This window comes from Schistocerca nitens, chromosome 1, assembly GCF_023898315.1.
Source record: "Schistocerca nitens isolate TAMUIC-IGC-003100 chromosome 1, iqSchNite1.1, whole genome shotgun sequence".
Taxonomy (NCBI): domain Eukaryota; kingdom Metazoa; phylum Arthropoda; class Insecta; order Orthoptera; family Acrididae; genus Schistocerca; species Schistocerca nitens.
Window position 1 is genome coordinate 356,433,857 of NC_064614.1, and position 288,358 is coordinate 356,722,214.

A 288,358-nucleotide genomic window follows, 5' to 3' on the forward strand; every position below is an offset into this window, starting at 1 on the left:
AAATGAAGTTCCAAGAGCTCTCTGGATACGAAGTCCAGTTCTCGCTGAGTATGGTGAATCCTTTCTCTCACTAGTGCGTGGCCTAGTCGATTTTTTATCCTTTTGGCGGCTGCAGAGGTTATAAAGTGCGTCACCTTAGCGAACGTCGGAATAACTCGATGATCTCGGCATCTTAATAAAAACGTAAGGGCACATAGCAGTCTGCTCTTCTTATTCCGTAGTTTATCAAAACTATTTACTTCTTTTACCATCTCCTCCCTGAACAGGTGTCGGATGTGTTGCTTGAGGCTTTCCTGACGGACATGTTGTATATATGGTTCTCGGGCGAGACGTCGGATGTCATAGTGAAAACTCCACAATATTTCATCAGCGCAACTGGCCGACATCTTCAGGTGCGACGAACACACTGCTAAGGCAGGACCAGAGCCCCCTATTTATGCCAGTCTTATGCAGGAAGTGCACATGCGTGGAGGCGCCAAATTCCATGGACAATAGCGACGATATCACCGATAGCTGGAAGGACAGCAACACCACCTACAGGATAAAGAACCAAAGACTTCGGCGCAAACGCGGAGGCTGCCGCTGCTGCTCTGCGCAGCCATCGGCCGCCCCAGCGACCACTGTCGGAAGCCGCAAGCGCGGAGGCTGCCGCTGCTGCTCTGTGTGTGAGCATCATATCCGTAACTCACAAGACTTTAGTCGTCGGCTCAAGAACTTACGACTTGCGTTTTGACATAGTCTCACTTTTTACTCGAGTACCATTACATGAATCGTTGTTGCTCATTAGCGAGAAGGTGGATGGGGAACTTTTTGACTTATTCCAACATGTGCTCACGTCGACGTACTTTTTATTTAATGGACAATACTTTGAACAGACTGACGGCGTCGCAATGGGTAGTCCCTTGTCACCCATTGTGGCTAATCTTTTCATGGAAGACTTCGAGGAGAGAGCACTCCAGTCGTCGGATTTGAAACCTACGTGTTTTTGGCGATATGTGGACGACACCTTTGTTATCTGGCCTCACGACATTGCATCGCTGAATGTTTTTCTTGAGCATCTTAACTCGCTTCATCCCAACATCAAGTTCACTATGTAGATGGAGAAAAACGGCGAACTTCCATTCCTGGACGTGTTGGTACGGAGAAAAGAAGATGGCACATTAGGTCACGCAGTGAACCGTAAACCAAGACACGGACTTATACGTACAGGCCACCAGCTGTCACCATCCATCGCAATGAAGTGGCGTACTTAGGAGGTTGGTTCACAGAGCACAAGCCATATCAGACTCAGACAGCTTATCCAATGAGCTACTCCACCTGCGTACCACTTTCCAACAAAATGGATACTCCGAACGGGAGATTCACCGTGCCTTATACCCGAAGCGGGTTACACAAGGTGAGGAACTGGAAGAAGGCGAAGACCAAAGGGGAATGGTCATCTTGCCATACATTGGCGGCGTCTCTTAAAAATAGGAAGATTACTGAAGAGGCATAAATTTAAATGTGTCTTTCGTCCGCCGGCAAAACTCAGAGCGCTCTTGGGCTCATCTAAGGACAGCCTTGGCCTGAAAAGACCCGGTGTTTATGAGATTCCTTGTAGCTGCGGCATTTCGTACATCAGACAGACTTGTCGCACTGTAGAAGAGAGATGAACTGAACACCGACGCTGTACTCGCCTGGAGCAACCAGAGAAAATCTGCAATGGTCGAGCATTGTCTCAGTACAGGCCATTCTATGAATTATCAACACACCAAAATTCTCGCATCGACGAGTTCGTACTGGGACAGTGTTATTAAGGAAGCAGTGGAAATACGTAGCTCGAGGAATCTTGTAAACAGACACACGGGCTTTCAGCTCAGTACAGTTTGGGATCCAGCAGTGGCCATATTGAAGTCGCATCGAGCAGAGAGGAGTACTATTGGTCATACGACGGATGACGATTCGCCAGCAACATAAATATTCTGTTGACAACGGGAGGATAGTCCCGCGCCTATGCGGACGCGCATTTTTGCTAGCGGCTTGCGACAGTGGTCGTTGGGGTGGCCGATGGCAGAGCAGAGCAGTAACGGCAGCCTCCACGCGTGGGCTGAAGTCTTTGGTTCTTCATCCTGTAGATAATGTTGCTGTCCTTCCAGCTATCGGTGATATCGTCGCTATTGGCCATCGAATTTGGCGCCTCCACGTATGCGCACTTCCTGCCTAAGACTGATATAAATAAGGGGCTCTGGTCGTGCCCTAGCAGTGTGTTCGCCGCACCTGAAGATGTCGTCCAGTTGCGCTGATGAAATATTGTGGAGTTTTCACTATGACATCCGATGTCTCGCCCGAGAACCATATATATAATAATTAACTATATCGTTAGAGGTTTCTCTTTACAGACCTCACACATCTTATGTTCGAACAGTTCATCGGTTAGCACAGGAAGAACAACTGAAACACAATTATCACAATACCAAAAAAGATTATAATTGTCATTGTCCATGAATGTGGTTCTCTGATAATAGTTTTAATTCACACAGAAATTAAATTATTACAGAAATAATGAAATAATTATCGTTATTATTACACGATACAGTCTTTTTTATACATTATATCGTTAATATTCGTTGATTTTTGTACACCTAGTTCTTTTTAACATCTTGTGGCTAGAACATAGTGTCGTGGATATTACATTGACCCTTTGGCTGAGAAAAAAAACTATTTTGTATATTGTGTTTTTTTATCAGACCACCATATCCATGTAGGTTCATTGTTCTCATGATGCAAATGTTGAGATACAATATTGTTAATACATGACACAAATAGTGTTGAGTATTTCAAAGGCTTCAGTAACTGTATAGTCTCGGAAAAAGCGGCGAATACTTTCTGGATTAACTTATCCCCCACCCCATTTGGGTTCACTGGACTCGGAAAACCCAAATGGGGCTTCAGTTACCTACTCTTAATTATGAGGCTTGACATGAAGATAACATATAATATGTTGAAAATGCAGATTTTATATTTCGGTAAATTGAATCTGAGGTAGGAAATGGCTTTTATGGTGGTGTTTCATGATGGTTAAAAGTTCAAATAACAATTCACCGATGACGTCGTGGAATCGCCCCCCCCCCCCTGTCGAGCAGCTGGGTCGCAGGCAGGTAGAGGCTGCTGCTGGACTCCCGCACCCCTACCCCCCCCCCCCCCCCCCCCATCATGCCGCGTGGATGGAGCGTCGGCTTTCGTCGGCTGCATCCTCTGATTGGATCTGCTGGTGTCTGGAAGTAGTACTGCAGCAGGTCTTCCTTCTCTCTTTCCACATCCTTCTTGAACAAGATGGGTACATGAAATATCGAAACATGGGTATCAGTGACAAGATAATAATTATATTCATCATGTGGATGAATTTTTTTAGTCTCAATTTCTCTTTCATTCACATGGATGAAAATAGTTTGTTTTTGGAGGATGTGCTGTATCTTTACACTGTTCATTTAAATGTTGTTGTTGTTGTGGTCTTCAGTCCTGAGACTGGTTTGACGCAGCTCTCCATGCTACCCTATCCTGTGCAAGCTTCTTCATCTCCCAGTACTTACTGCAACCCACATCCTTCTGAATCTGCTTAGAGTATTCATCTCTTGGGCTCCCTCTACGATATTTACCCTCAACGCTGCCCTCCAATGCTAAATTTGTGATCCCTTGATGCATCAGAACATGTCCTACCAACCGATCCCTTCTTTTTGTCAAGTTGTGCCACATACTCCTCTTCTCCCCAATTCTATTCAATACTTCATTTAAATGTAGTGATTCATAATTAGGTTTAACACATATACGACACTGCACCATTATTCACACAGGTGTCCATCGTGCCCTCTGTTTATTTCCCGCGGTGTGTAAACATTTCCAGGGAGGCGCTGCGTAGCCAGCGTTGCGTTATATTGTTGCCGCGCGGCTGGCTGTACAGTCTGTCACATAATATTCGGCACGCGAAGACGACAACATTTTAATGTCAGGTCTTGAGTGCTACGTTGTTATAAATTCTGTTAACAGGTTTTCAAGGTCCATGTCATTGCTGCTAACATTTAACACTCTATGAGCGTTCATGTGTTCTATGATCACAGTTCTAATCACTGTTTATCTACATCTACATCCATACTCCGCAAGCCACCTGACGGTGTGTGGCGGAGGGTACTTTGAGTACATGTATCGGTTCTCCCTTCTATTCCAGTCTCGACAGTCTCGTATTGTTCGTGGAAAGACTCCTCGGTGAAGGTATGTTCTCGGAACTTCAACAAAAGCCCGTACCGAGCTACTGAGCGTCTCTCCAGCGGAGTCTTCCACTGGAGTTTATCTATCATCGCCGTAACGCTTTCGCGATTACTAAATGATCCTGTAACGAAGCGCGCTGCTCTCCGTTGGATCTTCTCTCTCTCTTCTACCAACCCTATCTGGTACGGATCCCACACAGGTGAGCAGTATTCAAGCAGTGGTCGAACAAGCGTACTGTAACCTACTTCCTTTGTTTGAGGATTGCATTTCCTTAGGATTCTTCCAATGAATCTCAGTCTGGCATCTGCTTTACCGATGATCAACTTTATATGATCATTCCATTTTAAATCACTCCTAATGCGTACTCCCAGATAATTTATGGAATTAGCTGCTTCCAGTTGCTGACCTGCTATATTGTAGCTAAATGATATGGAAACCATCTTTCTATGTATTCGCAGCACATTACACTTTTCTACATTGAGATTCAATTGCCATTCCCTGCACTATGCGTCAGTTCGTTGCAGATCCTCCTGCATTTCAGTACAATTTTCCATTGTTATAACCTCTCGATATACCACAGCATCATCCGCAAAAAGCCTCAGTGAACTTTGGATGTTATCCACAAGGTCATTTATGTATATTGTGAACAGCAACGCGCAGTCCGGAACCGTGGGACTGCTACGGTCGCAGGTTCGAATCCTGCCTCGGGCATGGATGTGTGTGATGTCCTTAGGTTAGTTAGGTTTAAGTAGTTCTAAGTTCTAGGGGACTGATAGTACTCAGAGCCATTTGAACCATTTTGAACAGCAACAGTCCTACGACACTCCCCTGCGGCACACCTGAAATCACTCTTACTTTGGAAGACTTCTCTCCATTGAGAATGACATGCTGCGTTCTGTTATTTAAGAGCTTTTCAATCCAATCACACAATTGGTCTGATAGTCCATATGCTCTTACTTGTTCATTAAACGACTGGGGGGAAATGCACGAACGCAAGTCAAGAAACACGGCATCTACCTGGGAACCCGTGTCTATGGCTCTCTTGAGTCTCGTGGACGAATAGCGCGAGCTGGGTTTCACACGATCGTCTTTTTCTATACCAATGCTGATTCCTACAAAGTAGATTTCTAGTCTCCAGAAAAGTCATTATACTCGAACATAATACGTGTTCCAAAATTCTACAACTGATCGACGTTAGAGATATAGGTCTACAGTTCTGCACATCTGTTCGACGTCCCTTCTTGAAAACGGGGATGACCTGTACCCTTTTCCAATCCTTTGGAACGCTACGCTCTTCTAGAGACCTACGGTACACCGCTGCAAGAAGGGGGGCAAGTTCCTTCGCGTATTCTGTGTAAAATCGAAGTGGTATCCCATCAGGTCCAGCGACCTCTCCACTTTTGAGCGATTTTAATTGTTTCTCTATCCCTCTATCGTCTATTTCGATATCTACCATTTTGTCATCTGTGCGACAATCTAGAGAAGGAACTACAGTGCAGTCTTCCTCTGTGAAACAACACTGGAAAAAGACATTTAGTATTTCGGTCTTTAGACTGTCATCCTCTGTTTCAGTACGATTTTGGTCACAGAGTGTCTGGATATTTTGTTTCGATCCACCTACCGCTTTGACATAAGCCCAAAATTTCTTAGGATTTTCTGCCAAGTCAGTACATAGAAATTTATCTTCGACTTCATTGAACGTCTCTCTCATAGCCCTCCTCACACTACATTTCGCTTCGCGTAATTTTTGTTTGTCTGCAAGGCTCTGGCTATGCTTATGTTTCTTGTGAAGTTCACTTTGCTTCCGCAGCAGTTTTCTAACTCGGTTGTTGTACCACGGTAGCTCTTTTCCAACTCTTACGATCTTGCTTGGCACATACTTATCTAATGCATATTGTACGATGGTTTTGAACTTCGTCCACTGATCGTCAACACTATCTGTACTTGAGACAAAACTTTTGTGTTGAGCCGTCAAGTACTCTGAAATCTGCTTTTTGTCACTTTTGCTAAACAGAAAAATCTTCCTACCTTTTCTAATATTTCTATTTACGGCTGAAATCATCGATGCAGTAACCACTTTATGATCACTGATTCCCTCTTCTGCGTAACTGTTTCAAATAGTTCAGGTCTGTTTGTCACCAGAAAGTCCAATATGTTATCGCCACCAGTCGGTTCTCTGTTTAACTGGTCAAGGTAGTTTTCAGATAATGCACTCAAAAAAATTTCACTGGACTCTTTGTCCCTGCCACCCGTTATAAACATTTCAGTCTCCCAGTCTATATCCGGCAAATTAAAATCTCCACCCAGAACTATAACATGGTCGGGAAATCTACTCGAAATATTTTCCAAATTTTCCTTCAGGTGCTCAGCCACAACAGCTGCTGAGCCAGGGGGCCTATAGAGACATCCAATTATCATGTTTGAGCCTGCTTTAACCGTGACCTTCACCTAAATTATTTCACGTTTCGGATCTCCGTCAATTTCCATCGATACTATTGCGCTTTTTATCGCTATAAACACGCCTCCCCCTTCACTGTCCAGCCTGTCTCTGCGGAATACATTCCAATCTGAGTTTAGTATTTCATTACTGTTTACAACTGGTTTCAGCAAACTTCCTCTCCCTAGTACTATGTGGGCATTGTGACCGTTTATTAATGAGAGCAGTTCTGGGACCTTTCTATAGACGCTCCTGCAGTTTACTATTACCCCATTAATATTGTTATTCCCGGCTGCGTTTGGCCTACTACTACTTTGTCGCGTCTCAGGAGGCGTCTTGTTGGGACTAGGAAGGGAATTCCCTAACCTAAAAAACCCACATGTGCACTCCACACGTACTCCGCTACCCTTGTAGCCGCTTCCTGGGTGTAGTACACGCCTGACCTATTCAGGGGGACCCTACATTTCTCCACCCGATAGCGGAGGTCGAGAAATTTGCACCCCAGATCTCCGATGAATCGTCTGAGACTCTGGTTTAAGCCTTCCACTCGGCTCCAAACTAGAGGACAGCGATCGGTTCTGGGAACGATACTACAAATAGTTAGCTCAGATTTTATACAAAAAAGAACACAGTTTTTCACGAGTTCATTAGACTTTTTTAGTTCTTGTGAAACACGCTTCACTGTCCTGATTGCTGCCAGTACTACTCAAAGTACTCAACAGAAAATCTTACATGCAAATGACACTTTACAAGATAGTGAGGTCTTGCACATTGGCACATCAGTTCGTATTATTACATCAAGATAACAAAAATCATAGATGTCACATAAAATATGAGACAATATGAGTTTAAAATCTGCTACATTGTTCTGACCATAAGATCATTATTGAACTGTGTAGATATCAGTACATTTCCCTTTTCATGTCATACATTTATCAGTGTTTGTTTGTAGTTATTCATACATGTTTTCATTAGGAATATTACCATATTATGCGACAGATGTCCATGTTCAGATCACCTAACAGAGAGATGCTCAGACGAGTATACGGAAAATATAACCTCATAAAGAAAACTATGTACACAAATCGGAACATATTTTGAAACACGTTTCACTAAAAGTGAAAGCAGTTTCTGACAGATACGCAACTCACACACAATTGACACCCGTTATGTGTGTGGGTCGACATGTGTCAGGTTCATGGAAATATTTTTTACACATTCACTCTCATACATGAACAAATACATTATCTAAGGATACACATTTATATGTATATAGAGCATTTCTCTATCCCACTTAGAATAGATAATTTTTTAATATTTAATAATATAGTATTTGACAAAGAACTTGTGTCAAGTTAATGACTTTTTTCAGTCATTAAGATGCTCTCTGTTTGAAATAATGTTTCATGAATATTATAATGTAATAACTGGCATGAAAGCTTACACACTATTACACAATAACATCATGACATTTCTTATGCTAAGAATTTTACTATAAGTGCTATTTACATATTTATAGTTGTGCTATAGTGCACTTGCACTAAACATATTATTCTGCTTATACAGACAATTACTTCGTTTTTCTTTGTCCAGGGTACCGAGTATGATGCTCTGCCATAGGTCTTATGTGGATAGACCTTCATATCATAAAGATAATCTTTTATGATACCTGGTCGTTCACTGAATACCTCATGGAATCTGGATAATAATTTTGTTAATTGTCCAGCCTCTGAAGCGTCAATGCAAGTTGCCTCTTTCACCTTTTCCTCTATTGTTGCAGCTACGTCACTCATATTACTGGGTGCATCATTACTTCGGTTATTGTGACACTTTCGTGGGTGCTCATATTGTAACACTAACAATTTCTGTTTGCTGACAGATAGATTCACTTCTCTTAACAGTTTTAGTGTTATTGGTCGCTGTTGACACTTAAGTATACATGTTCCACTTAAGTATACATACATAATTACAGCTTCTCTGTCCTGTAAAAACTCAAGACCCAGTAACACCGGTATTGACAAGTTTTCCATTAATAGGAACGTGCATAAAACGCTATCATTTCCAAAGGAAACTTCAACCTGTGTCTGGTTCTTTATAATGTGTTCCTTTTTTCCCAGCGCTCCTATAACGTTATAATTCGTAACAGGTAAATTCGGCAGTCTTTTTATTTGCGTTACCTTCTTGAAGAATTGTGTATTCATTACTGCTACACTTGCACCTGTGTCGAGGAGAATAATAGTTGTTACACCATTGATGGTTCCAATGACACTTACTTAAATATTCTCTTTTTCTTGCCTGTCAGGTACAGCAGATTCTTGATAGAGTTCATCTTCGATCCTCTTACCATCCTGATAGCGAATCATATTTATTTTCTGTTTTATTGACCTATCGCCTTCATTCTTGCTCTCGGTCACCTAGCGAAGGCCAATAGGGACCGAGATTAGTTTGTTTGCTTCTGTATATTCTGCTTTGGTTCCAGGGGTATTTCCACTATTTTCACATTTTGTGAGTCTACAGTCGGAGGTGGCCTACTTGGGTCCCACCACTGTGGATACTGATTATTTGTCATGGGTACAGCCTATATATAGTTTATTGGCTGAGCTGGATACATAGAATTTTGTTGCAGCTGCCAATGACTTGGCCCTGGTTGTCGCCAATACTCATTGTCACCTCGCATGTTTTTAGGTTTATCCTTGTAAGGACTGTCTGATCTATTGTCATTTCGTCTATTACGATTACTATTGTTGTTATTATTATTAGCATTTTCGTTATTATACTGTCTCTTATTACCATTCAGATGCTGGTAGTCAATGGACTTCTGGTAATTATTGTTACTATTTAAATAGTCAGAACTTTGGTTGTAGGAATTTCTACTATTATTATATTTTCCATTATTATAAGTCTTGTTTTTATTTTTCTTGGGACTAACTTCGCCTCTATTTCCAATGTTTCCAGTCCAGGAAGCTTTTCCATTAGGGTTGCTGGTACTACTTGTCACGTCAGAATTCTTTCTGGTGACTTCTTGAACTAAATCTAGGGAATTGATCACAGATAAAAATTCCTTCAAATCGGTATCTGTAACATTGAACAATTTTTCTCTAGTATGTATTGGCAATCTAGCCTTCAATACACGTAACAAGTCCCGTGTGGTTACTGGCTCATTCCAGTACTGTGTCATCTTAATATACTTTTCAAAGTATTTTCTTAAGGAACCTGTCTTCAGATTATATATTTCTGCATTATAGACAGTCTTTCGCAGTCGTTCTTGAGTCGACGTTGACCAGAACTGATGGAGAAACGCTTTCTCAAACTCATTGAAAGTCTTGCAGGTTTCTGCTGCATTTAACGCCCAGAGCGATGCATCACCAGAAATGTGAGAAACCACAAACTGTATTTTCTGCTCCTCCATCCAGGACTTTGAAGGAATACTTTTGAAGTTCCGAAAACACTACTGGATGAATATTTTTCTTACTCTCTTCGTTAAATACTTCGAACTGTCGATGCTTAATCAAGCTTTCTACATGCATCAAGGTAGTTAAGTCCCTGGAGTTATTGTCCTTAGCAGACGGTGTACTAACTCTATTACAAGTACACTCTGCTTCATAGTTCGAGTTCCTTGGTGACACATAATGCTTGAGTATTAAGTGTTCATTACCAAAACGTGGTCTTGCTTGTGATGCATTAAAGTTCGTTGGCAGATTTTCACTGATCTTTTGCCTGTCAGTACCAGTGTTTTCATTACTGTGTGCTGAGATTGTTTCAAAACTTTGATTTTCAAACTTCAATACCTTGGCTAGTTCCGTTCGGACTTGTTTTTTAATTTATGTGGGAATGTCATCTTGCATTGACTCCACAGTAGTAGCCAATGCTTTGAACTGGTTTTCTAATTTATCCACTTCAGTTTGAAGACTATTGTCATGAACTGGTATGGTTGTTAATGGTTCGATAGTAGTTTTTGTAGCACTGATCTCATTGTTAAAATGAGTAATGATAGCTTTATCGTGATTGACCAATACCTGATTTATTCTGTGAACAATCTCCTTATCTCTCTTTACAAATATATTGTTTATGTGTTCCATAAATTTCTTTTCACACTCCTGGTCCCTGAGTTTGCCTTGCTTTTCACGCTCTTTCTCCCTTTGCTCCTGTTCGATAGTGAACCTTTCGAAGAGTGGCGATAGCATATCCTGTAGAGACACAATTTGAGAATTGCTGACTTGTGCCCCTTGCCCAGTAGAAATATCATCATTAATTTCTAACTGTTTGACTGCAGGAATGTCTGCTTGTTTTGACAACTCCTCAGTTTCACTTTCGCTTGGGACATCAGTTAATGGATTGCCATCATCTACTATTAGATTTTCTAGTAATGACACAGAAGTGTGCGTAGATTGATCTACTTGTGGATCTGATGCTGTTTCTGCATCAGCCTGCTCATTCGGTTTTATCTGCTTTTTTGGCCTAACCATTTTATCACTAATCTTGCACAATATATAGAGATATCACTGACAATGACAATATTGACACAAAATAATCTTATATCTAACACATATACATAAATAACAAGCAGTAACTAAAATGGTTCAAATGTGTACGCAACGCTTTACCAGCTTCCCATACTTGAAAATATTTCACTCGCAGCCAGAATACAAAAGTACTACAATGTATGGCTGCCATTGCTGTTGCAAATTTTAAAAGCACACAAGCAACAAATGTCCATTATATGCGTGTGTGTGCATGCAAGCCACAAACATGAACATCCATTCCTACCTTTCTTTCAGCTGAAGGTGGATAGTACAGCTCAAAAGTTCTTAGTTGTTTCTCGCAACACCTCAGATGACAAACACTTGCACAGCAATCTTAGTGATGAAATAAAAAAACAACACAACATTAATTTTTGTAATGGTACACTGTACCTGTAAGAAATCACAATACTAAATAATTAAATAAATAAATGTGCATTGGTGGCCCCACATTGGGCACCAGTGTGATGGAAACAGGTTTATAGTATTTCATGACTTTAATTACTTATAAATGATCTTTCAGGTAGATAAAAACATATAAAACCAGTTACCTATTCTCAGCATAACAATTCGTTTGATCTCAAAAATGATTCTCCCAGCTCATAGTTGTCACTTTCCTAAAGAAATCTCCACTTGACATTGTGTAGAAATGTTGTCTGTAAAATCGTGTGAGTGGCACTAAATTGCATATCATTTATCAGATTTTACACAACTGTTATTTAAGATGGAAGCACTTTTCTCTAGGAAAAGGATCATTTAGTCACAAAATACTACCCGCACACAACACTCACATATGTCTCCTATTAAAATATTTCATGTAAATCGTCCTAAATAATTAGGCTTCATACATCAGCAAATAAGAAATTCATATTACATAACGTGCTCTGAGCACTATTTTTAAAGATTCAATCTGAGTTGAATTGTGTCTTTTAAAGTAGATTTGGGGCCACTGGTGCATGTTTATTTGCATTCATTTATATCTGACAACATTTATGTTTGTTATAATTCTCGATTCAAAACCGCCACAGAGATATTTTTCCTAAGATGGTGGCAGACAGACGATAGTCAATTTGTCTATTGTTATTCTCGATTCCTTTTATATGAAGTTAATATATTTAGATAAAACTCTTTAAGCCTTTTATCTCTATTCTTTAGCATTTAAAATTATTTTCAATCGAAATTGCGTCATATTTTTTATACTAGCTACTAGTAAACTCCGCTGTAAGTTACTAGCGCTAATGGCTGCACTCCTAATTGCGGAGCTGAAAATTAATACTTAAAAAACATTAATTAGATTGGATTACAGTTGGGCACAGGAAGAACAACTGAACCAGAATTATCACAGATAACAAAAAAGATTATAACTGTCGTTGTCCATTAATATAGTTCTCTGATAATAGTTTTAATTCTCACAGAAATTAAATTATTACAGAAATAATGAAATAATTATCGTCATTTTTACACGATACAGTTTTTTTATACATAGTATCGATACTACTTGTTGAAGTTTGTACATCTAGTTCATTGTAGTATCTTGTGGCTAGAACATAGTGTCATGAATATTACAGTACTGCCAGGGAATTAAAATACAATTTTTAAAGTCAGAGAGTGTACCAGTAAGATTGTTTTTTAACTCAGTATGTTGAAAGTGACATTAACAAAGCGTTTGTACAGGATAATGCAATTCTTATCTGGAAACACAACAGCAATTAGATTTAAAAAACATACTTTTCTAACCTTTACATGTTTTTGGGGAGAAACCTGGTGTAATAAATCTGTATGTGTACCACATGGACATGATGCCACTTGACAAATTTCTCTTAAACTCTTACACCATTCTGTGGACGAAATGGGAGATTGGTGATCGAAAAATAAGACGAATGCTCCAGTTGAAAGTAATTGAACCATCACATTCACCAAACTGTAGTCCCTTACTAGCAGTAAATAAATCTAATGGCCATGTATGCATCGTTTTGGATACGCATGCTATTAATAATATAATTGTATCAGTCCACAAGCAACCAGTAAATCTAGACAAGCAATTACAAAAACCTCATGAAGTACATTGTTTGACTAGCGTAGATCTCCACTGTTCCTGTGGCAGGTCTTATTATCAAATAAATCTAGGAAATACACAGTTTTGTGTTTTACCATTTGGACTTAACGTAAGTTGTGCTGTATTTATCATTGCACTAGACACAGTTCTCAGACCAGATCTCTTGGCCAAAGTAACTATATGTTGATGACATCTTTATTGCAACTCCTACACAGGAAGGGTACCTTGAATTACCAGACCAACATTACATAGATTTTCACAGACTGGAGCTACAGTTAACTTGAAGAAATCAAAGTTTGGTCGTGAGGAAATAAAGTTTTTGGTCATATCATATTTCCTATAGGAATAAAATAGAAAACAATTCTGGTAAGAAAAGTGCACTGAAAAATTTTCCATCTATAAACACAAAACGGCAGTTGAAATCTTTGCTTGACCTTTGTTCATTTTCTCGTAGTTTTGTTTTTGGAACGTTACTTAATTGTCCAACACTGTTCGGCCTATTAAAAAAGAATGCCATGTGGCACTGGTCAGAAAAATGTCAAGCAGATTTCGATGCAATAAAGAATGCTTTAGTAAAGTCTTAAATTCCATGAGTACCAGGCTTTGATATCGTTAAATTAAATTAAATTAAATTTGACTGTCTTGAAGATTTTCTGGACTTTTTCTGGCTCAGAATAGGTAATTACGTTTCCCACAAATTTTAAGTCATCGACCTTTGTACTATTAGTCACTGTCTATCTGAATCACTTCAGTCTACCACAGAAAAGAAAGAGTTTGTAACTACACTCCTGGAAATGGAAAAAAGAACACATTGACACCGGTGTGTCAGACCCACCATACTTGCTCCGGACACTGCGAGAGGGCTGTACAAGCAATGATCACACGCACGGCACAGTGGACACACCAGGAACCGCGGTGTTGGCCGTCGAATGGCGCTAGCTGCGCAGCATTTGTGCACCGCCGCCGTCAGTGTCAGCCAGTTTGCCGTGGCATACGGAGCTCCATCGCAGTCTTTAACACTGGTAGCATGCCGCGACAGCGTGGACGTGAACCGTATGTGCAGTTGACGGACTTTGAGCGAGGGCGTATAGTGGGCATGCGGGAGGCCGGGTGGGCGTACCGCCGAATTGCTCAACACGTGGGGCGTGAGGTCTCCACAGTACATCGATGTTGTCGCCAGTGGTCGGCGGAAGGTGCACGTGCCCGTCGACCTGGGACCGGACCGCAGCGACGCACGGATGCACGCCAAGACCGTAGGATCCTACGCAGTGCCATAGGGGACCGCACCGCCACTTCCCAGCAAATTAGGGACACTGTTGCTCCTGGGGTATCGGCGAGGACCATTCGCAACCGTCTCCATGAAGCTGGGCTACGGTCCCGCACACCGTTAGGCCGTCTTCTGCTCACGCCCCAACATCGTGCAGCCCGCCTCCAGTGGTGTCGCGACAGGCGTGAATGGAGGGACGAATGGAGACGTGTCGTCTTCAGCGATGAGAGTCGCTTCTCCCTTGGTGCCAATGATGGTCGTATGCGTGTTTGGCGCCGTGCAGGTGAGCGCCACAATCAGGACTGCATACGACCGAGGCACACAGGGCCAACACCCGGCATCATGGTGTGGGGAGCGATCTCCTACACTGGCCGTACACCGCTGGTGATCGTCGAGGGGACACTGAATAGTGCACGGTACATCCAAACCGTCATCGAACCCTTCGTTCTACCATTCCTAGACCGGCAAGGGAACTTGCTGTTCCAACAGGACAATGCACGTCCGCATGTATCCCGTGCCACCCAACGTGCTCTAGAAGGTGTAAGTCAACTACCCTGGCCAGCAAGATCTCCGGATCTGTCCCCCATTGAGCATGTTTGGGACTGGATGAAGCGTCGTCTCACGCGGTCTGCACGTCCAGCACGAACGCTGGTCCAACTGAGGCGCCAGGTGGAAATGGCATGGCAAGCCGTTCCACAGGACTACATCCAGCATCTCTACGATCGTCTCCATGGGAGAATAGCAGCCTGCATTGCTGCGAAAGGTGGATATACACTGTACTAGTGCCGACATTGTGCATGCTCTGTTGCCTGTGTCTATGTGCCTGTGGTTCTGTCAGTGTGATCATGTGATGTACCTGACCCCAGGAATGTGTCAATAAAGTTTCCCCTTCCTGGGACAATGAATTCACGGTGTTCTTATTTCAATTTCCAGGAGTGTATTTTCATCGATATTTAAAAATCACAGTTAATTTTTCCTATATGATCCAATGTTGCAGTTAGAACTTCTTAAGAGGCAACGCTAAACATTTTGCAAAACGACCCACCAAATAACTAGTGCGATGTGCATTGACCACATCCAAAGACTGCACGTTGTCTGACATTCATTTGTGCATCACCGTTTTGTAATTTCCTCTCCTCTTTTTCTCTATTAGACTGTGACCTCACAAACTTTATTTGGAAGGATGCAGATGAACACACAAGTTGACCAACACGGAACAATGAGGATATTTATTCCACCATTCTACACAACCCATTTATAGTAACAGATATTGAAATTTTTATAACCATGCTACTACACACAAAAAATATGAATGTGTGACTCAGTCCACATGCCCGACTATTTCACACGACTACATAGACACTCAGACACATGCATACTATTGCATCATGCTTGTATGTGCACAAATCCAGTCCATTATTGTGACCAACAAACAAAGCAACCCTCTCCCACATTTACATAACAGAAAACGTCCGCACATACACACAGAGCGATACAAACTAGAACATCTCATATATAGCGAAAATCAGATTATGTACATTTCCTCCAAGGGATGATAAATCCCCCTTATATAAACAGGATTCATAGATCTGGACCATGTCCACCTTCTGACCTCCCAGAAAGGGATGTAAGGTGGCAGTCACCTCCTTTCCCGCCAGCTTGCCGCCTAGTAAGTTGCCAGACCTCTAAACACAGTTTTAGGTCTTGCCCTTGCATTGCCTTCAGGCATTTCTCACAGACGACCACAAAAAGGGTTTGGTTGTCAGATGCTAATTTGTGGTTAATTATCCACCAGTCATCTGTCGAGACTTCCTCGTTCTTTACCATTAGTTTGTCGAACGAATCTTTGGAGCAAAATCCATAAGTAATTTAGGTACCCAGACTGATATCTTTGCGGTCCTGAAGAGTTCCTCTGCTGTCTTGAGCAGAGCTTCTCCTCCTCCCACAGAGATATCTTGTGCACCATCTAATTCAGTTAATCTACTGTTCTGATTCCCTCACAGACAAAGATCAGAGCAACTTTTTCCAGATAGACCCTTCGGAATTTGGGGCCTCAGTGATTTGAAACAGAGTCATCTGAACTAGCTACTCCTGCTGTAAGGTGATGTTAACAATTGGATATCCTTGTTTGATTACCATCATGCTAAAAACCGAGGATGCAGTTTATTGGTCTGTTTCCCTGTTTAGTGCATGGGCTTTCTCTGGATCTGGTTATCGTTAGAAGTGGAAGCACCAACTTCTCTCTCATTCTCTGGTTCCCTGTCTTGGAAGTGGGAGGGGCTCTGCTTACCTCCTTCACTCTGGGGCTGTCTTTTGTTGGAGTTCATAGATTCAAGATCTTATAATTCCCTCCATTTAAACCATGCAAGCAAATCTTTGTCTTTCTTTTCTCTCTGTTCTCTCTGAAGTTTCCTCATTTGTGTCCAAGACAAGACGTTTATCTTGTTCTGGTCCAGCTTCTGAGTACTACACACATCAAAAAAAGTTTTGCACCACCTCAGTTCTGAGAGTTCCGGAACCTGTACAGAAAGTTGGAATATAGATCAACATAAACATCATTTCGTCCTTTTTATTGCTCATGAAAACCATACATTGCACGTTGTACCACCATAGAGCGAGACCTTCAGAGGTAGTGGTCCAGATTACTGTACACGCCGGTACTTCTAATACCAGTAGCACATCCTCTTGCATTGATGCATGCCTATTTTCGTCATGGCATACTATCCACAAGTTCATAAAGGCACTGTTGGTCCGGAGTGTCCCACTCCTCAACGGCAATTTGGCGTATATCCCTCAGAGTGGTTGGTGGGTCATATCGTCCACGAACAGCCCTTCTCAATCTATTCCAGGCATATTCAATAGGGTTCATATCTGGAGAACATGCTGGCCACTCTAGTCGAGCGATGTCGTTATTCTGAAGGAACTCATTCACAAGATGGGCCCCACATAAGGCCACCCAAAAACAGCAGGCAACCTCCAACTTGCTGCACTCGCTGGACAGTGTGTCTAAGGCATTCAGCCTGACCTGGTTGCCTCCAAACACGACTCCGACGATTGTCTGGTTGAAAGCATATGAGACACTCATCAGTGAAGAGAAAGTGATGCTAATCCTGGGCGGTCCATTGGGCATGTTGTTGGGCCCATCTGCACCGTGCTGCATGGTGTCGTGGTTGCAAAGATGGACCTCGGCATGGACGACTTGAGTGAAGTTGCTCATCATGTAGCCTATTGCGCACAGTTTGAGTCATAACACGATGTCCTGTGGCTGCACGAAAAGCTTTATTCGACATGGTGGCGTTGCTGTCAGGGTTCCACCGAGCCATAATCCATAGGTAGCTGTCATCCACTGCAGTAGTAGCCCTTGGGCGGTCTGAGCGAAACATGTTATCTACAGTTCCTGTCTCTCTGTATCTCCTCCATGTCCGAACAACATCGCTTTGGTTCACTCCAAGACGCCTGGACATTTCCCTCGTTTCCTGCCACAAAGTAACAATGCGTACGTGATCGAACCATGGTATTGACCATCTCAGCACGGTTCAACTACAGACAACGCAAGCTATGTACCTTCTTCCTCGTGGAATGACTGGAACTGGATGGCTGTTGGACCCCCTCCGTCTAATAGCCGCTGCTCATGCATGGTTGTTAACATCTTAGGGCAGGTTTAATGAAATCTCTGAACAGTCAAAGGAACTGTGTCTATGATACAATATCAAGAGTGAACGTCTATCTTCAAGAGTTCTGGGAACTGCAGTGATGCAAAACTTTTTTTGATGTGTGTATCTTCAACTTCTTGAACTGATCTATGCCTCAGTCCAGTTGTAGAAACAGCTTCCATCAGTTTGACACGTGATGTTTGGTTATGTGAAGTATCATTGAGTCCAACAGTTTTTAAGTTTCTTTCATGGTCTCCATCGTGTAGCCATGGGAACCGGTGATATATCAGATCGACACCAGTGAAGCCCCACGAAAGTGTAAGGTTAATTATTCTGATAGGTTGCATGGAACCACCGAGGCACAGTGTTTTTCTTATTTGCCATGCACCTTTTCGCACAAATTGCGTCACACCTTGGGTTTAGCGCTTCAGGACGTTGGGAAAAGGATGATAGGAAAGATATGGGGGGGGGGGGGATCCGGTGTTTTCAGATATTCTTCATCAGGTCATGAGTTGTGCTCAGTTAGCTGAGTTGGTAAAGCACATGCCAGCGAAAGGCAAAGGTCCTGAGTTCAAGTCTCGGTCCAGCACACAGTTTTAATCTGCCAGGAAGTTTAATTCTTCGTCAGGTTAATTCACTGAGGCATGTCCAGCTTTGTAGACTATGCCAGTAGCTATGCCTCTACCGGCATAGCTCTCGTTTCACACAAACATACAAACCTCTATGCTCGCACAGTCAGTGCTATGATAAAGCAGAATCCCCTGATGAGGTACTTAAGCGAAAAGACAGCTGTGTCATACTAAACATAATAAGGTAACAATGTAGATTCATGTTACCATAGATAGAAAATCAAACATGACATAGTGATAAAATAAACACAGAAATATACATTTTGTAATCATTATCTTCTTAAAATAAGCTATGCAATTTCACTGTGCAGATAAATTATTTACAGAAAAACTAATGGTTTTGAGACTCATTAATTTCTGAAACTTCCTGTTATTAGAGATTAATGATACAGCTAAAGTGTGTTTATACAGTTTTATAAAACTTAATGCTTTTATATCAAGTTGGTGCATAAGTTCATACTGTATTTACATAAGTTTAATAAACACGACAGACTTTCGTCATCAATAATATTTTCTCCTTCCCTATTTGAAACAGTCTGCCAACGCTGGTTAACTTTCGATTCCACAACTTTAGCAATCATGTGGTTTTGAAGTGAAGAACTCATTGAACCATGTTTGGAGTGCATTTTGGTTTGTAAAGGAAGTCCCTTGAAGTTTGTTCGATAGAGAGCGGAAAAGGTGAAAGTATGGGGGCGAAAGATTAGGTGAATAAGGTGAGTGCAGAATGACTGCCCAACTCAACTCCTGTATAGTTCGTTTCGTAGGTCTAGCAGAATACGGGCGGGCATTATCATGGAGTAGCATCATTTCATGTAGTCTTCCTGGTCTTTGTTTGAGGACTGCATCTGCAAGTTGTCTCAGTTGTTGACAATAAATGTCAGCAGTGACGGTTACACCTCAGCAAAGCAATTCGTAGTGCACCACACCCTCGCTGTTCCACCAGATTCATAACATTATCTTTTGAAAAGGGACACAGCTCTTTGTACAGGCAGTTGAAGCCTTGTTTGGGCTCAACCGTTCCTTTTTTCCCCTGCAATAGCGCAAAGACACCATTTCTCATCACCATTAACTATGCAGGATAGGCATGGTCGCCGTTGTTCATGAGCCAGTTGATGACGAACAAGCAGAGATTGCACTGGTTTATGTGACTTTGGCTTAGAGCATGCAGTACTCATATATCTCATTTTTGAACCTTCCCCATTACGCACAAATGTAGCACAATGGTAATGATCACAGTTCATCACATTTACCTATTCTTGATACATTGACATTGATCATTGGGGAATAATGCTTTTAAAGGATCATCATCATGCTCTGAAGGTCTTCCTGAATGTGGAGAGTCACTAACGTGCAACTGATCCTCGTTAAAACATGACGACCATTTCCTTCCAGTGCTAAGTTCAGTGGCATTATCCACATACTCAGTGCAAACGTTTCTGGCTGTCTCCGCTGCTGTCAGCCATCTATCGAACTCAAACAGAACAATATGTCGGAAATGCTCTGGTTTCTTCACTTGGAACTCTATTTTCTAGAGTCCACAGCTCCAATTACTATCACAAATAACAAAATGACAATACGTAAATTCAAATAGCAACAGTGAAGTACAAATAAAAAATGACGATCGATAAATAAACCCATAGAAACCGATATACCAACAACCAAAACAAAAACGCTACGAACTTATCCTCCAACATCATATCACTATTTTGACAATCACTTCAAATAATAGGTCCTCATAACTACAGAAATATAAAACATTCGTGTAATAGTCAACATTCTTTATCATATAATCAAGTGGAAAGTTAAAGTTCTCAATTTACAAAACTATTTCACTGAAATATTACTTTCAAGTTAGCGTTTAACAATGATTGGTCACTATTCATATTAATAAAAAAATACATACATATGAATGGAAAAAGGATAATACAATTGCACTATTAGAAATGTTCTGCTTGTACGAATTTAGGCTATTCGGACTTCCTCTCTCACATTTTAATTCTAGATGCAAGCAGTCGACTTCAAGGAGACGAGTGTGTGTAAAAAAATGAAGAAAATCCTCCTTGTTTGGCTCCACTTCACTTCAATAAAAATACTTAATACTGTTGATAAGTATTCTCTTATTCATACACACACATAATACATAACACTCGAAATACTTTATGCTTTAAGCAATACATCTTAACCATCCTTCCACATAATTGATTTGATTTGATTTTTGTTGTTGTAGAGACCTCAGAGATTATCTGAGGCATTATGAAAGTCAATATTACACAGTATAAATGTTGTACAAATAATTACAAAAACAAGAAAAATGTTGAACAATATAAATATTACACAAATAATTATAGTACCTTAACACAAATACAAAAACAGAGAAACTTCTGGTACAAATTGGTATTGCATAGTAAATTTAGCCAATTACAGACTTACTCAGATATAGAAGCATATACAAACTGATCACATAAAGTGTAGTCATGCCATATTCTTTGCCTCTCCTAAAAATTCATCAGTTTCATAAATTCTGAGCTCAAGAAGAAATTGTTTTACACTTTTTTGAGTTGTTGCATTGGAAGACCCCTGATATGTTGGGGTATGGCATTAAAAAATTTTATGGACTTGTATAGGAAGCACTTTTGTGTATTTTTATAGTTACATTGTAAAGAAGCTATGTCCTGCTTGTTTCTTGTGTTATAATTATGTTGCATCTCATACTATTGATAACTGGAATAGTTTTCATTACTATGCATTACACAATGTAGTGTAAATATTGATGGTAGGGTCATAATCTGTAATTTTGTAATGCTTGGCCTACAGTGAACTCTGGGTACCAAGCTACATATCAGTCTTATTGCCTTCTTTTGTGGTTTGAAGACATTAGCTGTCTTGCTTTGAAGTCCCCACAGTATTGTGCTGTAGGAAGTGTGACTGTGTATTAAAGCAAAATAAACCACTTTAAATACTGGCACATTTAGACAAAGACGAATCTTCCTTAGAGCAAATAGACTTTTGCTAATGTTCCTTCCAACTTTTTCTATATGGCTGCCCCAGGATAATTTTGAATCAATTGAGATTCCAAGGAAATTAACAGCATTTGAGCTCTGCTCAAATTCAGTGTTATTATTCCACTATACATACAGGCCTTCTGTTTGTTTTGGTTGACACAAAGGGACTTAGCTTAACACCATTTTCAACTTTGATATTGTATTGGTATGCTTCATATTTCACCTTGTGTGTTGTTTCTGCAGCTATACAGATTGCAACATCATCTGCAAATAAGTAAGTCCTTGTTGATGGTGCAACTATGTTACATGGTAAGTCTTTTATATAAGTAATAAATAGAATTGGGCCAAGTACAGAACCTTGTGGGACACCCATGCCCACAGGTAAGTAATCTGATTCTTCACCATTAAAAACCAGCTTCTGCACTCTATCACTTAGATATTATTTTATCAGTGCCAGAGCACTTCCTTTAAAGCCATTGAATTGCAGTTTGTTCAATAAGATTTCATGAGACACGGTGTTGAAAGCTTTTGATAAACCAAAGAGTTTATTTTGAACCACTAGCTTGCTTTCTAGTTGCTTCACACACTGTGTTAAAAGTGATAAGGCAGATTGAACAGTTCCTAACTCTGATATGAAGCCAAACTGACTATCAGTGAAGATTTTGTTTTCTTCAAAATATTTTACTATTTGTTTATTTAGTATAACTTCTATCACTTTAGACAAGATTGGCACAATTGTAACAGGCCTAAAATTATCACAACATGAGAGGCTGCCTTTTTGTGTATTGGAGTGACTTTAAGAAACATTAGTGGATTTGGGAACTGAGCCTCCAATATACATGTATTTTTACTACATGTGTTATCAGTTCTGGCAGTTGAACTGAATCACACTTTAACATGGCTGGACTTAAACCATAAACATCATTACTGAGACTGTTTTTCATTTTCTTTAGTATATTAGTAACATCCTGTACCTTGACCAGCTAAATGTACTTTCAGGCTTTGTGGTGTTTCTCAGGTAATAATTATGGTCAGTGGCTATATTGGAAGTGCCAGTCACCTTTATTATTTCTTGCACCTTCTCAGTGAAGAATGTATTTAACTGGGCAGCATTCAGATTACTGTTTTCAGCCTGTGAAGTCATTTTCCTATTGCACTGACTATTAATGATCTTCCACATTGCACGTGTCATATTTTCAGATGTTAGTATTGTATCTTCATTTTTTTTAAACCTAGCTTCCTTTAAGGCCTGTCTTAATCTTTTCTTTTTCACTATGAACATGTTTTTAATTACTTGAGCACCTGTACTGCTATACCAGTCAAAATATTGATCGCATTCCCTCTCAATCTTCAACACCTTTTCATCGTTGACCATATTTACTCGAAGCGCCTTTTTATTATTTAGTAACTTAATGGGAAAGGACATCTTATTAATACAGAAAGAGTAGATATGAGATCTTTCACCCTTTTATCTATAGCATGTTCTCGATAAACCTGCAAGCAATTACTTTTCTCAATATGAGACTCAAACATATTTAGATTATCATAATTAACCACACATACTTTCTATCCTGCCATGTGCACTGAGTCAGTGTTACAAATTCTTCTTATATCTGTTCTAAGAAATAGTGGCCAGTGGTCAGATACCCAGGTCTTAATTACCTCTGACTTGAAGTGCATTAACTAATTTGAGACAACTATATTGTCAATATCTTTATAATGTGGCCTTGTTATATCAGTGGTTGTAATATAAAGGCCAGAAGAATTTAATAAATTTTTTATTTATTTATGAGTTATATATAGCGGACAAATGAAAATTAAAATTAAAATTTCCACAGATTGTTATCCTACACTTATAATTACAGACTGTCTCAAATAAAGACACTAACTTGTTAACAAAATCATCTGCTGAATTGCCTCCAGTCTTAGTTGAGTACAAAGCTATGACTATTACATTTGAATCTGTTAATCTAACAGCTGCAATTTCACAGAACATTTCTAAATACAATACTTTAACTTTTGCTATTGGTTCATATTTAATCCCTTTTAATAGGAATATCACACACCCACCACGATTTTTATTAGTTCTACATTTGTTAGCTAGGTTGGAGCCCTCAGGGCAGTATAGATCTATTTCATCATGCTTTAACCAGTGTTCTATGCGACAGACTACATCTATGTGGAATGTCTCTATGACATCTTCCACTACTTCCAACTTATTAGATAAACACTGTACATTGCAGTGAAGGACATTAAAACTGTCTGATCTGTGCTTCAGTCTGTTTACCTTGAGATTTTCCTTCTTCTTCAGCCTACCACTAAAAATCATTTAGATGGGAGAGAGTGAAAACAAAATCATGTGCATAGAACAATGAATGATGTTTTTTCCATTTGTCTGTGCCTTGCCGTGCATTCATAATTAATGTCTTTGCCGACGCTTATGATCGATCGCTGTTTCATTTCTTTTTTAAATAAATTTGAACCTTATATCTGGGGGGAGGGGGGGGGTGTTTCACCATGTACCTACAAAACTGCCCCCACATTGTACATTGACATGGTATGGAGACATACTGTGTTTTTGCATGTACATATTTACATTTATATTTGCCAATAGGGCTTGAGGCCCTTTATTTGTTGGCTTCTCTTTTATTTATAGGAATGGACATGGCAGCTTATCCTGTGTATGTTAAATTTCTACAATAAATTGAAAGATTATATACATAATATGATAGTTCATTACATACATGAATTTAGCGCAGTGACAACAATGTTCAGTTTGCTTCGGCCTTGTGCACTATCAGGTTTGGCATCTAAGCACTATTCGTTAATGATCAACATGCTATTTGCTACTGTTGCACTTGCGAGCACTCTTTTTCTTAGTGTTGATTTCACATTGAGTGTCACACTTTCACCTGAGTATTACATATTAAAGAATTTCCGTGGCGTTTGTCTTCATTCTGGGTGCGTGTGTGCTTATTGTTCAAAATCCGAAGCTGTGGCAGAAGATTTCCATTTTTACGAACCGGGCGTCATTATTACCCATCGTACTCGCATTTTCAGCGGTGAAAACCGCTAGCCAACAGCATCCGTCGACTAGGTAAGTACTGGCTCGAACGACTATAGTTCATTTATTAATGTATCAAGTGTTGTAAATCACGATACTCAGAAATTATTTCGTTGCACACATATGTTAATGTCACTACACTTGACCGTCTACTTGTTGAAAGACACATATAGCCAATCAAAACATTGTATAAATTCCTTGTCTTTGGAGTTCATTCCTTCGCCTGGAGTTTGGTTTCCAATGAAAAGTTATACAAGTATTGAGTTACAACAATATACATAACATGATAGCTTATGCCTATGGCTGACATTCCATCCATCGCTTATATTACGAACATAAATTTCTTAAGTTTTAAAACGTTATGAGTTTTTCATTAGCTAGATTCTGTTACTACAGTTTGTGTGTTAGTTTTAACTTATGTTCATTCACATCACATATACAAATTAATTACATAACATATTGTTATGGCACAACACAAGCATATGATATATTTATACTTCATTTTATACAGGGTAAGTCATTACCTATTGCCACCAAGAATAACTTCAAAAGTATGATAGGAGCTGAAAAGTTTGTGGGACAAAAGTTCCATGGGACAACATGAGCTATAATATGGCGTTGGTTTTTTGGTGCTAGGTGGGGTCACATCAGAGACATGAAGGTCAACTTTTTTTTTAATGAGATGCTATAGTTTGCTATTTATTTTCAGATAGCAGCTATAGACACAAATCCAATGATGTGTAACAGTAAGGTCTTTGAAGGTCAACGAAAGTCAAAAATGTGGCATGAACGGTCATTTACAGAAGGTGATCGAAGTAATGACCATTGGTATCAATGCATTGCTGCAATCTTCTTATCATGGATTGAGTGGTATTCCTTATCACATCGACACTTATCGAAGCTCATGCTCTGACAATTCTCTCTCATATATCTTGCAAATAGTAAATATTCACCGAATACAGCGTATCCAAATAACATGCCATTGACATGTAAACACCTTTCGACGGTTTCGCAATAAAACACTAATAGGAACGGTAAGACTAGTATCGTCGAATCAAATGAATGTGAATGATGTATTCCTCTGAAGGACAAGTCAATATGCTTCTCATTTACGGAGATTGTCAACGAAGTTCAGTGAAAGCTAGAGACTTCTACACTGAAAGATGTCCTCAACGTACTCACGCTACACATCTTACATTAAATATGTGTATGATCAATTGAGAACAACTGGATCTTTAATGTATTGGAAACATATTTGGCAAAGGAAACTTACTAATGAGGAAACAGATATTGGTACTCTTGCCACTGTGGTTCAAGATCCTTGTGTTAGTTTGCTCCATATCACAAGGGAATCTGGCATGACCCAGAGTACTGTTGTTCGTGTTCTACATCGCCATAAATATCATTCTTACCATGTCAGTCTCCACCAAAAATTAACTGGTTTGGCTTGTTTGTGTTGCGTTGTATTCTGCCGATGGGTTCAACTTCAGATTCAGAGGGATCACACATTTATAAATTTGATTTTATTTACTGATGTGGCTCATTCACAAACCATGGAAATGTTAATTTGCATAACATGCATTATTGGGAACTGAGAATCCATGTTGGCTGTGGCGAGTTGTACACCAAAAACCGTGGTCGGTGAATATATGATGTGAGATTCTGAAGGACAGAATTATAGACCCCTGTTTCATCGAAGGAAATCTTAATGGTAGGAAGTACACCACATTTCTGCAAGAAACATTAGGTCTGTTATTGGAAGAAATACCTTCAGGAACAAGGAACAGAATGTGGTATCAACACGATGGGTGTCCAGCACATTTTTTGCTGATGGCTAGAAATGAGTTGCAGAGACAATTACCAAATAGTTGGATTGGATGCGGAGGACATGTGTCGTGACCGGCTCGTTCGCCAGACTTGACGCCTCCGGATTTTTTCTTGTGGGATTAGTAAAAGACATTGTTTATAATGACGTTTCAACTACACTTGAAGATATGCAAGAGAGAATTGCTATAGCATGTGCTTCGATAAGTGCCGATGTGATAAGGAATACCACTCAATCCATGATAAGAAGATTGCAGCACTGCATTGATACCAGTGGTCATCACTTCTAACACCTCCTGTAAATGAACGTTCATGCCACCTTTATGACCTTCGTTGACCTTCAAAGACCTTACTGTTACATATCATTGGACTCGTGTCCATAGCTGCGGAAAATAAGTACCAAACTATAGCATCCAATTAAAAAAAAAAAGTAGACCTTCGTATCTCTGACGCGACCCCACATAGCAACAAAAAACCAACGCCATATTATAGCCCCTGTTGTCCTATGCAACTTTTGTCCCAAGAACTTTTCAGCCCCTATCATACTTTCGGAGTTCTTCTTGGTGGCAATAGTTAGTGACTCACACTATAGGTAGGCTTTTATCACTTAAGGGAGCTCATATCCTCCTTAGGTAGAGGAGAGAGAAAAACATTCGAAATAGGATTAAAACATTGCGCATTGCTGGCCTAACTACACTTGGCGCCGCCTCCTTTCTTTGGGAGGGGAGAAAGGAAACACTCATCTACTGGTTCAAGGATTTATCAGATGTTACTGGTACAATCTACATCTACATCAGTCACCAAGCGGTGTGTGGCGGAGGGCACTATTAGCGCCAAAGTCTGTTCTACTCGCGAGGGAAAAACGACTGTCTGAACACCTCAGTACAAGCTCTAATTTCCCTTATCTTTGAATGGTGATCATTGCGCGATTTGAAAGTTGGTGGTAATACTGTAATATTTGCTCTCTATCCTCGGAGAAGATCGGATTTTGGAATTTAGTGAGCAGCGCCTTCCGTTTAGCGCGTTGTCTATCTGCAAGAGTGTCCCACTTCAAACTTTCTATGAGATTTGTAATGCTTTCATGATGCCTAAATGTACCAGTCACAAATCTTGCCACTCTTCTTTTGGACCTTCTCAATCTCTTGAATCAGACCCAACTGGTAAGGGTCCCGCACATACAAACAATACTTTAAGACTGGACAAACTAAAGTATTGTAAGCAATTTCCTTTGTTGAAGGACTGCATCGCTTCAGGATTCTACTACTAAACCGCAATCTAGAATTCGTCTTACGCGTTTCTTGTGTACTCTGATCGTTCCATTTCAGATCATTTCGAATAGTCACACGCAGATATGTGAGGGATGTTTTTGCTTCCAAAGACTGGGCATTTAGTTTGTACTCGTACATTAATGGTGATTTTCGATTTGTTGTACGCAGTAGGTTACACTTACTAATATTGAGAGATAACTGCCAGTCATTACACCACGCAATGATTTTCTGCAAATCCTCATTGATTTGTTCACAACTTTCTTGTTATACTACTTTCCTGTAGATTACAGCATCATCGGCAAACAGGCTAATGCCACTGTTGATACCATCAACCAGATCGTTTATGTAAATTGTAAAAAGGAGCGGACCTATTACGCGGCCCTGGGGCACATCTGATGTTTTTGTTGAAGATTCCCGATTCAGGGCGACATACTGATCTCTGTCAGTTAGAAAACTTTCTATCCAATCGCATATGTCATTGAATAGACCGCAAGCGCACACTTTTTGGAGCAAGCGACAGTGCAGAACTGAGTTGAACACCTTTCGAAAGTCGAGGAATATGGCATCAACTTGGGAGCCTGTATCTAGAGCCTGTTGTATATCATGCACAAAGAGGACCAGCTGTGTCTCGCATGACCGCTGTTTCCTAAACCGTGCTGGTTTCTGCAGATGAGCTTCTCAGAGTCTAGAAAGTTATTTATGTCTGAACACAAAATATGTTCCTTGATTCTACAACAAATCGATGTCAGTGTAATTGGCCGGTAATTATGAGCATCTGATTTTGTACTATTTTTATAGATTGGTATGACTTGGGCCTTCTTCCAGTCCCATGGAACTTTCCACTGTTCCAATGATCTCTGATAGATGATGGATAAGAATGATGCTACATTTTTAGCATAGTCAACATAAAATGTTACAGGGATACCATCTGGGCCAGATGCCTTCCTGGCGTCTAAGGATCCTAGCTGTTTTACAATCCCAGATACACTAAACACTATGTCAGCCATCCTTGCGTTTGTGCGATACTTCAAAGGGTGAATGGTGGTGCAGTCCTCTACCGCAAACGAGTTTTTGTAAGCTAGGTTTAGAACTTCGGCCTTCTGCTTATCATAATCCGTTACATTACCCATACTGTCAGCAAGAGAAGGTATTGAATTATTTGTAGCGTTCTTAGATTTTACATACGACCAAAATTTTTTGGGGTTATTTTTAGAATCTGCAGATAAAATAATGCTTTCTAATTCATTAAAAAATGTCTCATTGACCTTTTAACCGCTGCTTTCATTTTGCATAATTTCTGCTTGTCGGCAGGGCAGTGACTACGTTAAAAACGACAGTGCAAAATTCTTTCCTTTATCAGCAACTTCCTAAAATGTTTGTTGAACCAATGTGGATCCTTTCCCTCCCCTATATTTTTGGTAGGTGCATATTTCTCTAGCATGTGGTAGACAATACCTTTAAGTTCCGACCAAAGATGCTCAATATCTTTGTGTCCCACGGTGAATGCTTGGAGCTGGCTATGAAGATATTCATTAATGACATTTTTATTTGCTTGCCCAAGCAAGAAAACTCTTCGCTCTTTCTTTGGTTTTTTTGCAACTTCCACTGACATAGAAGCCACAACGGCATTATAGTCGCTATTACCTTCTTCTGGATCAACTTCCTCAAAAAGATCAGGTCTGTTTGTCGCCAAGATATCTAATATGTTCGCATCTCGAGTTGGTTTTCTAACCAACTGCTCAAGGTTGTATGTTGAGAGCTCTCCTAGAATAACTTCACATGAGTCTTTGCTTCTGCCCCTGTGACAAACGTGTAATTTTCCCAGTCAATGGACGCCAGTTTAAAGTCTCCACCTGTAACTAATGGATAATTTTGATATTCATTTCCTATGTACTCAAGGCTTTCCCTGAAACGTTCAGCGACGTTTGTTGTGGATGCTGGTGGTCTATAAAAACATCCTAATACAATTGTCATTCCTTATCTGACTGACAGCTTTATCCAGACTATTTCATAGTCCGACCCAGTATCGATCTCAACTGCATTTAAACAGCTTTTAACTGCAATGAACACACCACCTCCCATAACATCAGTCCTAGCCTTCCTAAACATTGTCCAATCCGAGTTCAAAATGTCACTGCCATTTATGTCTGGTTTCAACCAGCTTTCGGTACCTAATACAATATTGGCATTACTACTGTTATTTCGGAGAGTAACTCGGGGAGCTTGCTACAGACACTTCGACAATTTACAAACATCAGATTTAGCATGGAATGACCTGTTTAGGCGAACTAACAATTTTTACAGTTGGCACACCCACATCAGTGTCATGAACTGGTAATTTTTCAGGCCAATGGTTTGTTTCCCATGGTGAGTAACCTAATCTAAAAAACCCATGTGCACACTACAAGTACTGTGCTACCCATCTAGCTGCTTCCTGTGTGTAGTGCACCCCTGATCTATTGAGGGGCGTTCTACAACCTTCCACCACATAGCATAGGTCGAGGAATCTACAGCCATTTTCGTTACAGAGTAGACGTAGCATCTGGTTTAGATTCTCCACTCGACTCCAAACCAGAGGACCCTTGTCCATCCTGGGTATGATGCTGAAAATTGTCAGCTTGGCTTCCATTCCTCGAGAGATGGAGGCCGCCTTCGCCAATTTAGCCTGCCGTCGAAAGGACCCAAAGATTTCCTCAGAACCCCAACGACTGGCATCTTTGGTGCCAACATGTGCAACAATCTGCCGCTGGCTGCACCCCGCATGCTCCATAGCCGCCGGAAGAGCCTCTTCCACATCCCAGACAAGGCCCCCCAGAAAGCACACATAGTGAACGTTGGACTTATTCCCTGTCCTAGCCACTGTTTTCCTGAGGGACTACATGGCCCGCCCAACATTGGAACTCCCAATAACTAACAAACCCCTAACCCCACGTGCCTGTCCGAACCTTGTTGAAGGAGTGGCCACTATCCTGGCAGAAGGTGCATTCTCATCTGGCTCAGCCTCCACCCAGCATCAGATAGCACTCTGAACCTATTAGCAAAGTGGAAGGGATTTGGCAGGAGCCTGAGGTCGGCTCAGTGAAAGAGAGCTGTGACATCCCCCCCTCTTCATATCTAGTACAGCAGAGGCTGCCCTAGGCACCCCATCCCCACAGCAGCTCAAGATGGCACTCTGGAGCTTGTTGACTGTGGCCAACAAAGCGTCCAGCTGCGTTTGGACTGTGTCCAACTGCATGCGCACACAACAGACACAGTCCCCATCCATCTAGCTAATATGTAATTTATTATAAGAAACTTAAGGAAACCTACTACCACACAAGGTTAACAGCTACACTCTTGTTGACAGAAAGGACATTCAACAACGAAAAACAATAAAAATGCATGGTAGAAGGTAGATCTGGTGCTTATTTTCCTGCTAGGGGCTATCTAGTGAATACTAAAGAAAACAAAGTTGCCAAGGAACTTTTATTTCATAAAAAGAATGTGTACTGACTAATCATTCACGTAGTGTCATGTTGTTTCTTCATGTGCTAGTGCTGTTTACTTCAATTCACATGTAGCTTAGTGTGAAATATGAAGAAGTTTCAACTATTAGAGACTTATATTTTCGAACGCCTGGAAATGTCATCATTTGAGCTTTCATGTGACACAATAAAAATTAATTGGTTTTTGTAAAATCACATGCTTAAGTGTTTATGTGTACTCTGCAGCGAATAGATACTGGTAAATGTCTTGGAGATACACTGCGACGATGCGTATTTTCATTTTTCTTTTGCTTTATGACCTTTGTATAAATATTCTTATAACTAAATTGTTTACTCTAAGTGCAGTCTGTTGTGTCCAGGTCCTACCGTCCAGACACAACGAGGTAGCTAGGTGCACGCTAAACTAACGCAGACGGGCTTGAAGTTCTGGAACATGAGACTTATTAATGAATAAGAAGAAAAGTACATATAGGTTTGTTACTTAACTTTTAATGAGTCCTTGGAATACATCTCTCTTGAATATTAGTACGCTATAAGCACTGATACAAATGGCGCCTTGCTAAGTAGTAGCTATGGACTAAGCTGAAGGCTATTCAATCTGTCTCTCGGCAAATGAGAGGAAAGCTTCGTACGTCTGGTCGCAAGCTATGTAGTCCGTACAACTGGGGCGAGGTCTATTCCGTGTCTTGTGACCTGCCATGTGGTGGCGCTAGGTTTGCGATTATACAGTGGCGACACGCGGGTCCGACATGTACTACAGGACCGCGGCCGATTTAAGTTACCACCTAGCAAGTGTGGTGTCTGGCGGTGACACCACATTCCTCCCCCGCAAATCGGCGAACGGTCGGGAGATAAGGCTTCCGCCCGCCGTGGGGAGGACCCCATGTTGACGTATGCGATGAGGTGGGGAGCCGAACAACAGGCGAGGCTGTGCCACCCGCACCCGGCCATTCGGTCCGAGGGGAGCTAGGAAACGCCTGCAAACCTAGTCCAGGGTGCACGTCAACATGAGGTGTATGCGCACGTAAGGAGACAAGAGGGGCCGAAGGGTCGACCTCCATGTGGTCGGAGCACCCGACGGGCGAAGACGACATCTGGTCCGGAGCGGGCAAGAGGTCCATGGCGGAGGACGACTGGTCACGGGAAGCGAGCGGCGGCGCGTGACCCAGGGAGGCGCGTGGCGGCTGCAGCGAAGCGTCCACTGCTGGCGGCGCCGGCGGCGGCTGCGGCGGCTGCTGCGGCGGCGGCGGCGCGACGCCATGGGGCAAAATGGAAGGCAGCGTCGGTAACACCTGGGGATGAGGCGAGCCAGTAGATGGATCCCCAAGGCGCTGACCTGACGGCTCCGTCGCTGAAAGCAGACGGGGAGCGGCAGAACCCAGGCGACGACAGAGGCGCAGCTGATTGAGATGCCGACGCACCTCACCAGAGGCCCCCAATACCAAATACATCGCGCGGCCGAGGCAGCGAAGAATGCGCCCTGCGAGCCAACGCCGCAAATCCCATCCTCGTCGCCAAATAATGTTGTGTCCAGGTCCTACCGTCCAGACACAACGAGGTAGCTAGGTGCACGCTAAACTAACGCAGACGGGCTTGAAGTTCTGGAACATGAGACTTATTAATGAATAAGAAGAAAAGTACATATAGGTTTGTTACTTAACTTTTAATGAGTCCTTGGAATACATCTCTCTTGAATATTAGTACGCTATAAGCACTGATACAAATGGCGCCTTGCTAAGTAGTAGCTATGGACTAAGCTGAAGGCTATTCAATCTGTCTCTCGGCAAATGAGAGGAAAGCTTCGTACGTCTGGTCGCAAGCTATGTAGTCCGTACAACTGGGGCGAGGTCTATTCCATGTCTTGTGACCTGCCATGTGGTGGCGCTAGGTTTGCGATTATACAGTGGCGACACGCGGGTCCGACATGTACTACAGGACCGCGGCCGATTTAAGTTACCACCTAGCAAGTGTGGTGTCTGGCGGTGACACCACACAGTCCATTTCTTTATTTGGTACCTGCTACTCTCGACGTAATTCTCTTCTTCTGCGCCGTGACGATGCAGTGGTCGCCGAAAGAAAAAAACTTAAAACTAATTGCATTACGTATCTTGATGGCCACTGATACATTTGGTCATCACATCCGTCAGAAGATATTTCCGTACTTTGTTTAAATTCATAGACCCTCGTTTATTCTGTTACCCATTATGATCATTTACCCTGCAAAGAAAATTATTTAACATTTTTTACAGTATTTTGTCGCTTCTCCTTAGCTTACACATCTTGTACATTTTTTCATAATGCTTCCTTTTGCTTGTAAATACTCTACTGGCCATTAAAATTGCTACACCACGAAAATGACGCGCTACAGATGCGAAATTTAGCCGGCAGGAAGAAGATGCTGTGATATGCAAATGATTGGCTTTTCAGAGCATTCACACAAGGTTGGCGCCGGTGGCGACTCCTACGACGTGCTGACATGAGGGAAGTTTCCAACCGATTTCTCATACACAGACAGCAGTTGACCGGCGTTGCCTGGTGAAACGTTGTTGTGATGCCTCGTGCAAGGAGGAGAAATGTGTACCTTCACGTTTCCGACTTTGATAAAGGTCAAATTGTAACCTATCGCGATTGCGGTTTATCGTATCGCGACATTGCTGCTCGCGTTCGTCGAGATCCAATGACTGTTAGCAGAATATGGAATCGGTGGATTCAGGAGGGTAATACGGAACGCCTTGCTGGATCCCAACGGCCTCGTATCACTAACAATCGAAATGACAGGCATCTTATCCGCATGGCTGTAACGGATCGTGCAGCCACGTCTCGATCCCTGAGTCAACAGATGAGGACGTTCGCAAGACAACAGCCATCTGCACGAACAGTTCGACGACGTTCGCAGCAGCATGGACTATCAGCTCGGAGACCATGGCTGCGGTTACCCTTGACGCTGCATCACAGACAGGAGCGCCTGCGATGGTGTACTCAACGACGAACCTGGGTGCACGAATGGCAAAACGTCATTTTTCGGATTAATCCAGGTTCTGTTTACAGCATCATGATGGTCGCATCCGTGTTTGGTGACATCGCAGTGAACGCACATTGGAAGCGTGTATTCGTCATCGCCATACTGGCGTATCACCCGGCGAGATGGTATGGGGTGCCATTGGTTACACGTCTCGGTCACCTCTTGTTCGCATTGACGGCACTTTGAACAGTGGACGTTACATTTCAGATGTGTTACGACCCGTGGCTTTACCCTTCATTTGATCCCTGCGAAACCCTACATTTCAGCAGGATAATGCACGACCACATGTTGCAGGTCCTGTACGGGCCTTTCTGGATGCAGAAAATGTTCGACTGCTGCCCTGCCCAGCACATTCTCCAGATCTCTCACCAACTGAAAATGTCTGGTCAATGGTGGCCAAGCAACTAGCTCGTCACAATACGCCAGTCGCTACTCTTGATGATCTATGGTATCGCGTTGAAGCTGCATGGGCAGCTGCACCTATACACGCCATCCAAGCTCTGTTTGACTCAATGCCCAGGCGTATCAACGCCGTTATTACGGCTAGAGGTAGTTGTTCTGGGTACTGGTTTCTCAGGATCTACGCATCCAAATTGTGTGAAAATGTAATCACATGTCAGTTCTAGTATAATATATTTGTCCAATGAATACCCGTTTATCATCTGCATTTCTTCTTGGTGTAGCAATTTTAATGGCCAGTAGTGTATGTTGTGTACAGCTTAGTATTTAATTAAATCTCTTTGTCCATATATCAAGAGATTCCTTAGTTCTTAGATAGTAGATACAATTGGTCAGTATTTCCATTTACTTTGTATTTAAGTTAGGTACATGTACATATTATATTCCTATTTGGGTTGTGCCTTCCACCAGTATGTCGCGCATGCACACAGGTCAATGCCCCCTCTCCTACTAATGACGTCAGCGCGTATTGTTGAGGGCGGACAGCTGAGCCATAAGCTAATTTTATTTATACTTTCGCTTCGCATGAAGCGGTGTATTACTTCTCAGTGCTTTTGATTTTATGCTTATGTGTACAAATTAAAAAAAATTAGTTATGCCTATACACATTCCTTTTTTAAAAATACACTCCAGAAGAAAAATTACACTTGGAGTTATGTACACTATGTACAATTATCTTGTGATAGAAAGAAAAAAATGCTATCTAGCTTCATCATTCTATAAAAGCTTTTATATCTTTGTGAGGTTGGAGACCCTTTTTTTCTCCCTGTTTTCTCACAGGCTAATCTGTACAACCACGGATATGGTATTTTGGAAATTATGTGGTCCTGAATAGAGTAATTGCCACTTATTTTTCAGTATGCCAGTTTTTGTCATTTTAGGGTGCGTCTGTAAGAGGACTCGTTGCCCTTCAAAGAACTGTGTAACACGTTTCAGTTTCTTGTTATAAATTTTCTTTCTATACTCAGCCGTGTTTTCTAGTTAACCATGGCTTGTTTGATTTTATCTTGAAGTGTCATTTCTGTAGTGGGTACTTTTGGTATGGGCGACTCCCACTCATTCGTTTTTGTTTTTTTTTTTTTTTTATGTCCGGAACATCAATTCGTTAGGTGTGAAACCTGTTGAAGAATGTGCAAGGTTATTGACAACTTTCAGAAAAGGAGTTACGTATTCTACCCATCAAGTGTGTTTGTAATGGGTTTATGTCCTAATGACTCGTTCTACTGGGCTTGATTGTAGGTGAAAAAAGCTTACTAATACATGTGTTATGCCCTGTGAGGTCATAAATTATTTCCACATTTGGCCAACGCAATATGAAGCATTATCAGTGAGTAGTACTTTTGCTGTACCTCCTCTTCTCAAATAGTCTCCCTCAATTCTTTTTCTGACATTTGTGGCTGCTGCATTTTTAATGGCATACATTTTTATATGTTTCGAGGAAATATTGTACAGTGCTACTACATATCTTTCTCCTCCTTTACTTCTTGGATATAGACCAGCTATGTCCAGGAATACTACATCTAGAGGGATTTTTGTGAGTATTGGGTGTAGCTCAGTACATTTTGACACATTGGACTGTTTTCATTTTTGACGTACTGCACACTTTAATACCTGTAGGACTCGCCTTCTCAAATTTGCAGTTTTTTCAGTACGTTTGCCTACTCCATAACGTCCCCATTCTTCATGTGTTGTCTTATAAATTCGTCGATATAATCTTCACGAATACACAAACACCATTGATCAGATTTTTCATGTTTACTATGAAACAAAACGCCCTTGTACTCCTGATACTATTTACTTACCTTTTCACCTTCTTCTTGCTTAAGGTTTTGCATGCCTTTACTCCATCTGCGATGTTGCTGTTGTATAATTTTCATTTGCTGACAAAACTTATGGTAATCAGATTTTTGTGTTGTACCTTGCATTAATAACGTTTTGATTTCTGCATCTGGCTCTGTTAATTCACCAAATTCCTATAAACCTTATGGTAATCTAGACAAGGCATCTGCAGTAACATTCTGACTTCCTTTAATATAAATGATCTCGAAATTGAATTCTTGCAAATATAGGCACCATCTAGCTAATCTATGGTGCAATATTTTACATGTTAAAAGAAATGACAGTGACTGATGGTCATAGTAAACTGTGGTATTCTTAGCCCACAAAAATATTCAAACTTTTTAAATGCCCATATTACAGCTGAACGTTCCAATTCTGACGGAGAGTAACATCTTTCTGCTTCTGATAAAGTGCGACTAACAAAACTGATGACCTTGGGAACTTCTTTACCTTCTTCTTCTCGCACTTGAAACAAGCGTGCCCCCAGCCTCTCAGTTGAGGCATCTATGCATAGACAAAAATCCTTGGACATGCCAGGGCGGCTAACAATGCAAAGACCTTGTAAAAAATAACTAGACTCACTGATGGCGCTGCAGTCGCGGGATAATTTGAACCTTCGGCTGGACGCCATTATAGTGGTGGTAGTCTGATGTGTTGTGTAGTACTGTTGTTTATGAAGACCCTGATTCAACGTTGCATATTTGTTGGGGCGTACATACAGTATTTGTTAGTTGTAATTCTACTGTCTGTATGTTCCAATCAAAAGAAGTACAATGGTGAAGAGTTGTGCAGCGATTAATTGTACAAATAAATTCGAGAAAGGAACGAATATTACATTTCACAGGTATGTGGATATTTTAAGTTGTTTTGTATGTCAGTGCACTTGCTTAGTAAATGTTTTTGTAACACGGTATTAGCATAATGTCTGTGCATATATTTGCAGGTTTCCTTTCTCAAAACCACAGCTGTTACAAAAATGGTTACACGCTGTCAGGAGGCAAGATTTCCGACCGACAGAATACCATTTTATATGTTCCGATAATTTTGAAGAAAGTTGTTTCCTTGAAAATTACGTAAATCGCAGAAAGCTGAAAGATGATGCTGTTCCATCCATCTTTCGTTTTCCAGACCCTATACAGCAGAAGATAAATTTTTCTTTGTGAACCACATTTTATTTTAACTATAAAAGTTGAATTGCAAGCAACACGAAATTTGAGTTAGCAGGCTTTTTATCGTTATAAAATGCAACTGAGTGTGTGTAACTGTAATCTGATTTTACAACTTCTCTCGATGGAACAGTTGTTGAGTTTTATTTATTATATGAAAAAACCACACATATAAACTGAAGTGTACATCTTCGAAAGTAAATATTGTGACTAATGCGATACCCGATGCCTGCCTGAAGTCTTGTTTGTTGTAGCTGGCTGATAGGTAGTGTTTTCATGGTCTAGGTTAGGTTGAAACTTGATAATTTGGTCGTGAGTTGCCAAAGCACTACGCCATATATAACGCACTTTTCGTCATAAAATCTAAAGCAAGGTAGAGTCAGAAAATATCTATTAACATAGTGGGCAAATCTTCGAGTATTTTGATGCATTTTGCATACATCTATCGTAAATGAACTACGAAAAATGCTAGGGGTCCAGTGCATAACTTTTAGCTACGGCAGATTCCATGTACTATGTAACATAAATTCATAAACAGTGACTAATTGCTGTTTGTTCATAAATTAAAAACTATATTGTAGTAACGTATTTAAATGAGGCATTATGTTTGTGACCTAACTCTAGGGAAGGCATTTTATAACCAAAAGCGATGTATAAACATTCGAAATCCGCGCGTCAGTTTACCAATCTAATGGCCGCCGGCCAGCTATTCAATTTGTCCGCTCTTCACAGTCGACCACTCGTGCGGTTGTGGGGGCCTGTAACAATGTTTGCATTGAATAATGCCTACTTAATGTTATTAAAGTCCTCCTGACACTTATCATCCCATAACGAAGGCCTATTTTTTTGTAACAAGTCGAGTAATGCATCACTCTTCATCAGTTGCTGTGGTTCGAATTTACGGAAAAAGGATGCTAGTCCTAAATAAATGTTCATTCTCTTACCATCGGTAGCGAATCCAGGAAACTGCCCATGTCTCAGCAGAGCTTCGTCTTGTGCCGTCCCCAGTGAAAATATTGAAAAAACTTAAACGCAAATATTAAAAAGCTTTAATACTGACGATAGCTTTTATCTCGATGCGAAATACTATATAGAGTGCGATATTGGCCCCATAGGCGGCATAATTTTTCACATTTGTATTATTTTATGTAAAATATTAATTTCAATATTTGAGTGCAAAGGTTACTAATTAAGCACAATATAATTTATGTAAGTTTAATGTGAAGAAGAACAGCGTTCAGTTGTTCTTCTGCTATCTTTTTTTCTCTTGTATGATGTGCTAGTGCTCGGACATATTTGTTAATTTCTGGCGAATGTAAGCTTATTTCTGATATTAATTCAATAATATAATAGTTTAAAGTTATTTTTCACCTTTATTTGTAGAAGGTGAGTCCTGTGTCATGTCCTTTTAAAATCAGAGGAATTTTTAGCTCAACAGTTGCAGCCGCCGCTGCAGCAACAGACGCCATTATGTGGCATTTTTAATTCACGAATTTACGGAAGCAAAGAGATCGCCCGCTCAGAACATAAAAAATATTTTTTCCACAGCTGCCTGACGCAGCAGAAGAAACATGGTTTTTAAGATTATTATTTTCAGTTATTCGCCGAGATCCAGAGCCACTACTCGGACTTCAATGGCGGTGAGAACAATTCTCTCGCGTGTGTGTGCAGTTGCAAATTATAACAAAGAACTCATGTGTGTTAAAAATATTAGCCGAGGCAAATACATAAATATTATTTCAGTTTTCAATTTAAATGTAAGCTGTTTCTAGACTGGCTCATATTAAAGTAACTTTAAAATGAACAAAAAGTTTGGTCCTCTTAATCTTTATTAATCTGCCAGTTATTAAAAGCATAAACATAAAAGTATAAACATTTCAATTCAATTCAAAATCAAATCCAAATCACTATCATTAAAATGTTTCGCGTCCACACATTTTACAAGGGCTATTCAGAAAGTAGGGAACGTTTTGGCATTAAAAAAAGTAAGTACAAGAAAAACATTTTATTATATACATCTGAAAGAGCGACTGACATACTACTTTTCCACATAGTCACCAAACACATTAATGCACTTATCATAGCGGTGGACAAGCTTTGGAAGACCTTCGTCATAAGATTCTGCCGCCTGAGACTTCAGTCAGTGAGACACGCCCGCCTCGAGTTCCGCGACGTCACCAAAGCGCTGCATTGCAAGCAAGTTCTTCATCTTGAGAAACAAGTGGAAATCGCTTGGTGCAAGATCGGAACTGTAGGGCGGATGAGGGAAAATTTCCCATTTTAATTAATTATAGATTTCTTTTGTGCAGTTTGCCGTGTGAGGTCAGGCATTGTCATGCAAAAACAAAGTTTTGGACGTCGGCTTTGTTTTGAACTGCTCTTCTAAGGCTGTGCAAAGTTTGACAGTAATGGGCAGAATTTATGGTTGCAGCACATTCGAGAAAATCAATAAGAATCACACCTTGCCTGGCCCAAAACACTGTCGCCACCAACTTCCTTGCTGACAAGGTTTGCACACATTTCCTTGGTTTTTTGGAGGACCTTGTGTGCCCCCACTCCTTTGACTGTAATTTTGTCTCGAAAATGACGTGTTCCACCCACGTCTTGTCACTGGTTACGATTCGGTCCAGTAATGAATCACCATGTTTGTGGCAGGCCTCCAAAAATGCAACGTTGCCCCCATTCACTGTTCTTTATGGTGCACAAAATTTGTGATAGCCTAGCTTTTGAGTGACAATTTCAAAGAACAGAGTCCGTGAAACTCATGGAAAAGAAAGCGCAAGGTCCGTTATTCTGAAGCGACGGTTTTCACGAATCGTTTCATCAACTTCAGCGACAAGATCGTCAGTCACAATGCTTGGCGTCCGCTCTTCTCTTCATCACGAACGTTGGTTCGGCCATTTTTAAACCGAATGCATCATTTCCGGATGGAACATTCACTCAATACGTTGTTTCCGTACACTTTACACAGTTCACGATAAATTTCTATAGGATTTAGGGTTTTTGCCAACAAAAATCGTATCACAGACCGCACCTCACAACTGGCGGGACTTTCGATTGCAACTCAGATTTCAAATTCGAATATCGGAAAAACCAGACTCGCAGAGACATTTCCGCTGTCACGGATGGATGCCGACTGAGCTGTCGAGCATGCACATACCAAATATACGCGATCGGCACACGCTTAGCGGCGTCAGACACTAACGTTCTCTACTTTCTTAATAGCCCTCGAATTTTACCACGAAACTAGCGCTGCAACTCTGGCCCAAATTATGTACTATTATGATTGATATGGCAACGGCCTTGCCGCAGTGGATATACCGGTTCCCGTCAGATCACCGAAGTTAAGCGCTGTCGGGCGTGGCCGGAACTTGGATGGGTGACCATCCGGGCCGCCATGTGCTGTTGCCATTTTTCGGAGTGCACTCAGCCTCGTGATTCCAAATGAGGAGCTACTCGACCGAATAGTAGCGGCTCCGGTCAAAGAAAACCATCGTAACGACCGGGAGAGCAGTGTGCTGACCACACGCCCCTCCTATCCACATCCTCAACTGAGGATGACACGGCGGTCGGATGGTCCCGATGGGTCACTTGTGGCCTGATGACGAAGTGCATGATTGATATAATTATGTATACACATAACCATTGTAATGTATTAATGTTTGTGTAAATTTTCTTACACCAAGTCATAACCTGAGGCTAACTGGAGAAGAGAAAGACTGCATAAGAAACGAAATTGATTGAAAGAAAAAGGTAAGGCTTATTGTGCAAGAATCCTGAAGAATTGTGTGCGAAATATTCAAGCCATACACACATGAGATGCCTTTGGTTCAGAACACTAAGTAGTGAAAAGTGAAGTGAGTGTATTTGTGTATGTATTTGTATGTTTATTTTGGAAGGGATATATGTACATTTGTGTTAGTGTTTGAACTTGTGATTGTGTCTAGTTGAATCCACTATGGGCAAAGTAGGGCAGGCTAAAGCACCTGTATAGGACGAGTGAAATTTGCTCGATATGGAAAGTGAAAATCATACTCAGAATGTAAACGAATCCAATGCCACCGCCTCGGAAAACATACCTTCTGAAGCGAGGTGGGGGGGGGGGGCGGGGAGGAGGGGGGAAGGATCTGTGGACGTCAAATGATGATCCACAGCAGAATGACAATGAAATATTAATGACTCCTTTGCATGTGCAAAGGGGCCAACCAAGTGTTAGATTAGGCGTGGCACCTGTGTGCTCACCTATCGCAGATTCTTTCGCAGAATTTTTGAGAAGGCTTGAGGAAAGAGATAGAGAAAAGGAAAGACTTTTAGAACAGAAAGAACGGGAGAAGGAACGTATTTTAGAACAAAAAGGAGCAAAAATTGGCTCAAATGCTCAGTGAGTGAGAGCAAAAATTAGCTCAAATGCTCCATGAGCGTGAGTAACAAAGAGATAGAGAAAGAGACCAAAAATTAGCTCAAATGCTTAGTGAGTGAGAGCAACATATAGAATCAAAACTAAGTGGTATACAAAATGAACTTTTCGAGATGTGAGATGTGTGTAAGGAGATACCCAATCTTGTACAAAGTTTGTCTAGTGAGATGCAGAAATTGCAAATATCTCATACTAGTCTCAAGGACGATGTTCAGAACCTAACAAATCGTATAGACAATGTGGAGCTTGAGGTGCATCATATCATTGATGAGTATTTAGAAGCCCAAGCACACAAAGTTGAGAAGGAGTTGATGAATGGCTAGAACTTAAAAATCGCTAAATCTCATCAAAGATAGAGAGCGATGTAAAGTCAGCTGTTGTGACAAGCGACAGCGGCTATGAGCGTAAACACTGACGCCAGCGCTGCCGCAATACAAGTCGAACTAGTGCAGATAAAGTCACGTGCGCCGGCAGAGTTACCAATTTGGCAACGAAATGTCGCACGATGGCTATCTGAGCTAGAGAACCAAGTATACAGTGGAGGACTGACAGCCAATCAGACTCCATGTACAGATCCTTATGACAACATACACGCTGTGCAAAGCACTTACGCGCAGACACAACCAGCTGTCAATAACAGACATGAACAATATACAAGACCATGTAGTTCACAACACGAATTAAGGAACGAAACGGACAGTAGCAATCCACTGTACTGGAAGGAGGATAATGTGATCAAAATCGAACACTTCCGCCTTTCAATATTGAGAAACGTAATGTCCACCAAGCTGTTTTTATTAAGAGCTTTTGTAATGTTTTCCCAGGGGTTGGACAGAAAGCCAATGCATACAGTTTGTAGTCTCTTTTATACAAGGTGATGTGGCACTGTAGGCAACAAATATATCTGAAAAACGCCACACTATGCAACAATTCGAGTGTGCATTTTTCCAGAAATTTTGGTCAGACAGTGTACAAGAAAGACTGCATAAAGAACTATACGGCCCTGAAATGTACAATCCCAAATTAGGAACTTTGTGCAAGTACCTTGCAAAGTACATAAAGAAGACTAGGTATTGGAACAAACCTGTGTCTGATTGTGATGTGATCAGACTGATAAAGATGAAATCCATCTACGTAGTTGACTCTGTGGATCTGTTAATTGAGCATATGAAAAGCGAAAATAAGAGGAATCGTGCAGGTTGTAAGCAGCAGAAAGCTGATTACAACTGTAGTTATAATAACCCAATACCAAACGGTAATCGGAACAGACAAAAATATAGGAAACAGAATCGGGTACCAAACAATGGTAACGGTTATACTAATCAAAACAGAAAAAGGCGTAATGATGGGCACATACGTAATGGTTACAATGGTAATGGTAATCTGTAGTGGCAGAATAACCGGAACCAATGGCTCGGGTATAACGAACCACCAGCACAGTGGCAACAAAATGCAGTGCCACAGGGGAATACAAATTCTTGTCCACAACAAAACATGGCTGGAGGTTATAACCACCTGCCACCTAATCAGAACAATGTGACATATCAAACTGCACCATCCAGGAGGCAGGACAGCCAACACAACCACAGTAGCAACAACCAAAATCATAGTGTGAGAGTAGTAGAGGTGACAGATAATTGAAGAGCACATGGCAAAAATGATGATAGTCAATTTTTTTCCCATTTTCAGGTTACGACAGGAATTTGTAGCTCAAATACGGCCGAATTTGTGGGGGGGGGGGGGGGGGTACACGGCAAGAATGCTGGCAGTTACTAAGTTATTTGCCATTTTATTTTTGTTGTGTACGGTAAAACCGATGAATGTCATCTGTGTTCATGGCACATATGATGAGAGTCATTTCCTAAGGTTGGCAAAACCTGCTTTATCAGGAGTTCTAAGTGCTGTCTTCATTCTTTTGTTTACTTTGCGTTTGTGGTGAGAAAGTTGCCAAAGCTTATAGCTTGTATTCTTGGTTGTAGTTTCTATGAAAATAAGTGAATTAAGTGAGTCAAGTGTGGATGAAGATTGTGAAAACGTCAGTAAACCTAGCACAAAGAAAAGAAAATCCCATGGAAGGGTAAAACCACCAGCAGGTTCCCTTGTTTTAGCCCAAAAGTTTGCTTATTTCCAGATCTAAGTAAACTAAAACCTGGAAAGTACCAAGACCTGCAGCACCTAAAGCAGTTTTGCAGTACATCTGCTCTAAAGTACTTTGAAGAACTTCCTCATTGACAAAACATAAGTTGTATGTAACAGTATTAAAATAAAATCTAAATGGGCATAATGTGTTAAAATTTAGAATATTATAAATCTTATAAAATAATCTGTTTACAGATTACAAGATCCACTGAAGAAGCACATCGTTTTTAGCAAAATTTTTATGACTACCATCACTTTTAACATGTTTTTTGTGTACCTATTTAAGTTCTTAATTAACAAAGTACCTTAAAATTGAAAATGTGTTTATTGTATTTTATTTATTACCTAAACAAATTGATATAAAACAATAAAAATGTTGTTGTGATAATCATACTGTGAACGTTTATGATATATGAGAGACTAGAGCAGAAAATTTGTCGTCCTGAAAAGTTACAAAAAAGTGACTATCATCATTTTTGTCTTGTGCTCTTCAGTTGTCAACCCAATGTCACTCATCCATCAAACTAAAGAGCAATCCGCTCATTGTAGGCTGTGAGATGGTGTAATGAGGGCACATTCTACAATGACAATAACAATCTCTGTATGCTGAGGTATAATAACAGGATGAAACTAGAGGAGGAATTAGTAAATGTACCTAAAAAATGTAAACAAACAGACAAAGATGTTGTGCAAGCGGTATTACAAGCCGAAATATACGGTGCACCGATTCAAATAATAATAGACAACTAATGCCCTGAGTTTAGAACTTTACAAGTACATAAGTCAAAACAATCACATCCCTGTATTGCCAGTAAAAAATTGTTGAGTGACATGTGCAATTGGTGCACAATCCCAAATCATAAAGCAACAGGTGCAAGTTATAGGAAATGAAGCAAAAAGAAGCTTGTTCCTTGTTGTTAAAGGATTGACGGTCGCTTGCATTCTGGGAATAGAATTTTTACGACAGAGGAACGCAAAAATCGACCTCCTGTGCAGTGAATTGACCATTATGAACAAGGGTAAGCGTGTGACACTTCCAGGGTTACCAACACGAGAAATGCATGAAAAATATTGCTGTGGCTTTCAGGTTATATTTGAGGGTCTACAGGTTATGAACCTGTACTCAGACTTATGTGGAAGAAAAGAATATTATAATGAATCTATTACTGAAGACAGTGAAGAGAAAAGAAATCTGATATACATGAAGGTCATGGAATCAGAATATTTGTCAGTGGCACAACAGAATGAATTAACTCATCTGCTTGTAAGCTATGAGAATGTGTTCTCAGAGAAATCAGGTGCAATAAAAGGGTACACTTATAACATTGAGGCAGTGCCTCATGATACATTTTGACATGCCAACTACACCGTCCCATGGTCCAGAAAGGAGACAGTGACTAAAGAGATAAGAAATATATTAAAATGGTAGATAATCGAACCACCTTTATCCCTATATAGTAGTCCGCTAGTTGCAGCAGCAAAGGGTAGCATGTGTCTTGTACTCAACGTGCAGGATACCAGTAAAATCATTGTACCGGTGAGGACACGATCCAAGAACCTGGAGGAACAAATCCTGACGTTTTGCAGGGTAAAATATTTGACATCTATAGATTTGAGATCATCCTATTGGCAGATCCCTCTTAATGAGTTATCAAGAAAATATACTGCATTTGTATTTTCTGGGAGACGCTATCAGTTTAAAGTTTTGCCATTTGGGTTAAATGTCAGTGAAGGTGTTTTCATTACAGTACTTGACACAGTGTTGAGACCAGATTTACTGGACCATGTAACATTATATGTAGAAGAACTGTTAATAGCTTCTCCATATTGGGAAAGCCACGTTGATATGCTAACATGCATACTCAAACGATTTTCGGAAGTAGGCGTTATTGTAAACCTGGCGAAGTCCAATTGGCAGAGGGACAATTAAATTTCTTGGACACATAATATCTCCCACAGGTGTTGTACCTGATACAAAGAAAATGAAGGTGATTGAGAACTTTCCTCATCCAAGAACTAAGAAACAATTGAAGGCATTTTTACGCCTAGTGTCCTTATTTCGACTGTTTACACCCAACCATCTATTGAATGACAAAGCACTTTCAAACTTGCTGAGGAAAAATGTACCATGGATATGGAATGACCAGTGTCAGTGGGCGTTCGAGCAAATACAACAAGCCCTTTTGAATGTTAACTTATTATCGCATCCTGATATGGCAAAGAGTTTTGTCTTACCACAGACTCTTTTGCTGTTGGGGTAGGAGTTTGTTGGTTCCAAATTGAGGAGAAGGAAGGAATAAAGGAAATACAAATAATTGGTTTTGGAAGTCAAGTGTTATTGAGTTGTGAATGTTCCTACACTGCTACTGAACTCGAAGGACTGCCAGTTGTGGGGACCATGAAAACGTTCTGATACTATGTGTATGGGAATAATATGAAAATCTTTTGCGATCATCAGGCCCTGACTTTCTTGTTGATGTGTAACCTGGTGCATGATAGATAGACTAGATGGGTACTTGCACTCCAGGAATATCAATTCCAAATAATGTATATTAACGGTAGTGACAATGTAATCCCCGATGATCTATCGTGTTTGCCACAGGTTCTGCCAGAATTGACAGTAATACTGGAACAGGCGTCAGCATGTAGAATCTTGATCATGAAAGATCATATTTACAGAAAAAAAGTGCCTGCAGATATGCAGGCAACTACCTAGATTACAGGTTGCAGATCCTGTGTTAGGAAGAATCAAACAAGAACTCAAGGCTTCTGAAGGGAATGAAGTAGGAAGCAATTAAAATGAGATATTATATTACAGAGAGGATACAAACAAGGATACGTGGTTTATCTGTGTACCCAAAATATGTATTACTGATATGATATGGCACGGGCACCTCTTGTGGGAACACATAGGAACTGAGAAGTGTAGAGCCCTTCTGGCAAGACATTATCATTTTAATAATATGAAAAGAGTAATTCAGAACCTAGTGAGGACATGTGTAGTTTGTCAAGAGGTGAAACATATCAATCTGCCCACTGCAAGCGAACATCATCCTATTGTACCCAGCAAACCGTTATGACTGGTTTCAGTGGATATCCAAGGACCACTAACCACCAATAAAGGAGGTGTAAAATATATCTTTGCAATGTATGATGCTTTTTCCAAATTCTTAAAGCTATACCCAGTGAAAACTTCAACTGCTTCCCCCCCCCCCCCACCCCCATTCAAAAGTTATGAACCAACTGCATTATTAAATTTTGTAAACCACATATCATTGTATCAGGCAATGCCACATACTTTACTGGTATGAAATGGACAACTTTTCTGCAAGGACTCAGTGTTAAACACATTTTTGTACTCGCTTTCATCCAAAAAGAAACCTGGTTGAACGCATGTGTAAGGAACTGAACCAGTTCATGTGAACCTACATCCCTAATCGCCATACCAAGTGGGTAGAGTATGTTTCAACTTTTGAGGAGCTGCATAATAAGTTACCAGACTCCGCCACTGGGTATGCTCCGACAGAAGTCATGGTCAGCAGAAATGAGACTGATGGCTGGCTATCACCATTGCCAACTTTACCTCAGCAAGCTACACCACATGACCAAATAATTACTGAGACTTTCAGGAAGCTAATGAGATCTGGAGAAAGGAGGAAGGAGAAACATGACAAGAAAATTAAAAAAGTAATGTTATATCAACCTGGTAACTTGGTGTTACTGAAGATCCACCCCAAGTCTTCTATGTTAGCTAAGAGAAATAAGAAATGGCAATCGGTATATGCCGGACATTATAAAACAATAGACATACCTCACAGGTGTAGTTATTTGTTGGGTGATGTCCAATAAGAGGGAGTAAAAGGACTATATCTGTATAAAGATTTGAAATATTTGCTCAATAGAGCAGTGTTCAAATTTGTAAATAGTAGATTAAATTTGTAGCATATTTTTCATATGTAAATGTTATATATTTTAATGTAGTATGTAAGAAAAGTTATGGACAAAGAGTTGTGTCATATGATTCATTTCTGTAGAGGTTAAAATACCATTACCATGAAAATAATTTCAGTTTTAAAGGAACAGAAAACGTAGGTTAAAGAATGTTTTAAAATTTTATTCAAGAATATGCAACAGCATACAAAGCTGAATGAATTTCTGTTAGTGTGTATAATATGTTTTAACTGTAATACTAAAGAGGCTTGTAGAAGCATATATTGTATATTGTGTTCTCAGTATTTATGTGTTCCAAACTTGAGACACCAGTTGATCCTAATTTGCTATAGAACATAAATGTAAGGTGTATGTAACACCAAAGGTATCTCATGTGTTGTGGGCAAAGAATGACTTATAATTAGTAAATGCCAGTAATGCTACGCCCTGCTAAGGTGTAATTTTACCTGTGAATACAGAGATAATTTCATGAGTTTATCGAGTAATTTCAGTTCATAATGAACTGACAGCCTAGGAACTTGTATTATTATTATTATGCAAAATGTTAATTTCAATATTTGAATGCAAAGATTACTAATTATGCACAATTTAATCTATTTAAGTTTGATGTGGAGAAGAACAGCATTCTGTTATTATTCTACTATCTATTTTTTTCTCTTATATGATGTTGCAGAAGTTGGACATGTTTGTTAATTGCTGACGAATGTAAGCTCATTTGTGATGTTAATTCAATAATATAATAGTTTAAAGTTATTTTTCACAGGTGATCCCTGTGTCATGTCCATTTCGCTTTAAAATCAGTATTCTGAGGAATTTTTAGCTCAACAGCTGGAGCCGCCGCTGCAGCAACAGACGCCATTATGAGGAATTTTTAATTCACGAATTTAGCGGAAGCAAAGAGATTGCCCGCTCAAAACATAGCAAATCTTTTTTCCTGACGCAGTGGAAGAAACATAGTTTTTAAGATTTTTATTTTCAGGTGCTTGCCGAGACCAAGAGCCACTACTCGGACTTCAATTATTTGTTAATGGCGGTAAGAACAATTCTCTCGTGTGTGGGGACACTTGCAAATTATAACAAAGAACTAATGTTAAAAAGATTAGCTGAGGCAAATACAAAAATGTTATTTCAGCTTTCAAATTTTGGTCATCTTAATCTTTATTAATCAGCCAGTTATTAAAAGCATAAACTCAAAAGTATAAACATTTCAATTCAATTCAAAATCAAATCCAAATCACTGTCATTAAAATGTTTCGCAGCCACACATACTATTTTACCACGAGAGTCTGCAAAAATAGTTGATAGACACGTGGCATTTTCGGTCGTATTTATGCTGTTATTGTAGTTAGGGCTGTGATTCTGGAAGGTAATTGCTTAGGTATTGGAGTTGTGGATATGTTTACATTTTGCACTCTACAACTATCACTGGTACCTGCTGTGGGACTCATGACAATTTGTGGGTAAATATCAACAGGTTGCGGTTTGTTCACTGTAGCCTGTGTATTATTTATGTGCATATTTCGAGAACGATAATATTTTCTTCTAAAAGATTGCGGATCCTATTTTCCACTGCTTGTAGGTTAATGTTTACCTTTTTCACTATTTCATTTTCATTTTTCTGAATAACCTTTTCTACTACATCTGTGCATAACTTACAATCTGTTACTAACTACTCTGCAACGGTATTACCCTTATCTAACGTACCTGCTCCACCTGGACTGATGATATCACTCAGATTTTCATTGATCTTCTCTCTCTCCTTCTTAGTACATGCTGAGTCAACTTCTAGTGTTGCTACCCTTAAAGTAAGATATTCTACAGCTAGAAGCACACCTTCATAATCTTTATCTAGTTTGTCAATGACAGTGGTTACCTTTTTTACTGTCGCACACAACTGGTTTTGTGTGGGATCAGTATTTGTGTTTGCATCTGTGATTTCCTAAAGCTGTTGCTCTACTCGATCATGATGGTCGTTAAAAGAATTTACCTTTTATTTTAACCCCGTAATGTTACTTCAAAAAGTACTTCATACTTTACTTGTTTTTTTCATATCATTCAATTTTTCGTCGATTTCATTGGGATAATTTTGGCTAAGTCATAGAATTTCTGAGAGACTGTGTCTTGATAATCCTTGAATACTTGTTTTTGTTCTTGCTTCATTGTATTTAGATCTTGTGTAACAGTGTTTTGTTGCTGTTTTACCATGTTCATATCGTGTGTTACGGTCCTTGGATACTGTGTCAAATTATCAATTTTGGTATTCATATCTTGTTTCATCTTACTGAAATTCATGTTCATATTATCTAATTTCGTGTTTATGTTAGATAACAACTGCCATAGCAGTGCGTCAGTGGTACTACTGTGGTTTCTGTCGGCTGTACTTTCCAAACTAATGTTTGTGTTGTGACCAAGTGGTGTTTGTAACGTGTTGTCAAGATTCATATTTGAATCTCTCTTCAATGTTTCATTCATGAGCGGTATGTCGCTCTGGGAGATGCGTGACATTGTCTCATCATTTGTGAACATTGGCCATCGAGGTTATTCTGCTGTGGAACATCGCTATCATTTGTCACACCTGTGACACTCACCTCTGATCTACTTAAACTTTCTGCAGTAGTCATGCATGGCGCCTGAAATTCAATTGTTTGATCGCATAATTCTATGCCATCTTGGCTGATTGCGTTTTCGCTTTTGTTATCAACAATGAACGTATATTTTTCTGTCATGTCTGAATATGCAAAAATAAAATTTTCACAAAAATTTTAAAATTTCGGATGCTAGTTATTACACTTGATAATTGTAATTACCTGATGTCAAAGCCTGTTTTACGTCCATTATGATATGGAAACTATTGAGTCGTAATTCGTCATGTTTTACTGACAATGTGTATCGCACTGAAAAATTCCTGTAAATTTTCCACCGTAAAATTCAAGGAAGGGAATAATGAGAAAAGATTTCTATCTACATCATAAGAGGCGCAACCAAGCGTAACCATGCAAGCAGCTTGTGTAGCCATCCTACCTTAGCTGTGTCAAACAAAACAGCTTACTATGGAAAATTTTACGTAACCTGTGTCCACTACTTATTCTTCTCCAAAATTTCCTCCTCAGTTTTTGCCTTTCTGCTTTACTTGCTCCCTTTTGTGATCCATGCAAACAGAAAAAAGAGGCAATTAGTTTTTATAACTAATATCAATGTGATAGGAATTTCTTACTAGAACAATAGTTAACAAACCCTACTTACAACCAGTGCCCTAAAGTCTTGGCACTCAGGCCACCAGTTGTATTATAATAATAAAAAAATATATACAAATGTATGGAAAAAATTTAAGGGTTAATACAATTGCATTATTAGAATTTAGGCTATTTGGGCTTCCTCTCTTTCATTTTAATTGTAGATGTAGGCAGCCAGCTTCAAAGACACCAGTGCATGTCAAAAAAATGAAGAAAATCCTCCTAACTTGCCTCCACTTCACTTCAATAAAAATACTTAAAACTGTTGTTAAGTATTCTCTTATTCATACACACATGTAATACATAACACTCATAACACTTTAAGCAATACATCTTAACCATCCTTCCACACACGAGAGAGAGCAAAAACAAAATCATTTACACAGAAAAATGAATGAGAGGTTTTATTTGTCTGCACCTTACCAATGCATACATATTGTCTTTGCCGACGCTTATGGTCGATCGCTGTTTCACTTTTTTAAAATAAATTTTAACCTTACCTTACCATATCAGCCAACTAGCTGTTTTACTTGTGAGTTCTATCTACTATAAATTGCAACATGTTTACTTTGTCACATTCAGGACTCTCAACACAGCTGAGTTTGCGATGGATTTTGATGGATGTAGAGGAAGTGATGGAGTGCACAGATATTCACCACAAGCATATGAGACAATTTTCTATCAGCTACAGTTCGAATTCTGGTGTTAACATTGTGATGGTTCAAGAACATTAATACTAGCTCATTTCATCACTTTGGGAAAAACCTCCAAGATGATCTATGGGTATATTAGAATTTAATCGTAAAACACTTATCTTGATACCCGAACAGTTTTATCTATCATATCGATACACATTTCAGCAGAACTGTATCATTAGATTTGTGCTGAAATTTGAAGAGTATGCTTCTTTTCTATCCCCAAATCCCGGGAATTTTAGAGTACTATGGGTTGTCAAACATTTTTATGCCTTTATTAGTAATTTTTCTGATATATTTAATCTAAAAAATATGATAGTCTTTAGTAAACATCTATCACATGACAATTTCGTCATAGCCATTACTTTCTCTAATGCAACACATTGTCGATATTATTTTGTGTGTACAATGTTTAATGTTCTACATTAGTCGAGCACTGATGATGTTGTGGAGTAGTAAGTGACAAGACACTCTATATCACTTTTAATAGGGATATTCTCTGCTGTGACTGGGTTGTTGCAATGTACTCCTTTTAATTTCTTGTCTTATATCCTACGTTTTATGCCAAAATTTGATAATTGGGTTCTCCCAAAAGAAGTCATGAGATGAAAAATTAGTTTGCCAATCAATACCAGTGTTTTACTATTTGAAGCTACTTTAGCGCTTGCTTCACATGGTTACATCATACCGTAGGCACCCATACATCCCTATTCCGTTTGTCCACTGCTACAGTTTGTTCATAACAACTTTCGTTTCATCAACAGACAGCATTTATGTGTACAGTAGCGGTCTCAGTTGACTTACACACATGATTCTTTTAACTTTGGTTTTAATAGAGTTCTTGAAAACTTGTAAATTTTGTATAAACTGGTTCTGTGTTAGGGAAACGATAATTTTACAGGGAGCAATAAACGGAATTACTCAGTTTCAAGAGTACAATCATATATCAATAAATATGCTTTGAATGTGATGTGTTAGGACTTGATGAAAATGCTGCTCTCTTAACTGGTCCTTGATTCCGAATTCTATGTGGCAGCATTATGATAGAATAATAGCTTAGAATTTAGAAACATTTCCTCTACACAAAAAGTTGATCTCTGACTGGAGGAAATCATGTATGGAGTTCTCCAAGGCTCAGTGTTATGCCCACTTGTGTTCCTCAGATATGTAAAAGATCTTCCATCTAATACATAAGTACAGAATTAATTTTTGTAGATGCCACTAGTATTGTAATCAATCCAAGCTTACACAAAGAAACAGAAAAAGTGGAAAACAATATTTTTAAAAGCATAATGTACTATCTTCTGAAGATGGTGTCTTCTTCAATTTTAAAAAGATACAACACATTCAGTTCTGCACCTTTAGGAATACTAAACCAATGATACGTGTAGCACATGGTGAGGAAATAATAAATAAGGTGGAAACTTCCAAATTCTTAGGTGTTCATATTGATGAGAATTTAAAGAGTAAAAAGCACATTTTGGAGCGCCTAGAGCAACTTAGTACAGCCATATTTGTACTTAGAATCTTTGCAAGTCTCAGAGATGAACAAATGTGTAATTTGACATATTTTCTATATTTTCATTTATTAGATGCCATATGGCATAATGTTGTATGTAACTTATGTTTAAGGAACATGCTCAAAAACATGCTGTAGGAATAATATTCGCTGCTCACCCATGATCATGTTCCAGACATTGTATGAGGAGTTGGGACTCTGACTACAGCTTCGCAGTACATTTATACCCTTATGAAAATTATTGTAACTAATCAACAACAGTTTAAAATGAACAATGATGCAATAGCCTATGAATGGGAGAAACCTTAATGGGTCTCCAGTAAGCTATCGCAACCGGTGTTAGCCTGCAATGCATGAGTAGTATGATGTTATATACATAATATACTAGCAGTTCCACTGTCAGCAATATGTTTTTCGATTGGTAACATTAGTATAAGCACATAGCACAAAATTAAAGTAAGGATTACTGCAATAGAACAGTTATCAATGTGTTTAGTTTCTAAAAAATTAAAATGAAATAAGCTTAATATACATGTTATTAGCATATCGGATTTCATTTGCAAGACCATTTAATCGTTTAAGCCAAAGAATTTTGTTTTGGCTTGTTCTCATTGGTGATGATGATGAATTTAACTGGTGATGATCTGAAAAGACTCACTGGTTCACATAAACTTGATATACCACACAGGAGTTGAATATCGTCTTGCTGAGTAGAAAAGACCAGAGGTGATGTACACCTGAAGTTTTACATCCAGTTGGCTACCGCAATGCCTTAAACTCCATTTTCTGTTCCTGCTGTTTGGCCAATATATAGCTGAACTCTACTGTGATTTTCCTTCACAGCTATATATGTTTCTCAAATTTTACTTGCAACTACACACATTTCATATCTTCTGTGCATTATTATGATGTAATTACAATTAATTTATACAATAGCTATACATAAATGTAACCAACAGCCATCATAACAGTGTTAAATATCAGCTTTCAATATAGGCATGGATATTAATTCGTAATTTTTTTCAGCACCCGAAGTACAATCATCACCTCTCTGCAATTCACTCTTTTATTGTTGGTTGATAATCAATGGGACTTGGTAGCAGCATCCTCATGGCATCCACTATAATTTGTTTCTTTAAATTTTGCGCCACTCCTGCAAAAATATACTACAGATTAATGTGTTTAATGCTGTCTTTGTACTCATTTATCCCAATAGATCAATTGTACCTTCGTTGTCATACATTATTTTAACGTGTTTAAAGTCGTTGCAGTCAGATTACTTCGTGACAGACAAAAATTAATGTCATGAATTCTGTTTCTTTCACTGAGGGTGCTATTGTTGATTGTGTTTCTGTGTTCCGTGAAACTGTAGACACTGTGCCATAAACAAGAAATCAATGGTTAATTACCTATTTGTGTTGTTTCCAGTCCAGTAAACATCAGTGTATCCTTTACAAAATTTCAGTTCGAAATCCTTAGTTTCCTTGACATATCGTAGGGTTATTTTTATATTTCGCCAATGGAGTATACCGATTCAGTTCCCCAGTTGGTTACGCAAGATTTGGTCTTGTACCTGCTTGTGGCTACATTAAACTGCCTATTGCATCTCCATGGCACACCTTTCTCTCTCAGTCTTTGGGCTCATTTCATGAGTCGATGCTTGGTTATCATCTAGCAGTGTGGATACTAGTCTGCAACTTGCATGTTATGTTTCTTGTAAAAATCTGATTTGTATAATAGTTCTGGTCTATCCATTAAATTCGTCCCATAGTCTCTTTTTAGTTGGAGCCTTATCTAGATGGAAATTTCTCTTAGCCCATTTTGTTATTCTTTAGAGAAAATCGTTTGCTACTGATTGGTAGTAAAAACCAACATTTCATCTACCTGAAGTTCGTTTGTGAATACGTCTCTTCCTTGGTTTTTCTGTTAAACTGAAGTATCAGCTGTAGACCTGATCTGCTGCAATTTGAACGTAGTAGAGCGTTATCCAGTTTGATGCCAGTACAGTGACTTAAGTAGGTAGTTTGCCTTCTTAAGCCTGTTAACGATTTTGTCTTGATCGTGGTCTACAACAACAGCCGTCAATGTTTATGTGGGACAAACCGAGAAGTGTAACCTGAACCACTAACTGATGTGGATGGGCAAACAAGAAATGCAAACGCTGTTTCTGTGAGTCTCGTCGAGTACAGTTTCTTCTATGTAACTGCCTGGCTAAGGCTCCCTCCTGGAGCCGCTGAATATCTTAACTGATGGGCTACGGTGCGTTACGTCGAGGTTTCCAGTGATTTAACTAAAAAGGAAATTTTACAAACTATCTGTAATTCCAATTCTTAATTGAGGCAACGGTTCGCTGCAAATACAACCCCTCAACGACTGAGGGTTTCTCAGCGAGAAATGTAGATAAGCTTGTTGGTCACTAACTTGATGGATCATGGAAGTAATTTGTCGGATTCCACTATCCAGATAACGACCGTGACGATAGGTTAATTGTTGATAGGGAAGATTAAATTAGAACACATGCAAAAACAACTTGTAGCTCTGTAGCTAAAAACCATAACAAACGGAAAATCGTTGAAGATACCTTTATCGAACAGTGGGTGTTAAATGACTGACGATGAAAAATTAAATTACTCTGAGCACACTTAATTCTATGATAAATTTATTTGACAAAACCTGGTATATTCATTAGTCTATTGAAACTCTTCCTTATAGTCAAATCTTCCACGTCAAATAGTGTCACAATACTGTCACGACGTCAATGTATAAAATGTGTATAAAATTACGAATCTCTGTGTTACTTAGAAATTTTTGTGTAATAGGTATTTCTTATATATTTATCGAATAAGACAACAAACAATTTAAATTCTCATCTGCATTTTCTTTGACTTGATGTTACCTTGTAAGATATTCCACTCACAATGTGATATTTAAAATCTTTGCAAAAAGAATCTGTCATTTGGCAGCCATGTTATATTTGTGTTAAATGGAGGCTCTAATGTAAATATGGATTAATGTTTTGTCCATATTAATATTGGAGCCAGTATTAATGTGGTAGAATGAAAGTTCATAAACAAATATAAAATATTCTCTCCCACCCGTAATAAACCTACAATCGTCTGCCACCCTTTTCTTTCCTTGGAACATAAAGTAGCGTACCACGTAGGAAAAACTGTTTTGAAGATAAAGAATTGTTCCTCGCCACTTCTTGAGACTCTCCCTTCAGAGTTATGGCTGACTTTCTCGACTCCGAAGCGGAAGAAAGTGAGGTAAAAGAAACATTTATTTTTTTTTTTTTGCAATTATGTGTTTATGTGCGGTATACAGTTATTCACCTGTCGTTCACGTGGAGAATGAATGACAATACGCTTATTTATCAGAGTGAGGAAGCGTTATCCAATTTTATTTCCTTTGGACCTAATTATTGAGATATTTAGGTTTAAATTCCATGCACTAATACAGGAATATTTTTTGTGTTGAATTTTATCAGTGGTCGTATCAGTATCCCAAATTGAGAAGGAATGATGCTGAGATCATCAAATTTATTTTTTATCTTCTATGAGAGTTACAGCTGATTATGTGTATAGCGATGTAAACATATCAGGGTTGCTGGTATTTGATAAACTTGCAAATATTTTTCATTTGGATTTCGGTTCCCTAGAATTTGTGCAAAAGTTTGCACAGTAACTAACATATTAAGTAGGCATGTGGTAGGTTTTTGCAATAAACACAGATATTTATTTTTATATTTTTATTTGTACCTCAAATAAATTAAAAATAGTTGGTCATCTGCATGCAACCATTAATTTTGGAAAGTTTCCGTTTCCCTATTCCCAGGTTGTGTGGGATTGGGCGAATAAAATTAAGTGCAGCATCAGTTCTCCCTATCCGTGTGGAAATACAATGAAAAATGTAAAAAATGGCAAAGGGCAGCATGTTTTGTTACCTGACGTTAATTGGTAATAGAGTTCAAATCATTGCATAGCTATCTTCATTTTGGCTTGCCATTGTAGTTATTTGTTATTTGAAATTCCCATGGACAACTGGTAACAATAATAGTTTCAGTGCCCAATTACAGAGTAGAAATTGGCCGTTACCTAACAAATACAGTTTTTCTGTTGGTATTTTGCTTATTTATACTATCTTCACCGTTTATGTCAGTGACTTGGATGATGACATTTGTCGTATCAACTAAGAGAATACTGTAGACACACAAGCAAATCTAAGTGCTTAATTCACTGTGACATATGTAGACTATGATGCATTGGTATACAGTGTAAAATGTGCATATGTTTTTATTGTCTGTATGGCTCAATACAATTTATTTAACTGTGTTCCTTAGGATATTTAATGAGGTTATTGTTGAGTTTATGAGCAGCATTTTGGTATGTCTCCAGCTGAACACTTTCCAGCTGAAAATTTTGGGATGTGATCCTCACTTAGTTGCAATAGGCCTATGTTATTTAAGCAAATCCAAGTTGTAATCCTTTAGAAGCAAAGTGTAAATAGTATTCTGGCTAAACATTTGAATGACACTATCATCTTCTAGCATCTGTGGGAAACAAATATCTAACCATCTGGTAGTAGGCAGTGGTTTGTACACATTCTGTTCATGGTTTTTTTTAACTGAAGAAGCTGCCAAACATAATTAATAATATGCTTTCTGTTTCTGTAAAAATGTGTTGTGATTCATACAGTCAAAAGAATTAACCACTGAAACACCAAGTCAGTTTATTTTCTAATGTGTTACTTAAATCATCTCTAGAATTGTTTCAGTTTAATAGCAGAATTTGCTTGTGAGAGTTGTCTTGGAAGAAGTTGAACTAACCTCATATTGAATGTGTATTATGTCACTGATAACTACGTAATATACAGGATGAGGTTGAAGCAATTTATGGTGAGATAATAGAAGTTATTGAGATAGTTGCGTGAGACGAAAATTTAATAGTCATGGGGGACTAGAATTCAATAGTAAGAAAAGTAAGAGAAGGGAAAGTAACAGGTGAATATGGACTGGGGCAAAGAAATGAAAGACAAAGCCACCTGGTAGAATTTTGCACAGAGCATAATTTAATCATTGCTAATGCTTGCTTTACGAATCATGCCGGAAGCTTGTATACATGGAAGAGACCTGGAGACATCAAAAGGTTTCAGATTGATTATATAATGATAAGACAGAGAATTCGAAATCAGGTTTTAAATTGTAGGACGTTTCTAGGGGCAGATGTGGACTCTGGCCATGATTTATTGATTATGAACTACAGATTAAAACTGAAGAAACTGCAGAAAGGCAGGATTTTAAGGAGATGGATCTGGATAAACTGAAACAACCAGAGGTTGTAGAGAGTTTCAAAGGGAGCAGTAGGTAACTATTGACAAGAACAGGGGAAAGGAATAAAATGGAAGAAGAATGGGTAGCTTTGAGAGATGAAACAGTAAAGGCAGCAGACATCAAATAGGTAAAAAGACGAGGGATAGTAGAAATCCTTGGTTGACGCAAGATATATTGAATTTAATTGATGAAAGGAGAAAATATAAAAAACAATAAATGAAGCAGGCAAAATGGAATACAAACTTCTAAAAATGAGATTGACAGGAAGTGCAAGATGGCTAAGCAGGAATGGCTAGAGGACAAATGTAAAGATGTAGAAGTATATATCACTAGGAGTAAGATAGATGCTGCTATCAGGAAAATTGAGGAGACCTGTAGAAAAAAGAGAACCACCTATAAGAATATCAAGAGCTCAGATGGAAAACCAATCCTAAGCACAAAAGGGAAAGCAGAAAGTTGAAAGGACCCATAGTGTGTCTATACAAGGGAGATGTACTTGAGTGCAGTATTATGGATATGGAAGAGGACGTAGATGAAGATGAGAAGTGAGAAATACTCCGGGAGGAATTTGACAAAGCACTGAAAGACGTTTATAGCATTTGTAGATTTGGAAAAAGCTTTTGACAATGTTGAATGGCATACACTCTTTCAAATTCTAAAGGTGGCAGGGGTAAAATGCAGGATGCAAAAAGCTAATTATAATTTGTACAGAAACAAGAAAAGAGTCGAAAGACACAAAAGGGAAGCAGTGGTTGAGAAGTGAGTGAGACAGCGTTGTAGCCTATCCCCAATGTTATTCAGTATGTATATTAAGCAGACAGTAAATGAAACAAAAGATAAAATTGGAGTAGGAATTAAAAGTCTAGGGAGAAAAAATAAAAAGCTTTGAGGTTTGCTGATGACATTGTAATTCTGTTAAAGACAGCAAAGAACTTGGAAAAGCAGTTGAATAGAGTGGACAGTGTCTTGAAAAGAGGATGTAAGATGAGCATAAACAAAACAAGGATAATGGAGTATGGTGGCTTGCAGAATATCTTTGTAGATGTAGAGGTGATGCTGAGGGAATTAGGTTAGGAAAGGAGGCACTTAAAGTAGTATATGAGTTTTGCTGTTTGGGAAGCAAAATAACTGATGATGGTTGAAGTAGGGAGGATATAAAATGTAGGCTGGCAATGGTAAGAAAAGCATTTGTGAAAAAAAAGCAATTTGTTAACAACAAGTATAGGTTTAAGTGTCAGGAAGTTCTTTTTGAAAGTATAAATATGGTGTGTAGCCATGTATGTAAATGAAACATGGACAATTGACAGTTTGGACAAGAAGACAATAGAAGCTTTTCAAATGTGGCACTGCAGAAGAATGCTGATCAGGCACTGAATAGAATTGAGGAGAATAGAAATTTGTGGCACAACTTGACTAGAAGAATGGATCAGTTGGTAAGACACATTCTGGGGCATAAAGGGATCACCAATTTAGTACTGGAGGGAAGCGGGGGAGGGGGGGGGGGTTAAAAACTGTAGAGGAGACCAACACAGTAAGCAAATGTAGAAGGACGTAGGTTGCAGTAGTTACTTGGAGATGATGAAGCTTGCACAGGATAGAGTAGCATGGAGAGCAGCATCAAGCCAGTCTTGGGACTGAAGACCACAACAACAACACTGTTGTTTTATTAATTTCACCTATTTGTGACTTATTTTCTCAATTTATCGGTAGCCCCCCTTCCCCTCCTCTATTTCCTGTAAGGGCTGGTCGTATGACATTTTAATGATACTTTTTTTGTAGCCTAGTTAATTACCCTTGTTATAGGTACTATGTTCCTTTTTGTGTTGAAATTACATTGTATGGTGTCCAATAAGACACAGTTGTGAAAGGTGGAGAGAAATTTCTCTAGAGATGCTGAAGACTGCTGTAACACTATGACACATTGTGTTACCATTGCGTGTAACAGTGTTGGTTGCTCTTCTGCTGTGTGATGCTGTTGGCAATTCTTTTTCCTTGGGTAGTGGTATAGAGGAGCACTAAATCCAGTGACTTGTCAGTGAAAATGCGAATTGATGAATTTTTGTTAATGTGAGATTTACATTTATTTATCTGGCTATAATGGCTTATAAAGTTGGTTAGCCAACTGAATTTCTTATGTATTTATTGTATTGTGTGTTTCTAAGAATAAGGCAGAATTTGTTGGGATACTGTTTCTTATTTCAGTGTTATAATTTGGTTGTGAGTTGATGATGCCAACAAATGTGACCGGAGGAAATTTGAAATGTCCCAATTTCTGAAGTTGTGGTCACACAGGAACTTAAAACTGAAGTTTCACTTTTACATAATATTTTCTTTTATACAAAATTCCGCACACTATGTTCCATTACATGTCAGGGCGACTTATCGAATTCTATTTTCTCATTAGTTCTGCCATCTTATCTAATCATCAGACTCATTGTATACTATGCTCATTATTTGTCGTGTTCACTTACCATTATTCACCATGAATACAGCTACCTACTACTGCATGTAATGCAAAAGCCACTGACTCTCAAAGTGCACTTTTACTGTCTTGTGTGCAATTATGTACAGACCATTATGGTGCAAGAACCAATTTCTTACTGTATAAATGTTATAGTATGTTTTTCATGTAATTACAAAGTTCCTGGCTATGTAATGTTGGTCATTTTGTTTGTGGATCATGTCAAATTAGCCTGTAGATTGGAAGTAATATTTTGATTCAATGATTCTGTGTTGACTGCAGAAAATTAGTTTATAGTCAACGGGTTAATATTATCCTCCTCTTGCTTACTCTGTGGAACAGTAGAGATTCTAAAAGTACACGTGTGTTATGTATGTCAACAAGTCACAGAATTAGTGAAATATTTTTCATATTTGTCTATTACTCTTAAAATGTGTAATTTGCATGGACTGAAACCATACCCACCACATCAGCCTGATGGCAAACAGGCACAAACTGTGTGGCAAAATGCTAACCATGTGTATTTACACACAAGTAAAACATGTTATTGGGGGGGGGGGGGGGCTAGAATATGTTTTCCGTTTTTACTTCTGTTGGGAAGCATACGTGCTCTAATGAAAATGTCCCCACCTGCACAGAAACAATCCATATATTCATGTAGTCTTTAGAATTTTATTATTTATTTAGAAATGTAGTATTGTACGTATTATTTTGATGCTTCAAGGTCAGCACCTTTGTCTGATGATAAAGTTGGCCTAATTATAAACAGGTGTGAAAATTAAATTGTCAATACTGTGTCTTTTTGTGAGACATTTATGTATATAACTCACATGGTGCGAAAAGAATGTTGTCATTGTGGCAAATGAGTAATCAGATCATTTAAAGGCACCTAGAAATTTCCAGTTGAAGATGTGTGAACATTTTGTTAAAAACAGATGCTGTTAGGTAGTACTAATACGGAACACACTCTTGTAAATGTGGTCCTGTGCATCACTTCATTATGTCTGTAGTTTTGATATTATGGATATTTTTCAAATGTATGGTAGCTCTCCTATCCCTGTTGTGCTGCCTGCACTAGCAGTTAATTTACATTATGATTCGAACATAGAGGATTTTTGCGTACAAGTCATCAGCGTTGACCAGTGACGTAGGAAACGTGACAAAAGCCTTAATAATACGGTGACTATAATGTTATGTTACTGTCAATTTTTTCAAATGGGCTAAGCTACACATCGGTCTGCCACCATAACCAAAATCGATGACTCATACCAAACATTCCTCTTGACCCATGAAACTTATTTTTTCTGACATGTATCGCAAGGGAAAATTTCTCATGCAAATCATCGTCATGCATGGTATTTCATCTATAGAATTCTCAAAATTAAGTGCACTAATATACTTACACCAGGAGGCTGCTATGGCTATTATTTATACCTGCAGGTGCTGTTGAATTGCCAGGCATTCGTTACCCAGTCTGCACTTGAGTGTCCAGCATGGCTCACTGACATTGTGTCCAATATCCTCAGCATAACTTTGTCCATCACATTGTTTGACCTTTGTTTTTCTATTTGCATGCCCTGGATTCTGTTCTTATTGTTCAATGTAATGTCTAATGTAGTATCTCAGGTTTTACTGTGGCAGTACCACGAGTGATGATTAATAGGAACTATACGATTTTAATTGCAAAAGATTCTATTTTAGTGGAATCCTGGAAGATGGAAGTCCATGTCAGTATTATAATTTGGTTAAAATTCATGACTATCTCATTTCTAAATGATACTCTATGAGTGCCGTCGTGCACTGTTGCGCTAAGCATGTGTGCTGTTGATGTTCAGTGTAGAGTTCTTCCGTGGTTCTGACAGCTTGGCTTATGTATGATAAACCACACTGACAATGGGTCTGGTACTCTTTCAACCTGCGGAAGCCTGAATTGTCTTTTATGCTGCCCAGGAATGATTTAATCATGTCTGGTATGTGGAATCTTCCTTGCTCCTTTTACTTTTTGATAATATATTTGATTGTCATGGACAGAGCTCCAGTGTGTGGAAGGAAGGCTATTGCTTGTGACTTCTTTGCCGCCTCCTGTGTTGTGTCCCACGGTCAACTGATGCTGTTCTGTGTAACCATTGCTGCAGGATCCTGTTTTTAGATGGACTATTTCAGCTGCTAAGTTTTCAGAAATTGACAGAGTATGAAACCTTTGTACCAATGCCTTGAGAACACCACTTCTCTGTTCTGGGTAGTAATGACAGTCAGCATACAGGTAGAGGTTGGTGTAAGTGGATTTATAGCAAATGTTTTGTCCCAGTCTTCTTTCTGCATTCATCATTAAGCAACATAATCAGAAATAGCTGTTTCCACTTCCATTATGAAAGGTATGTTGGGATGTATTGAATTTAAATGTAGGAAATCTTCTAGTTGTTCTTCCCCATGTGGCCAAGTTCCAAATGTGTTGCCTACATAACAGAAGAAGCAAGTTGCCTTCCATGTGGCTAATTTTCAAGCTTTGCCTTTGATATGTCCCATATACTGGTTTGCAGTGATGGGTAAATGGGACATGCCCCTGGCTACCCTTGGTCTCCTTTCCTTCTCTCTCACTCCCATTCTCAGTAAATTAAGAAATCTACTAAAGATATTCTAATGTTCTGATGACTTAAAGTGTGAGTGTGGGTTATACTGATTTATTTCCCCAAACCACATTCCACTTCTTTATGAGGTGACTTACTTGGAATTTTGCAGCCCCTCTTCTTTACGGGATATTCAGCTGCTTGAAAATCTATCGACTTCTTCTCCGTCGAGTAGCGCTAGGTACAGGAACTTTTAAGCCTTTCTACTTATAAAATGAGTAGACATAAAAGTTTCCTTTTTGTCAGTTAACGATGTATTTCACTAACAATTCTCTGTCCTCTCTTGCACAATCTTTCGCTTGTAGGTGGACCTTATGAGAGCACTTCCTGTTTACATTCTGGTAGGTACGCCCCTTACAAAACACCTCTATTTTTTAGGTCACAGATCATCCTATCTCCACATAGGTATGTCTGCCCTTTATACTTAGTGAATGCCGGGTACACCCCCCTTATCCTTTCTGAGTAGGCCTCACAGTTCATTACCCTAGTATACATGTCTATGTATACTATAATTAAGTATTTCCTGGTAAAGATAGATTTATGTCTTGAACTTCGCATTCATTCTTTAATATATCATTCACTCCCTAGATTCCTCCTCTACTTATCAACTTCTATACTTTCAATAGATATTATGTCTATATATACTACTTACGCCCCACTATTCTTCAATTCATCAGAGTTTTTATTGCACTGACATTGCTCATGCCTTTTTCTTATTTATCCATTATTCATTATTATTTTGTAGTTCGTTATGTATGGGCACCTAGCCTTATGTATATTTGATGTAGAACCGTCATAACTCCCCACATATGTGTGCATAACTCCCTATGTACACACCTTTTCCTCTACAACACCTGGCGGTTCTCACATTGTAACAGGCTTTGTCTCTTATAATTTCATAATTGCGTAGAAGTGTGTATTTGTGTCTATGTGGATGTGTGTTTGTGTAGTCTGATTCTTCAGCCTTCTTATCTAAAGATAAGATGTAGGTTATTAGTAACCATGGAAGTAAGGAAGGACTTCAGCGATAGAAGTTTATGAATATGGAAGTAGGGAAAAGATAGACAGATCGTCAAAATGAGAAGTAAGAAAGGAAAAAAATAGATGTGATTGCTAGGATCAAAGCAGATAGCCCCAAAGACAGGAAACCCTTCCCATCCCCCTTTCCCAGTATCCCTACCTCTCAGGTACGTGAGTGAGACGCCAGAGGTTTGGTGTTAATCATCTCCTACAGAACGGACTTGTCCCACCTTAACCCTTTGAGGTCCCCAAACGAAATCCTAGCAACCCTATTGAAATGGCAAATGAAGAATCAGGCACACTTGTTTGTGTGGGTTGTTTGAAAGGTGTGATGTGTGTTTTGTGTTAGTCATGATTTATCTGTTCTTGTAAATCAAGCTTTTTAGCTACAATACCCACCCCTTTCAAAATTTATACAAACCCTCCCATCTATATCCCATCTCATACAAGGTATAAAATACTCTACACAAAATAGAAAAGCTATACACTACGGTATAACAGTTGTTCAGCTAGTCACATCATATTACATTTTCTACAAATACACTACTTTATTTAGTTTATTTTGTCTAGATATCACTTTTTTCTGTGATTCTCTTAAGTTGGTCTCTATTTTATTGTCATATTCAGTTTTTTAAGCAATAAGATAATAGGATAGTTTTCGATTTTAAAGGCATTTGGTGCAGGAAAACTATTTTGGAAGGAACACCGAAAACAACTCGGGATCCGACGGTTGTCACTCCGCCCGTTAACTCAGAATGTTAACGTCCCTGGGGTCCCATGGATCTGATATTAACTTTTCTTGTGCACTGGCAGATCAGTAATTGTCTTTAAATTTCTTTTGAAAGTCTTCCTAAGAGCAAAAATTATCAATATTCACTGTACGCCATTCTGAGGCTTCCTAAAAACATACCCCACAGAAAATTTGATCTTCTTAGAATCTTCCCAATTTTTTGGTAATGCTTGGTTAAACCTTTTTAAGAAATGGGTTGGATGTACATCTCCGTCCGGCTTAAATTTAGGGAATTGTCCAGATAACCCTGAATTAGCTCCCCATTGTAAATAAGTCACAGCTTCACTAGATAATACAACGTTAGGTGAAAATACCCTTTTTCTACTTTATCTTGGATAAGCTTAATCTCTTTCCACATGTTGTTCGTACACTTCCTGGTATCATTAAGTTCGGAAGAAGGAATAGGTGATATGTTGCCGGGTGTTATTCTCTCGGTAACTTTTCAATCTATAATTTCTTCAAATTATTCCTCCAAACTAATTACATTTATAATATCAGAGTTGGCTATTTTCACGTTGAAATTCCGTTCTGCATTATCTACTCGTGTGCTGACACCTGTAATATGCAACTGAATGATCAGCATTAATTCATTTTTCTTCTCTACACTCTCTTTCAAAGTATACAACCCATGCCTTACATCATTATACTTAATATTGTACACATTTTCAAAAGATCCTAACTTTTCAATAAGTTCGGATTCTACATTGTTACATTTTTTCTCATGTCCAGCTGTAACTTCTTGATAAATCTTGCAAATTGTCATTCTGTTTCTGACTAAGGTCAGCAAACATTTGATTTGTATGAGTGGTTAAAGAATTTGTGAAATAGTTCTTCAAATCTATTTTTAAATTCACTACTTTAGTACTTATAACATCAAATTCAGTCTTCAGAGCACCCATGCATTCGCATAGATTACTAAATTCTTTACTTTGAGAGTCTACTGTGGCGCTTGACAAACCTAAATTTGATGCTTGAGTATTGAGTTTCCCTCTGAGCATTTAAAGCCTCACTCTGGGTATTTAATTGCAGATGTAGTAAGTTTAACTTAAGACTTTGAGCATTTAATTGCGAATTTACCAAACCTAGTTCTTTACTTAAAGTTGCACTCTGAGCTTTGATTAAATTTATCAACTCAGCGCAGTCAGGCACTACTTTGCTAATTTTCATGGCCATAGCTGGGTCTTGAGTCTCTGCAAGCTGTTGTATATTTCCCATACTCTTGTATGCTTTAGCTCTTGTAAGCATTTAAAACTAACTTTAAATATGATAACTATACAAATAAAGTTCACTCAACAGTATCTTGTACCACTTTCTATTAAAGTAATGAAGTTTTGTTTCACGCTCACCTGGCGTAGAATTCTTGTAGCGTAGGTGAGCAGATGTGAAGGCAGTAGTTACACAGTGATGTAGAGGCCTGCACGGGATAGACTAGTGAGAAGAGTTGCATTAAACCAGTCTTCAGATTGAAGATTGTGACGATGCAAAACTGAGAGCAGAAACAATATTACCATGTGTAAATGGGGAGACATTGTTGAAAGCAAATGTTGCATTTGTGCACCCCAAGAACATGTGACCTGTTCACAACATATATAAACAATGTGGCAGACAACATTTTTAGCTTCCTATGGTTGTTAGTAGAGAGTGTAGTACTACACATGGAAATCTTGTCATTAGAAAATTGTTTCAAAAAGGAGGTAGATTTGAAGACGATCAGCACTTGTTGCAAAAATGGACAGTCTGACTCTTAACATTAATAACTGTAATATAACCTATGTTAATACAATAAAAGACGTGGTATAATTTTACTTTATGCTCAGCTATCAATATCTGGTATCAGTCACTATCATCAAGTAGCTAGTACATGTAGTAATTTAACATGGATCTAAACTATCAGTCTCTCTGTTGGCATGGAAGTTGTTAGACTGAGGCTTAACAGAGCAATCCTAAAGAAGTTAATTCACACACAAAATAGATTACTTACAAAAGCTTTGGCCATTTCTAGAGTACTCTCCATCAGTCCTGGACACTTAGGAAATAGGATTAACATGAGAGAGAGAGAGTGGGTGTGTTTAGTTAGTGAGGTCATACAGAATGGTTCAACATCCTCTTGCAGAAGACACTACAACAAAGATGCTGTGCATTTTTTAGAACTTTGGTCTCAAAATTAGCTCATGTTTTTTCCAGTATTTATCAAGAAATTTATTAGTTCTTCCAGCCTATATCTTACATATTGAAGGAAAAAGGGGGGGGGGGGGGGCAGATATATACACATCCAAGTGTGTACAGAGCATTATCAGCAACTATTCTTCTCACAGTCTGCGGCTGGATAAGGAAGGTAGAAACATTCTCTGGTACAGTGTAGCACTGTTACATTCTCATTTGGCCATATATGACCCACATTTTTTAATGGAAAAGAGAGCTTTGGTTTGAAAGACTCTTTATTTTTTATTTGAAGTATTTTATTTTTCTTGAGTCTTGTAATTAAGCCATTTGCTATGAAGCTTTCATGTGTGAGCTTTTTGTGATCTCAGTTTGTTGCTCAACAGGATGAGGAAGTCGAAGGATACGGGAAAAAGAATAAACGTGCAAAGGCAGTCGACAGTGATGATGAAGATGAAGAAGAAGGTAATGTTTTGGGATGCTCCATATATGTATATTGATTCTTTACAGCTTGTATAATTTTAGTCTTTTTTTAAAATTATGTAGGTTTCATATGGGAAATAACAGTTTATTATTCTTAAAGTGTTTACCATGCAAAATCAGCTTCATAATCTGAGAAAGAAATTACCAATCCTACCATAGCAACATTGCCATTTTTTTTCTCTTTTGTCTTTTTATTTTAAAAAATAACACAGGATCTGAGGATTTTATGTTCACAGATATCATATTTATCACACTTCTAACCAGTTAAAAGCTGTTGACAAACATATTGGAATTCTCAGTATTGTGTAGTAGTTATTAAAGTGTCAGCTATATTACACTATTTTCTTACATCTTTTTCCTTGGTCATTTGAAGCAGGTGAATTGATCACAATGGTTTTGTGACTACCCATATGGAGAATCCCTTGAATAGTTCCATCTATTGGTTACAGTGTAAGAAATTCCCTTTATCAAGTTAACTCGAACATAGTGATTGATAATGGCCATAAGCTAGTGTCATCACTGAGGACCTGAATTGGGATGTGAAGTTCAACAAGAAGTCTTGTCTTTCTGTTCCCCTGATTGCAGACTTATAACTCAGGTATATTTTCGACTGAAGACACATTGATTCAGACTTAGGATGTCTGTGTGACGCTACTGTTCATATTTCTTTCAGTCGCTTTCTTAAAAGGGTGTCCAGAAAATGAGTTGTGATCCTCTGTATGTATAGAAAAGCAGCATACTAATTGATAGAAGTAATAATGGAATTAATGTTTGCATATTAATGATTGTACCTCCCATTACTTTTCTACATGGTTACCTTCATTTTTGAGAAACAATTTATTTATTGAATTCAAATGGTTATCTTTTTCACTTCATCATTATTACAAAAGTGCAGGATTTATTGTTGTGCTTTGCCTATTCTTTGTAAACATTAAATCAACTGCTTTCATTGGTTCCTGTCACTTGTTGCGGTTGTCTTCATCGTCACAAACATCTCATGTCCCGAATTTCACATTTTCACTCACGTGTGAACCTGTCTGTGTTTCAGTGCTTCATATATTTCATGATAAGCTATTGCTAACATGTATCACACATTTAGAAACTGAAGCACTACTCAGTTTTTCCATGCATAGCTATCATGCATCTCTCTACCTATACAAAGACTTGTAACCTCTCACGACAGTTCACAACATATACTCTAACCCACACAATGGTATTTTGCTGTTAATATGAAATTTTGCTATACTGCAGTGATGCTGGCATTGATCAAATGAAGTTCCTTTCGGGATGAAGTAGCTTATTAACTTTATTTGCACCATTTTTGTGTGTGTAAGTTGTCATAACCCAGTGTAGCTCAGAACATACTTATTCAGAAGCTCAAATTCAGATCAGAGGTGACACCAAATTTTAGGCCATCCATTTCTTAGTACATGGGCAGTTGCACACACAAGTGAAATGGCGATGGAGTCAAGCTGAATTTTTTCAGGTCACTGTGTTTGGGAACATTACAGAATGGCTTGGATGTTAGGCTAAGGACGTAGATGTAGTGGTGATGAGGAAAAAAGACTCTGGGTTAGCTTACGGGCCTGCTTTTCATGTCTTCTTCATGTGTTTCCAGTGAACATGCAGAAGTAGTTTTATAAATTCTGTAAGTGTAAAACATAGATGAGGCATACTAGATTCCCTAGTTAATTACAGGAGCAAATGGCCATCCTGGCCCTTAACTTTAAGATTCGGGTTTACACAGCAATGTATGGTCTACAAACCATGAACAATGGAAATGTCAGATTATATTGCTCTAATCAAACCCTTAGGTTCAAGTACTTGTCGCAGTGAAAGTGGCATACAGATGTAGATTCATGTAGACCATTGTACAATGGAAACTAATAACACTAGTCCAGAGGTATGTGCATGCAAGCTTGGAAGTCCTACACAAGCTTAATTGTGTATCATGCCCACTCACATAGTATCTGCTGCAGGCTCGTCTATCCGAGGCTGTCTGGAACTCTTCTGGCCTCTATACACATCATTTAGGGCCGTTTGCTTGCAGATGGTATGTGACTGTGTCACTTTTTCCACCGTTTCGCAATCAGTGAGTGTGAAGTCAGCAGTTTCCTAGTGCACATGGCATGGTAATGGATTGACGAAAGCAGCTTACACTGTTCATCTCTACCTAAGTTACAAGGCTTACAGTTAATATTCATACTTTAATGATTTCCCTTTTTTTGTGGCAGCCCTATATGATTTAGGTATTACAAAGTGCACACATATCCTGTGACTAAATCGTTATCTTCTGTGTCAAAGTAGCTTTAGCTGTGTTCATTTCAACAACCACATTAACGTAGAATGTAAAACATTATTTTAGGATATCTAATCAATAAGTACCATTAAAGGAAGAAGGATAACTACTCACAATATAGTTAGTGTTGAGTGGTTGACAGGCACGTAAACATGACTGAAGTCTTTGCTAAGATCTCAGATGGTGTCTTCCAGTGAGCTAACAGGCTAACAAAAAACACACATTCACTCACATGGTCGGCAACATTGTTGCCAGGTGTGTATGAGTTTTGAGGAAGGACATTGTCTAGAATATGAGTGAAAATTTCAACCTTGTTTACGTGCCTGTCAACTACTTAAAGCCTCAACTGTTTGGCAAATAGTTACCTTCACTCCTTCCATTATTTGTGTTCTACCCATGACTTTCCAGTATTGCATTAATTGTGAAGTAAAGCTGCTCTACTGTGAAGGCCATTCCTTTCCAGCACAAGTTTCTCTGAGGTATGCAAATGGGAATTGTCTTTCCATCACATCCCGTCTCTCTTTTGTCTGTACTGCTCCTTCTCTGTCCAGATCACTCACTGCCTACTCCCACCACTCTCCCTCTCCACCTCCCCTTTGTGGGCATTCTCTCCCCCCCTCCTCCCTCCCTCCCTCCCTCCCGCACTTGTGCTCTCTCCCCCCCTGTCCCCCTCTCCTTCCCCCTCCTCTCCAGTCCTCCCTTTTTAGCCCCTCCTCCTCCTCCTCCTCCTCCTCCTCCTCCTCCTCTTCCTCCTCTTCCTCTTCCTCTCCACCCTCCCTCTCATCCTCTTCATTTTCACCTTTCTGTCCTTCTCTCCCCCTTCCCTTTTCCTCCTCCTGTCTCTCTCCTTCATCCTAAACCTTTTTTTTGTTGTACCTTCTGTACCTTTCTTGTTATATTGTGCAGCTGCGAAAGTCATCTGTCCAAACACCTGCCCCTTTCCCACTATCCCCTCCTTGGGTCCTTCCCTACCTGCTCCCCACCTCCTTGAGCTCAGGCAACTGCTTTCAATAATGAGTCTTACAGTATCGGCGGGAGTGTGGTTTGGGTGTCTGTGTGGTTGTGCGCGTGAATGTGTGTACTGTAGTTGGAAAAAGAGCTAGTGCTCAAAAGGTAGTGTGAATGCTGTTTTCTGTATGTGTTAACTGTGCTTCACGCATCAGTCCACTATAGGTCAGTTGTTGCCTTTATTTTATGTATAGCTGCAGCTAGGAATTTCCATTATTGTTATAATTATGAACTAATTTCACGCTAAAGTTACCATATTCTTGCATATGTACAAAGGTACCTAAAAATAAATTTTTGCCAATTGTTGTTAAGTTACTAGATCATGATGCTTTTTATTGTGGTAATAAATAATATGATAAAATATTGGTTTGATTGTGTGGCATATGGAAGGGTTGGTTTTGAAATGTAACTAATACTAAATATTTAATGTTGCAGATGATGAGGACAAGCTTCGAGAAGAGCTAAAGGATCTTATAGATGATGCACCAATTGATGAAAGTGATGGAGAAGATTCTGATGGATCAGGTGGAAGTACAAAGCGTAAGAAACGGGATGATGATGACGATGATGACTATGATGATCGCCTTGAAGATGAAGATTATGATCTAATTGAGGAGAACTTGGGAGTAAAAGTTGAAAGACGTGTAAGTGATAGTTATAGATTAACCTCAGTGTCTTGTAGACTCTTTCTTCTTCTGTACTTACGTGTTCTTTGGTTTTAGAAACGTTTCAAACGTTTAAAAAGAATTCAAGATGAAGAATCAGAAGAGGAGCAAGAAGAACAAAATGAAGACGAGAGAGATGCTATTGCAAATGAGTTATTTGAAGGATCAGACCACGTAAGTTTTTTATGTGAATTTACATTTAAATTGTTAAAATCAGTGTATCTCTCCTTTCATCAAGGAAAGGTTTGTTCATCGGTAAGTCTGTTTGAAATGCCAATATTTAATTTTTTGTATTGATAGTTATCAAATTTGTTTGTGAGTTAATTGGAGGTATTACAAACTAATTCTGGGAATACTCATTTAAGAGTTGAAACATTGTAAGACTGAATAGTCTTGTTGACTATAACCATATAAACTATTCATATATCCCGGAAACTATGGAATGAGTTGACAACAAGTAGTGAATATAAATACAGGATGTACATAAAGTGTGGGAACGCTTTCAATTATTTATTGCACAAGAACTAAACATTGTACAGATGTCATAAGTATTGCATTTTGAAGAGAAAAACGGGAAGTTGTTTTACAAACATTTGATATGTGAACCATGAGTGATCTGGCAGACATCAATATGGTAATCGAATTCTTGCCATACCTGTCCCAGCGTGGCATCGTCGACTGTGTCAGTCACTTCCCGTATTCTCTCCTGGAGCTCTGCTACATCACATGGTAGAGGCGGTACATACACCAGACCTTTAATGTGCCCCCACAGAAAAAAGTCATACGGAGTGAGATCTGGTGGTTGGGGAGGTCATTTCCTGAAACAGCTGTACCCTTCTGTAGCACGGCTGATCAATCGATGCAGCAGCTCTGTGTTCAGGGACCCACAAACTTCACGATGAAAATAGGGTGGAGCCCCATCCTGCTGAAAGATGAACGGAGAGTCAGATTGCATTTGAGGCGTCAGCCATTGCTGCAACATGTCCAAGTAGCAATATCCAGTGAAAGTGTTCTCGGCGAAGAAGAATGGCCCGTACACTTTTCGATGTGACAAGGCGCAAAAAACATTTACCTTTGGGCGATCACGCTCAAATTCAGTGCATTTGTGTGGATGCTTTGTACCTCAGATTTGACAATTATGCCTGTTCACTTTCCTATTCATGTGAAAGGTGGCTTCATCGCTAAAAATTAAGTGATCAGCAATGCCATCTCCATCCTCATTCAGTTGTCACAACTACGAACAGAACTGAAAACGCTTGTCTTTTTCGTCATCATTGAGCTTCCGCACTAGCTCCAATTTGAATGGTTTCATAGACAGCTTCTGTCGCAGGACTTTCCACACTGTCACTGAGCCATTTAGAGTTCATGGGATGCACAACACATTGATTTCTTTGGACTCCTTATGAATGTCTCTCGTATGCACTCCAGATTCACTTCTTTCCCACTGGGACATCTGCTTCTTGTTACCAGGCACAAGCAACCCATCGTAATGAATTTGTTGTGCCAGTGGTAAATGGCCTTCCTTGTTGGTGGCTTCTTACTGTACTTGGTTCTAAACATCCTTTAAACAGCTTTAGCACACTTGTTTTTGTCAAGCTCCTGTTGAACAGATGTAGCACACTTAAAGCTCGCTCCGCACCTGAACTCGCTTTGTTTGCAGCTAGCGCTGACTCGGCAAATTACGCTGTGGCGGTATACATGAAAAAACTTTGAGGGTTTCTCTTCAAAATGACATTTATGATATCTGTATAATGTTTGGTTTTTGTGCAATAAATAATTGAATGTGTTTTTGGACTTTATGTACACCCTGTATAGAGGGTGTGAGATGTGGGCTTCAAGATAATGTTGGAAGAACAAAAGATTTGCCAAGTAGGTAAATCAGTAAGTGTTTGACACTGGAAAGGATAATAAGCCTACACATGGGTGGAAACCCTTGTGTGCTATCAATATTGACATTGTGTAGTCAAGTGGTACGTTTTTTATTGCAGCAGCCCTGTGTCCAGCAATACGTATCTACTACTATTTGTATGCAGCATTGTTATGAAATTGTGTGTTGTTGTTATACAGCAGAAAAACCAGTTAGTTACTGTTCAAACTTGCAAGTCAAAATTGGATTTTACCAGTTGCCTTTGGGAACTGTGGAAACCACTTTTAAGTTATGAGACAATAAGCAGGCATTTAGTCAGTTAATAGACTGATATGGAAAAAAGATAGAAATTTAGAAGAATTTAGTTTGATACTAGAAATTCCAGGATGGAAACAATGAGTATAAATGAAAAAAGTTAACCAATCACATGCACATGATTGATCAGTGGCATGTAAGCACACTCATTAATTCAGGAAAAATCTCACTAGGGTTCACTCTTTTCCGAATTTGAGCGCGCGCGCGCACACACACACACACACACACACACACACACACACACACACACACACTACCATCCCACTCCTCCTCATCCATCATTTAATAGTCCGCAAACTGTAGATCTCACTGTTAATGGCTGAAGTCAGTTCAGTGGTCAGAGCAGGGGAAGGAAATACTGCCTCAGGTAGGAGAACATCTAGAAAGTCACTGCAGTCTTCAGACTAACCTTCAGTTTGCAGATAGCTTTAGTTTACTCACTTCATCTTGCCACTGCCACTGTGAGCCAACTGCGTTCCCAGACCTCTCCCGGCACTCTTAAAGCCCCCCCCCCCCCTCCACTATGCCATGGCATTGTTAAAAGAGAGGCATTATGCATCATGCAGAGGATTATTATTGAAATTTCGAGATAGCAATTTCCAAGAAGAATCCGACAATGGATTACTTTCTCCCGTGCCTCACATAAATGTTGGTGACCACGATGAGAAAATTTGAGAAATTAAAGACTGGGAGGGGGATCAGTTAGTGGTACCAGAAATACCCTGGAGCATACACTATCATGTAGCTTGCATAGTATGGTGTAGATGAACTTCTCATAAACTATATTAGCTCATAGGTGTGTGTGTGTGTGTGTGTGTGTGTGTGTGTGTGTGTGTGAGAGAGAGAGAGAGAGAGAGAGAGAGAGAGAGAGAGACTAGATAAATAGGTGGTGTGATGTTTAAGTATAGGGGGAATGTTCTGATAGAAACTAAATAATTTAGGAGCATAGGGGACCACTTACCGAATGGCAGCGCTAAGTGTTGAGTCGTTGACTGGCGCAGACAGAAGGAAACTCGTCAGCTTTCCGAATAAATCCTGTCTGGAGCTAGAGTACAAACCCCCCCCCACACACACACACACACTCACCTGCAGTCTTGTATTGTCTGGTTGGACACAAAGTGCTGGGGTTACATTTTGCCGGTGGCCAAGATGGAATGGGAGAGTGGGGGTTGTGAGATAGGGGGGAGAAGCAGGGTGAGGGATTAGGCATGGATAGCTAGTGGCTCAGAGGGATGCAGGAGGTTTACCAGCTAGGAATGTAGGAGGGAGGAGTGACAGGTTCACAAGCTGGGCATGTGATGCATGTGTGCCTGAGACAGTGCAGTGGATGATGAAGGTTACATAGCAGATGAAATGGAAACTATAGGATAGAGGGTGTGAGGATAATGGTTTAACAGAGATTGTGGCCAGGAGAATTACAGGAGCAAAGGATGTGTTACATGGGTAATTCCTATCTGCTTAGTTCAGAAAAATTATTGCTGGAGGGAAGAATCTAGGTGGTGCAGGTTGTGAAGCAGCCATTTTTTAGCATGGTTTGGCTGTGGCCATTCATTATGATAAACAACTGGTTGATTGTCATACCAGTATTAAAAAAATACTGTGCAGTGATTGCTACAGGTTTGCAATATGACATGGCTGCTTTCACAGGTGGCTCTGTCTCTGATAGGGTAGGATAAGTCTGTGACAGGACTGGAAGGGGAAGTGCTGGGTGTGCAGATTGGGCAGGTCTTGTGTCTTGGTGTTTCACAGATATATGATCCCTGTTGCAAGGGGTTGGGAGTGGTGTAGCGATGGACAAAGCTGTTGTGTAGGTTGGTGATGGAATACCACTTTAGGGGGAACGGGAAGGATCTTAATATCTAGGCATGATGATAGATTATCAAAGCCCAGGCAAAGGATATGATTCATTTCTCCCAGTCCTTGGTGATATTGGATGACCAGGGAGAGGGGCACACCTTTGTAGCTGATTCTTGTGGTGGTTGGAGGATATGGCATGGGAATCTGTTTGTGGACTCGGTATGGGGTGTACTGCCTGTCTCTGAAGGCCCTAGTGAGACTCAGCATACTTGGCAAAGGAGTTCTCACCACTCCAGATATGCCATTCACGGGTGGCCAGGCTGTATGAGAGATATTTTTTGTGTGAAAGGGATTCCAGCAATTGAAACACAGGTACTGTTGGTGGTTAGTGGCACAAGGGTGCAAATGCTCGTGGTGATCAGTGAGAGTTGGTGATAAGCACCCTTACTGCTGAAATGAGATTGTGAGATCATGTGTGTTTGTGTTTATAGAAATATATATAAGGTGAGAGCTGAATTCAAAAGATTAAGTAATAAGAGCTATAGGTAAAATGAAATTAGGTTCTGTTTGGATTGGTGTGCTGATTTATTTTGGAGATATCCTGGGGGTGTGGGACAACTGCTTGTGATGTCAGAGCAGGCAGCGGCTCAGTGTCTGCAGAGCAGTGAAGCGTGCCATCGAGCTCCAGCCATTCTGTGGTCATGGGACTTGGTAACTAGGGAGACCTATAGATAACACAGAACCGTATTTGACTCAGGAGCAGAATGAGTGTGTGTTCTTGTTATTGTTCTAGGAAGTTATTGTTGTCAGAAGTTAAACAAACTTGTAATTGGAATAATAAACCCATGTTTGTGAACCTACCAGAGCCTGTTACTATGTAATAGCAATCATTTCACAGGAAAAGTCTGGTGGAAGGAGGGATACCTCCAGAACAAGTAAAAAGATTGCATCAAGAAGGAGAGGATCCTAGTAGTGGTTTTAATATGGACAGAGATGAGGATGAAGCCATTAGAGAGATGGAGAACAATGTCCAGGAAGGTGGCATGTTGGGTTGAGGAGGACCAGGTAAATTGGATGAGAGGGGTGTTGATGTTGTGGAGGAAGGAGGATGGGGTGTCTTGGCCCTGAGTCCAGATCATGAAGATGTCATCAGTGAACCTGAACCAGACAAGGGGGTTGGTATTCTGGGAGGCTAGAAAAGTTCTCTCCAGATGGTCTATAAAAAGATCGGCACAAGAGGGTAGCACGCAGATGCCCATGGGTGTGCAGCAGATTTGTTTGTATAACTTCACCTCAAAGTGGAAATACCAGGTGTACCGGTATGAAATGAGCGTTTTTTTGTGAAAATGAAACACTAATTTTGAATTGAAAAATAAAAACATTTCATTCAAAGTACTGACCATTGCTTTCTATACATTTTGACCACCTTTCTGGCAATTTGTGGACACCATGCCAATAGAAATGTTCGTCTTTTGAAGCAAACCAATCAGACACCCAATTTTCGACTTCTTCATAGGAATCGAAGTGTTCCTCAGCCAATGTGTGTCCCATTGATGAAAACAAATGGTAGTCGGAAGGGGCCAAGTCTGGTGAATACGGCGGGTGGGTAGCAGCTCCCAGCCAAGTGTTTTGATTGTATCCTGAACCAGTTTTGCTTTGTGTGCAGGTGCATTGTCGTGTAAAAAAATTACTTTGCCATGTCTTCTGGCCCATTCTGGTCTTTTTTTCGATCAGTGTGTAGTTCAAATTGATCATTTGTTGTCTGTAGCGATTAGTATTCACAGTTTCACCAGGTTTTAGAAGCTCATGATACACCACACCTTTCTGATCCCACCAAACACAGAGCATTGTCTTCTTGCCGAATCGATCTGGTTTTGCAGTTGATGTTGATGGTTGTCCTGGATCAACCCATGATTTTTCCCATTTATTATTCTTAAAATAAATCCATTTTTCGTTGCCAGTAACAATTTGATGCAAAATTGATTTTCTTTCATGTCTTTGAAGCAAAATTTGACAAATGGTTTTTCGGTTTTCCATCTGTCTTTCATTCAATTCATGTGGCACCCATTTTCCATACTTTTGGATCTTTCCCATAGCTTTCAAATGGTCAGAAATTGTTTGTTGTGTAACATTTAGCATTGCTGCCATTTGCTTCTGAAGCAAAGTATCATCTTCATCCAATATTGCTTGCAATTCGGCATCTTTGAACTTTTTTGGTGGTCTTCCATTTTCTTCATTTCTTACATCAACATCACTATTTCTGAACCATTGAAACCATCTTTTGCATGTTGTTTCTGATAGAGCATGATCACCATATGCCTCACCAAGAATTCGATGCGACTCTGCAGCACTTTTTTTCAAATGAAAACAAAAAATTAATACTTTCCGCAAATCATCACTTTCTGGTACAAAATTCAACATTGTTAACACGATGAAAACATATGATGTTGTTTGTTCCATGACTTGATGTATACTAAATATCTTTGACAGATGTCATACCAACCAAACAAAAACAAAAAATTAAGCCTTGTTCACAACAAATGTTCCCTATTGACACATTTGTATCGTAACACTCATTTCATACTGGTACACCTGGTAGTTGTGTGTCAGGATATAGTTGGCAATGTGTATGAAGAATGAGATAGAGAGTTTGAAGTCTGGAGGATATTGGGAGAGGTAATGTTTGATAGCAGAAAGGCCATGTGCATGTGGGATGTTGATGTGTAAGGAGAGGGATTCAGCAGTGACGAGTAGAGAGAGTCGAGAGGAAGGTCAGTGAAGGAAGTGGTTAGTGTCTATTATGTAAGAGGCTAGGCTTTGGACCATTGGTTGTAGGTGATGGTCATCAAAAGTGGAAATTCTTTGAGTAGGAGTGCAATAACCAGCTGCAATGAGAAATCCAGAATTGTTGAGTTTGTGGATTTTGGGAGCATGTAGTGGGGTCAGTATGGCAGAGCTTGTAGGTGGAGGAGTCGTGCCATTGACAGAAGCCTTCTGTGAGGTAGCCACTGTGATTCATTATGGCAGTGATGGGTTCCTTTGTCTACATGGAGGATGATTTAAGTCAGGATCTGTTTTGAGGTTGTGTATGACTGTGCTTTCTTCTGCTGAGGATTAGTGTTCTTAGGAAGGTACCTGTGAAAGTATGGTGACACGAAGTTGGAGCGAAGGAATTCCTGGGAGGTGATCTGGAGGTGGTTAGGTTGGTGGTGGGAGGGGGGGGGGATACAATGTTGGGGTTAGGCTGGCTTTGGCTGAAGAGAGCAAAGAAGTGTTTTCATTGCAGGGATCAGAAGAGAAGGTCTTTGACAAATCCATCTTCACAATCTGAATTAGGGTAAAAAAACTCTGTCTTCATTCCTCCTCAACTTCAACTACTTCACTCCCATCTGCTTGCTTGGTCCTCCTCAACCCAAAGTTTCACCTTTCTTAGTGTTGACCTCTATCTCTTTGATGACTCCATCCACACTAACCACCAACAGTACCTCCATTTCAATAGCCGTTATCCTTTCCATACAAAAAAATTGCTCCCACACAGCTGGCCATCTGTGGACCTCTCCTAAAGTGGTATCCCATTGCCCGCCCAGCCTACACAACATTCTGGTCATCCCTATACCACCCCCACTCCCAACCCCTTGCCCTATCCACCCACCCAGCATTTTCTACTCCAGTCATGTCTCAGGCTTGACGTACCCCATCAGAGACAGAGACCTGTGAAGGCAACCATATTGGACACAAACTCTGCTGCAGTCACTGTACATCTTTTTATGGCTGTATGACAACTAACCCACTGTCCATCAGAATGAGTGACCTTTGCCGAACTGTGGCTTAGAACAAAGTTGACCACCCAGTGGCACAACATGCAGCTGAGCACAATGTGTTTGATTTCAGTGGTTGCTTCACAACCCAGGCCATCTGGATTCTTACCTCCACCGCCAGATTTTCTGAACTATGCAGATGGGAGCTTTCCTTGCAACACATCCTTCACTCCCATAACCTTCCTGTCCTCAGTCTCCATTAACCCACTATCCCCACACCGTCCACCCAATAATTCCTGCATCCTATATCCTGTCTCCCGCTCCCAGTCCACATCACCTTCATTGTGCACTGCAGCCCACTGGCTCTGGCACCTGTGCATAAAATGCCTAGCATGTGCATCTGGCACACCTCCCTCCCACATTACTGGCAACAAGCAAACCTGCTACCTCCCTCCTAGCCACTAACTACCTACCCGTAACCCTTATTCCTGCCTCCCCACACTGTCTCCCTTTACTAACCACACCTGATGCAGCCCCCACCCTAGCCTTGTCCACCTGCAAAAATGCAATGCTGACATTGTACGTCTGCCTGGTACAATGTAGGGGTGCAAAGGATGTGTTCTGAGTGCCAACAAGCTTTTTTCCCTCTTTTGCTTGTGCCTGTTGATGCCTCCTTGTTTCTGATGTTTGGTGACTGGTCTTCTTTACTCCTAAATTATAAAGCCTGATTTTGAGCCTTAAAGTGTATATTCCTTCCAGTCATCTGCAGGTTCTAGTTGTTTCCGTGATTTGTTTTTTTTTTGTAGATGAATTTATAACTAGAGTGTAATTATACATTCAAATTTCCATCATACCTTTACAAACACTCTATTAATCTCTCCAGAAATTATATTTATATGAACTTGCAATGACATACACTTACAATAACTGAAGCTTTACAGACATAATACAAAATTAATTTAAGATTAAATATGTTGTTAATTTAAGATTAAGTCTGTTATGAAACTCACTAGGCCAGTAAAAACAGAACTTGAATCTGGGAGTTGAGCTAAAGAGTAGGGAACAGTTAAGAAGAAAATCTCATTTGAAAGCTGTTATCTCTTGGGGAAAAAATCATTTATAGTATTTTGAGATGTCTGAGTGGGGAGTGGTACTCCAGTGTAAAAGTAGTAGGTAATTAGGTTAAAAAGCATGTTTGGACCCTTATAAATATGCCATTAATTTACTCGTAATTATATGTCACTTTATTTGTGAATACCTTTTTATGAATAATACAGTACCTATTAAATTACATAATGGCTGCTGTAATTAACTGTTTTTTGTTGTGTGTTTTGTGTGTAACTTTGTTTTGTGTGTTAGATTGGTAGTATTGTCTTGTGTGATGGTTTTGTTTGTTTTGTTTTGCTAATTCTTGTCCTTTTTTTCCCTTCATTTTTGCAAACACGAACCAAAGGAAAGGGAGGAAATGGTATGTTTATTTCTATCTCATTCTTTTAAGAATAAGTAATCGGAAAACCACTTGTAGCATGTTACTGTGTAATGTTATTCCTAATAATAATGTAAAAAAATATTTTTTTCTGAGATACTGCTAGTTTATATAAGTTTTTAGCACTGAAAGTTCTGCAAACAATTTTAATCATTAACGTGATTGAAAGAAATCATGTTTAGGGTGAAAAATTTGAAAAACGAAAAAGGTCACGGAAATGAAGGAAAATAGCTGCTGAAAAAAAATCACAACACCAAGAAGTTGTGCAACATAAAGTTGGTAAGTGTGTTTCTACATCTGAAATATGATGTATATTCAAGTTTCACACGAGTTGCATAAGAGCGGTGCTAGCGGCATCGCAATGAGAATCCGAATCAGGTCTGCTTTAAATACATTCTGTAATGGTCATGAGCGTTAGTTACCTTTAAAATTGGACAGGTTGAGTTGATGTTTTTCAAGAGTGTGACAAGGACTCCATTATCAACACCTCACTAAATTTGAATGAGGTAGTGTAATGGGGCTACAAGAGGCTGGATGGTCCTTCTTTGTTGGCTAGAATGTAGCCACTGTGCATTATTGCTGGCAGCGGCAATCACGAGAATGTACATTTGCAGGAAGACTGAGCTCTGGACATTCACATTACATTACTGGGATGGAAGACTGTTTTGTCCGGCATATGGCTCTGGTGCATCATACTGTCTCTGCAGCAGCAATTTGAGCGGCATTGACACCTCAGTGGCAAAAGAAACTGTTACAAATTGTTTACTTCAAGGATAGCTCTGAGCCAGACATTCTGCAGCATGCATTCCACCGACCCCAAACCATCATCATTTGTGACCTTAGTGGTGTGAAGGGAGAGCTCATTGGAGGGCAGGATGGAGGTCTGCTGTTTTTTGTGATGAAAGCTGGTTCTTTCTTAATGCTAGTGATGGCATGTGTTGGTTAGGAGGAGGCCAGTTGAGGGCCTGCAACCAACCTGTCCGCATGCAAGACACACTGGACCTACACCTGGAGTAGTGGCCTCAGTTGTGATTTTGTATGACAGCTGGAGCACTCTCTTGGTTTGCCATGCGCCATGACTGCGAATTTCCCGAACAGGTGCAGTGGTCAGCACAATGGACTCGCATCAATAGGATGATGGTTCAAACTCGTGTCTGGCTATCCTGATTTAGGTTTTCTGTGATTTCCCTAAATCACTAAAGCCAAATGTAGGGATGGTTCCTTCAAAAGGGCAGAGCCACTTTCCTTATCCATCCTTCCGTGATCTGAGGTTGTGCTCAGTCTCTAATGACCTCGTTGTTGGCAGGACATTAAACACTAATCTCCTCCTCCCCCACCTACTCTGACTGCAAATTTGTGTGTCAATCTGGTGATTTGATCTGTTGTTCTGCCATTTATGCACAGAATTCAAGGGTGTTTTACAACTGGATAACGCTCACCCACTCACCGCTGTTGTAACCCAGCATGCTCTACAGTGTGTTGAAATGTTGCCTTGGCCTGCGCAGTCACCAGATCGGGCACTTATGGGACAGTAGTGGATGACAACTCCAGCATCATCCACAAACAGCATTAACCATCCCTATATTGACCAATAGCTGTTACACCGGTGATTAATATACCAGCATTTCAAATTTTCGATGGCTAATCTCACACCTATATTAACCGGTGGACTCACTTAAATATGTTAAGACAAAAATTACCAAAATTTCATTACGCTATATTAATTAATTTTTGGTGTTGTGATTTTTTTCTGCCAGTGTAGTTACTGCGGACATACTACAGTCTTGTAAAAAAATTTTGTTGAATGAAGATGATCTTATTTTTATTTTTTAGTCATTTCAAATCAATATTATGCTACATTTGTGGTTGAAATTAAAGTATTTCTGAAAGTGTCAGGTTAAGCAGCAATTTTCCAATTTTCAGTGACCAGATTTGTTAACAAAATCAGTTTTCTGTTGGAGTTAGATAGGAAGCATATTTGCAGATGCTACTAAAATTTTAGTAGCACCCTCGTGTTTCATTACTTCAACATTTTTTTCTTAGATGATAATGGTCCAAATCACGTTACACAAAAATTTTTGCTCATTTGTTGAATGGTTTTGTTAACCAGTTGTTGAACTAATGGAAAACCATTAATTTAACACCCAAAGGTGTTTCCTCCATTTATAATGTGGAAAATGGCTTGGTGTGCTCATCTTCACTACAGCAGTGAGAGTACTTTTTAATTATTCTAGTAGCTTTACAGACAAGGCCCTTCGGGACTAATAATTATGGATATTTCATGTTTTTCCATAGTATTCTTGGGACTCTCATTTCTTATTAAAGCACTATTAAATATTGGAGATACTGGTAGGCACATGCCACAGCATATTCCATAATCTAAAAATCATGCATTTCTTAAAGTACCAGTTGAAATGTAATCCTAGACCAGAACTTAAAAAATGGACAATAGTAGCGTTGATAAGAACCATGTGGTTGTATTTGTTCTCCTAGGGCTGCTAACCTTTCTGTAAGAGCCCACTGCTATGTGGTATTCATCGATCATTTGAATGTCTTGTCCTCATTTCACGTAAATCTTTTAAAAGTAATATAAATGCAAGGGGAACCCATTTATATGTAGATTTTTAGATGTTGATGGTGTTGGTGATGTTTCAGCACTCACAAAATATTATATCTTTAGAAAGTATATGTTTCTCAGCTGTAGTGATATGACACATTATAAAAGTGTCAGCACCAAATTGTGGTATTTATCTCAAACAGAAACAGGTAGAAATAACATTATCACCAAGAGCTTTCACTTAACGCATTTCTCTGGGACACAAAACTGGATATCGTGGGTAAGTTAAAGATAGCAATGAATCATATTGTCTGCTCTGAACTGTACACTAACTTTCTATGTTGTTCTCCTATTACAAGGAAGAGGAGAGAGCGTCAGAAAGAGGAAGGGTTGAAACAGAGCGTGTTGATGAGGAAGAAGATGAAGAGGGTGACTATTCAGATGAGGATGATTTCATTGTAGATGATGATGGTCGTCCAATTGCTGACAAAAGAAAACGTCGAAAACCAATATTTAGTGATGCGTGAGTATCAGCTTGACTTGTTTCATTATATTGGAGTAAAATAAGTACAATGATTATGCTTGAATGTTTTGTTAACATTTTAAACTGTTTACCTGGCTATATTAGAGGTTCAGTTAAAAGAGAGAGAGAGAGAGAGATGTTTAAGCCCTCTTTGGCTGTGCTAGTGACTAAAATATAAGTTTTCCTTTTCTGCATTGGCATATTGTTAATACTTTGGTTGGCCATTTCCTCTGGAAAAAGCAATCTTACTTGGAACACTGTTCAAGTGTGGGTACATATATCATTCAGATCAACAATATTTTATGTAATGTTTAAATATGACTCCTAACTTGTTACAGTCTCATCCACAAACGATGGCGGTTCGTGCATGTTGAGGTACGGACAGGGATTGCATTGTTAACAATTACAAGTGACAGTTGCAGTACACACATGCGCGTGCTTTCTGCTTGAGGAAAGAGTATATCTTGTAAATTATGTCTCTCACTTACTTATGCAGAATTTAACAATTACCACCATAATCAGCAGTGACAACTCACAACAAATTGAATCGAAATTCACCAAACAACTCTCTACAATCACATTTAATGCTTGCGGCAGAACATACTGAACACTGAAACTTCTTGGCAAATTAAAACTGTGTGCCGGACCGAGACTCGAACTCGGGACCTTTGCCATTCGCGGGCAAGTGCTCTACCAACTGAGCTACCCAAGCATGACTCACGCCCCGTCCTCACAGCTTTACTTCCGCCAGTACCTCGTCTCCTACCTTCCAAACTTTACAGAAGCTCTCCTCCGAACCAAAGGTCCCGAGTTCGAGTCTCGGTCCGGCACACAGTTTTAATCTGCCAGGAAGTTTCATACCAGTGCACACTCCGCTGCAGAGTGAATATCTCATACTGAACACTCATTGGCTGTCAGAGCATACATTATGTAGGTCCACAGAACAAGCCTAAACTCGACCGCCATCATACGTGACTCCAACTATAGTTTTCTTTAAAAGTATTTAAGTGTATATGCTGTTTTGGTAGTAATGTTTATTTCATCAGTGCATTGACTGCACATTAATTATGTTGCTTCTACACAGTCATTGTTACTTAGAATTGTGTTTTGGCTGATTTAGATGGGTTTCTGCTGTTGTGGCTATCAATTAATTCTTCTGGTAATGGAAAATCCAGGATGGAATGTAACAATATAATGAAAAGGATAGTTGCTACTCACCGTATAGCAGAGATGATGAGTCGTAGAAAGGCACAACAAAAAGACTGTCAGAAAGTTAGCTTTCAGTCAACGAGGTCTTTGTCAACAATAGATAACATACACACACGCGCTGTCGCGGGTCGGGGACAGTCGTCTGCATTCTCTTCCACTTATCGAAAGTCCACCTACCTCGATATGCTTCTTTCCTATGTCCCTTCACTCTGTAGTAGCAGATACGTGCTAGGCAGTGTAAAGTAGTGTTGATGAAACCACTGCCTAATACCTACCACACAGAGGCCGTGTAACTCGAGTTGAAAGTCAGTTCCTGAAAGTTCATTTTTTTAAAAATCAGGCATTGTGGAGGATGCAGTCTACTTGCAGATAGCATTTAAAATTAGATTGAATCTGCTTTTTATTCATATGGAAACACATGAAATGGCTATCAAGTCCATATTTAATATGGTAATGTTCTATCATTCAAAGTTCACTGTCTGTACAACATAGTTTCACTCAAAAAGCAGCCCGAATTTTTGCAAGCCCGACCCGACTAATTTTCATGTTCTACCAGGTACCGACCCACAACTATTCACGAGTTAAACATTCAGTCATTTCAGTGGTCTTCTTCGAAAGAAGTGCTTGCCAAAGTATTCCGTACAGAGCACGAAACATGCCACACGGAATTGTTACTACGGCCAGAAAGTTCACGTGCTCATAACTCTCAAACTATTTAATTTAGAAACACCAAACTTTCTTAAATTGTTTGTAACTCCAGTAGCTTCAGTCACAATGTATTCGAATTGCAATTAACTCACTATTTCTTCAATTTTCGGAGTATTTTTGTGGAGCTATCTAACATGGTGTTATCCGTAGGCTGGTTAGCAAGCGACTTTCTTGAACTATTCTTCTCACTGCCCACTCCACTGTATTCGCATGGGAACAGTTTAATTCTGATTGGCTGTTGATATAAATGACCAATCAGAATGTTTCTTCCAGATCATTCTCATGGCAAAACTTGCCTTATCCATTCAATAATCTGATAGTAATTAACATCATTAAACCTTCAATTTCTAGTATACTGTTTAATGAAAATAAGCGAAGTACGAATTATTCTTCAAATTGATAAATAACCTTATTCTGCCTCTAACTTTTATTCTGGCTGCTTTTATACAAAAGCAAGCTCACACTGACATAAGTAATCTGGACCATGGTTGCACCATAACTTTCCCACGGTCTATTTGTGCAAGGTTTTATTAAAAACGACATATTAAGTTTTAACATATGTCCCCATACACACTCTCAATCATTCTTACACACTCACACAACAAAATATAATCAAATCATAATTTTGACCAATTTTTGTATTTCGTAATGCACAGTGATGACAGTTTTGAATAGAAAATTCTAATTAATTGATTTTGTGCACTGATAAATTTGTAATGGCTTCAAATGATAATGAAAGTCAATCTGTATTTATTCCTGACTTGGTTTTAAAAATCAAGCATTGGTTTTAGGGCTTTTAGGAAATTTTCTCTATCTCCGGAAATCTTGACAGCATCTTTCCATTAATAACAAAAGGCTGTGTACCAAATTTGAACAAAATCTGATAATAACTAATATGGATTATTTAGATTCGTAGAGGGTATGAATCTTCGGATCAACTGACTGTTACACTATGCCAGGGCTTCACAACATACATGCTCGTGGAGCAAGCTGTGAGCAGCAAGGCGCGAGCACGGAGCAGCGCGAGCACGCTACCCCCACTACCGGACCAGAGCGGAGAGTGGGGAGAGTGATGTGGGGCACACAACAGCTGCCGCCAGTCAATGTAAATCCGCGGCCACCTGCAGGGATATCACTCACGAATTATTACTGCGACAAATGAAACAAATAAAGGAGAATGTACACATGCCACATAATTTTATTAGCTTTGCATTAATTTGTGAACTGTTACACAATAAAAGGTGTCACTGAAGTGTGGGATTCTCGGTTATCTTGTACTTTTTGCCCTTTACAATTGCGCCTATGTTCGGAGTAATTGTTCTTGTGCATTTTAGGCGCAGCGTGCAGTTTAAATTTCGATCAGACAATGCGTTTCTCAGGCGCGTCTTGTTACATTTCATTGCAGAGAACAGTTGTTCACAAACATACGTGGAACCGAACATTGATATTATTGTCGCCGCCAGTTTGTGCAAACGAGGAAATCTATCTTGAGGGAAGTGTCTGTAGAATTCCAAAATGTTTTTCTTGTTCTGAAAGTTGTCTATGTATTCTCTGTCACACTGCAGGTCAATAATTTCTTGCTGCAGCTCAGGACGAATCTCTTCAATATTCGCTGAATATGGAAAGAACAGATCAAAATCACTGTCTAGTGCTGTCAGATCTTGAAAGCGCTGATTAACTAAACTATGTGAGTAACATTCACAGTCTTTGTGACATCTTGCATGGATGATAATTTAGGAAAATGAGCTAGGTTTCCTGTTTCCACCTGACTCACCCAAAGTGTCAATTTCATTTTAAAAGCTCGTATTCGATCTATGAAATGAGTAATTAGCAGATCTTTACCTTGTAGTAAAATGTTCAAAGCATTCAGATGGCTAGTTAAATCTGCTACGAACGCGAGATCATATTCAAACGTGCGCGCGCATTTCCCCTCCCTCCCCTCCCTCCCTACTCCACGACCTTGCACCTGCTCGCGAGCACGTGCCTGAGCAGACGCGAGTACTCGCGCTCAAAACCGGGCTGTTGTTAAGCCCTGCACTATGCAGTTGTCATGGCAGGCAGGGTCAGCTGCACTGTGAGTAAAGCGACAAAGAAAACATAGCGCTCCTGCAGCCATCGTACCAAACGGCTGCGTGCCTTACTGCAACAAATGTCATCTCGTTATAACTTGCTGTGTTACAGCGCACACTGACGCAAACGCAATTCACACACACGACCACAGTTTCTGGCAGCTGTAGCCAGACTACGTGCAACAGAGCATTACGGGAGAGCCAACTGGGTGGGGGTAAGGAGGAGGCTGAGGCGGGGAGGGGTGGCAGGGTAGGGGTGGGGCATGGGGAAGTGCTGTTGAGAGCAAGCAGGGACGAGGTGGAGAGTGGTGCAGCTAGGGGCAGGGGAGAGGTGGGGGAGAGAGGGGGAGGTGTGGTTAGGGGGAAAGGAGAGAAGTAAAACAAAAAACAGATGTGTTGGTGGAAGAGAGGGCTGTGCAGTGCTGGAATGGGAACAGGGAGGGGTTCTAGATGGGTATGAAGGTTGATGCCAGGAGGGCTTCAGGAACATATAATATATTGCAGGGAAAGTCCCCACCTGCACAATTCAGAAAAGCTGGTGTTGCTGGGAAGATCCAGATGGCACAGGCTGTGAAACAGCCATTGAAATGAAGGACATCTTGTTGGGCAGTGTGCTCAGTGACAGAGTGGCCCAGTTGTTTTGTGGCCACAGTTTTCAGTGGCCATTCATGCGGATGGACAGCTTGTTGGTTGCCAAGCCTACGTACAGTGCAGCTCAGCAGTTGCAGCTTAGCATTTAGATCACATGACTGGTTTCACAGGTAGCCTTGCCTTTTATGGGATAGGTGATGTTTGTGACAGGACTGGAGGAGGTGGTGATGGGAGGATGCTGGGGACAGGTCTTGCACCTAGGTCTATTACAGGGATATGAGCCATCAAGCAAGGGGTTGGGAGTAAGGGTTGTGTAGGGATGCACGAGGATATTGTGCACATTCGGTGGGCGGAGGAACACCACTGTGGGAGGAGTGGGAAGGATAGTGTGTAGGACATTTCTAATTTCAGGGCATGATAAGAGGTTGTCATTCCCGCACGCTCCCAACAGCACTTTACCATCCCCCACCCCTAGCCTGCTATCTTCCCCCTCCCTGCTTCAGCCTCCTCTTTATCCCCACCCGGTTGCCTCTCCCATAATGCCCTGCTGCTCGCAGTCTGGCTTCAGCTGCTAGAAACTGTGGTCATGTGTATGTGAGTTGCTGTTGTGTGAGCGTGTGCATGTGTGTATGTCGTCTATTTTTGACAAAGGCCTTGTTGGCTGAAAGCTAACTTTCCAGCAGTCTTTTGTTGTGCGTTTCTGCAACTCAGTATCTTCGCTGTATGGTGAATTGTAACTGTCCTTTTCATTAAATAATTATTGTGAGTTGTAATTATTTGATCACATTCTCATTCACTCCCATTTCACATTGTTTCCTGAAGAATCTATAGTACATTTCTATTAGTGTGATGGTCATTTATTGGTCTTTTTAATCTACATTTGTTTCTGTGTGCAACTAAATAATCTCATGAGACAATATTTAGTCATTAAACATTATGACTTTCAGTTCATACTTCGTTATGTGTAGTGTGGAATGGAAAGATTGTGAAAATCCAGACTAAGAGAGGCAAATATTTATGAGCGGAAGGGGAGGAAAAATATAAGAGGAAGGTGTCAAGAGTGGGAGGTCAAAGGTAGTAAAGCAGTATGAAATGTTTATGGTTGAATTCAGAGATGATAGAAATGAGTGGAGTGAGAAGTAAAGTATGAGAAAAAGAGCTATTTGGTATAGGAGAGAGAGAGAGAGAGAGAGAGAGAGAGAGAGAGAGAGAGAGAGATGTATGTGAAAAACAAGTTCGAAGAGGAGACAGGGGGCTAATACTGAGGGAGAACAAATAAACAAACAATATAAAATTCGAAAAAGATGCCAATAGAGGAAGTATATGGGAGTGGTCCAAGCAATGATAGGTTAAATATAGGAACATAATGGTATGAGAAGATATGATGGAGAGTAAGTTTTGAGATTGGAGTTTAGGGAAAGAAGTACTGTGTGGGAGGATCTAAATTGTTTTTCTTGAATAACTCAAACAACGTAGCCTCTAACAAAAATGTTTTCCAGTAAAAGACTAAACTGCATTGAATTTCCTACAAAAAAGATCCTAACAGTTACCGTGTTGCAGGGGATGGAAAAATCACAGGCTATTAAAAATGGTGTTTTAATGGTATAAAATTACTGTTTACTGTTAAATGAAGTGGGTTAAGAACAAATATTAAATGTGTGTATCATGTGAGCTTTAGTAGGGATAAATTGTGTTGCAAGACAGGTGACCAGATTGTGGTCATGCAATTCCCTCTTTTATAGTGCCACAAACTGAGGAGTAAGCAGATGATTCCCCACTCTATTTATCCACTAATATCAAGAAGCAACCATAGGCTGTTCCACAAAGCTATACTGAGCCTCTGCAGTGACCTGATGAAGAACTAGCAACAGTGAACAGACATGCCGGGGATGGGGTGGGAGGGGTCATGGAGGAGGGTGTTTATTTTCCACAAAGTACATCGATACTACATGGCAAACAGATATGAGTTACTAATAATACTAATGCAAAAAACACATGTGGACAGAATCTTTGTAAATCTCTGCACATTGTTCTTATTCATCTCGTACAGTAGCTCTGACATCCTTCTGCATCAGGTAATTTCCTCCTCCATGAGTGCTGCTACTTTTCAGTTTACAGACAAACTATACCTCCTCAGCATTTCCTTTCCAGCTGTATTATGTGGATAGTCAAAATAACTTCACTGAGCTTTATATAGTGTAGTTATTTTCAGTTTATGAAATGAGTATTTATTTTTAGTTATTCGGTAAGTCAAGAGCTGGACTTGGCACCTGTATACCACACTGAAGAGCATATCCCAAGTGTAATGTGGTGTCGATACATATTCAACAATGTTGATTTCATTATCTCCACCATCATTCGCTGGAATACTTCTCATGGTATAAGGGATATCAAATCCATCATGCCAGCATCAGCCTTCCCAACATCTGAACAGGTTCCTCTGTAATGGAAGCAGGTCACCTAGGTGTCGTTACAGTCCAGACATTTCAGTGTACATCGAACATTGCATTACAGCAAATTACTGTTCTAGATATGAACATGATCAATCTCATTGCATCAGACATTCACATGAATTGTGGAAGATATGCTTTGGAAGTGCAGTAAGTGGCTCTAGTCACTGCAGTCCACCCTACAAGATGTGTCATTTCTGACTGGAGGAGATTTATGCAGTCTACCAGTAACACAATTAATGTTGAGAGACGTGCAGTAACTTTCTGGTCACTCATTAACTCACCATCAAGTGACTTACAACACAGTTACACAGCTTGACAATATGCTGTCAACGATAGACATCAGGAAGTTGCCATATTTACCTTTTCAGTTCCTTTCCTGCCAACACTAGAAAGATCACTGACAACATCATATTACAAATTGTACACTTCTCAGCTGTTGTTTGTAGGAACATATTTTACATAAAAGCTCACATAACAACTGCAAATAAGTACTCATTTAATAAAATGAAAATAATTCCACTATATAAACATGAGTTCAGTGAAGTTATTTTGTCTGCTTACATAAGAGAACTGGACAGAAAATGCTGGGGAAGTATAGTCTGTCTGTAAACTGACAGCGAGCCGCACTTGTGGTGGGGAATGTTGCTTTTCACAGAAGAACGCTACAGCTTTTTTATGGAATGATAAAGAATAAGTTTCCCCTCTAGCAGTTTAGAACAATGTCCAGAGATTTATGTAGATTCTGTCCATGTGTGTTTCTGGTGCTAGCACTGCTGGTAATTCATATCTGTATTCCATGTGATGTTAACTCATCCTGTGGACCTCTGAAGGAGAGGATTGCATGACTACAATCCATTGACCAATCTTCCTTCGCGCTTCTACTCTCCACCCTGTTCTAACTCCAAAACACAATTTCTCTCTTAGTATGGCTCTATTGTACTTAGATGCATTACACACGGTTAATATTTGTTCGTAATCCACTTCATTTAACAGTAAAAATTAAGTTTATATCATCAAAAGACTATTTTTAATAATCTGTGGTTTTTCCATCTCATCCAATGTAAAATGATTAGTCTCAGAGAAAAAAAAAGTGGATAGTACCTTTTTTGTAGAAAATTTAGTGTAGTTTAATTTTGTACTGTAAAACATTTTCTCTAGAAGCCGCAGTTTTTGTTATTCAAGGAAAATGTAAAAAAGTTACCTGTAAATAGCACCCCTCTAGACTCACCCAATCATTGGGAATTTTTAGTATGTTGTTCATGAAACTCCCTCCTACCACTGTATAAAAATTTGTGACTACACTTTTTTCCTTGTAATTTTCTTTTGTTGACTACACTCTGTATGCTGTAAAACATATTCTGCAGATGGTTACTGGACATCTTCAGTGCAGACAGTTTTCGTGTGGCCATTTGTGTATTCCACCATTGAAAGCCATGCAATAAACATCAAGTTTGTGGTTTTTACAGTTTAAGTTTTCATCAGTATGCACATCCAAAAACTTAGTATAATCTACCAGATTTATTATTTTTGTTGGTACACTACATTAATGTGTTCAGCATTTTTATGTTAAGGAATTGCATGAGCTATCTTTATTTATTTTCAAAGTTTAAAGCTAGACAGTTCTTGGTAAAACATGTGAAGACTTTAACAAAAATACCATTTACTGTATTCACTGCTGATGATTCTCTTCTCGGCTTGATAATTTACATTTGAAACAATGACTGATTGTGGCATCCATTTGAAAGGCAGGATGTGTCTCAAAAGTTATGGTTCAACTTAAATGTGTTGTATAAGATATTCACACCATGTTTGGCTTTTGTGATACTACCTCACACAGCTTTTATGCCATTCTCTCAATTTCAACATGTGCACTTTTGGTGATGCACAACATCCAGTCTGTGTTCAAGCTCCATCCACACTTGGCGCAACATATCCATATTAACCGTGGCAGTAGCAGCAACAATTTGGTTCTTAAAATCGCTGGAGTAGTTGGTAGGCATTTGGTAGGCTCTGACCGTGACATACCCCTAAAGAAAGAATTCCATTGGTGTAGTATCATGCAAACTAGGAGGGCAGGGAATTGGACCACACCTACCAATCCAGCGAACTGGAAACACCTGGTCTAGAATGTCGCACACGATCTGAGCACAATGTGCCCTGCTTCCTGTGTGCACATAATTCCTGTAGCACCGGTGTATCAATGTCGATGAGGATAGTTGCTTCCTGTGCCATGTTTGGAAGTTCCTTTGAACCTGTGTGCCTGATTTGGGTCTGAATAAACAATCCCATACACTAGGCCTTTTTTAGAACTGTTTTCATTATGCTTCACTCATGACAACCTGAAACACGATGAAATGAAGCTTTATCTGGAAGCTGATGACATTTGGCTGCATTAAAACAATTTCTTAATTTGCTACCAGTTTTGGTCAATGATCATAGTCGGGAATCTAAATCAATGTTAAGAAAATAGAAATTATACCAAAACCGCAATTTACAAAGTGTCATAAAGACACTAAATTCAGAATATAACAACAAAAACAAATAATATTTGACAAAATAATTCCATTGCATAGATAAAAAAAATCCACTCACCAAACAGTGGCAGAACACACAACCACAAAAGAAAGTTATAATTAGACAAGCTTTCAGAGCCAGTGGCTCCTTCAGGCAGAAGGGTTGAAGGGTAAGGAAGAGGGGTGAAGGAAAAGGCCTGGAGAGGTCTAGGAAAAGGGGTAAATTTCAGGAAAGTCACCCAGAACCATGGTTCAGGAGAGGCTTGCTGGAAGGGATGAGAAGGAAGGACTGATTGTTTGGGATTGCATAAATGAGCTCATGCAAAATGCATGCCAATCATCTTGAACCGTTAAGTCTCATTAGCTGTCAGATTCATGAATAGTAATACAGAAGAATAGTAACTTTCCCACATCAACAACCTCTGTCAGCCCCACACAATAGGAAACTGGACATGTGTAGTCTGAACCTAGCATGAGTAGCCAAGGTAATTTTAACCTCAAAGATAACATCACAAAGATGTTCAGTCAGTATAAATCATGACACACATAGATAATTTTAAGATAAGAAACAACCACAATTACAAGAATTACAGTACAGTCATAAGAAATATTTGTAAAAAAAAAAATCACAAGCATCGGTTATCAAATAAATAAATAAATAAATGGATTTTTTAAAAAATAGAATTAATGATTAATGTACAGGGTGATGCAGTTAAAAGTAACCTGCCTCCCCTTTGAATGTGAATGCAATATTTAGACTTCTGAAATAGAGTAAAAGCTACAACAAAGGACAGTTTTATGCAGTAATTGATTGTCAGCATTCTTCTGTCAGAATTTCAGTTTATTTCCTCAGTAAAGTTAGTTTCTCTTTGCGGTCTGCAAAATTACTTTCTTGGTAGAAGAAAGAATTGAAATTGTGGAAGCATATGTGAAAACAGATTCAGTTAAGGCAACTCACAAAATTATTGGGGTCAAGTATCTGGATAGAGAACTACCAGCAAAAAGAGCAATGCAGAGTCTGACACAGTTGGTGCATCTATAGATCTGTGCAAAATGTAAAACAACAAAGAAGTCCTTCAGTTTGCACATCAGAAGTTAATGCAGACATTTGCAGAAGAATTATTCAGAGACCAAAGAAGTCTGCATGTAAATTGGTCCAACAGGTGCATGTAAGCAGGAGGAGTTGCCAAAGGATATTGAAAAGTCATAATTTGAAGCCGTACTGTGAGACAGTTGTGCAGCAATTACTGGAGGATGACAGACATTTGTAGATTACTGCATGTGGCTTTTTCACAATATCAGCAATGGTTTGTTAGACCCTTTCCATTATATTATGTGTGATGAAGAATGGTTTCATCTTTCTTGTCATGTGAATTCACAGAATGTGATGTACAGGGCTACGGAGACCCCTAACATTGTGTGTCAGCAGCAACTGTGTGATGAAAAATATCGACATTTGGTGTGGTGCAACAGGAATGCGCATCAATGGACTGACATTTTTTTACACAACCCTCAACACAGTTGCATATATGGTGATTCTGATATGCTTTGTGTTCAACTCACTGATTAAAAAAGACAGTACTGCTTTTTCCAGCAAGATGGGGCAACATGCCACATGTATCCCTGGAACGAGTCTGTGATGTCTACACTGAGGAATGAATTGTCAGCAAACATTTATGGCTACCGTGTTCTCTGGATCTGACAACATTTGATTTTTTTCATGTGGGGACACTTGAGGAACAAGGTATATGAAACAAATCTGCATACAATACAGGAACTGAAAGAGATCATCAGCTGTGAAGTGGCTGCCATCGATATCTGAAATTTACGCCGGGTGTATCTGAATGTGCTTAGAAATGCACATGTATTGATGTTCCGGGGGGTCACTTTCAGCATTGTCTATGAATGTATTTTTCACGATAAATGGTAATTCCAGTTCAGCTCTTTGTTTCTTAATTTCACTGCATTTCCCTTATATTTACACGGGCTGCTATTATCTGCACCACCCTTTAGAAGCACATCACAATGTACTTCCTGTTTAATAGGGATTGCATGATCATAATGTAAAGAATGTAACCTGTGACAAAAATCTCTTGAAACATAATTAATGTGCCAAATTCTGAGTACAATGTATAATTAAGTACATCATATGTCCCAACATACAGGGACTGAGGAACAGATGATTAAGAAAAGGTTCCCAGTACATTATTGGGAAGCTACATCAACTAGAATAGAAGGGGAAAAAACTTACCAGGGTTAAGTAATATGAATTACACAGTGTTAAAACTCAACAGCTTAATATGGGATCCTTTAGTGATATTATGCAAAAGGCCTGTCAGTACAAGCATTATTTCATGTCCATATGTCTTTCTAAATTAATGTAGCACATGACATCTAACTTAAGAGGAATTGTACAGAATACATGTTCCAAGAGGGAGCAGTGTGCAATGTCAAAATGTGAGAGATCAATATGGAACATCAGAAAAACAGCAAATGAGCTTATAAAACTTATTCCAAAAATGTGGGAGAATAAGGGTCCTCTGGTTTAGGCACTTGAACATTGTACTGAATGGGATGAAATGTGTGACCAAAAATTGATAACTTAAGTAGTGGATTTGTTGGGAAGTGGCTATAAATCAATTAGACATCTTTGTGATTACTAATGCTAAGTCCAGACTCCATGTGTCCAGGTTCCTGTTGTGTATGCGTGATGAAGGTTGCTGACATGGGAAAATCATTGTTCCTTTGTGCTGCTATTCATGAATTTGACAGCTAATGCGATTTTATTGTTCAACATTATTGATATGTGCCTTGCATTAGCAAAGAGTGTGGTTAAAAGGTGTTTTCCATTCACAAATGTGAGATAGTATCATCATCCCAATCTTAAACCTCTCAAAGACACAAGATATATGACAGCTGTCACTTATTAGCCTCACCAACATGCTCTGCAAAGTGCTTGAAAGGACAGCAGTCTTGCAATTATACTGTTTCCTTGAATCACAGGACCTTTTGGCCCCCTATCAGTGCATTTTCTGTGAGGGATGATCCACAACTGACCAGGTTGTGGGTGGGCTGGCAGAAGCCATGTGAGAAGCTTTTTCTGAATGCCAACATGTTAGTGACGGTCTTTTTTGACATGCATAAGGTTTGTGACACTACTTTCATCGGATTATTCCTGGGAGAGCCCTTGTTTGTTCTGAGATAAAAGCAGACCAACCCATATACTTTCACTTCTCCTTAAATTATTTCTCAGCTGTGGCATCATATTGCTTTCAGTGGCACAATTGTATCACTCCTACATAATTTCATAAATCAGTCAAGTTTTGGGGGAGGGGGGGTCAATGAACTGCTGACCAAGAGACTAACCACCTTACTGTTTACTTCTAAATCCCCAACCAACCAGTAACCTTATATTACATTATGTTCTCAAAAATTTTGGATAATGGGACAAGAGTGAGACTGGCCAGCAGTTATTGACCAGTGTAGATTCACATGTTTTATTGAGAAGCTTAAGAAATTTTCATTTCACTGAATTTCCATTGGATTTTTTCTTCTTCCTCTTTTTAATGTGTTGATATAATTTTCTTATCTATTTTCAAAAAGTGATCATAAAAAATCTGCAACACGTGGACTGTCTTCACAATGCTCCATTCTCTGTAATGGAAGTATTGTCATCATTCCCTGTCATTGTTTTAACAGTATTCAGTATTGGTTTCATTTCACCTACATTTACATACAACTCCGCAGCCCTCCATATGGTGGATGGTGGTCAATAACCTGTTCCATTTCCTGTAATTCCCTTTCCTATTCCACTCAAAATCTGAGAGAAGGAAAAACAACTGTCTATGTGCTTCTGTATGAGCCTTGGTTTCTTTTATCTTTTCTTCACAGTTCTTATGTGAGATATATGTTGATCACAGTTGAATCAGTCTGCAGTGTCTGTTGCTAGTACTGTTTCGCTTAACTTTCTTTGGTAAGGATATCAAACACTTGAACAGCACTTAAGAATATGTTGAACAAGTGTTCCATATGTCATCTCCATTAAAGATGAGCTGCACTTTCCTAAAATTCTCCAAATTAACTGGAGCCAATCATTCACATTTCTTACAGCCACCCTTGTGTGTTCATTTCATTACATGTTGCTTGCAGGCTTACATTTAAATATTTTGTTGATGTGACTATCCAACATTGCAGCAGTAATGCTGTAGTTGAACACTACTGGATTAATTTTCACACTCATGTTCTTTAACTTGTTCCCATAAAGAGCAAGCTGCCATTCATCACACCAAATGGAAATGCCCAAGTCGTCATCCTGTAGTATAGTCGCTCGACAGTGACACTTCCCTGTACACTACGGTATTGTAAACAAATAGTGACAAATTGCTGCTCACTGTATCCATCAGATCTGTCAGTTTCTGACAAGACGTGTACTTTTTTAGAATTTTACTTAATATGATACAGTATATCAGAAAGAAGTTTCACTCTATAGCAGAGAATGTGCTGACTTGAAACTTCGTGGCAAATTAAAACTGTATGCCAGAGCAGAACCTGAAACTGGGACCTTTGCCTTTTGCAAAAGACAAATGTCCCAGGTATGGAGCCAGGTCTGACACACAATGTTAATGTGCCAGAAAGTTTCATGATATAGTAATGGATGAAAGTATTTTAATCTTTACTTGTTGTGACCATTTAGTAGGTGTCCCTTTCTCTTTCTGAAGATAAAAGATCTGTTTGAATACATTCTAGTATTGCATTTAATATTCTTTTGTGTTGATGGGAAAGGTGGCAGCGGGAGAACTACTTTTCGAAATGAATACAGACTGATTAAAAAATATGTTCAATTCCGAGCTGACTATGTGGGCTCTTTGTAGAGTTCACTTAAGTGAACTCTACATTTTTAAAGCTTTCTCAAAAATCTTCCATTGTTTCGTCATTAATAACTTCAATTATTTCCTTGGGGTGTTTCTGGGCTGTACATGTGGCTATGTTATGTGATGTGACTGACTGTGCATCATAATCTGACTATCCTTTTACCATAGGATAGCCATCTGCGGCATGAATACCTTATCAGTTAGGGCATCACTTTCTTCAGCTATTTCACTAGGGAAACTTATGACTGATACTAAATTGTAAATGTCAAATACACCCATGCTCATAAATTAAGATAATGCTGATACATGGTGAAACAACGCTCTTGTGGGCAGTTTGCGGGGTATGACCATGTGGCCATGCGGTGCATTTGACCTGCGGTCATCGCATGGTGGCACTGGCAGCAGTCCACATACTCATAGGTGTGTTGGTGCATGTCAGAGTACAGTGCAGCGAGTAAGTGTGCAGACATTTTCAGACATGCTAATGGTGACTGTGTGTTGAAAATGGCTCAAAGATCACATATAGATGAGTTTATGAGGGGTAGAATACTCGGTCGACTGGAGGCTGGTCAAACTTAGCTGGTCGTAGCATGGGCCCTCCGTGTGCCACAGAGTGTGATCTCAAGAGTATGGCAACGATTACAGCAGACAGGAAATGTGTCCAGGCGCTACAGTACGGGACGTCCACGGTGTACAACTTCACAAGAAGACCGATATCTCATCATCAGTGCCCGCAGACAGCCACGGAATACTGCAGGTAGCCTTGCTCAGGACCTTACTGCAGCCACTGGAACAGTTGTCTCCAGACATGTAGTCTACAGACGACTGAACAGACATGGTTTATTCACCCGGAGACCTGCAAGGTGCTTTCCACTGACCCCTGGTGACAGGAGAGCTCGTAAAGCCTGGTGTCAAGAACACAGTACATGGTCATTGGGCCAGTGGTCCCAGGTTATGTTCATGGTTGAGTCCAGGTATAGTCTGAACAGTGATTCTCACCAGGTTTTCATCTGGTGTGAACCAGGAACCAGATACCAACCCCTTAATGTCCTTGAAAGGGACCTGTATGGAGGTTGTGGTTTGATGGTGTGGGGTGTGATTATGATTGGTGCACGTACACCCCTGCATGTCTTAGACAGAGGAATTATAACAGGTCAGGTGTATCGGGACGTCATTTTGTACCCGTATGTGCGCCTTTTCAGGGGTGCAATGGGTCCCACCTTCCTCCTGATGGATGATAATGCACGGCCCCACTGAGCTGACATCATGGAGGACTACCTTGAAACAGAATATATCAGGCAAATGGAGTGGCCTGCATGTTCTCCAGACCTATATCCCATCGAGCACATCTGGGATGCTCTCAGACGACGTATCGCTGCATGTCTTCAAACCCCTAGGACACTTCAGGAGCTCTGATAGACACAGGTGCAAGAGTGGGAGGCTATAACTCAGCAGCTGCTCGACCACTTGATCCAGAGTATGCCAACTCGTTGTGCGGCCTTTGTACCTGTGCATGGTGATCATATCCCGTATTGATGTAGGGGTACATGCGCAGGAAACAGAGGCGTTTTGTAGCACATGTGTCTCGGGGCGGTTTTCTCAACTTATCACCAATACCATGGACTTACAGATCTGTGTCGTGTGCGTTCCCTACGTGCCTATGCTATTAGCACCAGTTTTGTGTAGTGTCACATTGTGTGGCACCACATTCTGCAATTATCCTTAATTTATGAGCATGAGAGTAGATTCTTTCAGCTGTACCTTTGATGTTGTAAGATTTGCTGTTAGTGAGGCTAGAATAAGTTGTTTCCAGCGGGTGTATGGAGCAGGATTTACAGCGGAACTGGTTACTCTGAAAGGAGCCAAGGGTTAAGGTGGTTGTATGGGAAGAAAATCGGTGGACTATCATCTCAGTTTAAAACTTGCATTAATATGCAGATACACATTCTAGTTTGCTTTGAACAGTTCATAAAAAATACTGTTGATGAATTAAAGGTCTCAGGTTTAATATTATTTGCAATACGATGTGAGGACTGCAGATGATGGACTAAGTGTATTAGGCTTAGTGCTGTTTGCTGTAATATGTGTTTAACACTTTTGGTTCATCTTGTAGCTTACTGATGGCGTGTATTTTTCCCTGATCATTACTTGTAGAGCCCTGCAAGAAGCCCAGGACATTTTTGGTGTGGACTTTGATTATGATGAGTTTGAGAAGTATGGTGAAGATGAATATGAAGAAGAAGAGGAAGATGATGAGTATGTTGATGATGACGGAGAAGATACTGAAAGAAGGTACGTACATGTGTTCCATTATAACTTACTCTGCCATCTCTTGGAAAAAAATTGTGTTACTTTTCATTTCACATTATACTTCATAGGTAATGTTCTGTTCATCATGTTCCATTACCATTTGCATGTCACATTATTCTTGAGGTTGACTCCTATTTCTTCACAGAATCATTCATTATCTTTATCTAGATATCAATTCAAGTGTGACGGCATACATATCGGTTTTTATTTATTTGTGCATGACTAGGGTTGAAAGCAATATGCCTATTGATTTTCCAGTTTAAATATGACATAATAAATGCAGTGGCCATTTTATAAAATTGTAGGCAATGCTGAATACACCAGCTCGTATTGTGTGCTTTGAGAGCATTTGATACAGCTGTTGTCTTACTGCCGTGCCAGACTGCAAGGGCAATATGGCCGAAACTGTTCTGATGCCATTTTTATGAACCATCCAAACCAGGTGTATTCTTGTTGTTTTATAATGTGCATCCTTAAGAATTTGCAGGCGAGTGGCTCCCTGCTGGATGTGGGTGGACATGCAGATGATGTAGGTAAACAATTTCTTGTTCAAATACTTTGTTAACAATCCTAAACAAACATAGAGCGGAGTGGCTGCAGCAGGTGCCGGGAATGACCCTCAGGCCCGAGTATGCCAGCACAGATGCCCCAGTGCATGTGTTCTTCGGGGATGAGATCATTACCTTTGCATTTTGGCTGCAGCTGCTACCTTCATCAGGAAGGCAGGGGTGGTGGAGCAGTGGTTGGTGTCCAGGGAAAGGTAGCGGGTCTGCCGTCTGCCCCTGGTGTCAGACATGGACCCCACAGGCTGGGGAGTGGCAGTACTGAGAGCTGGCTGGGTCTCCCTGCTGCCTCAGACCTTGTAGCAGTAGTGGAGCTGCTGGCTCCTAGGATTCCAGGCAGTCAGTCAGTGGTTGGTGGTTTGTATCCCAGAGATGGTGGTGGCTGTGTCAAAATTACAGTGCTGGCCAGCACAGACCAAAGTCATACTATTGATCAGCTATTCAGTGATGCTGGGCTGGCCTGGGAGGGATTTAAATATCGCTGTCCAGCAGTGACCATTGAGGAAGTAGCCAATTTTCCGGGTCATGTCGAAACATCTCGAATGGGGCCAGTGTTCTGGATGCAGATCTCATCACTCAGAAGGAGATCCACGTGAAAGTGGCCCAACAGCAAAAGGTTGCTGCACTGATAGGCCTCCGTCCACAGCACACTGATAGGCCTTCTTCCACAGCAGCTGATGGTGACTGTGGCCTGGTTATGACTCTGGACTGTGCCGCAGTTTTATGCCATTACATTTCCTTCCTCCCAAACAGTGTGTCAAATTTTACTATGTTTGCCAAATATTTGGCTGTTTACTGCACTATTTGATGTCTTAGCAAATATTAAGTGTGTGTGCCATATTTGGCAGAAATTTTGATTGATGGAAAATTTGACAAAATAGTATATGTTGCTTGTGTTGATGTTTCACCACATATGTTTAGTGAAAAATAGTTATATTAAAATTTGTCTTCCGGTATTGTATGTTTCCACAATCATGGAAACTATGATTAAGGATAAAAACAAAATAATCACTGGCAATTACCAAAATGGTAAAGGTGTCACATCTTTCCCAGCCATGTTTTGTGCAGGAAGAGGTTAAGGAGGAGGTCAATATTCTATGCACAGCGTGTAAGCAGGAGTGCAATAAAATAAAAAAAATCGAAGTTCTCAAGTTCTTCCATGGTGATATGTTTAAAGAACAATCATTAGAGTATCAAGTGGAAGAGAATAAATGTTCATAATAGAGGGAAACATTCAAGTAGGAAAAATATATCTAAAAACAAAGATGATGTGACTTACCAAATGAAAGTGCTGGCAGGTCGACAGACACACAAACTCAAACATACACACAAAATTCAAGCTTTCGCAACAAACTGTTGCCTCATCAGGAAAGAGGGAAGGAGAGGGAAAGACGAAAGGATGTGGGTTTTAAGGGAGAGGGTAAGGACTCATTCCAAACCCGGGAGCGGAAAGACTTACCTTAGGGGAAAAAAGGATGGGTACACACTCGCGCGCGCGCGCGCGCGCGCGCGCACACACACACACACACACACACACACACACACACACACACACACACACATATCCATCCACACATATACAGACACAAACTCTTTGTCGTTAAATATGTCTGCTTGTGTCTGTATATGTGTGGATGGATATGTGTGTGTGTGTGTGTGTGTGTGTGTGTGTGTGTGTGTGTGTGTGCGAGTGTATACCTGTCCTTTTTTCCCCCTAAGATAAGTCTTTCCGCTCCCGGGATTGGAATGACTCCTTACCCTCTCCCTTAAAACCCACATCCTTTCGTCTTTCCCTCTCCTTCCCTCTTTCCTGATGAGGCAACAGTTTGTTGCGAAAGCTTGAATTTTGTGTGTATTTTTGTGTTTGTTTGTGTGTCTGTCGACCTGCCAGCACTTTCATTTGGTAAGTCACATCATCTTTGTTTTTAGAATAAATGTTCATGTACTTTTGACATCTTTTTCAGTGTGAGGTTGTAGCAGCATTAAACAGGTTCTCATGTGTATATTTCCCTCTCATTTTAAACCATTCCCTGGACCCTCATCTTGTTTACTCCTCCTCCTCCTCCTCCTCCTCCTCCTCCTCCTCCTCCTCCTCCAAACACAGTGCCAAAGTCAGTGTTATAAATGCTTTACCTGCATTTGTAGCCATTCCCACTAATGTCAGAATAAAGCATACATGAACAATGTCGGCTTCAGAAATGAGTATAAATTGACAATTTTGTTGTTGCGTGTTTTGGGTTGTTTGACAAATCCCTGGCTAGATAAGAGTGAATTTGACAAATAAGTGTGATAGTTTATGAGGGCCATAAGATTAATGTGGCCCACCAGATTGCTGTTAGAGTGTCTAGTTGCAACAGAGACACTGATATATCTGTTATTGTTTCTACACTTTACATTCTGACGCACGAATTCAGAGCAAACATTTCTTGCATGACTAATCTAATCTAATCCGATCTGATCTTTTCCCCTTGGCTTGTCCTCCTTCCCTCGTTGTGTTATGTTATATACACTGTCTCATTGGTGTGATGCTCAAACTTGCGAGTTTCTAATCTCACTCACAGAGGTTGAATCACTTCTTCATTGGTGGGCCAGATGACTGCTATGGAGGTGCAGGTTAAAGGAAGGTGAAAGTGGAATTCTATTATCATCAGAATCATGCAGGCTGCTGATGTGGGAAGTTCCTTTGGCGATGAGTTGGTGGCAATGTGCAGTCCAATACTTTTTTGCATGGTCGAGCAGGTGTTCCATCGCCACATCACTATTTCATGTGGCCATCATCTGGTCTAGAGAAGCAGGAAGTGGTGGTTCTAGCATGTCATTTAAGTAAGGTAGGTTTTCCTTGGTCAGGTGTCAGAATATAGGTCTGACAGTAGATTAATGATGTTGGTGTTCTGGGTTGTGGTTTTGGTGATAACGGTGGTTAACTGGAAAGAAGATCTTCAAATGTTCCTTTGTGTGCCAGTTATCAACAACCTTTGCCCCTGCAGTTCTGTTGGTTGTGTGCTGTGTAAATGACCCTGTTCATAGCAGATGCAAATGACAACTATTGGTTTTGGTACTGAAAATAGCCAGTGTGACCCTATCTTTTGAAAGAATTTGGCTTCACTTGTGATGACCTCCTGGACCACTTGGTCACATGCTTATCAGAGTGAAACTGTGTACTTGCATGACTCAGGGACTGTGCATAACTATTTGTTGTGCAGAAGGTAACTTTTCTGGTTTGGCCCTGTGATAATTCTGTGGTGGAGAGTTGTACTTCCTCTAACTCCCCATCACCTTAAGTGACTAAACTGACCTAGCAAACATCTGTTATAAAAAATCTTTTAATGCTGAAGTGCAACACACAGTCACACTCATTTACTGGCAAAATACTTCCTTTTGCAAGTCAGCACAAGCACTTTTTCACAAACCATATACTTAGTTAAACAATAAACATACTGCACTATGCAACATCAATGTTTTTCTTCTAAACTAAGTTAGACACACTTTAAGGTCTCACCTGTATTGCAAATAAAAAGTTTTACCAGAAAAATTCTTTTAACCCATTACCTAAACAAAATGTATCCTTTGAACTCACTTGTGGATCTCTTTCAAAAGCAAAACATAGACATAATCATAATATATACTCACAAATATCCCTAATAACTAATACGGAAACACAAAAAATTAGCTTGCAGATCTTACGGCATATGGGCATGTTCGAAAAACTGATTCAGTTGTCTAGTTTTACTTTTCTGTCTCATATCGTCTCCGACCACTTCCCTTCCCCTTTGGAAGGAGCTGCTAGCAAGAGAGGCAGTGCTTCCGGTTCACCATGAAATGGATGAATTCTTTCTACATACACCACTGTGCTTCATATCAGAAGTCGTAGTTTAATGTTAACCATAATCATAATATCAGTTACTTGATAAGATCCTCAATAACAAGACATGTACTTTTTAGTTTTTCCTTTCGGCATGTAAGAGTTAGATAGCATTACCCACTGTTGGATGTCCTGCTTAGGCAATTTTGCCTCTCTATTGTGAGTGCCTTCCTACATTCCAAGGGCCATTGTAATCTGCTTTTTAACGTGGTGCCATGTACTTTTTGACCTTTTAACAAAATTCCAAATGAAGATATGCCCTATTCTTGGATAGGCTTGCAGACTTGGAAAGGTGAGGGCATTTTTTGGCCAAAACTAACCTTATATGCTGATAAACACACATTTTTGCGGATCTTTGAGTTCTGTGCTCCTACTACATATAGTAGTAGTGTGTCTCAATCATTATGGCTAATGCTTACATAACAACAATTTCCATATAATATGATGTTCCCTTTCAGTCATGCAATTTGTTTTCAGATGTAGTGCACTAGTTCGTAACTTTCTTATGCATATTATTGAACACAATTGTGTCAATAACTCAATATGTAAAGGTAATGTTTTGGTCAGTTATTACGGCCTCCGGCATTCTGAACTTCAGTATCCGTTGGTTAACCGTAGCCTGTGCCACCGGTTTCTGCCTGTTGATTTGGCTTGCAATAGTGGCCAAGAAACATGAGAAATGATCAGTTACAGTTTATGCATATCAATTCACTGTTCATGTTTGTGCAAAGGAACCCAGAATGTCCATTCTGATTATTTGGAATAGTCTGTCCACCTCGGGAAATCTTTGTAATGGGATTTACTGATAACTCAGCTCGACTCTTTGAGCCCAAGAAATGCATGTCTTGATGTGAAACTGTACATCTTCCTTCCTTGTAGGCCACCAATAATTTTCTGCAACATGGTGCTCTGTGGAACATCATCTGCCCTTCCAAAATGGAATTGTGAGCCTGCCTCAGTACTTCGTCCAGCGAGCTTGCTGGCACAACTTATGTGGCAGCTGCACCTTGTTTGCTTGTACAGCACTCTACAATCAGAGCTGAATTGCACTTGTCTCACAAACTGCAAACGTGGTCCGTGGCCTGAGCTCTTCGCCATTCTTCTGTTCTTATCCCAACACATTCTATTCATGTATTTTGTGACTAAGTGTGTCCTTGTTTCCATGAGATTTCCCAGAATGATGTACAACCTCAAAATCAAATTCGCTTAGCCATAAAGCCAGTGGCTCAGATGCCTGGTTGGATCTCTTAGTCCCAGAAGCCATTTCAGAGCTGTGTGAGCCATCATGATCTAAAAATGTTGCCTGTACAGATAATAATGTAAATAGGTGATGCCAAATTTGGACCAAGTATTTCCTTTTCAATAGTTGAATAGTTTTTCTCCTTCTCATTGAGCTGTCGAGATGCAAGGGCTATTGGGTGTTCTTTCCCATTTACCCCTTGACTCAAAACATGGCCTATAGCAAGGTTGATTGAATCATGTGACAACATAAACTGTTTTTGATAGTCAGGAAAATGGAGGGTGAGACTGGTGGCCAATCAATCTTTTAATTGTTCAAACGTTGCTTCACAATCTGAATTCGAGTGATACTTTACTTCCTCCTTTAATAACTGTGTAATGGGTCTTGCTAAACGTGCAAATTTTGGAATAAATTTTCCGTAAAAAATAATGATCCAAAGATATGACTAATTCCTTTACTGTGCTATAAAAATCCTTAATGGCTTGTTCAAGTCAGGGTCATTTTTTACTCAGTCCTGGCCAATAATATTGCATAAGTAGTTGGCCTCCTGTAACACAAAATAGCGCTTTCGTAAACTAAGTGTCGGTTGTACCATATGTAACTGATCAGAGACCTCTTGTAGATGCACTACATGTAGGTAGACACACATTGTTTCCGTTTCAAACCCTGTAGCACCCTGTGTAACAAGTATTGGAAAATTAAGTTGCCTGTGCATTTTTCAAACTGAATGACATCTGACAGTACTGTTACTGACCAAACGTAACTAAAAACACCATTTTAGGTCGATCATCCAGTGATACCTCTAATTAGTGGTACCTGCTTCGTAAATCCAAGGTGGCAAAGTAAGGGCATTTCCTCAGATTGTCTAATGTCTCCCTAATTTTTAGCACTGGGTAAGCATCCATGACTGTCGATTCATTTAAAGACCCATAGTTGCAGCAGAATCTATCAGCCTTCTTACCACTGGGGACTTCTTTAGAATGATGATGATAGGTGCTGCATAGGGACTGGTGCTTTCTTCTACAACTCCACCCCGGAGCTGTTGCACAATAAACTCCTCCGCCATTGATTATAGATGGTGTAGGACTCTATATGGTTTTTGTTTGGCTCGTTCCCAGTGGGAATTCTATGCTGCACTAGCATAGCTGGCAGTGGGCTAGGTGGTATAAATAATTCTGTGTAATCCTCCAATAATATCTCCATGTTGCACTGTCACATCCTTTAAGATGTGACACACTTTCCCCTTAGTGTGATTAAATTGACAGACTCCTGGCTTTGAGTATTGTACACTGAAATCTCTATTCAATGCCTTGCCATTCTAACACTTCTAAGTTGGCTGTCAATGCACCTCTTAATAGCCTCATAGATTACAGTTGAAACCCTTTGTTATGGCTCATAAACAATCATAGATTAGTGTGTCTGGAGCAGGCAGATAGCAAGTGGTGGACCAAGTGTGCTGGCATGGATACACCAATACAGGCATTAGTGGATAGCAGCATACAGTTTTCTACTACCTCTGCATTTTGGTGGATGGTTGCTAGCTTCAAAAGGACGGGGTAGCAGCAACCAATTATAGGCAACAGGGCTGTCCCGGGCATTGAGCATAACACCACAGGCAAGGGAGGGGTGATGCTCAGCTGAGTGTCTGTTGCAGTATGTCTTGCACTGTGTGGCAGTTGTGGGTTGGCTGGCTACCACGAGCCCAGCAGTCAGTGGTTTGTGTCCCAGAGATGCCATTGGTGGCTGCATTACATGTACAGTGCTGGGTGGTACAGACTTCATCATACTACTGCCCAGCTGTTCAGTGATGAGAGGTTGACCCTTGGGAGGGGGTGGGGTTAAATACCACTGACCTTTGTGGAAGAAGTAATGTTTTTGGGTCACATCGAAACATCTTGAATGAGGTCAGTGTTCTAGGTGTGAGGGTCATTGCACAGAAGGAGGTCGATGCGAAAGTGATCCGACAGTGAAAGGTTGCTGCATCAACAGGTCTTCATCCGCAGCTGCTGCCAGTGACTGCAACCTGGTTACGGCTCTGGACTGTGGTGCAGTTTTATGCCATTACAGTTTGTTTGTGTGAAATTGGTTTCAATTGTGGCCTTGACAACATTTTCTTGATAATAGCTAATGCTTCTGTGGAAGTCATGAAAGTAGTGTTTCTTTCTGCCTTTTGAAACTCTGCAATGGTGCCAAAATGCAAACATTTTAATTGTAACGCCATCTACAAGAGGAGATACTGGTATGAATAATAGTTTGTGGATGGCGTCATAGTGGTGTTACCCCTTTTGAAGAAAGGCACCTGTGAGATTTTAGTGTTTAATAAGCAGAGGCACTGATTTTTGAATGACAAAAATAATGAAAATAATAAAAGTTGGTAAGATTACAACATTTTTTCAGCAGGGGAAAGTTTTGCTGACCGGTTCTGAAATCAGAAGTTCTACTTCGTGATATTATGTACAACACAAGACTAATCCCCCATAACGTTGTCCAAAATATTATTGCTACTTTTAATTTCATGTAAAAGTCTTGGCAAAATTCATATAGCCCATTTGTTCTTACTCTATCACAGGAGGAACAACCATGGGCATAATCTTTCACTCGTTTTATCTTCTCCAGTACTGACAAAAGCAGTGTTTCAGAGATGATGTTTTTAAATTTCTGCTGAGATATTTTGTTTCTAATTTCATGAATTATTTTCACAGTTGTTATAATGTTTTTAATGAAGCAAAATTTCCCAACCATTTATACCTCTCGAAAGATACTCCTGTTGAGTAGTGACAGGTCTATTGAACTGACTCAACTTCACTCCAAAATTCAGTTTCCAAATGAAAGATAATTACCTAAAATTGCCTTTTTTCTATATCGTTATCTTACATTTAACATACTTTCAACAACACTTTGTCTCAGTGTTTCTCAACAACTGGAACAAAGAAACAGAATTTGCACAACTGTTGGAAAGGGCTGTAATGATGGAATACAGTTCCACCACAGTAAATGCACAGACTATAAAAACTGTCTGGGGATTATTTTTTTCCTCGAACATTGTCAAAACCAATAAATTGTTAAAGTTCATCTATCAAAGATATTGGATTCAAGCTGAATTTGAATTGTAAAACATGAAATAATCAAACAATGGAAAATCCAGGATGGAATGTAACAATACTAGAGAAGGAAAGCACACAATTATAGCTTTCGGCCATTAAGGCCTTTGTCAGCAGTACACACACACACACACACACACACGCACGCAAACACAACTTGCACACACATCTGCAGGGTTTCAGTTCTCTGAGACTGCAGATGTGTGTGCAAGTTGTGTGTGTGTGTGTGTGTGTGTGTGTGCGTGTGTGTGTGTGTGTGTGTGTGTGTGTGCGTGCGCGCGCGCGCCTTTGTGTATGTGTGTCTGCTGCTGAAAAAATGTAATAACATAGCTATATTGGGTGTTTGACTGTGACTGTGAATATTTGTAAACAGGCTTCTTAGGTTGTGACTGTGTTACGGTTCACCTTCTTTGTTTCTTCATTTGTTGTCCTCGGTGTCGACGTACTTGCTGAAAAAATAGAGGATGGAAGTGCAGCACTGTCTACTGTAAATGATGTAGTCGAGTCGACAGGTACCCATTTGTGTTTCACAGTTGTTTACTTTCACTTTTCACAACCCCCTCATGTACACCTTCAATATGGCCAGTGAACTATTGTTTAACTTTCAATAAGCCTCATACATAGTTTTCACGCGAACATCCACATACTGCTGCAATAATTTACTGCTGAATATCTATGAGCAGTAAAAACATAACCACGTAATTCACAGTTCTTTCGGAACAATCAGCTATGTATGGAACAGACACTTTCATTGTTTTAACACATGGCCTCATTGTGTTACACTTATTTCACAGTTACTTTGGTGCATTTTTTGTTGTTCTAACCAACACAGGTTTCTCGTCTGAAACTCGGCCATGGGCTGTCTGTCTCGTGACCAAACATTGGGCCCTTATGTAGCTTCACAATAATAGGTACTGAAACTACACATTGTTCGAAGTTTAATTTACAGAAATTACAATTAAAACTTAACTCATTAAATTAACTGAATACATAGAAAATTTTGTTCTTTTTAACAGTTTCTTCTACTACAAGAGTAAGCCGAATTATTTGTTTAAATTATGAAATTAACCAATAGAAATATGCAAACATTCTTTGGACAAAACTGTTAATTACTTTGTAATTAATTAAGAGCCAGCTTTGCTAACATGTTTTCGAATAGAGCCAAAAAGATTGTTTAAGAATACTATTAGTTGTTCCTTCAAATGTTTATAATTAGTACAGAATTTATATTTGTTTATACGTCAACAATAGAATTTAAGTTACGCAACAATTACTGATTCCACCCTATAACAAAAGTATTAACTAGGAGTAGTCAAAATAAATTAAAAAATCAATTGCATACATAAAACTAAGCACAAAATTAGATCTGGTGTTATATTCTTTAAAACTGAGGGCCAACCTTTCTCTTTTATGAAAATGCAGATTATACTCATGTATGTTAATGGTAATCAGTTAAAATAAAAAAAAAAAACGAATTTAAGGAGGCAGATGACAAAACACGAGGGGAAGTAAAAATATCCCATCTTGCTTCGTCACAACTGCCAGTCACAGTTCTTTGTTGTTATCTTGCTTAAATTATTTTAACACTGCAACATGGTTAGAGATAAGGCACCATCATCTGCCTGATGCTGCTTGAACAAACCCTACACGACACAGAATGAAGTTTTACTTGAGGATCAACCTTTATGGCAGGTTTTTCCAACACTGCCCCATAGCATACAGATGCCAAAAAGCACTCTTCAGCTGAAATGTAGGCAGGCATCGATAGTATAGGCTACCAGCAAGGTGGACCTATTGCGTAAGTTCTGCACATGGGCAAACTGCTTGGTCACTCCTGTCAGTGTGCACTCTACTAGGGAAGTACGACCATGTAAGTTGCAGCCCACCTGCCTAACTGCCGACATGTAAGCTATTTACCCACATTGAACCACCTGTTCCTGTGCATGCTCTGCTGCCTGTGGTCACTCAACTTGGAATAGCCTGCTTTAAAGCTTTTATAGGAAAAAATTGTCTTTTCAAAAAGAGATATTTATTATTTTGAAATAGACTGATTTCTGTACAGTAGGCAAATTTTTAGAGCAGTTGTCCATTACGCAATAGCAAGACATACTGTACAACACACAATAGTAGGTATATTCATCCACATCTCTTTGAAATTTGTGCTTTGGGCTGTTAGCTAAATATTTGATTTTCATGTTAGTGCAGGTATAGTGCCATTTTGCAATTGGGGAGTTTGGAGAATAACCCACTATTGCCAATTACTTGGAGAGAGCATAGTCCGACTCAGCATATACCTGGTGATGTGAACACCATTCTAAAAAATTTCTTGCCACAGTAAATTAAGATGAAATGGTCAGTTCTTACATTACACACACCAGCAGATTATGAAAAAGGTGCTGCTGTTAAATCCTCCAAAATATGACAACACAATAACTGTGTACTGCTTAATTAGTTTCAAATTCTATGAAATGTGAGTAAAAATGCAAAATGAAAGCAATAGGGAATTATATCAATTTTTGCTTATTTTTAGTGAAAATTTTGTTTCATTACTACAGTACACTCACTGCACTTCATGATGAATGTTTTCCGTGATAAAATGTAACACAGCTTCAGAATTATACATATGCAGGATGGCCAAAACAGCCTGAAAAGCTTGTAAGGGTGTTGCAGGTAGGTTGTCCTGAGAAATAATTGTTAAGAAAAAATTGAATGTATTGTGCCATTTCCAAGTTAATTACCATTGAATTTATATAGTCAGGCCATTGCTTGCGCAATTTGAGTAGCCTGCCAGAGACAATGTTGCCAAACATATTCTTTTGTTTGGTTTCGTAAAACCAAAGAAGAGTATGATACAATAATTGGACATGGGATAGTAGTAAGGACTGAAACTGAGCCAAAGGCTGGGCAGTCTCATACGCTATCATCTATGCTGCGAGAACAACTGACACTAATTGTGACTGACGGGCTGCTTGAATTTGCACATGCAATTGACTGATTCGCTAACTTCACTGTTAATTAACTCAGAAACAGCAAAATGTATTAAATTTTTTCCTTAAGAATTATTTCTGAGCTAACCTACCCTGTAACACCCTTGCAAGCTTTCCAGACTGTTTCTAACCACCCCGTATATTGTTTAATTGTGTTTTAGTGAGAAACAATTTAATTATATCAAATAATTGTTGCAGAGAGTTAAGTTTCTCATCTGATGTGTTTAATGTAATATATTCTGCTATTTGTTACTCCAAATCTTCCATTTTTTTTCTTTAAAATGTTAAATAATTTGAATAAATAATTGTGTAGAGTTTGGAATTGTTGCAAATCTATTTCCATTTTAATATGCCAGTGTTATTGTACAAATTATTGTAATGTGCCATAGTAGAAGAAAGATCATGTAATGTTGCACAATATGGTTTTCTTCTGTGCATATATAAAGGAGGCGACCGAAGAAAGCAGCTCGCAAGAAGCCTACTAGAAAGTCAATATTTGAAATTTATGAACCTAGTGAACTGAAGAGGGGACATTTCACAGATTTGGATAATGAGGTATGTTATATACATGACTGAGAACATAAATTATGATCCTCATTGCATTTGTGTTTATTTTGTTTTTTATTTGTCAATTAAAGATCAGAGAGAAAGATATACCAGAGAGAATGCAACTTCGTGACATCCCTGTTACACCTGTACCAGAGGGATCTGATGAACTGGATGATGAAGCAGAATGGATTTACAAACAAGCATTCTGCAAACCTACTATATCATGCCAGGTAATGTAATATACATCTTACTATCAAATCAAATAATTGTTCCATGCTCATCTCCCGCACTTCCTGCAAGGCTATACAAGGAGTGATGTATGTTTGTAGCACATGTGATATACATACCACCAATCCCTCCACCTGTTATTGCCAGTAGATAAATCCTGACAGCACCACTGTTTCTTTAACCAAGCATTCCCTCACTGGGCCTCAAAAGACTGAGTAGACCCCTCGTCAGACCTTCCTAACTCAGAAAAAATCTGAGATAGTGCCAAGAATCAAACCTGGGTCCTTCATTATTGAAGGCAGTGGTGCTAATCATTCAATAACCTCTCTACTTCAGCCATCTTCAGTTATTTTGCTGCTCCATTAACAGAATTAACCTACTTTCAGTACTACAATTCCTGATCTATCACCTTATTTAATTCAGCTCCGTTAACAAGTTCGACTCTGGTTGACATTCATCTCATATCTTTTTCCAAGGCATTGGCGCGTCCAGAATGAGATTTTCACTCTGCAGCAGAGTATGCACTGATATGAAACTTCCTGGCAGATTAAAACTGTGTGCCGGACTGAGACTTGAACTCGGGACCTTTGCCTTTCACGGGCAAGTGCTCTACCAACTGAGCTACCCAAGCACGACTCACACCCCGTCTTCACAGCTTTACTTCTGTCAGTACCTCGTCTCCTACCTTCCAAACTTAACAGAAGCTCTCCTGCAAACCTTGCAGAACTAGCACTCCTGAAAGAATGGATATTACGGAGACATGGCTTAGCCACAGCCTAGGGGATGTTTCCAGAATGAGATTTTCACTCTCTGTTCAAGGTTATTTTTTGCTCTAGTGTTATATGTATGGGTGTCACTATTCTTTTCATATTGTGCTGAATTATGTAAGATGATTTTCACTTTTTCAGTTTGAGTATTGTTAAAAATTTTCGTTTCTGCTGTTATTTATATGTTATTCTTTTTTCTCTTTTTGTTGTCATTTATTTACCATCTTTGCTATACCCACCAGTGCGAAATTCTCTCTATTTATCAGTCTTGGCCATTCTCTGATCTTTTGATTAATACTTTCCAGATGAGAAGATGACCCTTTCGTAAAGTTCTTGTGTTGTTTAGTGTTTTGAGCTGCACATTTACACCTCCCTGTTCATATCCAAAATTCATACCTACATCTTTATGTTTTCCAATAACTGCAGCGTACCTTCATTATTCTTAGAAGTTAGTGTGGATGCATGTACTATTTGGTGTATTTGCTATAAGATTTGCCTTGTGGTTCAAAAGTTAAAGGACATTTTCAATATTATTGTACAATTTTTATCAAATTGTTTTATTTGTGATCAGTTAACATGATTTCGTGAAGCAGTACCACATGTCTGTTGTAAGGGCAGCTAAAACCTTCTTTCTGCAGCCATTTTTTGAATGCTTGCAGGTTAACAAAAGCCTGTTTCTTCCTTAGCTTCTGTTTACAACTACTTTACCTGCATTTACTGGCCGTGTGTTACTGTGATTGTATCTTTCGTGCAATCTGTAAAGCTCATTCTGTCTGTCATCCATGGGTGCTGGCGACATGCAAGGTGTGGTAGCACAGTTTCTGCTACCCTCAGCTAAGGCTTTGTAGTGCTTGAGTGACCAGCTAAAGAGCATGTTGGAGTAAACAGGTTGTGAGAATGTGATAACAATAACAAAATTAACACTATAGGTTTGATTTTGTGTAATGGGTAACAAGGTGACTAAATATTGATCCAAGAAACCATATTGAAACTGTCAATTTGGCATAAATTTGTTTACATTTTCTAATGGTAAGAAGAAAACCAAATTTTAATAGCTTTTTTTCACTTGTATGAAAGTGCATTCTCACTGTGAACACAAAGCTGTGATGTCAACTTTGTTAAAACAAAATTGTGGGGCTGGACAGTATAACTAGTTTTGGTAGTACTAAAAGAGACATTAAAATTCCTGAGGACCTTCCAAATTTGAAGCCAGTTGCGACAATCAATCTCCTGCATTATATTTTACAAAATCCATTTCAGTAATTATGACAAAATGTTATAATTTCTGGAACCTATTGAGTATACGACAGGCTATGTTGTATTAGTGGTCAGGATCGGCCTCTACATTCTTATTGTACAAAATGTAGATCACGAGGTCCATCTGTAAGATGTTAAAAAACAGGTACAAAATTTCTTCCCAGTAAAAGGTCTTAAACATAAATAAAAAACAAACATTTTTTTCTCACTCATAGATAAAGAAATAAATTAGTTTAAATTTGAGACTACTGACATAGCCATGTCCAGGCAGCGGTTTGCAGGAAAGCATCAAATCTGAGTGTGGACTTTACCACTTGAAAATTCAGACCTGTGGAAGCCTATTATCAGAGCCGTAGTGTACCAAACAAGTGGAAATGCTTTACAAAACTTCATTGCCTGAAGTTGTGGATAAAAGACTTGTGCATACAGATAAGAGACTTGCAGTTTTAGTGGGTATATGGATAGCAGTTCTTTTACCTGGGCAGATCTAATGTGATACTTGTAATACGGTATTGCATGCAAGTAAGTTGTGAAAAGTGACATTACATGTTGGCTGCTGGTTTCTGCCATGAAACTGATAGCCCAGTATTTATGTAAGAATTTTTGCAGCATGTGTTTATTTTCCTTTCTTGCTAGTGGAGGAATGAGTTTATCGTGAGTCTTATTTTTGCAATTACCCCTTGCCTACCCCCTTCCTCTCTCCCTTTTGTGTGTGTGTGTGTGTGTGTGTGTGTGTGTGTGTGTGTGTGTGTCCCCTTCCTCTCTCCCTTTTGTGTGTGTGTGTGTGTGTGTGTGGGCGCGCGTGCGCGCGCTTTCTTGCGTGCATATGTGCGTGCGTGCATGCATTCATGTGTGTGCACATACACTGCAGTGTAATGAGTGAGGTTTTGGTATTGGTATGATGTGATGTACAGTCTGTGTCACCCAGTTGATATGTGTGCCAACTTTTACCTTACACGTCACCGTTCCTGAAGTTATTTATTGCAGTGGACTTGTGATATTATTTCTTCACTTTCTGCAGTGGGCTGGTGCTGAAAGAGACTCCAATCTATTCAAGCTACAAAAATGATGTAATCAGTTTTACAGTAACTCCTCTGCATTATAATCACAATGTTTCCACTGTATAACTTCATTTATATCTGAGGGTGAAACAGATATCTTTTTAACTGATAATTCAGCATAGATTGCGACTGGAATTCATACATTGATTTGACATTACAGGATGACATACTTCATATAATCCTCAATTTTTCTGGCATTGACATTATTGTCTGCACCCTTTTCCCCATGACTTCCAAGGCAATACCAAACCACTATGCCAAAGCATAAGTGGGCCTCCACAGCAGTTGGAGATGCTCACTCGCTGCTGTGCCTTGTTGATGTTTTGAGCCTTATGCCTTTTACACTCCATCTAGCATATATGGCAAACCAGAGCACGCATTAAACAATGTTTCCAAACAATGGAAACTCCAGGTTGCAATATCAACAATATTAGGAAAAGGACAGATTGCTGTGCACCATATAGGTGACCTGTTGGGTTGCAGACAGGTACAACAAAAAGACTGACTCATGTAAGCTCTCAGCCAAAGAGTACTTCAGCAGTGAAAGAATGAATGTGTGTGTGTGTGTGTGTGTGTGTGTGTGTGTGTGTGGCTTGGGGCAGAAGCTTTGATGTGTAACAATCTTTGCATTGTGCCTGTCTGCAAGTCAGCAGCTCATCTTTCTGATGAGCAACAATCTTTCCTTTTCCTAATATTGTTAAATAACATTCCCAGTTTCCACGAACATCTTTCATTGGCCTGAGAGAGTAGAAGTGGAACGTGTAATTTATTAGTCGATATGTTGCACCACAGTGCATGCATGTATTATTATTATTATTATTTCTTTCTTTTCTCAGACGTTATGTCTGGTCAAAAATGGAAAGTGATGCGGACCTTGATCAAGCGTGACTTCCTTTTAACTGTACGGTATATGTTATATTGCATTTAGGAACTTTCGGGTAATTGAACATGTATCAATAATTACGGATTTCTGTAGTTGTATATATAAGTTTGGATGTAGCTGTATTGCATTGGTGTACTGGTGGATATTGTGTGGTATGACTCCTGTAGTTGATAGCATAATTGGTATAATGTCAACTTTATCCTGATGCCACATGTCCTTGACTTCCTCAGCCAGTTGAATGTATTTTTCAATTTTTTTCTCCTGTTTTCTTTTGTATATTTGTTGTATTGGGTATGGATATTTCGATTAGTTGTGTTAATTTCTTCTTTTTATTGGTGAGTATGATGTCAGGTTTGTTATGTGGTGTTGTTTTATCTGTTATAATGGTTCTGTTCCAGTATAATTTGTATTCATCATTCTCCAGTACATTTTGTGGTGCATACTTGTATGTGGGAACATGTTGTTTCATAAGTTTATGTTGTAAGGCAAGCTGTTGATGTATTATTTTTGCTATATTGTCATGTCTTCTGGGGTATTCTGTATTTGCTAGTATTGTACATCCGCTTGTGATGTGATCTACTGTTTCTATTTGTTGTTTGCAAAGTCTGCATTTATCTGTTGTGGTATTGGGATCTTTAATAATATGCTTGCTGTAATATCTGGTGTTTATTGTTTGATCCTGTATTGCAATCATGAATCCTTCCGTCTCACTGTATATATTTTCTAAGCCATGTGTTGGATGCGTCTTGATCGATGTGTGGCTGTGTTAGATGATACGGGTGCTTGCCATGTAGTGATTTCTTTTTCCAATTTACTTTCTTCGCATCTGTTGATGTTATGTGGTCTAAAGGGTTGTAGAGGTGGTTATGAAATTGTAGTGGTGTAGCCGATGTATTTATATGAGTGATTGCTTTGTGTATTTTGCTAGTTTCTGCTCATTCTATAAAGAATTTTCTTAAATTGTCTACCTGTCCATAATGTAGGTTTTTTATATCGATAAATCCCCTTCCTCCTTCCTTTCTGCTTAATGTTAATCTTTCTGTTGCTGAATGTATGTGATGTATTCTATATTTGTGGCATTGTGATCGTGTAAGTGTATTGAGTGCTTCTAGGTCTGTGTTACTCCATTTCACTACTCCAAATGAGTAAGTCAATATTGGTATAGCATAAGTATTTATAGCTTTTGTCTTGTTTCTTGCTGTCAGTTCTGGTTTCAGTATTTTTGTTAGTCTTTGTCTATATTTTTCTTTTAGTTCTTCTTTAATATTTGTATTATCTATTCCTATTTTTTGTCTGTATCCTAGATATTTATAGGCATCTGTTTTTTCCATCGCTTCTATGCAGTCGCTGTGGTTATCCAATATGTAATCTTCTTGTTTAGTGTGTTTTCCCTTGACTATGCTATTTTTCTTACATTTGTCTGTTCCAAAAGCCATATTTATATCATTGCTGAATACTTCTCTTATCTTTAGTGATTGGTTGAGTTGTTGATTTGTTGCTGCCAGTAGTTTTAGATCATCCATGTATAGCAAATGTGTGATTTTGTGTGGGTATGTTCCTGTAATATTGTATCCATAATTTGTATTATTAAGGACTTAATGAATCTCCTTGGTATATTCCACGCTTAATCTGTATTGGCTGTGATGTGATATTATTTGAATTTGTTTGGATATTAAGTGTGGTTTTCCAATTTTTCATTACTATGTTTAGGAACTGTATCAATTTAGGATCTACTTTGTATATTTCCAATATTTGTAGTAACCATGAGTGGGGTACACTATCAAAAGCTTTTTGGTAATCAGTGTATGCGTAGTGTAGTGACCTTTGTTTAGTTTTAGCTTGATATGTCACCTGTGCATCTATTATCAGTTGCTCTTTACATCCTCGTGCTCCTTTGCAACAGCCTTTTTGTTCTTCATTTATAATTTTGTTCTGTGTTGTATGTGTCATTAATTTCTGTGTAATGACTGAAGTTAATATTTTGTATATTGTTGGTAGGCATGTTATGGGGCGATATTTAGCTGGGTTTGCTGTGTCTGCTTGATCTTTAGGTTTCAGATAAGTTATTCCTTGTGTAAGTGTATCAGGGAATGTGTATGGGTCTGCAGTGTAACTGTTAAATAATTTAGTTAGATGTGAATGTGTTGAGGTGAACTTCTTTAGCCAGAAATTTGCTATTTTATCTTTTCCAGGGGCTTTCCAATTGTGAGTAGAGTTAATTGCTTGGGTGACTTCATGTTGCAAAATTATCACTTCAGGCATTTGTGGTATCATCTTGTATGTGTCTGTTTCTGCTTGTATCCACCGTGCATGCCTGTTATGCTGTACCGGGTTTGACCATATGTTGCTCCAGAAGTGTTCCATGTCTGTTATGTTTGGTGGATTGCATGTTTTAATGTGTGTGGTATCTATTGTCTGGTAAAATTTCTTTTGGTTTGTGTTGAATGTTTGGTTTTGTTTCCTTCTATTTTCACTTTTTTGTATCTTCTAAGTCATTTGGCCAATGCTTGTAATTTCTGCTTCTTTTCAACTAATTGCTCTATCGCTTCTTGTTGTGAGATTTTACCTAACCTTTTTCGTGTTTTTCTCCCCCCCCCCCCCCCCCTGACATTTCATTTCTTATAAATTGTGTTAGCTGTCCGATGTCTTTTCTCAGTTTTTCTATCTGATCTGTAGCCTGTGTTGCCATGTAGTTATTATTATTATTATTATCTTTGAAAACTTTGATCTTATGTTTGCTGTTGTGTAACTGAAAAGTGTACTTTCATAAATATTCATGCATTATTCTGTTGTTTGTTCCTAGGATGGACATGGAGATATGAGAGATAGGTCGAGAAAAGGTCCTCAAACTGTCGGAAAAATCAAAAAGGCTTTAGATTTTATGCGAAATCAACACTTGGAAGTTCCTTTCATCGCCTTCTACAGAAAAGAATATGTTCAGCCTGAATTAAATATAAATGATTTATGGAAAGTGTATAAATTTGATGAAAAGGTAAGTAAAAAATGCTTAATGATGATTTTACTGTTAGGAATACAGGCAAATCTTATTTACTTTAAAGAGTAGTTAAAAGGCACTTATATGCCCATATTACAAGTAAAGGGAGATTACCTTTGTACTTAAGATGTTCCTATATTGGTAAACTTGCATAACAAAAACTGCTCTTATTATTTGGACAGAGAAAGAAAGAATGGAACTATTACATTTCATATGACATTGCAGTAAATGAAATTGAGAAATCAGTTCCTCGCACATCGTGTAACATTGCATGTACAGGGTGTCCAAAAATTAGGTATTGAATTTGTTGAAATAATTATTGTGTTCTTATTATTTATAGTGGCGTATGTTAGTCACATGTTACATTCAACATGAGCATCCTTCACATTCCCACACAACTCCCACCTGCTGGCTGTGGCACGAAAGACATTCCGGAACATTTGTGTGGTTATAGCTGCACCAGTTCTTCTGATTGTCTTGGAGCTTGCCAGTGGTTTGACATAATATCGGTAAAACACACGTCCCTTGATAAATCTCGAGAAAAGAAACCAGTGGGTGTGAGGTCGGGAGAACGTCCTGCTCAAATCATGGGTCATGCACACCCAATCCTTCTTCCTGAAACGCATCATTCAAAAACATATGGGCATCTAAGACATAATTACACAGTGCTCCATCTTACACAAATTGTGGTACAGGAAACTGTTTCAGCATATACAAGAATATCGCCCCATTGATGGAGTTTTCAGCGACGAAACATGAACCATACATTTTGTCAAAGGATACTCCCATCCACACATTAACTTAGGGAGAATCTTGATGGAATTTTAGGTGCTCTACTAGTGGTGCATCAGCCTAAATAATGCAGTTATGTTGGTTAATCCTTCCACAAGTGTGCAAGGCTGCCTTGTCACTGAATAAGATTTGGTTGAGGATGTTACAATTTGCATCTACTGCAAGCAAATCCTGCCATGAGTCCACATGCTCTGCCAAATCGTTCACATGTAATTGGTGCAGATGGTAAAGCTTTTTTCCAGCATGCATCACAACCCATTATCTACCGTCAAATGTGGAATGTCCAGTTCCACTGACAATTGCCACACCAATTTTAGACTGTGTTCAATGGATGTGCTGATGTCTTCAGTTCAGTCAGCAGAGTTTGATTGATGGCCAAGCTTGTTCTTAATGGTACCAGGTGCTTAAATTTATTCACTGATTGCTGAATCGCCGTATCAGTAGGTCGAGGTTTATGGAATTGGTGGTCAAATCTCATCTGAATTTCACCATAAAACAACCTCTGCAACCTCCAAGCTAGAATGAATATCTTCACTTACGGAGTTAATATTACCTTTAATGATAGAACCAGTGTTTAGGCATGCCATGAAGCCAATCCATCATTTTCAGCAACAACTACAACTTTTGCATCTACAGTGCACCTGCAGTCCACTAAACACCATATGTCTACACCCCCATTTTCTACCAAAACAATACTTAATCTCTGGACACCCTATATTTGAGTGTCCCATTAAGGATCTTGAGTACTGGGTTTCTCATGACTTTTGATGAGCATATATTTTTTATAATATTTATTTGTCTTGCAGTGTAACACAGGACAATAATTCATATATTTTTCATCATCCTTTCAAAAAACTGAAGTGATTTAAGAGACATTTAAAAGTATATACAGTGAAAACTGTTTTTCAAGGGTATTTAAGAAATGATATAAAAATATGAAAATGTAAAATAAAATGTACTTTATATAATGTAATTGTATAGATAAAAATTTTACTCTAAGCAGTGGCAGGAGAAAACACACACACACACACACACACACACACACAAACAAACAAACAAACAAGACTGTGGCTCCTCCTTGTGGCAGAAGAGTTGAAGGGAAAGGAAGAGTTTCCTAAATCGCTCCAGTCCTTTTCCTTCACCCATCTTCCTTTCCCTTCAACCCTTTTGCCAGAACGTGGAGTCACTGGCTCCAAAAGCTTGCAGATGTAAAATCTTTTTTATACTGTGAAACTTCCTGGCAGATTAAAACTGTGTACCCGACCGAGACTCGAACTCGGGACCTTTGCCTTTCGCGGGCAAGTGCTCTACCATCTGAGCTACCGAAGCACGACTCACGCCCGGTACTCACAGCTTTACTTCTGCCAGTATACTGTATTCTCCTGCTGCCACTTTGAGAGTAGAATTTTTATCCATCCAATTACATTGTATTATCAAAAATTGATTATTTTGATCCAGTTTTGACTAATAGATAGAGTGATTAACGGGGAAGGTTCGTTTATGTTATTTGTAAATAGTTTGTGAAAATTGGCTGAACTACGATGAATTAATGTGTGCCATTGCTGTGAAAATGATGGCATTGTCGTCTAGCAGTACAGCTTTCACAACTCCAAGCAGCAGTGAAACTTCAGCAGAAGTTGGGCATGGTGGTGTGTACCTGAAAACCGGAGCTTGCGGGATTGAATTCTGATTGGACACAGATTTTTCACTCTGGTTTTTTAACCTAGCATTCACCTCTCCATTACGTAGACATAGACCAGAAGTTAAACATGGTAAATGTATGTCTCCTTTCGCGATGCAGCATCTAAGTCACGTGAGGTGATTTAGTGGTAAGGTGCATGCCTGATAACCAAAAGGTTGTGGGATTGGATCCTGGTTGGACCACAGATTTTTATATTTGTCTGTGAATCTAGCAATCACCTCTCAATGATGTGGAGATTCACGAAAAACACAACGTGTTTAGGTCCCCAATTAAACAGTAGGTCACCTTGTCCTGGTTGGATGACTGGAAAGGGAGACACGAGTTGCCAAAGTGATGTCCAATTGAGACTTGTACCAGGACAATGAGCCATGTGAAATTATTATTGCCAGACTCTATGCATATATACATACATTCTCCTTCTATACGTGTTGTAAATTAGAGTCTCCCACTGCCTATATTTGAAAGCTACTCTCAGGAACTATAGTAGAGATTTTGGTACTCGTGACACACTTGTGCTTAAGTCGGCAAATTCCCAGGATCGACGAATCTTATCTGTTCCATATTTCACTGGAGTTTGGAGGGACATCGCGTGCCAATGAAGGGAGCTGCGACATACCGTACCATCTGCAGTGGCACAATCGTGTTCAGTGGTGATTTCCGGCTAATGGCCAGCTCTTACCTCGTGTATCAGGCATGAACCGGTCACAGATGTGCATAGCCTTTTGATGCACAGTTCACATTGTTAGCAGGTTGCGGCTGGACAGTCACTGATGCCTTTAGACACTGCAGTAGCCTATGCTGGCAAGTGGTGTGCGCGACTGTAGGAATGTGATGATATTCTGTTACCTAATGTTGTCTGATATATCCATGTGAAGCCGGGACGGGTCACTAGTACTTTATAAAAAAAAAAAATCAATAAACCAGTTTATTAATAGTACAGACATTGAATTGGCAACCAATAGTTGTTCACAAGTTTGGCGTATTAACACGCTTGTAACTTTTTTTTCCAAAATAAAAAAAAAATGTTTTTCATGAAAGAAATTTACATTTATTGTCTTTTTTAACTTCTTAGGTAAATTTTTTCTATGTCATTGGTTCTGAAACTTTTTTCCTCTTTACCAGATTTTCATTTATTCAGAAACTGTGAAATGAACAGTATTTACTAATCAGCAAACAAAAATTACAAGAGCATTTAAAATTTAAATTGCAAAGTTTAGTGTGGTGGATGAGCTTGCTTTTGAGAAGAAAGTTTTTCGAGATGTGGTGTAATAGCAGAAACAGCCACTCAGAAGTTCGTCGCTTACATTTAGATTTGAATGTTTGTTAGACTTCAGAGCTGGAAAACCAGTCTCACACATGTATCTAGTTGCAAAAGGAATCAGGATCTTCTTTCATTTTTGCTCAGCATTGGGAATTTCTTGCTAATGTGTATCCAAAACTCCAAAAAAGACACTTCATTAAATTTACTCTTCAGTGAAGTATCACAATTAAGACCAATAAGTTGCTCTTCTCCTTTATATTTAGACATGATGGTCCAGGAGCATTTTTGAATGGATTTTTAATCTAATTTGATTCATCAAAATCGTCACTGAAATACACTCCTGGAAATTGAAATAAGAACACCGTGAATTCATTGTCCCAGGAAGGGGAAACTTTATTGACACATTCCTGGGGTCAGATACATCACATGATCACACTGACAGAACCACAGGCACATAGACACAGGCAACAGAGCATGCACAATGTCGGCACTAGTACAGTGTATATCCACCTTTCGCAGCAATGCAGGCTGCTATTCTCCCATGGAGACGATCGTAGAGATGCTGGATGTAGTCCTGTGGAACGGCTTGCCATGCCATTTCCACCTGGCGCCTCAGTTGGACCAGCGTTCGTGCTGGACGTGCAGACCGCGTGAGACGACGCTTCATCCAGTCCCAAACATGCTCAATGGGGGACAGATCCAGAGATCTTGCTGGCCAGGGTAGTTGACTTACACCTTCTAGAGCACGTTGGGTGGCACGGGATACATGTGGACGTGCATTGTCCTGTTGGAACAGCAAGTTCCCTTGCCGGTCTAGGAATGGTAGAACGATGGGTTCGATGACGGTTTGGATGTACCGTGCACTATTCAGTGTCCCCTCGACGATCACCAGTGGTGTACGGCCAGTGTAGGAGATCGCTCCCCACACCATGATGCCGGGTGTTGGCCCTGTGTGCCTCGGTCGTATGCAGGCCTGATTGTGGCGCTCACCTGCACGGCGCCAAACACGCATACGACCATCATTGGCACCAAGGCAGAAGCGACTCTCATCGCTGAAGACGACACGTCTCCATTCGTCCCTCCATTCACGCCTGTCGCGACACCACTGGAGGCGGGCTGCACGATGTTGGGGCGTGAGCGGAAGACGGCCTAACGGTGTGCGGGACCGTAGCCCAGCTTCATGGAGACGGTTGCGAATGGTCCTCGCCGATACCCCAGGAGCAACAGTGTCCCTAATTTGCTGGGAAGTGGCGGTGCGGTCCCCTACAGCACTGCGTAGGATCCTACGGTCTTGGCGTGCATCCGTGCGTCGCTGCGGTCCGGTCCCAGGTCGACGGGCACGTGCACCTTCCGCCGACCACTGGTGACAACATCGATGTACTGTGGAGACCTCACGCCCCACGTGTTGAGCAATTCGGCGGTACGTCCACCCGGCCTCCCGCATGCCCACTATACGCCCTCGCTCAAAGTCCGTCAACTGCACATACGGTTCACGTCCACGCTGTCGTGGCATGCTACCAGTGTTAAAGACTGCGATGGAGCTCCGTATGCCACGGCAAACTGGCTGACACTGACGGCGGCGGTGCACAAATGCTGCGCAGCTAGCGCCATTCGACGGCCAACACCGCGGTTCCTGGTGTGTCCGCTGTGCCGTGCGTGTGATCATTGCTTGTACAGCCCTCTCGCAGTGTCTGGAGCAAGTATGGTGGGTCTGACACACCGGTGTCAATGTGTTCTTTTTTCCATTTCCAGGAGTGTACTTTTGAAAGTGAACTTTCAGTTTTGCAAAATTATAAAGATGACAGATTTTTTTCTCCATTGGAAGTATCATACCATCTGGATCTTCTAACAGTAACACTAGTGTAGAGAACATATCTAGCATGCCACTTTACATTTGATATTACTACATCTCTAATTTCTTGGTAAAAACCTTTACTTTTTCATTCCAAGATAGTACAGTTGTGTAATTATATTGAAGTGAAGGGCATTAAGAATATTTAGTTTCTCGAAAAGTCAATGAGGTAAACCATTTCAGCCAGAAAATCTCTGTTGCTGGAACAGTCTGCCAGAGAATGGCTTTTCTCCTTTAAGAAACAGAATACCTCTTTCCCCATTTCAAACGTTCTTGTTAGTACTTCATCCCCTGAAAGCCATTGAGTATTACTAAAAAGGAGCAGTTGAGTGTATTCAGCGTCTGTCTCCTTCATGTAGCACCTTAAAAAGCCTCGAATTTATGGATTTTGCCTTAATAGTAGTAACTGTTTCTATAACTGATTGCAGCACTTCATGAAGTGGTGGGCTATGTTCTTTAGTGCCCAGAGCCTTCCACTGTGTCACACAGTGAGTCAGTACTGCATCAGGAGTTACAGCTTTAACTTTCACTTGCAATCCAATATGAATTCCTTATGTTAAGCAAGCTCCATTTATAGATACCCTAATTCACCTGTTCCACAATACAATTTTGATTTTTAAAAAGTGTGGATCATGTCAAAAAGGCTTTGAGCTGCAGCTGTTTCCAGTATCAGCTCACAGAAAATCGATTCCTTTTTATTTTTTTTTAATTTTTCTATGTACTTATTTATCTATCCTTAGACAATATACATTGTATGGATGTCGTCAGTGAATGTACAAATTATCGTATGAAGTCTAAATGTAGTAACATGATTCACGTTTCCATCGCACTTCACCTAATGTAGACCGGGAACCGTCTGTTAGGCATGCCCGATGTGAACTGGCTGGGCACGGCCCGTGCTACCTGAGTTGTTCCGCGGGCAGAGGGCGCGGCCGAATTCTCGCGTGCCCTCTGTTGGGCGGGACTTTACTTGCGGCAACTACTGTCCGTGACGCGCCGTGCCGATGTGCAACTCCCGCGATCTTTCTGGTGGCTACTGCACTAAATATTTTCTTAACAAATGCCATTTACATTATTTGATAACCATAGGTTTTTCGATGTGGAACTGACATACATAAATACAGAGCTCTGTGTATTACACAAATGAAAAAAGATGATTTATGTTGATTAAATAAATATACTAGGTGTGTTGATATGGAACTAGCAGACAAATACATAGGCATAAATACATAATACATGAATAAAAAAATATGATGTCAGGTATAACTTATGCTAGGTGTTCCCAATCTTTCTATCTAAATGGAGGCAATGACTCATCCTTGTGTTATGATCAAGCTATAATTGTCAAGATTTTTCTAATATACATTATGGTATGAAAAATAGACTCACAAGGAACAATCAGAATGCCCAGGTTTTTAAATAATTCTTTGCAGTGAGCCCATTGATTGCATTTTGTCATTATTCTTACAGCTCTCTTTTGTAATCTGAAAACTGTTTGTAAATTCTGGGTACTATTTCCCCAAAAGATTATTCCGTAGCTAAGGATGGCATGCACATAACCAAAGTAAGCTGACCGTACACGGATGTCACTGCATACTGATGCAAGAACTCTGAGCACGTAGCATGCTATGGAGACCCTCTTTGAGGTAATCATGACATGTTCATTCCATTTTAGTCGGCTGTCAATGTGCAGTCCTAGGAATTTAGTGTCAGTTACATCTGTTATTGAAGTGTTGTGTAGTTTTAAATTTATGGACTTGTGCTTCTTGTTTATTCTAAAGTACATGCTGTTTGTTTTCTTAATGTTGAGGGTTACTCTGTTCTCTGTAGACCATTTGTAAACATCTGCTCGTGCTTCATTGGCTTTTTCCAATAGCAGGCCAGGTGTCTTGCTGGTAATCAGTATATTACTGTCATCAGCATCTCCATGCTCCTCACATTGTAGAAAATCATTAATATAAATTACGAACAGTATTGGGCCCCTGAAAACTTCCTTGTGGGACTCCTATGTTAACATACTGTGCGTCAAATAAGTGATTTACCAAATATTTGGAAGTGCTATGTGAAATTTCTACTCTCTGCACTCTGTTGTTTAGGTGCCATTTATTTACATGTCCTCTGATTCCCAGAGACTCCAACTTGTGAAGAAGAATGTTGTGATCAACAGTATTGAAGGCCTTCGATAATCTAGGGAAATTCCAGTTACATAACTGTCCTTATCTACTGATTCAAGAATGTTAAACTCAACAATGAAATTAATACAAGCAATCAAATGAGCATCTTTATACATATTAGTCGTTTTGGCCACTTGACGTGCAAAACAGTTGTTACACACATTATTGATTAGCGCCTCACATAAATCGTCAGAAATGTCCAAAATACTTTTATGCACTGCGTCGTTAGAGATAGGAATACTTTTCAGCTGTTGAGCAAATGATTCAATAAAAAATGATGATACTGTATCAGTCACTGCTGGTACAACCAGAGCATCTGCAACTGTGTGAGATTTTTTGCATTCAGCAATCCTGTGTGATATCTGGCAAGAGGGCCATGGAAATTACATTTTCATTTTAGCAAAGTTTCCTGATAAGTTCCTTTTGTTTCCCCATTCATTAAGGATGTTTGGTTTCAATATCTCTCTCTAACTTGTTAGCCTTCATGCTGTCAGCAGCTAAAGTAGTTAGGCAAATCGCATACTGTTGATATTCTTCACCATTGATTGTTGTTCTTGTGAAGCCTAGCAGTAAACTGTTCTGATGATAAATTCTCGTTTTTAGCTAACCACCTCATCCCGCAGTAAAGTTTTCACCGCAAAGTCTTAAAGACTGTAAGGAAACGTCAGAATACACAAGGCAAAGATGGCACTGGACACAGTAGTTAAGGATACAGTCACAGTACAACGAACAATGAGAGATTCTGCCAATGGATAATGTCGCCCAGCCTGCCCGATCATTTAAAACTATGCTAAAAATATGACCACAGTGTCGTCGTTGATCCTGCCTGGCATAACACGTATATCGGGCAAAATTCAGTCTAGATAAATGGCATTTCCTTTGTTCAGAGGAAAAGATAAACCTAATTGTTTGTTATTAAGATTTTATCTAAGTATACCAAACCCATCAGAATTAATGCCCTCTTCACAATGGAACTTCTGTAATGTGTTTTAAAAACATGGATAATAGCCAAATCCAAGAGCTACAACATGCTGGTGTACTTCGGTGGTGAGAAATATAACTGCAAAAAAAAAAAAAAAAAAAAAAAAAAAAAAAAAAAAAAGTCTGTATATGTGTGGATGGATATATGTGTGTGTGTGAGAGAGTGTATACCTGTCCTTTTTTCCCCCTAAGGTAAGTCTTTCCGCTCCCGGGATTGGAATGACTCCTTACCCTCTCCCTTAAAACCCACATCCTTTCGTCTTTCCCTCTCCTTCCCTCTTTCCTGATGAGGCAACAGTTTGTTGCGAAAGCTTGAAATTTGTGTGTATGTTTGTGTTCGTTTGTGTGTCTGTCGACCTGCCAGAACTTTCATTTGGTAAGTCACATCATCTTTGTGTGTCTATATATATATATATATATATATATATATATATATATACTTCCTTTCACGCCGATCACCTGCCACCCTACCTAAAACCTCTTTCCTCATTACCTTAGCCAGCTTCATCCTGACCCACAACTTCTTCACTTTTGAAGACCAGACATACCAACAATTAAAGGGAACAGCCATGGGTACCAGGATGGCCCCTTCGTACGCCAACCTATTCATGGGTCGCTTAGAGGAAGCCTTCTTGGTTACCCAGGCCTGCCAACCCAAAGTTTGGTACAGATTTATTGATGACATCTTCATGATCTGGACTCACAGTGAAGAAGAACTCCAGAATTTCCTCTCCAACCTCAACTCCTTTGGTTCCATAAGATTCACCTGGTCCTACTCCAAATCCCATGCCACTTTCCTTGATGTTGACCTCCACCTGTCCAATGGCCAGCTTCACACGTCCGTCCACATCAAACCCACCAACAAGCAACAGTACCTCCATTACGACAGCTGCCACCCATTCCACATCAAACGGTCCCTTCCCTACAGCCTAGGTCTTCGTGGCAAACGAATCTGCTCCAGTCCGGAATCCCTGAAGCATTACACCAACAACTTGACAACAGCTTTCGCATCCCGCAACTACCCTCCCGACCTGGTACAGAAGCAAATAACCAGAGCCACTTCCTCATCCTCTCAAACCCAGAACCTCCCACAGAAGAACCACAAAAGTGCCCCACTTGTGACAGGATACTTTCCGGGACTGGATCAGATTCTGAATGTGGCTCTCCAGCAGGGATACGACTTCCTCAAATCCTGCCCTGAAATGAGATCCATCCTTCATGAAATCCTCCCCACTCCACCAAGAATGTCTTTCCGCCGTCCACCTAACCTTCGTAACCTCTTAGTTCATCCCTATGAAATCCCCAAACCACCTTCCCTACCCTCTGGCTCCTACCCTTGTAACCGCCCCCGGTGGAAAACCTGTCCCATGCACCCTCCCACCACCACCTACTCCAGTCCTGTAACCCGGAAGGTGTACACGATCAAAGGCAGAGCCACGTGTGAAAGCACCCACGTGATCTACCAACTGACCTGCCTACACTGTGATGCATTCTATGTGGGAATGACCAGCAACAAACTGTCCATTCGCATGAATGGACACAGGCAGGCAGTGTTTGTTGGTAATGAGGATCACCCTGTGGCTAAACATGCCTTGGTGCACGGCCAGCACATCTTGGCGCAGTGTTACACCGTCCGGATTATCTGGATACTTCCCACTAACACCAACCTATCCGAGCTCCGGAGATGGGAACTTGCTCTTCAATATATCCTCTCTTCTCGTTATCCACCAGGCCTCAATCTCCGCTAATTTCAAGTTGCTGCCACTCATACCTCACCTGTCATTCAACATCATCTTTGCCTCTGGACTTCTGCCTCGACTGACATCTCTGCCCAAACTCTTTGTCTTTAAATATGTCTGCTTGTGAGATGTCTGCTTGTGTCTGTATATGTGTGGATGGATATGTGTGTGTGTGCGAGTGTATACCCGTCCTTTTTTCCCCCTAAGGTAAGTCTTTCCGCTCCCGGGATTGGAATGACTCCTTACCCTCTCCCTTAAAACCCACATCCTTTCGTCTTTCCCTCTCCTTCCCTCTTTCCTGATGAGGCAACAGTTTGTTGCGAAAGCTTGAATTTTGTGTGTATGTTTGTGTTCGTTTGTGTGTCTGTCGACCTGCCAGCACTTTCATTTGGTAAGTCACATCATCTTTGTTTTTAGATGTGTGTGTGTGTGTGTGTGTTTGTGGATGGATATGTGTGTGTTTGTGAGTACATTCCCGTCTTCTAAGGTAAGTCTTTCCACTCCCGGGATTGCGGGATTGGAATGACTCCTTACCCTCTCCCTTAAAACCCACATCCTTTCGTCCTTCCCTCTCCTTCCCTCTTTCCTGATGAGGCAACAGTTTGTTGCGAAAGCTTGAATTTTGTGTGTATGTTTGTGTTTGTTTGTGTGTCTATCGACGTGCCAGCGCTTTCGTTTGGTAAGTCACATCATCTTCGTGTTTATATATATATATATATATATATATATATATATATATATATATACAAAGATGATGTGACTTACCAAATGAAAGTGCTGGCAGGTCGACAGACACACAAACGAACACAAACATACACACAAAATTCAAGCTTTCGCAACAAACGGTTGCCTCATCAGGAAAGAGGGAAGGAGAGGGAAAGACGAGAGGATGTGGGTTTTAAGGGAGAGGGTAAGGAGTCATTCCAATCCCGGGAGCGGAAAGACTTACCTTGGGGGGAAAAAGGACGGGTATACACTCGCACACACACACATATCCATCCACACATATACAGACACAAGCAGACATCTCACAAGCAGACATATTTAAAGACAAAGAGTTTGGGCAGAGATGTCAGTCGAGGCAGAAGTGAAGAGGAAAAGATTATGTTGAATGACAGGTGAGGTATGAATGGCGGCAACTTGAAATTAGCGGATTTTGAGGCCTGGTGGGTAACGGGAAGAGAGGATATACTGAAGAGCAAGTTCCCATCTCCGGAGTTCGGATAGGTTGGTGTTGGTGGGAAGTATCCAGATAACCCGGACAGTGTAACACTGTGCCAAGATGTGCTGGCCGTGCACCAAGGCATGTTTAGCCACAGGGTGATCCTCATTACCAACAAACACTGTCTGCCTGTGTCCATTCACGCGAATGGACAGTTTGTTGCTGGTCATTCCCACATAGAATGCATCACAGAGTATGCAGGTCAGTTGGTAAATCACGTGGGTGCTTTCACATGTGGCTCTGCCCTTGATCGTGTACACCTTCCGGGTTACAGGACTGGAGTAGGTGGTGGTGGGAGGGTGCATGGGACAGTTGAATGACAGGTGAGGTATGAGTGGCGGCAACTTGAAATTAGCGGAGATTGAGGCCCATGCACCCTCCCACCACCACCTACTCCAGTCCTGTAACCCGGAAGGTGTACACGATCAAGGGCAGAGCCACATGTGGAAGCACCCACGTGATTTACCAACTGACCTGCCTACACTGTGATGCATTCTATGTGGGAATGACCAGCAACAAACTGTCCATTCACATGAATGGACACAGGCAGACAGTGTTTGTTGGTAATGAGGATCACCCTGTGGCTAAACATGTCTTGGTGCACGGCCAGCACATGTTGGCACAGTGTTACACTGTCCGGGTTATCTGGATACTTCCCACCAACACCAACCTATCCGAACTCCGGAGATGGGAACTTGCTCTTCAGTATATCCTCTCTTCCCGTTACCCACCAGGCCTCAATCTCCGCTAATTTCAAGTTGCCGCCACTCATACCTCACCTGTCATTCAACATCATCTTTGCCTCTTCACTTCTGCCTCGACTGACATCTCTGCCCAAACTCTTTGTCTTTAAATATGTCTGCTTGTGAGATGTCTGCTTGTGTCTGTATATGTGTGGATGGATATGTGTGTGTGTGCAAGTGTATACCCGTCCTTTTTTCCCCCAAGGTAAGTCTTTCCGCTCCCAGGATTGGAATGACTCCTTACCCTCTCCCCTAAAACCCACATCCTTTCGTCTTTCCCTCTCCTTCCCTCTTTTCTGATGAGGCAACAGTTTGTTGCGAAAGCTTGAATTTTGTGTGTGTGTTTGTGTTTGTTTGTGTGTCTATCGACCTGCCAGCGCTTTCGTTCAGTAAGTCACATCATCTTTGTTTTTATATATATATATATATATATATATATATATATATATATATATATATATATATATATATATATATATATTTCTTCGAAGAGTTCTGACACATCCATGCTTTGTGATTGGAATTTTTGTATGTGGGCATAATTTTCACATTTTAAAACAATGTCGTTTCTTTGATTTGCTAATCACAAAGTGTTTTATTTTTAGAACCATCAAAATTAATGCCTAGCATTTCTGTATGTTGAATTTTACAATGGTTCACTCCATGCCAATTTCCACCTTTGAACACATGTGATTCTCTTGGTAGAAAGATAAAAAGAGACCTGTTTCATCAAAATTGAAAATTTTGTTCAGTTCATAGTGCTGTTCAAATTTTTTTAACTCACCAGTCTGCTACTCCCTAACAGTTTTTATGTTCACATTATTTTCTTCCCCACATACAGCTTTGTAAATCACATTATAATGTTTCTTAAATCTTGCACCCACTTGCTGGATACAGAGAGAGTCTCAATTTCGAGTATACTGGCCACTTCCAATGCCTTCTTGTGTAACATGAAACCTTTCATCAGGATGTACCTCTGGGCAATAATAATAATAAATTTTGCGTTTGTCAGTGGCCTGGTCTAAGTCTTTCAATTGGACACGACTTTGGCGATTTGCTTATCATTAACGTACACCAGTTGTCCAACTGGGGAAAGGGAATCCACAGTTTAATGTGGAATCCGCACCACATGTTGTTTCTACCATCTCCTCATATCATTAAGAGATGAAGGCTGGATTAAACGCAGACTGAAAAATTTGTTCTTCGACTGGGATTTGATCCCACGATTCTCGATTTGCAGGCATGCACTGTACCGGTAGACCACCAGGTCCGACAGTTACGAGATGGTAATCAAACTGTATTGTTGGAGTATTTCGTCGTATTTTATGTCAAGTAAATGTGCTGTGGTGCAAGCCAAAGTAAATTCAAGCTAAAGACATCAGTTCTGAACCCAGAAAAGTGTGCAGCCAGGGCAGTACTGTAAGTGGAAATCCATGTAGATAGCAAACCAAAATTGTAAACAGGTTTCATACAAGACTACTGACAAATTTTTATGAGTAAAAATAAACGGGTATGGTGATATGCATTAGGTGGATTAAAAGTAGTGGCAATTTGGTTATAATTCATGCCAGACTTCATTGAGTGAAATTCACTTTATTACATGCCTGTCTCACATCTCGTCACTTTCCACACCCACGTGGAAGACGTCATACACTGTCAGTGCATCCATCTGTGATGATGTCTCACTAGGACCACCATATGGTGTCTTATTATTCTTATTATTTGCTGTAACATGTACCACGAAGTAGTTCCCTCATTTTGGTGAACGAATCATAATCAGGGTACTCATATCTGGTGAATACGGTGGATGTTCTAGTATCTCCCACTGCCAAATACGCAGAGCTCCTGCACAAGGTTCGTCATTTGGCATCTTGTATTGTTGCGAAAGTTGATAGGATGCATCGCCAGAAGGAAATATTGTTGTGCATTCCGACCAAGTGCCACTTCAGTCTTGATTGACGCACCTTTTTCATATTTCCCAGACATACTGTTAAAGTGCTGGAACTAGCCTTTCCAACTTTGAGATAGTACATACCGCAACTGACTCAAACACAACCTGTTCTGCTGATTGCATACTTCACCCCACCATTTCCTATCAGCTACAGATAGCATACATACCGTATAAGGCACATCATTCATGTTATGGTATTGTTGCTACTCCTTTTTATCGAACCCATGCAAAGACGCATGTGTGAGTAGTTGTTATCTCCCACCTTTGTAGTGGCCTAATTATTGGGGGGTTTTGAAGTGCATTATCTATACTGGTTGTATCAAAAAGAATCATGTGAATTGGCATGTCTATATTTCTGGAACTAAGAAACATATACTATGAATTTTGATTTTTGATAAATGGGAAACTGAAAAAGTTTATTTCATCCTTTTCATTGGTGTTCAATATGCATCCTTGAGATGCACGGAATGTGTCAAATGCGGTATTCAGATTTTTCCAACACTGCAGCAAGCATGTCTTGAGTTACAGTTTCCACAGGTGCTGTTATGCGATGTCTTAGTTCATTCATTCAGTGTTGTATGATGAGTTTTAACTTTCTCGAGAATTTTTACTATCTCTTTCCTTAAGAGAGTGTTGCTGTCTCTCTTCTTAAAATTCTCCGCCTGAAAACGGACATAAAAACTTTAATTCCAAACAGGTAACAATACAACTCTTCATTCACAAACGCAATAGCTATGAGCAACGCTACACAAAATTGAGATTCTATTGTGACTGATGGGAGTAGCATCAATTGAAATCAAAAGGTCTCATTCGATATTGAAAGCTTGCTTCTCACAGTCAGTCTAGTTAACCTTCGATAAAGGATGACACTCTTCATTGCTACTATGTATAGTAAATGAAACAAGATTATTAGTTGCAGGTGTTGGGAAGTGAATGTTGTCTGTATATGATCATAGTCACAAGGTAAAGCTAACATGGAAATAACAGTGTACTAGCACACAGTACTGGTAGCTAAGGTTGGAAATGACCTAAATGCGTGTGTCAGTCCAAAGTCATATAAAATCTTCCAGCCTAATAATTTATTTGGGTAGTGATTATGTAGTCATAATTCTTGTGATAGCCTGTGTTTTAATGCACACCCTTATTAACACAAAACACAAAGCAGTAATTCTGTACAATCATATTGTAACCTGTGCGAGTGTAGCAAAATAACAAATGAATACAAAACTGAAAATCTATTAATATGAAGAAAAGTTCAAATATAACCTTTCTTCACTAGTTAATTTGAGGATGGGCTGTACCAGTTCAACAAATCCTTGTTGATCTCCTAAGTCTGGTTGATGTCACCTCAATCTGTGTATTGTATGGTTCAGTCATTAAAGTGTCCAGGGGTCCATTTTTCATCCTGTTCTACTACTGATCCAGGAGACAGTCGAATTAAGTGCCGTTCATCGTCTTTTCTACAAGATGCAAAATTTTATGAGTTGTTTTAATTCCCTTTGACAGTTCCATAAGGCAGTTTCACAGTGTACAGCATATTTCCCAGCTGTTTGATTACACTGCCAGTGTTCCTTGGTGATCCAGTTGATAAATAGTTTGAGAAATTTTTGGCATACACTTGATAAACAACCTGTAATTTTGAACTCTTCTTTGGCTTTGCCTTCTCTTTTGATGGAAGGATCAGGGATAGAGTGATGCTTGGCCATTGGCCATGAAGTAGTTCAGCAGCTGATTTTCGTGTTATTGGAGTTGTTCGGTAAGTAATCAGCATTTTCTGTGGAACCCAGTTAGCCTTTTTCATGGCTTCCATGAAAGTCCTGACAAATCTGCCTGCTTCACCATCATTTGAAGCAGAGTGAGATGGAGTTGTAGCCAGATGTTCAGTGCGATTCCTGCCACACAGAAATCTTTGAATTCTTGTGGTACAAATTGTGTACCAATGTCACACACTATGTTCTGGGGGAAGCCACCTATAGCAAAGATATCTTTGAGTGCCTTGATTGTGGCTTCGGAAGTTGTTGATGTCATTTCAAATATTTTGAATCAGGATGCTTTCCAAAATGATCCAAAGTAATCAGTATGAATTCTTTCCCATGGTTCTGTTGCTTGGGACCAGTTTTGAAAATCCTTGTATAGGTTTTGTTTTACCTTTTGCCATTGTAAAACCATTTATTTATTTTCTTCATCCATATTTGGCCACCAACAACATGTTCTGTCCATTTGTTTCATTTTGATGAAACTCCAGTGTTCACCATGAAGAATCTTCAGTATTTTCTTTTGGTACATTTTGTGTATGAGAACCCTTGTGAAACCTGACTGAAGAAGTGACAAGTCATGGCTGGTGCTCAAGACAGTCATTTTGTTAAGATATGGCTCCAAAATATTTATATCATTTGGCAACAGTCGGGCCATACATTTTTCACATAATGCAGAGTCATTTTGAGTACTGCGTATTTGTTCACAGCTTCTTGAATTTTTCTGTGATCAACCAAAAATGAATTGATTTGTTTATTAACTTCTTCAGACATATCAAATCATTTTTATCCACGTCAGTAGGCAGCCTTGATGAGACATCAGCATCACAATGTTTTGCTATGGACATGTATCTGATTTCGCAATTACATCCTGTCAGTGTGACTGATCATTGTAAAACTGTCATTATTGGCAGCTGTTTATTTAGATCGAATATTGGAACCAGAGACTTATGATCTGTGATCAGTTCTGAGCTTCTTCCATACAAGTATTAGTGAAATTTCTTGACCCCATAGATTACGGATAGAGACAGGAAAAAATTGTTTTATTTTATGGCCAAATTTTGTGTTATTTACTGCCAAAATTAGTATTATTTTGCCAATTTTTCTGTTATATTTTTCCATTTTTGGCATTTATTTCTTTTTTTAAAATTTTGATGCAAACCATCCTTGCAACACTTCACACAATTCCAGTTTTGGTCAAGCATGAGCAGCCGTGGAACCCATCTTGCAGATAGCTTTCTCATGTCCAAATATTTATCCTAAATATTATGTACTCATTCATTTGAGATGCCCACAGCACTAGCAATCTCACGCACCTTAACTCTCTGTCATCCACCACCATATCATGGATTTTATCAATGATTTCCGGAGTCGTAACCTCCACAGGGCATCCAGAACGTTCAGCATCACTTGTGCCCATATGGCCTCTCCGAAAATTTTGAAACCACTTATAAACTGTTCTAATCGAAGGTGCAGAGTCACCGTAATGTTTATCAAGCTTCTCTTTAGTCTCCTGAGGCATTTTGACTTTCATAAAGTAATGTTTAATCACTACACGAAATCTTTTTCATCCATTTTTTGACAATCAATCGACTTCCTTAATTCACACGAATGCCAAACACAAAGAAATAGACCAATATGGCATAAACTTGGTGTGCGTTCCTTCCAAAGATGCTACTAACTAAACATGGCCTTGATACGCACCGGTGGTGCCATCACTCGGACTTTGCACGGACTTTTCAAATGCCCCTTGTACAGCAATGATAAAGCCGCTCTCAGCATGGTATGTAGAGAGCACATCTGTAGCAGTCAAAGGGTTAATAAAATGAATTAATGTCAAAGTTTATGATATAATGTAGCAAAAAATTATGCAGTCATCTGTTAACTTACTCAGAATTTGTGATTGAGTTTGTAAACAGAAAACATGATAATACAATAGTTCTCTTTCACAAGCAGGGCATGTTCTTTAGAGACAATGGAGAAACGTATGAGACAAGTAAAAACCTATTGAAAAATGATTTAAAATTACAAAGTGCTAGGAATGTGTATAAATGTGAAATATTGGATTGTACCTACTGCTCAGAAACAAGAAATGTGCCCTGGTAACTTAGAATGTTGATGTAATGTTCTTGGATCTACAATAAATTTGATTCTTATTTATGTTCTGTAAAACAACTAACAATTGGATGAATTTTGATTCATTTCAGTGGTGTCAGCTACGAACAAGGAAAACAAATTTATTGTCATTATTTGAAAAAATGCGGGATTATCAGGCAGAAGAACTGATGAAGGATCCTGACCAGCCAATTCCAGACAGTGTTCGTGTACTAAAGGAAGAAGATATTGAAAGGTATAGGAAATTTTGTAAACACTATATGTAAAACTGATTTTTCCTCAGTCTGTATAATGATTTGAATCGAAGCTTTGTTTGATATTATGTATCAACAGGTTTTTAATAAGACTGACAGCTTCTTAAATACCATTTTGTATTAAAAAGGATGTTGTTTATGAGGCCATATCATACATAATCATGATTTGTTTAGTGCATCTAATCAGAGAATCACACTCACTTCAGGAGATAGTACTCTCATGTTAATGTTAGGATGTGTGTGTGTTTCTGTTCTCATGTCTTACAAGAAAAATCTTAATCCTGGTGTCTGACTGCTAAGCCCTGCTTGCTCTTTCGTGATTGATGTATACCACTGGTGCAAAAATTTCAATGAAATTTATTTTCATAAAATTGTTCCACAATTTTGTAAAATACATAGTAGGCATACTTGAATATTCATATCAAAATAATAAATCTGAGTGTATTATCCTTCAATTAAGTGCTCATTAAGGGCCAAGTGTTTACACTTCAATGACTGGAGATCATTTTTGATCTTAATTCAGTAAATGAACACAGGTCACAACTGCTACATTGTATAATGCTAGACATTTATCAAATAAACAAGGTTCATTATTGATCTTAATTAGCACAAAGCATACTTGGTAATACTGCCAATTGGATATACACATTATTATTACACTTTAACTGCATTTGATTATCATACCTTCAGAAATAAAGTACTTATTATTGAACATTTAAAGTTGTAAAGATGGAGGGAAATTAGCAGAAGAAGGCACACTCTTCAAACTTCTCCACAGCTGAAAATGATTTATTGTTTGAAATCATCTTGTGCCAGTATGACGACATGATTGAAGGTAAAAAGAAAAAAATGGTAAGGTAACTGCATGACTACCAAACCAGTATATGGGAAGAAGTCACTGTTGACTTTAATTGATGAAACATTGGATCGAATCGTGACTGTAAAAGTTTAAAAGTGTGTTATGACACCATAAAGAGGAAAAAAGTAATTCTGATTTGTGCTCAATATTTTTGTCCATGCAAAATATCAGGTTTTTATTATTTAATTCCATGTATTCACCCTTTTGCGGAACACATTGAAAGCTTGTTGGAACTCATTGTCTTCCTTAGTAGTTCGGAATGGTCACATACCTGTCAAGAAGATGAAAAGGAACAATATAATTCTCAGTGCTTACGGCTCTTGATCCAGAGTGCTAACTACAGTTGCCCAAAACACAAGGTAAACAGCAAGTTCCCTTTTCAAGCACTATGATTTCAAAACATATTGTGTTGTCATAGCTAGCTTTATGAGCAGTACCACTGACAGCATTGCATGGCAGCTGATAGATCACAGCCACCTGGTGTTGGGCATTAAGTGGTGCAGTTGATTTGACTTTGAAGCAATTTTACTGTGAATAATAGTAGATTTACTTTGAAAATGACCACACCTTGTGTAAAAAACAGAAAGGGCAACCAAAGTATCAAAGAATACAAATTGATACATAATCTGATAAACATAACGCAAAACTTGCATAGTTTGGTGCTGACCAGATATTTTTTAGCATTAACATTTTAGCCACATATTTAATGTGATTAGGTTCAATGTTTCTTATCAGGCAGTGCCTTCTGTCTATGCTGATATCAAGTAACAAGTGCAGTGTCCAATCGCACTAATATGACCACCTTTCAAAAGCCTGAATAACTACCTTTTGCAGCATGGAACACCGTGAGACATGCACGGAGACAGTCAATGAGGTTCTGGCACCAACAGATATTTGGAGCCATGCTGACTTCAAGTCTCTCGGGTGAGGATCCATGACACTAGCAGCCCATCGAAGTGGTCCCACAGAGTCTTGATTGGGTTTAAATTTCGGCAGTTTAGTGGCCATGAGAGTACGGTAAACTTTACTGGTGTTCTTCGAAACACGCATGTACACTGTGAGCTGTGTGATACATATCTTTGTCCTGTAGGTAGATGCCATCCTGCTGAGGTTAAACACTCTGCATGTATGTGTAGACATGGTCCCCAAGGATGGATGAATATTTATGTTGATCCATTGTGCCTTCCAGAATGATGATATTACCTAAGGAATGCCATGAAAACATTCCCCAGACCCTTCTCCAGCTTGGAAGCTTCTGATGATTGGTTCAGAGTGTTTGCTTTCAGACGTTTCAAGCCATACATGCCAGTGACCATCTGACTGATGGAGCATAAAATGTGTTTCATCTGATAGGGCCGCCTGTCATCACCCAGTGGATGTCCAGTTGTGGTACTGGCATGTAAATTGCATACTTCCTCACCATTGAACAGCAGTCAGCTTGGCTGCATGAACAAGGCGCGTGCTGCAGATGCCCATGCACAGCAACGTTTTCTGAACAGTCGTTGAGACGACACTGTTGATAGCACTTCGGTTCATTTGGACAGTCCGTTGCTCAACATTTACTGTCCATTCGCTGTTCACATCTCTACAACTGTTGTTCATGCCTGTCTTCTAAGGCTTGTGATGCACCACAGTTGCCTTGGTGCCAGTTACGGATGTGCCATTTTGCCACTCACAGTATACTTTAACCATGGCAGTATGTGAACAGTGTACAAACTTAGCCATTTCAAACATGCTTCTACTCTTGGCCCAAAAGCCTATGGTCATGCTCTTTTGTATGTCAGATGAATCACTCGTTTTCAGCATTATGACAATAACTGTAGTTTCTGCATGACCACCCTTCTCCTGGACATGCTTTGTATGCCCTCCACTGCTAGTGCTGCCACATACTGTCTATGAGTAATTATTACACAGTGATGTCAGAGATAGGTGGCAGCAACAAAATGTGAAAAACAGTGAATGTCATAGAAGCTCAAAATGGAGAGTCTGTATTAGTCATGTACTGCTCTCAAGGTCCATGGCTTCTTAAGTGAAATAAAATATTGATTTTCTTATGTGTGTGGCATAGAGCAGGATTTACACTGGGTGTGACCCCGCACACAATAACCATGAACCAGTAGGTAAGGACGTTAATATTGAGGATGCTAATTAACAAATTCTAATCCAGAGATTTTATTTTATGTTTACGTGTCAGTATAAAGAACAGCAGGTCTGCTGTAGATAAATAGCAAAAAAAAGTCCACGGGTGTTGAAGTTTGGTACTGCATGGATGATGAAGGAAATAAGGTAAAATCAAAGAGATGGGATAGTACCTGTTGGTTAGTTACAGGAAAAATTGAGACAGAATTGTTGATTATGATCAATGCACTGTATTGGAAAATGAATGAATTTTTAAGGAATGATAGTAACAGTGCGTTTGTACTGGAGGTGCACTCTGGGTAAGTGGTAACAAGCAGATGTTCTGTAAACATATGTCCTGTTTATGTAATACAATTGCAAGAGTTTCTACACAGTGGAACTGGGAGAAAAAGTTGCATATTAGATGTAACATAAATTTCCATGTTTGTTGCTTTTTTGCTAGTGTGTTGTTTCTGTGTTTGTCCCCTATTTTAATAAGAAAAAACTGATAATTTTTATGGATATTGTGTGACTCTCTCTTTTACAGGTTGAAATCTGTTCAGACCACAGAAGAGTTAAAGGATGTACATTCTCATTTCCTCCTTTATTACTCACATGAAATTCCAGCCATGCAGGCAGCATGGAGAGCTAAACAGAGAGAAGCAGCTCTGGAAGCTCGTCGCAACAAAAGGAAAAAGACTCCTGTTGAGGGAGAAGATGGAGAAGAGGCAGAACAGGAAGAAAATGAAGCTGAAGAGCCTGAAGTTGTCGAGGAACCAACTGAAACTGAAACGGTGAAGCAAGCTGTCCGTAGTGGTCCATTCACAATGTGCAGAAAAGCTGGCTTAGGTAGGCTGTATAAAATTTTCGTGGAAAATGTTAGGTGATTTGTTTCATGGATTGATCAGTTCCAGTACATTAGCACCACATTTATAGTATGACAGATGATTAACAGAGATATTGACATCTTTTTCATTTTTTGTGTATCACTACAGACACACATCAAAATGATATTACAAATAAATGTCCACTGTCAAGCTCTTAGTTGTATCATTGCATTTGTGAGCAGAGTTTATCTTAGAAGATTTCGCAAAAGTTCAGTTCCAAGTGAAACAAAGAACACTTCTGATCAACAGAAACACGGAGTAAAGAGGAGACCAGTAGGAATTTATGGAGGTTTTAGAAAGCAGATGTTATAAGGAAGTCTGTTAAATTGAATTTAATAGTGGAGCATAATAGACAAGATTCAGATGCCATATACTTTAGAAAATTGCTGTGTGGGTCATTCCATATCAGATTGCCTAATTTCAGAACATATTCCTGCTCGACAGTCATGGATTTCATTGAAATTTAATGTGAACATTTGTACAGGACCCCAACTAACATCGGTAAAGTTTAGCATTTGTCGAAGCAATGTTGGCCGAGATACAATCATTTGTTTGACTCCGTACATGACTGTGTGTAGAGCGAGCGTGAATTTCTGGCATCTTTGAGCTGTTATATCTTGGGCAATATTTTGTTGAAAGAAATAAAATTTGGCCATCTTGTACAACTTTACATGTTCTCTTAAGAAGAACAGTAATGAAAAGAATTTTATGAGTGATAATCAGCCAGAAAATTTTAGACAGAAAAGCTGAAAAAAATTGGCACCCAAAAAATAAGTCAAAGTTTGGCTTCTTACATCTCAGGGACTAACTTTTTTTTTCCCCCATCTTTGTGACTGGAGGAATGTTAATGGTTGGAGAGTCAACATCACAGTTACAGGTAGTGTGCAAAAAACCAGTTATGTTGGTCACTGATGCTTCATATGTATGGATCTTGATCAACTAGGGCCTGAAGATGGTGCACCGAAGTGCCGAAACTGGTAGCTATGCAATAAATAACATCTTAGGGACTGCTGTAGATGTTCCATTTTCTTAAAACGTGAAACTTTGAATGCAGTAACCTAACAACACAAGGATATCAAACATAAAGTTTCATTATGTACCACTTTCCAGTACTGAATTAATTAAGTGAAGATTTTGTAAAAAGGTAAGAACTGTAATATTTTCAACCTGATGTTGCGGAAAGAAATAATGTTGTATAAATATCTCCAAACTAGGATTATTAGAAAGACCATAATTTGAACCACAGAACAAAACATATTTAATTATTCAACGTGGGCTAACAATGCTAGATAAAATGAGGCAAAGTAGATGGAAAAATTACATTGTATATGAAGTTTGGCTTTTTATATCTCATTGATTAGAGGCACGATAAACATGAAACTTTGGACACAACAAGTTAACAACATAAGATTTTCCAATATAAAGTATCATTCACATACTGCTTTCCAAATTTCTACAAGATCAGTTCAAACCAGATTTCCCTAAAAATTAGAAAAATAGATCACTTTCAATTTGCTGTCATAAAATTTGTTTTCCATAATTGATTCCAGACTGATCAAAGTTGGAAAGGCCATGTTTTGGAAAGGACATGTTTTCAAACATCCAGAAAATCATGATTGATTTTCCTGTATGCACTAACAGTACCTTAAAATGATGGACAAATTTGAGGGAATGTACCACAGCAATAGGCCAAATTGCAGTGACCTGTTGTCTGTGTTTTGTTGCATGTGATTTGTGTTTTTAAATTGACAAGAAATATCTCACTAAAATGTGTTGGTCCATGGTGATATTATCACTACCATTTCGAGAACAAGAACCAGCAATTCCATTGCCATTGGGGTTATCCGGTACCAGCTATGGGTGGGTTTCTTCGTCCAGGTTCCCAAGCCTGTTATTTTGTTTCTTAATTTAGGTTCCAAAGACTTATTAAAAATTGTTAGTTTGTTGTTCAAGATGCTACTCAGGGGTTTAATAGGGAAAATTCACAATCTGTATTACATCGTTCGTAGCATATTATGACAATGAGGGCATGTTGCAAACTGTTCATTGTTGCATTATTTCGGATCACTTGCAACAGGTACATATGTTTATTCAAAAATTGTTTGACTTTTTGTCAGCTAAAACAAAAACATTATTTCAGTGATGTCTCTGCTGCAAAATATAAAGATTATAAAAGTTTTGTCAGTCTGTATAGCCACAAAGATTATTTCAACAGTGATAGGGAATGGAACACTTTTGGCATCAGTCACGAAAAATCTGCAAGTGTTGGGAATGGTGGCACAACCAAGTCAGTGGCTACTCATACAAGCCAACAGAGGCCATCTACAAATCAAAAACTGATGCCGCCTAAAGATCAATTCAACTTTCATGACCAAAATGTGTATGGCATCAAATATGTGTGTTCCAAAACAAGCAATATAGGAAAGCAAAAAGTTCCTTGAAATAAGATGGCAAAAAGACGGCGTGGTTGCTGGTATGAGAGAACGTCATCAGTTTGTACTACTTCATTGACTCAATTAGTATCAGCAAAGTTTCTAATGACACAATAAATTGTGTTGCCAGAGTTATTTTATTTTATTTATATATCTAGTTCCATAGGACCAAATTGAGGAGGAGATCTCCAAGGTCATGGAACATGTCAGTACATGAAATTACAACATAAAAGTAATGACAGATAAAATAAAATGTTTATGAATCCAAAAAAATCAAGCCGTATATTTAAGTGCAATCAACAATATAACATAGGAATCAGCTTAGTTTTACAAGGAACTCCTCAACAGAACATGAGGAGTGACCTATAAGAGGACTCTTCAGTTTCAATTTGAAACCGCGTGGATTACTGCTAAGTTTTTTGAATTTATATTGAAAACGGATGCAGCAGTATACTGTACACCTTTCTGCACACCTATCTAGCACAGCCATGCTAAGTTTCAAAATGACTGAGCTGAGCTGTTATCTGGCCACTACATTACCTGTATGTATAATAATGAATGGTGGATTGGCAACATTGTTGACATATAAATGGAACAAAATGATGTTATGATAAAATTTATGCAACCTCAAGGTACGGCTCATTCATTTCATTGGCCTGAAAGACAGGATTTCCACACTCTCCTTTATTTTAATATCATTGACAAGTTCCACATCATTATGAAATGTCATGTTCATGAATGATGGAACAAGTATTAATGTAATTTAATCAACTGTCCGGCAGTATCAAATTCCAGAAAGTGAACTGTGGAAAGTTGTTCAAAAATAATGAAAAACGTGAACTGCAATTTCAAGAAGTTTAAAATCAAAATTGATGTTACATTTTGCTTGCCACCTATGTGAGATATTCTTACAGATTTGAGAATTCAAGAAAAGGTACTTTGTAAGCAGACAGGTACCACCACAAGGTTTTGGATTGTAAATTAAGAAACCAAATTAAAGGCTTGGGAATCTAGATGAAGAAACCCAATCATAGTTAGTGTTGTGTCACCCCTGTGGAGATGGATTGCTGGTTCATGTTCTTGATCAGGTAGTGAAAATGTCACCATGCACCGGCACAATTTAGTAGTGCAATAGTACTTGTCAGTTTAAAAATAGGAACACATGCAGTGAAACATGAACAACAGGTTGCCATGCTGTAGCCTGTTGCAATGGTACATTCTGTCAAAAATGTCTGTCATTTTCAGGTATTGTTGTGTACACTGGAAAATCGAATATGGTTTTTCTGGATGCTTGAAAACATGCTCTTTCCAACTGTGATTAGTTTGAAATCACTTATGGAAAACCAATTTTCAAAAAGTAAATTGAGTGTCATCTATTTTTGTAATTTGTACACAAATCTAATCTGAAATAATTTTGTAGAAATTTTGAAAGCAGTATATGAATGATATTTTATGTTGGAAAATATTATGTTGCTAAGTTGTTGTGTCCTAAGTTTCGTGTTTATCATGCCTTTAATCAATGCATATAAGAAGCCAAAGTTAAAACTTTATTTATATCAGGTTTTTATGGCTACTTTGCCTCAGATTATGTATGATTGTTAGCTAATAATGGAAATAAAATCCACTGTTTGGGGGGGGGGGGGTGCTTAAAAACATGTTATTTCAAATGAGAGTGGTTTTGAAGCTGAATTAGAAAACATTATGTGTAAAAGAAGTGTCACATATACCTTGTTTCTGCTACTTCACAAATTCATCATCTTCGTGACAAATTGTAGATTATTTATAAATAGTACATGAATGAAATTTTATATTTACACACTTGTGGTACCAAGCTATTGTGTATTACGTTTCATGTCCAGCTTGTGTTTACTCTGTGAGAATCCAAAGTTTACATTTTTTCATGCCCATCAAATTACATGGCATTATTAGCCTGTGTTGAATAATTAAATACACTTTGCTTTGTGGTTCAAACCATGATCTTTCTAATGTGACAAGTTTGGAGACTTGTGTAGAGCATAATTTTTTTGCAAAATCAGTTCGAAAATACCACATTTTTTACCTTTTAAAATAACCTTAAACTTGGCACTTAATTTATTCGTTATTGGGAAGGGTAAATAAATGAAACTTAACATTTGACACCCTTGTGTTATTACATTACTTCATACCAAGTTTCGTGTCTGTCTTACATTTAGTCTCTGAGATTTAAGAAGCCAAATTTTGACTTTTTTCTGGTGATTTTTCTTAACATTTTCTGACTGAATATTGCTTGCATAACACTTTTAATTTTTATTCTTAAGAGAATGTGTAAGATTGTGCAAGGTGACCAAATTTAATTTCTTTCAACGCACTATTGCCAGAGATATAACAGCTCCAAGTCACCATAAGTTCATGCACACTTTGCACAAAGTTGTGCAAGTATTTTTAAAAAAATGACTATATCTCAGCCAGTGTTGCTTCAAAGAATGTTAAACTTTACCATTGTTCATTGGGGACATGTGTGGATCTTCACATAAAATTTCGACAAAATCTGAGATGGTCAAGCATGGAGACCTAAGTGAGTTGATATGGAATGACCTATATCGAACAATATAGCCAATAGTTCAGAGATAAGGAGATGAGATTTAGCAAGAATACAAATGGGCAGATGTGGAAATGAAAGTAACAAAAGGAAGATCACAGCACTTATTAGTGGTAAGAGCAGCTTGTTACTTCCCATTTATTTCGTATGTAATTCTCCTTGTACTCACAAGTCTTCTTCTTCTTCCTCCCTCCCCCCTCCCCCCTCGTCATATTTGCATCCTTTTTTCTTGTTTGTTTTGATTCAGCTTTTTACTGTAGCATAACATAACCATGTTGCTCCTATTCGTTTGTCCATCCATCCATCCATCCTGCTGTTATTACTACTTCACGTCTCCCCTCACTTTAATTATTAATTTATATCCATGTTATGAGTGTGTTTTCTGTCCTAGAGCTTTTTTACTATTGTAGATTTTTAAATCTAATTTACTTTTGTGTGTTTTGTTTCCATACTATTCAACACCAATTCCTCTTTTAAAATTGGGCTCTTGGGCAATATTTCCTTAATATGGTGTTTAATTCTCTCCCCTTCCCTCCTTGTTCAAGCAAGGAGGACCACTGCTTCTGAAAAAGTGTGATCAAAATACCTGCATTTTGTCAGTGTATCTATTGTTACCTTGTGAATGTAAGTGAACTTTTCATCTGTCTATATATAAGTCTCATGTGAGAATAGACCATGAATAGTATGTCTGATGTAATTTAATCCTTTACATTTTATTCTGTCTCAATTTTTCATTCAGAATGAGTTACCCTTCACCTTAGCACATTTTCTATCTGTACACAATGTTTCCCTACCATCTCATTTTTTCTTAAAGTACCATTTCTTCATAGTTACCAAAATGTAAATGAGTTTCCACTTTACAGTGTGGAGAAAAACAACATGACGACAATGTCAGAACAGGGTAGGGTTAATTGAATATAGCAAAAATTTCCAGATCACTCATCAGAAACACACTGTTGTAGAGTTGCAGCCATAAAATAACAGTCAATCAGCGACAAGCACATGGAGGTTTGTCCTGTAAGCACGCATTTGGGTGTACCTAGCAGTGTTGTTTTGTCCAACTAAGCTGCTCCTTTGTTATGCTGTGGTTACGGCAATACAATACTTTTAGCGTGGTTAATTTAATAGCCGAGCTTTAACATCACGACCTATAGATAGGAATTTAAATGTTGTCCAGTTTGACTGTTCAGCCAAAATCATTATCTTCAGCTAAGTTAATTAGTAACTGTGCTCTTTAGTGTAATATTTATTAGCTGAGGCACGTTAGTTTAAATGCTTGTCATCTCAAAATGTTGCATTTCCAACCTACAGTTATTTGGAAACTTTTGCTCCTTTCTGCATCCCCTACCCTGATCTGATATGGTTGTTAATCCCAATCCTGTGTATTTCAGTCTTGTGTATCTGACAGTTACTGTTAACTTTATTGCTCTTAATAGTGTAAGTTATGTTCTATGATTTTGCTGTAACTATCTTCCAGCTTATCTTTTGGCTACCATTCTCCTTATTCCCTTCAGCTGCAGGGATACAGGCATTTTAGGTTTGGAAGCTCAAAGTTCTGATGAATAGCTTCTGCATTTGCTGGCTTCCTGAACAAATTTTAATACCATTTACATTGTCTGAGGACCACATAACTCCATTGAACTTGCTTCCAGGATCATAAGCCAGGCAACATTGGAACTAATATTGCCTGTGTATGTAGCCAGTTGCTGGTGACACAAACCCTTCCACTTTCTCTGTTCTTCCTACCAGCCCCCTGTTCTTTACCTAGGCCCTGTCTTCTGCATTCTTCCACATACTTTCTTCCACTACTTATATTCACCTGTCCCTTAGGCTTTCCCATGCTCTGCTGCCCTCCACCTTCATGTCGTGAATCTTCCCAAGCTTCCTTGTGTCTTCCATTATCTTCAAATGCCCATAACATTTTAATCCTTTTTCCTCAATCTTCTCTTGTAGAAGTGTTACCACCTTTACATTGTCATTTCTCATCTTTTCCATTTTTGTTGCACCTAGCCAACTTCTGAAAAATTCTCTCACTTCCTCATACCTTACTTTTTCCCCCCTTTCCTTCTTCTTCATAACCTATGTTTCTGTGGTGTACACCAGACTTGATACGTTAATGTGTTTGGTATATCATCTTATTTTTCTGGTGGACTTTGTTGTTCCATATCATTCCTCTCATACCTTTCTGTCGATTTGAGTCGCCCATTCATTTACATCTCTGTCATTCCTTGCATTTTCTTTTATGACACTCTGCAGGTTCTTAAATCTTTCCACCGTTTTCTGCTGCTCAGCACCCAGTGTAAGGTTTACTGTAGGTCTGTACTTTTTTCTTGTTTAATTACTAGCTCACACTTCTTTGCATTAAGTTTTGGAACATATTCTTGCACAACGTTTTCTCAAATGTATAACTGCCTCTGTACTTCCTTTTCCTCATTCCCTCATACCATCAAATCGTCCCCAAACAGATTCACTGTTACCATTGTGCTATTTCTCTTGCCATTCGTGTCATTATATTATCCACACTGCTATGAAATATGAAAGAGACAGTTCATTCTCTTCTTTCAGAACATTTATTTTGTGAGTTAACATGTGTTATTTTCTGTGCCTGACTTGTACACTGCTGGAAAAAAAATAGTACACCCCTTTTAGAGGTTTCCAATTCGCTCAAGATTTATTGTTGCAACAGTGCATATGGGGATGCACAATATGATTACAAGGTCAATAGCACAAGCGACTATGTGATACTGAGTATCGACCCATGCTGGAACACGCATGTTAGTACATGGTGTAGTTCCACGGCCTGCAATGCATTCGCTGACTCTGGCATCCAATCGGTTGTAAAGATAGTGAATATTGTCCTCAGATATGTTATTCCACACCTGCTCAATCTGTCTATGTAGTTCTGGTAGGGTGTTGGTTGACGAGTCGTTTCTTGTCCCATCGTATCCAACATGTGCTCGATTGGAGACAAGTCCAGAGTTAGTGTTAGCCTGGGAAGTTGCTGCATGCTTTGCAGTGCACATCGAGTTTTACAGGCAGCATGTGTGTGAGCATTATCCTGTTGGAACAACACATCACCTTCCTGCTGCAAGAATAGCAACAGAAGGGGTCAACAACGTTCTGCACGTACAGAGTACGGGTTAGCATCTTCTCCAGAAACACCAAAGGTGAATGAGAGTTGTAACTTATTGCACCCTCGACCATAATTCCTGGGTTGGGACCAGTGTGCCTTGAACAGTTGCACTCTATGAGACAACACTCACTAGCCAACTTCTGAAAAATTCTCTCACTTCCTCATACCTTACTTTTTTCCCCTTTCCTTCTTCTTCATAACCTATGTTTCTGTGGTGTACACCAGACTTTTTGTAAGTGCAAAGGACCATCACTTGCATGCAGGCAGAATCTGCTTTCATCTCTGAAGACCATGGTGCACCACTCCAAATGCCAAGTGATCCTGTGATAACAGGTTGAGCTGAGCACGCCGATGCTGTGCTGTGAGTGAAAGACAGGCTAGAGGTGTGCATTCCCATCATCCAGCTGCTAATAACTGATTCACAACTGTTTGTGGAGACATGTCTGGGCTCACAAGCTTCTTATCTGTGCTGTGATAGCTGTACAATCTGCCACTACTGCCTTTAGAATATGATGATCCTGGTGGGCATCTGTGCTTCATGGATGTCCAGAACCTCACCTCATCTACAGGTGTGAGAATGTTCACTGACCACTGAGACCAGCGTAGTTGCAGAAAGGATGCAGCACATCCAATTTGAATGGTAACTCTCCAAGAGGACCATCCCACCATTTGGAAGGCCACAATTTGACCCCATTCAAACTCGCTCAGTTGGCTGTGGAAGCATGCGTGAGTCTCCACGGCATGGTTTCCTGCCTGTTTCACACGTTTACACCACACTGAGCCTTCATTTCCCATGAAAGGGTAGGCACAGACGGCATTCTCATTGCTATGCCGCTGCATTATCTGTTGGAAGGTGTTGAAATCATTATCAGTATATCTACTATCTCCCAGGTGGCATATGCCATCATCAGATGAAAATTATCATCTTTCCAGGTGTACTTTTTTTTCTGATGGTGTATTTGTGTATCTTCCCTGTGTTTCTTCACACACTAATGTTGTTATATGATTATCAGTGCTAGTAGGTATAATTGAAATTCTGATTACTTTTGTAAAATGATGAAAGTCTATATGTGGTGAATGCAGCTTGCCGCTAACTTGGTGTAATGTTTGGTCTGTACAGAAGTGTATCTGTCGCCTTTATCGCTCTTTCACTCTCACACAGAAATGTTCTTTATCTGTATACAGTTTAAACTATATTAATTACTTGAAATCAGCCTAGTAGAATCTCTGGTGGAGCCCTTCGTCTTAATTTTCAGCGGCTGGCTTGCTAGAAAAGATCTTTGCATTGGTTATTATTATTAAGCGCTGCATTCAGTTGGGAAAATCGATCGTTTGAACCATTCGTTCAGTTTACGACAGATCTAAAATTTCAGATGTGGACGAAGCCTTTAATTACAGGGCCCAGACAATCATCAATGATTCAGACAGAGAACTCATTCGTCATTCACTCTATAATAAAATGTTCACAAACCTTATTTCTGAGGCAAAATTATATTAATTCATTTCCATACATATTCCGTTTGGTGTTGGTTCCAAGTCTCTTCCAATTTCTTGTACAGGTTTCTCTTTCTCTTTACTATCGCGCTAGCGGCACAAACTATACTCTTTCCTAGCTCGCTTTAGCGCGAAGAAGGATAAATAAAACTCTTTTAGCAGTCCGATAATCTTCAAACAAATACTTCCGAAGCTGTTCCTCTCTCTCTCTATAACTACAATAACCATGGAGCATACATTTTCGTACCTCTGTTGTTCCAAGGAATAAACGTACTAGAAAAATACCTTGGCGTCGACGAGCTGTCGGCGCACATATTACTAGGAAATCTGATCAGATACTTTTCAAACGTAAATAAATGTGGATGATTTGATTGACCATTATTAATTATTGCGTGATAGAGGGTAATTTTCCAGTGGGTAGATTACAATGCCCCTCGCAGCGAGCGAAGTTTGTGAGCTCAATTTTGATTTACCGAACACACTTCGCGAGCTATCTATTAGCGTGGATAACCCGGAAGTGATGATTGTCAGTCCTCCGACTGAATAAGAATATTCTATTTGAGACAGACGAAGAAAAGAAATGTTGAAGACAGAAGAAATGACGAGACAGGTACCGCGGCTGTATTGCTTTTACGTGCATCTAGGTGTTATGTTTGCTGTGCACAACCAAGGAAGATGATCTTTTATGAACTGATGTCAGGGTCTACCCATTCGGGAACTTTCTTAAGCAGGGAAACCTTGGAAAACCTCTTAAGATTAGACCCCCAGCCTCCGGTACATAGAAAATAGGAAAGCCTATAGAAGAACAAAAATAATTTTGAAATTCATCTCTAAAGGAAAGACAGGGATCAATTTGTATCACAATTTGGAGAAGAGTGGTTTGTGCCTCTAGCAAAAAAAACGTTTTACAATAAATAACGTGAATTCGCGCTTTACAATCTTGCTTCTTGTACAATATCTTGCGGTGCTAAACTCCCCCGGGTCTTGCATGTCCCCGACGTCCACATTTGTAGTCGGTCTTCTACGCGGCCCTCTCTATAGTTGATCTTCTACGCGGCCCACAATGGGAAGAGTAAAGGGATCAGGGATACTCGAATTCACATGCAACATTCATTCCAAAAGAATTAGCAATGACCAAAAGGGAAACTCTTCCTGTAAGAGAACTGATTAGGTTGCACCGTCCAAGATTCTCCTTTTTGAAAGCAAAATCCTTATGGCTTCATGGATCCTTTTTGTTACGACATACTTCACGGAATTCAACGATTACTTAATGATGTTGCCAAAAGCATCATCCGATTTTTTCGTTTGAATACTCTTTTTTACTTTGCCTCCCCACTTGTGTTTATAAGTCCAAAAGTTTTCACAGATTTTCTATCATTGATTTGTTCTTCGTAATTTAAAGGATTCATGTAACTTACTATAGATTTTGGATTCAAATCATCGAATAATGGAAAGTGTAGTTCATTTTATACCAAGACATCATCCATATTTCCTGGATAAGTCATATAATTTAGCTATACTCAAAACCTTTTATTTTAAATACATATATTTTTACGTTTGAGCGCTGAAATGTAAAAGTTATTATCATTGAGAAATGCGGATTCACCTCCTTCATTTACTCTCTGATTCATACGTTGTTCATCCATGCTCATATATGGAAATGAATTTTTCACAAAAAAAATTCTCAAACGAACACGAACCATTAAATTACTACTGAATCTATGGATATTTACTTTCTTTAATCATTCATTAATAAATTAAAAACTCTTAACTTCTAATTATAACACCTATTCCTTTTAACGTGCAACATGAATCAGTTTATCCTCGCGTTTGGTGCGAGTCTCTTACAAAGCATCTCTGTATCGTCTATATCGATTTTAATTCTCGCGCCGACGTCAACTGTTTTGCGCGGGAAATTATCTTTGCGGCGTTAACCGTCACTCACAATTCACTACCACAACACATTCCTTCACACGTTTACACATCTAAGCGTTCACATGAGATTATATATGAATATTCACTCGGAACCTCTTTAGATTATTTAGCGTCACTTGCGGGAAACATTTCGTTTTCTTGAAGTTCAGTCAGATCCTTAATCATTCTTGATGACATTAGCAATGCTAAAGTCCTATATTCACCCCAACACAGGTGAAGCCTATCTCCACTATCTTCTTTACAACACTCGATAATAATAGTTAGTCACTATTTCTATACTCTATGTTACTGATTAACTATTTCAATTTAAAGGTTTCTATCACTACACACAGAGTTTATGGTTATGTTTTTTACGAGCGTTCATTTCTGTCACTCGGAACACCATTACTCATTTACTCACTATCTTCTAATCTTCATTATACTTTTTTAAGTCGTTATGAGAAAATAACCCTTTTATTTTGTTCGATCCCGGGTATGCTATGTCACGACCAACAATGGGGAGCAGTATGGGCTTGTGGAGGGTTCGATCAAACCCCATTTCAACATGTGATCTATTTCTTTTTGGACTTGAGCCTTTAGCCTCCAGGGAACAGGATAGAAAGTTCTACAATATGTTTCATGCGGCTTAACGTAGAGATGGCATATGTATCCCTTAATCACTCCTGGCCTTTCGTCAAACACGTTTTCATACACTAATAATAATTCTTTGAGCTGCTTCTTCTGATCTTCAATAATGGAGTCGGATTCATTTAATTTCTCATACACTAATTGACCGAAATCCCCTTTGACTTGGACCTCATTATTTACGTGCTGTTTAGAATTCTGTGCAGTCCTGATTACTTGCACGCTGATCCCACTATCATATTTTCTGGTAAGGCTTTCCCTTTTCAACAAGTCCAACTCAATTTCTTGTTTATTTACATTTAACCAAATTTTTCCTGTTTTAAAATCTATTCTGCATCCGTATTGACGTAGGCTGTCGACTCCGATAATGCAGTCTACCACCAAATTTTTCACAACAAGGAATGTGCTTAATATTGCTACATTTCCTACTTCTACACTAAGTAGTGACTGCACTTTTACATTAGCCGATCTGGCCCCAACGGCGCCTATTATTCTACAATTTTGAACTGGAAAAATTGGTACTCGTCTTATATTTCTGATCTTGTTGAATAGAGCCTCCGAAATAACATTCGTGGTTGCAGCTGTGTCTAAAACCGCCGTTATAGGTACAGTCTCCAAAATGACTTGCACTTCGGCTACTGCCACCTGTTCCTTATCCTCATCTTTGGGTTCTAAGTCCTCGGTCAATTCATCTGCCAGTAATCGTCCATCATTGTACGTTAGCATTGGTACACATATCCTGTTGCCCCTCAACCTATTGTTGACCGCTCCTCCGGGGCACGAGTGGGTCCTTACTAGTTTGTTGGATTTTGATTCGCCTGGTGGTTGACATCATCCGTCACTTCGGTAATCACCGGTTGATTCGTAGATGTCCGTCCCCACTGGTGTTGGTTATTTGAGTTTATTCCCCCCGGTTGGTTCCACTTTCTATTACCGTTATTGTTCCATGCTCGCGGTCTGAAATTCCTTTCGTTCCCCCATACGGGATTGTATCGTTTCCCATTCCTGTTGTTCCTTGGATAGCCCCTCGCAAGACTGTTGCCGGTATTATTGTTGATATTTTGAGGGGTTTCTCCACTATTTATCGATCTCTGTGCGTTCCCTTGCCTACCATTTGGCGGAGGTTCTATCTCCCTATATTGGAATCTATTGTTGCGGGCTTTCTGGTTGTTCTCTTCTATAATGTCTATATGATCTAACGTCGTGAGGAACGAGTCCAAGTCTTTATCATTGCCGTAAATTAATTGATTCCGTATACTAGTTGGTAGTCTTGCCTTAAGTATGTTTATTATATCTGGCAAAGGCATAGGTCTGTCCCAATATCTAGTTTTATTTATATATTTCTCAAAATACTTCCTAAGGCTTCCTTTCGAAAAAGGGAAAGGCTCTGGGTAGAGCACCTCCTGCCTTAGGCGTTCCTGTACCCCTTCTGACCAGAATTTTGCTAAAAACGCTTTCTCAAAATCGTCATAGGTCGAGCAAACAGATGTCATGTCCGAGGCCCAGATCGCCCCCGAACCTTGTATATACCCAGTAACGAAACTGATCTTCTGCCACTCCGACCAATTTCTGGGTAGCACTCCTCTAAAACTCCTGATAAAAACAATCGGATGGACCCCCCTTTTGTCAGTGTTAAAAATCTGAAATTGCCGATGCTTTATCATTTTTTCTTCGGCATGGCACAGGCTTTCGTAATCTCCGTCCGATAAAACTTCGCGCGAACAACTAGCTCGTGGCAATTTAATATTCGAGTTACTCACACAAGTCGGTATCGTTTGCGAATGTGCAGTAACTGGCTCTATAGTCGCTGGCAACTTCTGCTGCTGGCCGGTATTCATTTGTTCTGAGCCTTGTTGTGAAACGCGTATCGACTCTGCTATCGTTTGTTTCCATTTCTCAAAATCAGCACCTAACTGCTGTCGCACTTCCTCAAGTCCTTTCGCAAACAAATTCTCTTCCTGTTTGCCGCATAGACTCTGGAATGCTGCTTTAACATTTTGCTCAACGTTTTCACACATTAGCCTTTTGTTTTCTAATGTGATTTCGGATAGTTTACCCATTAATACATTAATTTGGTGGTCTATAACGTCCTGACGTTCTGTCAGATGTTCCACACTTTCCTTTAAGTTCGTCTGCGTATGTGCCAATTCAGGAAGTTGCGCAATTGCACATGACATGGCATCTTGCTTCTGTACTAATTGCGGAACCATTTCCACCTGTTCCCGTACGGTGTCTATCTTAATAGCCACATACTCCTTCATTTCTACACGTACGCGGTGAGTAGATTCCTCACATTGAGCTTTAACCAATTCTATTTGTGCAGTTAATTTTCGTTCCGTCTCTTCGGCCTGATCTTTAAGTTCCTTTGTCTTCGCCTCTATCCGCTGCTCTAATTCGGAAAAACTGTCGTGTAACTGCTGCTTAATCTCAGCTTTCAGATTTTCCTGCCCCTCATTAACTGAGGCTAACTTCGAATTCAAATCATTTTGCCCCTCGGTAACTGAGGCTAACTTCGAATTCAAATCATTTTGCCCCTCGGTAACTGAGGCTAACTTCGCATTAATGTCAATTTTCATATTTTCTTGGCCTTCAGTAACTGAGGCTAATTTCGTATTCATATTATTCATGGTCTCAGTTAACATTTGCATCTGCCTCATGATAATGACCAATGGATCTAATCCATGTTGCGTACCTGCTGTTACATCTCCAGCCGTGTCTACAGGGCGTTCTATTACGCTATCTGTAGCGATCGGTTCTACCACACTTCTTACTACATCACTATCATCCGTGCTCACAGCTGAAGGCTGTTGCGTGTTGCTCTGCTCTGCTTGACTCATCTTAAACATTGCTCTAGTTAAAACCATATAAATATTCTACAGTCAATATGTATATATCTCCTTTCACACAATAATACTTCTGTGTGGCTACTTTCTTATAGTACTTATTCAGGTAAATGCAACTAGGGCAGTTCAACCAATCTACATGTAGCATGCACACAATTCGTAAATGTTCAAATCTACGTCTACTTCCTCAATACTAGCAAGCTTTAATACAAAATTATAGATCTGGCCTTTTTTCTGCGCCCAGCGTGCTGCTTTTCTTTGAAGATCCAACTAATTCGCCTGCGAGTATCTCTTCTCTTTTCCAAGTTAAGTTGTCTCGTCGTAGTTCACATGAAACAGAGAACAAAATTATTTTAACAACGTCCAAAAACGTGTCCTGTCACGGATTGGCCATTATAATTGAATTCTCTGATTACTATTGTTAAATGATGAAAGTCTATATGTGGTGAATGCAGCTTGCCGCTAACTTGGTGTAATGTTTGGTCTGTACAGAAGTGTATCTGTCGCCTTTATCGCTCTTTCACTCTCACACAGAAATGTTCTTTATCTGTATACAGTTTAAACTATATTAATTACTTGAAATCAGCCTAGTAGAATCTCTGGTGGAGCCCTTCGTCTTAATTTTCAGCGGCTGGCTTGCTAGAAAAGATCTTTGCATTGGTTATTATTATTAAGCGCTGCATTCAGTTGGGAAAATCGATCGTTTGAACCATTCGTTCAGTTTACGACAGATCTAAAATTTCAGATGTGGACGAAGCCTTTTTGGACGATTTCTAAACTCAGAGATTGCAGGCTCTCTTCGTCACAGCTGAAACTTCCCAATTAATTACAGGGCCCAGACAATCATCAATGATTCAGACAGAGAACTCATTCGTCATTCACTCTATAATAAAATGTTCACAAACCTTATTTCTGAGGCAAAATTATATTAATTCATTTCCATACATATTCCGTTTGGTGTTGGTTCCAAGTCTCTTCCAATTTCTTGTACAGGTTTCTCTTTCTCTTTACTATCGCGCTAGCGGCACAAACTATACTCTTTCCTAGCTCGCTTTAGCGCGAAGAAGGATAAATAAAACTCTTTTAGCAGTCCGATAATCTTCAAACAAATACTTCCGAAGCTGTTCCTCTCTCTCTCTATAACTACAATAACCATGGAGCATACATTTTCGTACCTCTGTTGTTCCAAGGAATAAACGTACTAGAAAAATACCTTGGCGTCGACGAGCTGTCGGCGCACATATTACTAGGAAATCTGATCAGATACTTTTCAAACGTAAATAAATGTGGATGATTTGATTGACCATTATTAATTATTGCGTGATAGAGGGTAATTTTCCAGTGGGTAGATTACATAGGACAGCATTGTGAAGTTTATTACTCTAAAATTAACCATTCTCTTTCACGGTAGGTATATGAACATTCTTGTTTCAGAAAGGTAATTAGTATCCATACAGCATTCTGTCATGATTGAACCTTTAATTACATGTTGCGGTTGACTCCCATTTTACGTGGCATCATAAATTCTGTAGCAGAATTCAGCCAAATCTGAAATGCTATTATCCCATTTCATTGTGTATGCAGTGGATACTGAATGGCACATTTACACTAAATACATAATAACCAAAAATATAGAGAACTCATCAATATTTAAGTAAGACCAAGTTCTGAGAAGCAAATAGATACACATAGCAGATAGATGTGTAAAAGATACTGGAACAGAATGAAGTGTGTGTGTATGTGTGTGTGTGTGTGTGTGTGTGTGTGTGTGTGGGTGGGTGTGTGTGTTTAACTTCTGGTTTTAAAATGAGGGGGAAAATGTCCTTTTTTCCAGATGGTTTGGCTAAGAAATTCGGTTTATCTCCTGAACAGTTTGGAGAAAATTTGAGAGATAATTATCAACGCCATGAAGTAGAACAAGAGCCAACAGAGCCAACTGAAGTTGCAAAGGAGTTTGTCAGCAGGTATGCAAGCTTAATAGTTCTGTATTCTTACCACATTTGAAAACTTTTGTCAGCGTATAAACTGTTCACTGTCTTCTTTGTCCAACGAGGTACAATAGTTAATCTCAATATATCTCACCAGAATATCTGTATATCACTGTAGAGTTCTTTAGAAATTGATGCACTTGCAGTAACTGTTAATGTACAGATATTTTCTGATGGATGCTATGCACAAGTAACTACTAACAACATAACTACAGATTGCTATCTGATTGTTTATCAGGAGCCCTCATATACTGCATAGAAAAAATCATCAAGATAATAAGATCAAAACAAGGTAGATGATACTGAACGAAGCAAAATTTTCCAAATAACTATTTTTCAGAAAAGCACTGTTTTGGAAGTGTGGCCATAAAATGTCTGTCAGTCAGTCAGTGATGAGTTTTTGTAAATGTGTGCATTTAAACTACCATATTTACTCGAATCTAAGCCGCACTCGAAACTAAGCCGCACCTGAAAAATGAGACTCGAAATGAAGGAAAAAAAATTTCGCGAATCTAAGCCGCACCTGAAATTTGAGACTCGAAATACAAGAGGAGAGAAAAGTTTTAGGCTGCACCTCCAAATTGCAACAAAGTTGATCCATTGTAATATGAGACACAATTTAGGTCGATTGAATGACAATACAGCTACAGTAGTTTGGTTCAAGTCGTAAGCTTAGCAGCTAAGCTTTACCAGGTAGCCATTGTTATGCGTCAGGTGCTCCGTCCGTATTTATACGGGTACTCTTCCTTTTTCGCGTACTTCGTCTGGTTTGAATTGATTGCTTATTTTTCTTTGATCTGATAAGTGCCGTTCTCTTTGTTATAGGTGTTTACGTCACTCTAAGCTGAAAATGCATTACTGTACTGTGTCATGCATTGTTTGTCGCATTCTGATAATGTGGCATGGCTTGCTTTTGTGCACGCTACCACCGCTTACAATTAAAAAGGAGAGAGAGAGGAATCATCTCATTATCGAAACAATGGCAAGAGACTGCTATTTGTTGTTACTTACACTGCTGCTTTCTTTGATAATGATCAACAAGAACCAAGTAATAGACAGCGTATGATAGAAGACGTTCTGAACGAGAGTTTAGCGAAAATTTTTCTCCGTTTGAAAATCTTTGCAGACACCTCTTTAGTACATTACATTCTGCACTGAAATTAGAGTCATCTTTAGATTTAAAAATCTAGTCAATTGCTGTGCTTCATTTCTGACTGTATCACTATTAGGCATAAGAATAATACGAATTTAAACATGACATGGTATGTATATTCTTTCTTTGTAGTTTATTAGGTGGACAGGATTTAAATGAGTTAGCAGCAAACATGAAAGAATACATGGCAAAATGTTTATATTTGTATTATTCTTATGGCGAAGAGAATACTGCATGCGATTCACAATTCATAAAAGTTCATATAAGGAACCATCTCGTCTCACAGGTAGGAAAAAATTCAGAACGTAGAGTTGGCCATATTGACAAACATCCCAAACAGTCTTGCCAGTCGGATTTTCTTAGTACATTGAAATGCTGCTACATTCGAAGATGGACAATATGGAATTTGTATTTACTTCGTTGGATAATGTATGAAAATGCAGTGGTCGAAACTCAAGGTGCAGAAAAAAAGCTCGTCTTCCACCCCTTTTTTTTTTTTTTTCTGACGCAGAGGATTTGGCGCCAGTATTTATCTTTATGTCTGCAAAGCATCCCTGTGTAGCGCTACATACATTCGACGGCATAAGTTAGTCGTGGCGGCAACTACCAACATTTTTCAGAACTTCTGTGTACTTTCCACTTGATTCTAAGCCGCAGGCGGTTTTTTGGATTAAAACAAAAAACTGGAAAAAAGTGCAGCTTAGGTTCGAGTAAATACGATAACGTATCCCAGCTAACACATGTTATGCTAAAGAGTGCAGTAAACTAATTACATTAGCTTAAGGTAATAGTGTCAGTTAAACTGTGAAATCTAGGCAAGCCTAAAATTCCTATACATGGTTGGTAATGTTAGATATGAATTTTCTGTGACATTTACTGGATAGAATATTTGGTATTAAATCAACTATTCATAAAGATCAGCATTGGCATTAATTTATTAAAACAATAATCTGTTTCAAAAAACAGTGCAGCAGTAAGGTAGTCAACATGTGGTTGTGGAAGGTGCAGTGTTGCTAATAATAAAATCTAATGGCCAGTAGTTTTAACATTTACTAATCTACAAAAAACATGAATCAACTTTTATTCTATCAAGCCCAGAAGATCAGAAGCATTATACAACATAATTCCGAAAAAGAAAACAGAACTTAAATTCCAAGCACTCATTTTTTTCTCAAATAACTTTTTTAACAGCAAATGCAAGATACAGCACATAGCAAAAAGTGCAACAGAGCATAATAACCACAGCATAACACACAGCAACTTAATCCAATTAAACAGCACTGCTAGACACATCCAGACACATTTGTGTACTGGACAAACTTCCTCACACTGAGTGTCAGTTTATAGCTGTGGCTCCACATTGGTGCATATGCAACATATGCTTATTTGGAAAAAAGTGAAACTACCACCAAATGATGATATTCTGTTGTTGATAACTTTGGCATCCATTATATTACAATTTCTTGGTGTTCACATCATGTGTTATTTTTACGTTTAAGTTTTCTCATGTCTGTACATTTCCTGCCATATTGGTTTCTTTGCTATATTTCTTTTTTGTAACTTATTGTTCAAATATACTTTTGTTTTCAGCAAATTTTCATCAGTGGAAGATGTACTGAAAGCTGTTAAGTTCATGGTTGCAATGCAGTTGTCACGTGATCCACTTGTTAGGAAATGTGTGAGAGAGACTTTCTTTGAACGTGCGAAGATCAATGTAAAGCCCACGAAAAAAGGCATAAAAGAAATTGATGAAAGTCATCCTTGTTACAGGTATATTTTTCTGATTTATAAATTATGCATTTTTTGCTTGTTTAAAAACAATTTGTGAAATGTCATGGTGCTGATTGAAGTAAATTAACTTTTTTTTCTCAGTATGAAGTATGTTAAGAACAAGCCTGTCCGTGATCTGACTGGAGACCAGTTTCTGAAGCTGACAATAGCTGAAACTGACAAGCTTCTGACAGTTACAATCAGTGAGCAAATAGATGGAATAACATCATCTTCATATATTGAAGAAGTTAAACAGCTATATTACCGGGTGAGATTTTTAATTCAGTGTATAATTATATCTGAAACTTTTACTGCCAAAAGGTAAAGAATTGACAACATGGCAGTTTAATTTGTTACGGTAACAAAAATTCCGAGATGACAACAATGAATAAAAATTGCAGCCACTAACCTATACCTGTTTTGTGGAGAGGCAATAAAATACACAACAAACCAGAGATGGTCCTAACTTTTGAGCTATCGCTAAAAAAAGAGCTGTAACATGAAGGCTGTAACGTCCCTTGTTATGATAAGTGCCCGTATCGATGAGATATTTTTGTTTTCTGTTAAATGTGTTGTTGTTGTTGTTGTTGTTGTTGTGGTCATCAGTCCTGAGACTGGTTTGATGCAGCTCTCCATGCTGCTCTATCCTGTGCAAGCTTCTTCATCTCCCAGTACCTACTGCAACCTACATCCTTCTGAATCTGCTTAGTGTATTGATCTCTTGGTCTCCCTCTACAATTTTTACCCTCCATGCTGCCCTCCAATGCTAAATTTGTGATCCCTTGATGCCTCAAAACATGTCCTACCAACTGATCCCTTCTTCTAGTCAAGTTGTACCACAAACTTCTCTTCTCCCCAATCCTATTCAATACCTCCTCATTAGTTACGTGATCTACCCACCTGATCTTCAGCATTCTTCTGTAGCACCACATTTCGAAAGCTTCTATTCTCTTCTTGTCCAAACTGGTTATCGTCCATGTTTCACTTCCATACATGGCTACACTCCATACAAATACTTTCAGAAACGACTTCCTGACACTTAAATCTATACTCGATGTTAACAAATTTCTTTTCTTCAGAAACGATTTCCTTGCCATTGCCAGTCTACATTTTATATCCACTCTACTTCGACCATCATCAGTTATTTTACTCCCTAAATAGCAAAACTCCTTTACTACTTTAAGTGTCTCATTTCCTAATCTAATCCCCTCAGCATCACCCGATTTAATTTGACTACATTCCTTTATCCTCGTTTTGCTTTTGTTGATGTTCATCTTATATCCTCCTTTCAAGACACTGTCCATTCCGTTCAACTGCTCTTCCAAGTCCTTTGCTGTCTCTGACAGAATTACAATGTCATCGGTGAACCTCAAAGTTTTTACTTCTTCTCCATGAATTTTAATACCTACTCCGAATTTTTCTTTTGTTTCCTTTACTGCTTGCTCAATATACAGATTGAATAACATTGGGGAGAGGCTACAACCCTGTCTCACTCCTTTCCCAACCACTGCTTCCCTTTCATGCCCCTTGACTCTTATAACTGCCATCTGGTTTCTGTACAAATTGTAAATAGCCTTTCGCTCCCTGTATTTTACCCCTGCCACCTTCAGAATTTGAAAGAGAGTATTCCAGTTAACGTTGTCAAAAGCTTTCTCTAAGTCTACAAATGCTAGAAACGTAGGTTTGCCTTTTCTTAATCTTTCTTCTAAGATAAGTCATAAGGTTAGTGTTGCCTCACGTGTTCCAACATTTCTACGGAATCCAAACTGATCTTCCCCGAGGTCGGCTTCTACCAGTTTTTCCATTTGTCTGTAAAGAATTCGCGTTAGTATTTTGCAGCTGTGACTTATTAAACTGATAGTTCGGTAATTTTCACATCTGTCAACACCTGCTTTCTTTGGGATTGGAATTATTATATTCTTCTTGAAGTCTGTGGGTATTTCGCCTGTCTCATACATCTTGCTCACCAGATGGTAGAGTTTTGTCAGTACTGGCTCTCCCAAGGCCGTCAGTAGTTCTAATGGAATGTTGTCTACTCCCGGGGCTTTGTTTCGACTCAGGTCTTTCAGTGCTCTGTCAAACTCTTCACGCAGTATCTTATCTCCCATTTCATCTTCATCTACATCCTCTTCCATTTCCATAATATTGTCCTCAAGTACATCGCCCTTGTATAAACCCTCTATATACTCCTTCCACCTTTCTGCCTTCCCTTCTTTGCTTAGAACTGGGTTGCCATCTGAGCTCTTGATATTCATACAAGTGGTTCTCTTCTCTCCAAAGGTCTCTTTAATTTTCCTGTAGGCAGTATCTATCTTACCCCTAGTGAGACAAGCCTCTACATCCTTACATTTGTCCTCTAGCCATTCCTGCTTAGCCATTTTGCACTTCCTGTCGATCTCATTTTTGAGACGTTTGCATTCCTTTTTGCCTGCTTCATTTACTGCATTTTTATATTTTCTCCTTTCATCAGTTAAATTCAATATTTCTTCTGTTACCCAAGGATTTCTATTAGCCCTCGTCTTTTTACCTACTTGATCTTCTGCTGCCTTCACTACTTCATCCCTCAGAGCTACCCATTCTTCTTCTACTGTATTTCTTTCCCCCATTTCTGTCAATTGTTCCCTTATGCTCTCCCTGAAACTCTCTACAATCTCTGGTTCTTTCAGTTTATCCAGGGCCCATCTCCTTAAATTCCCACCTTTTTGCAGTTTCTTCAGTTTCAATCTGCAGTTTATAACCAATAGATTGTGGTCAGAATCCACATCTGCCCCTGGAAATGTCTTACAATTTAAAACCTGGTTCCTAAATCTCTGTCTTACCATTATATAATCTATCTGATACCTTTTAGTATCTCCAGGATTCTTCCAGGTATACAACCTTCTTTTATGATTCTTGAACCAAGTGTTAGCTATGATTAAGTTATGCTCTGTGCAAAATTCTACAAGGCGGCTTCCTCTTTCATTTCTTCCCCCCAATCCATATTCGCCTACTATGTTTCCTTCTCTCCCTTTTCCTACTGACGAATTCCAGTCACCCATGACTATTAAATTTTCGTCTCCCTTCACTACCTGAATAATTTCTTTTATCTCGTCATACATTTCATCAATTTCTTCATCATCTGCAGAGCTAGTTGGCATATAAACTTGTACTACTGTAGTAGGCATGGGCTTTGTGTCTATCTTGGCCACAATAATGCGTTCACTATGCTGTTTGTAGTAGCTAACCCACACTCCTATTTTTTTACACATAATATATATTTCAACTGATTTTTAAAATATAGAATGGTAGAAAAATTAGTCCAGTTGTGAACCACCTTATTAGTTTCTTCCATTTAGTTTTATAGAAATATGAAATTTATGGTGCTCCAACTAAACAATAATTGCTTTACTTCTCTCATAGTCATCTTCAAATTAGCAAGCTTAAAGGGAATGTGTTCAGCTGGAACTTTTTCATGAAAATTATGATGCTTCATCTGCTTTCTTGGATTGAAAGTGAAGAGATCTTTCATTTCTATCACAATGCTTGAACAGTAATTATTATCATTAATTACATTTATAAGCCTAGCCTGCCACAGCATTAGTTTGTGACACTAGGATAAGCACACTTTTGTTAACTTGAAGACATTAATTCCACATATGAACTTTCTTTCCAGTGATTATGGACTGAACAAATGGCAATTCATTCTTAATTGTTTTTGTGATTTGGAAACACATTTTTCTTCTGTGTCAGCTAGTAGTTTTAATTTTTTTTTTTTTTTTTTTACTTCAGATTTCAAACTTGTTTTTTTCTTAATTACTTATCAATGGGGAAAATATCCATTTTTTTTTCTTTGTCAAACTTTATATTGCAGACAATGTTAATCTTGTAGGAGGTTGTATAGAAATTTATTGTGATGAATCACAGTGCTAGGGCTGCTGTCATTAAGTTTTTATCTTATATTTTTTTTAAGATTCAGTGCCAGATCCATGGAGAATTCAACAGACACACTGTCTGAATTAGATTTCATTTCAAGCAAACTGCAGTTATTACACAACTTTAACTGTGGCCTAGTTTTGCATTCTAAGTTTGCGTGCATAGCTGGTCTAAGTAGTGACCAAATTGTATCTTCAATAATTTCTCAAGAGTAAAAAATCAAGAAAACATCATACAATTCCATTATTTTAACAAAAACATTCAGAGAGAACCTTCAGAACCAGTGAAAGCAGCCATTTTGGGACAAGCTGTTATGTGGATGTGAGTCGCAATGTGAGACAAAACCTGATATATTTTGTTAAAGAATAATACCAGAATCAGCTCTGTGATCTGACAAGATAAATCTGCTTGCAATTGCTAACAACAGAAACTGTAGATGTGACAATCTCCTCCCTGTAGTCTACTGCAATTATTACAAACTGCATAAAAGATAACCATTGGATTGTAATCGAGCAGAGATACAAGATGGTTTTAAAAATTGTTTGTGAGTGGAACAGTAGTGTAAGCAATAAATATTGATTACCATTTTTCCTCACATTAATTAATTGTAAGGATTCTTTTAGCTTACATTCAATGACTTACATTCAATAAAATTCTAACAGTGGGAACTCCAGGCAGGAACAGACAGGAAATATTCAATAAAATTCTTTCTTATAGACCTTACTCCCATGGGTGGTAGCATAGCTTCTGGTTGTGGTCTCTACAGAGGAGCCAAACTGTGTCCTACAACATAGGGCAGGGGGTGGGGGTAGGGGTTCTCAAGTCATACTGAAGCCAGATTCCATAAGGGAGTCAACCCCAATAGAAAATCAAGCAGATTTTGATACGTAGAGGAGGCAGCTCCCATCACGCTACTTAACCTGTGTCGTTTGGTCACCAAGAGCTGTTGCATAATGATTTGATTCATGGATCCAGTTATATGGCTCCTTCCATGTATAGTGTTTTTATGACTATGACGTGTGGGGCCTGAAGATGGCATCAATGTAATGCCAGAACTGTTAGCACATAAGAAGTTCATAAAATAAATTTCTACAATACATATGGCTGTTGGTAAATTATTGCATCAAGAAATACATGCCAGCTGTTGTCCCACGGTCCATAATGGATCAACGAAGATCATGAAGAACTGGATCAGCTGGTGATAATGGCAAATAGTAAAGAAAAAATTATTTGACTATATGGCTTATGTATCTTTGGCAGTGTGGAATGTTTGAGGATTGACCAACAAAGAGAGTGAATTGAATCAAGTACTCAAAGAAAGAAAAGTAGACATTGCAGTAATAACAGAAAGTAAGAAAAAAAGTAAAAGGAACAAAAAATTTGACAGAGTACTTAATGCCGTGGAATGAAGACAGACAGATTTCAGAGTTCCAAGAGGTCATCTAACAGCTGTAAATGTGTATGTTCCAGAAGAGGGAAGAAAAGGTGGTACTGGTACTTTTTATGATGATCTTCATAAAGAAGTGAACAAAAAGACAGCCCATATTTTGATTGCTGGTGTTTTCAATGCAAGAGTCAGAAACCTAGCTATGCTGTGAATAGTAGGATTATTTGGAGGTAAGACTCTTAATAATAATGGACCAGAGCTACACAAGTCTGCCTCTTTTAATAATTTTAAAAGAAGAAAGGCATTCATAATTTTACACAGAGTACAGAAGAATCAAGATCTGTGATTGATTATATACTAGTTAATGATAAAACGAAGAATTTTATGCATGCTTCTAGAGGAAGCAACAGAGGTAGCAACCATTTCCTTTTGGGAAGTACACTAAGGCTACTATCAAAGTGGAAGAAAACTAAGCAACTCCAAAAGAAACCACAATATTAGTTGTTTAAAGTGCATCTTCTGTTGGGATATACTATTAGAAAAAATTTTCAGCGCGGTCTGTTTAAGAAAAGCTTGCTTCAGTAAACAGTCTGTAAAGACATCAATATACATAGAATGAAATAATGTTAAGACTTACACCATTTAAACAGCCTCATAAACAATTGAGAAAAGGACAAAAACAGATGAGAAAAAAACACTCAGAATTTGGAACACAAAAATCAAAGAAGCCTTTTTTTTTAACAAACGTTTAGTTTTGTAGGACCAAATTGAGGAACAGATCTCCAAGGTAAAAGTAATAACAGATAAAAATAAAATATTTACGAACCAAGAAAAGACAAACCACAAGTTTTTGTAAACACAATCAACAATATAACACAGGATTCAATTTTTCAAGGAACTCCTGACAGAATAGAAGGAGGGACCCATGAGGAAACTCTTCACCTTTGGTTTGAAAGTGCGTGGATTGCTGTTAGGATTTTTGAATTCTTGTGTTATTTTATTAAAAACGTATAGAGCAATATACTGCACACCTTTCTGCACAAGAGTCAAGGAAGTGCGATCTGAATGCAGATTACATTTCTGCCTAGCACTTACTGAGTGAAAACTGCTAATTCTTGGGAATAAGTCGATATTGTTAACAAGAAACGAAAGTAAAGAATATATATATGGAGAGGCCAAAGTCAGAATGCCCAGACTACTTATCAGAGGTCGAGAAGAGGTTCACGAACTTACACCACTTATTGCCCAAACTGCCTGTTTATAAGCCGAAAATGTCCTTTTAGAGTGGCAAGAGTTACCCCAAAATATAATACCATATGTAGTAAGTGAATGAAAGTAAGCAAAGTAGACTACTTTTCGTGTCAAACTATCACTTAATTCAGATACCATTCAAGTAGTAAAAATGGCAGCACTAAGTCTTTCAACAAGATCCTGAACATGGGCTTTCCATGACAGTTTATTATCTATCTCAACACCAAGGAATTTAAATTGTTCAGTTTCACTAATCATATGCCCATTCTGTGAAATTAAAATGTCAGGTTTTGTTGAATTGTGTGTACAAAATTGTAAAAACTGAGTCTCATTGTGATTTGGTTTTAATTTATTTTCTACAAGCCATGAACTGCACTATTTGAAACAGTGCCATTGTTGCACACAACATCCTTAATTACCAAGTTAGTGTCATCAGCAAACAGAAGTATTTTAGAATCACCTGTAATACTAGAAGGCATATCATTTATATAAATAAGGAACAGGACAGGCCACGGCACTGATCCCTGGGGCACACCACACTTGACCATGCCGTACTGAGACGCCACATCATAGCCATTCTCAACACTGTGGATAATGACCGTTTGGTGTTTCTCATTAAAGTAAAAGGTGAACCAGTTGTGAGCTACTCCCCGTATTCCATAATGGTCCAACTTCTGAAGCAATATTTTGTGATCAGTGCAATCAAACACCTTAGTTAAATTGAAAAAGATGCCTAACGTTTGAAACCTTTTGTTTAATCTATCCAGTAACTCACAGAGAAAAGAGAATATAGCATTTTCAGTTGTTAAACCACTTCTAAAACCAGACTGTACATTTGATAGCAAATTATGCTAGATAAAGTGATCAATTATCCTTACATACACAGCCTTTCCAATAATTGTAGCAAATGGTGATTGCATAGAAATAGGTCTAAAATTGTCTACATTATAAAGCGGCTTTACTACTGAGTAGTCTAAATGTCCAGGAAACTGACCATTCTTAAAGGAAAAATTACAAATTGTCTACATTATAAAGCGGCTTTACTACTGAGTAGTCTAAATGTCCAGGAAACTGACCATTCTTAAAGGAAAAATTACAAATATGGATAAGTACAGTGCTAACATGTGCAGCACAGTACATTATATATAACAGTTGTTTGAGTACAAAAACGTTTTATTGTTAAAATTTGAGCATCATGGTCTGAAAGGTTATTCACCCTTTTTCAAACAGAATGCCCATCTAGTAATGAAGAATGAATAGAAATATTGTCTTTGACTATGTTACTGTCACCCTGCACCCTTGTTGGGGGGTGGGGGGGAGTCTGAATCAGATCGTATGAATCTAGGAGATCTTTCAACGTCCTTTTTCTTACACAATGACATACAAAATTAATATTGAAGTCACCACATATAACTAATTTTTGGTACTTCCAGTAAAGTGAACCAAGAAGCCTCTCTATCTTGAACCGAAATGCTCTGAAGTCAGAGTTAAGGGACCTGTAAACAACAACAATTAGAAGTTTAGATTCACTAAATTGAACTGTCCCTGCACAACATTCAGATACCTGTTCAGTGCAGTGCCGAAATACGTCTACAGACTCAAATGGAATTCTGTTTTTTATGTGCATGACCACTCCCCCACTCCGCGAAGAACTCCTTGAAAAACAGCCAGCTAGTCTGTATCCTGGTGAAGGAAGCCTCTGAATTGTCAAATTATTTAAGTAGTGCTCTGATATATCAATAATGTCAGAGCCAACATCTATAAGCAGTTCACTAATTTCATCTATAATATCTCTTATATTTTGATGAAATATGCTAATTCCTTTACTACTTCGATATCTGGCCTCCTTTGAAAGTGATTCCTTTGTTAGAGGGACTTCCTTTAAGCAGGGACACCTATCAGCTGACTTCAATCTAAAAAAGATGCATCTCTAACACCAACTCCTACAGGAATTTTCCCATGAGTGATCCCACCACTGCCTGTTACACTGTCACCTATAAGCTTTGCCAGTCTCCCCTTCCCATACCTATTGAGGTGCAGACCATACCTAGTGAAACCCAATCTGTTGATAGACTCAACTGGCACCACTGCAGCGTGAGCCATGCCCTCCACCATCAGCACCTCCTCCAGCCTCATGTTAACACCCCCAACAGCAGCATTAAGATGAGGCTGCTCATGATGCTGAAACTGTTGCACTTACATTTGTGCCACCAGTTTGAGTAGCTACCTTTAACAGATCACCATCTACATTATATTCCCCATCCCTATCAAGACTATTCCCAGCTCCACATGCAATTACTACTTGATCTCTTTTGTAAAATTCCTTCATAACTCCCCTATGTTGTCAGCCACCTGAGCTAACCCTGCACTGGACTTCACGATGCTGGTGACCTGGTACTCACTCCCTAACACTTCCTGCTGCTGCTGTCCCACATCTCTGCCATGCGATCTACGTAGCAGCAGAACCTTCTTCTTTCTGTTAGAATCTGCAACTGCCTTAGGCTTCCTAATTGCTGAGGACTGCTGCATGTTTCCTACACCTACACCTACAAGAGACTTCTCTCCACTAAACTCTTGACAGTTGGCCAAATTGAATTCTTACCAACTGCCAGTTCCCAGTCTCCATTGCCCTTCACCCTCCTCAATCTATCTAGTTCCTCCTTTGCTTTTTGTAACTGCACAGATCTTACACTCCTGCTCCTCTATCAACTTATTTCTGCTGCAAATTCTGCATTTCAGGAGAGGATCTTGCTAGAATGCTCACTGGTTTCCCCACTGCACTCGCCCCCCCCCTTCCCCTTCCATTGAAAATACTTTGAACAAATCTCACACTGTAACCCACTACTCACATACCTATGACATAGCCCACACTTCTCACTCATGGTAAAATGTTAACAGTTACTGAAAGAACTAAACATCTACATTCCCTAAGTTCAATTATAACAGTAGAATTATTTAAAGAACTAACAATAGTGATCTCGAATTTCGCTTTCTACTAAGAAACCAACTACTTTTATTAATGCTATTAAACCACAACTAATATCAATACCACAAGACCTTCACACAATTTCTTATCCAAAATAAAAGAAATCCAAGCAACACTGGAACATTCAACAAAATTAAATACAGTGAACAAAAGTTTTACTGAAATGTTTCACTACAAACAATAAGAAACATCAGCTGAAAACTACTGTACTAAATTTAATAAATGACATCAATGTGAAAAGAACTCTATAAAATACAGTGGGCAAAAGTTTATTAAACTGTTATTTCACCAGAAACAGCACAAGACACTGTTGAAAACCACTAAATTTAATAACCGAATAACAGTCCACAAACAACTTTGTTAGAACTTAAGAACCACTGCAACTGCAACTGCACCCTGCAAAATGTAAACGCTGTGCTAATATTTGGCTGAACGATTGAAAACTACTAAATTTAATATTTGAATACAGTGCGCAAACAACTTTGTCAGTAATTAGCTTTAGAACTGCTACAACTGCAACTGCACTCCGTACAATATAAGCATATAATGTCTTTTAAGTCTAAATTTTTGCAGGGCCAAGTACATATAGTAGTGGCTTCCAGTAGACTGAATCAAAACAGTGGTAAATACAGTGCCATTAAAACTATTTTTAGCAGCCATAAAATAAGCTGATACATCCTTAAACTGGGAGAATAAAAGTATCGTAATGGAACATAATAATACAGCCTTTGTTTTTGGTCTTGACATTATACTGTACAAAGAAGGGCACAAATGTGTCTTATTTTCCAAAGTAGTGATGTACCATACAATGGATAGGTGGCAAAAGAAGTAGCTGACAAGATGATAGCAATGTTATTTGCTGATAATTTCATAGTGTGGGGGAATGAGGAGGGAATACAGAAGCAGTTACATCTTGGGAAGAAGTTGTGAAGAATATGGCCTAAAATTTACACAAAGAAATTTGATCTGTTGATCAAAACAAGAAAAAAATTGTAGCCCTCTAGTAAACATGAATTTAGACACTGAACAGCAAAAAACAGTGGAAAACTGTAAGTACTTGAGGAGTGTTGTATAAGAAAATGTAAGAAATGACAAAGAGATAAGTGAATGGGCAAGACAAGCTGATAGCTTTATGAGAAATTTGAGAGTATTGATATGGTACAAAGAAATCCCCCAGAAAAATAGATGACACTCCTAACATATACACCAAGTCTGTCATACCTTGAAGAAAGCTAGTTCATGAAGGAAAGTGGAAAAAATAACAAGTGACAAAGTGAAATGAAGATTTTAAAAAGTCAGATAGGTGTAACTAAAATGGAAAAAAATGAGAGATGAAAGTGTTTGTCAGAGAACACCGGAGGAACCCTACCAGATAAAATTGAGGGGAGAAATTTAAAATGGTACAGGCATTTGAAGAGAATTGATGCGACAAGGATGCTTGGGGGGAAGATGGAGGGCAAGAAACCAAGAGCAAGGCTGAGGGACAAGTGTCTAAAAGGAGTGGAGAAAGTGGTCAGAAGAGAGGAGGAGACTTATCAAGAGCATTGACAGAGCTGGTGGGATGACCGAAGAAGATGGAGAGGCTTGTGTTCCAAGCAGGCCCTGCTAGTGGTGAGAAACTATACAAGATGATTGTACTGTTCACATTTCATATAAAAAAGATTGGAAAAACTGTGAAGATGAAGTTGAAAGTACACCTGAAAATTTGTAACTATAATGAGATTAAGTTAGTGTATAATCAAAACATTGGAAAGGAAATTATTGAAATTAACAGTGAAGTCATAGAGCCAGTGCATGCATTCTTGTGTACTCTCTTTGTCAGAAACGTTCCAGCACAGGTTTTTTTTCATTTCTGAATTTGCAATACTAAAAAGGAACAAATGTTGTTTTTATGTTACCTGGTATGTGTGTGTCATTGAAATGACCTTGGCCATGTTTCCATGCGAATTTACTATGTGGTAGGACTGCTTAGCAACACACTGGGTTCTTGGCGAATTAGTTGCGGTGGCACGGTGGATCTTGAGAGTAAGCATAGTGTCAACATTAAGTTCTGTAGCAAGCTTGGGAAAAACCCTAGTGAAACATGGACAGTGATTAAGCAAGCAAATGCCGACAAGGCACTTTCAAGAAATCATGTTTTCGAGTGGCATGAAAGGTTTTGTGACGGCAGAGATGCAATGCAATACAATCCCAGAGCTGGTCGCCCATCTACAGCACAATCGATGCAAGTGTGCAATGTTTAAGGCAGTTGTTGTAAGAACACTGTGATGTAACTGTGAGGTTATCAAAAGAACATAACTTGAATAATGACAGGTGTCATAAGATTTTATGCGAAGATTAAGGGAAAAAGAAACTTAATGCAAAACTTGTCACACACACACACACACACACACACACACACACACACACAACAGACAGGCAGGAAGAGGAAAGAAAAAGAACATATGCTGAACTGCTGTATAGAACCAGACATGATCCCACATTTCCACCAAAGATTATTGCTGGGGATGAAAGTTGGTGCCACCAGTATGACTGTCACACGAAGTGTCAAAGTGCTGAATGATGGAGTCCTGGATTACCAGCCTCAAAAATGGTCAAACAACGACCTTTGAGAACAAAGACAATGTTGCTTGCATTCTTTGATGCTAAAGGATTAGTTCGCCATGAGTATGTTCCTCCAGATCAAACAGTGAACCAAATTCTTTACATCAGATTCTTGAAATGTTTGTGATTAGCAGTTTCATGTCACTGCCCTGATTTGTGCCATTCTCAGGACTTGTTCTTACTGCATGACAATGCAAGAATCTATACTGGTTTATCTGTTACCGAGTATATGGCCAAAACATTCTGTTATTGCCATCCCACATCCGCCGTATTCGCCTGACCTCTCGCCATGTGATTTTTTTCTTGTTTCTGTGAGAGGAAAGGTGACTGAAAGGAAAGTTTCATCAGGATATGGCAGACATCCAACTAACTGTACCAAATGTGCTTACAAGCATCACAATTGAAAATTTTCTTGCTTGCTTTCAAGATTTTCAGAAATGTTGGCAGCTGTGTATAGATAGCCAAGGGGACTACTTTGATAGAAGGTAATATTTTAACTTGGTAAGTACAGTTTCATATTAAAAAACAAAAAAAAAAAAAAAAAAAAAAAAAAAAAAAAAAAAAAAAAAAACCTGTCCAGGAACTTCTCTGACAAAGGAAATATATGACATGAAGATGACAACTGAGTGTACACGGGTAGAGTCAAACAAAGGGTTGAGAAGAGCATTTACTAAAGTAAATGGAGTTTGCAGAATGAAACAAAAAGTTTATCGTCAGTTTTTATTACGTGTTTTGACTTACGGCGGTGAGGCATTAATAAATATAAAAACTGGTGGTTGCTAGCAAACACTGGAGATGTGCATGGTAGCAATTTTGTGAAGAGACAGGAAAACAAAGAAATGAATGGAGGAACATATTGGAGTGGTAGATGTAATTGTTAATGTAATGAAAATGAGGTGGGCAGAACATTTTGCCAGGCAAATGGATGCTACATGGAGCAATGAAGTTAAATGTTTTGAGTCAAAGGATAAGAATAGACAAAGACAACAGTCCTATGGAAGCTGAGACGATCTCATTAGAAAATGTGTTGGAGCAATGTGTTTTTGTATAAATGAAGGCTGTAATACACTGGTGTGTGAATCTTATGGACAAAAGTAACTTTTGCATTTTGTGTCACTGCCAAGCAACATAGGTCAATGAAACTTGGACCATACATAGAAAGAAATGCTACAGAAGTTGACTGAAAGAAATATGCAATGAGATGAACATAAGTGACATTTTAATCCAAAGACAATGATTACAATGATGGCCCCCTGGACATCTAAAATAGGCGAGATATGGTTCATAATAGGGTGTGTGATCACCATGTGCAGCAACGCTTACTCTGAACTTGCTCCGATGCTGGCCACAAGGTTGATGATGAGTTCTTATCATAGGGCATTCCCTTCCTGCACCAGTGTAGTTGACAACTGCTGGATGGCCATTTGTGCATGTGAACATGCTGCAATGTATCCCACCCCAATGCTTCTCACACATGGTTAAATCGGGGAGTGGGGAACAGGCAGGCAAGTCCATTCACTGAATATTCCCTTGCCCCAAGAGCTCACTCCACCAGTGCTGTTTGATGCAATAGCACATTGTTATCCATCAAAATGAAGTCAGGACTGATTGCAACTCTGGAAAGATGGACATGGGGATGGAGTAGTGTCGCAATAACATTGGCCATTGAGTGCACCATTTCCAAAGATTTATAGTTCAGTACACCCATGCCACATTATGCTATCTACATCTACATGATTACTCTGCTGTTTTCAATAAAGTGCCTGGCAGAGGGTTTAGTGAACCACCTTGAAGCTGTCTCTCTACCGTTCTACTCTCGAACGGCGTGCAGGGAAAAACAAGCACTTAAACTTTTCTGTGCGAGCCCTGATTTCTCTTATTTTATCCTGATGATCATTTCTCCCTATGTAGTTGAGTGCCAACAGAATGTTTTCGCAATCGGAGGAGAAAACTGGTGATTGAAATTTCATGAGAAGATCCCGCGCAACGAAAAATGCCTTTGTTTTAATGATTGCCACTCCAATTCCCGTATCATGTATGTGGCACTATTGCCCCTATTTCACAATAAAACAAAACGAGCTGCCCTTCTTTGAACTTTTTTGATGTCATCAGTCAGTCCCATGTGGTGCGGATCCCACACCGCACAGCATTACTCCAGAACAGGACAGACAAGTGTCCCTTTAATAGACTTGTTGCATTTTTAAGTGTTCTGTCAGTGAATCACAGTTTTTAATTTGCTCTACCCACATCACTATCCATGTGATTGTTCCAATTTAGGTTATTTGTAATTGTAATCTCTAAGTATTTAGTTGAATTTACAGCCTTCAGGTTTGTGCGACTTGAGGCATAATCGAGATTTAGTGGATTTCTTTTAATACTCATGTGAATAACTTCACACATTTCTTTATTCAGGGTCAATTGTCACTTTTCACACAATACAAATATCTTATCTAAATCATTTTGCAATTTGACTTTGATCATTTGATGACTTTACAAGACTGTAAATGACAGCATCATCTGTAAACACTCTTTAAGATGGCTACTCAGATTGTCTCCTATGTCATTAATATAGATCAGGAATAACAGAGGGCCTGTAACACTTCCTTGGGGAATGCCGGATATTACTTCTGTTTTACTTGGTGACTTTCCATCTATTACTACGAACTGTGACCTTTCTCACAGGAAATCATGAATCCAAGCGCAACACTGAGGCGTTATTCTATAGGCACACAGTTTGGTTAGAAGATGCTTGTGAGGAACAGTGTCAAAAGCCTTCTGGAAATCTAAAAATATGGAATCAATTTTACATCCCCTGTCGGTAGTACTCATTACTTCATGAGTATAAAGAGCTAGTGTGCTTCACAAGAGCGACATTTTCTAAATCCGTGCTAATTACATGTCAATAAATCTTTTTCTTCAAGGTACTTCATAATGTTAGAACACAGTATGTGTTCCAAAATCCTACTGCAAATCGATGTTTGTGATATGGGCTGTAATTCAGCGGATTTCTCCTCCTCTCCTTTTTGGGTATTAGTATGACTAGAGCAATTTTCCAGTCTTTAGGAATGGATCTTTCTGTGAACAAGTGGTTGTATATGATTGCTAAATATGGAGCTATTGTATCAGTATACTCTGAAAGGAACTTGACTGTACCGGAAACCTTGCCTTTACTAAGTGATTTAAGCTGATTTGCTAAACCAAGGATATCTACTTCTATGAAACTTCCTGGCAGATTAAAACTGTGTGCCCGACCGAGACTCGAACTCGGGACCTTTGCCTTTCGCGGGCAAGTGCTCTACCAACTGAGCTACCCAAGCACAAATCACGCCCGGTACTCACAGCTTTACTTCCACCAGTACCTCGTCTCCTACCTTCCAAACTTTACAGAAGCTCTCCTGCGAACCTTGTGGAACTAGCACTCCTGAAAGAAAGGATATTGCGGAGACATGGCTTAGCCACAGCCTGGGGGATGTTTCTCATTCTGGAAACATCCCCCAGGCTGTGGCTAAGCCATGTCTCCGCAATATCCTTTCTTTCAGGAGTGCTAGTTCTGCAAGGTTCGCAAGAGAGCTTAGGAGAGCTTCTGTAAAGTTTGGAAGGTAGGAGACGAGGTACTGGTGGAAGTAAAGCTGTGAGTACCGGGCGTGAGTCGTGCTTCGGTAGCTCAGTTGGTAGAGCACTTGCCCGCGAAATGCAAAGGTCCCGAGTTCGAGTCTCGGTCGGGCACACAGTTTTAATCTGCCAGGAAGTTTCATATCAGCGCACACTCCGCTGCGGAGTGAAAATCTCATTCTGGATCTACTTCTATGTTTGTCATCTTGGCTGTTGTTCTTGATTGGAAATCAGGAATATTTACTTCGTCTGCTTTTGTGACACTGTAACCAGTGACCAGAATCTCTTTGGATTGTCTTCCAGATTCTGAGACAGAGTTTCGTTGTGGAAATTATTATAAGCATCTCACATTGAAGTACGCGCAATCTTTTGAACTTCTGCAAAACTTTGCCAATCTTGGGGATTTTGCTTTCTTTTAAATTTGGCATGCTTTTTTGTTGCTTCTGCAACAGCAATCTGACACCTGTTTTGTGTATCATGGGGGATCAGTACCATCACTTATTAATTTATGTGGTATATGTCTCTCAATTTCCATTGAATCTATCTCTTTGAATTCATTCCACATCTTTTCTACACTTACATGATCAGAACGGCAGGAGTGGAAACTGTCTCTTAAAAAGACTTTAAAGCATTTTTACCAGCTTTTTTAAATAGATGTACTTCGGGTTTCTTTTTGATGGTTGAGGGTGTTGTGGTATTCAGCCTAACAGCAACTGCCTTGTGGTCACTAATCCCTGTAACCTTCATGATACTCCCTATTTGTCCCGGATTATTTGTTGCTAAGAGGTCAAGTATGCTTTCACATCCATTTATGCTTCGAGTGGGCTCATATACGAACTGTTAAAAATATTTTTCTGAGAAAGCATTCAGTACAATTTTGGATGATGTTTTATGCCTGCCACTGGCTTTAAATGCATAATTTTTCCAGCATATCGAGGGTAGATTGAAGTCACCACTGACTATAATTGTATGAGTGGGGTATCTATTTGAAATGATACTCAAGTTTTCCTTGAACTGTTCAGCAATTGTATCTTCTGAGTCGAGGGGTTGGTAAAATGATCCAATTAATAGTTTAGTCCAATTGTCTGCCCATACTATTTCGCAGGAACTATCTACTTCAATTTACCGAGCGAGGTGGCGCAGTGGTTAGCACACTGGATTCGCATTCGGGAGGACGACGGTTCAATCCCGTCTCCAGCCATCCTGATTTAGGTTTTCCGTGATTTCCCTAAATCGTTTCAGGCAAATGCCAGGATGGTTCCTTTGAAAGGGCACGGCCGACTTCCTTCCCCATCCTTCCCTAACCCGAGCTTGCGCTCCGTCTCTAATGACCTCGTTGTCGATGGGACGTTAAACACCACTAACCTAATCTACTTCAATTTCGCTACAATGTAAACTACTTCTGACGGCAATAAATACTCCTCCATCAAATGTATTTAATCTATCCTTTCTGAACATTGTTACTTCGTTTGAAAAAATTTCAGCTGAACTTATTTCTGGCCTTAGCCAGCTTTCCGTACATATAACTATTTGAGCTTCAGTGCTTTCTATAAGGGCTTGGAGCTCTGGTTCTTTCCCAATACAGCTACGACAATTTACAACTACAATACCGATAGTTTGTACAACTACCTTACTGTGTTTTACCTGTGCCCTTTTAGATATACACCCTTTCTGTGGTTTCCTGAGACACACTAACCTAAAAAAACTGCCCAGTCCCTTCCACACAGCCCCCGCTCCATGTGTAGTCACTTCCTGTGTGTAGTCGACTCCCAACCTATTAAGTGGAACCCAGAAACCCACCACCCAATGGTGCAAGTCAAGGAATCTGCAGCCTACACAGTCACAGAACCACCACAGCCTCTGATTCAGACCCTCCACTCGGCTGTGCACCAAAGGACCACAGTCGATACAAGGGTCGATAACCACGGTGGTACTGCATGCTATACTGTTATTAAAATAAAAGGTTGTGCCTAGTAATCACAAAAATGTGCAAGAAATTACAAAAATAAACTAGTAACTACACAGATAACTGAAAATAGGTTGCTCCTGTTTGAAGCTCGTAAAAATATGTAACAAACGAACGGTGTACTCGCCTTATTGGCAGCGGGAACTCGAGATGCGCTCTCAACCCACAGCATAACACCTGGAGCACCAAAACAATCATGTTCAACAATGTTCCCACCTCTTGCTGTATGAAGATACATCCAGCATTGTTGAACATATTTGTTTTGGTGGTTCAGGTGTAAGAGTGAGGGAAGCATGTTACACGGATGTACTGACCTCAAAATCTTTGAACAGCATACATTTACCGATCAACATTATAATGACACTGTACTCCTTCCCCAAGTGCATATATCAAGGGGCCCACTTGGTCATTTTTATGTATGACTATGCACAACTGTATTAAACACGAGGAGCTGCAGCAAATGCACTGGCTTGCCTGTTCTTCGCATTTAAATCCATTGTCCATGTGTGGGGTGCTTTGGGAAGACAAACTGCAGCATGTCCATGTGCATCAGTGACCATGCAGCAGTTGTCAAACACATTGGTGGAGGAATGGAATCCCATATTCCAAGAACTCCTTACCGACCATGTGGCCAGCATGGGGGGGACGTTGCAGAACGTGCACTGCAGTCCATAGTGATCACATCCTCTATTAAGAGCAATGTCCTGGCATTTTTAATATCCAGGGGACCATCATGAATCATGCTGACTTCAGTCTACTTATCGTCTTTGAAGAAAAATGTCATTTGTGTATGTCTCACTGCATATTTGTTTCAATTACCATCTTTACTATACTGTGGCTGTTCTCTTTATGTATGGTCCACATATCACTGAGCTGTGTTACTTGGCACTGACACGTCATGCAAAAGGTACTTTCATTCTTGAATTTTCTCACCTATGCACATAGAGAAATCTGCTGAAAGTCTTAGATCCATCAGTGGATGTCAAATTTTCGATGCGATTACAGAGTATAAATCTGACTCTGTGCTGCACTTAGCTTTGCTCAGTCAGAGCACATCTTTGCCTAAATTTTCTAAGAATGTGTATTTTGTGGTCCAATATTAGGACTGCTTTTGAGATGTGAAGGAAAAGTTGGAATAAAAATAATCCCATATTTTTTGTGTATTCCATATTTGTGGACCTCAATATAAATTTGATTCTTTTCCATTATAGGACGAATTCAGCAAAAATGTCCAAGAGTGGAATTCACTTAGAGTAAATTGTGTGGAGCTGGCACTGAAATGCCTCCTGCTTCCAGATTTACGTAAAGAACTACGAACAAATCTTCTAATCGAAGCAAGAGAATCTGTTCTTAGAACATGTTGCCGCAAATTGTATAATTGGCTGAAGGTGAGAGTGAACAGATTTCCAGTGGAGTTAAGTTATGTGTGTGTCACCTTCATTACTCAATCTCTATGTATTACCACCATATTAAAATATAATATAGGAATTATATCACAGTTATCTATTATCTCAACAGAATTAATTACCGACTTGTCTCTATTTCTCCAGGTTGCACCATATTCAGTGGAGTTCACAGATGAGGAAGAAGAAGAGTGGGACACCAGCAAAGGGTTAAGAGTTATGGCAGTAGCTTACGTTCCAGATTACAGTCAAGCATCTTTTGCTTGTATGGTTGGGCCCGATGGAGACTGCACTGATTATCTCAGATTACCCCATTTGCTGAGAAGGAAAAATTCATTCAGAGAAGAAGAAAAGTTGCAGAAGGTACATTGAATGTTTATAATCTCTCTCTCTCTCTCTCTCTCTCTCTCTCTCTCTCTCACACACACACACACACACACACACACACACACACACTATAGTTTCATTTGTATGGAGACCATTCCACTGGGTGTATGCTTTATTTGTATTGGTAATTATCTGTCTCACTAACAAAAAAGCTGCTACTTGAAGGTAGGGGTAGCAAATTGGAGAGGAGAAGAAGAAGAAGAAGAATAGGAAGCTGCCACTTATTCACTTCTACAACAAGTTATTAAAAATACAAGTGTTTGCTACTTAAGAACAAAGCTGTACAAGTTTTGCTATTATTTGTATATTCTACCAGAAGTTTCTAATAAGCATTTGGAACTCAGGACTCCAAATGTTAATATGGTTTGCCATGTTAATGGCTAAATATTCTTATAAAATAGGGTTATATAAACATTACTATGCAATATTTCCATTTGTAAGTAGCAATGTTCAAGTGGCCATCTGGCCACACTTTCCACAAGTTTTTAAATCATGTCCGAATAATGTTGGTGTTTTGAAATCATATCTAATATCTAATGGTTCTTTTTACTGTCATTCTCACTGTAAATGCTGTTTTGAAAATATTTTTTGATCCTTACCTCCACAGGAAGCAGACTTACTTGCTTTACGAAATTTTATCTACACCAAGAAGCCTCATGTGATATGTGTTGGAGGAGAGTCACGGGAAGCACTTATGGTGGCTGCTGATTTGAAGGAAATAGTCAATCAGCTAGTAGAAGATGACCAGTTTCCAACAATAGCTGTGGAAATATGTGACAATGAATTGGCTAAAGTGTATGCCAATTCTATAAAAGGAGAGGTAACCAGTTTACAACAAATTTATTTCCCACTATGTATTTGTTATTAATAATAATGTCACATCAGACCGCAATCGAATCCAGGTGCAAACCAGGATCATCAATGAAGTACAACACTTAGCACTGAAAGCACTTTTATTATGCTCACCATCACACAGACAGAACAAAACTGCCTTCTCATTGGAGAGTGCTGCTATTTATATCAACATTTTATATTCCAGAATCTGCAGCCATTATAAACATAAGAAATTTTGAGAGCCATCTAAAACTGATAAATGCTGGATAACGAATATTTACTGGTAATTGGACTTGATCAGGCAACGTGTAGCATGCCAGCCAGCGACACTAACTGCTACTCCACCATGCCTGCAGCACAGCTCTTGACATTAGTCCCTCTTGTGGAGAAACAGGACCCACAGTTTCAGAAGTTCTCATTGGAGCCAACTACACCTTCCTAAAAGTAGATCTCATCAGCGGTCCTTTGTATGGTAGCACTGGAATAGCCTTTCCCTTGATACATCCTTGTCACTATGATCGGCATTGAAGGCATAAGCTTTGCTGTTATTTAGCAGGCTTTCGCTTTCCTTGAACAAGAAGCTCTGCACCTAAGGACTGTAATAGAGCTTCATATAGAGGACATATTCGATATTTATGTGCCTCTGTCTACTTGATGAAGTAACATTTTAGTAACTTTTTCAATAGTCCCCCTTTCCGTAGAAGTTTGAAAATTCATACTGTGTTTCTTGGGCTGTATTTCACTGGCCAGTGCTCAGTAAATAGTGCTCTCGCTCCTTCTACTGGGTGTCCAGAGAATGTACTAGAGCCAACTGTTTTGTTTCTCGGTGATGATGATATGTTTCACATAGTCATACTAAGTAACGCCTGGTTGAAAGGGACAATGTATTCATTGTTTTGACCTCATGACCATAGGCCAGAAAGAATTGTGTGAAGCTTTTATGTTTTTCTTCATTGTGTTACATATGAATGCCACAGTGGGCAATATTGTATCCCAATCTCTCTGTTAGACATCAACGTACATGAAGAGTATGTCTGCCAGATTCTTATTAAAACATTCTGTGGATGGTAGGCAGTTCATTCTGTGGGTGATTTTTGCAACATGAAATTACCCCTGATACCAGTCTCGACTGGAAAACTTTTCTACCATAAGAGATCATTAAACAGGGTATTCATGCTTCAAAATTATGTCTTCTACAAGAAACCTTGCAATTCCCAATGCCTCTGCAGTTGACACAGTTTTGGTGTCAGCATAGTGGATGAAGTACTCAGTGGAGACTACTGTCCATTGATTCCCATTTGTTGGCTTCAGGAACATCCGCAAGAGTTTGATTCCAATCCGGTGGAATAGTGCTGCTACAACCAGAATTGGTATCAGCTGCTCTGCTGTAATTGCGACAATCACTCCCATTACTGACAATCCTTACATTGGCTCATATAGTGTCCCACTACAGTAGAGCAGTGGCAAGTGATATCTACGTCTGATTCTTTCTATAGTTTTCACAAATCCCAGGGAACCAGATGTAGGTGTGTCATGGAAAACTTCAGGATAGCTTGCTGTAGGTGAACTGGCCTGATGAAAAACTGTTCCAGCCTCATTGGATCATAGTTCCTAAGAAGTGTTCCATTTGTTAAGTGGAATTCACCTTTAGTTGGTTCCTCCTCCTTCAGAGGCACTGACATTTTCAGCAGTAATGGATCTTCCATCTGTTCAGAAGCAATGTCATTTAATGCAACAATGATGGAGATCACATCTTCGTTACTATATTCTACTGAAAGATTCCGTAAAAGGCAGTCTGCATCCTTGTGTTTGGTTCCACTTTTGTATACCACTGTGATGTATACCTGAAGCCTCAGTGCTCATTTCACCAGTCAACCCGATGGATCCTTCAGGAAGGTCAGTTGTTAATGAGAATGATGATCCTCCACAAAGGTGAATGTGTTGTCAAATAAACACCTTAGACAGCATAGGTGGTGTTCAGATGTCTTTGAAAAAATAAGTGTCATCCAAATAGCTGAGACACACAGTCCATTTATGGTATCAAGGCAGGTTGTCCATCATAAGCTCAAACGTGGGTGGAACATCACGTAATTAAAACAGGATAACTTTGAACTTGTTGAGGCTGTCAGTGTTAAGAAAACAGTCTTTCCCCAGTTAGAATCCTCAACCTCAGTTTGCCAGTAGCTTGTATGCATAAGTCCATTCTCAGGCAAAAGATTTTCTCGGCATTCTCAGTTATCTTCATACATATGTGGTCAACATTCATGGCTGCTATTTGTTGTGTACTCGATCTGACATTTCTGGCTGTCCTGAAATGCTGTGGCCTTCTCTTTCTACCTGGCATGAGAGAGAGGTGAGGTCATAGTGGTATTCCACAACTGCCATAGGGACCACATTTGGCAATCGATCACACCTCTTACATCAGATTCTTCTTCTGTTGCACCACTTTATTAATTCCTCTGCTGGTATGACTTCTTTTATGAGAGGAGTTTCATTCCTGTTGTAATGGATCTGGGAGGTGTATTATTTTCTATTGGATTTGTCGATACCAAATTTAATGGGGGATGTTATAAATGTTTTCTTATATTTTTGTCAGAATTTTTTAAATTGTAATTTGCCTTATTTTATGCTAATTTACTTATATTTTTGAGAGTGACAGCATATTGATTACTATTAGTAGATGTGACGAAGAATATCAGAGAGACTGATTACAAGTGGAAGCTTGTGTGTTGTTTAAAATGTCTTTGACACTGGAGTCGTCTTTGACCGTTGTCAGACGGCAGTGAACTCTTGGTGTGTGTTGATGGTAGAACAATGTGCAGGTCGCTGTTATAAATATTTGCTGGTGAACAGGAAAAAATGAATTATGTTACTACTTTTTTTATATAAACTTTAAGAAGAAACCACATTCGAAGAAATGGTATTTGAAGCACCAAAAATGAGGCAAACACATTGAACCAGGTCATTTCTGCAGCTGACGAAACTGCATTGTGAAATCATACTTCCACTAGATGACTGAAGCCAAGACAAATATCGTCTTGTAAACATTTCACGGAAAAGGTACTGTCACGAAATATGCTAAATACCGTATATAAAAATAGTGAGCATATTTCACTGTCTTCTGTAACTCCTTTTCTCAAATGTGAGATTTTGTCGGTTTCTGTCATATTTGGATTCACAATGTGGCATAGGGTGAAAACGTTTTGTATGCAAGACTGTGTTGTTTCCCTGTGACACTGGGCCCTGTCCTTCAGGAGTGGACTTGCTGCTGATTGTTACCAAATGTTTTCTTCATTTCAATCTGGAATTTGTCCCAGCTATCAAGCTTCTCTTCATTGCTCTTGAATGACTGCTGGGCTGTGCCATCCAAGTAAAAGCACACATTTGCCAAACCCATCATGTTACTCCACATTTTGTATCTGGCAACTCAATTGAATCCTTTCAACCATTTTATTGGTTCGTGATCAATGACTCTAGCAAAATATGATTGATGTGTGGTGAACAGCTAACTAACTGCTGTTTTGAAATTCATTACTCTTCTGAATATGAGGACCTTAGGAAGAGTGTACTGCTTGCATTCTGGTTCCTGACCATGTAGACAACAGTTTTTACATCGCCTAATTGGAGCCACGATGATACAGATGTTCTGGAGTACCCAGCGTTTTACTATGGCTGTTGACAAAATATCGACATATTGATATTTTTTCTAAAAAGTAGCGTTATATGTCGGCAATATTTTTTCCACTGGTATATCACTATCGAAATGACAATATCAAATGCCGATATTTTTATTTTATATTATATTTTTTCACAGTTTTTGATAAATATTTGAAACCATTCTTTTAAAATTGTAGTAGAACATAATTTTAATTTCACTGTGTGGAGTGTTACTACTCTATGAGCTTTCATTATGTCCAGTCTTTCTCTTTGACTGTATTACGTGAGTATAGGTGGCAGGAAGAAGAAGTCCGATTGCACAGGGAGGGGGGAGTGATGGTTTCTGATGTGAAGAAATAGCACACCACTTGCATTAAAAAACAATTTTAATGCAACTAGTGTGCTATTTCTTCGCAACACCGTTCTTCGAAAACAATTCTTTGAAAACAGTTGCTTAAAATGATGAACAAAAATGTAAATAACAAGTCAGGTCTCTGCGGTGGGCGGAGATGTGTAAGGGAAAATGCTGATATAATCGGCTCTACCAACCATGACAAAAACTCTTCCTTCTGTTGAGCAAGATGTTTGACACAGGCGAAATACCCTCAGACTTCAAGAAGACTATAATAATTGCAATTCAAGCAGATGCTGACTGGTGTGAAAATTATCAGTTTAATAAGTCACAGTTGCAAAATACTAACACAAAATCTTCACAGAAGAAACTGGTAGAAACCTACCTCGGGGAAGATCGGCTTCTATTCGGGGAAATGTAGGAACATGCAAGGCAGTATTTGACCCAACAATTTCTCATAGAAGATAGGTTAACTGGGTGTATATACCCCAGGAAAAACACAGGAATTTTTCATTGTTCTATTTTTCAGTTAAATTTTTGTAATTTTGACTGGTAAGAATTGATACTGTAACAAAGAATTTTACCGTACTCCATACTGCAGCAATAAAACATTAACAAGAGAAAGAACCAAAATAACTTAAATTGTGAAGGAAATGTGCCATTTACAACAACAAAACCCAGTGCACACACAAGCAAAATTTGTCAAAGGCTTTAGGACAAAAACTATGGAATACTTCGTAACAACAAACTGCTTCTGATGAGTATGATGTCAAAATTGTTTACATATAGGTTCACGTGAGCAATTGCCAATGTGCATGCAATGAGCAGTACCTTCTTTCTCTTCTGGCTACTTGGTGTATAGCAGTTAGCTGTATCGGCAGTAGCAACAAGCAGCCAGACAGCCAGATGCTACCCAGTAATTTTTTGGCATCCCCAAGCTGCCAGATTCATGCAGGCGCAGAGCAGTTTGAGTTGTAGTGGGGAGAGGTATAGTCTCCATGTTACCCGTGGTTACATTTAGTGATTTTGTTGTTTCCACTTCGTTTTCAGCTCTCACATCAAATGAAAACAAATGGATTTCTGTGGCCAGCTATCAAGTGAATTAAAATATGTTCATATAATTATGGAAGGCTAAAATGTGTTTTTTTCTGATTTTATTTTATTTCCACATTTTTGGCAGTCAAGCATCAATTGCCTTGGAGAACAATGAACTTATTTTTGTCAGTTTGCTAAAGAAGTTTGGCTTTCATTAATGTTTTCCACAGAGACAATCAATTTATTTGAAATGAAGTGTTTCATTCCACACTACTGGCTAGTTTCAACCTTTCGCTGAATTTGAAGTGCACGTTTTCATCTTCTGGCACATATGACATTATGCCATAATAAAGAACCGAACATGAGATAATACAGTACCGGTATTCCAAGAAAATTTGCATCCCGAAAACCAAACTGAAAAGCTTAATATTAGGTTGGGGCCTACTCCACTGTGAATCTGGACGTACAAATGTCACTTTCAGCCAAATTATGCATTTTAGTATGGTTTACGATATCCTGTTTATTTTATGATGCAATGTAAGATCTCTTAAGGCTATGTACATACTGACAATTAGGCTTCCTATATAATTGTAGCTGCACGTGCACAATAATGCCCATTTTCTGGTGTGCGCTGGCAATTCCTGAAATGAGCTTATTTCTAACAGGTTGTGGGAAAATATTGCGAACTGTGGTGTGGCAAGCGTTACTTTCAAAGTAAATTCCCTTTTACGCAAGGTGAATTATGTTACATTTGAGAATGTGCGGTGAATTTCTTAAATCACAGAGCATTTGACTCTCATTTAAAACTTAACACTTTGAGGACCAGCCACTTAGAAGAGTTTTGAGCCCAGAAGACTAGACATGTATGTCATTATTTCAAATAATGCATAAAAAGACCAATATTTTATATGAAAGCTTAGCTTTTCATATAGCTTAAGTGTGGTGGAACTTGAATATAAACATTTGTAATGTGAAAATATACAGCATACTAGTTGCTGCATATCAAAGATCTTTCCAAAACATGTTCTTTTTTTCCCCTGGCTTTCATTACCTGACGTACTGGAAAGTTCTACACTGGTGTATAAAAGCTTAATCATTCAAAGGATTGATAAATACAGTTCCGAGGGTAAGTATACTGTCATTTAACATGGAAAAAGTGTATTTTCACATTTGCAGTATTTGTAGAATTAGAGGAAGCCACTGACGATGTTGACTGGATTACTCTCTTTCACATTCTAAAGGTGGCAATCATTAAATGCAGAGAGCGAAAGACTGTTTCCAATTTGTGCAAAAACCAGATAGCAGGTATAAAGAGTCGAGGGGCATGAAAGGGGAGCAGTGCTTGAGAAGGGAGTATGAGAGGGTTGTATCCTATCCCTGATGTCATTCAGTCTGTATATTGAGCAAAATTAGAGTTGAAATTAAAGTTCAGGGAGAATAAAAACTTTTAGGATTCCCAATGGCGTTGTAATTCTGTCAAGAGACAGCAAAGGACTTGGAAGAACAGTTAAACGGGATGGAAAGTATCTTGAAAGGAGGATATAAGGTGAACATCAAAAGTAAAATGAAGATAATGAGATGTAGTTGAATTAAATCAGGTGATGCTGGGGGAGTTAGATTAGAAAATGAGACAATCAGAGTGGTAGATAAGTTTTGCTGTTTGGGCTGCAAATTAGAGAGGATATAAAATGTAGACTGCTAATGGGAAGAAAAGCATTTCGGATGAAGAGAAATTTGTTAACATCGAGTGTAGATTTAAGTGTCAGGAAGTCTTTTCTTAAAGTATTTGTATGGAGCATAACCATATATGGAGGTGAAACATGGATGATAAACAGTTTAGACAAGAAGAGAATAGAAACTTTTGAAATGTGATGCTACAGAAGAATGCTGAAGATTAGGTGAGTGGATCACATAAGTAATGAAGTGGTATTGAATAGAATTATGGAGAAACAAAATTTGTGGCACAGCCTGACTAGAAGAAGGGATCAGTTGATAGGAAACATTCTGACGTATGAAGGGATCACCTATTTAGTACTGGTGGGAAGGGGGGGGGAATCATAGAAGGAGAGGCCGGTATTACACTATCAAATATCTTTGTCACAGATATTTGATGGTGTAATAGGAACTTTGTCAAATGTCATCCAATATTTGATCAAATCTAGGGCCTCGCTGTAGATTTGATCAAAGAAATCGCTTGTCTTCTGTTCACTGCAATGTGACATGCTACCACATGGAGCGCTAGCATCGCTGCAGCGTTCTGTCGTCTGTAGTGTTTTTATAAACATTGCCGGTAAATACAATTGGTGTGTGCCGACAACTACAAAATTAATAGAGATGTATGAAGCTGATGGGGCGCTTTACAAAGTTAAGCACCCTGAATACAAAAATAGATTAAGAAGATTGGAGACGTAACCTAACCTAACCCTCTCCTGTAGCAAGGAATCGGAGTGTTACAGTGAGCCTGTCTTCTGAAGATGTAGCAGTTCTTAAGTGAATATTGTGCTTTGTGATATGAGGATACACTTCACTGAGTACATACAGAAATGTATGCTCATCCATTCTTAAGTAATTGATGAACGACTTGACGTCTTCCACTGTAAGCTCACGTAACAAGTTTTGTTGAATGCTTTTATCGTGTCATCGTAAAACCCACGGCTTCCCCCAGATTAGATTAGTTTTTCGTTCCATAGATCTGTGCTGAGGAGATCCTCGTGGATGTGGAACATGTCAATGTTTTTTTAAGCTGAAATAACAATACTAATAGTATGAATAAATACAATACATCATTTGTTACTATTAAAAATTTCGTCAATGGAGTAGGAGTTGGCCACTAGTAAATCTTTCAGGCTCCTTTTAAACTGATCTTTATTTGTAGCTAAATTTTTTATGTTTGCTGGCAAACTATTGAAGATGAGTGTTCCTGAGTAGTGGACCCCTTTTTGAACTGAAGTAAGTGCTTTTAAGTCCTTGTGCAGATCATTTTTGTTCCTGGTATTGTATGTATGAACTGAGTTGTTTGTTGGAAAAAGAGATATATTATTTAGGACAAATTTCATTAAGAAGTAAATATACTGAGAGGAAGTAGTTAGTATACCCAGTACTTTGAAGAGGTTTCTGCAGGACATCCGTGTGTTTACTCCACAAATAATACGTATTACATGCTTTTGGACTCTGAAAACTTTTGTTTGACTTGAAGAGTTACCCCAAAATATCATACCATATGCCATTATGAAATGACAGTAGGCAAAGTATGCAAGCTTTTTCATTTTTATGTTGCCTATGTTTGCTAACACTCGAATTGCAAATACAGATTTCCAGAATGAGATTTTCACTCTGCAGATTTGTTAAGGCGTTTCTGCAGTTCTGTGGTGTGCTCCTCCCAACTGAATTTATTATCAAGTTGTAATCCCAGGAATTTAAGACTGTCAACCTTGTATGTTTGGTTCCTTTTTTCCCCCATTTCTTCCCCGCATGCGCGCACAATGCAATTGCGGTACATGCAACTGCTGTGGTTAATAACAAGTTGTTGTCAGCTGTCTTGAACTTTGATGAAAAATTTGATGACAGTGTAATACCCCTTCTAGCGCTACGTCAAAGATCTTTGTCAAATATATTTGACAGAGTATTTGATCAAATCTTTGACAGAGAAATTTGATAGTGTAATACCGGCCAGACCAAAAGATGAATACAGTATGCAGATTCAGAAGGACGTAGGTTGCAGTAGTGACTCCAGAGATGAACAGGGTTGCACAAGATAGAGTAGCACGGAGAGCTACATCAAACCAGTCTTTGGACTGAAGACCAGAACAAAAACATGACAATGCATCGGATTCCCGATATTTTTAAAAATATCAAGTCCTAGTCTCTACCAAACCAAGTCGCATCATAGCCATAATTAAGTTCAAATCCAAAAACAGGATTCTCAGTGAAGCACAACATTCAGCTCTGAAAGCATGTTTACTATGGAAACCAGTGTACAGACAAAAAAGAACAGAACTAAACTACATCCTGGATGGAGGATGCTGTTATTTATACAGACATTGAATATTTCAGTAAATGAGTACATTATAAATGTAAATAATTTTGTGAACCATCTAGAAATGATAAATACTGATTAACAAATATTGTTCTGGTGATTGGATTTGAACTGACAAATTGTAGCATTCCAGCTAGTGGAGCTAACTGCTACTCACGACGCATCCAACATTGCTTGCGATATTTCCAACCAATGTACAAACATATAAAGAGGCAGTCAGTTTTTTTACCTGGCCCACGCCTTCAACTTAGCCTTTTCGTTACATACAACCTCCCAGCATTTATGATACACTTTCCATTCAATTCTATTAGCTGTGATGTAAAATTCATGTTTATCCTGTTATCAGTTGTAATATTGAAAGTAAACTACCGCAAAAAACTATAATGTTGTCTGTTTAAATTGTTCGTGATTTTCATTCATTTTAGTACATTTTTCTTCCAATTTTACAAATAAAATTCATATTTACACTGTATTGCGATTTGCAATTTCTTTTCTTAATACCAGAAATTTTATCCATTCCATATCTTATTTACATTTTAAAGCATTTAAATTGTCTGATGTGCTTACCAATTTTCAGTTACACACTGATGCATTTATGTCACCTCTGCTGTATATAAATTTTGTGTAAACTGTTCTTAGTTGTCTGTAATTTTATAATAACTGATGAAAAGTATCATAAACTTTTGAGTTAATTTTATTTTCATTTTTTGGCAGAATGACTTCCGTGATTATCCTCATCTGCTACGACAAGCTATATCAATTGCTAGAAGAATGCAAGATCCACTTATTGAGTTCTCTCAGCTTTGTACATCTGATGAAGAAATCTTGTGCCTTAGATACCATCCTTTGCAGGTAAGTTGCATAGGTATATAATAGTAATGCATTGGTGAGAATTGTGAATTATTCTCCGTCATTTTCTGTTCTCATCCTATTTGTGTGGATGTGGGTGTGTTCGTGCACGTGTTTGTGTGTAGACATGTATGCGCACACACTCGGGCGGGTGTAACATTTTTGCAGTGTTCAGTGAACAGATTCTGGTAACAAACTATTTGCTTTCTTTATGTTTCTATAAAAATAGCCACTTCCTCTGTATTATAAATGCACACACACACACACACACACACACACACACACACACACACCAATGCACACATGTGCACACTGTTGTCTTCTAACAACATTCACTGGAAGATTGGATGAAGTGCTTGTTGAGAAAACCTGATTATATGTGGAATGGGGAGAGTGAAGAATAGGGCAAATTGGACTTGGAAGAATCCTGCTGGCGCGAAACAAATAGCTGCATGCAGGAACGAGTTTGATGTTGATAACTGTGCCAGTAGGGGCATAAGAAAGAAGGGGAAACAGTTATAAAATTGGAGGAAAAAATAGGAAATAATGAAATGCTTAAAGGAAGGAACTAGAATGGGTCGGAAGAGAGAAGAAATTGGACAGTGAGAGCATTGTTTGGGGTTGGGGTCAGAAAATAGTGGAGGCAAGGAAGACCAGGGTGGTTATGAGAACTAAGTAAGGTTGTGCAGGAGGGAGAGCTTCCATCTTCACATTTCAGAAAAGCTTGTATTGGTAGTGAGGATCAAAAAGATAGTTCTGAATCGCCCATGGGAGTAAACTACCCTTGGTCACACAGCATGTTCTACAACATGATGGCCTGGTTGGCCTTTTGCTGCACTTCAGCGTTAGTCATTGTTGTGAGTGCATAGTTGGATAGTGCTCGTACGCTTATGTTCTGGCACATGACTTACTGTCTTCCACCTTATTCATATGCCTATAAAATGCTGTGTAGCGGTTGCAGCGAAGTTGTTACATTTGGTTGCCAAAATAAAACTGTTCCAGAAAAACGTTAAAAAGCTCGACATGTGCTTTACACACTCAGATCTCAGCTCAGTACTTTTATCATATTACTAGTTTACCATTATGTTATCTAGGTTTTGAGAGTGTTCAAATGAAAAGGTATGGAATGATGTAACAACCAAACAGGGTGAAATTTACATGTCACTTTGGGATAATGTTGTGAGACATCTAGGCAAAGGCTTTGTCACTTCCCTAAAAAAATTTAAATATGTGCAGTTAGCATGTAAAGCTTACCGTCTTTTACAGCATCTGAGGTCCTATACTCAGAGAATTCCTGGAGCAGAGAAAAATCATTAACAGTGGTGTGCACTGTGATACATTCTGTAGCCTATGCAAGTCCATCAAGAGCAAACAGCCTGGGCTGCTCACAGAGAGAGAGAGATTCTGCTCCACAATAATGCACAGCCACACATTCTCAAGGTCTCGAAAAGTGTAGTGGCAAAGTTCAAATGGGAGGGGCTTGAACATCTGCCCTAAAGCCTGAATATATCACCCTGCAACTTCCACGTATTTGATCAGCTATGAAAAACATCTTGAAGAGAAGTGCTTCAACTCAGATGATGAACTGGAGACACATTGGAAGACTGGCTCTTGTCACAGCCACAGCAATTCTGGGAATGAGGAATAGTTGTTCTCGGGCCTCTGGTGATTATTTTTGAATAGACTTCAATTGCACACACAGTGTTGTTTTGTACCTTTCCTTTGAACACCTCTCATACATTGCCAGAAACACTGAAAACACTCTTTCGGCCAACTTTATTTTAGCAATCCTGTATTATGTTTCTGCTTTCACATGTAGTTTTGATTCAGTAGGGTAAGAAATGTTGGTAAAAGAACTAGAAAAGCTGATCTTGTACGTGACTCTGCTTGCACCTGCGTGTGCCATGGGCCTGTGACCCAAGGGGCTGAGGTTCAGGAGCAGCCCATCTCATCATTCGTTTTGTAGTAATGTCTACCTTCTTTGACCCGATATCATAATACACTACTGGCCATTAAAATTGCTACACCACGGAGATGATGTGTTGCAGACACCAAATTGAACCAACAGGAAGAAGATGCTGTGATACGCAAATGATTAGCTTTTCAGAGCATTCACACAAGGTGGGTGCCGGTGGCGACACCTACAACGTGCTGACATGAGGAAAGTTTCCAACCGATTTCACATACACAAACAGCAGTTGACCGGCATTTCCTGGTGAAACGTTGTTGTGATGCCTCGTGTAAGGAGGAGAAATGCGTACCTTCACGTTTCTGACTTTGATAAAGGTCGGATTGTAGCCTATTGCGATTGCGGTTTATTGTATCGTGACATTGCTGCTTGTGTTGGTTGAGATCCAATGACTGTTAGCAGAATATGGAATCGGGGGGTTCAGTAGGGTAATACGGAACGCTGTGCTGGATCCCAACGGCCTTGTATCACTAGCAGTTGAGATGACAGGCATCTTATCCGCATGGCTGTAACGGGTCGTGCAGCCATGTCTCGATCCCTGAGTCAACAGATCGGGACATTTGCAAGACAACAGCCATCTGCACGAACAGTTTGACGACGTTTGCAGCAGCATGGACTATTAGCTTGGAGTCCATGGCTGCAGTTACCCTTGATGCTGCATCACAGACAGGAGCGCCTGCAGTGGTGTACTCAACGACGAACTTGGGTGCGCGAATGGCAAAACGTTCCCCCCCCCCCCCCCCCCCCCCCCCCGCCCCGGATGAATCCAGGTTCTGTTGACAGCATGATGTTGGACTCATCTGTGTTTGCTGACATCGCTGTGAACGCACATTGGAAGCGTGTATTCGTCAGCGTGATACTGGCGTATCACCCGGCGTAATGGTATGGGGTGCCATTGGTTACACGTCTTGGCACCTCTTGTTCGCATTGACGGCACTTTGAACAGTGGACGTTACATTTCAGATGTGTTACGACCCGTGGCTCTACCCTTCATTCGATCCCTGCGAAACCCTACATTTCAGCATAATGCATGACTGCATGTTGCAGGTCCTGTACGGGCCTTTCTGGACACAGAAAATGATCGACTGCTGCCCTGGCCAGCACATTCTCCAGATCTCCCACCAATTGAAGACGTCTGGTCAATGGTGGCCGAGCAACTGGCTCGTCACAATACGCCAATCAATAGTGTTGATGAACTGTGGTATTGTGTTGAAGCTGCATGGGCAGCTGTACCTGTACACGCCATCCAAGCTCTGTTTGACTCAATGCCCACACATATCAAGGCCGTTATTACAGCCAGAGGTGGTTGTTCTGGGTACTGATTTCTCAGGATCTATGCATCCAAATTGCGTGAAAATGTAATCACATGTCAGTTCTAGTATAATATATTTGTCCAATGAATACCTGTTTACCATCTACATTTCTTCTTGGTGTAGCAATTTTAATGGCCAGTAGTGTAATAATAATAATAATAATAATAATAATCTTTATTTCTGACTATAGAGGTTCCAATCACCTCAGATAAAAACATAAAGTAGAATTTCCTTTTATCTTGCCAGTGGTTTGTCAGGGTTGGTTAGCTGCACCCATTTGGTCGGTGTGTTTTTATATTGATTATATAGTTGACATTACTGCTTTAGGTGAATGGTTGTTCCATTTGTCCCAGAGGTCTAGTGCTTCTGGGGCTCTAACTATTTGCCAGTGAAGTATGAGCATGCCTTATTGTGCTTCTTGAGGGATTAATTCTTTGCCAATATATGGCAATAATTCTTCATTGCTATGTGTTGTATGATGATGTGTCAGTTCTCTTAATAAGAAGCCTCTGATGGCATTTCCAGATTTTATGTACCTGTGATTAATAACTCATACATGTTTTTCTTCCTTTTTCTGATTTAATCTTTCACATAACAGTGAGGATTGCATAGATGCCTGCAAATAAATGCAGAGCAGATGTTTGAAATATTAAGGCTTATCTAAAGTATGTAAAGGCAAAAACTATTCTTGGTTTTAGCATTGCTATGTCGTGTCTCCACTGACATATTCAGTAGCCATATAATACTCTTTGCAAAAGTAGGATAGGTCTTAGCTGTGAATATCCATGTAGTATTGTTAGCGAAGCAAATAACAAATCACAAATAAATAGATACATAAAGATTTCACCACACTTTGCTAAATTCTGCTACCCATACAGGAAAAAGATAATGTTGGACCAGCTTTTGTCAGTGGAGCTTTGAAATAGTTACAAACAACTTTAATGTATGGCGAAGCTTAGAAATATACACACAGTCACATTCATATCAATTCTTTCATACAAGAATCACACTTCGAAGAAAGATCAAATTGTTCAATAAACCTTGGTTTTACATTGGATCTTCACTTGCTGCAAATAATAGTAAGCTAGCTTTTAAGGTAATTAGTACATAAATTTAAATGTTATGAATTCCTTTATGAAGGTACCGAGCGAGTATGTTGTCGTCGTTTCATTCCATGTTGCACTGTTGGCGAGACATGCAAGACTATTTGTACCAAGGTATAAATATTCTTGCTGTTTCTTCATTTTTTCTCCATATCAGTTGAACCAGCGATGTAGCCGTTATACAGTGGCTGGATAGAGGTGTAATATCCATCACCTCATTATCTGGATTGTGGCATCTGCCAGATGATAGCATACATGTAAAATAAGTTTTATGGTGTACTTTACTCTGCTACTTTTTTGTATCTTCTGAATTTAACAATGCTGTATTCCTGATTCCTTTAATATATTACTTACATATTGTTTCTTTACAAAGAAGTGTATTATGATAAAACATTTTATACAGCTTTTAGTCCACTAAAAATTACTAAGTTTGTGATGAAAATTTCATATTCCATAATAGGTAATTGCTTAAATCATGATGTACATTGCATTCCACTATGCTTCCAACATGGTTAACATGGTTCTGCCACAAGAGTATTTCTGCATAGATTTTCAGGACCTAATAAAATGTCCAAATCTCACACTCTGCAAAGCATTCCATCCACCCTGCCTATCACGTCCTCTTTCTCTGTTCTGAGAAAAAAGCCAGTCTGTACAATAGGAATTATACATACAATAAACAAGTAACAGAGTCTTTTCTTTACGCTTACACAAAATAACTCCAAAATCTCCGTAACATCTGTTTTGGCCTGATTTGAGATCAGTCAATTTAATCAGTTAGTTAATTCCATATTCTGCAGATCATTTGAACAATTCGTGTTGAAATTACGTGCAATGGGTCAGTTTACAAGCTTCATATACAGGTACGGCCAAACTTTCAATATACATTCCTCACACACAAAGAAAGAAAATATGTTACGTGGACATGTGTCCGGAAATGCTTACTTTCCATGTTAGAACTCATTTTATTACTTCTCTTCAAATCACATTAATCATGGAATGGAAACATACAGCAACAGAACGTACCAGCATGACTTCAAACACTTTGTTACAGGAAATGTTCAAAATGTCCTCCATTAGCTAGGATACATGCATCCACCCTCCGTTGCATGGAATCCCTGATGCGCTGATGCAGCCCTGGAGAATGGCGTATTGTATCACAGCCGTCCACAATACGAGCACGAAGAGCCTCTACATTTGGTACCGGGGTTGCATAGATGAGCTTTCAAATGCCCCCATAAATGAAAGTCAATAGGGTTGAGGTCAGGAGAGCATGGAGGCCATGGAATTGGTCCGCCTCTACCAATCCATCGGTCACCGAATCTGTTGTTGAGAAGCGTATGAACACATAGACTGAAATGTGCAGGAGTTCCATCGTCCATGAACCACATGTTGTGTTGTACTTGTAAAGGCACATGTTTTAGCAGCACAGGTAGAGAATCCCGTATGAAATCATGATAACGTGCTCCATTGAGCGTAGGTGGAAGAACGAAACTAAAATGAGCTCTAACATGGAAATTAAGCGTTTCCAGGCACATGTCCACATAACATCTTTTCTTTATTTGTGTGTGAGGAATGTTTCCTGAAAGTTTGGCCGTACCTTTTTGTAACACCCTGTATATTGATCCGCCGTACATCAAACAGCTGTAGGTGAGATGTTGCTATGGTAATTTCTGTCATCTCCATCCTGGAATTTGTTATATTGTAATGATTTGTTAATGTGTATGGCTATGTGCTGTCTATTTACATTGTACTAAACAGTAAAGTGCCTTCAATGTAATAAAAATGATATTAGTCTTTAACACTTCTGATGTTAATAGTGATATATTTTTGAATTTAATGACAAAGTAAACACCTTTGTTCTCTGTACCACACACACTATTAATTTGTTAGTACAGATGTTTTCTGTAGAGTAAGACTGAAATTTTTCTTAACTCTTGGAGATACTGTGATGTTATTGAGAAAATTATCAAATAGTAGTATGGTTACATATTGAATAGTGACAGCTTTAGTCATGAGGAATGGAGGTCATTTGTGGTTTAACTGTAGACCCTATAATTCTCCTGAAATTATGATGGATTATTTATAATAAATTCTGTTATGGAATATGTATATAAAGCTGTCCTCACCCAAAGGTTTTTTTTAAACAATTGCCTTTCTTCAACTTCAGAAATGACTCACCCAGCTAGATAAAGTGGTGGGAGAGGCAGACTCAGAACCATGACACAATTTAGCACTTTTCACATCAACAGATATGGTCGTGGAAAGTCCTAGGTGAAGCACACAGATGCTGTCCCTTGAACCACACACACACACACACACACACACACACAGAGAGAGAGAGAGAGAGAGAGAGAGAGGGGGAGAGGGGGGGGGGTTGTTGCATTGTTGTAGTCTTGACTGTGACAAGAGGTAAGGTAATACAGAGAAGCTAATGTTTGTGGAGGGGGATTGGGGGCTCCAGATTACATCAGCTGTGGAGCTGTCATTGAAGTTAATAATGATGTGTTCAGAAGCTTGTTCTGTCACTGGATGACCAATTTTACTGTTGGTCACAACTTGCCTATCGAAAAGACTGTGCAGAACTGCAAAGTTGGTATATTGTGTGACTGCTTGCACAGGTACCCCTGCTTATGATAGGGTAGGATATGCCTTTGGTGTTATTGAAATAGAATGCATTGGGTGGGTGCAGTCAAGGGTGATATTGAGTTATGAGGGGGTGCTCCTTTGCAGATGCTTCATGGGGAAATTTGGATAATTATGGGTGTGTCTGGGAATGGCTCAGAAGTAGTTTTTCCTGACAATTACATAAGTTACTATTTTCTATTTACAAGATATTTTGTTCCCTTCAGTTATCCATTATTTAATTGTTTTAATGGAATTTCTGTACATTTTTTGAAGTAACTTCCTCCAAACACTGACACAAATTTACTTTGACATTTGTTACATTTCACAAAAGTATCTCTCTTTGTATACACTTCATTCAATTGTACCTCTTACATCTACTTCCTAATCATATGCTTGCTTGTTCAGAGATTATCATCAGCTTTAAGTTATTCATGTTTAAAACTGTGATATTACAAATATTTATTTTTGTTTCGTAATACAATTTTAGGACCAGCTGGTAAGAGAGGAACTGCTTGAAGCACTGTATCTTGAGTTTGTGAATCGAACCAACGAAGTAGGTGTTGACATAAATTTGGCTGTCCAGCAAGCATACACATGCAACCTTGTCCAGTTTGTTTGTGGCCTTGGTCCAAGAAAAGGACAGGCACTGCTGAAGTTGCTCAAACAGAACAATCAGAGGCTTGAAAACAGGACCCAGCTTGTGACGTCTTGCCGTATGGGTCCAAAAGTTTTCATCAACTGTGCAGGATTTATTAAGATCGATACAAATTCCTTAGGAGACAGGTATGTAGAAATCTCATTAACTCTATTATCAACATTTCTGGAAATGCGCTCCTGCTTGAGTCAAAAAAAGTTAGACTGTGGAGATGAAGTTGAGGGATGGTTCAGTGGCTTGATTGTAATCTTATAGTTGTGTACAGATGTATATTGTTTGTTGTTGAATTGGAGATATACTTGTGATACATTTGGTATTTGTAAATCTGTTTTTTTTTTTTTTTTTTTTTTTTTTTTTTTTTTTTTTTTTTTTTCAGCACTGAAGCGTATGTAGAAGTCCTTGATGGCTCAAGAGTACATCCCGAAACATATGAATGGGCACGGAAAATGGCTGTAGATGCCCTAGAATATGATGATGAAGATCCTAATCCTGCTGGAGCTTTGGAAGAAATTCTAGAGTCTCCAGAAAGATTAAAAGATCTTGATCTTGATGCATTTGCTGAAGAACTTGAGAGACAGGTATGTGTATTTTTGATGTGTCAAGCATGAAGAACCAAGCAAATTTGCATCAAGATGTTGAAAAATTAAATGGTGGCAATAAAATGATGGCAGATCGAGCAGCTTTTGCACATGACATCCCTATTCACAGAAAGTCACTATTGGTAATTGTGATTCATACTTGATCACTTCTTGATGCACCCTCATCCTAGAAAAATAACAGAACAGGCCATAAGTGACACTGTGTATTTCAGAATTGGATTCAATCCCTACAAATCTGGCAGGGTCATTCTTAATCTCCTATTATCATTGTGTGGCCGTGCGGTTCTAGGCGCTTCAGTCTGGAACCGCGTGACCTCTACGGTCGCAGGTTCGAATGCTGCCTCGGTCACGGATGTGTGTGATGTCCTTAGGTTAGTTAGGTTTAAGTAGTTCTAAGTTCTAGGGGACTGATGTCCACAGATGTTAAGTCCCATAGTGCTCAGAGCCATTTGAACTATTTTCCTGTTATCATCAGAATCACATGTATCCAATTACGTGTTCTTGTCTCATGATACCATACTGTCTTCCTTACATAACAACAGCAGAAATGTTTGTGTGTTATAAGAATGGATATTTTGCACCAGCAGTTAAAAAATGAATATCAGAATGGTCTTCGAACCTTTCTTCAGTGTTCACAACAAAGAAGTATGAAAATCTTTGCTTTCATTCTAGAGCGGGGCCATGAGAGAAGCACCATGATTAGATCATGACTGAGATTTTTTTGGTGAAAATTTTGCTCCATCATTTGATTAAATTTGACATTAATAGTTAAATACTTGCATTTGCACTGCAGTATTATAATGTAATGTCTGTTGCTTTTTAGGGCTTTGGTAACAAGAGTATTACCTTATATGATATCAGGGCAGAACTCAATCATAGATATAAGGACTTACGAAGCCCATATACATCACCTAATCCTGAAGAACTGTTTAATATGCTGACTAAGGAAACACCAGAAACATTCTTCATTGGAAAAATGGTACTTGCGACTGTTATAGGTAAGTGTTTCCTCTGACTTTACAAAATAAAATTGCTTAGTAAGCACTAATACATGGACTGTACAAGCACTAATGAAATTTTAGTGCATGAGTAAATTACTGGTATGACATTTTGCCCCTAAGTGGTGGGGTCTATGTTTCTTGTGCAGATGCATGTTACAAATAATTGATGCAAGCTTTATAAGTGGTAATGTTAACAAATATGTATGTAGCATGTTAAACACCCCTATCTGGCTACTAAAAGCTTGTGTACTGATAGTGCTATATTTTATGTTACTAATTCAATGTTGGTGGAGCTAAATAATTATGTTTTTATTTTCTGTCTCTTTGGTGAGATTGTCCATTTATATTGACTATTATATTTTACCAGAGAAACTAGTGCATGATTTGTGTCTTACCCATGTAACATACTGCATTAAAGTGTGCATTTTCTCTGCTTGTTCTTGCACTTAGTCAATGATAAACCAGATATGTTAAGGGGCTTTTCAAAATCTGTTATGTTTAGTGATGGCACAAGTGCTAGGCATTGCTGAGAAATTTATTGGGCAGTTTTGTAATTAGTTTCCTTAGAAGACTCTTTTTGAGGTGAATGATGAGATTAGCTAAAGCAGTATAAACCGAAGTATGTTGACCATACTGAATGCTTACTGAAGTGTTCAATGTCTCTAACATGTCAAACAGAGAGGATTATTTAAAATTTCAGCAGTCATTAACTGAGTATCACTTCTGTTTTTATAAACACAGACACATTAAACACAGTTTTGTTTGCTAGGTAGCACTGGCAGTGATGAGGAAGACATGATTACTATTTGATGTCATAAGATTTCTGTTGATCCATCTGCTCACATCAGCTGCCTTGCTGAGAGTCTTTTTAAAATACAGACAATAGTACATGTGTTGCATCTACAAATTTTTATTTTTAAGTGTAATTCCAAACAAATGAAGTTACTTGAAGGACATCGGTATAGATATAAATGGGCCCATACTAATTAAAACCTGTTAAGTGATATTCTTTGTTATACAAACGGTGGTACTGAAAATACAGCAGCCATCCAATATATGTAGGTGAAGTATTGAGCTGTAGGTTATCAGTCTCATATACAAGGTACTGAATATTATAGCACTGCCTTTTTAAAGTTGCATACACATTTGTTAAGTCATGCTTGTATGATATCATTGTACCCTGACAAATAATGCGAGTTGGAAAGCTGAGGTATGATATCCACCGTCTTCTTTAAATTTCTTTCTTAAACTCAAAACTTCATCAAGACAGAGTATTTGGCATTGATTGTATTCTTCCGAAAATGTTTGATTTTGTATTGCTTCCTTGAGCTCCACCTGTATGTGAACTATAATGAATCAACACATTTATTGAGTTTGGCATAAAAGTGAATTAGTTAAAAGCATTTCCTCTTATTGAATTAGCCAGTAGGTAAAATGACAGCATAGTTGCTTGTTATTTTTTGTTAATGGGTTACATACTGGAGTAACGGCTGTGTTAGTGAGTCATTTATTCTGCAAAAAGAATATCATGTCCAACTGATTATTAACAATCATGCTAATGCCACATTGATAGTTTCTCCATGCCAGCCGGTGTGGCCGAGCGGTTCTAGGCGCTTCAGTCTGGAACCGCGCGACCGCTATGGTTGCAGGTTCAAATCCTGCCTCAGGCATGGATGTGTGTGATGTCATTAGGTTAGTTAGGTTTAAGTAGTTCTAAGTTCTAGGGGACTGATGACTTCAGATGTGAAGTCCCATTGTGCTTTGAGCCATAGTTTCTCCACTCATTTAACAGTACACTTATTCTTTAATGACAAGTTGAGCAACTGTAAAAGCCAGTTTTGGATAAATTTTGATATACATGAACAAGAGAAAAGGTAAAAAAAAATGTTGTTATATTTTGCATTATTGTTTAGGAACTATAAGGAAATTAAGTAGCAGTAAGATGTTTTGACCATTTCCAAACATGAAACTTGAATCATTCTGATATATAGCTTCTGGGTTTCCTTATCCTTATTATGACCATAGGATTTATTGACAAATATCCATGTATTACATGCGAGAGGGTACCCAAAAAGAAAACCAGAATAATATTGTCATGGGCGGAGTTTGTGTAGTATGCATTTTTGCCACTAGGCGTGTATAGCACAACTCATTGCCAGTTCAGTGCTGCCTGTGTTGTCGACCTGGCTTGTTCTATTCACCTGCAGTGATTGTTTTTGCTACCTCTTTTTTGTTTTTGTTTCATTGTTTATGATGGTAAGTTTATGCGAACAACGTGCAACTGTGAAATTTCGTTTTCTGCTTGGTAAAAATGCTGCTGGAACTGTTTGATTGTTGAAAACAGCTTACCAGGATGACACTATGGAAAAAAACTCAAATTTACTAGTGGTTTGCTCGATTTAAAAATGGCGATGTGTCAGTTAATGACAGACCTCGTTCTGGACATCCGTCAACTGCCCGAGAACATATTGAAAAAATTTGAGAGCTTGTGCTGACAGACAGTTGATCTGCTGTCAGGGAATAGTGGGTTATCTTGGAGCTTGGCTCAGCAAATTTTAATGGAAGATTTGGAAATGAAAAGGGTTGCTACCAAGTTTGTTCCTCGAATTCTGACTGACAATTGAAAGGAACATCAAGTTGAAACACATTGTCCTTTGAAACAACGGCTTGAAACTGATCCAGATTTTCTATCAAAGGTTATTACTGGTGACGAATCATGGTGCTATGGTTACGACCCAGAAACAAAGCACCATTTAAGTAATGGAAGACATTATTGTCACCCCGTCCAAAAAAATGTCGCCATATCAGATCAAACATCAAAATAATGCTGATTTGCTTTTTTGATGCCCAGTGTTCATATAAAAGACCCTATTTTTGGCAGACAGGAGACTGGTTCTTCCACCTCAACAATGCACCTGCATCCCCTCCCCCCCCCCCTCCCCCACTCACACACACACACACACACACACACACACACACACACACACACACACACACACGCACGCACGCACACACACACACACACACACACATCTCTGTTAGACAGCTTTTGGCTAAAAATGGCATGGTTCTGCTGCCCCCATAAGCCTTACTCGCCTGACCTGGCACCGCACGACTTTTTCTTATTTCCATGCATTAAAAGGGGCATGAAAGGACACTGGTTTGACAGCATTAAGGAAGTCAAGGAAAAAAATGAGTGAGAAACTGTAAGCCATTTCTAAAACTGACTTCAAAGAATGTTTCGAACAGTGGAAGCACCAACGTGACAAATGTATTGGTTGTAATGGAGAGTATTTTGAAGGGGTAAGATTGCTTTGTAACGATTTGAAAATATACAGCTTTTAAAAAATAATTCCTGTTTTGTTTGGGTACCCTCTTGTAATACAATAACTAAAGAGAGGTACATTAATTTGTAGTTTGGTCATATATTTCTGAAATTACATATTATCAACTGTTGCATTTTTAGTCCTTATTTTTGGAAAATGAATACTATTCTTTATGTTACTACTGTGTACTGGATTGCCAAATTTTGGTATATCATTTTCATCATTTACATGATTTGAACTTCCACTATTAATTAATATTTACCAATTTTGTGTTCCATGAAGAGAGTTTGTTTACTTACATTTTTCAGGCATTACGCACAGGAAACCTCAAGGAGACCAGTTGGACCAAGCAAACCCAGTACGTAATGATGAAACTGGACTCTGGCAGTGCCCCTTCTGTTTGAAGAATGATTTTCCGGAACTTTCAGAGGTAATGTGGGTACAGACACAGAATCTGTGTGTTAAGCTCAATTTGCACTTGACATCATTGGACTGCCAAGGAACATGACAGAGTGGTACCATTACACACTAAAGTGACAAAAGTCATGGGATACCTCCTAATACATGTTGGACCTCTTTTTGCCCGATGTAGTGCAGCAACTCTATGTGGCATGGAATCAACAAGTCGTTGGAAGTCTCCTGCAAAAATATTGAACTGTGCTGCCTCTACAGCCATCCATAATTGAGAAAATGTTGCTAGTGTAAGATTTTGTGCACAAACTGACCTCTCAGTTATGTCTCATAAATGTCCAATGCCATTCATGTCAAGCAGTTTTGGTGGCAAAATTATTTGCTCAAATTTTCCAGAATGTTCTTCAAACCAATCATGAACAGTAGTGACCCGAGGATATGGCACATTGTCATGCTTAAAAATTCCAACGTTGTTTGGGAACATGTAGCCCATGAATGGCTGCAAGTGGTTTCCAAGAAGCCAAACATTACAATTTCCTGTCAGTGATTGGTTAGTTTGTACCAGAGGATCTGGCCCATACCATGTAAAAACAGCCCATACTATTATGGAGCCACCACCAGCTTTCACAGTGCCCTATTGACAACTTGGGCATCTTGGAGTATGCACCACACTCGAACACTACCATCAGCTCTTATCAACTGAAATCGGGATTCATCTGATGAGGCCACGGTTTTCAAGTCATCTAGGGTCCAACCAGTGTGGTCATGAGCTCAGGAGAGGTGCTGTAGGCAAAATCACTCACATCAGTCATGTGCTCCAATAGCCCATTAAAGCCATATTTCACTGCACTGTCCTAACTGATATGTTTTTCATACATTCCACATCAGTTTCTGCAGGTGTTGCTTGTCTGTTATCATTGACAACTTTACACAAATGCCGCTGCTCTCGATCATTAAGTGAAGGCTATCAGCCACTGCATTGTCTGTGGTGAGAGGTAATGCCTGAAATGTGGTACTCTCAGCACTCTTCTGACACTGTCGATCTCAGAATATTGAATTCCTTAATGACTTCTGAAATGGAATGTCCCAAGCCTCTTAACTCTAAATGCCATTCTGCATTTAAAATCTATTAATTCCCACCATGCAGCCATAATCACATTGGAAACCTTTTCACATGAATCATGTTAGTACAAATGACAGCACTGCCAATGCTCTGTCCTTTAATACTGTGTGTGCATAGTATTACTGCCGTATGTATATATGCATATCGCTATCCCACCACTTTTGTCCTGTAAGTGTTTGATAGTATCATCATATGGGTCGTAACTCCAGTTAATGTCTTATCACTCAGCCCAGTACAGAATGATAAAGATTAGGTTATGAATAGCAGCAATGAAATTTGTACAGCTGCTTGCCAGAAATTTAATGGATTATGAGGGACCATCCACCTGACAGGAAAGAGGAACATAGGTTAAGGGACTAGCAATGATGATAAGAGTTTATTAATGGGGAAAGCAAAATTAAAAATTGGCAGAGGACACATTATAATTTTTTCATATTACTGCCTACTAAAAGAATAGGAAAAGTTTCATCCAAATATTTCAAAACATCAGCATTTAATTACTCAAGAAAATACATCCAAATAAACACATCAAACAGTATTTTGTAGGCACTACTCAGCACCTATTTACTTTATTATCTGCATTTTATTACATCCTAATTAGCAAATAAAAAAAAAAGTGTGTTATTCTCCTTCGGTAGAGCTTACGTATTCAGTGTTGAAACAGCTTTCATTGTAAAAACATGTTTTATCTATTTGTGTTCTTATTTATGCATAATTTAGGATTTTTCTTTATCCAGGTATGGTAAAATCTAAATTATTTTTCACTGTCACATATTTGATATTTTTCATGGGGGAACTGCATTAGGAAACACATTAAGTCCTTATGCATTCTTCGTAGTGTGTCACAAAAACAAAGCAAGCAATAAAAAGTAGACACAAAAGCCCTAAAGCCCATTCTGTAACATGAGTATGTGCTGCGACAATAGGTTAACTTTTAATGTATGTAGGTATCCACTCACTGTTAATGTCTAAACCTTGTTCCAAAGAAAGCTTAATGTGTGACAGTGTCTTCTGACCTGTTCTGTTGTCAGTTTGGTGAATGCCACCATTTGGAAAGCATTGTGGCGTGTTTTGATGTTCTGTTCTGTGGCATCCACTGAGAGGTGACAGTTAGTTATATTACAATTGCCTGTAAAAGATTAATATTGACTGTGATGTCAAATGAAATACATAAGGATACATATGTGAATGCATCAAACTGTTAAGACTCTTTACAGCTGTTGCAGAAGCAGTTGTGCTAGTCCATGCACATTTTCAGGAACTCTTGAAATTAGTTTTCAGCTCTTCATAACCACAGGACTCTCCTCACATATTTATTCCTTGTCCCTTTTGAGGTTGTAGCTATTCCCATTAACATCACTATATTTGAAATGAACTGATCATCCTTATTTTTTGGTCTTATCATATGATCTTTAGTTCTCTGTTCTTTCCAGTTTTTTTTTCAATATATAATGTTAGTAGTCTTGTGTTTTATTTTCATTATCATTATGAGCACTCCAAAGAGTCTGTTTGTGTTAATTCACCTTCTGCTGTTGGTTCACACACAAAAGACAGTAAACAACAGATAAATCTTTTCAGATAACTGTATTGTTTCTGTTATTTTCCCAGGAAGCTATTAATTTGTTTGTTTGTATTGTAAATTCAGTCATGGGCAACAAATGTTTATAAATCAGCTTACTAATTTCAGTCAACAGTCACCATCTTCATATACATATTGTCTCCTTGCAGTCATAATAATTAGCTGTACAAGCTTTGTCATAAAGTTACAATTTTGAGTACCATGAACACACATTGCAATGCATAAGTTGAGACTTTGAGGGAATTAAATTAATAATATATAAACATTTGTGGTGTGTGACTGGATTTAAAATAAAATAAATACTTTCTCTATCACTGTGAATGTGCTGCAACTGGTGACTATTAATTTGTATATTCTGGGGAATGGGAATTGTGTGGAGGAAGATAAAATAAAAAAAAGACATACATGGGGAACTTGTATAACTTTGCAGAGCAGCCTAATTTATTTTCCATTTTCAAAGTAACTCCCACTCTATTGATTACATGTCTTCTGCCAGAACCAGCCAGCAAAAAATTGGCAGCTGGATATATTCATTTCTCCACACAGAAAACAGACACTGTAGCCATACAAAATCACTGTCCATTCTGGTAAATGTCCTCTAGTGGAACTAGACAAACACATGAACGAGGCTGATTGCTTTGGGGAGTGTGCTCAAGAACTTTGAAGCCAATTGAAACTAAATGTACGAGGTACATCCAGAAAATAAGTTCTGATCATGTCCAGAAATGGCATGAGTAATCAGATAGGAATGCACATGTTTGTAGATAGGACGTATGTAGTAATAATGCAGTGCAGTTTGTCTTGTGACAGCAGTGGCTACTGCACAGTGCTAGGATAAAATGCCTGCTCTGATAATGTCTCTCACAAACTGTGAGTCTCATGTAGTTATCCAGTTTTTGCACACTCAGAAGAAATTTCCAGCAGCAATGCATCGCCAATTTTGCCACGTGTATAGACACGATATTGAGTGACAGTATGGTCAGATGATACTGCAGGCAATTTGCTGAAGAACAAACCAATATTCATGACAAAGACCATAGTGGCCGACCACCCTGGTGACACTGGAATGGGCAGAAAGTGTGTGATAAGCAATTTTACAGAACAAGCGCTTCACAGTTTCAGAACTTTCTCATCAATTTGTTGCATGAATTTCTCTCTCATTGATTTTCATAAAGTGTGTGCAAGGTGGATGCCAAGGCATGTAACAAATCACACAAAATCAAAGTCTGGTCACAGCATTGACATTCCTACAGCAGTATGCGCAGAAAGGTAAAAAGTGTCTCAACCATGTTGTCACTGGGGATGAAACATGGGTGTTGCATGCCACCCCATAAACAAAACAACCACCCATGCATGGCGGCATAGTGTTGCACCTGTGAAGACCAAATTCAAGGTCTGCCTCTGTCAGAAAAAGTATGTGCACTGTCTTCTGGGATTGACGTGGTATGCTCCTGTGCAAGTTTTTGCCACAAAGGGAGACCAGAAATGCTGATCGGTATTGTCAGACAATTACACTTTTGCATGAAAATGCAAGACCCCATACAGCCAACACCACATAAAATGAATTGAATCAGTTTGGATTGGAGATCATAGACTATTCACCCTGCAGTCCTGACCTTGCCCCAAGTGATTTTCATCTCTTCCATCTTGTAAAGCATTTTCTGGCAAGAAAAAGTTTCTGCAATGACAGTGAGGCACAGACTGAATTGACTTAGTGGCTCTGGACATTGGTGGCAGATTCTGGGCATACAATTGGTAATGCACCATTACGATAAATGCCTCAACAATTGTGGTGTCCATTTTGAGAAGTAGCTGCCATAAGAGCTGTGTTATTGAAAATTGGTTTTAAGCAATCCCGCTTTAAGGAAAAATTTGCTTTTCAGGAATAAATGTGAAACATTTTGGAATTAAAATATTTTTTTGGTGAAACTGGCACCCATCAACAAGGGAGAAATGATCATTATAAGAAACTAAGAGCAATCAGAGCTTGCATGGGAAAATTAAAGTGTTCATGTTTCCCGTGTGCTGTTCAAAAGTGTAACAGTAAAGAAATAGTTTGAAGGTGGTTCAGTAAACCTCTGCCAGGCAAGTAAGTATTAACTGCAGTGTAGTCATATGGATATAAAAGTCCCAGTTTCTATGTATTTTTATTACTGACCCTTTCATTATGTTAGAAAATGTAAGAAAATAACTGGCAGTAATTGTCAATCGATTCTTTTGTTGCTATAATTCTGATGGTATCTGGTAAAGATGTAGCACCCCTTGAAACAACCACATATGTTTTTGAACAAATGCATTATTAACCATCAGTTGTTTATTATAAATTATATGAATGTGTGGTGTATGTTCTTTCAGACATGCCTAAAAGAACAGACACCACATAGAATCCACAGCTGTGATACATGTTATGTAAACTGAAGATGGTGGAGGGAGAAAGAAAAGGGAAAGAACTGATGATATCAGCTGCATCAGGACTTCATGCAGAATCAGTGGTGAATAAGTGAAAATTTGTGCCAGACCAGGACACAAACCTGGGATCTCATATTTGCTTTCTAGGCAGTTGCATTAACCAATTCACCACCAGGTCACAGTGCAAATTCACTGACTGTTTCAGCACACTCCTTAGCCAACTCACAATCCCACCTATTGCTACCACTTATCCACAGTCCATGTCCATGTTCTCCATGCTCACTAATTTTAGATTCTCGCTGAAGGTTGAATGTAAATTTGCATCTGCATTGATGGTTGTGGATTCATAGTCCATCGAGGTGTGTCAGTTATATGAATGTGTCGTGTCTGTTCTTTAGAACATCATACATCAAAGGTCACATAGTGAAAGTCCACAAGCTGCGTCAACTTCGTTGTATGAACCTAAAAGGAACATGAAATATGCCATTACCGGATCAATTTTCGCCTTACATCCTGTATGGTGGGCTATGACCAAAATCGGTAGATAGATACGTTTATTATTAACAGCTTATATATCTAAAAATAAAGATGATGTGACTTACCGAACGAAAGTGCTGGCAGGTCGATAGACACACAAACAAACGCAAACATAGACACGAAATTCAAGCTTTCGCAACAAACTGTTGCTTCATCAGGAAAGAGGGAAGGAGAGGGAAAGACGAAAGGATGTGGGTTTTAAGGGAGAGGGTAAGGAGTCATTCCAATCCCGGGAGCGGAGTTTGGACTTAAAGTACTTGTCTTTCTGTGTAGAATATCGTTGACCACCAAGAAAACCAAACAAACTTACAGCCACATTCTTTTGGCATAAAATTTCCAAATCCAGGAAGATAGCTCCAAATGAAGATGATGGAACAATCATAATGGAGGAATTTCAATTTTCACTTAAATTTGCATGCTACCATGTTATGTAGTGATCCTCCAACTTTCTGATTCTTTCAGCCAAATCCTTAGGTCCATCCCAGCAGAACGTCTCTCCCTCTCCACCCCACAGCCTCCCCATCACACACACACACACACACACACACACACACTCTCTCTCTCTCTCTCTCTCTCTCTCTCTCTCTCTCTCTCTCTCTACATGCTTTCTGTGCTTATGTGGAAAAAATCTCAGATCTTGTTGACCAACACCTTCAGCCCATTACCCACAGCCTAGTTTCCCATATCAGTGACACAGACCAATCCTTAAGTATCTTTCAACCATCCACTTCCCAGTTGACAACAGCTCTTTATACCAGCCCTGGCCAAGATTCGCACTTGCGCTCTGTAAGCGCAGCCGGTGCTCTAGCATCCACCCACCACTGTGCTGTTCTGAGCGGGTGTGTGAGTGAGGCTGCATAAGCAGAAAACTTAGGAAGATATGTTTGCAACACAGTGCGACTATTCCACAGAATATGGCAGCATACTTCTATAAGCAGGATTTTATCAATAGTGTTTCTGGATGTCTATCAGCTCAAGATAAAAGTAATAAGATACATTTACAATCAAAAGGAAGAATGGTCTGACAAATAAATTGAAATCTGTCTTGAGTCGCGCAATATCTTGGAATATTTTTGAAAACTCATGATGAAATGTTTCAATTATTGAAGCAATCAGTCATGTCTGCTACACAGATGGCTGCCTTAAGTTTAAGGAAGTGTCCCATGTCATGAACTTAAAGCAGGTTTTTCTATAGGATTTATTTTGGTTTGATAACATCAATCATGTCTGCCATATCTATTACCAAATGATCCACTCCTTGCGTTAAAAGACTTAATGAATTCAAATAATTGGTGACGTCAACCATAAAAGATTTTGTCATTGCACAATTTACCCTTAACTCAGTTTTTTTTCCCTAATGACAGCCTCCAGTGTAGCTAGCAATCACACGCATTCATCTGAAGAGAAGTGAATCTTACCGTCTGTATGGTTGGTGTTGTAACAATGTTACAGTGAAAGTTTTTGTGGCTCATGATAGTGCAGTGGCATTTTAAGCATGTTGCATGGCTTTTGAATTATACAAAAAGTAACAAGAATTCCATTCACATGTGTAGACGCCATATGTGTAGATGCCATGGTATTCCTAACTCAGAATGTAAATCTAATTTAACACATACACTATTGATAGCAAACTGTGACAAGCCCACTACCTTGCGCTAGTGGCATTTGGCTGCAGTCTTTTCCTCATCCTCCTCACCCTTCAGCCCCACTCGCCCCTTTGCTTGGAGCGCTAATCAGGTGCATGGTAGGAGTGCTTGTGAAGCACTATTTGGCAAGGTGTGCACAATGCACCCATGGTATTACCACTATAAACACTACCTCTCACAACATCCTTGTGACTCAAACGCACTGTCTCATTCTGTATATAGAGGTAAAAGAACATTTTTCAAAAGTGATAGCATGAAAAATAACATGAAATTAGCAGTTTCTGGGGCAATATCACAAAATCGGCTATTTAATGCAAAATCGGATATTTTATGAGATTCGGTACATCTGGAATTTTGCTATGCAGAAATCTTATTATTCTGAGGACAGCAGTTTACTAATATTCTTAACTGATGGTTCATGTATGTTAAAATTCCATTTTGACTTCTAATCCCTCGAAGGCTGATGTTTATGTATAATCTTAAAATAACAGTTCATTTCACACATAATGAACTTTGATGTGTTGATGAAAGTAGCACCATATTTGGACAAAAGGGCCTGTTTTGGCAAAAACAACATCAAAAAATGGGGAAAAAACAATGTATGCATGAAAAAACAAATTTGACAAAATCCGCTGAAGTTGGGAAGGACAACACTGAAATATAAATAAGCATTGAATTTGTCAAAAACACCAAATTTGGCAAAGAAAACACCAGATTTGCAAGAAATTCCAAAGCATCCTCGATTATTCTGCCTTATGATATCGTCTTTGCAGGTGTTGCACCGGATGATGCGACTTTAGGCTGCAAAACTGGTTGTACATTAATAAAACGACAATTTCACCAGCTGTCAGCAAAATTCTTCTTAACATCATGTCCCTCAACAGCTTCAGATGTCCAGAATATAGAATACTTTTCGGCAGGGAAAAAATTACTGAATTTGGCAAAAACATCAACACACAATTTGGCAAAAATACCAAAATTGGCAAGAAGCAACAGTGAATTTGGCTCAAACACAACACCGAATTTGGCAGGAAAACATCACGTTGAGCAAAAATGCAGAATTTGGCAATAAACAATGGGGGATTTGCCAAAGAAAGATCATCATATTTGGCAAAGAAAATACTGAATTTTGCAAAATGAAAACTGAAAAACATTGAATTGGGCAAAAAAAAAAAATCCAAACTGAATTTTGCAAAAAAAATGAAATAACACCAAATTTGGTAAAATAAATAACACCAAATTTTGCAAGAAAATCGGGTAAAAATAATTTCACTGAATGTGGCAAAAAAATAATGAAAATGGCAAAAATGACGACAAAAAGTAACAAGGAATCTGGCAAAAAGTAACAATGAATCAGGAAAAAAACCACCAAAACTGGAAAAAATTAACACTGAATTCACCCGTAAAATAAAACCATTGTTTCCTGTCCCTACTTACACATCTAACTAATTTCATCCCCAGGTATAACTGCTTCTCCTCTCAAGGGAAGGTATACAAACTAGGTGTACGACACAACCATAAGCACTGGCATGGGCTGTCATATGCCACTCATGTATAGGAAACTCATCTAGCCACTTACATTCCTAAACTCCTTATGTGGTTAACCTACATTATTAGACATAACACCAAGACATATTATCAAACAATGGAAAATCCAGGATGGAATGTAACAAGACATTACAAGATATATTATCCTTATTCCCCACAGCCTCAGCGTCTTCTGTTCTTTCCCATCCACCTCAACTGGACCTTATCAAATCTAAGCCACCTTCCTTTACTTTGAGCTGCTGCTCCTCCTCCTCCTCCTCCTCCTCCTCCTCCTCCTCCTCCTCCTCCCCCCCCCCCCCAGATAGATTCTTGAAAGTGTGTCCTTATCAACTGCATTACCATCAACAGTACCCAACTTTTTACAGCAATCATTAATTCCAAACTAAATGTGTGTCTCATACTTTCGACCACCCAGGTAGTTATAAGCAAACTCTGTCCTTATACTTCACAGACAGGTATTACCCTCCAAACCTAATGCACAAACAGATCTCCCATACCATGTCCTTACATTCCCCCAAATTCTCTAACCCCATCACTCTCCATAACATCTGCAAAAGGAACACCCCATCGACACTCATTACCACCGCAGATGAACAGCTTACATATCTTTTGCCAGGGATTTGGGTATTTATTATCCTTCCCAAAAATGAGGACTATTTTACTTACAACCATTACCACCCAAATCAAAGTGGTAATCTGGCATACTATACATGTATGAAATATGCTTGTCCTATTTTCATATGACACGTACTCTTAGTCCCTTGCCAGATGAGTCATAATTCTGTAGAAGACACAAGTGCTAGACTTGGTCAATGCACCTTTGTCCTATTCCACTCTTTTCACAGACATATACTGACCCAAATGCTGTAAGCTTAAAGAAATGCAAGAACACATATTTTCTTTACAACTGATACCTCTTTCCTCCATGGGGAAGGAAGCAACAGTTGAAAAACCTAGTCAGTTTTTCTGTGTTTAAATGTGTCTGTCCACAGTATTTGTAATTTCATCTCCTAAAGATACATACATGTTGACCATTCTGTCCCATTGTAAATTTAAACTAAACAAATTTTCTTTTTACAATACAGATACAATAAATGCTGCATTAGCAGAGCCATAAATGTTTGAGGTAGCTGGAGTAGTTAGTGGTGATGTACAATGACCCCCTTCCTTCTGTCTTCCTTTTCTTCTTCTCTTCATTCTTTGTACATTCACTTTTTTATCACTGGTACTGTTTCCACAAAAAATCATGACTTATTCTTCTAGGTGTGGAATCACTTTGATGCTGGAGGTTGCCCTGGCCAAGCCACAGGAGTAAGATTACGACTAGACAATGGTATTTCTGGTTATGTTCACATTAAAAATCTCTCTGATAAGCATGTGAGCAATCCAGAAGAGCGAGTTACAAGAGGACAAACCATACATTGCCGGGTAATTAAAATTGATGTGGAGCGATTTTCTGTGGAATGTACATCAAAAAGCTCTGACCTTGCTGACAAAAATCATGAATGGAGGTAAGCTGCTGTTCTCAGAAAATTGTGTTTTATGCAGTTCACTTTAAAATGCATTACCTTGATCTTGTTGTGTTTGACATTAGTTGAAGTGGCTTCAGTGTTAATTGTTTATTAGTCCATATTGGGGTTAGTCTCATTTGACATATGCATTTTTAATTTAATTTAATTCTTAAATTTCTACTTTTGTTCATATCTCAGCATTTTTTGTTACACTGGTGCTTTCTTATCTATTAGGCCTCCTAAAGATCCCTTTTATGATAATGAAGCAGAAGATAAAGACCTGAAAGCAGAAGAAGAAGCTAAAAAGATGAAACAGCGGCAAACATACATAAAACGTGTTATTGTCCATCCTTCTTTCCATAATATTTCTTTCAAGGAAGCGGAAGAAATTATGAATCAGATGGATCAGGGTGAAGTAATAGTTCGACCTTCAAGTAAAGTATGTTACATTCTTTTGCGAAGAAGTAAAGCTGTTCATTCATTTGTGTGTTAGTGCTTATGACCTTGTGTCTGTGGCTCCTTCTTTATAGGGTGCAGATCATCTCACAGTTACATGGAAAGTGACTGACGGAGTCTACCAGCACATAGATGTAAGGGAAGAAGGAAAGGAAAATGCGTTTAGTTTGGGTCAGTCACTTTGGATTGGCAATGAAGAATTTGAAGATTTGGATGAAATCATAGCCCGTTATGTCAATCCAATGGCTGCACATGCTCGAGACCTATTATCATTTAAGTACTATCGAGATACTGAAGGTCTGAAGGACAAAGCAGAAGAGCTTCTGAAGGAAGAGAAGAAGAAAAACCCCTCTAAAATTCATTACTTCATCAGTGCCTCCAAGGTATGAAAAAAAAAAAAAAAAACACCTTTTACATGGAGTGGCTGAACATATGAGCTCAAGTCTAAGTGTGTATTTTCCTAATGAGTAGAACATGTTTTCGGTAAAATTTTGGGATACTGGAGCTCTGTACTCAGTTCTTGACAGTTTAGTGTTTTAGCGCCTGACCTGTTTTTACCAAGTAGTTATTTTGAATGCCATATTTTCGTTAAATATTGCAGCAGTCACATTAATGAATTTTTGTTGTTGTTATTTTACTCAGTGTCACACCTGCACTTATTGTCAAAAGTGTCCGCAGCTCGTGGTCTTGTGGTAGCATTCTCGCTTCCCGCGCACTGGGTCCCGGGTTCGATTCCCAGCGGGGTCAGGGATTTTCTCTGCCTGTCTTTCATCGTCATTTCATCCTCATTCACTCGCAAGTCGCCGTAGTGGCGTTAAAGAACTTGTGGAGCGGTGGCCGAACCACCCCGCTAGGGGTCTCCCGGCCACCAATGCCATACGCTCATTATTATTATTGTCAAAAGTACGATTTTATGGGGCATCAAGCGAAATTTGTGACTGGATTAAGGACTTTTTGGGGAGGAAGGATTTAGCATGTTATGTTGGATGGAGAGTCATTGTCAGATGTTGAAGTAACTTAAGGTGTGCCCCAGGAAAGTGTGTGGGGACCCTTGCTGTTCATGATGTATATTAATGACCTTGCAGACAATGTTAATAGTATCATCATCATCATCATTTAAGACTGATTATGCCTTTCAGCGTTCAGTCTGGAGCATAGCCCCCTTATAAAATTCCTCCACGATCCCCTATTCAGTGCTAACATTGGTGCCTCTTCTGATGTTAAACCTATTACTTCAAAATCATTCTTAACCGAATCCAGGTACCTTCTCCTTGGTCTGCCCTGACTCCTCCTACCCTCTACTGCTGAACCCATGAGTCTCTTGGGTAACCTTGCTTCTCCCATGCGTGTAACATGACCCCACCATCTAAGCCTGTTCGCCCTGACTGCTACATCTATAGAGTTCATTCCCAGTTTTTCTTTGATTTCCTCATTGTAGACACCCTCCTGCCATTGTTCCCATCTACTAGTACCTGCAATCATCCTAGCTACTTTCATATCCGTAACCTCAACCTTGTTGATAAGGTAACCTGAATCCACCCAGCTTTCGCTCCCATACAACAAAGTTGGTCGAAAGATTGAACGGTGCACAGATAACTTAGTCTTGGTACTGACTTCCTTCTTGCAGAAGAGAGTAGATCGTAGCTGAGCGCTCACTGCATTAGCTTTGCTACATCTCGCTTCCAGTTCTTTCACTATGTTGCCATCCTGTGAGAATATGCATCCTAAGTACTTGAAACCGTCCACCTGTTCTAACTTTGTTCCTCCTATTTGGCACTCAATCCGTTCATATTTCTTTCCCACTGACATTACTTTCATTTTGGAGATGCTAATCTTCATACCATAGTCCTTACATTTCTCATCTAGCTCTGAAATATTACTTTGCAAACTTTCAATCGAATCTGCCATCACAACTAAGTCATCCGCATATGCAAGACTGCTTATTTTGTGTTCACATATCTTAATCTCACCCAGCCAGTCTATTGTTTTCAACATATGATCCATAAATAATATGAACAACAGTGGAGACAGGTTGCAGCCTTGTCTTACCCCTGAAACTTCTCTGAATCATGAACTCAATTTACCGTCAACTCTAACTGCTGCCCGACTATCCATGTAAAGACCTTTAATTGCTTGCAAAAGTTTGCCTCCTATTCCATAATCTCGTAGAACAGACAATAACTTCCTCCTAGGAAGCCGGTAATATGCCTTTTCTAGATCTACAAAGCATACATACAATTCCCTGTTCCACTCATAACACTTCTCCATTATTTGCCGTAAGCTAAAGATATGGTCTTGATAACCTCTAAGAGGCCTAAACCCACACTGATTTTCATCCAATTGGTCCTCAATTAATACTCGCACTTTCCTTTCAACAATACCTGAGAAGATTTACCCACAACGCTGATTAAAGAGATACCTCTGTAGTTGTTACAATCTTTTCTGTTTCCATGTTTAAAGATTGGTGTGATTACTGCTTTTGTCCAGTCTGATGGAACCTGTCCCAACTCCCAGGCCATTTCAATTATCCTGTGTAGCCATTTAAGACCTGACATTCCACTGTATTTGATGAGTTCCGACTTAATTTCATCCACCCCAGCTGCTTTATTGCACTGCAGTCTATTGACCATTTTCTCCACTTCCTCAAATGTGATCCTATTTCCATCATCATTCCTATCCCATTCTACCTCAAAATCTGAAACATTACTGATTGTATTTTCACCTACATTGAGCAACTCTTCAAAATATTCCCTCCATCTGCCCAAGGCATCCACAGGATTCACCAGCAGTTTTCTTGACCTGTCCAAAATACTTGTCATTTCCTTCTTACCTCCCTTTCGAAGACTGCTAGTTACACTCCAGAATGGTTTTCCAACAGCTTGCTCCAAAGTCTCCAACCTGTTTTCAAAGTCTTCCCAAGATTTCTTCTTGGATGCTGCAATTATCTGTTTGGCTTTGTTTCTTTCTTCAACATAACTTTCTCTGTCTACCTGAGTTCTGGTATGTAGCCATTTTTGATACGCCTTCTTTTTCCTTTTACAGGCTGCCTTGACTGTGTCATTCCACCAAGCTATTTGCTTCATCCTACTTTTACACACTACTGTTCCAAGACATTCTTTAGCCACTTCTAGTACTGTGTCCCTGTACCTTGTCCATTCCTTTTCCAATGACTGTAATTGACTACATTCAACTAACTGGTACCTTTCTGAGATCGCTGTTATGTACTTGTGCCTGATTTCCTTATCCTGAAGTTTCTCCACTCTTATCCTCCTACATATGGGCCTGACCTCCTGCACTTTCGGCCTCACAATCCCAATTTCACTGCAGATTAAATAATGATCGGTGTCATCAAAGAATCCCCTGAATACACGTGTGTCCCTCACAGCCTTCCTGAATTTCTGATCTGTTATTATATAGTCAATGACAGATCTGGTTCCCCTGCCTTCCCAAGTATACCGGTGAATGTTCTTATGTTTAAAAAAGGAGTTTGTGATTACTAAGCCCATACTGGCACAGAAATCCAAGAGTTGTTTCCCGTTCCTGTTGGCCCAAATTTACCCGTAACCTTTTCATACCCTTCTGTTCGATTTCCAGTACTGGCGTTAAAATCACCCATGAGCAGAACAATGTCCTTGTCCTTTACTCTAACAACTACATCACTGAGTGCCTCATAAAAACTATCCATCTTATCTTGATCTGTCCCTTCACAATGCGAATATACTGACACAATCCTAATTTTCTTGCTAGACACCGTCAAATCTATCCACATCAGTCGTTCGTTTACATACCGTATTGCAACTATGCTGGGTTCCATTTCTTTCCTGATGTAAAGCCCTACACCCCATTGTGCTATTCCTGCTTTGACTCCTGTCAGGTAGACCTTGTATTCTCCCACTTCCTCTTCTTTCTCACCCCTTACCCGAATGTCACTAACAGCTAAAACGTCCAGCCCCATCTTACTTGCAGCCTCTACCAGCTCTACCTTCTTCCCAGAGTAGCCCCCTTTGATATTAATAGCTCCCCATCTCATTACCATTTGTTTGCCAAATCGTATCTTAGGAGTCCCTGGTTTGTCAGTTAGAGGTGGGACTCAGTCACCTCCAAAGGTCCGAGGCATTAAGTACCGGGGAAGCAAGTTGCTAGCCTTACTTGCCTCGAGTCCCATTGGGTTTTACCCCTAACGATTGAGGGACTAACCGGTGGATTTGGTAGTCTTTGCCGTATGAGCACAAAGGTGACCACGACTCAGAATATGTCCGAGATGCCCAGCCTTATTCCAAAGTAACTGGTATCCCGACTGTCGGGACCACTTAATTGGCCACTCATACGTTGCCCGTGGTTCATGAACTAGGACATGACTACAGGAACCCACACCATGAACCACAATGTTAATAGTAAACTCAGACTTTTTGCAGGTGATGCAGTTACCTGTGATGAAGTACTATGCGACAAAAGCTGCATAAATATGCAGTCAGATTAGATAAGATTTCAGAGTGATGCAAAGATAGGCAACTTGCTTTAAATGTTCAGAAATGTAAAATTGCACTTCACAAAACGAAAAAAGGTAGTATCCTATGACAATAATAGCAATGAATCAGTGGTGGAATTGGCCAACTCATACAAATACTTGGATGTAACACTCTGTAATGATATGAAATGTAATAATCACATCGCCTCAGTCATGGGTAAAGCAGGTGGTAGACTTTGGTTCATTGGTAGAATACTGGGGAAATGCAATCAGTCTACAAAAGAGATCACTTACAAATCACTTGTGTAGAATAGAATATTACTGCACACACAGAGACATTTAAACAATCATTCTTCCTGCACATCATATGTGAATGGAATGGGAAGAAATCCTAATAACTAGTACAATGGGGTGTGCCCTCTGCCATGCGCTTCACAATGGTTTGCAAAGTACAGATGTAAATATGTGCTATGTGTGCGTAAATTGAAAGCATTGAAAATTTAATTTTACGTATATTGTGGGCACTGGAATCTCAGTTAAATCATTTAAGTAGTTGGTGAGACTACAATGTTGGTTGTTGATAGTTTTCTGTGATACGTACTAGTTCCACTTTTTAGTTCTTATGCAGAATTATTTGTTTGATTACTGACTTTATTGACATTTTGAAATTCATGTCTTAACAGTATCACACTGTGTCCTCTGTCATATGCCAATTGCTCTGCTATTTTTTCTAATGTGTACGATTTGCCTCATTAGATTTTCTAATTATTGCTTAGTCTTTTCTTTAATCCTGTGTTTGTCATTGATAGTGATCTCCCTCTTCCAATATAATCAAAAGTGTAACTCATTAGTTGCAGCTGTTCAGTGCCTGTGTGACCTGTTCTGTTTCTTATGTAAACATATGGAAGACTACAGCATGTTTCTGTGTGCAGATCTTACAGTTGTTCCATGAATGTGTGCAGAATAAATTTATAAAGTGATATAGTAAAGAACTATGAAGTGTTTTCAGGGAGTGGCTATTTCTGATAATCCTTTAAAGTAGTGTAATTTGCATCTTTTTCTACAGAGCTATCCTGGAAAATTTTTGCTGTCGTACCTACCAAGAACAAGATGTCGGCATGAATATGTGACTGTGACTCCGGAAGGATTTCGATTTAGACAGCAGATTTTTGATTCACTAGGTTCATTGTTCCGTTGGTTTAAAGAACACTTCAGAGATCCAGTGCCAGGTACACCAAGTACACCTCGTGGTGCTGCAACCAACAGAACACCTTACCAGACACCAAACATTAATATTGCTGGTTGGTTGAGCTTCTTTAAAGCTAAAAATGCACTCAATTCTCCTAAATCTTACCTTCAAAAACCAAAGTACATACAATTCTTTATTTGTGTTTTACTTGCACAGGCATGAACCCAGAAGCAATACAGAGGGTTGCTCAGAATATGCCAACACACATGTTGCATAGTCTGTCTCAAGTTGCAAGCCAGACGCCACATTATCCTCACACTCCTGGTGGCGGTACTTATGGAGCCAATGTTCATACTTATCCAAACACCGTAAGTCAGTCTCAAGTAATTACTCTTGCATATAGATTAAGTAAATGCATTAATAGTACAGATTAGAATTTATCACCCTCTTTTCAGTGAAAAGAGAATGCTATTAATTGTTAAAATTGTGTTTTTCAGCCATACACTCCGTCTGGACAAACACCTTTTATGACTCCCTACCATACTCCACATATGACACAGACACCTAGGTATGGACAGCAGACACCATCCCACACGCAAGGAGGCTTTTTGCATCCAGGTTCTGTAACGCCATCTCATAGAACACCTTCTCAGAGAGCAGCTCATACTCCACATACACCACAGCCAAGGTTTGTACATTTAAAATATATTTGAGTAGTTTAAAAAAATTGGACTGATAAAAATAATTAATTAATGAGCAATGAAAAGAATGCAAAATATAGTGTTAATAGAGAAGTTTTTGAAATGCACATTTCCCAATATATAGACCTTTCATAGCTGTTTATAGGAAATGCAACTTAGATCTGGATACAGTATTGTGAGACAAAATAATTTCATACCTTTACAGAGAAAGAGGAAAACATCGTTGTTTGATTTGAGAACAGTGAATTCTCAGTTAGCAGAGAAAAAATTTTGAAGAATGAGGACATGAAATATCTTTCAGAGCCATACATAGAGAATATGACAACAGACCTTTCCACTTATGGATATAGGCCTACTTTGAAAAGGGAACCAATGTTTCATTAATCACATCTTATACATTTAGAGTTTTTAAAAATAAACCTTTACTGCAGTAGAACTCACTAATGTGTGGTTAAACCACAAAAAAATTTAACAACAAAAACTAAGACTATAATTGAATTTCAAACTGCATATGTGTTTAGTAGATGCTCTGTTGGAACACAGGAACATGTTGTCAGTCAACAGTTTTTTTTGGAACAATTTTTTAATTCCAAAGTTAAAAAAAATTATATGTAATTTCTAAATATGTATGTGAATGACACTTCACCATTTATAATTCTCCGCACATTCTGTAAAAATATTGTAGTCTTCTACTTACATGTGCAATATAACCAAGTGTAGTGTAGTAAAAATAATAATGATACGTTTCACTTCCTCTAGTTGTACAGTGTGTCCATTTTCGTTACAAGTTCAGTAAGGTTTGATTACTGACGTGGCCTCTCAGTTGAATAAGAGATACTTTTACTGAGTTAATAGGCAGTAAGGTAATAGTGTCTTTAAGTGACGTGAAGTACTTGCAATAGACTGCTTTTACAGTCATCTATATTTGTATCAAATGTAGGATATCCATTAAGATAATTTATAAATTATCTAATTGTGCAGAAATTTCTTTCTGAAACTCAAATTATTTGTGTAAAAGCTATGTATTTTTAGTGATGTGTTCTTATTTAATTCTGTGTTCTGAACACACTTTCAGCAATCATAACTTACTCTTCATTCTCATTCATCCATCCTCTTGTTCATATAGCCCCATAGATATGATTCATTAGCACTAAATTAACACAACTATTCTTGGTAAAGTTTTTATTTTATTTGGTGAATCATTAATTTGAAACAAAAGAAACTGGATTATTTGTACAACTTTTGAGTTCTCCATTCTTGGCCGATGAACATTTGCAATAAGAAACAACTTACTGATACTCTTGAGTGATTTTTCAGTAATCAGTGATACTGTTGATTCATGTAGAAACATTTTCATAGTGTAATCTACAAAGCAGCTCTACTTACTTGCTTCCCTGTTTTTTGCTATAGTCATTACAGATTGTTCACAGCTTTTAATTAATATTTGACTGTCAACAGGCCGCAAGTTACGCCACAAACCTCAGAGCCAATGGACTGGAGAAAAGCTGCTGAAGCATGGGCAAAATTGAAAAATCGTGAGGCAGGTTTGGGAACACCAAGGCAAGATGGTCGAACAACACCACGTCAACACAGGTAAGTTGAAATGATTTTTATCATGTGTTCCTTAATGTATACTTCATTTTTAGAGTGCTAGTTTTAAACACTTGTGCATAAAATTTCATCATGATAGTGTGAGATTGTGCAGGAAAAGTGTAAAGACTGCTTGTACCACAAAGTAATTACTTGTAAAAGTATATAAATGTGGTGCTGAGGTGTGTGCTAATGATGTGACAAGTTCACTCAAAATCAAACAAATCAGCTGCAAGAAGAGAGTAGGTAACTACAGATCTGTTCGTGTGCTCCTCCAGAAAATGTCTTGTATGAAGTCTGACACAAAGGAGACAACACTGATGCTGCATATTTGTGTGCATTCCAAATAAGTTCAGTTAATAGTAGGTGTCTTCAAAGTAAGATACATTTGAGTCCATAGGCATCTGGTGTTGTTCATGTTCCCGTTCAGAAAATTTCTACCATGAGGTATGATTATTATTGTCATCTGTAGGACAGTGACTCCATGGCTGCAGTATACTGTATTCAAATGCCAGATGAACTGATTATTCTGATAAGGACATAATTTAGGTTCAAAAATAGATCTGCACTAATAAAATCTTACAAATAGTTCCTTAGAAATGCATGTAGTCCTTCTCTCAGTGTTGTGTAAGAGCCTATCCACCAGTATGACAAAGTAGTTAAGGCATTTGGAAGCTTTCAAATTCCTGTTTAGCCGTCCATATTTTGGTTTTCCATGATTTTCTTATATTATGTCAGGATAGTTCTGGATTTATTTTATTTTAATATAAAAGACTATACTACTAATCTTCTGGTCCAGCCTGAAATTGAGCCCCATTTTTAATGATTTAAATGTTTATGGGAAATGAAACCCTAATTTTCCTTTCCTTATAGATGAGTCTCTGGAATTTTTTATAATACATTGTTAAGGTGAACAGTGTTTGATTTTTCGTCAGCTAAGTTTTTGTGTTCATGTTAAATGGCAAATACATAAATATTGTTGAAAGACAAATATTGCTAAAATAAGCATTATTTTAACTTAGTGGCTGTAGTATTAGAGCATTTCCTACTACAGTTCAGGACTGTTGAATTACCTCCCTCACTCCTTTGCCCCACAGTAAGGGCCCTATGCATCATTATAAGATAAACATTAAGAACATTAACCAACACAAAATAAAACCTTTCACATTAAAAAACTGATCTTATGATATTGATCTCAATAATACTTTCATAAGGAAGAGTTATCTTCAGTTATTGTTTTGTTTTGCTTTCTGAGATGTACAAAATATGTGTTCTAGTTGACCCAAGCGAGGGGAAAACATTTTCAAATTAATTACATTTAAAAATGTGTATTTGATTTATTTTGAATAGAGACTGTGTAATTGCTATACTTTCAGAGAAAAATACATAATACTAGAGGTTGATGTCAGCAAGCGTTGATACATAGTCTTTGTCTAATTTGCTTTGGGCAGCTTCTAAGAAAAACTGTAATGCTGCTTTCATAGTATTGAAGACTACATGAGAGAGCATGTGTTTTTTTCTTTTCTTTTTTATAACTTTTTCTCTCTCACTGTATTAGAAAGATTAGTTCTTATCCTTACATGAACACTGTCAAAGTGGTGCAGTAGTATGAGACTGGACCTGCGATGTGAAGAATGGTGGTTGAAATCCCCACCCAGCCATCCAGAATTAGATTTCAATGGTTTGCAAGTGTGGGGGTGGTTCCTTTGAAAAAGACATGACCCAATGTCATGTCTCATCCTTCCCAATTTGAGCTTGTGCTCTGTCCCTAATGATCTTGTTGTTGACAGTCCATTAAACTCTATAATCCTACATTTTATGAAGTAAGATAGAGGAGAAGATTATAAAGAAAAAGGAAGGTCAGTAGACAATGAATTACATGTAATATACACAGTAGAGCCCTGGTAATTGGATATGTGGTATTTCAAAATTCAAGCTGGTCTTAAGAAAATTAAAATGTTACAGAAAACTGAAGTAAAAACCCATTTTCGTATGTTGTCCACGTGTACATTTTACACACTATGGAATGTGTTACATTTTGAACTTCCTTTCAATTTTCCATGTACAATACAGGTAAAACTGTTCCACTTGGGGTTTTTGTTCATAATGCACAAAAATAACCTTGGCCTCAGACTACTAATGTATTTTTATTACAGATGGAAAAGTACGATTAGGTTTCAAGGAGTGCCCTTGCTCTTTCTCTGTTGACCCTTTACTAATTGGGACCACCTGACAATCAGCTGTTCAGTGCATACCATCCTTATTGTTACCCTTACTGCTGCGGCTACTCAGCAACAGTGGTCATTAAAATACAGTAGGCCTAAGTAACATTACAGTACTAATTTTATAACAGTGGGATACCATTGTTATTTGTACTGCAGTTGGTAGTGTAGTAACATCTGTACTGTAGTGAGCCTACCTGTGTAATGTTAAAGTGTTGTACACATGTTCAGTGTACTGTACACATGTAACTGTGTGTTTCTTAATCTTTAAATTCATACATTACAGTGAGCGGTAGGAGTTAGAGAAACTTAGTGCCATTGAATGAGAAACTGGAGGTTTTGAAAAGACTAGACAAAAGAGAAACCTTTTAAAAAGAAAAAGAAAAAAACCTTGCTGCTGAGTGTGGAGTTGCTGAAGTGACAGTTTGAGATTGGCATAGAAACAGAGACAAAATTGAGAAGTTTTCTTTAAACAAGTGTTCTATTTCATCATCTGAACGGAAGTCCGAGAGGAAATCTGAATAAGAAAAGATGAGAAAAGTTTTGTTTGTTTTGTTTACTCAACAAAGACAAAAAGGCAGTCCAGTTTCAGAGCCTATTGTGCAAGAAAAAGCTGTATTTTTTAGACATGAGTTAAAGAAAGGTGAGGACAATTTTACTGCAAGTTCAGAATGGCTGGATGGGAGAAGAAGTGATATGGTGTAAGGTGGTTTGAAATTTGTGATGAAAAACTTTCTGCAGGTTCTCAAACTGTTACACAATTTTGTGAGAAATTAAGAAAAATTATAGAGGAAGAAAATCTTTGACCATAAACTAAAGCTGCTGCTGATAGGGAAGTCTGCTAAGCTTAGAGCTAAAAAAAAAGGTATCACTGCTTCTGCACTGGTTGTTACTTCTGTCCACCAAAAATCTGCTTGGTAGAAATGAAACTATTTTTAAGAAACGGTTTTTCGGAGATTTTGTTCCAGAGACAAAAATATACCTAATGAAAAAGTGCTTGCCTTCCAAAGCAATCATAATATTTGACAACACTGGTTCACACCCTGATGAGGAAGAATTACACTGTGGTAGTATTCGCGCATTGTTCTTACCCCTTAATGTGACGAGTTTAATACAGCCTTTGGACCAAGGTGTTTTATAATGCTTGAAAAAGGTATTGTTGTTGTTTGCCTCATATGCTTGCACAAACAACAGAAGGTTAAGGAACCACCAAAGAATTTCTTAAAAAGCTATGATAAAAGACGTAGTTTACTGGGTAGCTGATTCATGGTCTAAAATAAAGGCAGAGACACAAGAATGTCTTGGAACCAATTTTATGGAATGAAATGGATACGTGTAGTATAGACAAAGATGACCTACTGTTGGTAGAACAGGTGAAAAAACTAGCTGGATGTGAAAATGTGAATGTTTCAGAATGAATTAACAGTTTGAAGTGACCGATCTTGCAATTGTTGAAATGGTTTGTGAACCCACTGAAGATAGTGGCAACGAAAAATTGCCTGAAGAAATTGTACTAGTGATCACTCATACCAAGGGTTTGGCAGCACTGGATGTGGCATTGTGTTTTATCGAGCAGCAGTTATGCCTTTCCCTTTACCACATTTTCCAAATTGTGCTCAAAATTTTGCAATGAGAGGTACACAAGGTACATGCTGTGCACAGAATGAAAAACAAGAGAATATATATTCCTCATTTAACTTTAGTGGGAGAGAGAAACTAAATGAATTCTAAGACTGGAAAGCAGAGAAAAGAACTAAACCTTGTAATTGTTATCTTCTTCCCTTTACCAACTTGTGCAATGTTCTGTACTGATCCTTGGATATAAATCAGCTCCCTGACATAGTGTCCAAGACATATGAGAGTTTTTTTTATATATTTTTAGTCACCACCTCTTTTGTCTTGGAGTCATAGTGAAACATGCAATACTTATCCATGGTGATTAGGTGGCTAGAGAAGTTAACTGGACGTTGCTTGACACAGCTGCAACACTTCACTGCTGCCTCGATTTGCCGGGTATTATGAAACCATCTGTATGATGTAGGTTAAGATCCCAGCTATCACATCCTGGAGCCATTCACCTCAGTGAACCCTCATTTGTGAGTAATAGACGAGGAGCGGGGAAAAAAATTTGAATTTTACGTGTTGCTCAGTAGCGTTAAAAGAGAGACCATTTTCTAGACTGATTGTGTTGTGTAATTACTAGGCTAAGGACATCACATACTGAAGGTCAGGGGTTAGAATATAATCAGATGCCTTAAATTTTTTTGAAATCATTATTGAAATGACTTTGATCATTATTTTTATTCAATTACTTGGTTAAAACTTTTTTTTATTTCTATTCCTGTGTCACATCCCAATCATCATATGAATTTTTTCATTTGTTCTCACTTTTTCTTTATATTATTTTTTTGCTATTGGAATTTTTGTGAATGGGAATTTAATTATATTTATCTATTACAATATTTAAATATTTGAAAATGTCGAACTATTGGTTAAAAAAAAAAAAAAAAAGACAAAATAATCTATCTATATTGACTGTGTAGTAGTGTTGAATATTCGAATATGTGTTTTTGTTACAAGATAAGCATTTTTTATGGTAATCATCATACAAACACTTAAAACATAGCCTAAATGCCTATTACACTATGGGCAAAATAATGTAGATGTAGGCTAAAATGAAACAAGGGATTAAAAGGAAAACAAAATTCAAGAAAAATGAGGAACACAAATAATGAATGTAATAACATGGATAAAAAACATGATTATAAAACAAAAAAAATCAAATTATAGCATAAAATTAATCTCAAAGATTTCAAGTGGAAAAAGAGTGATAGGAAGAAAAATGAGAGCAAATGAAGTTCATATGATGATTAAGACAATGTAACAAAGCAATAGAAATAAAAATGATCATCACTGTAATTTAAATAAAAATTTAAAAATAGAAAAAGGATTTTTATTGCCTGATGAGATTCAAGCCCATAACCTTCTGTATGTCAAGGCCTTCCCTTTCCATCACACCATTAAACCAGTCAATATGATTTTTTTGAGTCATCAGTCTTCTGAGTGGTTTGATGCAGCCCACCACAATTTCCTGTACTGTGCCAAACTCATCATCTCAAAGGAGCACTTGCAACCTATGTCATCAATTATTTGCTGGATGTATTCCAATTTATGTCTTCTTCTACAGTTTTTGCCTTCTACAGCTCCCTCTAGTACCATGGAAGTCACTCCCTGATGTCTTATCAGATGTCATATCATCCCATCGTGTCTTCTGGTCAATGTTTTCCACATATTCCTTTCCTCTCTGATTCTGCATAGAACCACCTCATTCCTTACCTTATCAGTCCACCTAATTTTCAACATTCATCTGTAGCGCCACATCTCAAATGCTTTCATTCACTTCTGTTTCAGTTTTCCCACAGTCCATGTTTCGCTACCATACAATGCTGTGCTCCAAACATACATTCTCAGAAATTTCTTCCTCAAATTAAGGCCTATGTTTGATATTAGTAGACTTCTCTTGCCCAGGCATACCCTTTTTGACAGTGCTGGCCTGCTTTTGATGTCCTCTTTGCTCCATCCATCATTGATTATTTTGCTGCTTAGGGAGCAGAATTCTTTAACTTCATCTACTTCATGACCTTCAATCCTGATGCTAAATTTCTCACTGTTATCATTTCTGCTACTGTTCATTCCATTCAGCAGATCATGTAATTCTTCTTCACTTTCACTCAGGATAGCAATGTCATCAGTGAATGGTATTATTGATATCATTTCACCCTGAATTTTAATTCCACTCCTGAACCTTTCTTTCATTTCCATCTTCCTTCTTCGATACACAGATTGAACAGTAGGGGCAGAAGACTACATCCCTGTCTTACACCCTGTTTCATAGGAGCACTTCGTTCTTGGTCGTCCATTCTTATTATTCTCTCTTGGCTCTTGTACATATTGTATATTACCTGTCTCTCCCTATAGCTTACCCCAATTTTTCTCAGGATTTCAAGAATCTTGCACCAGTTTACATTGTCAAATGCTTTTCTAGGTCAACAAATGCTACGAATGTGTCTTGATTTTTCTGTAGTCTTGCTGCCATAATCAAATGCAACATCAGAATTGCCTCTTTAGCGCCTTTACCTTTACTACAGCTGAAGTGATCATCATCAATCACATCCTCAGTTTTCTTTTCCATTCTTCTACGTATTGTTCTTGTCAGCAACTTGGATGCATGAGCTGTTAAGCTGATTGTGTGGTAATTCTCGCACTTGGCAGCTCTTGCAGTCTTGGGAATTGTGTGGGTAATATTTTTCCGAAAGTCAGATGGTATGTGTCCAGACTCATACATTCTACACACTAATGTGAATAGTTGTTTTGTTTCCACTCCTCCCCCCAATGATTTTAGAAATTCTGATGGTATGTTATCTATTACTTTTGCCTTATTTGATCATAAGTCCTCGAATGCTCTCTTAAATTCTGACTCTAATACTGGATCCCCTATTTCTTCTAAATCGACTCCTGTTTCTTCTTCTTTCACATCAGACAAATCTTCCCCCTCATAGAGGCCTTCAATGTACCCTTTCCATCTATCCGCTCGCACCTCTGCATTTAACAGTGGAATACCCGTTGCACTCTTAGTGTTACCACCCTTGCTTTTAATTTCACCGAAGATTATTTTTACTTTCTTATATGCTGAGTCAGCCCTTCCAACAGTCATTTATTTTTCAGTGTATTCACATTTTTCATGCAGTCTTTTTATCTTAGCTTCCCTGCGCTTCCTATTTATTTCATTCCTCAGCAACTTGTATTTCTGTATTCCTTAATTTTTGTATTTCCTTCTTTTATCGATCAACTGAAGTGTTTCTTCTGTTACCCATAGTTTCTTCACAGTTACCTGCTTTTTTCCTATGTTTTTCTTTCCAATTTCTGTGACTGCACTTTTTAGAGATGTCCAGTCCTCTTCAGCTGTATTGCTGACTGAGTTATTCCTTATTGCTGTATCTATAGCCTTAGAGAACTTCAAGCGTATCTCATCATTCCTTAGTACTTTGCATCCCACTTCTTTGCGTATTGAGTCTTCCTGACTAATCTCTTAAACGTCAGCCTACTCTTGATCACTACTACATTATGATCGGAGTCTAAATCTGCTCCTGGGCACGCCTTACAATCCAGTATCTAATTTCGGAATCTCTGTCTGACCAAGATGTAACCTAACTGAAATCTCCCCACATCATCCGGTCTTTTCCAAGTATACCTCCTCCTCTTGTCATTCTTGAGCAAAGTATTAGCTATTACTAGATGAAATTTATTACAGAACTTAGTTAGTCTCTCTCCTCTCTCATTCCTTGTCCCAAGCCCATATTCTCCTGTAACCTTTTCTTCTACTCCTTCCCCTACTATTGCATTCCAGTCCCCCATGACTATTAAATTTTCATTTCCCTTTACACCTGTATTACCCTTTCAATATCCTCATATACTTTCTCTGTCTCATCATCTTCAGCTTGCAACGTCGTCGTGCATACCCAAACCCTCACTGTCGATGTTGGTTTGCTGTCGATTCTGATAAGAACAATCCTGTCACTGAAAAGTTCCCAGTAACACTCTCTCTGCCCAACCTTCCTATTCATAATGAATCCTACTCCCGTTATACCATTCTCTGCTGCTGTTGATATTACGCTGTACTCATCTGACCAGAAATTCTTCTCTTCTTTCCATTTTACCTCACTGACCCTCTACTATATCTAGATTGAGTTTTATCATTTCCTTTTTCAGATTTTCTAGCTTCCCTACGATGTTCATGCTTCTGACATTCCATGCCCCGACTTGTAGAACGTTATCTTTTCGTTGGTTATTCAATCATTTTCTCATGGTTACCTCCCCCTTGGCACTCCTCTCCCAGAGATCCGAATGGGGAACTATTCCAGAATATTTTGCCAATGGAGAGATCATCATGACACTTTTTCAATTACAGGCCTTATGTCCTGTGGATACACATTTTTTGTCTTTAATGCAGTGGTTTCCATTGCCTTCTGCGTCCTCATGCCATTGAGCATTGCTGATATTTCTGCATTTAGGGGCAGTTTCCCATCCCGAGGACAAGAGTGTGCCTTGAACCTCTGTCTGTTCCTCCGCACTCTTTGACAAGGCCATTGGCTGAGTGAGGGTGACTTCTCATGCTGGAAGTCCTTGGCCACCAATGCTAATTATTAATCAAAATTTAAGCAATGGTGGGTTTTGAACCCAGGCCCATGAACATTTTGATTACTCAAAGACGATACCCCTATACCACGGGTGTATCAATATGTTACTACTATTTTAATGCTGTTGGGTATCACACAAAATTCAAAAAAAAAAATTTGTTAGTAGCTTGCAAATAAGGGCCTACCAGGACGAATGGGAGTTTCAGAAAGTTGATCCCACCAATGGGGACCTCGACTTGCATGGATTGTTGCAGCATTACACCCCTTCAAATACAGAAAATAGTTACCACACAATACTCTATTTATGATGTGCAACATTTTGTTTTCAGTCCTCTAGAAACATGCTATGGCACTGTTATATGACAGTCAAGCTCTTGAAAACAAACAAACAAAAAATTAATTACGTAACTTCATTTTTTGAGGTTGTGTGTTATAGATTTCCATAGATCTATTAGAGGACATTAATGTCTGTAGATAAATGGCAGTCCATTCTTCCCCAAGAGACAAAACCAAATAAGGTAATGGTGTTTGGACTCTGGAGTCTGGTGAAAACTCAACATATTAACTCATCTCAGAGGTATTCTATGGGGTTTAGGTCGGGGTTTTGAACAGGACAGTGCATTTCATGAATGTTATTGCCCCTGGATCTTTGCTCACAAATGTTGGTTTATGACAGGGTGCAGTATCATGCTGATATAATCAGTTATCATCTCGGAACTGTTCATCTCTCAAACCCAAACCCTTCCACCAAATTGCCACAGTCTGTAGTGTGATTCATCACTCCCAAGTCACTTGTTTGCAGTCATCCACCATCCAGTGACATCATTATTCACACCATCTCATGTGTCGCGTAACATTGACTCCAGAAACAAGTGGCTTTTGACCATTGTACCCCATTCCTTTTAACCCCCTACACACATCTTGCTAACTGATCTACTGGGGGCACTTTTGAACTCCAAGTTATTCCTTCTACTAATTTCATGTCATTTTTTACAAGCACCATCTGAAATATTTCACAGTCCCTGTCCATCACTACATGAAGACTGCTTGTTCTGCTTCTCAGTCACATCACCAACCATCAACTTGGACAACTTTAGAAGGGCAGAAATATACCTGGTGGATTTGTTACTCAGGTGACAGCCAATTAGTAGTCTGTGTTCAATGTTACTGAGCTCTCCTGAGTGGCCCATTGTGCTGTTGTTACTGCTTCTGTGCTGACAATGTAATACTCACCACCTCCTTTTATAATGGTGGGTCTGCCTTGCATGAAATCTAGTGGTCTAAAATCTTTTCAAAACAAAGAATTACCATCATTTATTAGCTTCAATTTCATAAAACTGTATTCTGAAATGATTCCCATCTCAGCTAAAATACTGCCTCTGATATGTTAAATCCTTGCAAAAGTATTACCTAATACTTGAAGCCCTTTAGTTATAGTTTTCTACTGACTGTTTTATACTTTCCCAGATATCATTGGTGGTTATTCCACTGTTGCTGTAATATCATGACAAACCCATTTAAAAATGTTGTCCCATTATTTAATGGATTACTCGTTCTCACCATCCAAATTTAATGGTGAGAGGAGAGAGTAGTTTTGTAGATTACTACTGTTGGCAATAATGTAATTATTCATTTGTTTATAATCCATATTATCACAAAATGGAGGAGAGAATGTAAAAGATATGATACATGAGTTGTGGTGATAATCTGAAAACAGTGTGTTTTTTGTTGCAGTGGGATTCAATCACCAGTTTTCTCCTCTGAATGTGAAAATATTTTGGGTTGACTTCCACAATAAATAGCGAGAAATAATGATTGTTACAAAGTAAGGTAGCTAACACAGAAAGATGTAGGTGTTTGTTTTTTCAAGGTTACTCAGGTGACATCCAGTTAGTAGTCCATGTTCAAAGTTACTGACCTCTCCTGAGTGACCCAGTCAAGAAATATTCTGAGTGTGATTCAATGAACCCTGTGTCAAGCACAAAATGTGAATTGCAAGTAGTCGTGTAAATGTAGATAAAGTCCACACAAGGATTTGTGTTTCGTTAGTTTATGCCCTATTTATAACTTAGTTTTTTTAATGATACTGTGTGCTGCAAAAATAAATTGCTCTAGTACTGAAGTTTTCATATGAGTATCTCTTTTAATTACAGTGGAGGTTCAACACCACGATTTGATGATATAAGGAAGACAACTCCTCAGTTTGATGAGGCTGGCCGAGCTACACCAAGAAGCAACAGTAGTGGCAGTAGCAGCTTTAACATAAGTGTCAGATCGAACAATAGCCGTTTAGCTTATGGGTTGTCAGTAAACAATATGAAATCACCAAGAAGTACATCTGGATCAGGACGTGACAGCCTTCGATCTACACCCCGCACTAACACTAGCCCACATTCTATGATTGAAAGTTCTTTGAGTGGTGATGCTACACCACTGTATGATGAAAACTAGTGTTTTAACAGATTACAATGTCAGTTACTGCTGTGAATTCATTTGCAAAACACCACTAACTGTGCTGTTCCAGTGATATTTAAAGACTGGGTGAAAACAATGTGCTTAAGATTTATGCCTCCTTAAAAAGTATTTGGAGTGTGCTGTTTGGCTTCAGATAGTAACTTACCAGCTTCAGATTATCCTGAGTCTGAAAAGAAGTTGTTTTTATAAGATATCTTTTGTAATAAAGATATATAATTTGTTTTGTATAAATGTGGATTAAGCTTTTGTTTAAAGGTATAATGATTTTATGATTTTATCAAAAAGAATTTGATTTTTGTACAAATGTTAAATATTCTATATGTGCAGAAGGACCATTCTCCTGGTTTACATGAGAATTATTATTTATTTTTTACTGAAATTTGTGAAATATTTGGATAGTTCGAAAAGTTTCCTCAGATAGTGGCATTTGATTTGTATTGTATTGGTAAAGAAGCACATTTATTGTCACTGCTAATGGTCACACAACATTCAAAAGCAATAATAACCTTCACTACATTATACTAGATGTGTTCTTTCACAAACAATGCATTTCATATTTTCATGTAGAATAAAGTCGTGTTACATTCATAATACTTTCACAGTCAAATTAATGTGTTCTCATTTGTGCCACTTAACAAATAGCTTTGATACATAAACAGTTTTATACTTGTTTTAGTAATAATTTTTTACATTTTACTTTCTAGTTGACTCTGTGAGAGATGGAAGAGCTTTCATTTACAGACTCCTTAGAAAAGGGCAGTCACATAAGGGGCTATGCACTTGTATGCAAATAGAAAATATTGCTCATTTAATCTCACACTTTCGGAATATGAGAGATCCTATGTCCTCTTGTTTTCATAGGTAGAGAGGGGATGGGGGCAATAATCACTCCTGTCTCAAATTGTCATTAGCAGGTGTGCCTCTCCTGTCTCTCATATTGTCAGTTTAAATATATTGCTCCCTCTTTTTTTACTTCGGTCATACTGTTCTCAGTCCGAACTGCTCTTTATTCTTTCATAACATATACAGATTTGTCCAACATTCAAAGTTCCTGATGTTAAAAACTATTCAAATGTTATAACTTTTTTGTAGAAGTGTATTACAAAAGATATTTTTCCATCCTGTCTTAAAAGTATTTTTTTTTTCCTCTGGATGTTAATTACACCAAGTTTGTAAGTGTATTTGATTCAATCTTCTCCAGATTTTCTGGTCACAGCAAATTCAATCAATCAAATAAATCTTATATGTTATTTAGTGTCCTCTCCTCCTCTGCCTTGTTTTAGTCATGTGTGCAGAGAAGAAAGTATTTGCCAGTGAGAGTGTAGTAGCCAAATTTTGCTGTCACTCTTACTACACCTCATATTTAATCATGGTATGATCTATTTTCTCACTTCTATTTGTCGTTAACTGAGGAAACTTTCATTTTGTGTGAGGAATTTTGAAACTAAAAGTATGATTTTTCCTGTTGCCTGTTATCTGCTGAATTCAAACTTGGGATTAATGTGAGCACTATGTGCTCCAAAGTTTTTAATTGTAGAACTGTCCTCTTTTTTAAAACATTTTTTAGTGTTGTACAGTTCATACTAATTAAACGCCATAATAAAGTGCAAAAGCAGGCTTCTGGCAATTCCATTGACATTGTTTGTCCAAGAAAATAATAAAGCCTTGGAAATTGTTGTGTAAAGCTTGATGAACCACATCTGGTCTCTACCATTCTTAAGTAAGATATTCATTTTATTTCAGTTTTCACCATGCTGGAATCTCTGCTTACTGGTTGTATATCATCTCTCTATCCTCTTTGGTATTAAAGTGTTTTGATTTTAATATAAGATGTGGTCGGGATTGTTGGGGAAAAAAAAAAAAGACAAAAGATATTTAATACACTGTTAGCGTCGCGTATATTCTGCATGCTTGTAAATGCTGAGAATAATCAAGGTTGCTATGCAGGCACAAATATTAGCAAAAATGGGTAAAGTTTTGCTTGTAATGGTTTGAGAGACTATATAACCACCTACCGTAGTGTAAGGATTTGTACTCACGATAAATAATTTCATTGATATCTCACTGGGTTCATTTTAAGTTAAAACATTTCCTTGACAGAAATGAATTCAATTTCAAACTCAGAGGTATCTTGAAGCAAACCTTAGTCTTGTCACCTATATTGCAGTTAAATCTATCCATGCAATTCTATTAAAATCCTGATAAAATGAACTTTGCAAATGTTAATGCCTGGAAATTATTATCAATATTCAAAGTATTTATAATGTTAACTTGAGAGTGAAGCCCAATATTTAATTAAATATTACGTAATGGCAACCTGTCCGCCATTACAACAAAAGAGAGCCAGATGGGCGATCTTCTACACAAACCACTTTAAATAATTATTTTTCACATAAATATTTGTACAGGGAGGGAGAGATTTTGAAAAAGGACAGGAGACATTAACTTTTTGCCATGTATTATAAAAAAAATACGTACATCAAATACTTTGAGCATCAGAACAGCTAAGCAACTTAATTATTCAACAGCAGAGACAAAAGTAGTATTTCATCTTTGAACCAGAGTCTTTTTTAATCTTAATTAGGTAAGGTGTCCATGGTTATAAAGAATATCTTTACATTGTATAGTTACTCTTTGATACGAAAATACATATTTTATAAACAGTTTACCATATTTACGAGTTGTAGGTTTTATAGTTGTTTGTTGTCTTAGCTACGGTTTTTACTGACAGAAATATGCTGTTTTGTTGTTTAGCTTACAGTTCACATTTACACATCTGATGTAGGATTAGTTTAATTTTTATAGTGCTTACCAGGAGATGTCACAATGGGAAATCTCTCTCTCTCTCTCTCTCTCTCTGTGTGTGTGTGTGTGTGTGTGTGTGTGTGTGTGTGTGTGTGTGTTCGGTATGCTCTTTGTTCATTGTCCACAAAAAATATATCTCCCCTCAACCTTGCTCAACAAACTGTGTTTGGGCTGCCTGCTCGATGAATGGCGATCGGGCCCGCGGTTTGCAACATTCAGAAGACTCTACAAAGTGCATTTAGAGTTTTACACAGCTTCAAGGGTGCTCTTGATATTTTCACATTTGTTCTTAGTGGCAGACTGTTAACAATAATAATTAATGTGACGAACAAATATATTGAACAGCTTGTAAGTTCACATGTGGATACACTGAAATAACGATCGCATGTGCACAGTTGGGTACCAACCAACAATAGACATTTCTATTCTATGTTCGTAATGTTATTCGTACAAAGCATAGTTCAGAAACTCGATTTTGAAGTGTATTACTCAAGTAAAGAAATTCTTGAAACATCTATTTTCCAGTAAGTACCGTGTACGTGTTCGTTCCTCATTCAAAAACCTCCATGAGACTGTCAAAATAAATCAATTGTTATGTGCTTATTTTCATAGTACACAATGCTGCTGCCCAAAGCTTCGAATTGTAGGCAACTTACAATCAGATTACATTGCACTGCAAGAAAATGCAGCAAGGCATGGGAATAATTACGTGAATGATAACAGATAGCAGTGCAAGGAACAGCCTAGTCAAGGTGTTAATAATGCAACAATTGTAAGTAGCAAATGCATTTTAGTACTCATAAAAAGAATGTAACAGGTGGAACTGCAGTCCAAACAGATTTGACATACCTACTTAAAAATAAATGTGCCAAATACCCAAAACTACAATTTCTTGCTTAAAACATTGCATTTGTGTTTTCATCACATTCTTCTGTCAGGTTGGCTGCTACATCTGCCTTAAGACCATCTAAGTTGCTTGTGTCTAGGTCTAGCCTGTCTGGTATATGAAATACAACCTTTCATATGAGGAACAAACCAACACTTTATCGCTTCGCACAGGAAAGGAAACTTATGGGGACTAATTAGCTTCATAGAAGTCCGCATACATGTAGAACCTTCCTTTAAGAATATTTAGTCCATAATCTAAGAAGAATAAGCAGTCTCTCTGAAAAACAATAGACAACCAGTCTAAGAATAATCCTATTCCCGGTAAGAATAAAACAGCTCCTCTGGTCGCTAGCATGCAAAATGTTTTGACAGCCATGGTGGAAAGATGCGCACACACACACACAGAAGTGCTGCACATTTATCAATTTTATTTCATTGCTCTATCCAAAAATTTGGATTTGATCGTAAGTGCTCAGCTTCTGAAAATTGGCGACATTCTTTGTAAGAAAGTTGACTCACCAAAATTTCATTAGCTCTGATGCCCTTTAAGTTCTTGATACCTTTGCAAGTCCTCTCTCTCCCCCCCCCCCCTTTCTCTCTCCCTCTCCTCCCCTCCTCCCCTCCCACCACTGTCTCCCCCCTTTTCTCTCCCAGACACAGATATTAAGAGTGAAAACATAATGGAAATCTGAGGTCAGTTGAACATGAATTTAGTAACTACATTCTTAACTTGGAACAGCCGAATTAAGTGGCCTCACTCCCTTGTCCTGCACACCTGAAATTCTTTGCAATTTGACTGCTGCTCCATTACTGTTGGACATATTTGTTCTGTAATCTTTGTCGAATTGTTCTTGGCTGTTAGCTGTTTATGTAGCTGTTTACCATCAAACACATAGAGCTAAACATTATGTAACAGCTCAGGCATTACAGAAATGCATAGTCCCCAATGAGTCTCGTTTTAACTGTGTCTTTGTTGCCAAGTGAAACCTTAAGCTGGCAGGCAGACCAATTGCTGCCCCCCCCCCCCCCCACCTCCTTGCTCCACTCTCTCTCTCTCTCTCTCTCTCTCTCTCTCTCTGAGACAAACATTTAGAATATAAATTACTAACAGAGATTCAAAACACTGAAGGCCCATTTTAAAGACTCAATCTTCCTGCTCCCTGCCATGACCAATAGCCTCATGTGAGGATCAGGTCTTTAACAACTATTTTTGTAATGGATGTCAGCCAGAACACCAAGAATATCTACATATTAAGATTACCACATTATTGCTTGAGGTCCTGGACATCACAGTTCCAGTAGTGCTTCTTCAGAGATGTGAAAATGGATGCAGATCGCTGAAATTGAGGCACATCAACGGTCACAATCTCCATTTCAAGAGTGCTTCAAGTCAAGTGTCTTTGTTTTTTGACTAAAAACTATAGTCTGATTAGAATTATTTGGCAGTTAATGTCTGTCACTTGCCTCTACAGTGTTGCCACATTGGCTGTCAGCTACCACATGGTTATAGGTGGCACAAACATGGCTGGTCACTTCACAAATACACTCAATGTGTAATGGAGAGCAATGCGAAAGTGGTCGCTGCTAGGTATGACAGAAATTCTAATGCTCTGTCGACAGCTGATTTTAAGTGACAAGTGACTGAACTGTGGCAGACAGCACATTTTGTAGCCCTGAATTTAAACTCATGTCCTAATCTAACTGCAACCTCACCATGGTTGGTGTATCCCAGAAAACGCCACTCAGCAATCTGTGGCAGAACTAAAATCATGATCGCTTTGTTCATGGCAATTACAGCTAACCTCTATGAGCAAATTCAAGACAGGAAAATTTAAGTTCGATGATAAAAGCAAACTATAATTTCTCACTGTCTTTTGTTACCTGAAACTATCCTCACAAATGCTACACGAGCTGCCACCTTACCAACCAGTGAGCAGTCGTGGTTGGCACTTGGTAGCAGATTATAGGCGACATTGGTAGATTCCAAACAAAAAAAGAATGTTAGGCAGAAAAATAAGAGCAAATAAAAAAGTCAATGTGATAATGAAAAAGACGTGACAAAGTATCAGAAATAAGAAATAAAAAAAAATACATTTAAATCAATTAATTGAATAAACTAATAATCGTCATTTGATTAAATCCAGGGAAAAAAATTCCTTGCATTTGAGAAGATTCAAACCTACAACCTTCTACATGTCAGGCTTGTACACTAACCACTGCACTACGTCCTTGTACTCCCACAAGTTCCTATAAATGTGACTCTGATTTCCCAGTCGCAACGATGAACCTGCAGCCTTCAAAAATTCGGCTTCACACGATGTCGTGCAAAGCCAATCTAATGTAATCCGATCTCTGTGATTATAATAATTGTATATGTGATGCTGAATTGCACCTTTGTGGAATGATTTAATAGTGTTTGGTTAGTCCCGTGTGTGAAATGTGTTTTTCGTCAGCATCATTGTGTGTTTGCCTCTGTTGTTTTTGGTGTGGTTATCGTGTGTGATGAAATATGAAATAAAAGGGCCAGAAATAGGGTTTGGGATCAAAAACACATAAAGAAAACCAGACAATGAATTGGAAGTGAACTGACCAAGTGCTGTGGCAGTCCAGCAAGCAAAACATTTATTGGAAATTTGTGATAAGTTTCTATGGGACCAAACTGCTGAGGTCATTGGTCCCTAGGCTTACACACTACTTAATAGTGATGGGCTAAACTGCGATTTTCCAATATCAGTGATTTCTGTGAATGCTACTTTTCAGTATCTGTTATTCTTAACTGTGATTTGTCGCAGTTAAGGAACCTAGGTCGTGTATCCCTCCGCCACTGCTATTTCTGCGATTTCTGCTACTTCCGCGATTTCTGCTACTTCCGTGATTTCTGCGACTTCTGTGACTCCTGCGATTTCTGCGACTACCACCGTATGAAAAAGTTACATCTGTCCACACAGAAAACTACATCTCAACAAACCTGTCATTAGTAAGTATGTTTTAAGTTTGTTCTTCCGTTGGCTTTAATTATGTATTAAAGAAACAACTGTGAAAATATTAATAGTGTAATTAATATGCAAGTAGCCATACAGTATCGTAGTAGTTCGTGTTTAGAAAATAAATTCTAACATATTGTTATGTTCACAGGTACCCGAACTACATTTCAGTCACTCAGTAAAGTGATAACTCAAAATATCATTGTCAACAGATCTGCAGAAATTGCCACTGCAAACCATGGCAAGGCCACTAGACCTTGCGGCTACCCCACATGGTAACAGCACACAGATTGGGTGTGACATTGATCACTCTGACTGAAGGAAACCAGTTCTAATGCATGAAGTGTGAACTATCAAGTAATTTTAATCAGACTATAGTTATTTTCAGGAATATTATTTCATGATAGTAAGTCGAGACCAAGTGCGAACAAAATTAGGTCATGTGGTACACTAGATTTATGATCAGAAGAAATACTGTTGAACTTGAACTCCAACTGCCTTACACAGTTTCCAGCATTTGCCTCTTAATATTGCTGTGCTTAGAATTAGAAGTTGGTTGTTGTTTTGCTGCTGCTGCTTTGTTCAAGTGCAGATCACTTTTACAAGGATATTGGATGTGCTGTGATAAAACATAATTAAGGTATACAAGCATTTACATACAGGTCCAGTGTGACAAGAATGAGAAAGAATTCAGCTAATTTTGGGGAGCTCTTAATGGAAAAAAGGCAGAATGTACTACCATTAATTCGCGGGATAGTGCTGAAAAACAAAAGACAATGACTGCTGCAAGTAAACAAAATTTCTTTTTCATGAACACACATTACCTGCAGTTTATCTGTCCAAATCCCTGCATTTTATTACCTTCTATTTGGAGCATGATGAAATACCACAAAGCCTGTGTCCTATTAGGATAAGTGCCTCCGGTTTAAAAAATTAAAAAGAATTACCAGCAGAAACAATTAACTAAAAACAGTTTTTAGTGAAATAACTGAAAATATGTTGTCATTGTGAAGTTATGAATGTTTGTTATTAGTAAAGACAAATCTAAGCTAAGCTGTACACAAAGGAGTGGAAGGGAAGCCATCTGCCAACACTTTGTTTAAGAACCATGTAAGGTTGTTAGTATGAAAGACAGTGGTAGGTTACCTAATGGTAATACAAAGATTTCAAATCCATATTCCAATCTGCACAATATTTTCTTCAGACTATGGCCAAAATTAGTTAACTATGAACTGCAGTTTGAAACTGGAGAAACTCCAGTAAAGTAGGATATTTTGCATACGAGACTTGGATAAGTTAATAACCTAGTAATTTCAAAGGGAGGATGGAGGATTAGGCACTGATTGACTGAAATGGCAAAGGAATGCAATAGAATATAAGTGGTTAGCTTCGAGTAATGAAATAGTGTAGGTAGTAGAAGATCAAATAGGCAAAAAAAGGTGAAGCACCACTCTAAGCTACCACTACTACACATTTTATAGTACACAGCATTCCCATTGTGATGCCTACCTCATTACAGCATTTTTGGTAACCACTGTGCAGTGTGCCGTGGTCATATCACGGCCTCACACTAGCGTTTAGATAGCCAGTGAATTCTATGAATTCTTCACAGTTCAACATTCCTCACTTGATGGCCATAATCAAATTATTCAGATTCTGTAATCTTGAGAAGCTTATTTGAGCGTCTCAGCACCATTATTTGGCGACAGTCCCTGATTACAGAGGACCTCCCCTATCCACCACCTTGGGATTCCCCAGACTCGCCTGACTTGTTGGATGCACCTCCTGTGCCAGACAGTGCAGTGATGTACTGAACATTAAAGACTGTCAGCACAGCAAACATTGTTATGGCTTTCTTCATGGCGATCACAGAGAGCAATGTCGACAGTGGTGTGCACAATGACAATAGAGAAGAGGCCGTATGTCGTCTCTTTAAATGAGTCCCAGTTATCGGTACAGTGTCACAATGGATGTATCTAATTGCAGGCTCTGAAGAGAATGAATGTTACCAGATGTTACTGTCATTAGCACCCATTGAGTGTACAACTCATTAATCTGTGGGTCACATACCAATAATTTGCAGATGACATTACATTTCAAATGTTTTAGGCCAGCAGTTGGTCCCTATACTCTAGGTATGCAAGACATTATCTTTCAACTAGAGAATCTTGCCTGTGTTGTGCTGACTTACTTCAGTTGCCCAGACCATAACATTCTCAAGATGAACCAATCACTGAAAACATTTGATCTTGGTTTGCTGAGAGACTGATACATCACTACTAGACAGCCACTACGACTGATGAATTCTGGCACAGAATCGAAGCTGAATGGAATGACGTTCATGTATCTGTCTTCCAAGCTCAGTTCAACTCGATACCCTCCCAAGTTAGAGGCACTGTTGCTGCCAGAGCTGGCCGCTCTGGGTACTAAATTTCACATCCGGTATTCCTCCAAACCACTACAATTTAGTCATTTATTCTTTCTATTAAACTGTGTATCCCGATAAGTTAAATTTTGTATTTGCTGTTCTTGCTTGGTGTTGCAATTTTAATGGTTGTTAGTGATAAATTTCTTGCAGTTTGTCAATTTATGCGGTATTTAGGAGACTCAGACCTGTTTTTATGGTATAAGCGGACAGCCGTGAGGCCAGTATCCACTTTCTCCTTCTGCCCACAATTTTGCAACTCCACCACTTTTTCCCATTCAGCCTTAGATTAGTGTGAATTGATGAGGTCAGTTTTACTGGAAGATGCTATGACACAATGGTTTCCAAATTACACGTTTGTCAGAGGTGTGTCAAGGTCAATTTCTCCTGATTCATACACAACATCCGTCATCTGTATTCAAATTTATCTAAGTTCAACAACAGGAAATACACTATTAACACTGTCAGTCACTACATACAATTCAAGTGTTGCTGCTAAGCTGTTGCTGGCTGTTGTTTAATCGTCAAGGACTGAAACACTAATAAACTGGTCAGCAAAATTTAAGGTCAAACTAACTTTCATATGATAGATCACTACTAAGTAGCATAGCTCAATGAAATGTGGACCAAATATAGAAAGAATTGCTACAATATTCCTTCTCCATTTTTCATTAAATGTGGGTGAAGAATTCCATCTGAAAGGTACGTCTCTATCTTTTTCAAATCTTGCCGTAAGTGAAGTGATTACAGAACTGTGTACAGGATGTAAACTGTTGCTTAGTAATAGTCTTCAGTCAGTGAGCACTGGACATTCACCTTGCATCTGAGGCTCTGTCTTGCAGCCAATCATGGAATTTTTATATATATTTCAAGTTCCTGACAATCTTCTTTTATTTCCTCGGAAATGTTTGTTAATTTGTCATCGCTTTCTCTCTGCTTTTGAAAATTAGCTAACAGGTCAATGTTGATGTATCTGTAGGATGAGTGGAGATTCATATCAGGAGGTTGTTCATTGTTGGTTCTAGGCATGGAGATTACCTTTATATAGTGTGCAGACAAATAAATGTAGTTGATGGTGTGCTGTCTAGTTGCCTGGCACGTGGTCTCTAGTGTCTCCATTGTTTTCACTGTTATTAGTTGCATGTTCAATGGACCATTTGCATGATAAATTGTAATGATTTAGAACGAATCATTTTACATTCACATCGCAAATCGGCTGCCTGCTGAACATTTATAAGTTTTATAATTATCGACTATGCAGATGTGAGTCAGTGATTCCTGCCCACTACCTTTTACACATTACAGTGGTAATAGAAATTATTCTACGGAATAGAAAGAGTTGTAAAGGAGAAACTTTTTCAGCTTGTTTTCATATTTTACTTTTCTGTCTGTCAGCCATTTTATATCACTGCATAAGTTATCAAAAAATTTAGTTGTGGCATTGTGGACTCCTTTTTGTGCTAAAGACTATCTAAATGTCAAGCAATGAATGTCATTGTTTTATTGTGGTATTGTAATTATGTAAATAATTATTTCCTTTTAATTGTAGTGGATTATTTGCAACAAACTTCATGAGGGAATAAATATACTGTGAAGCTGTAATCAGAATGACCACATCCTTAAACGTGTGCGTCAAAGATGATCGTGTGTGAGTACCACATGTTATTCTTATAGCAGGTTTTTGAGCATTGATGAGTTTCTTTCTTCAACATGAGTTACCCCAGAAAATCATTACATATGACATTACTGAATGAAAATATGTTAACTTAGTGATTTTTCTCTGCCCAAGGTCTGAAAGATGATTAAGAATACCCTGTACTGACAAGAAGTTGCCTTTGAATAGCCTGATTTATTTATATTTGTTTGACACATACAAAGGGAGGATCTGACAAATGAGCTGCCGATTTTGATCACGTTTTGCAAGGACAATCTATATTAAAAATAAAGAGAATCATGTTTTTGCTTTTTGCTAGACACTCACTAGTTATTAAAAAAAATCGAGGTCACAGTTGATGACGGAAAATCTTATTTTCGGTGCTATCCATAAAAAAAAATTCTTTATTAATATAACATGGGGTTTTCATGTTGTACCTTAGGTTTACATTCTCATCACCCTACACTTTCAGCAGAGCGAGGTAGGCGTTCGAGCGGTCGGGGTGTTAAGACTACAAAACAGCTTTTCAGTATTCGTTTCTGGGTTGTGGTCTTTTTTTTTCAATATTTTTCAGTTGTATTGGATAATATTCTGATGGTCGGAATTCTTTCCTTTGCCTTTTTTTAAGTAAAACATTGGAAGGTGTGATTAATAATCAAATAAATATAATATTAATGTATATCAGTTATTTTCATTGTGATACATAATACAAAAATACACCCACAGTATATTATTGCATAATACTATCTGATTGTCTACTCGTGAGTGTTCTCACAATCGGTGGGTTGAAATTTATCACATAAATAGGCAAAACAAAAATAATTTTCGTTCCATGCACTACACACAAGCAAAAGCTCACCGCATTGACTTGTTTTCTGGTACACTGTTCGTGTGAAACACATCTGATCCACATTGCTAAACCATGATATGTCGGATATTAACTGGATACTTGTCAAGCATATCTTGAAAGACAAGCACGATCAATTGATTGTGGACCAATGCGTGACTTTTGCTAGAATCCGCCTACGAATATGTAGTTTATGAATGAACTAGTTCAAATGAACTATATCGTGAAAGGAACGGTTGACAGGTATTTTTTTTTCTTTTTTTTTTATTTCCCCTACCTTCTGGAAGTTAGAATGTGCATCCACGAATCTGCTCCTCCCTGATATTGAGTACACCCCACTCCGAAACCCTAAGAATTTGTAGTTCTCAGCTCGTAATGGAACTGTGCCAACTGCATCTGATCAGGAGACTGAATCCGTCCCATCAATTCATTTACATTGACGGAAAAAAAATCAAAACAGCAAGAAGAAATAGTGCGATAGAAACGAAAGTTGATAGCGTGATTCTACACCTGAAAGATGATGTCCGTTCAAACTTCGCGCCAATCGCATAAGAGTGGCACTAGTAGTGCCACTCTGAGGATGCGAATGTTGTTCGCTTTAAATACACGATGTAACCGACGTGAGTGTTGGTTACGTTTTATACTGGATGTCGTGAGTTTATGTTAGTCAGGAAGGTGACAAAGACGTCATTAGCAACACCTCACTGAGTTTGAACAAAGCCAAGTAATAGGGCTACGAGAAGATGGGTGTCCCTTCTGCAATAATGCAGAAAGGTTTGACAGGAATGTAGCCACTGTACATTATTACTGGTGGCGATGGTCATGAGAATGTATAGTCGCAAGAAGACCGGGCTCTGGGCGACTATGTGGCACTACCGAGAAGGAAGACCATCGTGTTAGCGTATGGCACTGGAGCTTCGTACCACATCTGCAGCAGCAATTTGCACCAGAGTGACACAACGAACTGTTACAAATTGGTCACCTCAAGGGCAGCTCTGAGCCAGATGCCCTGTAGCGTGCATTCCACTGAACCCAAACCTCTGCTATTTGCTACTTCAGTGGCGTTAAGTGAGAGCTCATTGGAGGGCAGGGTGGAGATCTGTTGTGTTTTCTGATGAAAGCTGGTTCTGCCTCAGTACCATTGATGGCTGTGTGTTGGTTAAGAGGCGGCCAGCTGGGGGCCTGCAACCAACCTGTCGGCATGCTAGACTCACTGGACCTACACCTGGAGTCATGGTCTGGGTGCGATATTGTATGACAGCAGGGGTACTCTCGCGGTTATCCCATGCACTGGCTGCAAGTTTGTCTGTCAGTCTGGTGATACGACCTGTTATGCTGCCATTCGTGAACAGTGTTCCAAGGGGTGTTTTCCAACAGTATAACGCTCGCTCACACACCGCTATTGTAACCCAATATGGTCTGCAGAGTCTTGATATGTTGCCTTTGCCTACTTGATCACCAGATCTGTCTCCGATAGGGCACATATGGGGCATCATTGGGCCTCAAATCCAGTGTCATCCACTACTAGCATTAACTGACGCTGTATTGATTGACCAAGTGCAACAGGCATGAAACTCCATCCCAAAAACTCACATTCATCACCTGTACAACACAATGCATGTAGGTTTGCATACTTTTATTCAGCATTCTGGCAGTTACAACAGTTATTAATGTACCAGAATTTCACATTGTCAGTGCCTTACCTCGTGCTTACATTATCCTGTGATCTTGCAACGGTAATCACTGAAATATGTTACCTAGCAAATGTATTCACGAAATTTCATTACTATACGGTATTTTAATTACTTTTTGGTGTTGCGATTTTTCGCCATCAGTGTAGTTCTGTTCAGACCAAAACCATTCTGTTAGTTCACATAGTGCAGGTTCCAGTTCCAAAATGTGCAAATTGCGTGAGATCAGAAGATCAAACATGTCCCCCATTTGTTCATTTCAGTTTTTTTGCACCTTCTTTATCCTGTATATAAATACAGTGTGTACGTAAAAGTATGGGAACATTTTTAGTTACTGTTCTCTTCCGGAGCTCTGTTACGTCACGTGGTAAAGGCGGTACATATACCAGATCTTTAACATGTCGCCGGCCGCGGTGGCCAAGCGGTTCTAGGCGCTTCAGTCCGGAACCGCGCGACCGCTACGGTCACAGGTTCGAATCCTGCCTTGGGCATGATGTTAGTTAGTTAGGTTTAAGTAGTTCTAAGTTCTAGGGGACTGATGACCTCAGATGTTAAGTCCCATAGCGCTCAGAGCCTTTAACGTGTCCCCACAGAAAAAAGGCACACTGACTGAGATCTGGTGATCGGGGAACTCCAACACAAACACAAAGGAAGCTTGCGCAGACTATCGGCAAATTACCAAACTACACTGTGGTGGTATACATGGGGGGGAGAAAAAAAGAAAAAAGAAAAACTTTCAGGATTTCTCTTCAAAATGACATATGCATGATATCTGTACAATCTTTGGTTCTTGTGCAATAAATAATTGAAAGTGTTCCTGGACTTCATGTACACCCTGTATCTTTCCCATCTTAAGAGTTGATTTGTGGGAACTATTAAATAAGAAAGAGTTTTTCCTTTTTCCAGATCCTGTTGGATAAGAAAAAACTGATTAACACTCATTGTGACCATGAGAATAATTTAATCTCCAGTGACTCCCATTATCCAGGTCTCAAGTAAAGTCTTAGGTTAAAATAGAAAGCGCCCAACCATTCCTAACAAAAAAAAAATGGCATGTTCTTAGAAGTATGCACACTGGCATTGTTCCAATAGTCATTCAATTTTTCTAAGCAGTAAAATTTTTTTACTGGTTCGTTATTTTAAGGGTTCTTACAAGTGCTCTTGTTTATTGGTACTTTGACAATAAAAATTAACTATGGAGTTTATCTGAATTAGTTCTTCGAATTAGCCCAGTCTGAAGAAGACTCAAAAGGAATGGCTGCCAAAAAAGAACAACTTTGCGCATCTCTAGCCTCCACCACTTGCTGGTGGTGTGACATGATGTGATGTGACGCTCTGGTCCAGTCCGTTCTGTTTCATTGATGTCTACTGTGAATCAGGGCAACCGGTCTACTTTGCATAATCAAACTATTGACAGCACATCAACACTCCCCATGCTTTAAAACAAAACAGCTAAAATTGACATAATTAGTTGTGAGGACAATCGATTATGTAAATTCAATTGACGCCAATTAAATATCGATATATGCATCATCGATTACCAGAATATTTACAATTAATCAATTAGTGACAATTAATCATCCTTTCCTACTCTGAACTGATTACACTGGTGGTCAAAAGAGTCCAACTGTTGCTTGCAGTTGTCTAGAGGAGTGGAAACGTAGCTACAGACTGTTTACACTTAACATTGGTGGCTAGAAATAGGCTAACTGTGAAGCTGATGCATCAATGTATGAATGTGAATAGTACTTCTTAATATCTGTGAAATACTGTATCTGCTACAAACACAGGCTGTGAAATGTAAATAGAGATATGTGGAACTGTATGATTTGTTTGTGTGTAGCCCATGTCATACTTTTCTGTTCAATAGATTTACCTTCCAGAAAAATAGCTGGCTGGATAAATTTTTAAGGCGAAGGTGTAAAAGAGTTTTGATTTATGGAGATGATCATACATTTTCATTAAAACGGATGCAAACTGTTAATAAAATGTGGCAGAGAACTTCTAAGGGAATTTTTATCCTCTGCTCTGACCACAATTATATATCAAAACAATTGGGTATGTTTTAATTGCATTTGCATAGTTGATATAAGTTAACCACAGCAATATGTTAACCAGTTGTAAGTGATGACAAGGAGAATTAGTCTATTCAGTCTATAATTAAATGATCATACATAATACTTATTTGAACTACGATGCACAGTGCTGGTCTTCTTGTACAATTATTCACGAAACACAGTATTTCAGGTTCGAAAATATTATTTCGAAACATCCATTTGTTACAAGACAAATATCAAACACAAAAAATTTGTTACGTAGACCTTTTACTTTGTGTATTGCAAAATGCCATTTGTTTTCAAAGAAAAATAAATTGAACGTAAATAAGAAATACTTACAGAACTGTAGGTTATGAACATAAACATAACACAGCATTATTCCCCCCCCCCCCCCCCCCCCCCACACACACACACACAGTGTGTAAGTCAATTACTTGAACTTTTCAGGGAATTCTACAACTTAACAAAATTTGCTAAGTTTCTGTGGTGAAACTCTTGGAGGTGTGGGTAACTCATTCACAAGTGAAGTTATCCTGTAGACCAGTGATGCTTGAGTTCACAGGGATTTATACGGGTTTCAGTCTGTCTACTGAGATGTTAGTTGGCACATCCTTAATTTTTAGAGCGAAATATTTTGTTTTTCGCTCCAGGACTTTCATAGGCTTGCACTAATTTTGGTTTCACTTTGTCATTCCTCACAAGTGCATGAACTGCATTCTGCAGATCTTTTCTAACGAATGGCGTTTCCTGTATCTTGTGGGAACTTTCTGACGGGTGTAATTTATCGATATGTTGGTGTAGTTGAGAAGCAAATGCTGGTAGATCTAGTTTGTTTTCTGACCTTACAACGAAATCATCATGCAATGTTAGAGTTGTGCCATACAGCATCTTAACAGCTGTTGAATTATTTTCTTCTCTCACACAGCAACCCAGTCCTAGAAAAATTGCAGCAATGATGTCACTCCATTTATTTTTACCATGTGCTCTGATGGCTGCCTCCAATCTTCGATGGATCTCTCTATTTTCCCATTTGATTGTGGATGATATGTCGTAATTTGAGTTAATGTGCGAAACAGCTCTGGCTAGAACTGTGCTTCTTGATCAGTCACTATTTGGTTAGATGTTGCAAATATAGTGCTCCAGAACTTATAAAATGCTCATGCCACCATTTCTGCTCGAACATCAGGTAGTGGAGTGACTTCTGTCCAGTTACCAACTGATCGGTGCATGTTAAACAATGTATGACTTCATCTGAGGGAGGCGGTGGGCCAATCAGATCATTGTGTACCACCTTAAATCGTCTATCTCTGCTTGGAAACTGGCCAATAGCAGATTTAGTATGTCTAGTCACTTTGTTCTCTTGGTATACCATGCATGATTTTTCCCAGTTTTCGTTATCTTATTTGAAGTTTGACCAAATAAATCTGCACATAAGTAATTTCAAGGATGACTTAATACCATGGTGGGTCAAAAAGTGGTACTCCTAAAAAACGGACTATCTAAATTGCTGAGGAATTTAAGGACAAATGTTACTTCTTGATACATCACACCATTATAACCTTCCACCAGGGGTCTCCTGCTCCCTAGTCTTTAAGAGGTATCAGGACTAGAGCTAAGTTCCTCAAATTCTTTATTGCTCACTTGAGCATCTGCTATATTCTCGTAATCAAGTGCTACTACTTCTTCCAGTCAAGATAGGTTGTTAGCCACACTATTTTCCTTTCTAGAAGTGTGTCTGGTATCGGTCGTAAATTTTTATTTGAGTTGTAGGTGATGCAGTTGCATAGAGGATGCCTTATTGTTTTCGTTATTTAAAAGCATCTGTCAAAGGAGGATCGTTAGTATACTACAAATGAACGTTCTTCGATGAGGTACTCAAAATACCTTATTGCCATGTATGTGCTGAGAAGTTCCCTACCATATGTTGTATATTTGTTCTGAGATGGTGAGAACTTGGTGTAGAAACCAACTGGATTTCATATTCCTTCTTCTTTCTGTTGCAGCACTGTACTGGATGCAAAATTTGAAATGTCTACAGATAATGCAAGATCACTGTTTACATTTGAGGATGTTAAAAAGGGCCTCATTTACAAAGTCCATTTTGCACTTCTCAAAGTGTGTTATTGAATCTCCTATCTACTATATGGTTCTTTTGTCGCTTTTCTTGGCACTTTTCAGGTGATCATTTAGAATAGTTTGATTTTCTCTGGCATATTCCAAATACGTTCACTAAAAATTCAGTATGCCAAGGAAACGACGTAATTATGACACAGTTCCTGAAAATTTCAATTTAGTTATCACTTGTACTAGTTTTCGATCTGGTTTGGTACCTTCCTGAGTAATCACATGACCTGAAAAGTTAATTTCTTGAACTCCAAACACAGATTTTCTAACATTAATCCTGAAACCAAAATTGTTCAGTTGTTCAAACAGGATAGTTAAATGTTGAGTATGTTCATATGGAGAGCTAGAAGCTATCACTATATCATCTAAATATGCAAAACAGAAGTCTAAATCTCTCAAAATTAGTTAATAAATCTCTGAGTGGGGTGCATTCCTGGGGCAAAATGGTATGAAACTGAATTCATAAAGCCCAAAGGGTGGGATAACAGCACTCTTTTCCTTATCGCTTTCAGCTAGTGGGATTTGGTAATATGCTTCATGGGGATCGACTTTAGAGAAAACTTTCTTGTTCACAAGGATGGCATTTACATCATTTGTAATAGGAACTGGATAGCAGTCAGGAATGGTCTGGTAACTAAGTCGTCGGTAGTCTCCAAAAGTATGCAAGTGACCATTCTGGTTTTCTACCAAGTGCAGAGTCCGCCCACAGTAGCTGAGTGGTCAGGGCGACAGAATGCCAATCCTAAGGGCCTGGGTTCGATTTTGGGTCGGAGATTTTCTCCACTCAGGGACTGGGTGTTGTGTTGCCCTAATCATCATTTCATCCCCATCGACACCCAAGTCGCCGAAGTGGCGTCAAATTGAAAGACTTGCACCTGGCAAATGGTCTACCCGACGGGAGGCCCTAGCCACACGACATTTACATTTACCATGTGCAGAGGACTAGAGCCCACTGAGATTTAGATGGACGAATTATAGTATAATTCATTAGGAACTGGAATTCTTGTTTAGTCAGATTTAGTTTACGTGGATCTATCCTGTGGGCTTTCGAGTACACTAGTGGGCCACTGCTGGTTACAGTATAATCTTTAACATCATGCTTAATTTCTCCCTTGGTAAGGGTGGGTTTTGTCAGGTTGGGAATTTTTTAAGTAGTTCATCTTATTTACAGTTAGCATGGAGAGAACTAATAGAATCAGGCGAATCAACTGCAAGCTGTAGTACAGCCTCATGTAACTCTGCATTGCTATCAAATAATAATTTTGTTTTCAAGTCTATTAATAAGCCAAACTGATGAAAAAAGTATGCACCGAGTATACCTTTTGCTGTGTCGGCTACAATGAAAGGCCACTCGAAACTGCATTTTTAACCAAATTCAAGATTCAATAACATTGACCCAAAAGTTTTAATCCAAGATGCGTTTGCAGCATGAAGTTTGCAGGCTGCCTCTTTATCCTTATCCTGGTATAACGCTGGCATAATGGAAACATCAGCACCATTGTAAAGCAGGAAACATAAACTTGAAGTTTTATCTCTAACAAACAACGATATTGGCGGCCTGGTATAACCGTTGCGGCAGGTCACTTAGCCGCTACTGTGTCTGTCGACTGCAGTTCCTCTCACAAGGGTGGACCCACTCCTCAGGTCTGCAGTTTGAGTCGTAATGTAAATGAAAATAGCAGTAGTTTCCAGAACTATTGTATCTCAGCTTACTGTGGTCTTTGCTACGATTGATACTGTCTCCCCCTAGATCTCTATGTTTATAACCATAATATGTTTACCATGTATTGTATGTGAATCACGGGTGTATGTGTGTGTGAGTGATTCAATATGTAGTGGAGGCTGACTGAGGTGACACAAATAGAAGAAAATATAAGAAAAAACGCTCTTGTTACAGCATTTCTCTTGTGAAGCTCTGATGCATTATGATGCATTGTTGAGACACATCACTGCAGTTCTCTGCTGTGGAGTCTTTATGGCAGACTTCTTCACCATGCCATGCAAAGAATTGTGTACACATCCAGATTTGACTGAAGGAAAGCAGAGAGCTGAAAGATGAGTCATCTGTTGTGCTGCTGAAAGAATATTCCATATGTAAATAAAGAAAAGTTCATTAATTTGATAAAGCAGTTTTTCAGAAAACTTTTTACTAGAAGCATAGAAAATAAAACACAACCCATTTTGGATTCACATGTTTTTTCTTATGCAGTTGTTCTCTAATGGCTGCAGGAAAACTACTGGTTAAAATTTTTTTTTCCAAATTGTCTCACATCACACCCTGATCTTGAGATTGTTATCTTTTCGTTAGTAGTCATATTTATTATGTTACTCCAGAAATGAGTAACTCACTGCCCATTGATCGAAGAATTTATAGAGAACTAGTTGACAAACGCAGCATTTCCCAGGTATTCATTTTGTCAATTATCTACTAGAAACAAACACAAATAATGAACTGTGTTTCTAACAGTTTCATAAAGAAATAATAACAATAACAATAATGTACAAATGTATAAGTACGCCTGTATGGTTACACCTCTCCGTAGCTCTATCGATGGCTATTGTCTTTGCCTACAGCTGTTTTGCTTTGCAGTTGAAAGGTGTCAAAAGTACTGCCAAGTGTCGGTGATTGCCTTAAAATGACTCGACTATTGGAGTGTCTTAGTAGTAAAGAATAAATGTATTAAAACGTAATGCATGATGTGGCATTTTTTCACACATCTCAGTGTTTATGGCATATCTCATGAATTATGTATCATACAGTAATATACTATGGTATGTACATTCAACGGCATATTCCGATACCATCTGTGAAATATGTTACGATTAGATTTAGTAGCAAAGAAGTAATAAATTTAAATGTGATGCTTGATGGGGCATTTTTTATGGACTCAGTGTTTATGATGTCGTATCTCCAGATATATGTGTCACACAAAGATATAATTTTGTAGGGATATTCAGTGGCATATGTGGAAACTGTCTGCAAAACATGTAGCGAATAGAGCTAGTAGCAAAAGTAATATTTTTAAACTCCATGCACAATGCGAATGTTTCTCGCGCATCTCAGTATTCATGACTTCGTATCTGCAGAAGTACATATGATACCATGACTTAATTTTGTAGGTGCATTTAACGGCATATGTGCACACTGTCTGCAACGTTTATACCGATTGGAGTTAGTAGCACAGAAGTAATAAACTTAAATGTCATGCATGATGCAGCACTTTTCACACATCTCATTGTTCATGAGGTCATATCTCCTGAACAATGATGGTAGGTGGTTCTTACCCCAGACAGCAGTTGTTGCCTGACAGTAAAGGGACATGTGTACAAACTTTGGTTGAAATTAGTCTAGCGGTTTAGGAGGAGATGTGGAACATACACACACATATATACATCCATTTTTATAATACAGTGATGGAAAAAAAACGCAGCACCAAAAACTAATTAGGTAGATTAATGAAATTTCGGGAATAGTTTTGTCTAGGTAACATATTTAAGTGATTAACATTGCTAGGTCACAGGTTAATATAAACTCAAGGTAATCCATTGCAAATGTGAAATGCTGGTACATTAATAACTGGTGTAACTGCCAGAATATTGAATGCAAGCATGCAAATGTACATGCATTGTGCTTTATGGATGCTGGATGTCAGTTTGGCGGTTGCAGTTCCACACCTGTTGCACCTGGTCAGTCAATACAGGCGCAGTTAATGCTAGTTGTAGATGATGCTAGAGTTGTTGCCTGATGAAATCCCAAATATGGTCAGTTGGAGACAGATTCGGTGAGCAAGCATGCCAAAGCAACATGTCAACACCATGTAGAGCATGTTTGGTTACAACAGTTGTTTGTGGGCGAGTGCACTCCTTTTGGAAAGTACCCCCTGGAATGCTGTTAATGAATGGCAGCACAACAGGTCGAATCACCAGAATGACTTACAAAATTGTAGTCAGGGATGCATGGGATAACCATGAGAGTGCTCCTGCAGTCATACGAAATAACTCAAAAGACCATAACTCCAAGTGTAGGTCCAGTGTGTCTAGCACCCAGACAGGTTGGTTGTATGCCCTCAATTGACCTCCTTGTAAACACACACAGCCATCACTGACACCAAGGCAGAAGCAGATTTCACCAGAAAACACAACAGACCTCCGTCCTACCCGCCAATGAGCTTTCGCTCGACACCACTGATGTCGCAAATGGCGGTAGTGCTACAGGGCGTGTGGCTTTGAGCTGTCCTTGAAGTAATTGGTTTATAACAGTTCGTTGTGTCACTGCGGTGCCAACTGCTGCTCAGATTGCTGCTGGAGATGTAGTGCAATGCGCCAGAACCACACACAATGGTCTTCCCTCTCAGTAGTGTGATGTGGCTGTATGGAGCCCGGTCTTCTTGTAGCTGTACATTCTCGTGAGTAGTGGGACACCATCGGCATCAGGACAGTTTGTTAGTGTGGGTTACCTACATTTAGAGGCAAGTATACATTCTGAGGAAAATCTATTGTTCTGCTAAGAGGATTATGACGCCCTGGGGATAATCTGTCCTTTTGATTGACTGGTCATTAACCTACTGTTTTGTTAAGTGGTTTTCCATGTTACCCCTACCCTCCCACCCTCTCAGAAACCTGGCAGTACTTCTGATATCAAATTAATTAACTAATTAATTAAACTGATTAAAACATTTGTGTAGAAATATATCAGTTGTGTCACTTTCAGTATTCATGGGCTGCTTCAGCTTATTGGAATAGCCCCCCTCCTATTACTTTATCAGTTTGACTGACTGATTAATTAATTAATTAAATCGATATACCTCAGTTTTCCGTGGCTCCTGCCCCCTCCTGGAAATATTGATTGATCGATTGCATTATATGGAAAATATTGTTCAAACAATTTAGACAATATGTGGAATATTGTTTATTTTAATAAATTAATGGGATACAAGACGATGTATGGAGTATACACATATCAAAAAGAGTTTTGCATCACCCCGGTTCCCAGAACTCCTGAAGATAGATGTTGATTGTGGATATTGTATCACAAACACAGTCCCTTTCACTGTTCAGAGATGTCACTAAACCTGCCCAAAGATGTAAACAACCATGCATGAGCAGCGCCTATTACATGGAGGGGGTCCGACAGCCTATCAGTTGCAATCGTTCCACTATGAAGGAGGTACACGGCTCGTGTTGTCTGTAGTTCAACCATGCCTAGACGGTCAATACCACGCTTCGATCGCGTCCGCATTGTTGCTTTGTTCCAGGAAGGGCTCTCAACAAGGGAAGTCTCCAGGTGTCTCGGAGTGAACCAAAGCGATGTTGGTCAGACATGGAGGAGATACAGAGAGATAGGAACTGTCGATGACACCCCTTGCTCAGGCTGCCCAAGGGCTACTGCTGCAATGGATGACCACTACCTACGGATTATGGCTTGAAGGAACCCTGACAGCTACGCCACCATGATGAATAATGCTTTTCGTGCAGCCACATGACGTCGTGTTACGGCTCAGACCGTGCGCAATAGGCTGCACGATGCGCAACTCGCTCCTGACGTCCATGGCGAGGTCCATCTTTGCAACCACGACACCATGCAGCGCGGTACAGGTGGGCCCAACAACATGCCGAATGGGCCACTCAGGATCGGCATCATGTTCTCTTCACCTATGAGTGTCTCATATGCTTTCAACCACACAATCATCGGAGACGTGTTTGGAGGTAACACGGTCAGGCTGGACGCCTTAGACACTCTGTCCAGCGAGTACAGCAAGGTGGAGGTTCCCCGCTGTTTTGGGGTGGCATTATGTGGGGCCATCATACGCCGCAGGTGGTCATGGAAGGCGCCATAACGGTTGTACGATACGTGAATGCCATCTTCCGACCAATAGTGCAACCATATCGGCAGCATATTGGCGAGGCGTTCGTCTTCATGGACGACAATTCGTGCCCCCATTGTGTACGTCTTGTGAATGACTTCCTTCAGGATAACGACATAGCTCGAGTAGAGTGGCCAGCATGTTCTGCAGATATGAACACTATCGAACATGCCGGAGAAAGATTGTAAATGGCTGTTTATGGACGACATGACCCACCAACCACTCCGAGGGATTCACGCCAAATCGCTGGATGAGACAATCTGGACCAACAGTGCCTTGAGGAACTTGTGGATAGTATGCCACGATGAATACAGGCATACGTCAATGCAAGAGGACGTGTTATTGGGTATTAAAGATACCGGTGTGTACAGCAGACTGGACCATCACCTCTGAAGGTCTCGCTGTATGGTAGTACAACATGCAAGTGTGGTTTTAATGATCAATAAAAAGGGTGGAAATGATTTTTATGTTGATTTATATTCCAATTTTCTGTGCAGGTTCCAGACCACTCGGAACCGAGGTGATGCAAAACTTTTTTTGATGTGTGTAGTTTATTTAAAGAAATTTAAGGTGTGCGATATTTCAAACAGTTACGCCGCATTTTTTCATTCTGATCGCGTAAGGAAACACACAATTACACTGTCACAGATTGCTTAAACGTATCTGAAAAACTTTCTCGCTTTTCGCCACCCATGGAGACTTCCCTGGCCGCGCTCTCCAGGATCTGCGTCAGCTAATGGGCTGCGCCACACCAGCTCTGTCCACAGTCTTCTGGCTTCTTCTTCAAGCTAAGTAATGAAGGCTTTACTCTGGGAGCATTTCCTTCCTCATCTGATTGTTATGGGTGCTTGTGTTTATCTTTATTTTAGTGTTTGGCTTGGGTGTTTGTGGGACGTGTTTATAAACATCAATGGGGAAGTTGGTTATACTTATTTTGTGATGTCTATATTTACCTATCCAGGAGTGCGATAGGACGTCTATGTGGTCCTCGCTGTTCAAGTGGGGCCCCCAGGTCCTTTATAAGGGGGTGCCACACCAGCGAGGCCCTGACAAGAGTGACACGTTTGGGCATGCGCTAATCCTAAGAACACTTCCTGTCGACGTCCACAGCCATCTCAAGTGGTCTGTATGCATGAACTAACCTGTTGGGATCGGCGCAGACGAGAAGCCTTTCTTCCAAAGCAAAGACCTAATTGCTTCAGGAGCTGTGAAATCCGGTGCGGAATGTCACATCTTGAAGATGTCACAAATGGTACTTCAGAAGATGTGCCACAGGAACTCTTAATTAAATCGATAATATAGACATTTAAGCAATTTGCTTCACACAGTATAAAACTACTCGAAATAAAAAAAAGATGGACACTACATAGTAGTTTTCATACATAAATAACAGTAGGCCTACTATGTTTTTGAAGAGAAGCTTCATTAAATAATGCAATCCTATTATAATCTGACGTCACGATTGGATGCAATGATGTATGAAATAATAGTTGGAATTTCAAATTGCGTCATTACAAGGGTGCTAAGCGTTATATATATATATATATATATATATATATATATATATAAGTTCTACGGAATTCCTAAGTTGACTGATTCTCTCAGCTACACCAGGACGAAGAAGGAGGGAGAAAAGGGTCTAGAATAGTAACAACAGCAAATACCACAGCGATGTTTTGAGAAACACAATCCATTCACGGCTAGGTGACTGAGATTGTTGAAAACACTCTTACATCCCACGTACTCACCTTCTGGACACTCACACGCCCTGTACCACAGTACATCGCCAATGCTCAGGGTCCAGAGGAACTACCGCTGTAAACGCAGCCCATGACTACAGCCGTGGAAGTGCATGTCAGCCAGAGAGAGGCCTGCCGGCCGTGGAGGGTCCCCACCCCAGCAGGACCTGAGTTACAGGAGTTCGAATGCTATCAATACTCCCAGTGCAAACACCCATCATACTGAATCATCTTGAATTTCCATCGAGTATACACGCGACATACGCAGTCCCAAAGGCGACTCAACTCAATCACTATTTACCCATTCATGGGGAGCTGCGAGCCAAATCGTCATAAGCCATGGCGGACCAGAAGCTTTCTTGGACTCTCCAAACTGATATACAAAGTAAGACAAGCCCCAGCCCGGAAGTAAGGCGTTCACTGAGATATTGTTTCCGGCTCCGACCTGCTTGCTTGCCGCTGTACTTTCTATGGCCATCTCCATACTCACAAGAATTTTGGAGATCAGGCATATATTTAGCAGTGTAGCTACAATTAAATATTACGATTGCTGCTGCAGTCTGACGCCGATCGATGTAGTGGAAATGTCTCCTCTTGATGACTGTGGTTCCGGAACGAACCTCACATTGCAATTTCAATATCTAAGAACACACAATTTTCCATGTAAAATGTCTCTTACCCTTACAGCTATCGATGTGTTGAATACATACCTCCCTCACAATAGGACACACAGTCATTTTCTCTGCACATGCTGGAACATAAGCCACAGAAACTTTACACTCCAACATACACACGTTTCAGACAATCAGTGCACTTATAGTTTATATGTGTACAGCACTCGAGAAAAATATGGTATGCCCACACTCACACTGCCTTTGTGTCTCGATTCTCCTCATTTCTAGGAAATTATTTGATGTTTAAGTCTTCCAGTCAGCGCTTCTGGAAGGTGTTGCATACTGCTAAGACTCTCTCAAACAGGTGTTGTAAAAGCACAGGCGTCCGGCACTATGTGATAATTAACAGTGCTCCTGCAGATTAAAAGGTTGGAATGACATCACCAATAATACGGGTTGGTGTACTGTAATCAGCGTCGCAGTCGATAGTGCAACAAGGAACATGTGAAGATGTGCCTAGAGGCGCCGATGAGGGGGCGTTCTGTGTATCCATTTCGTTGCAGCCGTATTGCCCATCCTGTTTGTACACTACAGCAGATCCAGTTTAACCCTCTCATTACCATATTGCGCAGGTGTTTATGAAATGAATGTACCACCCCTTACTTTCAGATATGCTCCTCAATGTATTGAAATCACAATTTCACCACATAAAATCTATCCTTCCCTTACAACTGGACATACGTAATTTTTCCCACAAACGTCTGGTGGAATGTCAGAACGTAAACCACAGTACTTTTACGTTAAAGTAGCATATATATATATATATATATATATATATATATATATATATATATATGACATACACACACACACACACACACACACACTTTTATATATATATATATGTATATATATATATATATATATATATATATATATATATATAAAAGTGTGTGTGTGTGTGTGTGTGTGTGTGTGTGTGTGATATGTCCACACTCGCACCAGCTGGGCGTCGTTTTCATATGGTCTAGTAGCAAAAAGCCTCCCGTTGTCACATATTTGTCAATGAATAAAGGATGTAATTACAATTTAAAAGAGACTCAGCGTCTTTTTTTATTTTATCGATTTCACTATTTCCACGAAACCTTTTCGTATTTTCGATACTTGTAAATCCAGCCAACACACAGTGGCATCTTGTATATATTCAGACCACTTAGTCGGGGTTTGTGTCAGTGCATTCCATGCATAGCTATCATAGACCTACCTCCCACCACCCAGATCATACAAATTTCCCCTGGCTAAGAAATCATTGTGAGTGCAACGTATGCTAGAATCCGTCCATTCTGAGTTAATTTTGAGAGACAAAGCAGATGGTTGGAGAAACCACAAATCTGTTCTAGTCCAAGCGCGTTTTTAAGTTGCTGTTGCTGAGCAGGAATAGGAGGAGGATCACTGCGAGACGGGTCTGTCGTTGCAGCTGGCAAAAATGAGTTCGTTATGAAAAAACTAAAGAGTGTGTTAGCGCATCATACAAAGATTGTGTTTGTTACATGTGCCATAACGGCGACTTAATGACACAGACCTGTTTAGCTCCTATAACGTGTGTGCGAAAGCTGAATTTTCAAAAAGGAATACCATGTTACATAGAAACCACGTATAAGCTTGAATGGAAAGAACGCTTTATTCCAAGCGTACAATAGACTTCTGTTAGTCCCTTTCAGTACACCAGCTGTATGTAACTGAATAAGCGCTATCAATCCATCGTCATTCAATTAATCAACGTCAAGTGTGTGCAGGGTGTCTGTGAATAAGGTAATGTCGTAATTCTAATAGCGAATTTGAGGAGTGGCGGTGAGTATATTGTGCAAAGTGTGGTCATGCTTTAGTTATTTCTATTAAAGGGGGGGGGGGGAGGTAGCGACCACACAACTCTGCTAATTCAAGAACAGAGCTGTAGCCACACATTAGAAGAAATATTCTAGAACTCTTACTTCCACAATATGTTACGACAGTTAGCGTTGAGGACTACGGATACGCTGAGAAAAGAGAATCTTACTGCTTACAATGTGTTTGAGCAGGTGAAATCAAGAAATGTGTGTAATGTGCTCTTGGATATTTATATGAAACTGATTAAGACTCGTCGCCATGTGAACGATTTTGATTGCTACATCAGTCTGTGCGGAATAATAAGGCACTTGAATAGGCCAAAAGGTGTAATGGTTGCTGTGTTTTGCATTTCTTCTGCGTTTATCAGTATCTGATGACAATACAGGATACTGAAAACGGGAGCACCCGCAAGATAGTGAGTAAAGTAAATGGTTTGGTTATAAACATAAAGTACCATTCTTCTCATCCTTCTTTGGTAGTAGTTTAATAGGTGAATTTCATGAACTGTCCAATAGTCTGACTATTCCTGCTTTTAGAAGTTCATCAAAAGCCATCTTGGCCATGCAAAGTTTGTCTTTCGGAAGCCAGTGTGGTCTGTGTTGGACCAGGGGGCCTGACATGCTGAGGATCTTGTGTACTGTTCCATTTGTGATGGCGCACTGGTTGGGTTCAAATGGTTCAAATGGCTCTGAGCACTATGCGACTCAACTTCTGAGGTCATTAGTCGCCTAGAACTTAGAACTAATTAAACCTAACTAACCTAAGGACATCGCACACATCCATGCCCGAGGCAGGATTCGAACCTGCGACCGTAGCGGTCGCTCAGTTCCAGACTGTAGCGCCCAGAACCGCACGGCCACTCCGGCCGGCCACTGGTTGGGTAACAGTCGCAAAGAATACATGAGTGGGTGGGCGCGTTGATATGTGCAGGCTGTGTGGGAGGTTGAACATCCTCTGAGGTTGTTGTAGGCCCTACGGAAGTGTAGTGTAGCTACACAGCAGCATCATCATCGATGGCTGAGGTCGGTCAAAGGTTTTGTAGCTGACATCGTGCTGTAGTGACTTCATCGGATGTTTTCTGTATTGCCAGTTGTACTCTTTCGTTCTCCTGTTGGAAGTGAAGAGACTAAAGGCAGGTTTCAAAGTAATAAAATGAGTGCATTGAAGCAGTCGACTAATTGACAACAGTGACGATCTATTGTGGCACATTGCTGTTTGTCAGCTGTAGAAAATGTACTGAGCATGTGGTGCATCTCTGGGAGGATGTAGCCGACGACACAGTGACTGCACAACCAGTGTTGCATTGGATCAATGTCCCACAGGACAGATCCAGTTTAATGCTTTTTATGACTAGTTTTTCGAGATTTAGCTGATCCTCTAACAACCATCTCGGAAAACTCAATTATAGGTCTCAAGTAGGTGCAAGAAGAGGGTCGCTACATTTTCAACTACCGAGTTACAACTACTTTTCAAGGTCAAATAGGTAAGAAATTAGGAAGCCAGAAGTATAGTAACCCTCTTTTCTGACATATTTGACCTTCAAAAGTAGTTGAAACTAGGTAGTCGAGAGTGTAACGAGCCCCTTTCCGTGCCTATATGAACTACAGGGGAGTGGACTCCTGCTGTTCTACAAGTAAATAACTGCTGGATATGGAGAGAATATGTTGCTATTTGTGTAGCACTAGAGAGCTGCTCCAGCTAGTCTAGCTATTAGCCCTGTATGGGAAGGATGGGTAATGATAATAGGACAGCAAGCTATCACTGAAGTACTGGGGAGTACACTCCTGCCGATCTCCAAATAAATAGCTGCTGCTAGTCTGGACACGTCGGAGGTCACCGCTCAACAGAGGAGAACAGACAAAGAAAACGGAGTTCAGCAAAGGGAAAAATGGAATTCCAGTGAAACTACATCCATGGTTCTTCCTATTCTGCTGATGCAATGTGCTGCACGATCTTGACTGCTGCTGGTGCCGCTTCATGTTTCTTCCTCTTCCAAGGACTGACTGAAATTGGCGAGCTGCTCCATTCGCCTTATATTATATCCTCTACATCATGATCACATGACAGATATAGCATTCCTGCGCTTCTATTGGCTCCTGAGGAATGTGATGTGGGTGGACAGCAGCATCCTATGGTGGTGATATTATGAACTAACTCACTCGAGACCTGAATACCTCTGGCAAATTCAGAAAAAGAAGGCAGATCCAGCACAAGGATCCATCAACGTGAGTTCTGAAATGAATCTTCACCCCATTCCGTTGCTTCACTATTGTTTGTCGAAAAGTATTCACCCTTCACTTACCCATTATCATTTCTTCCCAGTCTTTGTGTAGGAGGCTGGGGGAGCAGTCCTCAGTTGCCTGGTTACATGTAATGCACTTATTAAAATCCTCTTTGTTCGTAACCAACATCTCCTCAATTGAACACATTGCACACACATTGATGCTTGCACCATAGTGGGTGAATGTCTTGCCACTTGTGCTTTGGAAGAGTGATTGGCAGTGCTTAATTTCTAAACTTTTAGGTGCTGGTGCCGGAACTTACCCCCTTCTACCAATTCCCCCCTCCCCCTCCGGCGGCCAGAGAGAGAGAGACTTGTGATAAGACTTACAATGAGAAATCATTTTTTAGAAAATACTGTTCTGAAATTCAGTTTTTAAACCATAATATCTTATAATCAAAAACATAACACCACACGGTTCCAATATAAAGAACAGCTGCCACCACCTGCCGCCGTACCAGTGTCACTTTGCTCCATAGTTGTGCTTCGTACGTATTGGCACAAGTCGGCACAAGTCGGTAGTCTTCGTGACTATGACATCATGTTTTCAAATGGTGCCAGCCGCAACGTTCGAACAGTTGCTTTGTAGCTGTTCTATGAACCTGTGTTCAGTATTAATCAACAAGGCGGTAGGCGGTAAATGACGATGAAGCTATTCCTGCTCCATCTGGGTCTCGTACAATTCCAGTTTCCCACGTCTTCACGAAACGTTAATTTCGTGTGCATTTTGTACCATAGCAGCTGATGACTGCGTCGCGCCTGAGTTGATAACAATGCAAGATAAAGATAAAACATCCCCCCTCCTCACCCTGAGGCTGCCGTAATCTCCCTCCTCTCCTCTCCTCTCCTCCCCACATCATGTTACACTGCCATGGGGAAAGACTATATGTAATGTTCTTCAGTCAGATTTTGTCATTTGGAACTTTCACAAAGTGAGTGAAAAAGAAATCACAAGTTTTATTTATACAGGTAATAAATAAATTCGCTTCTAAATGTAAAATGTAACTAATACAACAAAAAATATATATGACTTACTTTTACACTCGTAAAATAATAAAGTAATTTCTATGTTACTTTACCATTTAATTAACATCAGACTCTATGTGTAAAAATTGAACTGAAAACCACTATTGATGTCTGTAATTTTGGGCGGCCTTGACACAACTTGCGAGGTACCAGGGTGGAGAAGGGTTTGTACCTCTCTAATTCAGACGAATTTTGCATGAGAACGAGACATGCACTCGGCCCCCTCCTTATCTGCCAGCTAATTAATTATGCGCACAATGGTAACTGAAGGAAATGATGGTGGACCCTGCTAGTTGGTAAAATAAGGAGTGCACACTCACAATAATTTAATAAAAATCGTAATCTACTCAAAAAAAGAGAACTTTATCATAATAAACAACAGGAAATGGGATTCTGCCTATATCTACGAAATGATATGCGGATTAAATATTACAATGGGATTTATTATATATCAGAACATAAATGCACACACACAGTAGGTTAAAGGACAGGGTATACTGAAATATTATGAGAATAACAGTTGGCTAGAGAACAAGGAGCTCCTACTGTCTGTGATGCAATAGATTGACTGGAGGTCCTAATGAATCGAATATTAATCTCCCACCTATATAGCAGTATCGCAGTTAGTAGTGAGAGCTCAAATGGGATCACATGGAGAAACAAGCAAGGTGGACTTGTAGCAAAGTGAGCGCGTATGCTGCTGAGGGATTCAGTATAAAATTGATAAGGTCCTACAATGCCGGAGCCGCAAAATATTGTACCAGTACGTCGTCGGTAGGCAGCGTCCTGATAATGTAGGCGCAAGACCGTCCGACCCCAGGGAAGATCACATCCCGAATTCCCTCTGTGATGCGATACAAGAACGAGGCATTGCTCAACTCCCTATTCTCCTCGAAAACCGCGATTCAGCATTCAGGTCTGATTCCATAATGCCCCCACACTGTCTCAGAACATCATTCGCGCTAATAGCGACCGTTCCCTCCAATTTTGAGCAGGGTTTTATGACGTCAACTAGCCTCAGTTTAAGTTGACCGATCATGCCTCTACTATTCAGCTGAGGGCACTGAACTTGCCGTTTGACCGGCTACAAAAACAACCTGCCTAGACCACCGGCCATCTGGGGCCAGACAGTCGCACCCAGCAGGGCACAGTCGACAGTCCACAAGTATTCTCAGAATCATAAGGACAATGCATTCAGCTGGTGAAACGAATCTTCGTTACGGACGCGCCGGAACGGTAAACACATAAACTGCGGCGACACTCATACGTCTCGCATGTCGTTTCGCCCTGCATACAACAGGCGAAACTCGACCGACGTCAACCGTTCCGCCAGGCGCTTAAGCCTATTGTACGAACCCCACAGAATTCAGGGAAGTGCAGCCCCCAACTGGAAATGCTGTGTGCCGCGTCCTCCGATGCTTGCCTCGCACAGGTCACCCATGGAACTAAACCAACACGCATTGGAATCAAGTGAAAAGTAGTTTTTAAGCTCTCAGTACAAATACTCGCATTACAATAACCTTATTCGGTCTGTTACTACCGTGCAATGACATAGAACGTTAATAAAATGATAAAAATGAGAGGAGACATGCAAAACAGGGCATGGAACCTCTCAAACTCTACTCCTTGGCGCCGCTGACTGGGCCAAGCACCGGGTTGCCGCATATGAACAATCGGCACGTAACTTCAGCACAGTAGTAACAACGGCGGCAGCATCAAATGTGGTCAAGGCGGCATTAAAACCGCTCACAGCAACAGCAGCCACTTTGCCAGTGGTGGCATGCTGATCCGTGCCTTTTGCATCCTCGGGCGCGCAGAGAACCGCTTCTCGGTGGTGTCGTGTGGAGAGACCTTTTGCACTTACCTCAGAAAGTCAGTTCTGTCTCTTTCTTTCTGCTTCTATTGATTATTTCTCTGTAATCAAACTAAAACATGAAGCGCGCATGAAAATGCCAGTGAAACTTGTTAAGCATTGTAGTTTGGAAAATAATTCTGAATCTATACGGAATGTAGGCCTAACTGTTCTCGTGACGCTGCGCGACGCTAAAACATTGTATTCAACTATTGTCAGTACTGTCCACCAAATCGCTTAATAAACATTACCTTTTCTTCTGCTCACGCTATTGAATATACATTATTGTGAACACAGAACACAGGCTATTATCACTCCACAGAAATTAGTTTAAATAAAATTACTTCTATAACAAAACTGTAATGCAGTTAAGTTACAATATGGCTGACCATAAAATACGCACCAACGGGTATTGTTTCTAAACGAAAACAATAGTTGTAGGAAAATGCCATGTAATTTAAATATTTCAATATCTTGCTTCCTGCAGTGAGCATAACCAATGAAATGCTTTCTCTGTGTATAGCACAGATTCACACAAAAATAATTTACCCAAATATGTTGATGTTGTTGTTGTGGTCTTCAGTCCTGAGACTGGTTTGATGCAGCTCTCCATGCTACTCTATCCTGTGCAAGCTTCTTCATCTCCCAGTACCTACTGCAGCCTGCATCCTTCTGAATCTGCTTAGTGTATTCATCTCTTGGTCTCCCTCTACGATTTTTACCCTCCATGCTGCCCTCCAATACTAAATTGGTGATCCCTCGATGTCTCAGAACGTGTCCTACCAACAGATCCCTTCTTCTAGTCAAGTTGTGCCACAAACTTCTCTTCTCCCCAATCCTATTCAATACTTCCTCATTAGTTATATGATCTACCCATCTAATCTTCAGCATTCTTCTGTAGCACCACATCTCAAAAGCTTCTACTCTCTTCTTGTCCAAACTACACTCCTGGAAATGGAAAAAAGAACACATTGACACCGGTGTGTCAGACCCACCATACTTGCTCAGGACACTGCGAGAGGGCTGTACAAGCAATGATCACACGCACGGCACAGCGGACACACCAGGAACCGCGGTGTTGGCCGTCGAATGGCGCTAGCTGCGCAGCATTTGTGCACCGTCGCCGTCAGTGTCAGCCAGTTTGCCGTGGCATACGGAGCTCCATCGCAGTCTTTAACACTGGTAGCATGCCGCGACAGCGTGGACGTGAACCGTATGTGCAGTTGACGGACTTTGAGCGAGGGCGTATAGTGGGCATTCGGGAGGCCGGGTGGACGTACCGCCGAATTGCTCAACACTTGGGCGTGAGGTCTCCACAGTACATCGCTGTTGTCGCCAGTGGTCGGCGGAAGGTGCACGTGCCCGTCGACCTGGGACCGGACCGCAGCGACGCACGGATGCACGCCAAGACCGTAGGATCCTACGCAGTGCCATAGGGGACCGCACCGCCACTTCCCAGCAAATTAGGGACACTGTTGCTCCTGGGGTATCGGCGAGGACCATTCGCAACCGTCTCCATGAAGCTGGGCTACGGTCCCGCACACCGTTAGGCCGTCTTCCGCTCACGCCCCAACATCGTGCAGCCCGCCTCCAGTGGTGTCGCGACAGGCGTGAATGGAGGGACGAATGGAGACGTATCGTCTTCAGCGATGAGAGTCGCTTCTGCCTTGGTGCCAATGATGGTCGTATGCGTGTTTGGCGCCGTGCAGGTGAGCGCCACAATCAGGACTGCATACGACCGAGGCACACAGGGCCAACACCCGGCATCATGGTGTGGGGAGCGATCTCCTACACTGGCCGTACACCACTGGTGATCGTCGAGGGGACACTGAATAGTGCACGGTACATCCAAACCGTCATCGAACCCATCGTTCTACCATTCCTAGACCGGCAAGGGAACTTGCTGTTCCAACAGGACAATGCACGTCCGCATGTATCCCGTGCCACCCAATGTGCTCTAGAAGGTGTAAGTCAACTACCCTGGCCAGCAAGATCTCCGGATCTGTCCCCCATTGAGCATGTTTGGGACTGGATGAAGCGTCGTCTGACGCGGTCTGCACGTCCAGCACGAACGCTGGTCCAACTGAGGCGCCAGGTGGAAATGGCATGGCAAGCCGTTCCACAGGACTACATCCAGCATCTCTACGATCGTCTCCATGGGAGAATAGCAGCCTGCATTGCTGCGAAAGGTGGATATACACTGTACTAGTGCCGACATTGTGCATGCTCTGTTGCCTGTGTCTATGTGCCTGTGGTTCTGTCATGTGATCATGTGATGTATCTGACCCCAGGAATGTGTCAATAAAGTTTCCCCTTCCTGGGACAATGAATTCACGGTGTTCTTATTTCAATTTCCAGGAGTGTATTTATCGTCCATGTTTCACTTCCATACATGGCCACACTCCATACAAATACTTTCAGAAACGACTTCCTGACACTTAAATCTACACTCGATGTTTATAAATTTTTCTTCTTCAGAAACGCTTTCCTTGCCATTGCCAGTCTATATTTTATATCATCTCTACTTCGACCATCATCAGTTATTTTGCTTCCCAAATAGCAAAACTCCTTTACTACTTTAAGTGTCTCATTTCCTAATCTAATTCCCTCAGCATCACTTGACTTAATTCGACTACATTCCATTATCCTCGTTTTGCTTTTGTTGATATTCATCTTATACCCTCCTTTCAAGACACTGTCCATTCCGTTCAACTGCTGTTCCAAGTTCTTTGCTGTCTCTGACAGAATTACAATATCATCGGCGAACCTCAATGTTTTTATTTCTTCTCCATGGATTTTAATACCTACTCCGAACTTTTCTTTTGTTTCCTTTATTGCTTGCTCACTATACCGATTGAATAACATCGGGGATAGGCTACAACCCTGTCTCACTCCCTTCCCAACCACTGCTTCCCTTTCATGCCCCTCGATTCTTATAACTGCCATCTGGTTTCTGTACAAATTGTAAATAGCCTTTCGCTCCCTGTATTTTACCCCTGCCACCTTCAGAATTTGAAAGAGAGTATTCCAATCAACATTGCCAAAAGCTTTCTCTAAGTCTACAAATGCTAGAAACGTAGGTTTGCCTATCCTTAATCTTTCTTCTAAGATTAGTCGTAGGGTCAGTATTGCCTCACGTGTTCCAACATTTCTACGGAATCCAAACTGATCTTCCCCGAGGTCGGCTTCTACCAGTTTTTCCATTCATCTGTAAAGAATTCGCGTTAGTATTTTGCAGCTGTGACTAATTAAACTGATAGATCGCTAATTTTCACATCTGTCAACACCTGCTTTCTTTGGGATTGGAATTATTATATTCTTCTTGAAGTCTGAGGTTATTTCGCCTGTCTCAACATCTTGCTTACCAGATGGTAGAGTTTTGTCAGGATTGGCTCTCCCAAGGCCGTCAGTAGTTCTATTGGAATGTTGTCTATTCCGGGGGCCTTGTTTTGACTCATGTCTTTCAGTGCTCTGTCAAACTCTTCACGCTGTATCATATCTCCAATTTCATCTTCATCTACATCCTCTTCCATTTCCATAATATTGTCCTCAAGTACATCGCCCTTGTATAGACCCTCTATATACTCCTTCCACCTTTCTGCTTTCCCTTCTTTGCTTAGGACTGGGTTTCCATTGAACTCTTGATATTCGTACAAGTGGTTCTCTTCTCTCCAAAGGTCTCTTTTAATTTTCCTGTAGGCAGTATCTATCTTACCCCTAGTGAGATAAGCCTCTACATCCTTACATTTGTCCTCTAGCCATCCCTGCTTAGCCATTTTGCACTTCCTGTCGATCTCATTTTTGAGACGTTTGTATTCCTTTTTGCCTGCTTCGTTTACTGCATTTTTGTATTTTCTCCTTTCATCAATTAAATTCAATATTTCTTCTGTTATCCAAGGATTTCTACTAGCCCTCGACTTTTTACCTACTTGATCCTCTGCTGCCTTCACTACTTCATCCCTCAAAGCTACCCATTCTTCTTCTATTGTATTTCTTTCCCCCATTCCTGTCAATTGTTCCCTTATGCTCTCCCTGAAACTCTGTACAACCTCTGGTTTAGTCAATTTATCCAGGTCCCATCTCCTTAAATTCCCACCTTTTTGCAGTTTCTTCAGTTTTAATCTACAGCTCATAACCAATAGATTGTGGTCAGAGTCCACATCTGCCCCTGGAAATGCCTTACAATTTAAAACCTGGTACCTAAATCTCTGTCTTACCATTATATAATCTGATACCTTTTAGTATCTCCAGGGTTCTTCCATGCATACAACCGTCTTTCATGATTCTTAAACCAAGTGTTAGCTATGATTAAGTTATGCTCTGCGCAAAATTCTACCAGGCGGCTTCCTCTTTCATTTGTTAACCCCAATCCATATTCACCTACTATGTTTCCTTCTATCCCTTTTCCTACTGACGAATTCCAGTCACCCATGACTATTAAATTTTCGTCTCCCTTCACTACCTGAATAATTTCTTTTATCTCATCATACATTTCATCAATTTCTTCGTCATCTGCAGAGCTAGTTGGCATATAAACTTGTACTACTGTAGTAGGCGTTGGGCATCGTATCTATCTTGGCCACAATAATGCGTTCACTATGCTGTTTGTAGTAGCTAATTAATTTCCGTACCCAAATATATACAGAAATTAATTACTGGAAAACAATTATGAAAATTTAAGAATCGTGTGATTTTGTTGTTAGCAACAGTAATTAAAGAGAGATCTAATGACCAATTTTATTCAGAACTAACCATTCAACTGGGAAATTCTGTGACACTATACATTACATTATAATAATCAGAAAATGATAAACTCGTCATAGAGATGACAGATTTGTTCTTTGCTATAAGCCCATACTGTCTTTTAACTGAGAAAAACATATTTCATGAGTTGCCGCTCCAAACTGAATATTTATTTATTAAACCACAAACACTCAAAATGGACCTGTTATCATAAATGTTAACACATTTGCTGAAAACTGACCGAAAAACGTTTTACATGTAGAATACATCTTGTAGGAAATGCAGTCAACGCATTTGGCATTGGGAGAGAATTATTACAAAAATAAACATGCACTTAAATTAAAATCAGCTTCACAGCGAAGTCGACCATTTCAGTCAAGGCCGCACTTATAACAATCATCCATCTTTGGCGAATATTTTACAAAAATGTCAAAGCTTCTTGAGTTCCATTACAGCTCAGTTAAAATTGCTTTTTTCATTTCCAATAACATAACTGTGTATATAAAAAAAATTCGTGTGGGCTCATGAACTAATTGTTCAAAGTGATTCTCAGAGAAAGCATTTAGTATAATTTCGGAAGATGTTTTCTGTATACCACCAGCTTTGAACATGTATTTTCGTCAACAAATCGAGGATAGATTAAAGTCTCCACTAATTATAACTGTATGAGTTGGGTATTTATTTGTAATGAGATTCAAGTTTTCTTTGAACCGTTCAGCTATTATATCATCTGAATCATGGGTCGGTAGAAGGGGCCAACTATTATTTTGGTACCGCTATTGAGTATAACCGCTACCCATAGTAGGCTAATTCACAGGAACTATCTATTTCAACTTCACTACAAGATAAACTACTACCAACAGACACAAACACATCTCCACCTACTTTATTTAATCTATCCTTTCTGAAAACGACATGCGCCTCTGTAAAAATTTCGGCAGAACTTAACTCCGGCTTTAGCCAGTTTTCTGTTACTATAACGATTTCAGCTTCCGTGCTTTCTATCAGCGCTTGAAGCTCTGGTACTTTTCCAACACAGCTACAACAATTTACAGCTACAATACCGACTGTTGCTTGGACGATTCTCGTCGTTTCTTTGTCCTGTACCCTTTGAGACTGGTGCCCTTTTTCATCTTTCCCGAGACTGTCTAACCTAAAAAACCGCCCAGTCCACGCCACACAGCCCCTGCTACCCGTGTAGCCGCCTCCTGTGTGTAGTGGACACCTGACCTATTTAGCGGAACCCGAAGCCCCACCACTATATGGCGCATGCCGAGGAATCTGCAACCCACAGGCTCGCAGCCTCTGATTCAGACCCTCCACTCGGCTCTGTACCAAAGATCCGCAATCGGTCCTGTCGCCGTTGCTGCAGATGATGAGCTCTGCCTTCATCTCGCTAGCAAGACTGGCAGTCTTCACCAACTCACACTTCACAACAGTTTAAAAATTATATTTATTTATTTACTTAGTTACTTTTTTGGCGAAAAAAGAAGAAGAAACCAACTTTTGTTTGTCTCATTAATTGTGCTGCAGCCTACATGGTATCAAAGTTCCCACTCTGTGCAATCAAATAGTACGTGACATTGCAAATTTTATATTAAACTTCTTAACTAAGCTTTTTTTTCTTCGAGGAAAGGCTATTTTTATTTTATGTTGGAACAAAAGGTGCATTTACGTATAGACATAACAGCAGTGTTCACACAAATGACAACACACCACATCAACTGCCAACAATACTTAAACTTTATAGTCTGTCTCCTCTGCCCACAGAAACCGCTAAAATGTTATAAGTGGGATAAAAGTCAATCCAGCACACCTCACTGCAAGAAATTGCAAAAATTATTTGTTTTTTAAATTTGAAAGCCTGACAAGAATATTCAGAACATATTTGCGTCGCATCTAAAATTCCGGCGACACGGGAAACAGAGACCAAAAAAGGGACTGTTCCAATCTCTTTACGAGAGGGATTCTAGCCGGCAGGTGTACTTCTACTGTTCACCGACAACAGCGAAACAGGCGACTATGAAATTAAAGTACTCTGCATTGTCGTTCTTTCATAGCACAGTTACGTCGTGTAATCCGAGTTGGTCAGTTCATCGGTCTGTGTTTAAAGGCAAAATCTTTGTGCTCGTGTGCCTTATTTAAAGTAAAAAGCTTTGTGCTCATGTGCGGTGTAGTACGATTGGAAGTGGATACAGTCTTTCTTTCTTTCCTTTTACAATTTTTGTTTTGTTTTGACTGTTGGTTGACAATTTGGTAAGTGCCTTAACATGAATAACAGTGAAAAAAGCAAACGTACAGGATTAAGTGGGGCGGCATTTCGGAAATTATCGAAGGAAAGGCGAGAACGGGAAGCCAATGTTCTAAAAACACTTGGCAGAGTAGATAAATTTTTCGCAAAAAATGTTGCTGGTTCGACTTCAAGTAGTACGGATGATATTTCTGGCACTGCAGCTGTTGTAAAATAAGTAAATACAGACAAAACAAACGTTAAAAATGAAGAAAAGCAAATTGTTCCTGAATTCGAATTTCACGAAAAACTAAGTGTCTAGTCAGACATTACAAAAAGAAATAACCCCGTTAGTGATGATCCTACAGAATGGTGTCAGTGAATCAACAATCGACTTTCTCTTACAGTATGGCAGTAATCAAAATTTTAATGGTGATTTTTCTAATTCAAGAAGATCAATAGGCGATAAAACCAGATATTTGAACAAAAATGTATTTTACCGTAAACTTGTAAATGGTGAATCAACTTTGCGTGATTTTCTAGTATACTCTTGTAGCACCGGTGCTGTTTTTTGTGCACCATGTAAATTGTCCAGAGGTAAGGCCGCGATTGCAACTAATGGTACTGCAGATTGGAAAAATATTTCTAATATTTTATCTCATCATGAGAATTCACTTGAACACAAAAATTCTTAGTTATCACTCTTAACAAGAAAAAAGTCACTTGGAACAATAGATAAGCATTTCGAGTCATATGTTGAGATAGAAAAATATACTGGCGCAGTGTGTTGAAAAGGGTGTTTGCTGTAGTGAAGAAGCTAAGGAGTCATAGACTTCCCCTATGTGGACATGTTGAAAGATTCCATTCATTACATAATGGTCAATTTATGATGTCTCTTGAACTTATGGCCGAGTCTGATCCTTTTCTCACAGAGAACATTGACCGATATGGGAATCCAGGACAGGGATACAAAAGTTATCTTTCTTCAACAATCTGAACGAATAAAAAGAATTATCATAAGTGAAATAAAACAGGCCATATATTTCTCTATAATAGTAGATTCTACTGCAGACATTTCACATATTGATCAATTATTTTCCATATTAAGGTATGTGAACGAGAATAGTGAACTTATTGAACGTTTCCTTCTGTTTTTACCAAACCCAGGACACAAGCCCGAAAATTTAGCTGAGACCATACTAAATGGTCTGTCTACAAATTCCATTGATATTACTGACTGTAGAGGCCAGTCATATGACAATGCAAGCAATATGTCAGGAGCCTACACTGGTTTGCAACCACGCATTAAAGAATGAAATCCATAAGCGCATTATGTGCCTTGTGCAGCACATTCTTTGAATTTAGTCGGCACTAATGCTGCAAGGTGTTGTTGGGAAGCATGTTCATTTTTCAATGTAGTGCAAAACCTTTATAATTTTTTCTATGCTTCTACACAGCGCTGGAATAAACTTCTTTCTTTCATGAAACCAGGAAGCAAAACGGTAACAAGTTTATCAAAAACACGTTGGTCAGCAAGAGAGGAAGCGTGTGTAAGTCTATGTGAAAACTGGGAGGGCGTTATCAATGCCCTCAAACACACTGCCAATAATACGTTTGAAAAACCACTTGTGTGAAATAAGGCTTCAGCTTTATTAAATCACCTCATCAGACTAGAAACAGTATTCATGAGATACTAAAATAGTACATTAATTATATGAATCACTTGTAGGATTTATTGCATCTATTCCTGGCATGTTCGACTATTATGAAAATAAAGCCATGAAGATTGTGACTGATGTAAACTATGAATGCGCCTATAAAAGATCACGAAAACGCAAACTTAATAATGACGAAGAAGCGGACTCTGAAAAAGTTTTTCTGACTAGAAGGGAAAAGCTTAGAATCGAAAAATGTACGCCGAATTAGTGAGGAGGAAGGAAAGCTATAGAACACTGTTGAACTCCTTCACAGTTTTGAGTTACCTTAAGTACAATTCATCTAACGATATTTCTGAACGTGCAGCAAAACTCCAAGTATGACATGACACAGATGTAGAGCCTTCTTCCCCTAGTTAATGTGTACATTTCACGAAACTTTTGAAATCTTCTGAGATTAGTGATATACCTGTTGAAATGAGTAAATAAATTTTTACGAAAAGAGAGGTTACAGTACGTGTTTTCGAATGTTGACATTGCTCTTAGAGTATTTCTATACATGGCACTTACAAATTGTTCAGCAGAACGCTCGTTTTCGGCTCTTAAAAGACTGAAATCGCACCTACGTTCTACTTTGTCTGGGGAGAGACTGAACGCCTTGTCCATTCTTCACATCGAAGCCGACCTCGTAACTGATAACCGTCTGAACTATGAAGATATGATCAACGAGTTTTCTGCCGTCAAAGCCAGACGCAAACTTTGCTGACTGGTGAGTTTCTTTATTTATTCTTATTAGTTTTAAAAATTTAAGATTATAATGTGGTTTTTATTAGGCCTCTTACTTAGAGCACATTCATTGGATTTACAAACTATGTATTATCTATTTATTTTACAATTCCCGATGGCAGAACGTGGAACTAAACCTCATTTACGTGCAGACGTGATCAAAGGCCCCCCGACAATACTAAACAATACCCGAATAGCCCAGGTCGCTCGGTGCTGTACAGTCAAATCATACTGATAGTGTAGTATATTACAACTGATGCGTATTCTTGGCGTCTGCTGAAATGTATAGTTATCGCGGAAATATATGTTATCGAAGAATACGCTCAGATGAAAAAGTGTTAATAAATAACGTAGCTCAGTTCTGTCGATAAATACGTAAAAGCTTTGCTAACGCCGTTAGTAAGAGCTGTGGTGAGAGCAGTAGTTGCAGTACAAAACCGTTCAGCCCTTACATAGGTTAAAGGTATAGTGTAACTTATTATGCAGCATCTAGCTAAACAGATCCTAATGCTTTACAAGTTAACTATTAGATTACAAAACAAATTTGATTTTTCCGTGCTATTCTGTAAAATTATGCTCGAGGGTAAGTCAATTATTATCCTCAAAGCCGTTATAAAATGTTATTGTAATCAAACAGGAAACTTACAAGAACATCATTTTTCGACATAATCTCCTTGCGTTTCAACACACTTGGTCTATCATTGTACAAGCTTCCTGATGCCCTCACAAAAGAAGTTTCTTGGCTGAGCTGCGAGGCAGGAATGCACCGCTTCTTTCACTGCTTCGTGTAAGGCAAATCGACGGCCCCCTTAATAGCTGTTTGACTGGACCAAACAAATGATAGTCAGAAGGGGCAAAATCAGGGCTATATGGAGGATGATGCAGTACTTGAAAATTTGAGTTTTTGGAGCGTTTCTGCAGTGTGGGCAGTAGTATGCGCACGGGCATTCTCGTGCAATAACACAACACCTTTTGACAGAAATCCTCGGCGTTTGCTTCGAATTGCAGGCTTTAGCCTGGCAGTAAGCACCTCACTGTAACGTACACTGTTTATTGTTGTGCCCTTTCCCCATAATGTTCCAGTACTGGATCTTGGCCATCCCAAAAAACCATAAGCATCAGTTTTCCTGCAGACAGTTGTGTTTTGAACTTTTTCTTGCATGGCGAATTTGGATGTTTCCATTCCATACTCTGCCGTTTACTCTCCGGTTCGTAATGATTGATCCATTTTTCGTCACCGGTAATGACCCTGTCTTAAGAAGTCGTCCCCTTCGTTACCATAGCGATCCAAATGTTTTTTGCAGATGTCCAAGCATGTTTGTTTATGCAACTGTGTGAGTTGTTTTGGGACCCATCTTGCACAAACTTTATGGAACCCACTGGGGGGGAGGACGAGGGGGAAGGCTCGAACCGTACAATAACCCTGGGTTCTGTGTGGGGTGGGGGTGAGGTGAGTGGACTGCTTTAGCCTGTTGTGGGGTTGTGTACCTCTGAGGGCTACGGCAGGGACGAAGCCTCTCCATCGTTTCTAGGTCCCCAGATCCATACAACACAATACAATACAATACAAGGCAGTACCTTTCTGGACATGGGTTCCTATTCAAAATATTATGTACTCACTCTCCTCTACAAGTCCTAGAAGTCTGTAATGGGGATATCCGAACACCCTGTACTTTTGCATGTGGTTTAGTGAAACCCAAATTATATTGAAGTATACTACAAGACAATTGTCCTCAGCATGCATTAAGTTCATTTTACACAAAACTGCTGCAATATCCTTGCATTCCGTTAACAGTTTTTGTCTATCACTATACTTTCTGAATCAAAAATATGTGAACATAGAAGCAAACAACAGGATCACTCTGTATTTTTCTAGCCATCAGACACTCTACTCTCGTGCAATATCAAAGTACAGTTCTATGCACTAACTTTTGTCAAAATCGTCAAATACCTTAATTTCCGTTTTCATTTAGATCCACTTGGAGAATCAAAGGATGTTCGCACATCTAGAGATTCTGCTAATGTTACTGCACTGTTAATACGAAATACAGACGATTTGGAAATACCACAAGGTTTTATTGACATTTTATATTATTCCCGGCGTCTTCACTGTTGCACACAGCAGTAAAAAGTCTTCACTACTTTCGATACGACAATTTTGGATTATTTTCGAATGTCTTTTCTCCCTTTACTGCACACCAGCTGGAACAGCACTAGTCATAGGCCCTTGCTTTTGCTCACTATCAAACACAAGTCAATGTACCATACCATGGAAGACAGAAATCACATGTAAGCACACGATATTGTATGGAAGCACAGAGCATTCAGCTGGCGCTGGTCTACTGTGCAGTTAACAGTGTACATGTGGCAACACAGCTATGAGGCAGACAAATCATGGCACTTACTGCAAGGAGTTGGAGTGAGGTTGAGACATGTAATTTCGTGATGACCACTCTAATAGTGTTCATAATATGATTGGTTCGGGATTCATGTTACTGTTCATATTCAGTCTGACCTGTCCTGCTGAATCATGAACTGATTCACTTGATGCTGAATCTTATACAAAGTTCAATAGTAGATTATTTGACTGTGGCAATTGATCTGGCATGTCAGAGCACGTGTCTTTTTGAGAAGCAGTACCCATGGCCATATTCAGTTCTTATTTGAGCACTGATTGACAGTTATTACACTGATGCTGAACATCACTCATGAAATGTTTGAGGTTCGATCTCAAAGGGTTGGGTGATATGGTGTAACCGATGTAAGATGGCTGCATTGTTACAGTGTGCTATCACGATACAGAACAAAAGGTCTCCTCATAGCATTGCACAGCTGTCGTGAGTCACCAATGTGGTAACTTCATACTCGTTATTTACATAAGTACTACGAAAAGTATTTAACAAATAAGTGACCCAATGAAAAAAGTGTGCTGGTTGTGTGAAGTATATTGTAATTTGTGCGAAAAATTACAATTCAGTGTGACTAAAATGAACTTCTTCCTTTGCACTTGAAAGTAACTGAAATTATGAGAAAAAACAGCAAGAACATTAATATATCGGTACCAGAATACAGTTCGTTGCAAATGTACTTTACTTGAAGATGTTCTTGTTTGGAAAAGAAGTCTCCTGAAATAACTAGCTTTTAAATTTTCTTTTGTACTTTATACATGCGACTGAGTTACCTTTTAATTCTTTTTCAAATGCATCAATCTTTCCTGCGCTTGTTATTGTAAGTGGCACCTAGTTTTACAAAATAGTCAAATTTGAAGTTGTAGGCCACAAACCAGCACATTGGCTACATTTTACTTTGTAATACGATGTTCTTCGCCACTGTGCCATTATGAACATATTTAGTTTGTGACTCAGTTTTCTACTTACATCTCCTGAATAATTTATCCACCTACATCTCTTTACTTTATGTTCAGTTACAACAAATCGTACTAACAACGTCACGTTTTCGAGAGATCCTCAATATTTAAAGCAGCATACATTCGTAATGTTGTAATTTACAACCCATCAAATACAAGCATCAGTTAAAACCACAATATTCAATATTGACTGTCCCACTTCCCAGAACTCAGAACTCAATACAACCGCAAAAGCCAATAGATATCCCGAACACTCGAAATAGTGATGTCATAGAAAGTATCACTGTAGTGAGCCTGACATCTCCTTGAGTCAGTGCCTGCTCTCTGCATATGTAACATAATCTCCCTTTACTTTTAACTTCCATGGCTGGTGACAGTCGGCAGTCAGCGCTTTGCAGCGACCAGCTGAACTTCACGTAACGACAAGATTAGGAAAAAAGGGCCGAGGCTGGTAGAGCATGCTAGCAGTCTATGGTTCATGAAACAATTCGCCTCTGGACGGAGCAACCGATTTCATACAGATTACTGGTTTCTGGACAGGGGATACATCATTTTTTTTTAATTCACTGATTTGTGAGAGTTGGCGTTTTAAACAGAGGTGCGTCCCTCGCAACTACTTGTGGATCCTCGTCTTCAGGGTTTTCACGCACTGTGTAACAGCTGACCTGAAAACATAAATTGTTATCATTATGTAATGTGATAGTTCACTAATCTAATGCGATCATCAGATATATACTCACTGAACAGACAATTCATTCTAACTCCATAATATAGCCTATGTGTCGAACTTTTTTCATTAAAGCTGCCAAACACAGAAACCAGTTGGGGAGCTATTGCTGACTTATTTAATACTATGTAGGATTTTCCTCATTAATTAGGCAGTGTCGAAGGCAAGCACATACAAATATTGGCTCTAGAACGTAGCTGGAGCTAATTTTTTATTACAGAGGCACATTTAGTATTGTGCTGCTTGGAGTGTATGTGTTTTTAGAGCTTACAGGCGCTCGGCGGCGAGACTTCAAGCGCTGCTGGTTGGAGTTACAGACAGTAACTAGAACTTCATTTATGCTGATGTTATATGCCCAGGAAGAATTTCGGATGGTAGTGTATTCAAGCCTACCTCACTCTACAAAAACCTAGGAGAACAGTTCCTTAATGTGCCAGTTTTTGAAGTGTCATCTGACAGAACAGGTACAGTCCCATTCGATTTTTTGACAGATGATACTTTTACATTATCTAGTTACATGATGAAGCCATATCCAAGGTACAAGCCAGTATCATCGACATCAGAAGGATTTACAACTGCAGGCTGTGTGAAACATGAAGGATAATACAATATGTTTTTGGAATCTTGCCATCAGAATTTAGAACACTACAAAAACATGATACCTCTAGTTCCAGACCGAGCGAGGTGGCTCAATGGTTAGCACACTGGACTCACATTCAGGAGGACGATGGTTAAAACCTGTCTCCGGCCATCCTGATTCAGGTTTTCCATGATTTCCCTAAATACCAGGATGGTTTGTTTGAAGGGGCACGGACAATTTCCTTCCCTAATCCAAAATTGTGCTCCATCTCTAACGACCTCATTGTCGATGGGACGTTAAAGTCAAATCTCATCCTCCTCCTCTAGCTCTGGAAAAAGCAGAGGCCACTGTTTTATCTTTCATTTACCTGCACAGTTTTTTTCGCAGAAACAGTGTATCCACAAGAAACTACACTACAGCTGGTATTTTTTATTCGTATGATAGAGATGAAAACTTGACTGAAGGGCCTTGGAAGAAAGAACTGGGTGAGAACAGTATTTTGATCGATATAAAAAACCTGGAAGTCAACAACAAACGTGCATGAAATTCAGGATGAACTCAGAGATAATTTTCCTACTCTTGAGGGAGAAGTACCATAGCAATATAATTTTTACTAAACTATAAGTCTAGATAGCTTACAACATTTGAAACAGTCATGAATCTGACAATGTTTTTGAAAAACACCCTAAATGCTATTATCTAGTTCGAAGATATTATTATTAATAATTTTAGTTACTGTATTTCAATAACATTATTTTCTGTTCTATATTCACATATAAAAATTAATTAAAATATATTTGTGAAGTACTTACAATGTTCTCAGTGCTCTGGGATTCAGTGTTCTTTTCCTCATCACAGTCAATGTTTCTGCTGTCTCTTGATTCCGAACCTTGCAGCAGAAATAACAAGTGTTCTTATGCAAACCAAATATTGTTTACAGAAGACGGCCCCCTCTTCTCTGCCTCATTAAAAACTGTTTTGAAACTGTGGATTTTTTCAACATCACTCACTGATACCTCATGTATTTTAGCTGGCTCTTCAATAATCAAAGTCTTGTTGCTGTAGTTCTTATATTCAGAATGACTAAATTCACAAATATGATATCACGTGAAAATCTTCAATCTCAGTTTGTCATATCTTAATTAGAGGTGTTTACCAATAAGAAAAATAAAAATAATTTAAAAAACGAAGCAGCATTTTCCAGGGCGAAAAGAGAATAACTGTAGGTCATATCTACCAACATGTCCACACTACGAAACCTTGTATAACCCTGTCTAAGAATTGGCTCCTGTCTCCCATTTCAAAAACGAGTCAAAGCTTTCGCGATTTTGTTGCAAAAGCGTATATACAAGAAATGCCTCTCAGTTGTCTACATACAAAATCGCTTGGTTGTTTGTAGACACTGTCTAGATACAAAAATAGCTCGACTTTCTACACTAGTGCATACAAGGCCTCAGAGAAGGCCATTACTGCACACACTCCTTTCTCCACCATGCTGAGGTTTAAAACCAACATATAAAACACATGACGGATGACGAACAGTGAGTGTCTGCCACAATGCACCATGAAATTTAGAACTGCCAGCTACAGTTTTTCTCATTTATATGAGTAGCCGAATTCAAGCAATAATTTTAATAGTTAAAAGACTTGTTTTATTAGTATTGCACATGTAGCAGTACAGTTAACATGATTTATCCAAAATTCTTGATGGTCATCACATTTACACTTGGCCAAGAGAAATGGTAGCAACAAGTTTGAAACACTCTATTGGCAGTTGTTTCTTTTTACAAATGGCAGACTTACGTTTGATGGAAATTCCATGTAGGGGTGTAAGTGCAATAACACGTATGCACTATTACAACAATACTGATTCATTTTATTTGCATAAGTCAAAGTCACTGACATCCACATACATTAGAGTCAGCTATCCTCAATGGACTGGTCAAAGAGCTACAAAAATAGAGACATCGAACATGCACATATTATGTTCCTTGGTCTCAATTTCAATCATTGGAGGTACATTTGTAAGTCGTCGTCCCCCCCCCCCCCCCCCCCCATAGTTCACAAGTGAATTCCTATCTTTTTTTCTGCGCTGTAACTCGCTTAGTTCACAGCTTTGACAGGAGTAGAAGATGAAATATCAGCTTAGCTGGGAGAATTTAGTTTCAAAAAATAGGTGTGTAGGTGATATTACACGTTTGTAAGAAATGATCAACTTATATCCCTAATGTCCAGTTTTTACACAAAATAAACATCGATGTTTTATGATTTTTGTACAGATACCAAAACAGTACCAGATAATATCAGGGAGTCACTGTTGGAATCGGTCAGCTTATACAAATACCTGGGTGTAACATTTTGTAGGGACGTGAAATGGAATAATCATAGAGACTCAGTCATAGGTAAAACAGGTAGCAGACTTCAGTTTGTTGCTGGAATACTGGGGAAGTGCAATCAGTCCATGAAGGAGATTGCTTACAAATTGCACACATAACCAGTTCTAGCATAATCTTCAAGTGTATGGGAACCATGCCAAGTAGAACTAACAGGGGATATTGAACATGTAGTAGTAGTAGTTGTAGTAGTAGTAGTAGTACTAGCTCTTTTCGTCCATAGATCTCTTTTTACAAGGATATAGGACATGTCAAAGTATTTATAAATTTATATCAATTTAAAATAAGCTCATCCGTATACACATAAATTTACATACTTCTAGTTAGAGACAATCATTAGATTTAATCCTGGTATACAATACTTTTTTTACAAATCACTTGATAATCAATGTAATGCCACATTGTTCACTCATATCTCACTATCAGTCATTGCACACACTATACACACATTGTTTCATAACACTACACACACACACACACACACACACACACACACACACACACACACAGACACACACTGGTGATCTCTGGGCCATTTTCTGTACCGCAACTTCCCATATTTAGAGAAGAGCAGGACAAATGGTCACAGGTTTGTTTAGTTCATGGGAGAGCATCACAGAGGTACTGAAGGAATTGAACTGCAAGACTCTTGAAGATAGATGTAAACTATCTTGAGAAAGTAAAGATAAGATTAGGATAATTACTACACATACAGGGGCATTCAAACAATCATTTTTCTCACACTCCATACATGAATGGAATGAGAAGAAATCCAAATACCTGGTGCAGTGGGATGTATCCTCTGCATGCAGATCAAGGTGGTTTACAGAGTATAGATGTAGATGTTGATACTGAGTACACTCTACTCTGATTTTAAGGCTGCCATCTTGGCCATTGCATTGGCTTGAGAATGGCGTCATTTTCGAGATGCACACTAGAGAGCACTGTCCAGCAAATAGATAACAACACATATATACTTGAATGGGTGTATCGTTTAATGGAATTTACTTCCTTGCTATATATTTTGAGATAATATCTGCACATTTGTGTAATTACAGTTCTATAGTTCATTTGTTTATTGACACAACATTCTGTAAGTTCATCTATTTTGAACATAAAAGACTGCTTGTCTGAAGATTTGTAATGGTTTAATATTTTAAACAGGATGAGTCGAAAAGGACTTTACAACTTTGGAAGATATAGAAATTTCTTGAGATAACTCACAGAATCGGTAGATGTGTCATTTTGTAGCAAACAAACCCAGATTTGATCCACGTAGTGCATCAGTGCTCCATTCCGCCACCAGGAGCGCCAGCATAGTACACAGTAAAAATGTCTGCTTTCATTGTGCGGAGTCTGCTCGTTGTGTGTTTTGGTTTCATGAAACGTGCTCTGCAACAACCGAATACGCTAAAGAACCTCCAAACTTGGTGCACCACCTCATTTCTTCACGGAAATTCGAAGTTTCCTCGATAATCGCTTCCCATATCGGTGGATTGGCCGTGAAATGTCAACTGTATGGCTGCCTCGTTCTCCAGACGTGACACCACTGGGTTTCTTTCCCTGGGGTTTCATGATCTTCTCCTGCAAAACAATTTAGCTGACCTGAAAAATCAAATCTATGCTGCCATTGGACAAGTTAGCCCCATTTGTTGTAATTAGTGTAGGAAGAAATTGATTACTGCGGGGATGTTTGTCACATTACAAATGTTAGTTACATCGAACCAAAATGACACTTCACACTTTTATGTGAAACTTGAGGTTGTTTGCTGCAAAATGACACATCTATCGATGCTGTCATTTATCTCAATAAATTTCTATATCATTCCACAGTTGTAAAGTCCTTTTTGACTCACCCTGTATATTTGTACTTACTCCACCAGAACTTAGTTTGGAAAATTCATGTAACATCAACATTTACATTTTTTGAAGTATTTGCCATTGGCTGGTGCTAATGTAACCCATATTTGGGGCGGAAATTGTACGCTGTTTAATGTGTGGTTCTACGCCATCACAGTTATGATTGTGCTACCAGAACAGCCAAAGAGCTGCCACCACCAGTCATTATTTCTGTATTTTCTTGTAATGCCATCGTTCTAGTACTCTGTAACTCTCTTATTACTACTCTTACAGGCCTCATGTTCTGAAGATGATTTTCACTTAAAAGCGAAACTGTGTATAATAAATAAATATCATTGCGATCTAGACTTATTTTAACCAAATAATAGCATCAAATTGCTGTTCTCCTATGGACAATATAGTCTAAATTTATGTTCCACACATTGGCAATAAGTAAAGCATGTCTAAAGGAATCAGTAGTAGAAGATAGATCAAATATATAAGTTGGTAATATTATGGAAAAGTGTACTTTCAAAGGAACCATCTGAGCATTCGCTTTAAACATTTTAAACCCTAGTAAAAAGCAACTACTTGTTGTGGATGTGCATCATGTGTTTGTATGTAAATCAGTTGCCAACCATGCCTCAAGTGGCACAATAAAGTCTAGGATCAATACGGCTTTGTATGCTAACAAGATAAGTTAACCTGTTCTCACTAAGCTTATTTCTATTATAGTTATGGATTTTACAGGATCTTAATTTTTATTTTGT

General features: G+C 39.1%; 1 protein-coding gene and 1 pseudogene across 1 annotated transcript; both read left to right on the forward strand.

Moving 5' to 3' along the window:
- The first annotated feature begins 41,226 nt into the window (after nt 1-41,226).
- Nucleotides 41,227-41,344, forward strand: LOC126207170 (5S ribosomal RNA; annotated as a pseudogene).
- A 15,503-nt stretch (nt 41,345-56,847) lies between these two features.
- LOC126248845 (transcription elongation factor SPT6) lies at nt 56,848-238,164 on the forward strand. The gene is made up of 30 exons (XM_049950270.1): nt 56,848-57,153; nt 68,661-68,739; nt 72,500-72,708; nt 72,787-72,903; nt 84,869-85,032; nt 101,601-101,738; nt 113,956-114,064; nt 114,148-114,288; nt 121,058-121,246; nt 139,628-139,770; nt 143,314-143,615; nt 160,527-160,656; nt 163,424-163,603; nt 163,706-163,871; nt 182,533-182,709; nt 182,872-183,087; nt 183,719-183,931; nt 193,740-193,877; nt 201,375-201,670; nt 201,919-202,120; nt 202,965-203,139; nt 206,777-206,898; nt 216,985-217,232; nt 217,467-217,671; nt 217,763-218,071; nt 223,223-223,457; nt 223,562-223,713; nt 223,843-224,033; nt 225,505-225,639; nt 236,209-238,164. Exons 1-30 carry the CDS (start codon nt 57,115-57,117, stop codon nt 236,504-236,506), a joined length of 5,418 nt encoding a protein of 1,805 aa, XP_049806227.1. The 5' UTR covers nt 56,848-57,114; the 3' UTR covers nt 236,507-238,164.
- Nucleotides 238,165-288,358: the final 50,194 nt, after the last annotated feature.

Bases quoted from the DNA above. Each gene is read 5' to 3' on its own strand.
- LOC126248845 (XM_049950270.1), top strand. From the start codon at position 57,115: ATGGCTGACTTTCTCGACTCCGAAGCGGAAGAAAGTGAG. The intron at 101,739-113,955 runs GTACGTACATGT...GCATATATAAAG, and splicing joins GGAGAAGATACTGAAAGAAG to GAGGCGACCGAAGAAAGCAG. The intron at 223,458-223,561 runs GTTGGTTGAGCT...TTACTTGCACAG, and splicing joins ACCAAACATTAATATTGCTG to GCATGAACCCAGAAGCAATA.